The sequence below is a fragment of the Styela clava genome, chromosome 9, assembly GCF_964204865.1.
Source record: "Styela clava chromosome 9, kaStyClav1.hap1.2, whole genome shotgun sequence".
Taxonomy (NCBI): Eukaryota; Metazoa; Chordata; class Ascidiacea; order Stolidobranchia; family Styelidae; genus Styela; species Styela clava.
The window spans coordinates 10008749-10268061 of record NC_135258.1 but is presented as its reverse complement, the minus strand read 5'-3'; the positions used below and the strand labels follow the sequence as shown (position 1 = coordinate 10268061).

At 34.8% G+C, this 259313-nt stretch overlaps 27 protein-coding genes, 2 long non-coding RNA genes and 5 pseudogenes across 40 annotated transcripts in view; 11 read left to right on the top strand and 23 right to left on the bottom strand.

Moving 5' to 3' along the window:
• The first annotated feature begins 5526 nt into the window (after positions 1 to 5526).
• LOC120339984 (uncharacterized) lies at positions 5527 to 13412 on the top strand. Its single transcript, XM_078116164.1, has 14 exons — positions 5527 to 6707; positions 7615 to 7745; positions 7910 to 8044; positions 8218 to 8314; positions 8382 to 8498; positions 8617 to 8653; positions 9054 to 9117; positions 9574 to 9714; positions 10676 to 10819; positions 11688 to 11822; positions 11902 to 11998; positions 12520 to 12673; positions 12974 to 13046; positions 13209 to 13412. Exons 1-14 carry the CDS (start codon positions 6671 to 6673, stop codon positions 13347 to 13349), a joined length of 1503 nt encoding a protein of 500 aa, XP_077972290.1. The 5' UTR covers positions 5527 to 6670; the 3' UTR covers positions 13350 to 13412.
• Positions 13413 to 22076: 8664 nt separating this feature from the next.
• On the bottom strand, positions 22077 to 27672 carry LOC120339985 (putative oxidoreductase TM_0325). Of its 2 annotated transcripts, XM_078116368.1 has the most exons (9): positions 27655 to 27672; positions 25604 to 25727; positions 24951 to 25081; positions 24637 to 24771; positions 24013 to 24109; positions 23827 to 23943; positions 23273 to 23309; positions 22766 to 22829; positions 22077 to 22282 (listed from the first exon to the last, which is right to left on the bottom strand). In XM_078116368.1, the coding sequence occupies exons 2-9, from the start codon at positions 25638 to 25640 to the stop codon at positions 22142 to 22144; spliced, it is 759 nt and encodes a 252-aa protein (XP_077972494.1). In that variant the 5' UTR covers positions 25641 to 25727; positions 27655 to 27672; the 3' UTR covers positions 22077 to 22141. The 2 variants fall into 2 exon arrangements, with proteins under 2 accessions (XP_077972494.1, XP_039264171.2); XM_039408237.2 differs by lacking the exon at positions 27655 to 27672 and having other exon boundaries at positions 25604 to 25748.
• A 2457-nt stretch (positions 27673 to 30129) lies between these two features.
• Positions 30130 to 33826, bottom strand: LOC120339350 (putative oxidoreductase TM_0325). Its single transcript, XM_039407457.2, has 8 exons — positions 33710 to 33826; positions 33060 to 33190; positions 32689 to 32823; positions 32053 to 32149; positions 31867 to 31983; positions 31318 to 31354; positions 30813 to 30876; positions 30130 to 30332 (listed from the first exon to the last, which is right to left on the bottom strand). Exons 1-8 carry the CDS (start codon positions 33744 to 33746, stop codon positions 30192 to 30194), a joined length of 759 nt encoding a protein of 252 aa, XP_039263391.1. The 5' UTR covers positions 33747 to 33826; the 3' UTR covers positions 30130 to 30191.
• A 2594-nt stretch (positions 33827 to 36420) lies between these two features.
• LOC120339352 (putative oxidoreductase TM_0325) lies at positions 36421 to 41005 on the bottom strand. 2 transcript variants are annotated; one of them, XM_078116324.1, is made up of 9 exons: positions 40685 to 41005; positions 39944 to 40067; positions 39292 to 39422; positions 38975 to 39109; positions 38355 to 38451; positions 38169 to 38285; positions 37632 to 37668; positions 37099 to 37162; positions 36421 to 36620 (listed from the first exon to the last, which is right to left on the bottom strand). In XM_078116324.1, exons 2-9 carry the CDS (start codon positions 39978 to 39980, stop codon positions 36480 to 36482), a joined length of 759 nt encoding a protein of 252 aa, XP_077972450.1. In that variant the 5' UTR covers positions 39981 to 40067; positions 40685 to 41005; the 3' UTR covers positions 36421 to 36479. The 2 variants fall into 2 exon arrangements, with proteins under 2 accessions (XP_077972450.1, XP_077972451.1); XM_078116325.1 differs by lacking the exons at positions 36421 to 36620; positions 37099 to 37162; positions 40685 to 41005 and adding an exon at positions 37207 to 37270 and having other exon boundaries at positions 39944 to 40624.
• Positions 41006 to 43225: 2220 nt separating this feature from the next.
• On the top strand, positions 43226 to 47706 carry LOC120339477 (uncharacterized). Its single transcript, XM_039407613.2, has one exon. It carries the CDS (start codon positions 43239 to 43241, stop codon positions 46581 to 46583), a length of 3345 nt encoding a protein of 1114 aa, XP_039263547.2. The 5' UTR covers positions 43226 to 43238; the 3' UTR covers positions 46584 to 47706.
• Positions 47707 to 51539: 3833 nt separating this feature from the next.
• On the top strand, positions 51540 to 53766 carry LOC120339628 (uncharacterized). Its single transcript, XM_039407795.2, has 3 exons — positions 51540 to 51646; positions 52118 to 52219; positions 52670 to 53766. Exons 1-3 carry the CDS (start codon positions 51556 to 51558, stop codon positions 53491 to 53493), a joined length of 1017 nt encoding a protein of 338 aa, XP_039263729.2. The 5' UTR covers positions 51540 to 51555; the 3' UTR covers positions 53494 to 53766.
• A 1894-nt stretch (positions 53767 to 55660) lies between these two features.
• On the top strand, positions 55661 to 56506 carry LOC144427349 (uncharacterized). Its single transcript, XR_013477912.1, has 2 exons — positions 55661 to 56000; positions 56258 to 56506. It is a non-coding gene; the product is annotated as an uncharacterized LOC144427349 (long non-coding RNA).
• Positions 56507 to 60200: 3694 nt separating this feature from the next.
• Positions 60201 to 63395, top strand: LOC120339452 (uncharacterized). Its single transcript, XM_039407582.2, has 3 exons — positions 60201 to 60419; positions 60573 to 60668; positions 61122 to 63395. Exons 1-3 carry the CDS (start codon positions 60329 to 60331, stop codon positions 61943 to 61945), a joined length of 1011 nt encoding a protein of 336 aa, XP_039263516.2. The 5' UTR covers positions 60201 to 60328; the 3' UTR covers positions 61946 to 63395.
• Positions 63396 to 63788: 393 nt separating this feature from the next.
• LOC120339276 (uncharacterized) lies at positions 63789 to 66518 on the top strand. The gene is made up of 3 exons (XM_039407367.2): positions 63789 to 64023; positions 64265 to 64366; positions 64816 to 66518. The coding sequence occupies exons 1-3, from the start codon at positions 63933 to 63935 to the stop codon at positions 65637 to 65639; spliced, it is 1017 nt and encodes a 338-aa protein (XP_039263301.2). The 5' UTR covers positions 63789 to 63932; the 3' UTR covers positions 65640 to 66518.
• Positions 66519 to 67299: 781 nt separating this feature from the next.
• On the top strand, positions 67300 to 74198 carry LOC120339578 (putative oxidoreductase SERP2049). 2 transcript variants are annotated; one of them, XM_039407736.2, is made up of 8 exons: positions 67302 to 67493; positions 67642 to 67772; positions 68294 to 68428; positions 69111 to 69207; positions 71098 to 71214; positions 71643 to 71679; positions 71997 to 72060; positions 72604 to 72832. In XM_039407736.2, exons 1-8 carry the CDS (start codon positions 67457 to 67459, stop codon positions 72742 to 72744), a joined length of 759 nt encoding a protein of 252 aa, XP_039263670.2. In that variant the 5' UTR covers positions 67302 to 67456; the 3' UTR covers positions 72745 to 72832. The 2 variants fall into 2 exon arrangements, with proteins under 2 accessions (XP_039263671.2, XP_039263670.2); XM_039407737.2 differs by lacking the exon at positions 71098 to 71214 and having other exon boundaries at positions 67300 to 67493; positions 72604 to 74198.
• Positions 74199 to 78803: 4605 nt separating this feature from the next.
• Positions 78804 to 87970, top strand: LOC120339354 (protein white-like). Its single transcript, XM_039407460.2, is given in 14 exon segments — positions 78804 to 78896; positions 80127 to 80240; positions 80735 to 80905; positions 81427 to 81532; positions 81941 to 82073; positions 83498 to 83690; positions 83918 to 84046; positions 85109 to 85252; positions 85581 to 85731; positions 86103 to 86286; positions 86572 to 86616; positions 86618 to 86667; positions 86935 to 87017; positions 87455 to 87970. Coding segments are annotated over 14 exon segments (1701 nt in total). The 3' UTR covers positions 87560 to 87970.
• Positions 87971 to 92815: 4845 nt separating this feature from the next.
• LOC120339430 (guanine nucleotide-binding protein G(I)/G(S)/G(O) subunit gamma-8-like) lies at positions 92816 to 94629 on the bottom strand. The gene is made up of 2 exons (XM_078116078.1): positions 94500 to 94629; positions 92816 to 94093 (listed from the first exon to the last, which is right to left on the bottom strand). The coding sequence occupies exons 1-2, from the start codon at positions 94587 to 94589 to the stop codon at positions 93974 to 93976; spliced, it is 210 nt and encodes a 69-aa protein (XP_077972204.1). The 5' UTR covers positions 94590 to 94629; the 3' UTR covers positions 92816 to 93973.
• Positions 94630 to 103464: 8835 nt separating this feature from the next.
• LOC120339066 (sodium- and chloride-dependent taurine transporter-like) lies at positions 103465 to 113216 on the bottom strand. 3 transcript variants are annotated; one of them, XM_039407114.2, is made up of 15 exons: positions 113061 to 113210; positions 112451 to 112656; positions 111699 to 111865; positions 111232 to 111363; positions 110757 to 111003; positions 110084 to 110216; positions 109490 to 109624; positions 108354 to 108457; positions 107927 to 108020; positions 107591 to 107734; positions 106225 to 106362; positions 105333 to 105536; positions 104684 to 104854; positions 104392 to 104476; positions 103465 to 104066 (listed from the first exon to the last, which is right to left on the bottom strand). In XM_039407114.2, exons 2-15 carry the CDS (start codon positions 112477 to 112479, stop codon positions 103945 to 103947), a joined length of 1905 nt encoding a protein of 634 aa, XP_039263048.2. In that variant the 5' UTR covers positions 112480 to 112656; positions 113061 to 113210; the 3' UTR covers positions 103465 to 103944. The 3 variants fall into 3 exon arrangements, with proteins under 3 accessions (XP_039263048.2, XP_039263049.2, XP_077972089.1); XM_039407115.2 differs by lacking the exon at positions 112451 to 112656 and having other exon boundaries at positions 113061 to 113216; XM_078115963.1 differs by lacking the exons at positions 112451 to 112656; positions 113061 to 113210 and having other exon boundaries at positions 111699 to 112440.
• A 5412-nt stretch (positions 113217 to 118628) lies between these two features.
• Positions 118629 to 123696, bottom strand: LOC120339986 (C-type lectin domain family 4 member F-like). Its single transcript, XM_039408238.2, has 6 exons — positions 123569 to 123696; positions 122992 to 123086; positions 122529 to 122679; positions 122257 to 122289; positions 120252 to 120417; positions 118629 to 119678 (listed from the first exon to the last, which is right to left on the bottom strand). Exons 1-6 carry the CDS (start codon positions 123651 to 123653, stop codon positions 119432 to 119434), a joined length of 777 nt encoding a protein of 258 aa, XP_039264172.2. The 5' UTR covers positions 123654 to 123696; the 3' UTR covers positions 118629 to 119431.
• A 2368-nt stretch (positions 123697 to 126064) lies between these two features.
• Positions 126065 to 128963, bottom strand: LOC120339443 (C-type lectin domain family 10 member A-like). Its single transcript, XM_039407570.2, has 6 exons — positions 128825 to 128963; positions 128284 to 128378; positions 127793 to 127943; positions 127462 to 127494; positions 127077 to 127251; positions 126065 to 126866 (listed from the first exon to the last, which is right to left on the bottom strand). Exons 1-6 carry the CDS (start codon positions 128907 to 128909, stop codon positions 126617 to 126619), a joined length of 789 nt encoding a protein of 262 aa, XP_039263504.2. The 5' UTR covers positions 128910 to 128963; the 3' UTR covers positions 126065 to 126616.
• An 857-nt stretch (positions 128964 to 129820) lies between these two features.
• Positions 129821 to 135323, bottom strand: LOC120339444 (collectin-10-like). The gene is made up of 6 exons (XM_039407572.2): positions 135191 to 135323; positions 134735 to 134835; positions 133912 to 134044; positions 133616 to 133648; positions 133374 to 133539; positions 129821 to 130070 (listed from the first exon to the last, which is right to left on the bottom strand). The coding sequence occupies exons 1-6, from the start codon at positions 135255 to 135257 to the stop codon at positions 129821 to 129823; spliced, it is 750 nt and encodes a 249-aa protein (XP_039263506.2). The 5' UTR covers positions 135258 to 135323.
• Positions 135324 to 136847: 1524 nt separating this feature from the next.
• Positions 136848 to 139714, bottom strand: LOC120339000 (uncharacterized). The gene is made up of 6 exons (XM_039407032.2): positions 139027 to 139714; positions 138299 to 138405; positions 137882 to 137993; positions 137446 to 137478; positions 137194 to 137359; positions 136848 to 137097 (listed from the first exon to the last, which is right to left on the bottom strand). Exons 1-6 carry the CDS (start codon positions 139100 to 139102, stop codon positions 136848 to 136850), a joined length of 744 nt encoding a protein of 247 aa, XP_039262966.2. The 5' UTR covers positions 139103 to 139714.
• Positions 139715 to 139840: 126 nt separating this feature from the next.
• LOC120338998 (ADP/ATP translocase 3 pseudogene) lies at positions 139841 to 140974 on the bottom strand (annotated as a pseudogene).
• Positions 140975 to 144512: 3538 nt separating this feature from the next.
• On the bottom strand, positions 144513 to 145614 carry LOC144427359 (ADP/ATP translocase 3 pseudogene; annotated as a pseudogene).
• A 7372-nt stretch (positions 145615 to 152986) lies between these two features.
• Positions 152987 to 154116, bottom strand: LOC120338999 (ADP/ATP translocase 3 pseudogene; annotated as a pseudogene).
• An 8537-nt stretch (positions 154117 to 162653) lies between these two features.
• Positions 162654 to 175523, top strand: LOC120339779 (cilia- and flagella-associated protein 58-like). The gene is made up of 17 exons (XM_078116481.1): positions 162654 to 162908; positions 163407 to 163560; positions 163989 to 164161; positions 164885 to 165041; positions 165512 to 165706; positions 166143 to 166280; positions 166799 to 166958; positions 167544 to 167638; positions 168470 to 168649; positions 169166 to 169327; positions 170333 to 170479; positions 171099 to 171239; positions 172274 to 172497; positions 172940 to 173093; positions 173504 to 173686; positions 174790 to 174923; positions 175281 to 175523. Exons 1-17 carry the CDS (start codon positions 162799 to 162801, stop codon positions 175399 to 175401), a joined length of 2628 nt encoding a protein of 875 aa, XP_077972607.1. The 5' UTR covers positions 162654 to 162798; the 3' UTR covers positions 175402 to 175523.
• Positions 175524 to 175665: 142 nt separating this feature from the next.
• On the bottom strand, positions 175666 to 178803 carry LOC120339780 (uncharacterized). Its single transcript, XM_039407979.2, has 4 exons — positions 178452 to 178803; positions 177223 to 177373; positions 176673 to 176782; positions 175666 to 176260 (listed from the first exon to the last, which is right to left on the bottom strand). The coding sequence occupies exons 1-4, from the start codon at positions 178533 to 178535 to the stop codon at positions 175979 to 175981; spliced, it is 627 nt and encodes a 208-aa protein (XP_039263913.2). The 5' UTR covers positions 178536 to 178803; the 3' UTR covers positions 175666 to 175978.
• Positions 178804 to 179449: 646 nt separating this feature from the next.
• LOC120339781 (uncharacterized) lies at positions 179450 to 182847 on the bottom strand. Its single transcript, XM_039407980.2, has 4 exons — positions 182425 to 182847; positions 181666 to 181816; positions 180240 to 180346; positions 179450 to 179837 (listed from the first exon to the last, which is right to left on the bottom strand). Exons 1-4 carry the CDS (start codon positions 182674 to 182676, stop codon positions 179544 to 179546), a joined length of 804 nt encoding a protein of 267 aa, XP_039263914.2. The 5' UTR covers positions 182677 to 182847; the 3' UTR covers positions 179450 to 179543.
• Positions 182848 to 183191: 344 nt separating this feature from the next.
• On the bottom strand, positions 183192 to 186398 carry LOC120339396 (uncharacterized). The gene is made up of 4 exons (XM_039407511.2): positions 185964 to 186398; positions 184970 to 185120; positions 184380 to 184486; positions 183192 to 183910 (listed from the first exon to the last, which is right to left on the bottom strand). The coding sequence occupies exons 1-4, from the start codon at positions 186213 to 186215 to the stop codon at positions 183662 to 183664; spliced, it is 759 nt and encodes a 252-aa protein (XP_039263445.2). The 5' UTR covers positions 186216 to 186398; the 3' UTR covers positions 183192 to 183661.
• Positions 186399 to 186706: 308 nt separating this feature from the next.
• Positions 186707 to 193492, bottom strand: LOC120339989 (uncharacterized). The gene is made up of 4 exons (XM_078116511.1): positions 192433 to 193492; positions 187921 to 188071; positions 187466 to 187572; positions 186707 to 187156 (listed from the first exon to the last, which is right to left on the bottom strand). The coding sequence occupies exons 1-4, from the start codon at positions 192685 to 192687 to the stop codon at positions 186848 to 186850; spliced, it is 822 nt and encodes a 273-aa protein (XP_077972637.1). The 5' UTR covers positions 192688 to 193492; the 3' UTR covers positions 186707 to 186847.
• LOC120339397 (uncharacterized) lies at positions 188739 to 191808 on the top strand (annotated as a pseudogene).
• Positions 193493 to 194155: 663 nt separating the features above from the next.
• LOC144411647 (uncharacterized) lies at positions 194156 to 196373 on the bottom strand. The gene is made up of 4 exons (XM_078116457.1): positions 195977 to 196373; positions 195330 to 195480; positions 195045 to 195151; positions 194156 to 194796 (listed from the first exon to the last, which is right to left on the bottom strand). The coding sequence occupies exons 1-4, from the start codon at positions 196226 to 196228 to the stop codon at positions 194743 to 194745; spliced, it is 564 nt and encodes a 187-aa protein (XP_077972583.1). The 5' UTR covers positions 196229 to 196373; the 3' UTR covers positions 194156 to 194742.
• Positions 196374 to 196846: 473 nt separating this feature from the next.
• LOC120339556 (uncharacterized) lies at positions 196847 to 203608 on the bottom strand. Of its 5 annotated transcripts, XR_013477924.1 has the most exons (5): positions 200887 to 203608; positions 199944 to 200075; positions 199463 to 199613; positions 199221 to 199331; positions 196951 to 199130 (listed from the first exon to the last, which is right to left on the bottom strand). It is a non-coding gene; the product is annotated as an uncharacterized LOC120339556 (long non-coding RNA). The 5 variants fall into 5 exon arrangements; XR_013477921.1 differs by having other exon boundaries at positions 199944 to 203608; XR_013477923.1 differs by having other exon boundaries at positions 196951 to 198738; positions 199944 to 203608.
• Positions 203609 to 203800: 192 nt separating this feature from the next.
• LOC120339558 (uncharacterized) lies at positions 203801 to 206903 on the bottom strand. Its single transcript, XM_078116045.1, has 5 exons — positions 206766 to 206903; positions 206167 to 206477; positions 205059 to 205206; positions 204766 to 204872; positions 203801 to 204522 (listed from the first exon to the last, which is right to left on the bottom strand). The coding sequence occupies exons 2-5, from the start codon at positions 206416 to 206418 to the stop codon at positions 204214 to 204216; spliced, it is 816 nt and encodes a 271-aa protein (XP_077972171.1). The 5' UTR covers positions 206419 to 206477; positions 206766 to 206903; the 3' UTR covers positions 203801 to 204213.
• Positions 206904 to 207457: 554 nt separating this feature from the next.
• LOC120339990 (uncharacterized) lies at positions 207458 to 209515 on the bottom strand (annotated as a pseudogene). Its single transcript, XR_013477828.1, has 4 exons — positions 209184 to 209515; positions 208339 to 208489; positions 207944 to 208050; positions 207458 to 207726 (listed from the first exon to the last, which is right to left on the bottom strand). The product of XR_013477828.1 is annotated as an uncharacterized LOC120339990 (transcript).
• A 2194-nt stretch (positions 209516 to 211709) lies between these two features.
• Positions 211710 to 218463, bottom strand: LOC120339991 (broad substrate specificity ATP-binding cassette transporter ABCG2-like). Its single transcript, XM_039408242.2, has 16 exons — positions 218076 to 218463; positions 217775 to 217834; positions 217514 to 217628; positions 217132 to 217284; positions 216776 to 216933; positions 216473 to 216624; positions 216035 to 216145; positions 215682 to 215801; positions 215041 to 215165; positions 213875 to 213957; positions 213591 to 213680; positions 213168 to 213292; positions 212931 to 213085; positions 212670 to 212759; positions 212522 to 212595; positions 211710 to 212274 (listed from the first exon to the last, which is right to left on the bottom strand). The coding sequence occupies exons 1-16, from the start codon at positions 218333 to 218335 to the stop codon at positions 212103 to 212105; spliced, it is 2043 nt and encodes a 680-aa protein (XP_039264176.2). The 5' UTR covers positions 218336 to 218463; the 3' UTR covers positions 211710 to 212102.
• A 1704-nt stretch (positions 218464 to 220167) lies between these two features.
• LOC120339524 (uncharacterized) lies at positions 220168 to 226916 on the bottom strand. The gene is made up of 16 exons (XM_039407669.2): positions 226797 to 226916; positions 226268 to 226305; positions 226109 to 226186; positions 225793 to 225926; positions 225376 to 225570; positions 224581 to 224938; positions 223941 to 224106; positions 223561 to 223680; positions 223064 to 223119; positions 222441 to 222713; positions 222215 to 222352; positions 221908 to 222121; positions 221328 to 221505; positions 221014 to 221262; positions 220540 to 220735; positions 220168 to 220457 (listed from the first exon to the last, which is right to left on the bottom strand). The coding sequence occupies exons 1-16, from the start codon at positions 226826 to 226828 to the stop codon at positions 220336 to 220338; spliced, it is 2547 nt and encodes an 848-aa protein (XP_039263603.2). The 5' UTR covers positions 226829 to 226916; the 3' UTR covers positions 220168 to 220335.
• A 540-nt stretch (positions 226917 to 227456) lies between these two features.
• LOC120339482 (T-box transcription factor TBX20-like) lies at positions 227457 to 239902 on the top strand. 2 transcript variants are annotated; one of them, XM_039407619.2, is made up of 8 exons: positions 227457 to 228175; positions 228371 to 228554; positions 229387 to 229523; positions 230022 to 230158; positions 237018 to 237176; positions 237676 to 237752; positions 238842 to 238945; positions 239311 to 239902. In XM_039407619.2, the coding sequence occupies exons 1-8, from the start codon at positions 227917 to 227919 to the stop codon at positions 239685 to 239687; spliced, it is 1434 nt and encodes a 477-aa protein (XP_039263553.2). In that variant the 5' UTR covers positions 227457 to 227916; the 3' UTR covers positions 239688 to 239902. The 2 variants fall into 2 exon arrangements, with proteins under 2 accessions (XP_039263553.2, XP_039263552.2); XM_039407618.2 differs by having other exon boundaries at positions 227721 to 228175; positions 239239 to 239902.
• A 6014-nt stretch (positions 239903 to 245916) lies between these two features.
• The window catches only part of LOC120339992 (uncharacterized), a 20555-nt gene continuing 7158 nt past the window's right edge, over positions 245917 to 259313 (bottom strand). Inside the window, exons 18-37 of the mRNA XM_039408243.2 lie at positions 259027 to 259253; positions 258678 to 258926; positions 257974 to 258226; positions 257835 to 257905; positions 257592 to 257739; positions 257293 to 257508; positions 256901 to 257026; positions 256367 to 256485; positions 256157 to 256295; positions 255910 to 256039; positions 255477 to 255613; positions 250764 to 250886; positions 250600 to 250695; positions 250159 to 250353; positions 249656 to 249827; positions 249266 to 249450; positions 248701 to 248910; positions 248365 to 248492; positions 247429 to 247568; positions 245917 to 247097 (exon numbers count right to left, since the gene is read on the bottom strand). Of these exons, the coding sequence (XP_039264177.2) occupies positions 246761 to 247097; positions 247429 to 247568; positions 248365 to 248492; positions 248701 to 248910; positions 249266 to 249450; positions 249656 to 249827; positions 250159 to 250353; positions 250600 to 250695; positions 250764 to 250886; positions 255477 to 255613; positions 255910 to 256039; positions 256157 to 256295; positions 256367 to 256485; positions 256901 to 257026; positions 257293 to 257508; positions 257592 to 257739; positions 257835 to 257905; positions 257974 to 258226; positions 258678 to 258926; positions 259027 to 259253 (3401 nt within the window). The 3' untranslated portion in view covers positions 245917 to 246760. The remainder of the gene's footprint in view (positions 247098 to 247428; positions 247569 to 248364; positions 248493 to 248700; positions 248911 to 249265; positions 249451 to 249655; positions 249828 to 250158; positions 250354 to 250599; positions 250696 to 250763; positions 250887 to 255476; positions 255614 to 255909; positions 256040 to 256156; positions 256296 to 256366; positions 256486 to 256900; positions 257027 to 257292; positions 257509 to 257591; positions 257740 to 257834; positions 257906 to 257973; positions 258227 to 258677; positions 258927 to 259026; positions 259254 to 259313) is intronic.

The window sequence follows — 259313 nt, the reverse complement described above, 5'->3', positions numbered from 1 at the left end:
TTCAAAAAAATGTGGAATGTGTAACAAAGTAGCCATTCATACGATGCCATATGCTAGCAGCTAGAGGAGCAAGTAACTTCATTAGTCACTATAAGTTGTAAATTACTTGATGAAAGCCGTGCTTGATATTTATTCCTCGGGAATTCTATCAGCTAATATTATAATTATTAATTTCATTACATAACAAACTGCAATGCTAGGTGTATCTAAAATCAAGCTTAGAGCCTACTTTGGTGCTTATTTCTCAAAATTTTCTCAGGGCGCTTAAGCGCGCCCTAAACCCCAGCCGTGTCGTCGCGCACTTTTTCTCGGTCCCCTTTTCTGGCCCTACATTTTTATTCTGCTGTGTATTTTGGCTCGCCGTCAATTAACTTGGGGGACCCCTCATGTACATCGTTTTTGAAATACATACCAATTTTTGAGAATACAAATAGTTTAATCGCTAATAGCAAATTATTTACCACCCCCTAAATTTCGAAATACCCCCCAAAAAATTAAAAGCTGGGGAACATACTGGGCATACGTGTACTCAGAATCTCAAATTTGCCCAGTTTTAATACCTGAAACAATGATGGCGTTTTTATTAGATCACAATATAATTTATTGGACTCTTTATCCCATACGTGACACAATACCACATACTTCAGTATTCAAGGGTTGATTTGCTCTCCGTTCTGTCTTTTTCACTGGTCCGGCGAAGACCATCACAAAACTCCGTGATGACGTCATCAACACGTCATCATTTTCAACATATATATGCTATTGATATCGCAAATACATCATTTCAATACAAAAATATTTTTTCCGTTGTAAATAAAAAAGTCATTTAAATATTCCCCGAAAAAGAGCCAAAAACTTTAAACGACTATTTTAACATTTAGCGGCTTAGCCTCTTTGAAGGACATACAAAAACAACAGTGATTTCCCCGATTCTAGAAAATCCTATTTTGCGACTTTGAATCTCTTACCCCTAATGATAGAATTTCTCTGTTTTCCAACTAACACTGGCTTGTGTGTTGTGACTCTTGATGGGTAGATTGGTTCGAAAATATTTACTTCTTAGAAAACGGTGATTAGTTTCATCTAATTGAAGTATTATAATGACTAAGTACGATAAACGCAAAAGTCAAACTGGTAGCTTGAAGTATTGTTTTGCCTCAGTAAATTTACAGATTAGGCACATCGATATCAGACGGAGTGGTGAATACTCAAGTTTAGCACCATTCCATTCAAGTTTTCCCTGTGTCACCTTTCCCAAAAAGATAAAATAAAGTGACAAAACAATGAAAACGACTCACAGTTCCTTATTTCATGGTATAAAAAAATATACAATGCAATATTATGGAAACTTTAGGTAAAAAAGTGAATAATACAAAAACATTTGACCGAAGTATAAAAACATTTCATTCCTGAGAAATTTACCACTTTTATGCAAAAATAATACTTCAGACTGTTACAGGTGAATATATTCGTATTTAACCCTTATTTTAATAGTTTACCGAAAGCCTTGCTATGGAGCATGAAAATATTTCACTACAAATGGTTGTGATTTGGCAACCATGATTTCAAACGTATTTATACTCTTGAGAAATGTCGGTTTGAAAACAGCTGGACGGAATATACGAGCCAAAACTGGTGGTTGATTTGGCGAAAGTCAACTCTATGGCCACAATATTACGTTACATACGAAAGCCCAGGGTGCTACCCGTTTCGTGGGAAAAGGATGACCTTCTCCATATGCGTGGGTCGGAAATTCTTCGTTTATCCAGTAAGACTTTTTAGCAATAGGCCACACAATTAATCTTAGAAATCGCATATCTTCCATGTAAGCATTTGATAAGTCAAATTTTTGTAGTTCGTCTCTCATTGTAGGAATTGCATCATGAGTTCCACCAAAGCTTCCTCCGTTTATTGGATGTTTTGTGTGCTCTACATCTTCTTTGACAATATGAAATTTTTTGCCAGAGGCAATCCATTCATCTACAGCCGCCTTTCCTCTGTGAAGTAAATGTGAGTCAATATCTCGAATTATCCATCTTTTGACTGGTTCGGAAGCTATAAGAAAACGCCAAGTCATTTCATTCACAAAGGTAGATTTTGACATTTGTACAAGTTTAACATCGTGTTGGCAGAATGTTTCTAGATAAGGAATGGGAACTGATTTATCGTGATAAACCCACATTTTCCACCCAGGATATGTACTCGACACTCGAGCAGCATTACCCAAAGCAATTGCCACATATCTTGTTTTGTATCCATAAAAGGAATAGGAAATTGCTGGTCGAACCCAAGATCGCTTTCTCATTTTTGTTTCAAATTCCTCAGAGTCTGGATCATCTGGATAAATCTCATCCCGACTCGTGCATCTGTCAAAATAAAACTCAATTTGTTCTTTTATCCATGATGGATATTCGCAACGATTGAATCTATGAGCTACTTCATTCATCCCGCAATTTTCTTTATCTTGGTCTTTCTGACCGATGTACATCATAAGAGACTTGACTGGATATAATATTCGAATTGAATTTGTACGAAGAAGTTCTTTTAATGCATGTGCGGAAGTTGAACTGCTTATTTTAGAAAGCCATAACTTGGCAATTGATTTTGTCAGAACGAATCCAGAATCTTCTATTAAATCCCCAACACACAAATCGCCTCGGAGCTTTTTACAATCATAAGCAAAACTATGGTTCACAGATGGATGATAAAGTGAAAGTAAACCGTCTGTATGTGTTATATATTTCTCAATGAAACCCATCCAATCTTTTAACAGAACTATATCATCATGCAGTAACATCAGTAATTTATACTTCGATTTGGTGAAAATTTCAAGCAAGAACTGAATCTTCTCACTTCTTGACCTAGCGGCGTTTGTACCATGGTACTTTACTCCACCGCCGTACCATGCACGTAATGTTTTTAGGTCAAATTTGTCAGAACTGTCGCCGAACAAATGGATATCGATATCTGCTAAGTTGTTATATTTTCGAATAACAGACGACGTAAATTTAGTATATCCCACTCGATTGGAAAGTAATATACCAGTCATGATGTAAGAAGGGCAGCCATATCTTCCTGGGTATTTATCACATAGTGTGTTGTCTATCGTCTGACACGCAATACATTCTCTTGATTTTCTCAACTCTGTAAGGTGGTTAGATATATCAAAAACATGCGAGGAAATGGATTCAAATTTTCTATCTTCGGTCACTTTATAAGAGTCACTCCAAATGTGGTTCATTTTTTCTGCAGTCTCCCCCATCCGTACTTTCGTGAGTATAATAAATGTGTAAATGTCCTTATGATATTCTTCTTCAATCCACTGGCGGCAAAATGCGCCGAAAATTGCGGCCGTCAATAACATGAGGAAGATTGAATATTTTTGAATCATACATAAGCATAAATGTGCTTTTCTATTCATGCTTTCGTAAAAGAAAATACATGGAATTACATAAGTGTACCGTGTTGACTGTTGGTAACAACTAACGTGGCGATCGCCGAACTAGGGCGTTATGTTTTTTTTATTTTTTCATTTTTATTGAGGGGGCTTTTTACAGAAGATCCCAAGTTCCTTTGCCCCCAATCATCGTTACGCGAAATAATAACAATAACATCAGTAACGAAAAATAGGAATATAACAATTCAGTGGGATTTTACTTGGATAAAAACTATTGAAGTAAACTAGCGTGATAGCGGAAAAGATTTAGAAAACCATTTATAGCATTTAAACCATTTATCCATATATCAGGCGAGATTAACGCAGAACATATAAAAACACACTCTTATTCTCGGGACAGCTCATATCTGATATCAAATAATTATCAAATGACTGCCCTTATTAGGAACTTGGAAAGTTTCCGGACGCTAAAAAGTTTAAAATATAAACAAACAAAAATCCATATATCAGGCGAGATTAACGCAGAACATATAAAAACACACTCTTATTCTCGGGACAGCTCATATCTGATATCAAATAATTATCAAATGACTGCCCTTATTAGGAACTTGGAAAGTTTCCGGACGCTAAAAAGTTTAAAATATAAACAAACAAAAATGATACTGAGAAACAAGGTGACCCTACATTTGAACCCATGTGTATATCCGCGGGTTCAATCTATATGCGGGTGTTAAAACCCATGGGTTAGGGTTAGTATGGGTTCAAATATACTTAAAATGAAATTTCCCTTATTCATACAAATACACAGGCTTGGACTATGGAGAAAACCGAGGTCGTTGCTTGAATCACCCAGATAAGAAGACCAATATGGCACTTTGCTCGCAGGCGATTATTTAACAATAATTCATCTGTGCGATGACGAATTTGTTTCCAACGGCTCGCGCGGTATTATGATCGTCGAGGCCATTGAATTGACCGATTTTTTTCCACAGCGTCTCATTGTTGTCGTTCAGAGTTGTTTGTATTAATTCGCATAATGTGAAATGGTTGATTCACTAAGTGAAACCTAAAACCGCCTCTGCTTCGCACCACGAATTACGCAAGAATCGCCTTTATTTACCACGTATGCCACTTCAATTTAAACTTTGTTTCTGTTAATCAGTTGCATTTACGACCGAGTAATTAATCAACTGAATAAGCAAATTAATATCCCTATATATCACAAAAGATGCGTAATCGTGGTCCATTATTAGTGATTCTGCTATAAGGAGTGGATTGTAACCGCATTCCAAAATTCGCCCGTAGCGAGTTCATTCAAGTGTGCGAAGTCGTTGGTGTACTATACACAAATACCTTCGACCTATTGTTGACCACGAAGAGGATTTATGAAACGTTTTGCCGAATAGTTGTTGTTCTCAGGGTTTTTAAAACTTGATTTTCTCGGCTGAAGGCTAATCGATTTTAAATATTCTAAACTTGGAGATGGCATAAGTCGCTAAAAAGGGATTACTTTTATATCTTATTCAAATTGCGATCGTCAATCGACCTTGTCGTCGTGTCTAAATATTTGATCATTGCTCTATTGTTAAACTATCGATGTATACTCGGATCGCGCCTACCTACTAATCCTCTATCTATACTGACAGTTCGAATATTATAAATATCAGCGGACTTCACCGGCAATAAATAAGTCACTACTTTCAGAATATATCTTATAAATCAATAAATGTAATATTTATGTAACAGACATTTACAGCACAGCAGATACAACTAACTACAGTATATATATATATACTATATGTGATATTTGAAGTGTTCGATATGTGAACACAAAGATTTCATGTTTCTCAAGACTTTTAATACGATCCAAATGCAAAAGACTATAACCAACGAATGGAAATTGAAACGGACAAACCACAATTTCGTACGTTCATCTATACAAGGCTAATTGTTAAATGTTGACCTTGACAATGCCCCTTATGACATACTAATCATAAATTATTCCTCCAGAATTGATTGTTACTGTTAGGATTGACCGTATACTGAAGACGGCGAAAAAACGTTTGTCTTAGTCGAATTGATCGTTCAGAATTTGTTAGTGCTAGTCTTCTATCCAAAAACGACATTTTTAACAATTAACGTTGCTAAATAGATGCAAAACACACCAAAGATATAAATAATTTACTGTTGTGTCGCATGACTTTAAATCAAACAACCGCAATAGTTTTCACTCCATACATTGTTTTATTCTAGCATTTCTTTCTTTTAGATATCAAACTCTCTAAGAAATACTCATAGCGTAAGTCTCTTCAGTTGGACTAATACAGAAGCGTACATCATTTGGAAGTGCGTGCCGCCCAACAATACAACCTTCTACGCTCTGTTGATTCCCTCGTAATCCCACAACGCCTTTGGTCAGCGCCGATTTGATTTGTCGGCGGAAAGCACACGTTCCAAACGCGTTCGTTAATACTCATTTGCCCGGGACAGTGATAACTCGTGAGGAAGGGTTGATACATTGACAAGAATTTCATTAAGAGTGTGAAGGAATATATAATGTTGCTCTATTACCTTTCCCATGTTACTATTCACGATTGCTATCAAATGTTCGCTTTATATAGTAATTTTGATTATTTTTGATGTTCTTTCATTGGAATATTCAAATTTCACAGCAGAATAACATTGAAAAACAGTAGTGTATGGTAGCAAATAATTCAGCAGCAACTTTTTCACTTCTCAGGCTTAGAGACGTTTCATCAATAAGGTTTCCAAAGTAAAAACATTATTGATTTCTCGCAAATATTTTGCAGATTTGCATTTTAATTTGAGTGTTTAAATATCCCGCAGCCTATTCCGCTACTTTGATCTGTTCATTATGGACGCAAATGACATAGGCGTTTGTGATTTATTCAGTGTGCACAAACTACCATCAGTTGAACCTATAGTAATTTTGTAAATAATTGACTACGTTTGTAAAAGACGTCGGATTTACTGCTATAAAATTCACAAATAACATATCTATTTCATAGTATTTGACACGATCTGTTTTGTTGTTCTATTCGATAAGGAGTTGTGTCGTTCGAAATTACGTCGTCCCCTGCAATATTTTTCCGCGATTCATTCCCATCAGTACTTTAACACTTACGCCCATTAAACTATACGCGATTTTCTTATCACGAGTCAGTCAGTCGTGTAGCTGAATAAGCTGGTACTAAGTACGTGTGCGACTACGACGGTAAGTAAATAATGCTATAATTTGATGTGAAAGAAGCTATGGCAAAATTTGGAGGAAAAGTTGTAATTATTACAGGTATGTTCATGGTGCAGGAGGATCTGTAGGTTAACTGATATAATTTGAGATTTCTGCTTCGCCTTTTGAATGCTTGTAACACCACATTTACAAGTTTTAAAAACGTTAAATCGAAAAACGTCAGAGAAAGCGTAATATTCCTTATAGAAGGGGAAAGTTTTGAAAAAAAAACTGTATACAAGAGGTCGGCAACTTTTTGTCGCCGGCGGGCCAAAATTAGGGGTTGCAAGTCATTGGTGGGTCGCACATATTTTTTAGAAAGTTGAAAACTGAACTGATGGCCAATGAATCTCATTTTTTTTCACAAAGATCAGAAGTTTAATTTTAAGCAGCGCGCGAAGACCGCACCATGCATATGTACTTCAAAGCATCCATATGAATTTTTTTCGCATGGTTTGTCAAATTTGGATAGAGTTTTCTATGGAGAAGATACTTTTTATAATAAAAGTCAAGCAGTGATACATCTCGTGAATAAAATATAGATTTATTTCCCCATTGCATCTCAAAAAGTTCCATTTGAATATTTTCCGCGCTATTAAACCCTTTTCACTTAGCATCAACTTTTCTGCGTTTCGTTGCCATTTGTCTAATTATAATTAAATACAGAAACAAATCAGCTGTTTTGACGATTATATTCTTTATGTAATAGAATTTATTGCGAAAAACGTGTAAACAAAATTGTATTATAACCTAAGAATTATATAAGTCACAATTACTCGTTTAATGAGCCTATGATTTCAGTGAAGCGTCGCGAGCCGTAGGTTGCGACTCCCGCTGTATACCATTTGTATCGTGTCATTTGATAAATATATAATACTGCCGAAGCATATTCAAACATTCAGCATGAAGAACAGTTAATGCTTGAAGCAAGATAGAGTTTTGATAAACTAAACTTAAAATGTTTTAGGAGCTTCCAGTGGAATAGGTGCAGCCACCGCGGTAGCATTTTCAAAAGAAGGTGCCAAATTAGCGATCTGTGGAAGAAACAAGGCAAGGTTGAACGAAACGGCTAAAATATGTAAAGATAATGGGTCAGAGGTCGGTATATATATATATATATATATAGCTATCTAAAACCATCTATATCTGAGTCGTCAAAATAGCCTTACAAATGGCGTTGTATGTTGGCGACTTGGCGTTAAAATCGCTGTATTACTACTTTTGTGATATATATTTGAACTGAGTTTATATGTGACATACAGGTCGTAGAAATAATCGGAGATGTGTCCGATTTTGACCATTTGCAACACATCGTGAATACAACTGTTGGACACTTCAAAGGTATTGACATCCTAATCAACAACGCCGGTATTGGATCCTATTCGTCTATTGTGGACGTAAGTGCTAACTCAATGACACAACTTAAAAGATAATACTTTATTAATTTAAAATTGTGAATAAGATAACCGCATATTTACATTGAAATAGAGAAGAAAAGTTGTAGAAGGGATATGAACGGGATAAAAAAGCAAAACGGATTAGTATCTAGTAAACCAGAATCTTTTTACAGCTGGAGGTTAAACATTATGAAAAGTTGTTTAGAACAAATCTTCTTGCTGCCGTTTTTCTTTGCAAATATGCTTTCCCGTATTTGAAGCAGAGTAAAGGTATTTATGATGGTATATAATCTTATTTCTCGTTTGTACGTTATTTATATTTAAATGCTGATTTTAGGATGTGTGGTTAACGTGTCAAGCATACTCGGTTTACGCACAATGCCCATCTTGAAATCTGTTCCGTATGGTATGCTAAAAAGTGCATTGGATTATTTTACAAGGGGATTTGCTGCAGGTTCGTCGTTTACAATTTATTGCATGAACAATGCTGTCATTGTGTATTTTTCCTATTTATTCTAAACCCAGTTGTCGTATTGAATTTATGAATCTTGGTTTATTTTTTATGTCTGCAGAATGTCTCGAGTGTGGTATACGCGTAAATAGTATCAAGTAAGTTACATGTTTTTGTTCTTTGCCTATAATTTGTTGTGAAAATAAACAAGATTTTTAAAACAAATGAAAATTTATATTGACGAGTGGATACTTGTATCAGAATATTAGTATTTTAATTTAAATGGCGGTTATTGTAAATGGTAGGCTTTTTGCAACTGCGAATCATAGATACCATTGCCAATGACGAAACAACTCCCAAGATGATTTTTTAAAATATGTAATGCTTTTTATCGGTTTGATGATTTGTATGAAACCATGTTTTATATTTTTTATGTAATTCCCATCATTTGTGTTGCAACAGCAAAAAATAGATTGGTAACTCATATTTATATTGAAAGTTTGTATATTGATTGATACCTGAATCATAAAAAATTAAATTTCTATTGGTTTATATTAGTCCAGGTCCAGTGATGACGAGAATTCGGCCAGAACAGCCAATAACTAAAGATGAAGGCGTAAAGGTATAAACATATATACCAATAACTATGTCCATTTTACCATTCGTTAAATTCCTTAAGATTTCACAAGCCTGAGTAGTATGTTTAAAGTTGGGACCACTCAGAATTTATCAAATATGAAACTTGATAAAAAAAGTGGGTACTCCCGTAGTATGTGTACCAGGTTATGGTTAGGCCATAGTTTTATTCCGATTTTACTCATTTTAGTTTTATTACAAGTTTGTGGATTGTTTTTGTTAGCCAAGTGAATATACCCCCTTCTCATAGGCTTCAGTCCCTTCCTTGATGTAAACTAGGTGAACAAAATTAGTTACCTCCATATTGGTACACATATTTCTGGAACGCCAAAAAGTGCATGGTATATTAATCATTTCGCATGAATATCCACAATAGATCATGTTTTCAATTTCCTGATAACACTGTCGTTTTTAAAGTAAAGCATATAATGTTTATTAACAGATAAGAAAATTTATGAAAGAACGGGCCATGCCTGGTTATATGCAGCCAATTGTGATAGCTGATGGAATATTATATTTATGTTCGTCGCGCCATATAACTGGGATATGTCTACCAATAGATGCAGGAGTTTTGAGCAAACTTTGATGTGCATATGAGGAAATACTGTTATTGCATTGTCCTATAAATGTTAAAAGCAGTGTGTGTATGTTGTAATATAGAAGATGCAAAATAAAAATGATTGGAAAAATTATATTTTTTTGGAAATACTAGCCAGGATCAAGCTTAAGAACATTCATTTATCATATTTAGTAGTGCCATATTTTCTTGTCGATAAAATTAGACTTAAATAAATTTTGGCCACTGGGTCAGTATCTAAGTTTCAGGCTGTTATATAGCTATGGCATGCATTATGCATTGTTTACTAGTTTTCCCTTTGTAATTTTTCCTATTTATTCAATGAGCGACACTTGTACACTCACTCAGTGCTACCCTCATGATATACAACTACAACAATTTTACAAAACGGTCCATTACTCTAATTCGTGTATATACGTGAGTTATACTTATAACCCCAAGGGATTCAATTTATCATACGTCAGCATTGTTTAAGCGTGCAGCCATTGAGCATTGTTGAGAGCAAACAATTCAGCGACACGGCAAACATGCCTAATGACAAGTCTATAGTCAGAAACCACTGGGCTGTATAACACGTCAAAAAACTATGAGTAGATTTACTGGGAAGGTTGTGATCGTTACAGGTAAGAAAGCATTGTGTAAAACATCAGGTTTGGGATGAATTACCTGAGTAGGGAACTACAGAGGGAAAAGCAGATAAGATAGTTAAATAATATGTCGAACTTTGATTCCTATTAACAACGATAGGAGTATTGAATTCAGATGAAATGGACTTGGTGGTGGAATGAGCAATCGTATATATGAACCATCATGGACGGCAAGAAGCATTGGAACCTGCTAGCACGAATTCATTTTTTACGTGGAATTGAGTGTTACTAACTATCTTTACTAAGAATTCACAGGCTCTGAGAAGTTCTCTTGCGAAAAGCAACCGCGCATTTACTCTATTTGTCATGAAATAAATTAGTTTATCTCAACAGGAGCAGCAAGCGGCATTGGTGCAGCTACCGCAATTGAATTTGCAAAAGAAGGGGCGAACCTATCTATTTGTGACAAAGAAAAAGCAGGATTGGCAAATACAGCAAAGGCATGTCGAGATGCCGGGGTAGAGGTTGGTGATTATTATAGTGACATATAAAGATAGACTCTATAGCTCAGCCGTGAATAATTGGACTAGTTCGGATCAAACTCGCATTATTCATTGCATCTATACATCCCAAACAGTCCGTGATTTAGGGATAATTGTTCAAAAGGGAATAATTGAATTCTATCCTAAACGGTTTCTAGCCTTTTAAGTCTGTTGATTTTGAAAATATTTTCACTTTATAAATATATTTAAAGTATTATTTTTATACTATTTTATTTAGTTCAGTGGGGTAATATTGAACATTAAATAACCACTGAACGTAATTCAAAAAAATTCGTTTTTGGACACGTTAGTGGACATAACGATCGTTTCAATATTATGTTGTTGTTCTTGTTATTCATCATCGTTATCATTAAAAAAATCGTTTTTCTCTTCGAATACTGGACCAATTGCTTCAAAATTTTCAGTGGTTGAAGATTGATTCTGCCGGAAGGCTATTACTTTTATTCATTTCTAAATTTCGTATGAATCTGATATTTCGTCCAAAATTTCGCTGTATTATTTTATCCATGGGAACTATGACTGTCCGGTTTGATTCTGTAAATTCTTGCTACGCGAAACTCGGAAGTTTGAGCATTTCTCTCCTGTTCAATATAGCGGGAGCAAAATCTGCTTATTTGTGAAGACTGCATAGTATGAGCATTCAATTAATGAAGACCCTGGGATATTGTAACTGTCACACTTTGATATATTTTTTTCATTAAAATACCTAACTGAAATAATTCCGATCCAATCGCGGACAATTAAGAATTCCTATATCCATTTATTTATCCGATTCGTCTTGGAAGTGACTGCATATACCTCAGTACATTATGAGTTCGTAAATTTACAGGTGTTCGAAATCGTTGTAGATTTATCCGAATTTGAAAATCTGGGAACCGTAATTAGTAAAACCGTCGAAAAATTTTCTTCCATCGATATCTTGGTGAACAATGCCGGCCGTGGATTGTTTGGTTACATTGCCGATGTAAGTAGAGTATTCTATTTTGTTTAATAAGCGTATGAATCACATAAATTTTACGACAACAAACATGATATATATTTAGATGGAACTTGAAGATTTTGAGTTGTTGTATCGAACGAATCTACGAGCACCAGTCTTCCTTTGTAAATTCGCGTTGCCACATTTAAAGAAAACGAAAGGTGAGAAATGTACTTGAGAAGTAATGAGTGGTTACTTTTTTCTAGCTTTCTCATTTTCCTGTATATCTTCTTCTGAAGTGCTCGGGTTGGATTTAGGCAACTGACTGCAAATTAAAATCGCCCAGTTGACTATAAAACTCATGACTCGCCATCGAAATTCATGTCGAATCAAATCATTCACTCGAGTTACACGTGTCCTGTGGTATATTTGAAAGTTGTCACTTTTCGTACTGAGGCGGTTAAAGCATTTGATTTGACTGTGTTGTCATCGCAGTTACACTTGTTGGGGGCAAATCCTATGCACACCAGCTAATCATAGTGTAATAAATTGTGAAAGCAATGGCGAACCGAAACGATTTCGGTTCTTTTGAAAATAGTAAGTTGCTCCAGTGATATGAAAAAATCGACTTCAACGAGGTAGAATCTTTGATACTCAAAAGTCTCAAAGCAAAACTTATAAGCCGAAGATCTAGTATAGTAACTATAAAAAAATAATTAAAAGAAATAAAAATATATTTCAGGTTGCGTTGTCAATGTTTCGAGTCTTCTTGGGTTGCGTCATTTTAACGCTACACGAAAAGTACATTATGGAATGTTGAAATGCGCATTGGATCATTTTACTAGAGGATTTGCGGCGGAATGTAGCCCCTTTGGTATTCGAGTTAACAGTGTCAAGTAAGGGTTAGAGTAAGAGACCAAAGTTACTTCACCCAAAATGTTTTCTGTGTTAACACTTTAAAACTTTAGTTTCAAAATCCTAAATTCTGAAACATTTGGCTTCATCTCGCTTGGTGCAAAAATTCATGTTTTAATTTTGATAAATAAATGCAAAATTTTACTTTTATTTTTACGTTTTTTTAACTATAACGAAAATTTCAATTTTGGCCTTTCAGACTTGAACATAGTGCCTATTCTTGCAGCTCTAGATTTTCTTTTTAATATTATACTATATAATAATTTTTTTACCTCTTGAAGCCCAGGAACTGTTGTAACAAACAATGAAGCAAATACAGAGATACGGACTGTACCAGAAGATATCTTGGAAAAAGTAAGTTTAGAAATCTTTTTGTATCCACTTGCTTTACTTATGCCATTACTATTGAATTTATTCACATACAAAAAACTTCTATAAAATATTTTCATAGGCGTATAGTAGCATTGCCCACTTTACTCTTTATTTATTTTCCACAAATACGTTTACTCTATATAGAGCAAAGCAGACTTCGAAAAACTTCAACCGTTCGGATTTATGGAGCCGAAGACAATAGCAGATGGAATATTATTCTTGTGTTCTTCCCCACATATTACTGGAATATCACTGCCAATTGAATCCGGTGCATTGGTTTCGTAATTTGTTCATGCAAACTTGAACAATCCTCTATAATCTATATAATGAAAAATTTAAAATTTCAATACGAAAAATTGTCTCAAAGTTGCAACAAACCGAAACCATAAAATGAAAGTTGTAGCATACAGCCGTGTTCAGACTGCATGTATAGGGTGTCTGTCTGTGTTGAGCTTAGCTCCGGATTGAATCTAGATAAAATATCAAACTTGTTTCTAAGAACGTTTAGTAGCTATTTTGAATCGTCCATATCAAGCTTGACAATATGTTGAGCAGGTGGCAAATTTTGTTGGAATCAAGTATATACGAAAGCAGCACTCGGTTTCGTTGACCACGATGAGGTCGAGGCCTTCGAATTACAGTTCGTAGGGTGATTCATATAAAAACTGATCTGTTACGGCAGTGTTTCTTAACCCGGGTTCGATCGAACCCCTGAGTTCGGTGGAGCTGCACTAGGGGTTCGACGAAGGTCATTCGAAACAGTTTTATATCATGAAACCAATATGTAGTTTATCACTGATATACGAGTTTACACGTTTGAACAACTCATAAAATAGCTTAGACGTGTGTAGCTGCTGTGCGTAGATGGTAAATATGCCTTTTAGGGGATCTGTCAAAGACTGTTCTACAGTGGATTCAAGTACATGGCCACATATGTTATGCGCTTGGTGTACTTCTCAATGATGGCGCTTTCTGCTTTTGAGCACAAAATACCTATAGATATAGATTTATGACAAACTATAGGTTTAAAGCTAAATATTTGCGTGAACGACATATTATTATATCTAATTATGTAACTCAGTTTTACGGATAAGTAGAAAAGTAAATGTACCTGAATGAATATAAAATCAAGGCGTTTTTGAATTTCAAGTACTATGGTTGCTTAAAATCATGAACATCTGTTCTGGACAACTTCAATATGGAGATGAGACGATATATGATATCTCTATTTCTACAATACAATGCATTAAAACGCCTATTTGAGCTACCAAAGGTTTTTGATGCATAATATTATCTTCCGTTTCTACAAAATTACATTTTACACATGCATTGAGATATAAAGTCACACCATAATAATCATTTTCTATAGCCTGGCATAAAATTAGCTTTCTCTTTATGAAACCGCTTTCTACGATGAGGTTCGACGAAAGCTTGCAGAAGAGCGTAGGGGTTCGACAGGCTCACAAAAGTTAAGAACCACTGTTTACGGCTTTCTCCACTATATCATCAACCAGACTTACCTTTGCCTTCGGTAAATTTGAAAAATCTTCAAGCCTTGAAGTCAATATCCTATGAGAATGGTGAATTTTACATACCGTATTTCCCCGAAAATAAGCCCTCCCCTTAAAATAAGGCCTAGTCCTTACCGCGAACTTTTTTTAACCTAGTCGATAGCAAGCATCTCTCCTACACGATTTAAACGATGAATAATCTATGTTTTGCAGTTATTTGAAGTAAAAACGTGTTAATGTATTTGTAAGTAAATGGATATCGGTTTTCATATTTTGTATATTTGGAAATATCATAATTCCCTACTTTGTAATGTTGTTTTTGATAAATGAAAATATAAGACCTCCCCCGAAAATAAGCCCTAGTGTTATTTTTCGGAGGAAAATTGAAATAAGACCCAGTCTTATTTCCGGGGAAACACGGTATGATGAATGCGCATCGGATCTGCACCCTCACCTTTGGGGCGTCACCAGACTATAATTTATCACAGTTTTCGAACTCGCTCGTTTCGAACTTTTCGTCATAATGAATTATCATAGGTAACGCAGCACTATTGTGACGTAACAAAGACAAAATAACCTCGGCGAAGTATTTTCGAGTTTTTGCATCTCGGATTCTAGCTTAGCGCGTATTAATTTGAATTTATACTTCGGTATAGGAAGGAGTGCACTTGTGATATTCATTGTCCGAGTCCAATTCACCTTGGTTAACTTTTATATTGGGTGCATCGCTGTTTTATTCTTTGTATTTAATCTCAGTCTTATTTCGGTGGGTGTGCAGAACGTGTTTTATTGACGAAATATATATTTTTAAACATAAAAAATAATGTAATTGAAACTGATTAGCTATTTTGGGGATTAGACATTGTGGATACTGAGAATTACATTCGTTTTCGGAATTTTTAGTTTTCAGGACTGGTGCATATAGTGAAGTTGCAAAATTGCGTATGTCCCCAAGTCATAGACACATTTCTGCCTAAGTCACAGTGCGCCATTTTGACGTCACTCAACTACGTCATACAAATTAACTTAAATCCGGCTATGATCAAAAAATTGAACCATGGCAAATTATTGACTCTCAATGGCATAACAATATCATTAGAAAGTTTTTCTCAAAACTGCTAAAAATGACTTACGCGATTCGGTTATTAGCGTGACGATATGTAATGTCACTTTCTATTCGTTAATGATGAGGTTGAAATTTTAAACAGGATTTGGGTGGACACATCGTGGTTGATAGTTTCTAAGGCCTAAGTGGTGATCTAGGATATAGAGTTCTGCCATATGATTTACCAATTAAACCGTCGTATCGAGAACAGTGCTCCATTTGTCGTGTCTTTTCCTACAAATTTCTATCGGTATATATTGGAAGTTATAAATGACAGATGCAGCAAAATATTCAGTAGAGGTGCAGTTGCTGTATTGCATTCGTCTCGCACAGAATTTGCATGCCTATAATAATTTCCGGGATCACAAATTTGTGCCGTTGACACACGTGAGGTGGGTGCCGTGCTAGTTTTTTTTTACGCTGGTGTTAGTGCGAATTTCCGAATATTATTTCGTAACATCCTAAGGGCTGGTTATATTTTCTAAATAAGTCGATGTGCTAAAGTTTTGGTGGACACTACCACAAATCTATTTCTTTATAGAATCGTCTTAGCGTACTTTTTCAGAGAACCATATTTAAATTTAGTTGTAAAAAGTCGCCCCTCGTTCTTCGTGCAGTTTGAACTAAACAAATTTGAGCCCTCAACTGTTATGCCCACCGCTTGTTATAAACACACACAGTAAAAATGGATATAAAAATCAGCGATTAAAAGATAAAATCACAGAAACTAGACTAGATAATAATAAAAACAGCTGGCGTCAACTGACAGTGAAAGATATTTACACGAATATTAGGGAAGGGAACAATTTTTATAAAATTCAAATTAATAAAATAGGAAGTTCATTTAACCAAGTTAAATGTTAGGAATACATTAGAGTATTTTTGGACCTCGAAGTTTTCAAATATCAGGTTCAATTGGTGACCCAAGACTTGAAAAGTCCTATCCAAGGCTGTACACGTAGTATTATCTTCTTGGATAGAGAGGAGTTATTTAAGTTGCATTGTAAACGTACTTAATGTTTACTTTATTATATTTTTTTTACTATTGTCAAATTATAGTGCATATTCACGGATATAAAATTACATTACATACAAAAGACCAGTCAACTTCTAATTTGGTAGGGAAAGGATGGTCTTCACCAAACATGTGAATAGAGTATGCATCGTTTATCCAGGCTGATTTTTCAGCAACAGGCCAAACGATATCTTTTAGAAAATTCATGTCTTCCATGTAAGCATTGGTGATGACATATTTTTCAAGTTCTTCTCTCATATGAGGCATAGCTTCGGAATTTCCTCCCCAACTTCCGCCGTTTATTGCATGCTTAGAATGATTGGGATGATCTTTAATAATATGGAACTTTTTACCTGAAACAATCCATTCATCTACAGCTGCTTTTCCTCTTCGTAACAAGTGAGAATCGATATCCCGAATCGCCCACCTTTTAACTGGCTCCGAAGCTACCAAAAAGCGCCAAGACATTTGATTTATTAACTTTGTTCCGGTCATATCAATAAATCTGGCATCATATTCACAAAAAGTCTGTAAATAGGGATCTGGTACTGAATCATCATGGTATAGCCAAATCTTCCAGCCAGGATAAATCCTCGATACACGAGCAGCGTTTCCTAAAGCAATTGCAATATATCTTGTTTTGTATCCATAAAATGAATAAGAAATCGCAGGACGAACCCAGAATCTTTTTTTCATTCTTGTTTTAAATTCTATAGAGTCTGGATCATCTGGATAAATTTCATCCGGACTTGTGCATCTGTCAAAATAAAACTCAATTTGTTCTTTTATCCATGATGGATATTCGCAACGATTAAATCTGTGCGCTACTTCATTTGTTCCACAATTTTCTTTATCTTGATGCTGTTGTCCAATGTGCATAGTGAGAGATTTTACTGGGTAAAAAAGCTCAATTGAATCCTGTTCAAGTAATTCATTCCATCCATAATGGGACTTTGAGTCATTAATTTTTGAAAGCCAAGATTCAGCGATTGATTTTGTCAAAACAAAGCCAGAATTTTGTGTTGATTCTCCAACACATAATTCGCCTTTTTGATTTTCGCAATCATAAGCAAAACTATGGTTCACGGATGGATGATAAAGTGAAAGTATTCCGTCTGTGTGCGTGATATGTTCTTCAATGAAACTTAACCAATCTTTCAAGAGAATCATATCATCCTCCAGCAATAGTAACAATTTGTACTCAGACATGAGGAACTTATTAAGCAAATATTGTATCATCGTTCCACCTGGCTTTACGCCGATTGGATTAAAGTATTTGGCGCCGCTGCCATACAATCCTTGTAAAGTTTTGAAGTCAATCTCGTCTGATCTGTCGGTCAACAAATGAATATCACTTTCCGCTATGTTGTTATATTTTCGAAGAACAGACGAGGTAAACGTTGTATATCCCTGTCTATTAGAAATTATAATCCAAATCATAACGTAGGAAGGACAGCCATATCTTCCAGGATATTTATCACAGAGTGTTCTTCTGTCGCCTGCAGGTTGACACGCAAGGCACTCACTTGATTTTTGTAAGTTTGACAAGTGCTCGTATATCTTCAAGACATGTGCAGACATTGGTTCAAGTTTTATTTCATTCTTGACCACAAATAAATTGTCTGAATAATTCCAATGGATATCATCTGTGAGCTCAAGAGGACTATCAATATCCTCTTCAAGCCATTGATGAAGAAACGCGCCAAATATTATAGCCGTCAGAACCAAAGGTATTATCAAACAATTTTGATACCAAGATATAAATCTTAAAACTATTGAACGACTCATCCTTCGTAGACATGAATAAAATAAACAAAAAAAGTTAGGTGCGAAAACACATCGTGTGTCTAACTTGCGTGCCATAACTTATTAGGATTTGCATGCATGCTAGACTGCATTCCGTTAACAATCGCTGTCGTGACATACTCTCGGCTTTCCCTGACTTAGCTTTACGCAGATATGATATTCACCGAAGCATATGTCACCTTTCCTCAATTAAGGGTAAATCTAATCCCGAGGTAACCAGCCCAGCTTTATAGACTGGTGGCTCGTGAATTCCATAATGTTGTATCAGAAAGATTTCAAAAACAATTGTTACTCTCTCAATCTCATGTCTTCCATAACTAAAGCCAGAACAAGCATGGCAACGAACAACTTTTTATACAATTTTGCTCAAGGCGAAGTAACTACTGAACTAGCGCTCAAATCAAAGAGACAAAGCCCATCAAAAAGCAACCCTGCTGGGAATACTCGGTACATTGAGCAGATGTTTAATATGCGTGCTTTAAGACAATTACGCGAAGAAAAGTGTTTCTCTATACAAAACTTTCACTTTGCTAAAAAAAAAAGAAACTCTCGAATCAAATAAGGCCGACTTGACCAGGTTTTTACTTGACAAATATACATTTAGTTATTACTGCGTTTGTTCTACCCTTGACCCAATAGCAAGTAAGCTACAAAACATTCTACTACTACAACCAGTTATATCCTTCTTTACACACAATGCTTCGCCTATTGTCCATATACTGGAAAATCGCCGCACTTGTTGCCATTCCCTTTCAACGCTCTATTGCACCACGATGAATAATTGAAAGCTTTCGAATAACTGGCATCCCTAGTTCTTATTCACGAAACGGAATATTCACAGATTCAAATAAACAAAGGCAGTGGTCACACATCGCCGTGCCTCGAGGAGCTTTGTCTGTGCTGAGACCTAATTCATGATACGTCAACCCTAGCTGTGGAACGTAAGTGGACTGAACATTCATAGTAATTTTTATTTTTCTAAAGGCTTGATTGAATATAGAGCAGTGCTCGTCAATCGGGTATACAATACACCCCAACCCCAAGGTGTACCAAAAATTTCAAAGGCAGTAGTACCACATCGATGGAGTGTACTGAGATGTACCGAATGTTGAAGGTATAAAATAGTGTAACATAATATCATGCCACTTCAAATGTATTTATAAACATTGGCACAAATAACTAACAGCGCTATTGTTTAAACTTATGCACTACTTATGTCAGGCGTTTTTGGTATCTGCTTATATCATAATACTGCAAAAATTCCAACATATTAGGCCAGGGGTGGCCAACCGTCTTTCGACCACCATCGACTAAAATCTTCAAAATAACTCGCGATCGATTGATTGATAATAAAGTCATGAACAAAAATGAATGAATACTGAATGCGCAGATAACTGCACACACGCATTCAAAAATTCCACCGCTGCCAATTAAGAATGCCAAGTAAGTACTCAACTTACAAGTATTCGATTCTTATCCGATTTCTAAATTTTCGATTCGCGATTCCTAATCTCGATTCCTCGACATATCTTACCGAATAAACCTACCCACCTAATACCATATGAAATCAAACAAGAGCACCATGTTCAAATTTTGGACGGACAAGAAGGCCAAAACTAAGTAGTATTGGTATCTCTGTCACAGGAGACAAAATCGCACAAAAAAATCCTTCAGAACCGACAGAGATTTTCAAAATAAATAAACGTTAAAGCCTTCCAGCGGAATATATATATATATATAAAATGAAGTTTGCGGCGTAGTAGCAACTCATCCTATCAGTGAAGCAGTTTATACATATATGTGAAGGAATTCCAGTGCAGTTCTAGTCGATTCCGCGAATAATGGATTCTGTAATCGAATCCGGGCTCGATTCCGCCATCCCTAATGCCAATAAGCTCGGCTCTGCGGTTGCATTCTCAATGGAATTGCGACAAAAATTTGCATATTAATGCTCCATTCAATTTGTTAATTTGATTATGTAATGGAGTAAATGCTTCATTATTTATTTTAGATTTATTCGAAGCATACAATTCAGATCTAGGGCCTGTCTAATTGTTAGTCGTAAGTGTTTTCAATTCATCAAAAAACCTTAAATAGTATCCATGTATTATCTAAACAAATAAATAAATAATATTCTCAAACCATAAATATTACATTTACTAATTTACTATTTTCTTCAATTCCGATTGGTCGCTTGGAATTAGGGAAAAACTTGGGCATTCTGATGCCACTGCTACGTTGCGAAAAGCATACAATTCAGATCTAGGGCCTGTCTAATTGTTAGTCGTAAGTGTTTTCAATTCATCAAAAAACCTTAAAAAGTATCCATGTATTATCTAAACAAACGAATAAATAATATTCTCAAACCATAAATATTACATTTACTAATTTACTATTTTCTTCAATTCCGATTGGTCGCTTGGAATTAGGGAAAAACTTGGGCATTCTGATGCCACTGCTACGTTGCGAATAAAATTTATCACACTACTCCTGGAGTGGAACAATAACACAGCACATTGCAGAAATTGTTGTAGGATCGTTGGTCAGTCAAGACAGATGGTATTCAGTACGTTCATTCCTAAAACTTGGCAGTAGTGAAACTTGCATTGGTCACATAATAATATGCTCTATCGGGCTTGTCCATACCCAATTAATGCATGTGAATATCGTATTTTGTGCATTTACAGTACTATATTCTTCGTGTTTTAAAACACACAACAGGCGCTGTATGTAACTGGTTCGAGGCAATTTTTTGGGGTATGTTATTAAATTTACTCAACATCAAGCGCGATCGACTGACTACTCGAGACGTGGCGATCGACGTGTTGGCCACCCCTGTATTAGGCTATGTATTTTCTTGATAATTTACATGTTATGTCAAATGCAATATTGTAAAGTTTGACGGTATTATTCTCGCCGACCTTTCTGAACGCGCAACCTTGATGTTGCCGAATGTTTCAGGGCAACCATGGTATTTATTTCCGCCAAAATGTGTCTGACCATTGTGAAGTTTGGAAAAATGTGCCGCTTTACGTCGTTATCTGACTATTAAAGCAACCGACCCGTACGATACGTCAATCCGCGGGTAATGTTTTTGTTTTATTCACCCGTCCAAACTATTGCCACAAAGGTATTTGAGTAATACAAAATTATCATAAGGCGGGCCTATATTCAATCTAACAATAAGTTAACTATTTTTCGAAGTAAAAAGAAAAAGACTATAGTTATTCTGCCCTGCATCTAATGGCAAAAATATGGTTGCGCTGGCAAGTTTGGGACGCGACGTTTTTAAGGCACCGTATATTTGAGCTGTTGTTAACGCTTTTGGTTCTTCATTCTTATGTGAATCTATGCTTCACACATGGGAGTTGATAAGATCAAGTACCAGAAATCGCCTCACTCTAATACAAGTGCTGCATTATAATGATCAAGCCTACACAGCGCCATCCTAGGATTTTAAGACTCGACGCTGATACAAGTGTTGCAAAATTATAATGCGTGACTCAATCAGTAGAGAAAGTTCCTGCTCATATAAAACACAGAATGTCGTTCTATCCTGGTAAAAAGCAGACAAACTGGGAATTAATATTTTATTTAATACATGGTATGTATTTATTTGCTACTTGAAAATTAGTTAGTTTCAAGCGTTCAAAGATCCGGAGTCTACCGGCAGCATTATACCAGTAATGTGAGACGAAGAACATAAAAATACTATTCCATCAGCTATAGTTTCTGGTTCCATAAATCCGAGCTTGTGAATTTTACTAAAATTTTCCATAATCTGAAAGATTATAAATATATATAATGTTTATAATATCATTCTTTGTTATTCTTTCATGTGTTTAGTGTTTCACTCAGGTGCGCCGTTAAAAGCATGTCGATTATTCGAATATATTACACGACCCTCATCGGAAATTTATTGAAAATATGCAATATAAAATACAAGCATGCAATGCATGCAATATTTGGTGAATATTTAGATTTCAACCTAGTTTCAATTCATTTATTTCAATGATTCGTCAAATGTGTTTAGAAACGATTTATGGCATGATGTATAGCTGCTTTCTCCTTTATACAGGTTAAGTATTTACATAGGTATAGTATAATGCAAGTGACTGTTAAATGGAACATAAATATGATACTACCATTCAGAAAAGGCACCATAAATAGTCTCATGCAGACTTTCAGTGTTGCAACGAGGCCAACTCCATGCAATCACTTTATATCGATAAACTTATGTGGATATCACAGCAACGTGACTCACCTTCTCTTGTTGCTCTTTTGTGTATTTTAAATTTTCAACAAGTCTCGTTTTCACAACACCTGGACTGTTTGGTCAAAAAATGAGAGCAGTTTGAATTGAAAAAGATAAATTGAATGGGGTGGGTCAAGATTTCCTTCTATCAATATTGATGAATATAACTCCGTATGTATGACTAAAATAATTGCTGGGTAAATAATGTTAGAAACGCAATTCGATTTTTTAATTTCAATATTCATATTTTTAAACTTTGGATTAGAGTTGACTCATTGGGCTACGCGCCATTTCGGAAATGTGGCTGTTTTTAAGATATTTTAAATATTCTGATATTACTTTTACCGTGATTTATGCCGTTTACTGACGTCATACTATGGTTGTAATACAATCTCCGAAAAATTCAACTATTCACAATCTCAACATGCACGACTGACTTGTTTTTTTTTTCGTTTTTGAAACAAATTACGGTAATTCAAAAATATTTTCAAATATATACGTTTAAAAATATCCTACTTGATGCTGTTAACACGAACGCCATATGAAGCACATTCTGAAAAACAAAATATTGATAATAAGCAAACAATTGGATAAAATGCAGAAATATAAAAAAATTATTTAATGCCTAAATGGAATTATTTAATGAATGACTCTGAGTAGTATAGTAGTGACAATCTTGTTATCGTCTTAGTAAGATTTCACTGTTTTTTTTTGTTTTTCGAATTAATAATATTAAACCGAGTTAAACTAGAATTTCTCAGAATTGTGAACCGCCATAACTTGTTTTTTTACAGGGCAATATTTAGTTAAATAGCCACAAGCTATTTCTCAATGACTAACCAGTTTTAATATAATTTATCGCAGTTCCACACTTGCTAATGACCTTTTCATGCGTCGGTGATTAGTATGGTCCACCATTCAACGAACAACAAGTTGTTATATACTTTTTCAAGCCTAAGGTATAATACCTGTGCTTTTAGATTGATTTTATTTACTTTATCATGAATTTTGTACATAGCGATGATTTTTCATGTTCACAAATGAACGGTAGCGTTATTCATTCCACACACCTGCTGAAAATCCTCTTGTGAAATTGTCTAACGCTGCCTTAATCATTTCGTACGACACATTGAATGTCAAAGGAAATGTTTTGAGACTTGCTATACTTGACACATTGACCACGCAACCTAAAAAATACAAGCAAATACTGAAAAAAATCTTCCAACGTTTTTGGTTGAATGAAATTGTTATTTTACCTTTTGTCTCTTTAAGGTGAGGCAATGCATATTTACAAAGAAAAACAGGTGCACGAACAAGAATCGCAAACAAATCTTCAAATAAATCAAGCTGGAGCTAAAATATGATAAATAAATAAATTAGAAATGTTGAAGATAATTTGTAGTCACCGTCTGAATTTCTTTTGTACTATTTGACATAAATTTGGGAATATCTCTAATCTAACCCATTTTAGGAAGAACACTGGATCTTATGTTGTTAAAAATCAATATATTATTGCATAATGTGATTGAAATATTTCATGTAACAGATAAATTAGAATTCGCTTGAAACCATAAATATATACAATTGTATTCAAAAATAAATATCTGGGCTGGGCACGAAATCATGTGATCAGAGTTCTTTTTCGTTTTGGATTTATTCTCGTAATATCATAGAATCATGCAGGAAATTGAATTGTAAAATAACATTGTTTGTGCTGCGCATTAAGCACATTCTTATAAAATTCGGTGGTTGAAAGTTATTCGAATCTACAGTTACCACCTATTTTCAAATCAATCTTTTTGCGCAACATATTGCAACTATTATTTGTTATATTCGTATATCATTGCGAATTTTTTTTATAAGATACAAGCACAACTTACTTCAGAAATTGGACAATGTTCCAGGCGACCCGCGTTGTTTATCAAGATATCAATTCTGGAAAACTTGCTAACTGTTATATCGATCACGGGTTTCAATTCTTCAAACTTTGATAGATCTCCAACTAATTGTAAAACCTAAAATTCGTCATTTTCATTTCAAACAAAGGTATAGTTCTTTTGTGGTATTTTTATACTATGAGCAGAGAAGTTGAACTGACTTTAAGTCGATTAGTTTCTACTCTAATTCATCAGCGACTTTTTTATAACGTTCATTGTTTTAGTACTTTGAATTATAGTTCACATAGTTGACAAACCTCTGCGCCATTATCTCTACATTTTTTAGCAGTTTCTTCTAGTCTTTCTTTGTTTCTTCCACAAATTGTTAATTTTGCCCCTTGTTTTGAAAAGGCAACGGCAGTGGCCTCTCCTATTCCACTTGATGCACCTGTTGTAGAAATAAAAACGAATAAAAAAATACCTGTAGCGGCAGGCTTGTATAGGTTTTCGAAATTAACCAACTCTCTAGTCTAATGTATGAGCTGGTATGATTTAGGAAGAGTGATCTTGCATCTGGATCAATTTATAAAAATATTGGCCCATGTGTTAAACAACGATTAAATTTCAGTTGTTTGTAGTTCTGCTGTATGCCTATAATTATTCATCGTAATCTATCTTTTGCCTTAAAAAAAAAGTTCAAATTTGGCGAACTCATGCGAGCAACTGAGCATCATGGTGTCGCGTTAAATAATACTGTAAATCAGTAAGACAAATATTATACTGTTTTATGCTCTTTTCCCATTTTCTTCGAAGCATGTGCCTAACGTTTTAGAACATTTCACAAGTCCACTCGCACTGCCTATTATAAAACACCATTTACGTCAAATAATTATACTCTAAAAAACTGCTTGAGTTTGTCGAGAAATAATAATTTTAGATTACTATAACGCATAAAGCTATCTCAATTCACCTGTAATGATCACCACTTTTCCGCTGAACTTCTCCATCACAGCACCAAGGCCAAACGCGCAATAAAAGGCTAGTCAAAGCACTGTTGCGGAACAAGATACCGGCAGCGTAGTCGTGCGAAGAAACTTTGAAACGATCAATGAGTGACTGTTTTATATATAGATATACAGGCTTGTCCATGGGAACGGGATGGAATGGGACAGCGCACATTTGTATTTACCATGGGACACGAAAACCGTATGATTTTCGGGGAAATGATTGTAAAACATAGTAATTTTTATTTTACTAAAGGTTTGATTGAATATAGAGCAGTGCTCGTCAATCGGGTATATAATACACCCCAATCCCAAGGTGTACCAAAAATTTCAAGGGGAGTATACCACACCGATGGAGTGTCCTGAGATGTACCGAATGAATGAAGGTATAAAATAGTGTAACATAATATCATGCCACTTTCAAATGTATTTATGAACATTGGCACAAATAACTCACAGCGCTATTGTTTAAACTTATGCACTACTTATGTCAGGCGGCTTTGGTATCTGCTTATATCATAATCAGTGTTCCCTCTAAGAAAATTTCACATTGTGCAAATGTTGTTTTTATTGAGCAAGACTATTTTAAGGCTGAGCAGAATCCTAAAATATTTGCAAACTTTGTGAAATGGTATAATTTTATCATATAATATCGTACTGCGTAAATAAACAATACTTCGTGTACAATATCAGCATTTTGTTGTTGAAAAATCATTGCTTTTATCAACAATGAGGATATGAAATTATAGCCGTAATTTTTGCTTGGCTATGAATGTGGCAATTCAGTATATTTTCACATACGCGTGGTATACACGTGGTATAACACTATCTATGACTATCTATCTTTATTTCACTTGAGTTTTCAAAACTTCACTCTCTTCAGCAATTGGCAATGTGGTGAAAAGGTTCAAACTACTCCCCAGTCCTCATTGATTCAAAATTTCGCTTCTGAGTTAATGCACCTAGTGCGTCAATGTGCTTTTTATGATCCAAAATCCAAATGACATTTTAGATTAGGGTTGTCCAACCTTTATGGCCGAGGGGCCACATGTAGTTTACGAATGACTACGTGGGTCACTTGACATGGTGGGTATATTATAGTTTTCACTACGCCGACTACAGGTTAATGAAAAAACAAACAAAACCCTCACACTAAAATTATAAGAACAATGAAAATACGAAGATACAGTAAAGTCAAAAGTTTTTACCACACGTAGATATTTTAATGGCACTGCTTTTATCCAACAAGTTTGTCAATATTCGGTGCGATGGACAATAGCAATGCGAAGAGAATTTTTCGAATGACTGTCAAAAATTAGTAATCTCACGGGGGATTTGACATGGTTCATTCGTGAAAAAATTTTCTCGTACATGAAAGTGCTGTCAGTTATTGAGGTCATGAAAACTGCTTCGTCTAGCTTCACAGAAAACAGGCAGAAAAACAGGTTGAAATACATGGCAGACGATAAAAATGATTTCAAGTATCTCTCTCCTGCAATAACGCCCAGCACAAAGAGACATAAAAAGCTTTCGATAGCTGGGTGGTGCTTCTCGCGCGTTTGTACGACGAGGAATACTATTTTATTAGAGGTTTCAATAGTGGCTCAGATTTGTGAAAGACATCGGGCTTCGAATAATACCGCGCGGGCCACTCGGAAATCTTCGGCGGGCCACGGGTTGGATGAACCTGTTTTAGATAGTCAACTTCCCATTCCTACCAATGATTTGCCTTTTCTAAATCGCTACCAGATGCCACATCCTGACAAACTCTGCAGATTATCACATTCCTTGACGCGGAATAGTGATAAATTTCGGAAAGTTTGGCAGTTTGTTTTTTAACCTATGCATAACGGTATCACGATTTCAAATTAGTGTCTCCCAGTCCACTGTTGTATTTAACCATTCTATTAAAATCAATATTCTTATTTTTAGCCTTGCTTTCTTGAATATACATTTTACTTGTACGTAAGATCAAAACGACAGTATATTGAATTTGGTTAAATAATAAACCACTAACCTGCTAAATATGAAAACGCCTGAAACGCCTTTTTCGTAATTTCTGGTAAACATACGGTAATTAATATATAACACTTCCATTCAAATTCCAACCAGTTTAGCCAAACTATGCGGCTACAAGCAACAACCAACAAACCTTCTGTAACAAAAGTGGACACCAGCTTTGCAACCTCATATACCTATTTAAATCTAAACAGTCCATATATTTTTTATGTTCACTTCGATACAGAAAACGAACCAATTATACCTGTGCGACAACACGAATCCAGTGCTTCTAATAGACACGCTTGTGACATCACAATGAACAGTGGCGTCTAAAATACGCGTGAAACAAATATGGGCATTCTAAGCGTTAATATGGGCGTTAAAAATATGACGACCCATGACCCACGCGTTGAAAACATATTGTTGCAAGTGCGCGAGAATGGGATTTTACTGCGCAAAATGTCTGGAGGTACTGCGCAATTGCGCAGTTGCGCACCTTAGAGGGAACCTTGATCATAATACTGCAAAAATTCCAACCTATTAGGCCAGGGGTGGCCAACCGGCTTTCGACCACCATCGACTAAAATCTTCAAAATAGCTCGCGATCGACTGATTGATGATAAAGTCATGAATAAAAATGACTGAATACTACTGAATGCGCACATAACTGCACACACGCATACAAAATTAGGGATTCCAAGTATGAGTACTTACAAGTCTTCGATTCTTATCCGATTCCTAAATTTTCGATTCCGAATCTCGATTCCCCGACATAACTTACAGAATAAACCTACCCACCTAATACCATATGAAATCAAACAAGAGCACGATGTTCAAATTCTGGACTGACAAGAAGGCCAAAACAAAGTAGTATGGGTATCCAATCTGTCACAGGAGACAAAATCGCACAAAAAAATCCTTCAGAACCCACAGAGATTTTCAAAATAAATAAACAATAAAGCCTTCCAGTGAAATATATATATACGTAACATGAAGTTTGCGGCGTCGTAGCAACTCAACGTATCAGTGAAGCAGTTTATACATATATGTAAAGGAATTGCCACAAAACGTTACACATTCTTTGCAATCAAAGTTTTAAACTCGAGAATCGATTCCAGTGCATCGGGCGAACAATAGATTCTGTATTCGAATCCGGACTCGATTCCGCCATTCCTACTGCCAATAATCTCGGCTCTGCGGTTGCATTCTCAATGGAATTGCCACAAAAATTTGCATATTAATGCTTCATTCAATTTGTTCATTTGATTATGTAATGGAGTAAATGTTTCATTATTTATTTTAGATTTATTCAAAGCATACAATTCAGATCTAGGGCCTGTCTAATTGTTAGTCGTAAGTGTTTTCAATTCCTCAAAAAACCTTGAAAAGTATCCATGTATTATCTAAACAGCGAATAAATAATATACTCAAACCATAAATATTACATTTCAAACTTCAGTATCTAATTTACTATTTTCTTCAAGTCCGATCCGACGTTCATTTCCAAAACTTGGCAGTAGTGAAACTTGCATTAGTCACATAATAATATGCTCTATTGTGCTTGTCCATACCCAATTAATGCATGTGTATATCGTATTTTGCGCATTTACAGTACTATATTCTTCCTGTTTTAAAACACACAAAAGGAGCTGTATGAAACTGGTTCGAGGCAATTTTTTGGGATATGTAATTAAATTTACTCAACATCAGACGAGATCGACTACTCGAGACGTGGCGATCGACGTGTTGGCAACCCCTGTATTAGGCCATGTATTTTCTCGATGTTATGTCAAATGCAATATTGTAAAGTTTGACGGTATTATTTTCGTCGACCTTTCTGAACGCGCAACCCTGATGTTGCCGGATGTTTCAGGACAACCGTGGTATTTATTTCCGCCAAAATGTGTCTGACCATTGTGAAGTTTGAATAGGTGTGCCTCTTTACGTCGTTATCTGACTATTAAAGCATCCGACCCGTACGATACATCAATCAGCGGGTAATGTTTTTGTTTTATTGACCCGTCCGAACTATTGCAAAAAAGATATTTGAGTGATACAAAATTATCATAAGGCGGGCCTATATTCAATCTAGCAATAAGTTAACTATTTTTCGAAGTAAAAAGAAAAAGACTATAGTTATTCTGCCCTGCATCTACTGGCAAAAATATGGTTGCGCTGGCAAGTTTGGGACGCGACGTTTTTGAGACACCGTATATTTGAGCTGTTGTTAACGCCTTTTGGTTCTTCATTCTTATGTGAATCTATGCCTCACACATTGAAGTTAATAATATCAAGTACCAGAAATCGCCTCACTCTGATACAAGTGCTGCATTGTATTGATCAAGACTACATAGCGCCATCCTAGGATTTTAAGACTCGACCCTGATACAAGTGCTGCAACATTATAATGCGTGACTCAATCAGTAGAATAAGTTCCTGCTGATATAAAACACAGAATGTCGTTCTAACTTGGTAAAAAGCAGACAAACTGGGAATTAATATTTTATTTAATACATGGTATGTATTTATTTGCTACTTGAAAATGAGTTAGTTTCAAGCGTTCAAAGATCCGGAGTCTACCGGCAGCATTATACCAGTAATGTGAGACGAAGAACATAAAAATACTATTCCATCAGCTATAGTTTCTGGTTCCATAAATCCAAGCTTGTGAATTTTACTGAAATATTCCATAATCTGAAAGATGATAAAATATATAATGTTTATAATATCATTCTTTGTTATTCTTTCACTTGTATAGTGTTTCATACAGGTCCGCCGTCAAAAAGCATGTCGATTATTCGAATATATTACACGGCCCTCATCGGAAATTTATTAAAAATATGCAATATAAAATACAAGCATGCAATGCATATATATTTGGTGAATATTTATATTTCAACCTACTTTCAATTCATTTATTTCAATAATTCTTCAAATGTGTTTAGAAACGATTAATGGCATGATGTATAGCTGCTTTCTCCTTTATACAAGTTAAGTACTTACATAGGTATAGTATAATGCAAGTGACTGTTAAATGGAACATAAATTTGATATTATCATTCAGAAAAGGCACCATAAATAGTCTCATGCAGACTTTCAGTGTTGCAACAAGGCAAACTCCCTGTAATCACTTTATAGATAAACTTATGTGGATATCACAGCAACGTGACTCACCTTCTCTTGTTGCTCTTTTGTGTATTTTAAATTTTCAACAAGTCTCGTTTTCACAACACCTGGACTGTTTGGTCAAAAAATGAGAGCAGTTTGAATTGAAGGAGATAAATTGAATGGGGTGGGTCAAGATTTCCTTCTATCAATATTGATGAATATAACTCAGTATGTAGGACTAAAACAATTGCTGGGTAAATAATGTTAGAAACGCAATTCGCTTTTTACTTTCAATATTCATATTTTTAAACTTTGGATTAGAGTTGACTCATTGGGCTACGCGCCATTTCGGAAATGTGCCTGTTTTTAAGATATTTTAAATATTCTGATATTACTTTTACCGTGATTTATGCCGTTTACTGACGTCATACTATTGTTGTAATACAATCTCCGAAAAATTCAACTATTCACAATCTCATCATGCACGACTGACTCGTTTTTTTTTCGTTTTTGAAACAAATTACGGTAAATCAAAAATATTTTCAAATATATACGTTTAAAAATATCCTACTTGATGCTGTTAACACGAACGCCATATGAAGCACATTCTGAAAAACAAAATATCGATAATTAGTAGACAAGTGGATAAAATGCATGAATATGAAAAAATTATTTAATGCCTAAGTGGAATTATTTATGGACTCTGAGTAGTATGGTAGGGACAATCTTGTTATCGTCTTAGTAAGATTTCACTGTTTTTTTGTTTTTCGAATTAATAATATTAAATCGAGTTAAACCAGAATTTCTTAGAATTGTGAACCGCCATAACTTGTTTTTTTACAGGGCATTATTTAGTTAAATAGCCACAAGCAATTTCTCAATGACTAACCAGTTTTAATATAATTTATCGCAGTTCCAAACTTGATAAAGTCATTGTCATGCGTCGGTGATTAGTATGGTCCACCATTCAACGAACAACAAGTTGTTATATACTTTTTTAAGCCTAGGGTATTATACCTGTGCTATTAGATTGATTTTATTTACTTTATCATGAATTTTGTACATAGAGATGATTTTTTCATGTTCACAAATGAACGGTAGCTTTATTCATTCCACACACCTGCTGAAAATCCTCTTGTGAAATTGTCTAACGCTGCCTTAAACATTTCGTACGACACATTGAATGTCAAAGGAAATGTTTTGAGACTTGCTGTACTTGACACATTGACCACGCAACCTAAAAAATACAAGCAAATACTGAAAAAAATCTTCCAAAGTTTTTGGTTGAATAAAATTGTTATTTTACCTTTTGTCTCTTTAAGGTGAGGCAATGCATATTTACAAAGAAAAACAGGTGCACGAACAAGAATCGCAAACAAATCTTCAAATAAATCAAGCTGGAGCTAAAATATGATAAATAAATAAATTAGAAATGTTGAAGACTCTAAATTCCTTTTGTACCATTTGACATGCATTTGGGAATATCTCTAATCTCACCCATTTTAAGAAGAACACTGGATCTCGTGTTGTTAAAAATCCGTCAATATATTATTGCACAATGTGATTGAAATATTCCATGTAGCAGATAAATTAGAATTCGCTTGAAACCATAAATATATACAATTGTATTCAAAAATCAATATCGAAATTGGGAATTTTCGATTCTTGGGGGTGGGCACGAAATCATGTGATCAGAGTTCTTTTTCGTTTTGGTTTTATTCTCGTAATATCATAGAATCATGCAGGAAATTGAATTGTAAAGTAACATTGTCTGTGCTGCGCATTAAGCACATTCTTATGAAATTCGGTGGTTGAAAGTAATTCGGATCTACAGTTACCACCTATTTTCAAATAAATCCTTTTGCGCAACATATTGCAACTATTATTTGTTATATTCGTATATCATTGCGAGTTTTTTTTATAAGATACAAGCACAACTTACTTCAGAAATTGGACAATGTTCCAGGCGACCCGCGTTGTTTATCAAGATATCAATTCTGGAAAACTTGCTAACTGTTATATCGATCACGGGTTTCAATTCTTCAAACTTTGATAGATCTCCAACTATTTGTAAAACCTAAAATTCGTCATATTTATTTTAAACAAAGGTATAGTTTTTTTGTGGTATTTTTATACTATGAGCAGAGAAGTTGAACTGACTTCAAGTCGATTAGTTTCCACTCTAATTCATCAGCGACTCTTTTATAACGTTCAGTTGTTATTTACTTTATTCATGGATGCTGAATAGGTATGCTGGTCGACTCATGCGTTGTTTTAGTACTTTAAATTTAATAGTTTACATAGTTGACAAACCTCTGCGCCATTATCTCTACATTTTTTAGCAGTTTCTTCTAGCCTTTCTTTGTTTCTTCCACAAATTGTTAATTTTGCCCCTTGTTTTGAAAAGGCAACGGCAGTGGCCTCTCCTATTCCACTTGATGCACCTGTTGTAGAAGTAAAAACGAACAAGAAAGACCTGTAGCGGCAGGCTCATATAGGTTTTCGAAATTAACCAACTCTCTAACGTATGAGCTGGTATGATTTGATTAGAGTGATCTCGCAACTGGATCAATTTATAAAAATATTGGCCCATGTGTTAAACAACGATTAAATTTCAGTTGTTAGTAGTACTGCTGTATGCCTATAATTAATCATCGTAAATTATCTTTTGCCTTGAAAAAAAGTTCAAATTTGGCGAACTCATGCGAGCAGCTGAGCATCATGGTGTCGCGTTAAATAATACGGTAAATCAGTAAGTCAAATATTATACTGTTTTATGCCCTTTTCACATTTTCTTCGAAGCTTGAGCCTAACGTTTTAGAACATTTCACAAGTCCACTCGCACTGTCTATTGTCTATAAAACTCCATTTACGTCAAATAATTATACTCAAAAAAACTGCTTGAGTTTGTCGAGAAATAATAATTTTAGATTACTATAACGCATAAAGCTATCTCAATTCACCTGTAATGATCACCACTTTTCCGCTGAACTTCTCCATCACAGCACCAAGGCCAAATGCGTAATAAAAGGCTAGTCAAAGCACTGTTGCAGAACAAGATACCGGCAGCGCAGTCGTGCGAAGAAGCTTTGAAACGAACAATGAGTGATTGTTTTATATATAGATATACATAGATCCATGGGAACGGGATGGGATGGGACAGCACACATTTGTATTTACCATGGCACACGAAAACCGTATGATTTTCGGGGAAATGATGGTAAAACATAGTAATTTTTATTTTTCTAAAGGTTTGATTGGATATAGAGCAGTGCTCGTCAATCGGGTATACAATACACCCCAATCCCAAGGTGTACCAAAAATTTCAAAGGGAGTACCACATCGATGGAGTGTACTGAGAAGTACCGCAAGTTGAAGGTATAAAATAGTGTAACATAATATCATGCCACTTTCAAATGTATTTATAAACATTGGCACAAATAACCCACAGCGCTATTGTTTAAACTTATGCACTACTTATGTCAGGCGTTTTTGGTATCTGCTTATATCATAATACTGCAAAGATTCCAACCTATTAGGCCAGGGGTGGCCAACCGGCTTTCGACCGCCATCGACTAAAATCTCCAAATTAGCTCGCGATCGACTGATTGATAATAAAGTCATTAACAAAAATGGATGAATACTGAATGCGCAGATAACTGCACACACGCATACAAAAATACCACCGCTGCAAGGATGCCAAGTATAAGTACTTACAAGTATTCGATTCTTATCCGATTCCTAAATTTTCGATTCTCGATTCCGAATCTCGATTCCTCGACATATCTTACCGAATAAACCTACCCACCTAATACCATATGAAATCAAACAAGAGCACGATGTTCAAATTCTGGACGGACAAGAAGGCCAAAACTAAGTAGTATGGGTATCTCTGTCACAGGAGACAAAGTCGCACAAAAAATTCCTTCAGAACCGACAGAGATTTTCAAAATAAATAAACGTTAAAGCCTTTCAGCGGAATATATATATATATATTATAAAATGAAGTTTGCGGCGTCGTAGCAACTCAACATAGCAGTGAAGCAGTTTATACATATATGTGAAGGAATTGCCACAAAACGTTACACATAGTTTGCAGTCAAAGTTTTAAACTCGAGAATCGATTCCAGTGCATCGGAATCGATTCTAGTCGATTCCGCGAATAATGGATTCTGTAATCGAATCCGGACTCGATTCCGCCATCCCTACTGCCAATAAGCTCGGCTCTGCGGTTGCATTCTCAATGGAATTGCGACAAAAATTTGCATATTAATGCTCCATTCAATTTGTTAATTTGATTATGTAATGGAGTAAATGTTTCATTATTTATTTTAGATTTATTCGAAGCATACAATTCAGATCTAGGGCCTGTCTAATTGTTAGTCGTAGGTATTTTCAATTCCTCAAAAAACCTTGAAAAGTATCCATGTATTATCTCAACAAACGAATAAATAATATTCTCAAACCATAAATATTACATTTACTAATTTACTATTTTCTTCAAGTCCGATTGGTCGCTTGGAATTAGGGGAAAAATTGGGCATTCTGATGCCACTGCTACGTTGCGAATAAAATTTATCATACTACTCCTGGAGTGGGACAATAACACAGCACATTGCAGAAATTGTTGTAGGATCGTTGGTCAGTCAAGACAGATGGTATTCAGTACCTTCATTTCCAAAACTTGGCAGTAGTGAAACTTGCATTGGTCACATAATAATATGCTCTATCGGGCTTGTCCATACCCAATTAATGCATGTGAATATCGTATTTTGCGCATTTACAGTACTATATTCTTCCTGTTTTAAAACACACAACAGTTGCTGTATGAAACTGGTTCAAGGCAATTTTTTGGGGTATGTTATTAAATTTACTCAACATCAAGCGCGATCGACTACTCGAGACGTGGCGATCGACGTGTTGGCCACCCCTGTATTAGGCTATGTATTTTCTTGATAATTTACATGTTATGTCAAATGCAATATTGTAAAGTTTGACGGTATTATTCTCGCCGACCTTTCTGAACGCGCAACCTTGATGTTGCCGAATGTTTCAGGGCAACCATGGTATTTATTTCCGCCAAAATGTGTCTGACCATTGTGAAGTTTGAAAAAATGTGCCGCTTTACGTCGTTATTCATATTAAAGCAACCGACCCGTACGATACGTCAATCCGCGGGTAATGTTTTTGTTTTATTGACCCGTCCAAACTATTGCAAAAAAGGTATTTGAGTAATACAAAATTATCATAAGGCGGGCCTATATTCAATCTAAAAATAAGTTAACTATTTTTCGAAGTAAAAAGAAAAAGACTATAGTTATTCTGCCCTGCATCTAATGGCAAAAATATGGTTGCGCTGGCAAGTTTGGGACGCGACGTTTTTAAGGCACCGTATATTTGAGCTGTTGTTAACGCTTTTGGTTCTTCATTCTTATGTGAATCTATACTTCACACATGGGAGTTAATAAGATCAAGTACCAGAAATCGCCTCACTCTGATACAAGTGCTGCATTGTAATGATCAAGACTACACAGCGCCATCCTAGGATTTTAAGACTCGACCCTGATACAAGTGCTGCAAAATTATATTGCGTGACTCAATCAGTAGAAAAAGTTCCTGCTGATATAAAACACAGAATGTCGTTCTAACTTGGTAAAAAGCAGACAAACTGGGAATTAATATTTTATTTAATACATGGTATGTATATATTTGCTACTTGAAAATTAGTTATTTTCAAGCGTTCAAAGATCCGGAGTCTACCGGCAGCATTATACCAGTAATGTGAGACGAAGAACATAAAAATACTATTCCATCAGCTATAGTTTCTGGTTCCATAAATCCAAGCTTGTGAATTTTACTGAAATTTTCCATAATCTGAAAGATGATAAAATATATAATGTTTATAATATCATTCTTTGTTATTCTTTCACGTGTATAGTGTTTCATACAGTTCCGCCGTCAATAAGCATGTCGATTATTCGAATATATTACACGATCCTCGTCGGAAATTTATTGAAAATATGCAATATAAAATACAAGCATTCAATGCATATATGCATGAAATATTTAGATTTCAACCTACTTTCAATTCATTTATTTCAATATTTCGTCAATTGTGTTTAGAAATGATTTATGGCATGATGTATAGCTGCTTTCTCCTTTATACAAGTTAAGTACTTACATAGGTATAGTATAATGCAAGTGACTGTTAAATGGAACAAAAATTTGATATTATCATTCAGAAAAGGCACCAAAAATAATCTCATGCAGACTTTCAGTGTTGCAACAAGGCCAACTCCCTGTAATCACTTTATGGATAAACTCATGTGGATATCACAGCAACGTAACTAACCTTCTCAAATTGCTCTTTTGTGTATTTTGAATTTTCAACAAGTCTCGTTTTCACAACACCTGGACTGTTTGGTCAAAAAATGAGAGCAGTTTGAATTGAAGGAGATAAATTGAATGGAGTGGGTCAAGATTTCCTTCTATCAATATTGATGAATATAACTCCGTATGTAGGACTAAAATAATTGGGTAAATAATGTTGGGCTGGGTAAATAATGTTAGAAACGCAATTCGCTTTATACTTTCAATTTTCATATTTTTAAACTTCGGATTAGAGTTGGCACATCAGGCTACGTGCCATTTCGGAATGTGCCTGTTTTTTTTAAGATGTTTTTAATATTCTGATATTACTTTTAACGTGATTTATGGTTTTTACTGACGTCATACTTTTGTTGTAATACAATCTCCGAAAAACTCTACTTCTCAATTATTCAAATACCTCATTAATTACGACTGACTCGTTTTTTTTCGTTTTTGAAACAAAATGATCGGAAGATCAAAAATAATTTCAAATATATAGGTATAAAAATATCTTACTTGATGCTGTTAACACGAACGCCATATGAAGCACATTCTGAAAAACAAAATGTTGATAATAAGCGAACAATTGGATAAAATACATAACTATAAAAAATTATCTAACAGTAACACCTAAATGAAATTAGTTAAAGATGAGTAGTATATATGGTAGGGCAATCTTGTTATCATCTTAGTAAGATTTTACTGTTGTTTTATGAATTAATAATATTAAACCGAGTTGAACCAGAATTTCTTAGAACTGTGAACCGCCATAACTTTTTTTTACAGGGCATTATTTAGCTAAAAAGCCACAAACAATTTCTCAATGACCAACCAGATTTAATATAATTTATCGCAGTTCCACACTTGCTAAATACCTTTTCATGCGTCGGTGATTGGTATGGTCCACCATTCAACGAACAACAAGTTGTTATATTCTAAGGTATATTACCTGTGTCATTAGATTGATTTTAATTGTTTTATTTATGACTTTTGTCCCTAGCGATAATTTTTTCATGTCCCCAAATGAACGTTAGCTTTATTCATTCCACACACCTGCTGAAAACCCTCTTGTGAAATTGTCTAACGCTGCTTTAAACATTTCATACGACACATTGAATGTCAAAGGAAATGTTTTGAGACTTGCTGTACTTGACACATTGACCACGCAACCTAAAAAATACAAGCAAATACTGAAAAAAATCTTCGAAAGTTTTTGGTTGAATAAAATTGTTATTTTACCTTTTGTCTCTTTAAGGTGAGGCAATGCATATTTACAAAGAAAAACAGGTGCACGAACAAGAATCGCAAACAAATCTTCAAATAAATCAAGCTGGAGCTAAAATATGATAAATAAATAAATTAGAAATGTTAAAGTTAATTTGTAGTCACCGTCTAAATTCCTTTTGTACAATTTGACATGCATTTGGGAATATCTCTAATCTAACCCATTTTAAAAAGAACACTGGATCTTGTGTTGTCGAAAATCCGTCAATATATTATTGCACAATGTGATTGAAATATTTCATGTAACAGATAAATTAGAATTCGTTTGAAACCATAAATTTATACAATTGTATTCAAAAATCAATATCGAAATTGGGAATGTTCGATTCTTGGGGGTGGGCACGAAATCCTGTGATCAGAGTTCTTTCTCGTTTTGGTTTTATTCTCGAAATATCATAGAATCATGCATGAAATTGACTTGTAAAATAACATTGTGTGTGTCGCGCATTGAGCACATTCTTTTAAAATTCGGTGGTTGAAAGTTACTCGAATCTACAGTAAAGACCTATTTCCAAATCAATCTTTTCGCACACAACATATTGCAACTATTGCTATAAGATACAAACACAACTTACTTCAGAAATTGGACAATGTTCCAGGCGACCCGCGTTGTTTATCAAGATATCAATTCTGGAAAACTTGCTAACTGTTATATCGATCACGGGTTTCAATTCTTCAAACTTTGATAGATCTCCAACTATTTGTAAAACCTAAAATTCGTCATATTCATTTTAAACAAAGGTATAGTTCTTTTGTGATATTTTTATACTATGAGCAGAAAAGTTGAACTGCGCTTAAGTCGATTAGTTTCCACTCTAATTCATTAGCGACTCTTTTATAACGTTCATTGTTTTAGTTACTTTGAATTTAATAGTTTACATAGTTGACAAACCTCTGCGCCATTATCTCTACATTTTTTAGCAGTTTCTTCTAGTCTTTCTTTGTTTCTTCCACAAATTGTTAATTTTGCCACTTGTTTTGAAAAGGCAACGGCAGTGGCCTCTCCTATTCCACTTGATGCACCTGTTGTAGAAATAAAAACGAACAAAAAAGACCTGTAGCGGCAGGCTCATATAAGTTTTCGAAATTAACCAACTCTCTAATGTATGAGCTGGTATGATTTGGGGAAAGTGATTTCGCAACTGGATCAATTTATAAAAATATTGGCCCATGTGTTGAACAACGATTAAATTTCAGTTTTTTGTAGTAATGCTGTATGCCTATAATTAATCATCGTAAATTATCTTTTGCCTTGAAAAAAAGTTCAAATTTGGCGAACCCATGCGAGCGAGCAGCTGAGCATCATGGTGTCGTGTTAAATAATACTGTAAATCAGTAAGTCAAATATTATACTGTTTTATGCCCTTTTTACATTTTTTTTCAAAGCATGTGCCTAACGTTTCAGAACATTTCCACAAGTCCACTCGCACTGCCTATCATAAAACTCCATTTACGTCAAATAATTATACTCGAAAAAAACGCTCGAGTTTGTCGAGAAATAATAATTTTAGATTACTATAACGCAGAAAGCTATTGCCATTCACCTGTTATGATCACCACTTTTTCACTGAACTTCTCCATCACAGCACCAAGGCCAAACGCGTAATAAAAGGCTAGTTAAAGCACTGTTGCGGAACAAGATACCGGCAGCGTAGTCGTGCGAAGAAGCTTTGAAACGATCAATGAGTGATTGTTTTATATATATAGATATACAGGCTTGTCCATGGGAACGGGATGGGATAGCACACATTTGTATTTACCATGGGACACGAAAACCGTATGATTTTCAGAGAAATGATGGTAAAACATTTTGTAATGAACTTCGTGTCCATATATTATGAAGAGCAAAATATAATGCGACGCCAAATTATAACGGACAAAAACTCACGGCGCACTTGCACGAAAAAAATGCAGCTTTTCAAATAAAGCTCAATTTTGTTATCGCTAATGTGTACTGTATGCATTAGAAAGTTTGTAAACACGTAGGCATAAGGAATAAAGGCAAAAGGTCAACTCTTCTTCCTCATCTCTGCTCGATTTTCATTCAAAATGCTAACAAAATCACCCATATTCGCTAAACTCGTTTCAGTAGTTATATGAACTGCAGCTCGCGAAATGGCACCAGGTAGTTTTTCCCTCTATTATTATGTAAGAATAAAGGCAGACACTACGTAACAGGAAGTAAACGACAACGAAGAGGAAAATAAATTTATTGATTTATATACACACTAATGCGCCGCGACGCAACCTTCGGGAACCGCTGCCCTATTTTGAATGAGACATACCTCTGTACGTGCTTTGTTGAAAATTGAATGAGTTTTCAATTTTGACTAAACGCGTCCGGCAAAAGTTTCCTTCTGCGTCATACAGGCTAATTTGAAAGAAGAAAAAAACATAAAAATTTCACATCATATTTTTGTTTGGCATTATCCAAGAAGTTTAGGCGGTAATTTCACATCACATTTTCGTTTCCTAAGTGACTAAAGAGTATTTCTGCACAAATACAAATATATTTCGGTACTTCTTATATATAGTTCAACTATAACAACGAAAGCAGTTGCATGCATATTTAACTACTTCGATAATTTTTAAATAATTAAAACCATTATGTAGCCAACAATGAAAGAAGCTATAAAAAGAAAATATCCTTTTTTTACTATATAATATTAGAAATGCATCTATTTCTTGTAAATTTGACATTAATTGTTACACTAAGGATATTTCTAAATACAGCTCAAGTCTGTCCTAGGCCTGTCCTCTGGACTATCAATCTTTCTTATGGAAAAACAGTGAGCACCTATCTAAGTAAGACAACCAAACAAGTAAACACCCGCAATTTTGACAACTTCAGCGATGACAATTACTGCGTTTTCGATACACTAACCTTGATACCGTTATGATAGAAAGACATGTTTCCTGAAATAGGACATCGCAGACGACCGATCTCTGAATTAACGTGAAATGTATAAAGTTTGTCAACAAAAATATTCAGTGTGAATAATAATGGTATTATATTATTATTTCGACTCGTAGCAGTAACTATTATATTCTTTCAGTCAAATCCTCACCAGTTCCCGTTGCTATTTAAACCAGAATATATACCATTCGAAATTTAATGATGTCACCGGAACGGTGTGCAATAGACAAATGTCGCTTATATTGATCTTTCAAAATAAAGTTTATTCCACGTGCGAGATGCGCTATGGTCGATACAGTATCGCCTCTTTTACACGTATTATAAATTTACAGTACCTAGTGGAACTAACTAAAAAGTTTGAATAAACGAGTCAATGTGGTAAAGACTTCTGAGATTGTGTACAGTATATGCACTGAGCGACAAATTACTATATATATATTTAATTTCAGTCACAGATACGTGGAACGCAGATATTGATACAATATCAGGGTTTTGAAAACTTTGAATCAGCGACATGAGCTGTTTTGAAAGGTCCATGGTAGCTACCGACACTCCCAAATGTTTCTAAGTTCGAGAAGCCCATGGCGCTAGCAATGCACTATTCGTTAGTGAGAAATTTAAAAAAAGTCTAAAAATATTGGTCACTTCTATTGCCAGAGTTCCTAAAGCAAGATTTGTGGCGCCTGCTCGACTGCACACTTTGTCAGGAGATGGTCTTATTTTGGAGCCAAGCAGGAAGGTGGTATCCAGAATATGTTACAGCAATTTAAAATTCAACTTAATCGAAAATTTCTGCAACAGTGTGGAACGGATTTTTATATTTATCTCATGGAAGGGGACGACTGCCTAACCATGAAAAATAGTTGACCAGGTAGCCATTCCAGATACATAGACTTGACTGTGGAAACCCTAACTGACCAGAGTTATATCAACAAATATGCGGCTACAAGTATTAAACCTACGAAGTCACACAGGTAAATAGGCGGCGAGTGGTACCAAGCTTGTTTTCAACGCTCAACATGATGTGCCGACTTTAAATCGGAGTCGTTTTTTGCACGTTCGGAAGTCGGAGATAGAATTTCATTGTGCATCTGTAATCTGATTTTGGAACTTATCTATAACTCCACAGCCGTAAGAATACTTAAGGTACCAAATGATGTGTAAAGTTTTTTACAGATTATATATATCTAACGACGCTACACTTCAATTGTAGATCAAACACAAAAGACCCTAGCGTAGGCTAGTTTAGTCAATAAATAATAAAAATGTCATCTGTCAGTAGTTTTCTGTTTGCTAATAAATAAAAGAATATGACCCGAAGACCTGAATAAACGGACATACGTAAAGCCTACGCGGTGTTGTGTAATGCTCAAATTCTATGTCTTTTTTACTGTTCTTATATTTATCGAGACTCTCAAGCGTTCTAGTTTTGGACCACTAAGTTTTATATCGCCTTTTGAGGCCTATGTTGTTATGAGGTTTATGAGTTCAAGCGTTGGATGTAGGGTAAACAACAATTCTTTTTCATATTTGTTAAATGGTAATTTACAATATGGTATTTCCCTTTTTCAACCAGTTGTTATTTGTTAAGTTAGTTTGATGAAATTTACACAAAATGTTGTAAAATGGATTGCAGTTTTCGTGATACGCCCGAATAGGCACACATAATAAAGCGTTGGTGTGAAGTGTTCGATTTCTTACCCTTACCCAGACTGAATTGTTATGTAGTGAATAAACGAAATTTACTTGTTGAATGGGATTCCAATATAGGCCTACGTATCACTTCTTGTATTTTGTTATGTAGATGACAGGACTGTGTGATTAGCTTTCATAATTGCTTTTAGTCTAAATTTAAGTTCTTACTATTAATTACATTGTATATGAATATCTCTACATATATACAGCGTTAAAACAGATTAGATATGACTGACGCGATAACTCAAGAGGAGAAAGATTTGGCGGACAGCTTACAAGCAGTTTGCACACCTTATGGAGATGAGAGAATTACCAAACTAAAGGAATGTTCGGACATTTTATATAAAATGGGTAAATTATATATGGATAAAACGGAAACATCAACAGGTATGACACAAAAGATGGATTTTATTAAAAGTGCTACATTGCTACATGGGGCAAGAGTAAGGTTTGAAATAATTTCAGACACAGAAGGTATTGAAAATCTACAACCGGTTTTGAAATTATTGGATGCCAGATTATTAGCAGCATCCAACGCCGCAAATCAAGATATCAGTGTTGATAATCTTTCTAAAAATATCTACAGAGGATTCAAACTATTTCGTGGCTTAGAGAGAAATTCCATTGAAACTTTAGAATTGATTGAGGAAGATTTGACTGAATCTGAAATTCACCGTAAACAGAAGGAGAGAATTCAATCCATTCACAAACTTATGAAAAATACTACGAGTCATTTTAAACATTTAATGCAGTACATAGCCAGAAATTGCATAGATATTCTTGGGGATCCACCGTGTGCTTTTGCAATCGTTGGGCTAGGATCTTTAACCCGCGAAGAAATAACACTTTATTCTGATTTTGAACATGTCATTGTGCTGGAGGAAGGAGTACAGCAATCTACAGAATATGAAAAAGTGCAAGAATATTTCCGATGGTTCGCAGTGATTTTTCAAGTCGTAATGACAGGCTTGGGTGAAACAATCATTCGTAGTGTCGGTGTCAAATCTATCAATGACTTATATTCGGAAGATAAATCGAAAAATTGGTATTATGATATGTTCACAACAAGCGGAGTATGTTTTGATGGAATGGTTCCTCATTCTTGTAATACGCCACTTGGGCGACAAGAACCAACAAAAAAGAGACAACATAAAGTTGAACTCATTCAACCAGCAAGTAAGATGGCTTCCTATTTGACGACAGAAGAGCATATCAAGAATGGCTACTATCTGAAAGATATTTTAACCAGAACATGCTTTGTATATGGAGATAAAAAGGTTTACAACAATTTCAGATATCTTGTCGGCAATGTTATCGGAGAAGAAATGGATAGAAAAAGATATAAAGAGGTATTCGATGAAATAGAAAAGAACGTTAACGTGGGCGTAACCGGAACAACTTGGGTTCTCCACGAATCCGTGAAATTTGACGTGAAAACGTCTTTTTATCGACCACTTACAGCACTGATTGCATACGCTGCGCGCATTTATAAAATTTCTTCCAATTCTAGCTTTGATATCTTGTCAAAATTAGATTTTATGTTTGAGGGAGATTTCCATGAGACTCAATATGCACTTGCTACTGCCTGCGAACTTAGACTCAAGGTTTACGCAGAAGGAGGTTGTCGTAGATACAAAGTTACGCCAAACGACTTATACAAATTTATAAGCAAGAAATGTGCAGTAAACTGTCTACAACATACGCACAAGTTTGCTGAAGTTATGCGGGCTTACATTATGAAACACTTGGGCATTAAATCAAAACGTACAATCGAACCGGGACCTGGTATATCAAGTGGAATCACTCCAGCCTTGATGTTTTTGAGTGAATATGACGATGCGCTCACATCTCTAGAAAAAGAACTGACTGATATGTCCAATTTTAAAACCGAAAAACTAGAAATATGGCGCATTCATTCTGTTCTCATGGAGAACAGCAGACTCGGGATATCGCCTTCAGAAGAATGGTTAGAAACAACTGAAAAGAGACTGTTAAAAATCATCGAACATTCTGAAGATAATCTTAAAATTACAAATGCTTGTGGTTTGCTGTCTAATATATATGAAGACCAAGACAGACGAAGCGAATTGATGAAAATTCATAAAATTTGGTTCGAAAGAAGCATGGCTGACAAAGAAATTGCAAGCTGGTACTTCGATTTTGGTGGAAGTATGCTGATGATTCGTACCGATGAGGCTGTATCCATGGAGCAAGTCATGGCGCCGGAAGAAATGCTTGAATTGTGTAAGGAGGAATTATTAAAATACGATGATATATATTCGAATTTAGCATTTCGACTTGGGGTGGCAATAGCTCAGTTAAATATGGATATGCTGGAATGTGGAGCGCAAGGTTTACGTGATGTTTTAAACGACTCAATCGAACGAGGGTGTAAGAAAATTGGGAAACCCATGTTGATAGAATTTTCTGAAACTATATTGTGCACACAAGTTGGCCAAGACTTATTTGAAGACGGATATTACACATTAAAAGCCACAGATGTAATTCAGGAATCGCAAATGGGAATTGTGGGGAAAATAACAGCAAAAGATGGAATGGACCTAATGAAGATGATTTGTCTTTTAAAAGTAGCTGATAAAGAAACTGATGCATCCACTAGGTCAGATCTTATTAACAGAGCACTTGAAATATGTAGAAATCCACAAGATGATAAATTGAACAACTTTCGTTACAATAGTGCAATTTATTTGCTGTTAAAAATCGACATTCGTCGCATGGAAGAATTCGATGTTGATTTATTTATTCAGGTTTTTTCTGAATCTCCGAATGAAGTGCAAAATGATGGTCGTTTAAAATTTGTCATTATGACGACTTTCTCTTCACTTTTGCGTCGTTATCTTGATAAAATGATTGCAGGCGAGATACTGAAGTACTCAAGCAGATTGTGGAAAATTGTAAATATTTTTCGTCACCATTTTACCCATGCACATATTCTAGGTTTGCTGCGTGACCTTACGGAATCTTACGTCATTCGAAAATCCCTCTCAAAACTTATGATACAGACAAATAAACAAAACCTTTGGGAAACAATGAAAGTGGAATCTAATTCTTTCATTTCTATGCCGGCCTTAAGTTCTGAAATGGAAACATTTGATTTCTCTAAAAGCGTCAACTACTTTTGGAAATTGTTACATGCGGATCTCCGGAATGGTGATGTTAAGAATTACAACGTTCGCTATTTGATTGACATACTCTACGGCAACATTTGCGTATGGGTAAACAATTGCCTGCGTACATTCGTTTCAACAGCAATTCAAAGTCATTCTGGGAACGTACTCAGCAATGTTTCATCCACCTTCAGCACTGGCATTGATGCTTTTTACAAGTCCCGATACACAAGTGCTGCAAAATCATTCTGGAAAGTTATTAACTCTCAAAATACGACCAGAATGCTGAAAATCAGATCTATGGTAATGTTAAACCACACAGTGATTTTTAAAATGGATAATGGTTATACAGTACCAAACTTTTGGGAGGGTTATATTGCCCTGGACAATAAGATGGAAATGGAAGATCCAACTTCAGCGATACCTTCATTTTCACTTACGTAGAATAGAATATCGCCAGATAAATCATATATACTGTATATACTATTATGAAAATTGATATATGAACGTATGGTGTCGAAATATAACATAAATACCATTGTGATTTGCTTTCCGAATCTACTTTCGTGATTGCCATAAGTTCAATAACAATATATATATATTAAGTAAAACATTTTGGTACTTCCGTGGTATATGAACCAAGATGGCGGACACCGGAACGCAGTATGTGTACCAGCATATAGGCCATAATTTCAGATACAATCACTACGGTCCCCGAACTCGTAATAGGATTAAAATAGGGAACATTGGAACAACATTATCGCCCAACTCTAACCTGGTACACATATTATGTTCCGGTGTCCGCCTTCTTGGTTCTCATACTACGGGAGCGCTAACATTTTTATTATATGCACTGACTCAACACGACTCGTTACTTTCTTAAACAATCACTTGACCTATGCACTATTGAAATGTTCCATCCGTATACTATACACGTGACAAAATACTTATATTTTTAACACTGTCATTAGTTATAGCTCATCACTTGTAGTTTCTTCTAATTTTCTACTCAAGATATCCGCATCCCTACTCAAAGCACGAGACAGAAAATATAGGCTCCAACCAGCCCTCTAAAGTAAATCAAATCCCTCAACGAATTACCTTTACGTTTCTCTTAGCACTTAAGAATAGGTCAATAACTAATACTGTACTACTTGTTCACTCACAAGTTTACCAATTTGTGTTAGACAAATCGGCTACGTAGGATTAACTGTGAATCGCAATTGTCTTAATGCCATAGGAATTTGGTTGCCTACGTAGTGTTGTATTCTTTAGCATGTTTTCTCGTTCGGTATCAAATCCTATATTTTCAGGTTTAATACATGTTTAAACTACGCATTTATACGCCTTTCGAATCGAATAAGGTTTGACACAAGAAACCATGGTTAGGTAAGTAGCTACTCTAGTTTGGATCGGACCTACTCAACGTAATACATCCTGGGTAAGGCATGAGATTCAAACCCAATGAATTAACCCGCATAGTTACATATAACATTTTGTTCACTGTACCACTACACAAATTGTCAAAACTCTCAACTTTGGACATAATCTTTAATTACATATTATTTTATTGCAAATATCATTTTTATCAAACTTAATCAATTTAATATAACCTTGTTTGTAATTATTAAATAGACTATGCATTGAGTGACCCGAAGTCGAGGGTTAGGTAGGGTTATTCCAGTAATATGGGGAGAAGAACACAAGAACATTATCCCATCTGCGATTGTGTCTGGCTTCATGATTCCAAAAATATGAGTCTTTTCAAAATCTGCAACGCACTGTTGATAAAGAATGAGTATTTAACGAAGTTTGGGTACTCTCGTAGTGTGTGTATACCAGGTTAGGGTTGGGACATAATTCTATTCCGATTTTGCTCATTACTTATCGATTACGATCGGTAATTACGTTGATAGGTATTTGTCTATTTGTTAGTCTGTTAGACACACGCGATATCTCACAAAAGCGAGTTGAATCTGCTTCAAGTTTTGCATCTTAATTCATCATATCTCGGATTAAAGTTCATGCCTATTGATTTTGGATTAATTATGACGTATAATTAGCGAGTTATTAGTTAATTAGTGATAGGACACGCGGTGTCGCTATTGAGTCAGAGCAAAGGAATCGAAACCGCAGTTTCTGTTTTTGGGGATCCGCTAACTTTTGTCGCTGCAAACGATTGGTGCGTAACAATGCCCTGTCTGCGATATGGAACGTTTAGCTATTTTGGTTACAGGTCACTTCGCCCAAAATAAAATTAATTTAGTAGTGGAAGTAAAAAAGATTGCAGTTTTTACAAGAACCCAAACAACTTTTTTGCGTACCAGCGTTAATGGCGACGGCTTATAAATAGGAATTTGTTCAAAAAGAATTGTTTTAAAACAATTGTTTCAAATCAAGTTTTTTTTGCCTGTTTTGTTCAAAATGGCTGTACTATTTGATTTTTTTGTATTAAATAGGTTGAAGAAAAATGGATGTAAAAACTTGCCAAGCGCTTCTTATTTGCAATAACTTCTTCAAAACGCCACAAATAACGATAGAGGCTCATGTACACTTTTTCAAGCTGTAGTTCAGTGGTTGGCGCAGTAAGACGCACCCGATAACGCAACGCCATTGGGTGAACGACCCTGCGACGAAACCACCTTGCGAAAATTGAAAAGCGATCGAATAAATGAGTTTCTATGATCTTGAAAAACTCTATCACTTCAACCGTAAAAACAAAGTATGCTAAGCATAAATTAACCGAACAGTATTAACCGTAATTATGCCTTCATTTTATGAGAAAAATGTAAATACATGAACTCGAAATCCACATCATGGCGTCATAACAGATTACTTGAGGCGTCTTTGCATCAGAGGACTATTACAATTAACATAGGCCAGGCTAGCGTGTCTCATCCGCCGTCGATGTAAGCATATTCTTCATTATCGCAACCCACTCGTTTTGCCGAAGGCGCCATTCCTCTAATTGATTTTATAGTATGCTTGTGAGCTAATTTTCATGATTTTTCTTACTCAAAACATCTCTTTGTTATCTCGGATAAACATTCCGGTTAAAATCTTATGACTTTAGTGGAGATACGAAAGTCGCGATAAACTTTTCTGATTTTTATAATGACATGCAATCGTATTTAAAATTTTTATCATGTATACCCCAAGCATGGAAAGAAAATTTATCAAAAACACCTCAAGCCAAACCTCATCGTAGTCTAATCGAAGATATTCAAAGCATTGATAAATCTTCCCGATATATATATGTTAAGCTTCGTAATGTGAAAATTTTGATTCCTAATGAGAAAATAGAAAAATGGTCAAATGAATTTTGCAAGAACTTGGATAATTGGCAGTATGAAAAAGTTTTTTTATTGCGATATTGAATCGCGACTTAGATCTTTCCATGTCAAATTTGCTTTGAGAGCAGTACCTACAAATGACCTGATATTTAGAATAAATAGGAGTCCGAAGTCCGAAATGTACATTTGTGAGAGTCATGTCGAAACAGTGCTACATTTATTTTATTTCTGTCAATTTGTGCAACAATTTTGGGGAATAGTCAATGCATGGCTAACTGTTTAATATGGGTTAAATCTTAATCTGACATATAAAGAAATTTTAGTGGGGATAGGGCAAAACCAAGGGATAAACTGTGTTTTACTAAGTGCGAGATATAGGCATTTGAGTATCAAATTACTGTGACCACCCGCTTTAGTTCGGTATAGAATTTTGTATATATACTACTAGAACCTACGGATAGAGTTTATAATACTGTTTCAATTATTAAAATTTCCAATTCATTCGAGTTATTTCGAATCTCGTGTATGATACGGCGAAGCAAAAGACATTCTGGGGCTTTGACACATCACACACACGTCGGTGATGTTTTACTGGCGAAAAAAAAAATATACGCGATGAAAATGGCGAATCTGTACTTACCATGTAACTTTCTGAGAAATAGAAATCCTCAAAATACTGTCCCTTTCCCGAATTCATTTTATAGATTAATAACAAGAACTGAATTAATATTTTCTCACGATTTTTTTGTGAAATCCAGATTTAACGGTATTTGTCAAGGATTTGCGTAAAAAACTATCCACTAAATTTGTTTATAACAGGGCTTGAGCGAAAAGCTGATAATTAAATGACATACTTAGAAATTCGATCAATTCTATCAACAGTATTTCACATTGATGTTCAAGCTATTATGTTTATTATTTATTTCTGAGAACCGTCCTTGCGTTGCAATCCTCTACTGTGATTACCAAGTCGGTTTCAAGAATATGGAACTGAAATACAAGTGCATCAATAGAAGATGGGATCGACTAAACTAAGTTTGTATCTCGCGTGCGAGGAAAATGTTATGAACAAACCTGCTGTGATAGCAGTGTAGCGAATGTGGAACGTAACTAGGATTTATCGCGTCAATCAACCCTTCATATTGATGGTATGTAATTTTATTGCATGGGTAGGTCATTTGCCCTATTGCCTAATTATGATTTATTGCGGTCTTAGCAATGCTTTTTTGTATTTACCGATGTATGACGTGTTTGTTTTGAATTCAATTCGATCGTGCAACCTCATAATATACGAACATTGGAACGAATATATTATTTGCATATTGATGTCTGAAGAGTCAGATTGGAGTTTACTACACTAAAGTACGTTTTAATGGTACTGGGGTAAAGACACGCACGAGTAGGGCCATAGTCCCCCGATAGCAGCAATGTATTGGATACATGATGTATTTCCATGATGCGAGACATAAGCCTGACATTTCAAAATTTTATTGCTATGCGCTGAGCTTTATTCTCATGTCACACAAAGGTAAAAATCAGTTTTAAGGACTTAAAGTTTCATGCAAATAGATGGCGCATGGTGTAACTACCCAACGTATTCCATTATGTAAACATTCCGTCAGATAATACATGTAACTCTGTGTCAAAAATCTATGTAATTTACCAACAAACAACTAGAAAAGCTCGTGGTGAATTTCTCAAAACTTTCTGGAATTCAGAAAATCCGAGCCGTTTCTCCCCCGTTAAGGCATTAGCAGCTGTTTTCTTTATCAGTCAGGAAAAACTTTTTTGTTCTCTATAGTTAAATATGACAATGGACCGGGCTCAAACTTTTACATAAAGATATATATTCGAGACGCGGAGAAATTATTAAATAATTGAGAGTGTATTTTAATGGCTCGTGCTTGAGTAATAGCGCATGCATTATTATTGCAAACAATGTTTGTACGCCAAATATTTACGTTGCGCATCACATGAGTGTGATATGAATTATGATGCGCATGATGCATTCGAGAAAGGGTATATATATATATATATATTTAAACTGCAATTGTTAAATAACGACGTGTGACTTGTAATATAGCTGAGTTGAAAGTTTGTCTCGAAACCAATTGTCACAAGAAATGTCAAAGAAACAGATGAATCTTGAGCCGTCTGCTCCTACTGAACAAGAATTATATTCTGGCATGGTAGACGATGTCGGATATTATCAAGGTATATGTCATATTATTCTGTATACCATGGGATATTTTTAGATAGTGACAAAATTAATGCTTGCGTCAATATTACCTCTAAAACTGTATGAGATTGTCGAATAATGTAATTGTTTTTGAGACAAAGAAGTTTTTTAAAAACCTCTTATTTCAGTTGTTCAAATCATGATTTCTACCTTTATAGGCATCATGCTGTCCATTTTCCATTGAACTGATAGTCCAAATTAATATGCTTTAGCAGTTTTTATATAGCAATATTCAGCATTTCCCGAGCTTATATTTCACACTGTGATGACTTATATTGATGCAATATGTAAAGAAAGGTAGTTTGATGGACAAGGCACCTAATACAGTTGTTATTTCTGGCTTTCACCTTTTGGCAGAAATTTACATTCATTATAATGAAATCCGTATTCATTCAGGTAATACTTAGAAGTACAACATAAGAATGAACAAGTTTTTCCATTAATAGATTCGCCACCGCCTTACACCGAAGTTCAACCGAATTCACATCTCGCTGCAGAAATGAACGGGGCTACGAGTCTATCGGCTGATGCTCAGAATATGATGTTGGGTATGTTAAACACTACTCGTAATGAATCACTTTGAAATATTTTCTTACTTCGGCAAATATTGAAATGGTATTGTTTTATGGAAACCCCTTGACTTCTTAGTCCCTGAATAGCGATTGATTACTTTTGCAGTTTTGTATAACTGTCCATGTTAAATGACACATCTGTCACAAGCTTGAAACTACATGGTCAGGGCTATAGTAATTCATGTGTCTCGAGGACCATTTATAATAAAAAATACACATCAACATATCTTCCGAGCATTCGAGATCCGATTCGGAAAACAAATATTCAATTTGATTCTGAAATCATGAGGTATTTGAGAAAGCTCAGTCCTATTTGAATTTCCCATTATACGGAACCTATTCTTATTACGTGACTAAGTTGCAAATTACTGAGTTCTTTGTCAACATAATTTCATCTCATTTGACGTTAATACATTTATTGTTCAGAGCCTGCAAGAAACTTGATTCAAAACTCAAAATTCCATGAAGCGGCATCATTGCTTGAGAAATTACCTTTGTCAACAACTCAACAACTCATGTTGGCAGAATGCTATATCCGACTTCATCGAAATATGAATGCAACAAAGAGAATCATCGAACTTGAAACGATGTTGACTTCATCACACCGACCGAAATTGAGTGATGTCAACAAAGTGATTAACAGTTATATTGATAATTCCCAATATATTCGTGCTTTAATTTTAATTCTCTGTTCGGCTAATCTGTATAAGATAGAGTTGAGTCCCGATGTGGCTATTGTAAGGTTCCACAGAGAGAGAGCTGTGAAAGTTTACGATATCATAATTTCGATGAAAAAGAAGGGGAAGGAAATGCATGCTATCGCCAAAGATTTTGGGGTGGAAATCCTGCTAGAGCTTTTTTCGGTCGTGCAACGTTTTCGCGATATTGAACCAACTTTGAAATTCAATCAAGAGGCATACTGTATAAGCCTAATCGCAGCTATGTATGGTGCTATTGAAGAATATAAAGAAGAAATAGACTATTGTAATATTGGTATTAACTTCATGAAGAAAAAGTTTGGTGAAGGTGCTCAGAAATATCGTGTTTACGGTCATTTTTGGAATAATAAAGCAATAGCTTACGGCCTAGAGGGTAATCACATTGAATCGGAGAAAAGTTACGTAGTAGCTCTGGAATGCTACCGCAAAGTTCAAGATTGGACGAGCGACGAACAAGAGAAAAAGTTTATAGGCGGAGTTGAAAGTCGTCTCAGATCAGAGCGAGACCAAATTATGAAAATGAATAAATAATAATTTTTTTTAAACCATTATTCTAGTAATGATTTACTTTGTATAGAATTGATGAATCGATCTCCAATAATGATCACCAATTATAGCCAAACATATTTAAGACTTCGAAATATGCCAATTTTTATGAATCAAGAAATCATTTTTAATTTTTGTAATAACAAAGCCCAAAGTAAGGCTTAGAACGATGATATATCAAGACTGTATACTCTCTCACGTTGTTTCTTACACTTTTAACATGAAAACTATTGTGTAACACGTTTTTATTTCATCCTGCAGCATTTGAGCAAATGTCCTAATAGCTGAGCAAACTCATATGAATATTGTGTATACGGGATTAGGTCGTCGTGAGCAGGGTTGCCATATTGACTTTTTAAGGCCAAATTTAACAATTCGGTATGGTAACAAGTTGGGTGTCAGAATTCCAGTTTGGCGTTCCATGGCTCTTTATGTCTATTCTATTGTTTATTTATTTAAAATCATAAGGATTACAATATCTAGAGTGCAACAATAGCCTATGAATGTTTCCCCGAACATGAACTTTCTTATTCACTTCCGTAATATTAACTAATCAACAAGCTGTTAAAAATGACGTAACAATGGAAATTTCAGTACTCCCGAAGTATGTGAATCAAGATGGCAGACATCGGAACGTAGTATGTGTACCAGGCTAGGCCATAATTTCAGGTACAAATATTACGGGAGTCACTTGGTTAGTCCCCGAACTCGTAATAGAACTAAAATAAGGAAAATTGAAATAAAATTATGTTCATACTTTGGGAGTACCGAAATTTTAGCAGCCTCTCACTCACTTTCGGCGGTCAGACAAATTTTCAGGCATGGTTGTAAACATTGCCTCGTTTTCGTGTTTTTTTGTGTTATTTGTCAGTTTTTAGTTGTGTTTCCGAAATGTTAAGTATGAGTCAAATACCCTTAATGATCCTTTCATTTTCCCAGAAGATTTAGTTTAATAATTCACAGTAATCAAAAATTAGTGCAAAAATAATTGATAGGCTAGGCTAGACTTCCCTAACGGCACTTTTAAATTTTAGGTGGTTGAATATTTTGAATGAAAATGGTGGTTTGAAAGACGTAAACAGGCACCACTAAATTAGGCATGGAAAATTTTGCAATGGTAAAGTATAGCAACCATTTTCCCAAGATCAAAGGTCGGGGAAACATCCATTGCTTAGCTAATAGCTTCTTAGCATTTAGATATTTCCCCGAGCATCGTTTTTGAAGAGAAACATTATCTCCAAATTCAGGCAACGGTGATAGGAACAAAATTGGCACCCAATTATGGGAACATGTTTATGGCAAACCTGGAATCTGAACTATTAGACAAAATCCCGTTAAAACCACAGTACTATTCCCCCTTCATTAATGACTGTTTCCTCATATGGACAGATGGTAAAGAGAAAGTATCAGAATTTGTAACTTTATCGAATTCTTACTTTACGATTAATTCAATTCCAAATCGTGCAACAATAAATTGAAATCAGACTTGCTTCCCCAATCAATTGTACAGTATCGGTTTGAATGCTCCGGGCCATTGGGTTGGTTGACTTGGAATATTAACCTTTAAAACTATCTAGGAATCTGATTTTAATCTACCTCAGCTCCATTTTTTTTTTACATATTTTAGCAGTTTCACCCAGTCTTTATATATTTCTTCCACATATTGCCAACCTGGCCCCCTCGTTTGCAAATGCTATTGCCGTGGCAGCTCCTATTCCACTGGAAGCACCTATTGTAAAAATGCCAGATTGCAATCATGTATTATATCGGTGGACGCAGAACTCATTGCTCGAGTCCTGCATATATAGGTAAAGGTAACATAAACGATCAAGAACAGTCCTGATCGGCTACGAACGATGAATAACTAACTACTTGTAACTTGCCTGTAACAAATTACAACTTTCGAGCAGAACTGTTTCATTCTGTAAGGCTGTGCAACAACTCCGAAAAAGTTTGTAAGCTTGCAATCCGCACTAGACAAATTTCGTCATGGTTCAACGCACAAATTTTTTTATACTCAACGAGGCTTCCCGATATATTAATACAGTATACGCAATAGTCAATGTAAACCAATCCAGGCATTAGGGTACTGTATTAAATTACCATGAATTTCGTATGCATACTAGAACCAATGACATTAAACAACATGATAGGCAACTCTGACGTCACTCCATAAGACTACAGGCGAAAGATTGTATTTCATGATACGCTCCAATGCACATATTTCTCGTCGCCTTTCGCGTCCGTTTTCCGCTTGCTTTTGCTACTCGGCGTCTTTTTTACGTGTAGTACCTGCCTTTTTGCGCCTGTAACAAAACAAAATAATCTCTATATCTAAGAAGTTTTGCTCACTTGGAAATCTGGAATGGCAGGCAAGCTGTAAAGAGCAATTCTTGGCATTCATAGACGTTTTTTTTTTATCAGAGAAGAGTACAAACGCGATAGCGGGAAGATTTGTGTGGAACATTTTGCAGATAATGACAAAGTTCAAAGTTTGTAATTTTAATGTTTGCGCTTAATCATTGAAATTTCATTTGAAGAGGGTGTCCTACAAAACTGTGCTGTGATACAATTCCATAACACAAAGTTTGCACCTATCGAACTTGCTTTTGTAGGTGAATTTATTAGCCATATTACATATTCAGTTAATCGTAGGTAACATTGCTGGTACATAATGCATCGTAGATAGGTTTGTTTAAATTTAGGAATTTAGCTCATAGCCCACTAATTAATATTATCTTATATGCAGGAGGTTGCAGGGCTGAATTCAACTTGCAGCGACCGATCACCTGACGATGCTCATTTAGTTTGGCTCGAGCAAGTCTTCTTGAAATGCTTGTGTGGATGGAAACTACCTATATTTTTTGCCTTCCTCCGATTTTAGACAAATTTATTCTGAGGGATTTTGCATATAATTCTCATTGATTGTTGGCTGTTTATAATTCCTATTGATTGTGAATTCTGATTATAACAAAGAGTTAAAAATTTTTTACCTAATTTACTGGCACCTTTTTCTTGTCAATACTCCAAGCTGAGGTAATAAACAAGACAATACATTTATGTCATCTGAAGGCAAAATATGCACACTAATTATTAGTTTGGCACATTGAGTTAATACATCATGACAGAAAATACAAGTTAAAGATATGTATGACCATCACATGGTAATTAAATTAAAAAAAATTAATAGGGGCTGTGGAGTATGAAAAGTTCAAGACAAAGAAAAGAACAAATGTTTATAGCTCATGAACTCTCAATTTTGCCTCCATTGCTTTGTGAAGGCCAATATATTTCGAGTGGCTGAACTGGTTTATCTTTATGATAGCAACGATTTTGTATTTAATATAGCGATATTTTTTAAATTTAATTGAAGTGATATTATTTCCCAAAGCAATGCTTGAATCGTCTAGAATAGATCAGTGGTGTCAAACTCATGAGTTTTCGAGAGCCGCATTGCATTTTGGAAATTGTAAAAAGGGCCGCAAACAGTTTTTGATAATGTATACTTAAAAGATATTTTCAAGATAGTTTTAGTTTGCGACATGACATATATTGTGATGCAACTAAACAGTTGGATTAAGTTTTATTATTTTTTCAATTTCAACTGCAATTACATATTAATATTTGCATTCCACTATTATTGCAACATTTGCAAGTTAGCCTACTGTATTTGTTATAAAAAATCATAAAATTCTATGTACAACCATCAAAATCATTTTTGAACAAGCTTTAGATAAGGAAAGAATAATACATACACTAAAAATAACTTAATCTAAATATATGACCCTAAAATTAACAAAAATACTACAGTATAAACTCAATGTTTTAATAATTACATTTGTCCTGACGTTTGGCTTCTTTTTTGTGTCACCAGCATACTAGGGCCAGGCTAAAATGAGTTTATAGTACCAACTCTAACTAACGAGGCCACATGATCATGGGTTAATCTGGATCTTTGCGAATGTTTAAATAATTCCAGTAATGCAAAAAAGTTACTTTTATCATTTCATGTCTAGATCAGTGAAAAAACAAATGACAGATTTTTTCGACAAGACATTTCGCACCACATTGCGTGGCATAGGATTGCTTTAATTATTATTGATATTGATTTTTAGTAACTAAGTCGTTGTATAATTATATTAATATACAAACACATGGAAATTTTCTGTTCGAAGTTGGTCTTCGAATTTGTCATATTGACTGCTGAGCTTATTGTGTTTTTTCATTGTATTGAGGGAAATATTACAAATTAAACAATGTGCTTCAGAATTTTGTGAAAAGCAGAAATATTGCAACTCCCATTTTCTTCGAAAATGCCACCTTCTTCATGTACTTTGCGTTTAATTTAATCACTCAAGTGTTTTATTCAAGTATTCTTTTGCTAGCTTGATGTGTATTCTTAATTGGGTCAAAAAGTGGACAAAAAAAAATTGATATTCCAAAACTACTTTCAGTAAATTGTTTTCTGTGTGAATAATCAATTTCACTTTAAAAGGTTTGAAAAATCTATTACATTTAGATAAAAAAAAACTTCCAGAATACTATTACAATTATTGTTAATCGTTCGAGGGAAGTTGATGAACCAAATATAACACAGGTGCAGTGAGTTACCCGTAATTCTCATTTTTAAAAGCTGTTTTTAGGTATGTCTGGCGTGTTTTGTGCCTTTTTACAAACAAGACCGCTTATGCAATCTTACGCTTTGGAATTTTTAGCTATTTTCCTCAAGCCCTGCAGGATGTGGGGGCCATACACAACTCTACCGGAGGGTCAAATGTCTTTGCATGCCTCCATAGGTTGTTTTTCTATTGCAAACATTTATGTAGTACTCTAATTATATTTATTGGAATCACACTGTCACTGATATGTCGCCAGACTTCTGATATCTCCCCTTCTGCTATAGTTGTCCTGTGAATAAATAATAGGAAATTGAGATTAGACGAATAGTTGAAAGTTTTGCTTTATGTCGGCTTAATTTCTTGATTGATATACTTACTATTTCTACTATTGCCTCTTGTGCTGCAGGAGTCTCACAATGCTTAGACAGGTTTGTCCACAACTTTCACATCTGAAGAAAGAGAGGAAATTTATTAATTTTCGTTAAGAATAAATAAAGCAGTCTATATGATTTAGAATGGAAAAGCTAATAAATCCAATATCTTATGTTTTATGTAAAAAATATTTTACTGAATTTGGTATATAAACCAACTAATAAAAGGGTTTAGTCAGAAAATTACAAGCATTCGTGGCTCCAAATACTTGAGAGATCAGACTATACAATATAGACCGGTATGAGTGAAATGTTAGGTGAACTTGTTAACACTTTGATTCAATACGCAAATAAAGTGAATACGCAATAGTATGTTACAATGAGCAGCAATCAACAGTGAGTATATATCCACACTGAATAAAAAAAAATCTAACTGGAGGTGCATGAACTATTTGAAACCATAAGGGGTAAGTAAATATGTAATTTCGGCAAATGGGCAAAGAACTGAATTAATAACTTCGTAGTATTTGACAAAGGCTGGCTTTCCCACATGTACTTAACAATGCGACGCCCGGGTGTGATATACAACAATAGTATTTACCTTACCTTTTTCCGATTTTTTTTTTACCTTAACTTTCCAAAATATCATTAAAATCGACAACAACTGTCAAAGCAGGCACGACCACCATTCGTGCTACGCCTTGAAAGCAGCACACATCCGCTCGTTTTCGTCTCGTCAAGTATGTGCATTGGAGCGTGCTATCGAATACGATCTTCGGACAAAAATGCCGGAGTTGCGCATCATGTTGTTTAATGTCATTGCTAGAACCTACGGATAAAGTCTATAATACTGCTGCAACATTTTAAATTTTCAAATTCATTCAAGTTATTTCGAATCTCGTGCATGATACGGCGAAATTAGCAGACATTCTGAGGCTTCGACACATCAGTACGTTTTAATGGTACTGGTGTAAAGGCACGCACGAGTAGGGCCATAGTTCCCCAATAGCAGTAATGTGTTTCCATGATGCGAGGCATAAACCTTTCAAAATTTTAACGATATGCGCACAACTATATTCACACAGTAAAAATGAGTCTGAAAGACTTTCAAGTTTTACAGTTTGTAGATACACGCAAACCCGAGATGCAACTAGATTGCACGTGGTGTAACTACCCACCTCAAGCGATCATGTAAACATTCCGCCAGATAATACACGGAACTGTTTGTCAAAAATCCCAGTAATTTTCCAACAATCATCTAGAAAAGATCGTGGTGAATTTCTCAAACGAGGTGCACGGTAAGCATGAGATTATAGCTTGCATGTGATTATTATTATTTGGAGATTTAACCCGTGATGATAGCGCGTCGTTCTGAGCCTCAAACGAATTCTCATTAACACCGAATATGGAACTCAGAAAATCCAAGCCGTTTGATTTTCCCCGTTAATAAATCAGCAGCTGTTTTCTTCATCAGTCAGGAAAACTTTGTTTTTTATTTATCCTAATTATGACAATGTGCCAGGCTCGAATTTTTACAAAGAGATATATATTCTAGACGCGATGCAATTATCAAATTATTGAAAGTGTATTTTAATGGCTCGTGCTTGGGTAATAGCGCATGCATTATTATTGCAAACAATGTTTGTTCGCCAAATATTTACGTTGCGCATCACCTGAGTGTCATATGAATTATGATGCGCATGGTGCAGCCGACACAAGATATATATATACATATTTAAACTGCAATTGTTTGTTAATTGACAGTGTATGGCTTGTAATATAGCTGAGTTGGAGGTTTTTCGCGAAACCAATTGCCACAAGAAATAGGAAATGTCAAAGAAAGGGATGAATCTCGAGCCGTCTGCTCCTACTGAACAAGAATTATGTTCTGGCATGGTACAAGATGTCGGAGATTATCAAGGTATATGTCATAATATTTTGTATACTATGGCTTGCGTAAATACTACCTCACCAACCTTTTGGCAGCAATTTCTATTCACTATCATGAAATCAGTATTCATTCAGTTATTACTTAAAAGTACAAAATAAAATAAACAAGTTCTTCTATTAATAGATTCACCACCGCCTTACACCGAAGTTCAACCACATCTCGCTGCTGAAATGAACAGAACTATGAGTCTATCGCCCGAAGCTCAGAATATGATGTTGGGTATGTATAACACTACTCATATTAAACCACGTTTGAAATATTTTCTTCATATTTCGTCAAGCATTAATTAAACTTGGTAATGCTTTATGGAAATCTCTTGACTTGTGATTATCGAAGAGTGATTACTTTGAATTTTCGTATGCCAGTCCATGTTAAATGACACATCTGTCACAAGCTTATACCTACATGTTAGTGTTAGACTAATTTATGTATCTGTAGGACCCATTACAATAAAAAAAATACACATCAACATATCTTCCGAGCATTCGAGATCCGATTCGAAAAAAAATATTCGTTTTGATTCTGAAATCATGAGGTATTTGAGAATGCTCAGTCCTATTTGAATTTCCCATTATACGGAACCTATTCTTATAACGTGAGTAAGTTGCAAATTACTGAGTTCTTCCTCAACATAATACCAGTTTGTTTGACGGTAGTTCTTTTATTGTTCAGAGCCTGCAAGAAACTTGATCCAAAACTCAAAATTTCATGAAGCGGCATCAATGCTTGAGAAATTACCTTTGACCATAACTCAACAACTCATGTTGGCAGAATGCTATATCCGACTTCATCGGAATATGAATGCAACAAAGAGAATCATCGAACTTGAAACGATGTTGACTTCATCACACCGACCGAAATTGAGTGACGTCAACAAAGTGATTAACAGTTATATTGCTAATTCCCAATATATTCGTGCTTTAATTTTAATTCTCTGTTCGGCTAAACTGTATAAGATAGAGTTGAGTCCCGATGTGGCTATTGTAAGGTTCCACGGAGAGAGAGCTGTGAAAGTTTACGATATCATAATTTCGATGAAAAAGAAGGGGAAGGAAATGCATGCTATCGCCAAAGATTTTGGGGTAGAAATACTGCTAGAGCTTTTTTCAGTCGTGCAAAATTTTCGCGATATTGAACCAACTTTGAAACTCACTCAAGAGGCATATGGTATAAACTTAATTGCAGCTATGTATGGTGCTCTCGAAGAATATGAAAAAGAAATAGACTATTGCAATATTGGAATTGATTTCATGAAGAAAAAGTTTGGTGGAGGTGCTCAGAAATATCGTGTTTATGGTCATTTTTGGAATAATAAAGCAATAGCTTACGGCCTAGACGGCAACCACATTGAATCGGAGAAAAATTACGTAGTAGCTCTGGAATGCTACCGTAAAGTTGAAGATTGGAGGGGCGACGAACAAGAGAAAAAGTTCATAGGCGGAGTTGAAAGTCGTCTCAGATCAAAGCGAGACCTAATTAAGAAAATGAATGAATAATATTTTTTTCATAAACCATTATTCCATCAATGATTTACTTTGTATAAAATTTAATGAATCGATCTCCAATTATGATCATCAATTAAAACCAAATATAGTTAAGACTTCAAAATAAACCAATTTTTATGAATCAAAAAATCTAATTTGATTTTGTTAATAACAAAGCCCAAAGCAAAGCTTAGAACGATAATATTTTAAGGCTTTACTCTTTCATGTTGTTTCTTACACTATTAACATATAAACTATTGTGTAACACTTTTCTCATTTCATCCTGGTTCATTTGAGCATATGTCCTGGTAGATGAGCAAACTCAAATGAACCCTGTGTGCGTGATTAGGTCGTTGTGAGCAGGGTTGTCATATTGGCTTTTTTGTGGCCAAATGTAACAATTCTGGTAACACGTTTGGCGTCAGAATTCCAGTTTGACGTTATGGTTTTTTGTGGGCTCTTTATGTCTATTCAATTGTTTATTTATTTAGACTCGTATAGATTAGAATATTTAGTGTTCAACAATAGCCTATGAACGTGTCCCCGAACATGAAAGTTCTTATTCACTTCAGTAATATTGGATAATCAGCAATCGGTAAAAAGTGACGTAAAAATTGCCGTGGCAGCTCCTATTCCACTAGAAGCACCTGATTGAGACCTGCATATATGGGCAAAGGTAACATAAATGCGCAACAACAGTCCTGCGAGCAATGAATGACTACTTGTAACTTGTCTGTAATAATTACAACTTTCGAGCAGAACCGTTTCATTCTGAAAGTCAGTGCAACAACTCCAAAAAAGTTTGCAAGCTTGCCAGTCAAATTTCGTTATGGTTCAACGCACAAGTTTTTTATACTTAACGAGGCTTCCCGATATGTCAATACAGTATACGCAATAGCCAATGTAAACCAATATAGGCATTAGTGTACTGTATCAAATTACCGTGGCCTTCCGATTTAGTTTGTTATAGAATTTCGTAGACATACTAGAACCTACGGATAGAGTCTATAATACTGCTACTACTATTAAAATTTCAAATTATAATATAACCTACGGGTTATTTCGAATCCTCGACAGCAGTAGACATTATGAGGCTTCGACACATCAGACACGCGTCGGTGACGTTATATGGACGAACACGGAAAAACAACACGGAACGAAAATGGCGACAACGGATCTGTACTTACTATGTAATTTTCTGAGTTATAGCCGTATGTATTGTGATGTATTGAACCCATAATGTGTTTCCATGATGCGAGACATAAGCCTGAAATTTTACTGACAGGCGCAAAACTATATTCACAAGTCACACGCAAAGGTAAAACTGAGTTTGAAAGACTTTCAAGTTTTACAATTTGCAGATACACACAAACGGAGATGCAAATAGATAGCGCATGGTGTAACTACACAGCTTAAGCCATCATGTACACATTCCGCCGGATAATACATGGAACTCTGTGTCAAAAATCCCAGTAATTCACCAACAAGCAACTAAAAAAAGATCGTGGGGAATTTCTCAAACGAAAGCGCGTGGTAAACATGAGATTACATGGCATGTGATTATTATATCTTAAAGATTTAACCCGTGATGATTGCGCATCGTTCCCAGCCTCACGAACACAGAATATGGAACTCAAAAAATCGAAGTCGTTTCATTTCCTTCGTTAAGAAATCAGCAGCTGTTTTCTTTATCAGTCAGGAAAACTTTTTTGTACTCTAGCCTAAATATGACAATGGACCGGGTTCAAATATATTCGAAACGCGAAGAAATTATTGAAAGTCTATTGGCTCATACATGGGTAATAGCGCATGTTTGTACGCCAAATATTTACGCTGCGCATCACGTGAGTGTCATATGAATTATGATGGTGCATTTTAGAAAAGGTATATATATATATATTTAAACTGCAATTGTTAAATGACGGCGTATAGCTTGTAATATAGCAATATAGCTGAGTTGAAAGTTTGTCTCGAAACCAATTGTCACAAGAAATAGGAAATGTCAAAGAAAGAGATGAATCTTGAGCCGTCTGCTCCTACTGAACAAGAATTATATTCTGGCATAGTAGACGATGTCGGAGATTATCAAGGTATATGTCATATTATTCTGTATACCATGGGATCTTTTCGGATAGTCAAACGAATGAAAACATATCATGTTACTTTTGGTATGGGCTTTTCTAGAAATATAAATATCGAAACTGATGCTTGCGTCAATACTACCTCACCAACCTTTTGGCAGCAATTTCTATTCACTATAATGAAATCAGTATTCATTCAGTTATTACTTAAAAGTACAAAATAAAAATAAACAAGTTCTTCTATTTATAGATTCACCACCGCCTTACACCGAAGTTCAACCGAATTCACATCTCGCTGCTGAAATGAACGGAGCTACGAGTCTGTCGCCCGATGCTCAGAATATAATGTTGGGTATGTTTAACGCTAATCATATTAAATCACGTTTGAAATATTTCCTTAATATTTCGTCAAACATTAATTAAACTTGGTATTGATTTATGGAAATCTCTTGACTTGTTGGTCCCCGAAGAGTGATTACTTTGAAGTTTCGTATGGCAGTCCATGTTAAATGACACATCTGTCACAGCTTATACCTACATGTTAGGGTTAGACTAATTTATGTAACTGGAGGACCCATTATAATAAATACACATCAACATATCTTCCGAGCATTCGAGATCCGATTCGGAAAAAAAATATTCGATTTGATTCTGAAATCATTAGGTATTTGAAAATGGCCATTCCTATTTGAATTTCCCATTATACCGAAGTTATTCTTATAACGTGACTAAGTTGCAAATTACTGAGTTCTTTGTCAACATAATTCCATCTTATTTGGCGTTAATACTTTTATTGTTCAGAGCCCGCAAGAAACTTGATTCAAAACTCAAAATTTCATGAAGCGGCATCAATGCTTGAGAAATTACCTTTGACCATAACTCAACAACTAATGTTGGCAGAATGCTATATCCGACTTCATCGGAATATGAATGCAACAAAGAGAATCATCGAACTTGAAACGATGTTGACGTCATCACACCGACCGAAATTGAGTGACGTCAACAAAGTGATTAACAGTTATATTGATAATTCCCAATATATTCGTGCTCTAATTTTAATTCTCTGTTCGGCTAAACTGTACAAGATAGAGTTGAGTCCCGACGTGGCTATTGTAAGGTTCCACGGAGAGAGAGCTGTGAAAGTTTACGATATCATAATTTCGATGAAAAAGAAGGGGAAGGAAATGCATGCTATCGCCAAAGATTTTGGGGTGGAAATACTGCTAGAGCTTTTTACAGTCGTGCAAAGTTTTCGCGATATTGAACCAACTTTGAAACTCACTCAAGAGGCATATGGTATAAACTTAATCGCAGCTATGTATGGTGCTCTCGAAGAATATAAAAAAGAAATAGACTATTGCAATATTGGAATTGATTTCATGAAGAAAAAGTTTGGTGAAGGTGCTCAGGAATATCGTATTTATGGTCATTTGTGGAATAATAAAGCAATAGCTTACGGCCTAGACGGCAACCACATTGAATCGGAGAAAAATTACGTAGTAGCTCTGGAATGCTACCGTAAAGTTAAAGATTGGAGGGGCGACGAACAAGAGAAAAAGTTTATAGGCGGAGTTGAAAGTCGTCTCAGATCAAAGCGAGACCTAATTAAGAAAATGAATGAATAATAATTTTTCATAAACCATTATTCCAGTAATGATTAACTTTGTATAAAATTTAATGAATCGATCTCCACTTATGATCGATTATACCCAAATATATTAAAGACTTCGAAATATGCCAATTTTTATGAATCAAGAAATCTACTTTAATTTTTGTAATAACAAAAGCCCAAAGTAAGGCTCAGAACGATAATATATCACGACTATACTCTCTCACGTTGTTTCGTACACTTTCAACATGAAAACTATTGTGTAACACGTTTTCATTTCATCTTGGGTCATTTGAGCATATGTAGGATTGCCATATTGACTTTTTTAACGCCAAATTTAACAATTCTGGTAACACGTTTGGTGTCAGAATTCCAGTTTGGCGTTATGGCTTTTTATGTCTATTCTATTGTTTTTTTATTTAAAATCATATGGATTACAATATTTAGTGTGCAACCATAGCCTATATGGACGTTTCCCCGAACACGAACTTTCTTATTCAGTTCCGTAATATTGGCTAATCAGCAAGCTGTAAAAAGGGACGTAACGATGAAAATTTCGGTACTTCCGAAGTATGTGAACCAGAATGCCGGGCACCGGAACGTAGTATGTGTACCAGGTTAGGATTAGGCTATAATTTCCGGTACAAATACTACGGGAGTCACTTGGCTAGTCTCCGAACTCGTAATAGAACTAAATTAACGAAAAATTGAGATCAAATTATGGTCTTACTTCGGGAGTACCGACATTTTAGCTGCCTCTCACTCACTTTCATTAGTCAGACACATTTTCAGGAATGGTTGTGAACATTGCTTCGTTTCCCTGGTTTTGCGTGCTATTATTTGTCAGTTTTTATTTGTGTTTCCGAAATATAAGTATGAATCAAATAGCTCAATGATTATTTCATTTTCATAGAAGTTTCAGTTTAATTACAGTAATCAAAAATTAGTGCAAAAATATCCTGATAGACTAGGCTAAACTTTCCTAGTGGCACTTTTAAATGCCAGGTGGTTGAATATTTTCAATCCAAATGTTTTTTTGAAACACGTAAACCAGTTTATAGGCATCAACTCGCGAAACCACAAAATTGAGCATCAAAAATTTTGCAATGGTAAAGTACAGGAAGAATTTTCCTGGGATCGAAGTTCGGTGAAACATCCATTGCTTAGCAGTAGCTAATAGCTTCTTATCTTTTTAGATATTTCCTCGGGCATCGATTTCCTTGTTTATTTCCGTAAACATGACCAGTCAGGCGTAAGAAGCTCTAATCAAATTTTTTAAACTGAATTCGAAATACCTATTTTTGTAAGGGAAGTTTAAAAAAAGAAATATTCAGGAACTTGAAATAAAGATTTCTAACTTGTAACTTCCGTCGAATACACGTGTCTCTGCAATCACATCTAATGAGATATCGGCAACAACTCGTACGCAAAACAGTTGTTTGGTTAGTCTTAAAAACTGCAAACTGTACATCCATAAATGTCACCCACGCGTGTCTGATGTGTCGAAGCCCAGAATGTCTACTGCATTCGCCCTATCATACCCGCGATTCGAAATACCTCGAATTAATTTAAAATATTTCAATTTTCAATAGTTCCAGCAGTTTTATAGACTCTATTCGTATGTTTTAGTATATATACAAAACGCTATACCGAACTAAAGCGGGTGGTCACAGTAATTTGATACTCAGATGCCTGGATTGGCTATCGCGATTATTGACACTTCGAGAAGCCTCGTTCAGTCTACAAAACTTATGCATTGAACCATAACGAAATTAGACTAGTGCGGAGGGCAAGCTTGCAAACTTTTTCGTATTTATTGCCTGTACATTCAGTATGAAGCGGTTCTGCTCAAAAGTTGTAATTGTTACAGGCAAGTTACAAGTTATTCATCTTTCATAGCCAATCAGAACTGTTATTGAGCATTTATGTTGCCTTCGCGTACATATGCAGGGTTCAAGCAATAAGGTTGTTTGTAACACTGTAATATGGCTTGTCTACACATTGTATTTTTACAATAGGAGCTTCCAGTGGAATAGGAGCTGCCACGGCTATAGCATTTGCAAAAGAGGGGGCCAGGTTGGCAATATGTGGAAGAAATATAGAAAGACTGGGTGAAACTTCCAACATATGTAAAGAACATGGAGCTGAGGTAGATTAAAAACCAGATTTCTAGACAGTTTAAAGATTAAGTAAAATATTCCAAGTCAACCTAATGTCCCTGACCCGGAGTAATCGAACCTATACTGTCCAATTGATTGGGGAAGCAAATATGATTTTAACTTTATGTTGCACGGTCTAGAATTGACTAAATCGTAGCGTTGTTTGGCTAAGATGCGTTCGTAGAATAAAGCAATCGTTTAGTGCCCATAAAAGGTAAACAATTTGTCGTATACATGGGAAAATCGAGTAGTTCAAGTCATCGTGATCAGGGGAAATTATTTCCCAAGTATTGACTCGACTATTCGGGAAAATAGGTACAACAACCACCTATTTTACAATAACACAATTTTATAAGCGAATTCAGGACAATTGTTAATACGCCGGCTCCGATTTGCCATTATTATATTCCCAACGCAAGTAACTAGGTTCTATACCGCAATCACATTCTTAAGGTTTGGAGTGACACGAATCATACCTCTGAATGATTATTATTCTACTTAATTTTTTAAGGTTCTTGAAATTGCGGAAGACTTATCTGAATTCTCAAATATTGAAAATATCATCAATAAAACAATAGAAAAATATTCCGCAATCGACGTACTTATCAACAACGCAGGTCGAACACTGCGAGGACCCATTGCCGAGGTAAGCTTATAATTGTGTTATTGTTGCCATTCTTACGACTGTCTGACGAATTGTATTCACTCATCGAGGATTTAAGTCTATGAAAATACGATGAAACGACTGAGTTAACAAGTTTATTTGCAGATCCACTCTTAAATGCGTATATCTCAATACATTTGAGTATACCTTGGAAAACGAGTCCATTTGTTTCAGCATATTCTAATAATCGACTTTCGACCGACAAAAATGAATGCTCGGATATTTTACGCAGACTCTTTTAATGACTATCACCTTCGGGATAACAAAGTGTTGATTGACGTTTGCAATCTGTCACTAATTTCAATTCAAAACTTGACAATACTCGACTTTTGGAAATATGCAGTTCAAAATAGTGTTTTGCGTGAAAATACGTGAAAAGGGGCAAAATCTGACTCCACCGCTTCCAAATAAAAAAAATGGTTTATGCTCATTTCTGTTGAGTTGTTTGTTAACTCTCTAATTTGATATGTTTTCAATTCCGTTAACTGTTGTAGAGATTCTAACAAGTAGTATCGACTTACTTAAATTTGTTCGGATTTTGGGTAGCTTCTCAGAAGGTACTGTCAGTCCATTTGTAGTCCGTAGGTAAAGGGTCCGTAACCTTTACATAGCACATTAAGGCCTTTAATTATGTGTGTGAAAATATTATTATTTTAATTTCCAGCTCGAAGTTAAGGATTTTGAAAGTCTTTATCGAACTAATCTACGAGCGCCCGTGTTTCTATGCAAATATGCCTTGCCACACCTAAAGGAAACAAAGGGTAAGGTAACTAACGATCATATTATTAATATAATGAATGTTTCTTCTTAGTCCTCTAGTTCAGTGGTTCCCAACATTTTTTATGTCGCAGCACACTATTGGGCTATTTAAATATTAGCGGCACACCTACCACAAAACAGGAACATTTCCCACTCTTGAAGCCATTTAAGCTATAAAATAATAAAAACATAGAAGATCAGATAAGGGAAAATCTATTCTTGTTAATATAACATATCCTGTATTTGAAATGGATGGTTAATAGTTACCGATATTATGACTGTTTTCTTACAATAATGTACACAAGACCCAACTTCGGAGCACCTCACATTATTGTATTTCATTACAACGATTAATTATTATTGCTAAAAACACTAAATAGGTTTAAAGTTGTTATAAACAATTTTCACCGATGAACGAATCTCTTCACAATATGGATTTTGTGCAAGGCCCGAGAATAATTTGATGGCAAAGATCGTAGCATTTACTATGTCGAAAAGACTCATTCGACTTTTCAGACCGCAGAAACTATCCGACAAGTAACCGTTTCTGTGTTCGAGATATGAAATAATCGTGAATTTACTAAATTTAATAAAGGTTTTATTATTAAGTTTCATTGCCTCAGTGTTTGTGCTACCACGCGTTTTTTGCCTGATTACTGGCATGATTACAGATCGCAAGGATTGGCAAAATAGAATATTTTTATCGAATCGAATAATTCGAATATTTTTAACGAATTGTCGAATATAGAATATTTTTAATACAAATACAATGGGCATCTAAAATGCTAGGCATCCTAATATTGGTGAGCTATTTCCGCCCGTCCTCCCTTTTTTACCAGGATTAATTCTTACGCAACGTTTGGTTTTATATTCCTGGGAGAACTATGCGTTCATATAGGCGACATATGTTAAAGACGGCTATTAGAAAGTGAATTCGGGATTTTATTCTGATTTTTATCTTTTACGACGGCTTTGATCTTTGATTGTAAAAACCAATGATTGTAAATTAACTGTCCCAAGTTTAAGCTGACTATATTATCATTTCTGACGTCGGAATGCGGATATTTATAAAGACGATAGTTGACCTTTCTAAGATTTTACTTTCCTATTGTGTAAGTTTCATTTTCGTATTAAATGGTGAATAAAAACCCTGCAAAGTCATTGCGTGACTCCTGAATGTTATTTTGAGTTTAAATAATAACTGAACAAATAGGCAATAAAGGGCAAATCTATTAGTCAAATAATGATTCCTCGGTCAAATTTGGGAAAAATTTCGCACAATAATTTGTTACCTTGGTTGACATTTCCAATTTTACGAAACGGTGTTGGCGCGCTCTATGCAAAACTTAGAATTGAAACAATACCCAAAAACCTGAAATACGCCTTCTCAAATTTATCGTTTCTGTTTGTTAGCAAGAGCCGTGGGTAATTCTTGTGAAATTCAAGGGATTGGAAATGGGAAACACTGCTCTTTTTTACCAATGCCTAATAATGTTGTCAATTAATCCGAGAATACGTGTCCAGGATGTTTACTCGTTAAAAGCACAAATGTATCGCAAATTATTCAAATGCCTGTCTTAAAAAAACAATGTAAAAATGAAACTGATGTTACGACCGTGGTGCAAATATCACTGCTAACGTCTTACGAGCGATTTTTACGAAAATATTCAGGGAATGACAGTGTTCTGTATTATGAGCTTTACTTTACTTTGTTATATCATTGAATTAATGATTCAGGGAATCGGTTTTAAATAATTCAATATAATAATCGGTTCAAAATATTTCATATCCCATCGCTCATATGCAAAAGAAGGCAGAACAATCCATTTCATTAATAAGCATCAAGCATCGTCTTGAAATTTTTTGACTCGTTTTTGTATGCCTTTTTACAGGTTGTGTTGTGAACGTGTCGAGTGTGTCTGGTATGAAAATATGGCCAAGGCAGAACAATGTTCATTATGGAATGTTGAAATGTGCGTTGGATCATTTTGCTAAGGGGTTTTCTGCAGGTCTAATGAGATTCTTATGTCATTGCTATGCTTATTTTAGATATACTGTATTGTTTTGATACTGAAAATGCTTTCGTAAACAACTAATTACTATGAAAATTGGTAATTGTATACAGTATACACCATTTAATATTTATTTTTGGTAGATTAGTCATGAGCGTAAAAACATATTCTACAATCTTCTAATTGTTTGATACACTTTAGAAATGTATGTGACTATGAGCATAATCTTGCCTAATTGAAATTACTGACAAGTCTTAAAACCTAATTTTGAAAATGTTATAAAATGCTGATTATCAGATCAAAACAATTCTTATAATCAGAGTCATATAAATTTCAAAATATGTTTGCATCCTCTCCATATCTCACCTGATCTAGGATATATTGCGCATGACTCCTATTTTATGGCTAAATCACTTTATTTTTAGAGTGTGCCCCTTTCGGCGTTCGAGTCAACAATATTAAGTGAGTATTACAGCATTTCTGGGTTTTCACCTCAGCAAAAATGGGACAACTATGAAAACTCCTTTTAAGTTTTGTCTATATTATAATGTTTATTTACCTAAAAGTCACGAGTGTGTATAATATCAAACTAAACATTTTGGCGTTCCCGTTGTATGTGCAACAAGATGGCGGACACCTGAACATACTATGTGTTTTGTGTACCAGGTTAAGGTTAGGCCATAATTTTATTCCCGTAGTATTTGTACCTGAAATCATGGCCTAACCCTAACCTGATACACATACTACGTACAGAGTACCAACAATTTTTACTATTTCAGTCCAGGATTTGTTGATACTGGAATATTAGAAAGACAGAATATACCAAAGGAAGTTGTTGACAAGGTATGCAATGTATTCACAAGTTACGTGAACGTTCAATTGTAAATAGTTTAATGGAGTTTGTGCGAGAGTTGTCCACAGTCGTAAATTTCAATTAAAATCTAATACAACTGTTGTGTACCTGAGGTTGCAATGCCAGAAATTTCTTGTTTCTTAAATAGCAATATGGCGTCATAATTTTCTTAAATCGTATGGTGTTATTGTCCCGACTTGTTTCTAACTGACGTCATCTTTTGTTTATCATTGGCAGGCGGAATTTCAGATTTATAATGTCGGTGCCGATCATTTTTCATAAAACTAAACGAGCAAACGCCAGCGTTTTAGACAAAATTTTACTTTTTCTAAGCCACAAGCTTTTAATAATTAAAGTATTTTTGCAAGTGCAATTTTCAAAAGGAAATACTTGGAGGCTTCAAATAAGGTTGTCTGACTTTCGTCGACTACATATTTGTGTATCTGCAATCAACTCTAAAAATACCTCATGGCCACCACCTATTCGTGCAAGTTGTTTAGGTGCTTCGTCAAATTCTCATTTTGTATCAACAGTGCATTGCAGATTTTGAAAAGACTCATATTCTTGGAATCATGAAGCCAGATACAATCGCAGATGGGATATTGTTCTTGTGTTCTTCTCCCCATATTACTGGAATAACCCTACCTATCGACTCCGGGTCACTCAATGCATAGATAAAAAAAAAATATTTGCAAAAAAAAAATATTTAATTAAAGAATATGTTCAAAGATGAGAGTTTTGACAATTTGTGTGGTGGCACGGTGGATATTTAGCGTTAGACTTGACTATGCAGGTATTGTAGATTAAGTATCGAGTTCAATCCCATGCCCGTCACCTTACCCAGGATGTAAAAGGACGTAAAGCCTTATTCGAAGCGAAAGTCGTACATGTATTAATTAAATATGAAGGATTCGATACTGAACGAGAAAACATGAAAAAAAAATACAACACAACATAAGGAGATAAATTTCAACACAAGTTGATTAACTCGTGAGTAAACAAATTGTACAGTGTTTCTGATATTAATCTATCCTTGTGCTAAGAAAAACATGTACGTGATTTGTTAAGGGAGTTTTTTTACTTTAGAGGGCAAGTTGAAGTTGGGATGCAGATATCCCAAGTAGAAAATTAGAAGAAACTACGTGTGATGGGCTATACCCAGTGGTGGGATTCAGCCGGTTCGCACCGGTTCTATAGAACCATCTCACGGAATTTTATGAGATCAGCGAACCGGTTAGCAATACTGAAAACATATGACTGTTCGTAACAGAACCGGATGGAAAATATGACTTTTGTGATGTACACGGCCGACAAAAAATTTGAGTTTCACCACTGGCTATACCTAATCACAGTGTTGAAAATATGAGTATTTTTTCATGTGTATATAATATACAGACGGAACATTTCAATGTTGGAAAGGTCAAGTGGTGAGCCAATACATATAATAAAAAAAAATTTAATTTTAAAATAAATACCGGTATGTATATATATATATATATAATATTAATTAACTTATAGTCTGCATTATAATTGACATACCAGGACCCGGTTCAATTGTACAATTTGATGTAATGCCCAAGTGTTTTAAGATACAAGCCCGCATAACTTCAGCAAACTTGTGCGTATGTTGTACAGTTTACCGCACATGTTTTGCTTATAAATTTGTACAAGTAGTTTGGCGTAACGTTGTATCCACGACAACCTCCTTCTGCGTAAACTTGAGTCTAAGTTCGCAGGCAGTAGCAAGTGCATATTGAGTGTCATGGAAATCTCTCTGCAACATAAAATATAATTTTGTCAGGATATCAAAGCTGGAATTATAGAAGGAATTTTATAAATGCGCGCAGCGTATGCAATAATTGCTGTAAGTGGTCGATAAAAAGACGTTTTTACGTCAAATTTTACTGATTACCGTTCTTTTCTATTTCATCGAATACTTGTCCATATCTTCTCCAATAATATTTCCGACCAGTTATCTGAAATTGTTGTAAACCTTTTCATCTCCATATACAAAGCATGTCCTGGTTAAAATATCTTTGAGATAATTGCCGTTCTTGATATGCTCTTCGGTCGTCAAATAGGAAGCCATCTTACTCGCTGGTTGAATGACTTCAACTTTATGTTGTCTTTTCTTTGTTGGTTCTTGTCGCCCAAGTTGCGTATTACAAGAAATATGGAATCATTCCATCAAAACATACTCCGCTCGTTGTGAACATATCATAATACCAATTTTTCGATTTATCTTCCGAATATAAGTCATTGATAGATTTGACACCGACACTACGAATGATTGTTTTACCCAAGCCTGTCAAAACGACTTGACAAATCACGGCAAATCATCGGAAATATTCTTGCACTCTTTCATATTCTGTAGATAGCTGTACTTCTTCCTAAGTAAGTTGCTAGCTAATGTAGCAAACCCAGCTTTTGTGTCACACTTGTTGATGTTTCCGTTTTATGCATATATAATTTACCCATTTTATATAAAATGTCCGAACATTATTTTAGTTTGGTAACTATCTCATCTCCATATTGTGTGCAAGCTGCTTTTAATCTGTCCGCCAAATCCTTTTCCTGTTGAGTTATCGCGTCAGCCATATCTAATCTGTTTTTACGATATATAAGTGTATAAATAATTAGATTCAATATAATCAATGGTAAAGGACTGAAATTTAGAATAAAATCAATCGCACCAGATTATTTTCGGAAACAAATCCCACAGTCATACCTTCTTCATAACAAAATACGAGAACTAATACGTAGGCCTATATTGAAATCCCATTCAACAGGTAAACCCACATAACAATTCAGCCTGCGTGAGGGCAAGAAAATGCCACCGAACATTTCAAACCCGTATCACGAATACTGCAAACCATTCCACAACATTCATGTAAATTTTATCAAACTAACTCATAAAAGAACAACATGTTGTAAAAAGGGAAATATAACATATTGAGAATTATCATTTATCAGATATACAAAAGATCTTTTTTTTAGTTTTCTAATATCAAAATAGTGCATATCCAGGGTTTCATGGATTTCTCGAACTTTTGGGAGTCTCGATAGTTACCATAAACCTTTTCAGAACGGTTTATGCCGCTTATTCAAAGTTTGCAAAACTCTGATATTTCTTTTTTGTATCAAGATCTGCGATACACGTACCTGTGGCTGAAATGAAATATATGGTAGTTTGTCGCTCAGTGCCTTTACTATACAGTGTACACAATCTCAGAAGCTTTTACCACATTGCTTCTGCTATGTTTAAGAGGGCTCTTTGCCGTTCTTCATCACCTTCTCAATTTAATACGCTGTAGGTATTGATATATTTTCCATTTTAATGTCCACCTAGCGCTCCAGTATAGTAATGTGGGAATTTCCTTCTTCTGTTGTCAGTTTTAAATATAAAACAATACACCCTTGGTTTTGGTGGAATACAATGAGTTAGCTCAGTTACGACTGCAAATGGCGGCCCTAATCAGTAAGTAATCACTACAGGTCCTTCTGGATGCAGCTTTTTGAATAAAAAATTCACGTCGAGCTTTTTCATTCCACTTTTTTCCATCATCCCACTTCGGAGTTGTAAATCAGTAGGATAATGAAGATAGTGTTGAGTGATCGCAACAACAACGATAGTAATTCAGCAGAATGATCCATAAGTGCATTTTGTGTCCAACAATTATTTTTTATAATGTTTCTTTACATAATGTGTAATGTTTTGTGTCGACGTCGACACAGGTCCAAATATCAAGGAATTTCCGTAATATCCATCTGTATCTGATTTTTATCGCCACACAGTTATATAAATGTATGCTAGAATAAATGACCTCACGGCCTTTGATATTAGTCCGAACTGGATAAATATAACACACATTTATGATTTACCAAACATAATATCTGGTTTCATAACCTATCTTAATAGGTCAATACTCCCGAATGTCCATTAGGTGATTTTTCAAGGTATTTAGATTAGTTTCGTTGCGTAGTAAACACTCATTTATTTGTCTCTAAGAAGAAAGCTAATTATATATAGTACATAACAGTCATGGGTCCGTATAGGCCCGCATTTGTGCTAAAATATCGAGAGTGGAGGAGAAATTATACCTTGTCGAATAATGGAAAATGATATCAATATTGAGGTAAGTTTTTTAGGAACATATTTATGAAATATAAAGCTACACAAATCCATTTTATTGTTGAAGAGTTAAAAAGACTTGAAATAAAACTGACATACAGTACCCGCTAGTTTAAATATAAGCCTTATAGGAATTGGAAGCTGCAATTTTAACTAGAGAATATTAGACTACTTATATTATTTTACAAATAATGAAAACTTTTCATATTGAAGATATAATTTTCTTGAAAGGGTCGATGTAGTGGATATTGTCACTTAATGTTTGGACCGACAAATACGTTTTCTAATTTTTTTTTTATCTAGGCCAGCACAGAATATTTATCCCAATCCGTTCCTACAGTACCATTTATATTTAACTTTGAAATGACCTAATACAAAAGTGGTCGGCAAACTTTATCCAGTATACTGGGCCAAATACACACCGTGCCGGTAGCGCGGGCTGCACTAACTTCTGCCAAAAACAATCGCCACACTAAACTTCCAATTATGATTTATCTGCAACTCCTGTTTCTGTGTTAATCACAACTAATTGTTGACACGTTCGGCTAATTACTACAAAACAAACGCTGCACAACAGCGCAAGTAATAATAAATTTGTGGGCAACCTTTGTCTTTTCAAATTAAAAGTGAAGGCGCTCGAGGGACACAAAAAATTTGGTTCCAGGCCGAAATTTGCTGGCGACTGTAATATAATATGAATATTGTAACACTTGACAACATTTGAAGGTATAAAAATTTACAGATTGGATATGCCAATCCATACGCTGATTTGATGACGGGAGAAACAATTGGTCAGAATGCCAAAGTAAAAAATGGCTCGGTGGAGCAAACATCTTTTTCATCGCGTAAGTTAATAGATATTTAAGTATATGACACTTGCTATAGGAAAATCTAAATACAAGACGAATGCTTATACGTACACAACTAAATGTGTTCAAAAAGTCCTCACATTTGCAATATTTTACTACCGTGAAATTATTCTATAAATCCACCATTTCATGGACATAATTCCCCTCTTTTCCATATTTTGTTCATCTTTTTTATCATTTTGTACTTTGTTTATATAGTATCGTTAAAATGTTCCAATTTCAACTTTTTATTATTCGTTGGTAAATAATTAACCCTGCTACGCCTAAAATGAAAAGTTACCGTACACAAAGATTTATTAGACTTGGGTTTTATGGAGGTAATAACCGTCATATCGTGAATTAGATTTTATTGTTTTATTTCAAGTGTTCAGTAAAGTCGCCTAATTTATTTTGTTCATAGCTGTAACTTGGGCTGGTTCAGACTTGATCTTGAATATTGAGTAAACAAATTCAGCAGCTCTCGACTTGATTGATTGCAGTATACATCAAATTTACACTGTATATACGAGTATTCAATTTTTCCAAAAACACTAGAAATAACAAAAAATGTTATAGGGGGTCGCTAGAAAAGTTTGCGCCATGACACTTCTGACATAACTGCAAATTCTGTTTGGTAAAAATAGATTGAAAAAACAATAATAGCCAATGTTTTGACTGTAGCCAATAGTTAAAACCGTCAAGACTACGGTATTCGTTCTATCATAAGTTATCGGTGCCTGTATATGCCAGTTTAATCAATCAATGGTCGGCGCATTGTGACAGGCTATGATTGTCACCTGATAACTGTGACTAGGATTATGTCGACATCACCATCTTGGATAGCATAACAGATACATACATATTTCATATATTGAAGATTCATCCACTGGTTCCATCTTCTAAATCTAAACACACCCATCGAATGTTATTCACGCTTGTTCTAAGCTGGGATTATCACTTCTGTAAGTTTTGTCGTTTTGCAGAAAATAATTGCCCAAATGTTGAATGTAATTTTGTAAATTTGAATTTTATCTGGAATGACTTTGAAATAACAATATTATTTTAATTGATTCAATTATGTATCTGTTGTTCAGGAGATAACGGTGTTCGTGGAAGCCAAAGTCGCCAACCAAACGTTTACAGTAATTTTTCCGCCAAACCTACACCAGAAACGAATAGAATATCTAGAAAAGGAGTTAGGTTGACATGGAAAAGTTTATACGTGTATGCGGAACCTAAAACCTCCGCTTTTTCGTGTTTAAAGCGAAAGAAGGATGATGCACCAGTGCTGGGAAAACCTATTTTGCAGAATGGTAAGAACATGGGCGAAAATACATTGTGTAGAGTTATGTAAGCAGTATCACTGAGACTCAGAAATATTTTTGTTTAAAGATGATTTGAAATTTACACCAACTGAAATAACTCATTTTTTTTTGTAAGAAATAATAATCCTTATTGGCGTCTCTTTCTAAATAATTCTAAATATTTCGTTTAGTTACATATTATAAAATCATACCGAAATTCGTATTGGACGCGGAAGCCTGCAAAGGCGAATCAACCGCACCTTCAATTTTGCTATTATTTGCTTTCGAAGTCAAAAACAATATTGTTGATATGAAGATGTTTTTGAAGTATATGCCTTTTTTGTCCGCATTGTTTGAAAATTAAGACTTTCAACCGATTTGACTTTTTGGACGAATGATAGAAATATAATTTTTATGTAGTGAATGGAATAGCTGAGCCTGGAAATGTGATGGCAATAATGGGATCCAGTGGAGCAGGAAAATCTACATTATTGAATGCTTTGACTTGGAGAAACCGTCAAAACTTAATTATCAAAGGAGAGGTAAGGCAAAGAATTGAAAAAATAAAGTTTACATTGAAACAACAAAAAGGATTCTACATTTTATTAATTTTCCTTCAGAATCAAATTTTTTTCCATATTTTTTTAAGATCACGCAAAAACGAAAATTACGTAACGTAATACTTTTCACAGATATCTGTATCCTCGACAACACTTTGGAAAATAAACAAAACCTGCCATTGCGGGTGAGTGTGCGCCATCATCCTCCCGGTCACTCACCTTATGTGTGTGGTCTTTCGCCTTAAGAGTAAATAGAAATTGTATGATGAACAGCTGACAAAGCCCATAACACAGCAACGAACGTCATATTGCTTGAGATTCTCAGAACCTTGAACACAACTAAATTAAATATTTATTATTACCTACGACTGATATTCCTTCTCTTCAACCTCATTGAAAATTTAATTAATCCGGTTGGTATATATAATAAATCGACACGTTAAGATTTTCCACTATATATATTTGATTTAAAAAACAATAAAATGTCGGTGGTTACTAAATGGAAACTTGCAATTTAAACAACTTATGGGTGTGTTAATAAACAATACTTGTTCTTTAATAGATAATGTGGTATTTTACAAACAATCATACAGTAATTGTGCAATTCCGGTCTTGAACATAGCTTTGAGTTTTATTGAGGCGAACCCGTCCCATCCGGAGCTATAAGTTTGTACCGGGTCCAAACCCGAATATGTTGACTCGTTTATCAGAAGCAGGATCAAAAGTTAAAATAAACCAACCAATTATCTCCGGTAGTACATTAATTCGTATCTAAAATACGATGATGAATTAGTACTTTAATTTTACCGCAAACCCAGGCGCCTTCCGAATCACGGTGTGACTTTTTGATTTCATAATTTTAGATTGCCCATATGTAATATATATATAATAACTTAATGGTGTGGCTGGCACTCGGTGTGATGTGATGACATATTATATATATATATTAAAATTTATCTTCTCAACAGGTTTATTTGATGACGGTAAACAACCCGATAACAACAACTTTTTGATTCTATGCACTTTTATTTCAAATATTCTCTCGCCAATAGACTGGTCCTCCCCTACGTAGAAGGGCAAAAACAGTTATTTCAATGTGACTATAATGAAAATCCTAATTACAAATATTTGAAAAGGAGACATACTCGGATGCTGTAATCTTTAAACTCAAAGCGAGGTAGTAATCAAATAAACTCATATCACATTTGCTAGATCAAAGTAAACGGCAGAGAACTGGAAGAACAAATCACAAATGTATCAGCTTATGTTCAGCAAGATGATTTGTTTGTGGGTGCCATGACTGTACGAGAACATCTTTTGTTCAGCGTAAGATTTTGTTACCTCATTTTTTTGACTAGCTGAATAGATTTTTACCATAATCTGTTATCATATTTCAATTTCAGATTAAAACAATTTCCTTGACTAATCTGTGTTTGTTAAATAGCTTCATTTTTTTTATTATTTCTCTTTCGTATCAAAATGCAAAGAAATTATCTTTGTTTTCAAAAAATATTTTTGTATGCAAACGCAAATTTTCAGTTTATCTTCCAAGTGCCTATGTATGTACTAGTATTACTCATATTTGTATACAAAATCTTAAATATAAAGATTCAAATTGGAAACAGACTCCTTCAAATTACTTGCAGTAAGTCCTACACTACTAAAACTAAACTCAATATCAATAAATATATTTTATTGTGTTAATAGGCACTTCGTTATGTTTATAACAGTGAACACATTGAAATCATACAATATGTTCATATTAATTATTCACATAAAAATGCGAAGAAATGATCACCTAATCAAGCATTTGAATGCAGGCGAGACTTCGAATGGACAGTTCAGTGTCCGAAAACGAACGACTCAGCCGTGTGAATGATGTTATGGATCAAATGGGATTACGTAAATGTGAAAACACCATGATTGGAACTCCTGGAAAAACTAAAACCATATCGGGAGGAGAAATGAAAAGACTGAGCTTTGCAGCTGAGGTGGGTGTCATATATTGTTGTGAATAAATGAATAAAAAAAAAGATTTGTAACATAAAAGCAATAGTAACAATGTATCAACAAATATTGCTGACAATTTGATAAACTTGAAAACATTCATAGACCGAAAATTCAAGAGAATTTGGCAAACCTAATATACTATTATTATTTAATGCTAATATTTGTGATTAACTGCAAGGAAATTATTGGTACTTAGTAATTACATTATTATGGTTTACTATTGATTACACCTAATTCCATGGTTCTAATCGTCAATAATACTCAATAACTACCGGTAATACTTGGCTTGTCAATTTCAACGTAAGCAGCGCTGTGATTTACATTTATCGTACTGCTGCATACTTTTTAAGAACAATTTTCTTTGACACTTTTGTTATCATTAGAAATACGTCTACCCATTATTGTGGTTAGTTATGAGTCCTTGGACTATATGGCAATTAGTAAGTGTGAATCAGTGTTACGATATCACCCTATAGTATCAATATTTAAACCTTATTTTTAGTTGCTGACAAACCCACCGCTGCTATTCTGCGATGAACCAACATCCGGATTGGATTCCTATTTAGCGAAAGTTCTTGTTGAATGTTTGCAACGAATCGCAAAAGAAGGCAAGTATCGATTATTATAATGCCTTTTATCGACTTTGCCGTTATTGGGAATGACAATATACAATTGGAAATTATATGCCAATACTTGATAATTCGATCAAGTTCCATATAATAAGCTATTGAATTATCGGCGAAACTGATTTACTATTCACATAATTATAAAAGGATTTCAATATGTTGAAGTTGAGAACTATGACAACAATCGATCGAAATGAATACTTCAATCAATTAGTTACGAAACGTATTTAGAAAATCCAACAGCTGTAGGAGGCCCAATTTGATAACTACTGTTCGAGCTGGACCAGACATCTGACTTATGTAGAAGTACTCTCGTTAACTAAAGCGGAAAGGGGATTTTTAATATAATGTTTAGAATACCGTATTAGTAAGAGATACTTCACTTCCCAGGATGCACGGTGTTGTGTACAATACATCAGCCAAGTTCCGAAGTGTTTGCATTATTTGACCATGTCCTCTTGCTGGCCCTGGGAAACATGATTTATCTCGGACCAAGAGAAGAAGCAAATCAATATTATGCAAGGTAGGTCCTTCTTCTACAGTACTTGTATTTTTTAATACACAACCATCGCAGGTATTTTTTCTTTCCACATAGGATTGACGCTCTCAAAAATCGATTGAGTAGGCTGTAACTCTCTGTAAGAATAAAATATGTCAGAACCTTGTAACAAACTGTTGATGAAGGGCCAATAAAGATTATATATCGTCACGCTAATAACCGAATTGCGTAAGTCATTTTTAGCAGTTTTGAGGAAAACGTAAAAAACTTCCTAATGATATTGTTATGCCATCGAGAGTCAATAATTTGCCATGGTTCAATTTTTTGATCGTAGCCGGATTTAAGTTTTTTTGACGCAGTTAAGTGACGTCATAATGGCGCACTGTGACTTAGGCAAAAATGTGTCTATGACATGGGGACATACGCAATTTTGCAACTTTACTATATGCACCAGTCATGAAAACTAAACATTCAAAAAACGAATGTAATTCTCAGTATCTACAATGTCTAATCCCCAAAATAGCTAATCAGTTTCAATTACATTATTTTTTATGTTTAAAAATATATATTTCATCAATATAACACGTTCTGCACACCCACCGAAATAAGACTAAGATTAAATATAAAGAATAATACAGCAATGCACCCAATATAAAAGCCAACCAAGGTGAATTGGACTCGGACAGTAAATATCACAAGTGTACGTCTTCCTATACTGTAGTATAAATTCAAATTAATACGCGCTAAGCAAGAATCCGAGATGCAAAAACTCGAAAATACTTCGCTGAGGTTATTTTGCGTTTGTGACGTCAGAATAGTCCTGCGGTAACGATGATAATTCATTATGACAAAACAATTGCACAAATGTGCATGTCATACTAAATCTCTATTTTATGGGTATTCTATTCAATTAAAGAGTCCAGCTGCACACTAACACAAATGTATTTCTGTAACGTTTCGTCCGACCAGAGTCAGACTTCCTCGGACAAGCAGTTTACAACAATGAATTCTTAAAATAAAATCTGAGTTAACAGACAAGTGCGCGGCATTGCATAAATACCTATTTTATAAAAAACCCCAAATCGCCAAAACTGACTTACGCAATTCGGTTATTAGCGTGACGATATTCTGTGTTGATCAAATAATACACTGATTAAATTACAAGAAATCTAACCTAAACAACAAATGCAATTTTACATATAATATTTTCAAAGTGCCAAAAATAGATTATTTTGATACATGATAGTCAGGATGAGTAGATATCCACATAAATTACCAATTTTGTTGCAGTTAATGCCGGTAGTATACTTCCATTATTATAAATTGTTATCAAAACAGTATGGGAGAAGACGATAATATGTGTATTTTGGATTGAAATTACTTTGTTCCCATCAACAATATAAGTTGCTTCTAATTTTATTTAAACTTTCATCCACGTTTTTTTGCAGTGTTGGCTTGCCATGTCCAATAAACTTCAATCCCGCTGATCATTTCATAATGGAAATATCGGTCATACCTGGCATGGAAGCAAGCTGCAAAGAAAAAATTGCAGAATTAGCTGAACATTATAAAAATTCTGATAACAGCAAGACGATTGCTCGCATGATCGAAAAAGACTTCGGAAATCATGATGATCATCATGTACGTTTTATGAATTAACATAAAGTTCTTTTTAAATAGTTAGATTTGGTTTTTATATTGACTTGCTGATTCATTCTTTCGCTTCATCTATAAGCTGAACAATGGAGTTAAATATATATATTCTTTGTTGGCGTGTTTTCTATCTTGCAAAATCGATTTGCTTTTCAGTTTACTTCATTTGACTTTTCAAACCAAAGTCAGTATTAATAACTAATTTTTCATTGTAGGAAATTCACATCAAATCATCGCCGTATAAAACAGGACAATTCAATCAATTTCTTGCCTGCCTCGGAAGAGCAATGATAACAATTTACAGAGATCCAGTGGTGTCGAGAGTGCGATTGGGTCAAACTATAGTGAGATCGTATTTATATATATATATTATCGAGTTGCTAAAAAAGTAGTGTAGTTTTTCGTCGTTGAAAGAAGTGTGGTAGTTAAGTGGCAGGAAGATAAGTCGCCTAAGTGGGCGCTCCAGAAATTTATACAAATATAAAAAAAAAATTGTTTTTTAAAAAAATACCAGGTTTATTTATAAGGTAAAGTATTGACATGAATGTTCTTTGGGGTTAGTAAGCAACGTTTGTAAGTTGGCACTCCTGTGTGCCCACACTAATTTTTCGACGATTCGGTACTCCTGAAGTATGCCCACCAAGATGTCGCATAACCTGAACCCTAACCTGGTACACAACCTGAGTTCAGGTTGTGCGCCATCTTGGTGCGCATACTTCAGGAGGTCCGACGATTCCTCATGTAGCAATATTGTTTTTCACTCCTAGTTTAATTTTCGATGACAGTTATATCCTATCTCTTTAAGCGTGTACAGGGTTAGGGGTGGAGAATTTCTCCTTGTACAAGTTTTGACATTTGTATTCATGGGTTAAGTTTAATATCTACTCTTACTTGGGTTTGTCTGAATGTGCACATCTGTCTTAATATTTGTTTTTGGACACGTAGTGGACATAACGATCGTTTCAATATTGTGTTGTTGTTCTTGTTCTTTGACACGTTTTTAAAAAGTCGCTTTTCTCTTTGATTACTGGACCAATTGCTTTGAAATTTTAAGTAGTTAAAGATGGAATTTATTCTAGAAGGCTATTACTTTTATTTATTTCTAAATGTTGTATTAATTCTATGAAATTTGATATTTCGTCTAAAATTTCGCTGTATTATTTTTATCCACGGGAACGCGGATTATAGTCCGCGTGATGACTGCCTGTACGCTTTGATTTTGCGAAATTCTTGCTACTGGGAATCCTGAACTTTCTTGAGAGCATCAAAGGTACGGGTAAGAACTGATTCGCTCTCGTCTACGTGCCCATATATTTGAGGGTTGCTCTCTTGTACCAGATACAAGTACAAACCTATTTCCAGTGGCATAGTTTCCTTCTTTTTATGTATAAATGGGGTAATTCTAGGTTGTGGCTTTGATCATTGGACTGGTATATCTCAGAACTCCATTCGGAAAACCATACGACACCAGTGAGGTTCGAAACATAAGTGGAGCACTTTTCCTTGTCGCTATCAACTTGACATTTTCATATGTATTTGGGGTTATTAACGTAAGTATTTACATTTATAAAAAATAGTTGTAAAATATATATACGGGGTATTATTTTCTTTCTTTATTGAACTTGAAAAGTTACGTAGGGAAATCAGTTATGTTGCAATGCTCAGATTAACGAAGGTTAACGTCTACACTCCCCTACATAATATGTAATGTAGTTTAGTATTTTATAAGCTACCGAATGCAAATGTCTACGGCAAACATTCATTTAAATGCAGTAATGTAAGAATACATGGGATGAATTGTTGTCGTGCTGTTATGAGTTATGACAACAACAATTTCATCATTTGACGCATTTTCTATTCTCTTCATTTCCTATACAGGCTTTTCCGACTGAGATCCCATTGTTTCGAAGAGAACATTTTAATGGAATGTACAGCACTGCAGCATATTTTTTCTCAAAAAATGTCGCTGAACTACCAATGTACATCATTTTACCTCTTATTTACTCGGTGATAGTTTATTTCATGTTAGGTAGGTAACAAGGTATATCTAAAAAATTATTCAAAAGTATTCAACTGTCAACAATAGTTATACATCATCATTGTTTAAATGTTGTCATATGGGTAAACTTGGCGGAAATTCGCAATATCCTGGAGAAACCAAGATCTATGAGTATTTTTGTAAAGTTTTCTCGGAGCGTGGTCAACTTGCCAGCAACTACCATTTCCAAACTAGAAAATATTTTGATGATAAAATCACAAGATCAAGCATGAATCTTAATTAACATGCACACTTAAATATATATATATACAATATTACTGGTAATGCAATATGGGAGCGATGGTCGTATTCCTTATAAAGAAACGTATTTCCAACTAAATGATATCCATTTTGCTTGTCAGGTCTATACCCGGGTGCTGCTGAATTCTTCGTATTTTACGGTATCTGTTTATTATTGGTCAGTACTTGTGTATCTTTTGGATATCTGATTTCATGTATGTCTCCAACAGTAACAGTTGCATTGGCCATTGGACCCCCTTTGATTATGCCACTGCTGCTTTTCGGTGGATTCTTCTTGTCTGCAGAGTAAGTATGAAATCACGTATGTGGTTTAGGTGAACTGAACACAAAATTGCGATGTAGTGTACAGTTGGATTGATATTACAAATATTAGCAATAACCGATATATTTTCATGCACCATTTTTTCGTGAAAATTAGTCTGGTTTCAATTAATTTTATATACACACCATTTGAATTAAAATATCTCGTAGTTTACTAATCTTATAACTTTATTACTGAGTTATAAAAAAATTCACAACACTAAGTAGATAAGATGCCTTTTATCGACCAAGATATAACTTTGTTTTCAGTTCGATACCAGTGTACTTCGTCTGGTTGAAATATCTGTCTTGGTTTTACAAACGAAATGTTGACGATCAATCAATGGCAAAACGTTGGGAATTTGAGTGAGTTTTTGAAAATAAAGTTGCTGAATAAAGTTAAATACAATATTATATTTTATCAAAATGAATTCAGCAAGTATAAAACAACCAGGAATTTTAGTTTTAAAAATTGTTTATACTGTAATGACACAAATTATTTATGTGGCGTATAATCGTTTGGGAACATCCCGCCCCTAACAATGGATCATTATGCGAATAATATTATTGAACTAAAATATGATAAATGATTTCACTATATCACAATGAAATATGAAACTTTACATCTTACAGCCTGTCCATCGACTGGAGGAAATAGTACATCATGTACACAAGAAACTGGGTTGATGATTATCGAGGAATTTGATTTTCATCCGGTAAGTCAGGTGTAAATGGCAATATGTATGCCAAGCCGTAGTCCGAGCACGCAACGTAAGCGACTTTGCCATCTTACCGGCACTCTCAAGTTTAGTGCTCCGCAGCCAAATGCTCCACCTGCACATCTGTACAAATTTTGAATTTATGAATTTCTTCAAAAACTGGACTAGACTTGAGTAGGGTACGGTATTCGTCGTTCGAAGTCGTTTGCTACCAGTAGGGCATTCTAACAACTATGTTGATTCCCAAAATTGATAACCGCCATCTAACATACCTTGTATTGTAACTCTATATGTGTAGATCTTGTGGTATATGGAATGTTTTAGGCCTAACTGGCGACAGATCGTCATCCTATTCAACACCTCCCACGAAAAGTACATTTGAGCTGCTGTCTTGTAGTGCAATTTCCAAAATGCGTTTCTTTTTTTAATCGCAGGAAAACATGTACAGAGATGTTGGCTTGATGTTCGCACTTCTTGTTGGATATCGTACTCTCGGATTTCTAATTTTGCTGTTTCGAATGAGAGACAGCACTCGATGATCACTTGAGATGTATGAAACATGCATATAATATTGAATGTTTATAGACCACAAAAAACAGCATTACAAGGACTGTCGAACTCAGCTGAATTCGTCATAATGTGATGTGGTCTATTGTTCAAAACTTTAGTAAATTTAACTGTAGACTTTAGATAAATGTCTAGCTAGGATATAAGATGCTAATTTGGTATACGATTTCAATAGTTGTATCTATCTTAACCAATGCGGTATTATTGTATTCTACTTACTAATTCTAGCAGCGTACTATTTAAACGAGTATGTTCATCAAAATCAATGGTATGCTCTGGGTTATGATAGATACATCTGCAGAGATAGCATACCAAACGGAACTTACCATACTGAATATATATTATAATAGGTGTCATTTACTTCTGAATAATAAAATGTATCCCATTAACCACGAGTTTCTGTTATTAACTTCGGGATGTCCAATAGGCTAGTTGTACCGCAAAATCCACTCTGACGGCATGGTGGATTCACGTCTTGGCAACAAAAACGAGGCGTCATGATAGCGCGATACATGATGATGTGCTTACTAGGGTTGGTTTATCTGGATAGCGATTATCCTGATAACCGAGAGTATTTTTGCTATCTGATATCCGGATATTAATGTGACGGTTAACCGGATAATAGAGCAGTATAAATAATGAATATGCGCATTACTAATTTTTGTATTTATTGTTGAGTGGCGACTAATTGCAAGCGAAAAACTGATAAAAATTAAATTAGTGACTTTAAAAATCCAAAAGATTTTAAAATGCTTCAAAAACGTTGGAAGTTCAAGTCATTCGTTTCTCAAACTTCAAACTGAATTGAAATGCGGATAAAAGTGTATGCCACATGTTTTATTTTATAGATATAGGATATGACTCGGCGCCATATTGCAAAGTTCTGCAATGAAGTATTCTTTGTCGCAAATTTATCTCCTGGTAAAATTCAAACACGAGCATACTTTTACGTACATTCAATCCTCATTAGTACCGTAGATTATGAATAAGGGTCACGCAGAATCATAAGCTTAAAAATAGTTGGTTCGTCATAAGTCATAACATCCCAGGTTATTCCGAAGATATAAGCAGAAAGCATCTAAAAGCGCTATCATAGATAAGTACACACACCCAAGCGTACGAAATCTGTGACGATTTGAGCTTTCAATAACGTGTTCTAGAATCTAAGGTGGTAGAGCACCGAAAGGTCCACTAAACGGTGACCGTACATTTGAACCCATGCGTATATCCACGGGTTCAATCTATATGCGGGTGCTAAAACCCATGGGTTAGGGTTAGTATGGGTTTAACTATCCGTGAAACAAAAAAAATTCCATAGGTGCAATAGCATACAGGTGCAATTGTCATGGGTTCAAATGTACGTGGGTTGAAATGTAATGGAACCTCACTAAACTTATATCTGCGCGAAGCTATACACACACCAACGCTAATTTATTAGTTGTTGAACGTTTATGTTCGAATATCTGCGATGAACTATAGTTATTTTTGCATAATTAGTAGGCTAGGTAATAGAAAAGTCCCATAATATGCAACTGTTTCAGAGGTTATTCGTCGAACCCCTGGAACTGCTCCACCAGACTTCAGGGTTTGATCGAACCAGGGTTAAGGTCCACTGAGCTAGACACAAAGAGAAACTCCCAAAAAAATTAACAATAAAGTAAGAAATAATATAAATTTTTACATATGATTTGAATACGAGAAAATAACTAAGCAGTCGGGGGAAAGACAATTAGGACACAGTATTTAAAAAGAATGTTTTATTATACTATTCAGCTGTACTTTTGTACAATTACAAAGCTTAAATTTTTATTTATTGAAACATACAATATCAAAATGCACAATCATTTGTATTCGAGAAAAATAATACATATAAATATGTACGTATTTACAATAGAACTGTGTGGTTGTTTTCGGTCAATCCACCGCAAAAATCTTGTGAAATTGGTTCTCTAAAATTACCAGTAACTATCCGGTTAACCGGATAGTTAAAATACAAAATACCCGGATATATCTGTTATCCGAATAGTAAAAATTATCCGAACAAACCCTAGTGTTCACATTAGACTTCACACATGCCATAGTTCGATTGACCAGAAATATATATTCTTTATATATAGTCAAGGCAGTAGCCCACTCGCAGAATAGGAATAAACTAGTGGATGCTGGCTTCCAGCACCTTGGGTTCCCAGTATATAAAAGAAGTTTGGTTTTGACCAATATCACAACCAAAGTCATGTCGAAACCCATGTGTTAAAACCCCTTCCCCCCCCCTTTTGAATTTTTTTAAAAACTGAAAAAAAGTCGCCGATAACGCGTGCAATTGCCGTCCGCTAAAAATAATCGGGGTGGCAGCATTGCAATTGAACGGAGTCAGTGTTACAAGTACATTTCAAATTTGTCGAATTCGCAAAATACGGATACACTATATAATCGGGCAATTTACCACACATTTTATGTCCGCGGAACTCCGTGGTGTTTTAGAGTGGCTCTTGTTTTGTCGACGCAACCGCAGGTTAAATTGAAGACAATTAAATTAATAAAGCAGGACATTTTAAATATGCACCCATCGGTCATGGATTGATTACTTTGCACAAGAGAATAATCATTTTTCGTTGAAAAAGTCGGCTCTTTTAACAAGTGGCGTAATCGCGGCGACTGTTCGGCGTGGATATCGAGGCGGTTAATTTGTATTTTTAATTTACTGGTTTCCTTTATATCTATTTTCATTGTATGAAGTAAAATTGTACTAAACGTGATTTTATATCAGATAACGAGATTTTACTAACGGCGATAACGAGGTCGCAAGATTGCAAAATACGTATCAAAATTAAATACATCGGGCAGCTTATCTTATATTTTTATGTCCACAGATCGCCGTGGTATTTCACTGCAGTAATGTTTTTTATTTTGACGTAAGAAGTCACAACCGCGAGTTACGTTGGACACAATTAAATTATAAATATGAGGACATTTTAGAATCTCGTAGTTGTCATGAATTGAATATTTTACGCGACAAAATTTTTTTTATACGCTGAAAAGGCGGGTCTATTAATTAACGAGCGCGTGATCGTAGTGACTGTTACAGACGGTACCGGAAATTTCCAATTTTGAACCCTACCCCTTTTGAAAATCCTGGCTGCGCGCCTGTATTTACTGTACTTAAATGCCACTAGAATCGAATATCGATACATAACTATTCGTCGGAGTTGTTTCGGCAACACATGTTCAAGCAATAGTTCAGTTTTCAACACATGCGAAAAGCTAATAGCGATTTTGCTTTTTAACTTAAATATTTTTAAATGGAGTACCTAGCTTAAAAGTATTTTATTTCCGCAAAAGCATTACTCTACTGCAGCGTTTCCCAAACTTTTCCGGCCACGGAACACTTACACGTTTTATCTTGCCTTGCGGAACACCAAAAAATGAAAGGGTAAAATTGATGAAGAAAAGCGGCGTAATGCAGCGGTTCCCAATGGGTTCGCCTTGGCGAGTTGCCAAATGCGCCGCGAAAACTAACAGAATTGTGTTGAACATACATAAAATAGAATATTTTACATATTGCATTTATTATTAGGTTTTATTGTTTCTTAATTTAAATGCCGGTTAGCCGGATTGATTTTGCTTTATATGAATCAATAAATTCGTTTTACGTTTCTATGTCTTTTACTTCCCATTACGTAGTGTTTGCCTCTAATTTTACGACTAATGCAGATAGAAGTACTTGATGCAAATTTGTGAGCTGCAACCTGCAGTTTATTTATTTGCTGAATCGAGTTTAGCGAACATGAGTAATTTTTTCAGCATTTCAAAGTAAAACCAGGTAGAGGTGCCTTTATTCTTTAGTTTTGACCTACTTGTTTGCCTATAGCAAAACCAAAAGGATTGCTGTAAACTTGATAATGAACTTAATAGTCAAAAAGCTAGGTCGACGGTTAGCGAAAATGCCACTGTCCTACCTCAGTTAGGTCGCTTTAGGCCCACGGTGACACGATATTGAACGGTCAGTTGGGCGACAACCTCACGATCCCTAGATCGCCATGGCGACCAATTTAGACGGATTTTGATTCCTTTCCCACGGAACACTCCGAAGACGCTCGCGGAACACAGTTTGGGAAACGCTGCTCTACTGCATGAGCTCATTTTGTTTAAACCTCAGTGCGTTTAATATCCTTCAAGCGTCAAATTTAGTTCATATGGAAACTGCAGCAATTGAATGATACAATTCTTCAATTATTAAATATGGGCCATGTATGGTCAGTAAACGAACTTATATATTGGCCTACATATTCAGTTTCGCACATGATTTGAGATTGCATTGGCCAAATACGGAGAAATATATTCGTACTTTGAGCGGATCAATACCTACATAAACAATAACGTGTACGTTGACATGCTATTAAAAATTTTGCGAGAATACTTGGAATTACATAAAATTCTCCCATTGTGAAGAAATAGTCCTTCAGACATGAATTATGAAGATGCAACGCGCTTTCAAGGCACGATACCTTTGACTTGTCATGTGTGTGCCAGTTCTCATTAGTCTTGAGGTCACAAGCATTTTTTATTTTCTCTACAGTACTTCGAGTGCCAATTTCAGACCTCTTTTACAGCTTGATCCTCTTCTTACCGCACAATGCAATGCATAGAAAAATCTCGATTGTAGTCAACGTTTTCTATACCCATGTTTAATCTCAACGTAATGAACTCTGTGCTGATTTCATCAAACGGGAGGTGGTTTATATTAGCATTGCAATTATACTTCAAACAATCACCGGATGAGCATGTCGGGAATATATAATATGAGCCCATTAGTCAGTGTCATATGAGCACTTCACAAAATTATACACATCGCAAGCATACAAGGGATATGGAAACCGCTTAACGTCGAAACTATAATTTATATGTAATACAACAGCTATCAGTGAGAGATCACATTAAAAGCACGTGGTGCGGTTTATTAAGGACACAACACAGTCGTGTATTGGTATTTGAAACAGCAGAAATCAGAACATCAGTATTCTAGCAGGCATGGCAAGCAATGCAGTACATATTACTACCACAGCATTCACAATTATTTTTTCTGCGTGATTGCAAAATATCTGTCACTGGACTCCTAATTTCACACTATTGGTAGATTTCGTTTAAGTTGAGGAATCTTTCTTTTAACTTGACCACCGCAAAATATAATATGAAACAAACAAAAAAAAATTTAATTAAACACTGACAAACATAGTGCAAACTTTATATTTGTGCGCAAATGAGTTTAGGAAGTAACAGAGATTCAAAATTCTTTCTGATAAGTGATAAACATGTCCAACAATACAAATTCACATATACCTAATGAAATATTAAATTGCTGCTCCATCTCTCGTGCATAAAATATTATTTCGCGGTAATGAAATTTTATATATATATATAACACGAATGGGGCAAACACCAAAGACTTCTGGTCCAACTCTGACATCAATTATACCATATATAAGTAAATGTTATCTCATAAACATAGAATATACCATCATCTAACAATGAATTGAATCCCTCAATATTGGTCGGCAAGTCTGTATTCCTGGGTAGCTTGTTTCGTTGTGGTATTTTTGTTTTGGCTTAATTGATAAATGTTATTTCACCACGCTAGATACAAAAATATTTTCACTACATGATTTTCAAAAATTGTTTATAAACAATGACGTCAGTGAACAAGCGATGCGTAATGAAATTAATTAATAAAATTGTCTCTTCGATTGTGTGCTACTAAATATGCCATTTTGCACATTTTCCAATCTCAAAGCCACAAAATTCACACGTAATTTACATGTTATTAAGTATCGACATTTGCAACGAGTTAGCAACGTATACGTCATATCAGAAACTAAAATAGAGTGCCAGTTTTACACATTTTCCAATACGTAATCTACATGTTATTAAGTATCGACGTTTGCAACTCATACGTCATTTTAGAAACAGAGTGTCGCCATATTGCACTCAGAGTGAGTATAACAGACGGGGTAATAAATGTACAACATTAAAACAAACATCGAAATCAATTCTTAAAACTGAATATTGATTTAATATAACCACCATGGTGTGAGTGACAAAAGCGTCTTGTGAAAATTCCCGCGCAGTTCACCGACTGACAGTGGTAGCAATGCTGGAGAGTCGCGACAACAAGTTGTTCTATTTAGATAAAAAGGTAATATATCTCGTATAAAATATATCGATTACAATAAAATATTTGGTGGTGAAGAAAACAGCCTTTTTCGAAAAAGTTATAACATAGGCATCACCGTGCTGTAGTAAAATAGATGCCCATTTTTTTTGCTTTATTGTGGAGTCTGACATTTGAACGTTCATAAATATGATGAGTTCGGAAGAATATTCCAAAAATATCAAATCAAGTTGCAAATTCCCTTTTCTGCTTTCCAAGGATTAGGCTGCTTCGGTGGCTTATAAATGAGATAATCGCCTGCTACTTGAGTGTTGCAGAATTCCAATAATTCGTTGCTAGCCTGTGAGGATTCAGAAATGTTAGAAAATTTTATATCTAAATACGATTTGTATTATGGGGTTTGGTGGATCTTTAATCAAATGCTGCCAAGTTGATTATTTTATACAGTTAGACAACTTGGCACTGGAAAGGACTACACAGGGGATACAATTATTGGTGAGAATATTTTAAAATAGTCCCAGAGCTATCTTTTTTGCAGGCCGGGTGCTAATTTTACCATTTTCATTCGAGTTTATATATACCTAACCCAAAATGTATCATCAAATCATTTATATGCGAAACGTTCTTTGTACGTAGAGAGTACTGCAAATATGAAGCAGATATCAATGTGCAAACCTATCGCAGTCAGTTGTACCAAACAACAACCGTCTGCCACACAAAAGTTAAAAAGGGCTTCAAAGTCATACCTGTGAAACCATTATCCTTTGACATTTACTCGATTCATACTGAAGTTGCTTCACAATTCGTTCTGCTTCTTGAATCTTTGCCGAGGACATTTTAATTTTTCATTAATATAGTATTAGGAGTTTATCTGAACGTTAAGATTACAGCACAAAAATTTACAAAAGGATGAATACGCCCTATAACGTAAAGTAAAATGACGAGGGCATCCAGGGCTGATGAAGCGATCCGTTGGTTCATTCCGCACCACTATTATAAATAAGAATGTACAAGTATTTGTATGCGGCGAGATCCGCAGGCACAGAAATGCAATGTTCATGGTGTACCATATTATATGCTAACCAATTGATTTCACTTCGTACGGTTTTTGTTATATTAATCATACGAATCTATAACATTCGATTCTAACTTCTCTCTACAACGTGCTTATGCTGCCAAACAATTTCAAAAATCGAATCACGTCGTATGCGTAAAGCTAAGTTGCGTGGACCATGTCTAATAACATAAAGCATAATATAAACATCTCAAGGGCAATTTCCAAATACTTATTACATGATCAATTTTCCGCTCGTCAAGACGTTTTATTTAAAAACGTTTTGAATGACGTGTATTGGAAGAACCATTGCTCAATAAGCCAGGATCTAACTCTAACCAATAACCTAAGTCTTCATTATCTCCTCGTCCTTATTCGCAGGCGTGATGTTCATAATAAAAATATATAAGTTCAGAGATTATGCAATTATCTTTGCTTCCCGCTGGCACTACACGGTCATGAGCGCATACAAATTAGAGTATTTTCAGACAGACGATATTATTGTATTGATTTTTGACATCCGCACATGCCACTTATCCATACCATAATAATCCTATCCTCTCTACACCACTTTGGAGAATTTCAAATCATGATAAATATAGTAGACGTCTTGTTTGCTCATATATAATTTCAAATTAGAATGACAACAAATAATAAAAATGAATAGTCTGAATGTATACAATATTGGGTACTCCGGTAGTATGTGTACCAGGTTAGAGTTAGACCATAATTTTATTCCAATTGTCCTTATTTTAGTTCTATTACGAGTTCGGGGACTGTCTGTGTTAGCCAATTGAATACACCCCCTGCCCATAGTAATCAGTCCCTGTACATAACTTGATGGAAAATAGGCGAACAAAATTAGTTACATCCATATTGGTACACATAGGCTACTTCAGGAGCGCCCAGTATTGCGATATGGATTGAAAAAGACACGAGTCATTTAAATTTGATAGCTAATTAGAAATCCCGCGGTATAATATAATTATTATATTAGTAAAACTCAAAACGTAACAGGATTTGGACAAACTGCCAGAGAAATTTCACATTCCGTGATGCGCTGATGAAATTTAAATGTAAATTTTTTGTCGGTGAACTGAAAATGAATAGATGTAAAAGGAATGAGAAATATATGCCGAAGGTATAGAAAATTTATAAACTTGTACTTAAATAATGCATGTAGGGAATTTGGTGCCTATACATTATAGGGGGCACAGAGACCGCAGGTTCAACTTCCAAGGCCAAAATACAACTTAAAAAGTGACAATAAAGTACCGAAATAACAGCCCGCGATCTCTAACACTAACCCATTCATATTTTTATTTCTACAAATACCTACTACGACTGATGGGGCGAAAATTGTTTTGGTAGAAGGAATTCCAATGTAGATGTCTAAAATAATTACGTTCAGTAACATAATTATTCACTTATATGAGACATTGTTGCAATATGCCATTTGATGGAAGACAATATTAGACCATGTAATGAAATTGATAGTCTATTTGCAAAATAGAGAACGCAAAATCTCCACCATAACGGCACAAATTTTAGCGAATTGGAGTTACAAACAGTATTAGCATTTTTATTGCTAACGAAGTGCGGCCATGTTTCGAAGCGCAAAATATTCATGGCATTCACTTCACTGAATAATAAACCCACACCAAGAACACAATCCATTAACCAAAAAAATAATTAAAAATTGAATATCTGTCAATTTTGCTTCGTGTAATGACACCTTCATTTCAAATGTGAGCTGACAGTTCATTATTCATTTGCTGCTGGTATTAGACATCTTCAGTCTCTGACATATCATTTAAAACATCCTCAGTAGCCTGTGTGTTGTATTACACAATTTTCATAGGAAGCTAATCGCATTGCTCAGCACTAAAGTAGTTTAACCGTCGCGTTGCTACCGCCATATGACGTCAACGAAAGTTCGTTTATAACTGCGGCTTACCTCAGCAGGCTGAAACTACCGTGGATAATAGAGAAACTATTCGCCATTAATTTTCGTTGGCACATATTTTCTCCGAATTTGCGTCGAAATACCTAAGCTTGCCTATATAACGAGCTTTTCGTAATATACGGTCGTTAAATTTCACAAAGTAGTCATCCTCTCAGCAAACAACACAATGTGTACACAGGTACCGTCAGCTAAAAACCGCAAAAATTCCCAATTATACTCACAACCATCGCCGCTGTAGAATAATTATTATCGCAAACAGAACCTAAATCCCCGCTTACCAAGAGATAATCCATCCATTGTATCGGGTATGGTATGCTATAGGTACGACGTTATTTTTTAAAACAAGTCGCTCGCTGACAACCAGTTTTGAGAGATACGATCGCAGTGAACTTTCGGGAAGTAACAATCACGAGACCACAAAAAGAAGAAAATCATGTGCATGTTCTTAACTTTCAATGCGTAACGTTGTAAACTATATTTGCATCAATTAATCAGTAACAAATATAATCAAACTGAGGCAGACTCCAATTTTACATTTCAGCCATTTTGCTAGTGCTATCGAAACTATATTTTGTCGCAATGGAACATTAAAATTCTCCTTTCGTAACGTGCTTTCACTTCTTGTAATTGTCCAATCCTTATAATATAGAATGACCAATTCTCGTACTAATAGGCTATATTGTTCCAACTCCCTGGAACCTTTTTTAGTTCTTTGACTACCGAGAAAATACTGGAACGACGAAACCACGTCAGCTCATGTGGGAAAAATACAGACTAACAAAACAAACAACGCAACAGCAGGCTCACAGTAATATTAGCTAACGTTGCTCACTTCTGCTGACATCGCTTCTGAATCGATCTAGCCCAAATGATATAGCATCGAAACGCATAATGATCGTCCATGCAGCACGGATATGATTCATTTCCGTAGACTCGAAATGTACAATGTATATTGTGGGCGCGCTACATACAGGTATGTCACACAAATTGCTACAAGAAGATATACTTATATTGCGAATTTAATATGGCCTACTTATTAGCGAAAAGCTCGCTACCACAACGCTTGCTCTATTATCGCGACTGCGTAAGCCAAGGGCCATTGAATGTCTCTGCTGTATTTACTCAAGCATTGCAAAAACGTTTGCGTGTGCGACGAATCGCGGCGTCTGCGCTCCCTTGTGAAACCGGCATATGATATGGTATATCCTACTATAAGGCTATTGATCACATTTGCAGTCGACAGTAGGGAGCATATCGACAAGAGTTTATTATTATATTGCAAACAACGGTAAAAGACGAATGGCCTAACGCCATTGTCGTGGGCTGTCTTTATTTATGGGAATGTCTAGTCATGGATGGCCTCATTGCCATATTCTTAATTTTTTTCCACTGTTAATGCGATTGTTTGGAGGTAAGGCTATCAGACTACACTCGTATCAATTACCAACATACGTTTAGCATAATTATTATTCGTAAGCACGATGCCCCGTGTTGCTTAGTTTTGAATACTGCCTATTGCTGCAAATTAGCAAAATACCACGGTTGCTATACTATTTCAAAGGCCTGTAATTTTGCAGCGGGCTGTGATACATAATTTATGTTTGCACGGCGAGGAAGGTGCGTGGTCAAGATAGAATCTGAGTAGGTTGCAAGATCGCAATATGTTGGTAAACTTCAAACATCATCAATACAGCATTGAGTGGGAACATATATATTGTGTGAATATATTCAGCAATTCAAATCGTGAATGTTAATATATTCTGGTAATTTCTAGTTCAGGGTGGCTCAAGGTTGTCGGCCTCGCTGGCTACACTATTATTTTTGTATTATCCGCAGGCCACAAAACAAAACACTTTTATTGTCCAATCACACTGATCATTATTTGTCATTTATCAAGCTAAAACCTCCAAAAACGTTCGAAAATCTTACTATATGTACATTTAGTGTGAGATTTCAAACTCTTCATAACAGAGAAAGTGCCCTAAGAAGAAAATACTGTTTAGATTGCCACTAGGGCTGGGCGTTTCGAAACACTGTTTCGATACGTTTCGAAGCACTGATATGTCGAAACGGCGCTGTTTCGACTTCCGAAATGGATATTATGACGTCATAGCAAATGCAACCCAAAATCAGTCAGGGTATCATTAAGCGATGTCCAATTCGAATTTAATTCCGAATTCATTCGAATATTGCGACTCTCAAATATCGTTTTTAGTGTTCATAAGAATATTGAATATCGCGCACAAGTCCTAGCGCCGCCGTCCACGTTTTGATTGAAAACATTTTACAATTATTTCATTTTTATGTTTTATCGTAATCGAAGACACTCTTTGCGACGCGCAACAAATTACTGCCGACAAGAAATGATTTAAGTCAGCGCCGACTTGCAGTATTTATAACACGTCGAGAAAGTTTTTGATTGAAAATATTTTACAAATATTATCGTATTTTGCAACATAGTCGAGATTACCGCGGCGATAAATCTAAATTCAAATTTTGTCGTAATTAATCTTTTTCATCCTTAGTTTCGATAGTGACCGAGCATTTCTTGCATTTACCCCGTATGAAATAGCTCTTAAATATTATTTAGTATCTATCGCAAATTTTATAGTTAGACTGGCGTCGTCAACAATAATATTCAGTTCAAGTTTGCGGTATTAATTTAAAAACAATAATAAAAGCATAGCAGTCAACATGAAATATTTAAATCAGAACTGACTTGAAGAAAAATAAAACACGATTTTCAGTCTTAATTCTCCGTCATTGGCGGATGGAAATTTGTGAATCGGGTCCACTCATTTGATTATGATGATGATCGCGTTATAAGCAAAATGAAAATCAATTCCCCCAGTATAGCACAACAGTCAATATCTGTGGGGAGGGATAATTGTAGTGGAATTTAGCTTAACGATGTCGATGTCACGCTGACGATAAACAGTCAGAACGAAAATTAGACGTGTCAAAAATCTGAGTTAATGTTAATTTTACTGTTTAATTTAAAACATTTTTCTGGGCGCCCTTTTGTTCTTTTTTCTGTGCTCCACAATTCATAACTACTGTAATGTTTATTAAGTTCATTTCCCTAGCGCAAAATATAACGAATTTCAATCAATGATAATATCATGAAAGCCCATTTCCTGTGTTCCTGGAGTTTAGAATGTATTCGGAATTCAGATTCAAGAATATTTTTTAGAATGTACTTGATCACGAGGATCTGTGGCATCGGATAAGGTAGAAAATGAGCATTGATACGTTGAGAGGCCCCATATGCTATGCTGCTTGTGAGACCCATCTCTAACAATGACCTAATTCGTATTATTCATTTGCCATTTGGTCACTGCTTTGTCATTGAGCAGAAACCTTCGTGGAATTATCATTATCGTTTCATGCTCTCGAATTTGCTTCCTTTTTGTGGTTTTAATTCTGAAAAATATGTGCCAATGTCTATTATACATTAAATTTGATGGGTAATATTGGTGACATGTTTACTGTTCGTGACAAACGTGTGTTTCGTTTCGTTTCGAAGGCAAAGTTTCGTTTCGATTTTGAAACACCAGTGTTTCGAAAATGCCCAGCCCTAATTGCCACCGATACGATACGACTTGAAGAGGTATATTAAGCAAGCATTGTGGTATTCCCCTTCCCATATCCAGTCAAAAATAGGTTTGAATTGGTCAGCTTTCTTTTTAACTCATGTTTACAAAATAACTCACAAATAACCGCAGACTAAATCTTCTGACATAGCACATAGGCTATAGACAGCATTTTTTGAAATACTGTTTAGTCAGGTTGCACTCGCAGGAATTATATTGTTCGGCCATTACATTAATATTTAGTTATCATAGTTTCCTCATTCGACTTTTAGTTTTCTATGAAGAAGCCTATTTTGTTACCAGATATTCCCGACCAAAAAATAGAGAGCCAGTTAACATTTTAGACCAGACAAGTACATTATTAATTGCCTCAGCTACCCGTAACATTAGTCAATTTGATGATGTAACAATATGCCAAAAGATTTTTCTGGTTATTTTTATAACGAACCAAAATCAAATGCGATTTTCTGTCCACCCCCGTGCAAATGCGTCGCGGGCCACAGATAATGAAGCGGCGGGCCACATGTGGCCCACGGGCCTGGAATCGGACCACCCTGTTCTGGATGATGAAGAAAAAAGTAATATATCGAAGTCTATATATATAAGTATCTACATTCATATCACGCTGTCACGAGAATAAATAAATATCAAACGTAACTATAGCGATATGTATATTAATATTTTAGATTAATCCGAATACTTCTTCACGCTTTCAACGCTTAAATTGCGTAAGTTTTTTCACGCGGCCTCCCAGAACTCGACAATTTTTTGAAATACTGTTTAGTCAGGTTGCACTCGCAGGAATTATATTGTTCGGCCATTACATTAATATTTAGTTATCATAGTTTCCTCATTCGACTTTCAGTTTTCTATGAAGAAGCCTATTTTGTTACCAGATATTCCCGACCAAAAAATAGAGAGCCAGTTAACATTTTAGACCAGACAAGTACATTATTAATTGCCTCAGCTACCCGTAACATTAGTCAATTTGATGATGTAACAATATGCCAAAAGATTTTTCTGGTTATTTTTATAACGAACCAAAATCAAATGCGATTTTCTGTCCACCCCCGTGCAAATGCGTCGCGGGCCACAGATAATGAAGCGGCGGGCCACATGTGGCCCACGGGCCTGGAATCGGACCACCCTGTTCTGGATGATGAAGAAAAAAGTAATATATCGAAGTCTATATATATAGGTATCTACATTCATATCACGCTGTCACGAGAATAAATAAATATCAAACGTAACTATAGCGATATGTATATTAATATTTTAGATTAATCCGAATACTTCTTCACGCTTTCAACGCTTAAATTGCGTAAGTTTTTTCACGCGGCCTCCCAGAACTCGACCACAGGAGCAATAAAGGGAAGGCATACTAAAATAACCACGCACAAAAACGTTCAATAGTCATGTCTAACATAGTATAGTTGACTGTTTGATACTGGCATTCATCTCGACCCATTCGTCACGTTATAAAACATAATAGATAAAGAAACGCTAGTATTTAAACACATCAAATTCTCAAGCATTTAACCAATAACACGGAGTGTCCTAAGAACAATTTTATTCTATAGATATTGGGCTGAAGATAGTGGCGATGACAATCTATATTATCGGTGTGTACATAATCAAACAAAAGTAAGCACTAAAAACCTGGTTATAAACGATGTAACTCCAAATCCTTTTCCTCATTGAAATATAGGTTTAAGGTTCAATTCCCTACTATTTACAATTCTATTCGTCCGCGGGAGAAAGGGATTTGGTGTGTATACACTAAGGTCCGTTCAGGAGGTCCAAGTTTTCTAGGCTACTCTCGCAAGTCTTTAAACTAGTTACCAGAATGAAACCTCAGACATAGTCGGGAACATTGTATTTTGGACGCTATACTACTCTAGTTGCCTCATCTAGGTACTGTGTCCACAACGTATTATATATGCACGCATTGTGCTTTCTACTATATCAGGAAGTGCTTAGAACAAACTCTAATTGCCGTGGTGTCATATCATATGACTCAGAGGTATAATGAGAAATGCAGAAAGTGTATATGAATATTTATGTATCGCCAAAATTTACCAACTGAGTCTCATCTTCAATTACAGGTGTAGAGCTACAGTTATTGAGCATTAAATTACGACTACTCGATTAACATCTGATTAGAGTTCACATTTAACAAATTATTCCGTGAAATGTACAATTTGATACAATTCTAACATGTCATCCTCTGTTGAGTTATCTGGAATTTAATGGCACAGTGTTGCTTAATTTAGTAGTTGAGGTTAATGTAATTATGTTTTAGGCTGCAAAAATGCTATTGACGTAAGATCATCTTCACGAATAAAATCATTTGTTTTTACCTAACACATAGGAGTGTGGTGGTACAATCGAGATCTTTTTCACTTAACGTTTTAGAAAACTGTTCGTTCTTTAATTAAATTAGGTTGTTTTTTCAACGCCGCATTGCGTCAACGTTTTTCAGAAACGTTTTAACGGTTGTTCGGGTTTATATAATTACTCAAACTGATGAGTATATTTTTATGTTTCATTCTTATTTTATTTATTTTTTGTTAAAAACGGGCCCAACACGCTGTGAGCTAATGATATATATCTACGTTGCAAATACCATTTATAAATTTTTTTTATTACAATTACAACTGTTATCAAAACTGCAAAATTGATTTTTGATCTTTTCAAATGTCAAACTACTAGCATGTCAAATGATGCATGGAAGCAGACAAAATTATTCCCACAATTTATCCGTATCGTCAGCGTCAACGATGGAAAACTGGTACCAGGTGTAGACGTTGATCGATTGAGTATCCATTGAAAACCATATTCATTATGTTGTTTTGCTATATAACATGCCTATTCAGCTTTGCTCAAATACTACGTTTAATTTATGAGTTTGTCACACAGTTGCATATTCGTAAATAGACGAACCGTAACTTTTCTTGTGCCTCAAATGTATTATAATAACTCAAAAAATTATATATATATATATATCTATATCCCTGTCGAATTCTTGATTGGCGAAATATTTTAAAGACACAAACACGCCAATCAAGCAAAATATGATGGGAAACAAAACATCATAATAGTTTTTCTCTACTTTTATTTTTCTAAAAAGGTGCTAAAATTAGCACCAAACTATTAATCAAAAAGAAAAAAACATTATCGATTTGCTCCAGTTGACTTCAAATGGGAAAGTTTTTATAAAATTCAATGCTTTGAAAAAAACTCAGATACAAAATGACGAATCCTCCAATACCACAGAGACAATGGTTATAATTCCTACTATTTCCTTCAAATAATTCATCAAAAATCATATTTACCTTTTGACACTATCATCAATAAAAGCATGTCTTATCGTACTGCCTAGCTAAAATTACATCAGGTATAAAATGAACGATTTACGAAAGAAAACAATGAAACAAGGAGTAAAAACAATTCAAAGACATATTATCCAAGATAAAAAATCAACTTGATCCCTAGTAAGTCTATTTGCAAAAAGACTTCAGTCATTCGTAAACTTGACTGGTTGTTTATATGGTACAGTATATCGCCAGGTGTCGCTGTTAGTCAGTAACCGTCTGTGGATTATCGTTGGCTTCCAAGTCCCGTTTTCCACTCACAACGTCTTCATAAAGCGGGGTTTCCTCGAGTATTGGATATATGTAAGGCGTTGTTGAAGCTTCAGCTTTAAATGATATATTAATATTTTCAAGGTTTTGAGAAACTTGAATGAACAAAGAGTGCGCATACATTTACTCGTTAAAAAAGATTCTACGATTGTTGATAATTCAGATTAAAAACCATAACTTTAATTAAAGTAATAACAACGCATAACAAAACGCATAAGCAATGTCCAATAAAGTGTAACGTTCAATAAAATACAGCAAAGGGATTCTTTATGCCGGTACCGAAACTGCAGTCTCAAATACATGAATAGTGCATAGTTGTAAAAGTGTTATGTCCGTTAAAATAGTCCTATGTTATTATGCAAAGTTTTACTGATTTGATACCTATTTTATCAGCCATTTCCACTTCTTCGTATTCAGATAATCTGTTCGAATCATCATATTCTGAGGTAGTTATCTCCACCCATCTCTGTAAATATTTGGGTAAACTATTATCACGTAATCCTCAAACAAGTCTAAAGCAATTAGACTTTAACTTATTGTATTATACGAAATATACGACTGACTTAGTATGATTCCAATAAGATGGGGCCTTCTTAGTAATATTTTCACAATTTGACAGCCGTTACAATTGCAAATATCTTTGATTTTAATGAAATGAATTAATAAAACTTACATCTTTCAACGAGCCCTTCGCAACAATGAACCGATATGCTGCATAACCCGGAATCCAAAGCATAGAAGACAATGCCAACATCCATGCAACCACAATCGCCCATGTAGGATATACATAAGTCTTGTTGTAAGTCAACGGTTTATAGTAACTAACACTTAATACAAAAAGAACCTGTAAATAAAGAAAAATAATAAAATATCGACATAAACACAATTTATCCCTTACTCAATTTTAGAACCAATGAAGTGTATTATGTATAGCGAGTGAAGCTAAATATATATAGATAATAATATGAATTACTGTTGTGATTTTCCTTACTTTGAACATCCACAAGAATATATTTAAAAATTCGTTTTAAATCGTAATAGAGTCACATCGTTTTATGCAGTACTAATATAAGAAAGTTATAGTAAAAAAGTAAAACGTCACAAAAACAATATTCCAAATTTTAGTGGTATATATGTTGTTCCAACATACTGAATTTCGTGTTTTCATCGAAGCATAAGAAACTGAAGCAAACACTTTTGGGGCAATGCCAACTAGATATAACCAATGGAAAGCCTACTCTATGTTGTTCTTCATTTAATTTAATAACTTGAACATTTATAATACTTGAACCCACTAAAACACTCGTATATTATTTACTTACTGCAGTTGAAATTGGAGTCAAGATGCACCAACACCACTTGAACCAAGGGAACGGTTTGAAGCCGACCATTTCACAGATGCGACTCCAAAATTTCTTTATGCCAAAAAGCCATGAAATGGATCCGCATTGGAAGAAACTGATAAAAAGCATACACCATCCAGCCGCAGCGTAGTTATCAAAAATATTGAGAACATAGACTCCTCCCTGGAAATAATATCAATGAATCCATTAGAAGTGATGTATTCAGCATATCAAAATATCACTTGCTGTTTCCGAGAGCAAAGTAGGCCTATTAGCCTACTTTTCACATACGAATGAATTGAAATGATGCTCAGTATTTGAGGTAGAAAATTAAATTACAGCGCTTCGACTGCTTCTTACGAAGATAAGCCAGCAAGAGTGTCCCTGTTAAATGACTACCTGTCTAAACTGCCGTATCAGCAAATGGCATCGGACTCACAATGATTATTGAACGATGAAAAGATTTCATAGGGAAAAATGAGCAAACTTTTATTCCTCATAAATCGTAATACATGTCTTACTCATATATAGATTAACCGGACTCAGTTAAAGTGAAAGATCGCTTGTTCGCATTTTCTATTGTGAACTAGTATTTTATAGGATTCTTCGCTTTTATCATTATAATTCAGCATTGTATGTTGACAACAGATGATTTTTGATCATTACAATGGGGCTAATAACAGACATACGGTAGAATAAAGATCTCGATCACCCTTAATCATTTTCATTAACAATAGCATAAATAAACAAATCCTTGAACAAATATCTCTCAAGTTCTAAGGACATCACAATTTACAAAGAGTCCATAATTCAAATCTCGGGACACGCACATTACGGTATAATTTCATTTATAAATACTATCCCAACTCACCTGGGTAATCATGCTGATCCCGAATAAAAATTGAGTAAGAGATAAGATTGCCAAGGCGATTTCTTTTCTCCATGGTTTACGGAAAAATTTTGGTTTGATGTCAACAAAAGCTGTCATGAGAGTTTCTTGTCCGACGAACTGCGAATAAAAGAATGTATGTTGTAGTGTCCCAAGGCTATAGTTCCTTAATTATCTATCGGTAGGGGAAATTAACTCGGTATTTCAAGCATTGTGAGGATCAGCAAAATTCGATAGTGAGACAAATTTGTATATTCTTTGTATATAATTATGTCTAGAATTTTTTTTTTCAATTTGTGGGTACGGATTATTTTGCCCATGTAAAAGATAGCGAACATTATCTCTTTCACGATAATTCAATAAATGTGACAACCAAATTCCCAGTTCCTTCTTTCGACTGAAATATCAATCCAGATATACGTCTACTCTACAGCTCATCCATGTGCCATTGCGTGTGTGATTGAGACACGAATAAATCAGAGAGGATAGTAGAACAAAAATTGTACCGATAGGCTGTTTTAGAAAGTTATTTGTTGGTGATGTTGCGACATACATCACATTTCCCTTCTACTACCGAACTAAGCTTTTTCAAATTTTCAGTTAAAGACAGAATTGTTTCCTAGCAGGCTGTTTTGTTTAAATTTTTCTATATTTTGTCTGACACGTCTATGCAGATTTCAAATGATGACATCATTTTTGCATTGTTGATTGTGAAGCTCACGTGATCGACGAGCGACGTATGCTTAGATAATCTCGCATTTTACCGGCAGTTAGTATTCAGGAACATACTACCTCGCGTCGGCGTTTTTGGGCATGGCTCCCTTTTGTAGACGTGGAATTAGTTGATAAAAGTGGAATTGAGGTCAACAATGTAAAAGTTTTATGTTGATACTTCATTGAATCGTTTCCTACTTTTTAATGAGGAAGATCAAATAAGGGCGATGCCGATAAACAAATTGAAATTTAGTTAAAATCGATTCATTCATTAAAGTCTTTTAACCCTATTTGGCACGGTTGAATTATTTTTGTAAATGCGACTTAATGGTTGTTGATTGATATTACATCAGTCTCATTTGCTTTGACTTGGTAAGTTTCCACAAAAAGCATCCTACATAAAGCACGCCACTAAGTATGGCAGGAGCCAACTACAATGACCAGAAATACCATTCAAATGCAAATTAAATGAATAACCAAATAAGCTGTTGGATTTTACTGTTATTTGTCGTTTAATAAAATACAAATCTCAAGCTAAGACTATACGTGATATCGTTAACAATAGTATAAGCAAATTATTTCGAATGCAAATTTGTTGATATTTACAAGAACAGGATACGTGTACTCAACCAACCTCGCTGTCCAGTCCGAGAAGAAACAACATGAAAAAGAATAAACATCCCCAGAACTGAGGAAGAGGAAGTAGGGTAAGTGCCTTGGGATAGGCAATGAAAGCAAGACCAGGCCCGGATTCCGCCACGTCTGTGATATTGACACCCTGTAAATAAACATAAAACATCGATTCAAGTAATTGCCAACCCATTAACAAACGAAATATATTTTCTATAATTATAAGCAATTCTTCGTTTACCACCATTTAGTGCTAACGCAAGTTTTACATTTGAGTGTAATATAACCCAAACATTCATTTCCTATTGTTTATTTTTCTTTAACCAATTTCAGTGCATACCTGTTCTTTAGCCATGAATCCTAAGACTGAGAAAATGGCAAAACCGGAAACGAAGCTGACACCGCTATTCAAAAAAGCCAAAATAATGCAGTCCCTGTATACACACAAGAGACTTTGGTAAATAAACAGCATATCGAATTCTCGACTAAACAAAATAATTTAGAAGTGGGTATGGCGTTTGAAGCATCGAGGTAATATAATATTCACATTGGCTCACGTTTTCAGAACTTCAGAACAAATTCACAGAGCTGCGGGAGTTACCGCAATCTTTGGCAAATGCTGCGAAGAATAAGTCAACAAGAGACAGCAGGTTTGATTTACAATATGACAATAAAACCCCAAAATACAAATGAACAATCGTCATCGTCAACAGTTGTCAAAATAACCAACAATTACAAAAATGAAATACAATAAAAACAACATTGACCTGTAACTATTGTACTTGTACTTATTATAACTTCCCATTGTGGTGAGCATCCCTTTACACAGAGCGTATGAATAGAAAACTTGAGCCGCGGCGTCTAGCCATACCTTTGGAAGAAGAAATAGAAGCATAATGAAAGATAATAACATAATATTATTATACTGTCTAACAGTCGAGGGTAATGATGACAATTATATCTGGTTTTAAAGGTAGCAAGCAGGCCACGTTATTACAATGAAACTGATATTCAATCTTTGGGGGATTGCCTGTGGAATAAACCGTTTACATCGAGAAAGATTTATAAATTATAGAATACTTCAGTGGCATACTCTTGGCGATTTTAATCAAACTAAGCACACAGAGCCTTGTGAAATCGCAAATGTGATGTGCTATTAACTATTTCCAAGTATGTTGCATTGTCGTTTATTCAAAATAATAAAGTAAGCGTTTCCGCAGTATTAGTACATTTGCTTCTCTAAAGTCCTTTGTAATTCCCCAAACTTTTACAGCCAAGTTTCGAGACAAATGTTGAGCTATGTTGCAGAAAGTATGTATGGTTTTTCAATGCAAAACGTCAATGATGCGATATCAAAATTTGATTTCTGTACATATAGCAGTAGTAACTTTATTTGAATAACATTACGTTGACATAATTCCTACAAATGACAAATGAGGTGTAAAGTTTTATGGCACATAATGTAAATTGGAATGTGTCGGTTGCACGCGAATAAAGAATGTTTCACTTTGTAATATGATATTCATATGTTATAATGTGCTCTATTTTGATATCAAGCAAATATTTGAATATCGGTAATGGGTGGTATAAAAACTATTAAACTACATTTGAACGAACTTTGATCTCTTGTATTTTCAAGCATTTCCTCGATCTCGGGAAATAATAGGCTATAACTTGAAAAATATAATTTCTTCGAATGAGATATAGACGGTGTCGGAAACTTTCCTACCCTTGGTGCATTTCTGAACTACACTAGAACGATCATTAAAGAAATGAATGAACCTTGAAAAGTCAAGTGATTTTCTCATAGTTTTCAGCAGCCAGTTACTTCATTAAATCCAATCAACTTCAGGTTCTTTAGCAAAAGTGCCCTGTTTATAATTAAAATGTTCTCAAGACATACTTGAACGTCCCTGAGCCTGTCAAGATCCGGCTTGAGGTAGAAAATGATTCCGTCTACAGCACCGTCGAGTGTTACTCCTCTCACAAGAAGAACAAGAAGCATCAGAATAGGAAAAGTTGCTGTGAAGTAGACGACCTGAAAATAAAAAATAATGAAAGCGTTTTCAAGTTTTAATATATTTTTAAAGGGCTCTTTAGATATCGGAAATTACTAGACAAATCTGAAAACGCAGTTAAGGACAATTTTGTTTTACTTTACTGTAGACATAAATTGTTTCCTTCAGAACTTCTATCTTAACATTCTTTCCTTTGTGTATTAAGCTAAGCGACGCTATAAGCAATGGGAAACTATTATTTAAATTCAACTAATATGCGCATCTGGTGTGGCCCGTAGATGCACACAAACATTTAAAAGAAATTCTATCTCGGTCATAGCTGCAAACAAAGAAACAAAACTCGGGAGTACAAAGGTATAATAAAGAGAGAAAAAGAGCAGAGCATCGGTCGAGAAGGACGAATTTCGCAATCTAGTAATTGTGATTGTATGCGCCAAGCATTTGGTCACCAAAATCGGTCTCACTATTGGCTACTTTACCTTGCTGGTCCAACCAATCCCTTTCCAGATACAGAAGTATATGATGACCCAAGTTAGCAACAAACATAAAAGCAACTCCCATTGTACTTCTCCGGCATGGTCGATCCCTTTCGACAATCCTAACACACCCCTCCTTGAATTGTGAAAAACATGCAATTACTTTTTTATATAGATTAGGTTTCATATGGCCTGATACATTAGTTAAAATACTTACTTTTAGCATAAGATTACGACATTATCTTAGAAAATTAACAGTAAAAGGCATTCATTGCTTATTGGAATGTCGGCGGTACCGCTGGGCGTTGGGAGTGTTTTTACTCTCACTTACGCCAATGCCGTATAGAGTTTCCATTGGCGGAAAGTATACTGTTACGTTTATATCGCGCATAGATCTCTTTTGTGAATTGGCGTCGCTTTGGAAATTTTATCTCAAAACACAGTGTCGCATTGTACAACGCTTGTTTAAAAAAAAGTTGGTAAACTTAATAAAACTCTTCGATTGCTTTTCGGAAAAGGTCCTGGGACTAAGTCTTACTAATAGCGAATATGTCGGTGGTGCCCAGCAGAAAATTTACTTCTTATGCATTTTAGATTATACTATGGTTTAGTAAGTGAGAATTTTTATCGTTTAGCTTACAATGCCCTGGTGAACAGTAAATCAAGCTGCACTTACTCCCAATATTCCACAACGGAGGATATTTTTTCTGTATCATTTTGAAACGCGTAACCGGTGTCATTGCTCACATTGAGGGCTTTGGCACCGTATACATAACAGCTATTCGTGTTCCAATTGTTGCCGCAAGTCGACCACGGCAGCGTTGACGCCATCGAGGCAAAAAAGTATCTGAGAGACCATGCCAAAATTACCGCGTAGTACACATTCAGGTAGTAATTTATGATGTTTACAGCAGCCCCGATACCTAAATAAAAAATATATCTATTTGAAAGACATATGAAATTAAACGCCAGTAATAAAATTCAAGCATTAACATATCGTCAAGCATGGGAAAGGGCCCATATTTGTCTAAAAAGAAATATACATTTTCATATGGGGAAAATTTTTTATACGATTCATTCAACAATGCAAATATTTCTTACATAATCATTTAACGAAGACATGATGCAAAACCGAATTTTTGTGATATTACCTTTCATCACCGGCACAATCTTCCACGCAAGCGCGCCTCCGCACCGAGAATATTGACCGACAGTCACCTCCAAGAAAAACACCGGTAATGAACCCAGTGCTACAAACAAAACGTAGGGAATAAGAAACGCTCCTGCAAAACAAATGTCGAAAATAAGTTTCAGGTAAACAACAGACGTACTGGTGAACTAACGAAGGTGTTTTTAGCTTGGTGCAAAACATAGGTCATCGATATTCTTAATGAGTTTAGTTGTACTTGAAGGGTGTAAGACATTACCGATTTACCAAGCATAAAAACCATGTTCAGTGCTTCATTTAATGTGAATACATCACTTTAAATCTGGCATTTTTAACCACCATGAAATTATTTGCCTTATAAATAAAATATGGCCAACTTGGGAAAAAAACTTCCAAATAACCTACAACTAACTCCTTGCAAATATTTGAAATAAACTAATTAGCACCAACCTCCACCGTTCTTGAAACAAAGGTAGGGAAATCGCCAGACATTTCCAAGTCCTACGAATCCACCGGCAATAGAGAAAGCAAAATCAACCTTTTTTGACCAAGTGTCCCGTTTTTCTTCGTTCGAATTAGAAGATTTCTTTTCTGGTGGATTCGACATTGCTTCCAAACTGTGGAAAGTATCACGAGTGGAAATTACACTTAACATACCGTCGTTAGATTTCCGCGTATAAGCGGTTCCAACTACTTTAGTTTCTGACATGCCGATAGCAATGCTCAAGTCAAATGAATTGTTTGCAAAAATTCTGCTCTTGTTGGTTCCAATCTTTTTTCGTTAAATTCAACTATTACTTTTTTGGTTGAAACGTGCAACTGGCACAAAACGACTTTAAGATAAAACATCACAAAGAATTACTGTATTTGATCAAGGAGAATACAAATATTAGCTAGTTTGCGGTACTTTGAAAAGTCGCATTGCTGCACTATATACTAAATAATAAAATTTAAAATATAAATTTGGAAAAAAATCCTTAGGCACGTTCAGTCACGCCGCGGCGTGACTCTAATACTTACTGTCGTTGAAAGCATTTATTGGCAAATGTTTGGTATCTGTAAACCCGGTAATTTAAGGGACTTAAAACTTTGAAAATTATTCACAAACTTTGAAAACCATCGAAGAAAACTGACGGCCTCTACCAAGGCAAAGACCGTCGTTTGATGGCGCCTGGAGCTTTACATCTGCTCGGCTAGCTCACCGGGAGTACGTAGTTGTAAAAACATCCATATTTCATTTCCATCAACCTTTCCATTTGATTTTGTCATTTTGATTAAGTTTATCACACTGCCCCTGATACATTCTGCCTTCCTTCTGATCGCTTTTGTAGAGCTTTCAGTTGGTCTTTGCACAATAATTGTATTGGTGGTATGCAGTTGCCGGTTAAATACAACGTTCAAGATACGTCTGCCAGGAAAGAGAAGTACTGCCGTGTGGGTTATTTCATGTGGGCACGAATATTCATAAACCGAATTAAAAAAAAAATCATATTCACCAGTAAGCATTATTTTAGTACCCAGTCCCCCACGTCCTACATTATCCTTATTTCCACAGCATTTTCTTAAAGTTAACAACACATAGCCACTTAAGCGTTCTATCATCAAATGACATACACTTAAAATTCATAACAAACGATTTTATTTGTGCTTGGAGAAATAAGGATTTTGAGGGCGAGAGAGACGAGGAAATTTTTTAGAGCGAAACGACGTAAAACCGTCGTAAATACGTTTAAGAAAGTCCTTGTATGAGCGGCAGTACTCAATCTCACAGCTAGTACTGTAAGTGTTAAAAATAAAAGTAAAGTGACTTACGAAAATAATTCTTCAAACTTCGTCGTTACCGAGTTGACTCTTCAATTATATATTTCAGCTATTTCTTATGTATTCGTATATTTATTGTCTGACAAAGTAAAACAGACTGATATTTAATTCCTTCATTTAGTATAAACCATTTTGGAACTTTCTATTCTGACGTAACAAAGCGGCATTTTGATAAATAAGGTCAAATGAATATGACAAATTTAAAATAATCGATTTGTGCATAGAAAAAACTACAACTAATTTTGAAATACCAACACTAGAATTTTAACATGAGAATATTAACTCGTCCAATCAGCTCCGTTGCTATAAATCAGAGAGCCGGACTTGAAGACGGCGTTAAGGCGTAATCTAATTCCAAAATTACTAAATGTTAAACGCGGACGATTAAATTTAACAAGACGAGAGTAATGTCATATGTATATATAGTTCGCGCAATCCATCAGACCTTATAGACCTATAAAATCAGTTATCGTGTCACTGTGAAGATTCAATGAAGCGATTTTAAACGTATAAATCAGTGATCTCTTGTAGTAATGACAGAATAATTTCACCCTAATTACAGTGTTCTTGTTCTGGCTGGCTGATGCCTCATTTTTGCGGTTAGATTAAGAGAAGGCCGTATGCTTAGTGGGAAATTCTGAAAATCATATAGAAGTATTCTACCCTACCACAGTAGATCGTCTACTCTAGACGTAGCCAACGAGAAATCTTGCGACCTGAAAATTTTAAAGTCGTACTCGCCCTCCGCATTGTCGCTAAGAAACTGCTTATTTCCTTCCGTATCCTTTATAGGAATAGACTTTTTGGTCTTGACAGAATGCCGGAATGAACCAACCCTTAATTATTCTGACTATTTATTCGAATCTCTGTTGATGAAGCTCCTCGACAACGCGTTTCTAGACAAAACCTCTTGTTGTATTGTAATACTATTTGAGACCTCTCTGGAGTACATTGTTGTAACAATTAAACTATGAAAAGAAGATACCGTGCGTCACTCTCTTTTATAAACAACAATCACGATCACCGCGGGAGTGGAATTTTTCACGAAACACGACATTTCGCAGCATACGGGCGAAGAAATTGCAAATCATCTGCTTCAATACACTTCTCAGTTTTTCTTTGTAATTAACGTGAGAACATCGCTTAAAATCGATAACAAATTAGAAGTTTAACAGACTTCGCTCAATCAGCGTTCAATAACATGTTCACGATGTTGTTAAACCAGAACGCGTGAACGTACGTATCACCATGGGACAACAGTTCTAATAATGAGATTATGACAGCTGGTCAGTCAAAAATACAACCAATATGCAGTTACCCAAATTATGTTCTTTATGTTCTGTTAAGTATGGTACATGGATGAAGCACAGAACAAAGAGAGTGGAAAGTATTTGTAGCTTTCCCTTCTCAGAGAAGTTCGATTTCGAAATATACAAAAATAACAAATCGGATTAATGAAGACCATCTGACACCACAATAACGCAATGAAATTCATGGTAACCACAGCATTTTGTTTGAAAGCAGGATAAGAGATAATCCCTGTAAAGTGAAGATCTTACTTAAATACACCGAATTTCTAGATAGTTTTGTCGAGAGCCATGTTCCATAAAAAGTTACGGTGTACATTTATAATGTATATTAGTCGAAGGTCCACGTCGTATCGGGAAGCAAGATCTGGCTACTCTTAAAAAAATGGCAGGCAACTACAATTGCTGCACTATTATGGATAATAGATCCTTCAATTTTGCTGGTCGGGCATTATCTGTTATACTTTACAAAGTAATCTTGAGACGGGGCGACATTTGAGGTGGAATTCAGAATAAAAATGAACAAAAAAGAGCATTCTCCTCATAACAATGAATTTAATAAGTCAACAATTTTAATCAACAAACCCTGTTCAAGAGTTTTGGGCAAGAATCCGGTGTTTCAAATATACAATTTTTTCAATAGGTTTGTGTCAGTCAGTTGAAAAGAGATCTCGCTTACAATCTATCCATCGCATCGACAGGAACTGGTTCAAGTCTCGCGTTAATTGGTATATGTTTATCCCACATTGTAGCCCAAGTCGCTCTTAGCATTTTAGCGGTCGTCCGTATCTTCGCTTCAAGTGAAAAAACTTTTACTTTACTGCTTTAGGCAGCCGTGAAATTATTCATGGCTGAAATCATGGCATGGCGACAAGTTGGAGTCGGTATAAAACTGTCTTATCCTAATATGCCACTCTTTATCGATCCATTTTATTTTATTTTACAAAATGTTAATCTATTGACATCATTTAAAGTATTGACACACATACATATGTGAAAGAAGTTTTATAGCATTCTATATTGTACAATAAAAGCATATGCACTATTGAGTTGTGCACAAATGTTTCGCATTTTGGTTCCAAAGTGCTCATTCCAGTCTGGCATATACAAGTAAGTGAAGAGTATTTAAGCAAGCATTATTCCATATATCGCAAACAATGGAATACAAAAATGATGCTGATTTTCACAAAGTTCAAATTAAAAGAAGATTTTAACATTTTTGCGCTCAAGTTTAACAAAACAACAATATTTCGCTTGGTTGAGTCCCATAGTATTGAAATTAAACCGTCCGTGGCCGTAATCTAAATATTTACGAGTGATTTTAGTCTGGATTCGGATTTTACAATACAGGAGAACCTACTGCCAACACAATTGTTGACAACATAATTAATATTACTGAATTCTTAGAATTACAAGAGTGATACTTATTTCAAGTTTCGATACCATTTTCTCTGTATCAATATGGGGCCCGTTTTCGTAAACATGTTTTTATCCTTAGAAGTAAAATCTGGGCGTAATATTTATCCTGTTTTCACTTCACGGTTGTTGATCATTGGATGTGATAGTAACTTTTCAAATTGTTGAAAACACGTTTCTATTATGACCGTGAACTTATTTAGGTCGGGTTAATGACTTCTTTCAGACTTTTATTTTCCGTCAAACGTATATTTCCAAGGCAAACTAATAACCGGTTTTTAAAGAATTTGAACTTTTGTGGGAATCACACGTGGCTTCACATTCATAGTTGTTTGTGATTATGCAAACGCTTTCTGAATTGTTTCGCAGGTGAAGAAAGAATCGTGATTACAAATTTAACTAGATTATGGGAGGTGGAGAATAAATGTCGATATCTCACAAAAAATCATCAAGTTTCATAATATCGCAAGACAGACACGGACATATTAGGTATCAAAGCATAATATTGAAAAAGCATATTTTACTTAAAATAAATCATGAATGTTTTCGTTTGGGTAATAAGCGTATAACGTTTTAATTCATAAACATGTACGACAATTCATCTTCAATTCATCTAAATACACAGAAAAATAAAAACAAGTGAAACACATTACATCTGCTTCTGTATCTGTTGAAATATCTTAATGCATTCGAAACCAACACACACAGTTTTTAACTTCTTAACTACGAAAACATGACGATTCACAGCTATGTCACAGCCTCATCATTATTTGGCATCTGGAATGCACAAGGATAACCTAAAACACAATAACGCAACTATTTCTGTGTGTATCCACAGCAGCTCAAGATGGGTACAAAGGCAAAACTCCTTGTATAATAAATTTTAATATCGCGCCTTAGAAACTGTATAATAACTCAAGTATCGTTGAAAGTTAATACACAATGCGTTCTTACGTTTCATTGTATAGAACCTTCACAAGTACCAAATCGCACAATCAATAAGTACATGTTTAACCTTCGGTTTCCAATTGAACCTTTACTCCCTAAAATTGAATTCTCTATTTCGTCGTCACGGTGTTATTTATACCATCACATTGCATATAACGCGAGTAGCTGGAGTCAAAAATATCGCTAGATTTCGCGGGGTTTTAACATGCATGTAGAGCATTCTAAAATATTTAGTATAGACGCGATTGGAGTTGATTTTGATTTTTACAGAAAATCTCCTAGTTCAACATTTCTTTGTTTTTCTTGAAACGGCGTGACTGCTCAATAACCTAATCCAGACAATTATTACTTGGGGGCGAAGGCGAGTCAAATAAAATGGTACGGGCTTTACTTTCCTGTAAAAGCTCAACCTGGTACACATACTATATTCAAGTTGTGCGCCATTTTGGTACAAATATTTCGGGAGCACCTAAAATGGTACTTGCTTCATGTGGACGAAATGCTTTCCTGTAAAAGCTCATTCGAAAAGGCTGATGAATCAAAGTAAGCTAAAATTGAAACTCTTTTTAAAGGCAATTGTCCTGCTGTACAGCAAGGTTGTGTGTGTTTTACGATATTCGTGTTTAAGTGTTCTTTTTCAAATGATAATATTCTAAAATGTTGTCCCTTCAGTTATTAAAGTTTACGTACTCATGTGTCAACGCGCAAACAAAATTCTTTATAGTGCCTACTTCGTTTCAAATGTGTATTATGTGCATTACTAAGGCATGATAGCGTGAATACCAGTTTGTCGTATTTCATTGCATCCTGATATGTCGCTATAGTGCGCTGTTTAGCGTCCACACTTTCAGCAAGCCCGATTGACTCGTGGCATTGGTGTCAAGATCTTTCTCGCAAAGATGCAAGAAAAAATTGATAAATCTACTAAGCGTTCATCACAATAGCATGGTTTGTGATCCAGAGTTTACTTGCGTTTCTGAAATAATACGTTGCAGTTATATTATTCATTCCTACCCACACGAAACTCTTGCTTTCAGTAATAACCTATGATTGTATATAGTAGTGAGTTGGGTGCTCCCGAAGTATGCGAACCAAGATGACGGACATCGGAACGTAACATGGGCAACAGGTTAAGGTTAGGCAATAATTTTTTTCCAATTTTTTCTTAGTTTAGTCCTATTATCAGTTCGAAGACTAGCCAAGAGCCTCCCGTAGTATTTATACCTAAAATTATGGCCTAACCCTAACCTAGTACACATATTACATTCCGATGTCCGCCATCTTGGTTCGCATACTTCGGGAGCCCCTTGTTTATGTCCGCAGCGCGATGGCATAGAGTTGGCAAAGCCGGTACCTCAGGCCCTCGTTGTCATAGAGATTTGAGAATCTTCGTTAAAACTACAGTCTAGTTAGAGGCTCTCGGGTTGGTAAGTTAACACGCACTTTTTGAAACTCAAATGAGGCGGAAAACAGGAAACAGTATTTTAAAAAGCATTCAGTTCTTAATCATTCCCTAGACATACGTCGAAAATCGGTTTAGTTTCGTTGAAGAAGTACAATAGGATGTTTTTGTGTGGTGGGTTCGAAGTTCAAACGGTGTTTTTTAAAATTAATCAGATATAGTGAATTTAGTACAGGACTCTTCCCCGCTTATCTACACCAATTAATTTGTAACAGGTTTGAACAGATACTCAATATAGGACTTGCCCCCTAATTCACTAAAGCGGGATTTGTGACTCTGCTCATGGATACTGAAACAAAATATATCTTATAGTATAGAAAAAAAAAACGTTCGTTCCTTGTTTAAAACAACTGGAATCGTATTGGTTTAATAATCACGTATAATTGGAGTCACGCCCACAGATACTATTCAGTGTTCCTACTGACGTTACCAACGTAACTTTATACAGATTTGACGTAAAGGAAAGGTCGCTGATGCCAGGCAAATAGAGCACCATAATGAATTGTCAAAATAGTTCCAATTGCCTGCGTTGTCTTTCGCGTTCAGCGAAATATATTGGTATTTGTCAACATCAGAAATTCAACATTTATTTTCACTCAGCTGGTAGACACCTTTTTCAAGTATGCGCAATACTGGGTAAAATAGGTCAATGTTACAATTTTCACAAATGAAATTTTCAAAGCACTTGTCAAACAATAGACTGTTTCACAGAACAATAAACTTCGATTGTGGATGAAGTATTTTATATGCCGGGTGGAAATTTACGAATTGAAAAGAAAAGTTCTGGGGAAATTCCACTTCCAAACCATTGGCAATTCTTTCTAATTGAAAATCTACAAATTATGACATTAAAAATGTATCAATCAACCTTTCAATCAATCAATCTTTATACCAACATCAATAACAAAAGAATAAAATACAATCAGGTTGAATATTACAATATAGATTCATTCAAGGTCAGTAGCCCGGTGAAGAAAACTAATAACTGTAATTTTATTTGCAAGTCGAGCACCCGAGTTCAAAATTACAATTCATATTAGTTTCCTTACGTATATCTGCTGAAATTTATATGCTCTTACGATTACATATATTTTCAGATTACAAATTGTATGTATACTGATTTCACCATCCATCTATTTCGTGTCTGTTTTATTCTACAAAAATTGAAAGGTTTGACTGAACTTATTTCCAAAAGTTTTGTGGAATCAATTTGTTATGTCTAGTTGTATTCATTCCAACACTTTTTCACACAAGTAGGATATTTCTCGTTCGCACCTTAAATCGTTGAATCCCACTTCTATGAAATTGACGCAATTTTCGATACCAGGATTATTGGGCTCGTTTTCTCTCCATTCTAAATCTGCTTTTGTGGATATTACACCATCCACCCATGTCCACATGTTGCCTTGCTTTTCAAGATCTTGTAGTCCAACCCAGAAGAGTGCACTGCCGATCTCCAAAGCCGTGTGTATTTCTCTAAAATTCATCAATGCTATCATTTAGCACTTAGTAGGCGTAGTGTTTATGATTAGCTATGTGCAGTGCAGGATAAACTTAAGACACCGATTAGACTTTAATCCCTCGAAGGAATAATATAGCTTAAGAAAAAAAAACAGGTGCTAGTGGTGAGCAAGCGAAACTGTTTCCTTCCTAGACTCTTTTCTATCTTTCAGTTGGTGACCGTACATTTGAACCCATGTACATTTGAACCCATGCGTATATCCACGGGTTCAATCTATATGCGGGTGCTAAAACCCATGGGTTAGGGTTAGTATGGGTTTAACTATCCGTGAAACAAAAAAAAATTCCATAGGTGCAATAGCATACAGGTGCAATTGTCATGGGTTCAAATGTACGTGGGTTCAAATGTAATGGAACCCTTTCAGTTGTGTATCCCGCAAATTCAAGCGGTTCCATTTAATTTATAATATACACAGTACATGTAATACATTAGTACGGAAGTAGTACTAGAAGAAGTACTAATTTCTCAAAATAACATACAAAACGTCCACATGATTTGCTCACTAAAGTGATTAATTCGATTCTCACCTTTTTGTTGTTGAATTTCTCATTCCTACTGACGCCAGTTGACCCCCCAAACTTTTGCACTTTTGTTTTGCATTGTCAAAGTTGAGTTTTTCTTGGAACCATTTGTAGAAATTGCCATTGCTTGCTTTGTAATATCCCATCAAGTTAAACATGAGCTCTTCCAGCACTGTAATTTTTGTATGGGAATGAGATATTTTCATTGATAATAAAAGTTGAGATTGTACAATTATACTTGTATGTGGCAAGTTGAAATTATCAAAAAAATCTCACTAAAACGTTATACAGTCGTTTTGTTGAAAATACTGAATGTGAGGTATAGGCTTGCACGTAATTGACAAAAATCAATTCCGTAATTACGGCCAAATCGATTACGTAATGACCCCGTAATTGCGATATTTTTTTCACACTTTTAAACCTATCATAACAACCAATTTAATCCACTTCTATTCCGAATGGGACATCGACAGTTGGGACAGTTTGGTTTTCATATTTCCGCCAGTACTACACGCCTGCGACAGATGCTAAAGACAAATATCAAGGAGTGAATTCAAATTAATTTTATTCTGATTTTTATCTTTTGTGTTAGCTTTGATTTTCCTTTATCAACTTTATCACCCAATTTTATGTGATCAATTTTATCATTACCAACACTGGTAAGTGGTAATATATTTATGAAACGATAGTTGACTTTTTTAAAATCATATTAACGTGTTAATACGAGTTTCGTATTAAATAAAAATTCCGCGTTTCTAATTTATAAATCAACGACGAGCGTATTCTCTCGTTTGATTATACTTGCGCTTGCCTCGCGACGAAGACTTTGTTATTGTACCGTTTTTTTACATTATCCGACTTTACTACCTAGTTAGCATTTTATAATAATTATTGATGCCGACTTATTTACGATATTCCGATTACCATGCTTCATTTTACATTAAATCATTTCGCGGCCTAAATGTTATAACATTATTTGCGATAAATTTAGATCAAATATTAATTATTTGCGCATAATTTAAATACCGTACTTATATGACATGCCTTCTCCGAAAATACAAAGTTATATCGGAAAACAATGCATTTGGTGACATTTATTTTGCACTCACGAAAATATTAATTTACTTTTCTAACTCAAGTCGACACAAGTTTGGTCGAGTGCCGGTGGTATTTGAGTCGACGATAAATCAAAATAAGTTGCCGCATTTGGTAAAGACTTAAAGATATTGTAAAGACATATTTGGCCGAAATAGTGCGAGGCATTGTGAAAACAAGGCCAAGTCCGGACAGATATATAACGATAAAACCGGTAACAGAACATCAAGATTTTGTAATAGAAAATGGCTCTCGCGCAGTATAAACATGGGAAATCCCGTCTTTTTGCTGTTTCTCTGCCGTCTGAATCGCTTTACCGATGCCGAAAAGACTAAGTTGCGTTGGTTCATTACGCAATTTCTCTTCCGTCGTCATATTGCTGTTTGATAAGCGCGACATTAATTATCACGGCATTTACAAATAGACCATGTTTGGTAAGTTGTCTCTTACATTCTTTAGTCATTTCACCCGAAGAAGTTGAAACCTGGTGTGTTGGCGTCCATCGGTCTCGACACAATTCTATCCCATATCTACGCTTAATATGTACATTTGCCATGCTAGATAAGTTGATAATAGGTTAGTAAATGGCAACGCGTTATGCCTTCTCCATCTGCGTAACAAGAGAGAGAAAAACGGCTGCGAATACCGGAACTCTAACTTCTTCTACTTTTTAAACTTTAATTTTTTACAATCGACGGAATTGACTGCTCTAAAGAGAGCTCGTTTCAATCGCGAAAGCGCTCCACCAATAATTACGAATTTACGTAATTCGTAACTTCGCTTCCGTAACTCGAAATAATTCCGTAATTCCGTAAATCCGTAAATTACGTGCAAGCCTAGTGAGGTATATGGTTTATTTGTGTCAAATATTATTATTCTTTAGAATAAAATGACCATTAACAAAATGAAATCTCACCTATTATCTTAGCATCTTGTCTTTTCATCCGTGCTATAGGAATGAAACAAAAAAATGTAGAAAAATGACAAAATTGATGACATAATTATATTTAAAAAAAATATCCATGATGTAAATTGAATTTTTGTTTTCCAAGGCCGGAATAAAAAAGGGAGCGATTGTATCAATATATATATATCATTGTAGCAAATGAATTTCATTACAAAAAATAATAGTGAATCATCAAAATGAAAATTGATATAAGTAATATATATCATTTTAAAATACCGTACCACTGTATTGCTGTAAAATATCAGAATTTGGATCCAAAACAGCTTGGGGACCAGGAGGTCCAGGCGGTCCTCGGGGCCCTATCGGACCTTGTACTCCCCTTTCTCCTGTTCGTCCGCGAATACCTGGGACACCTTTCGGTCCTATTGGACCCTGTGCATCAATTTAAATCGTGAGTTGGATAACGTGCGATTTAAAAACATCGCATATAATATTGTAAAATTTCATATAAATATTAAATATCAACTCAGTCGCCGGTCGCCCTGATTTATTCACGATAAATTTATTATATTTAATGGCATCCACACTAATAGATGTCTATATTTGGCTAGATTTTTATTTTCGTATTCAGTAAAAGAAAGAGGTTTTTACAAAAAGTCTAATATACTGCATTCGTGACACCCACCATCAGCATGTTAGAACAAAGATAATCGTAGTGTTCACATTTATGTTTAAAGTGAGTACCTGTTTGCCAGGACGACCTTCCACATTGCTAGGATTAATACTGGGCACTCTGATTGTCATAAAATCTGATCCTCTTTCAACAAAGCATGGTACGTCTGTTAGAGAGCAATCAAACAATTTTAGGTCATGCCTACTCTTACAGAAAACATTAGGTTAAAGGCAAATTTATTTTGAAGTAAATACATGAATACGAAAAATAATAGTTTTGAAACTATCATGTAGCAAATATAGATTTAGTGTAGGAAATTTTTCTTTTTTTCCAAAATTTTTTCTCATTTCGAAACACAATGGCCGATGAAAAATCAGTTTTCAAAATAGAAAAAATAACAAATGTTTCAAAACACCTAATATCCAGACAATTTTTACTACGGCATGTTCGTCCTGATATTCTTTGCTTCCCAGTACTAATATTTTAATGTTTTATAGGCACCAAAAAATGAAGGAATTTATAGCAATGAACCAATTTTCCCGTGGTTTAATTTTCATTATTAATTCAGCCGTCTTTCCGTCTCCGTTTAGAAAATTGTTTATTGTTTAGTTTGGGCCAATTAAATCTAGCAAAAATGAAAAAGAATACCTGCAATAACTCCATGGTTTCGAAAAATCACATTTCCCGTTAACAGCAAAAAACCTATAAAAGCCGCATTTATGAGATTTCTCATAATTCTATATTTAGAACGATATTACCAATTTGCCGCAACGAAATACAGAAACTAATCTGTACCAATTGTATCTGTAAAAAATTTGAGAAGTTCAGCTATTCATCCGATTCTGTTAAAATATATTTTAAATTCAACTTGGTTTGTAGATACATTTACAGGACATCCTATGGAAAGTCAAAAAAAAGTCGAATCTCCTGGACAATTTCATTTTTCTTGCACACGTATCGCGCCAAATGCAGTAAAAAACATCTTTTCATTTTATTTGCTTGAGATTATAATATTGTTGGAGGTAAAAAGAAATTTCAATCAAAAATTTGTTACAAATTATTATAACTTTTACATTCCAGTATGCAATTTACATTTTTTGGGATAAATCTGTCGCAATTTACTTTCAAAAAAAAAAACTTTGTTCTTGTTCAAAAACGGACACAGCGTTTTGAAGTACTGCTGCGAAATCTGGGTAACTGATCCTGCGATTCGACCTATTCCAAGTAAGTAATAAATACGGGTAACCTGACATTTGGTTCCAAAATTACTCAGATGTTTTTATTGCTGACGTCAGATGAATGATTTTTGGAATCTGCAAGTTTAAAAACTATTACGAATAGTTTCAATAACATATCATACTATTGCGAATTAGAGCTCATTTGTTCCTCGATAAAAAAACGGCGCCTGAAGTTAGCGTATCTTTTTGCGACTGACGTATTCGTGGATGAAAATATCTTGGTGTAGTGATTACGAATTTTTGGGTTTTGCCATTACTTCTTCACATTTATTCATTTTATCAACGATCAAACAATCACGAAGCTATTCACACGGGGCATACAGAGGACATTCAACAAAATGCATTTTCTATTAGAAATGATTTTCTGGTTATTGCTATAGAAGAAATTGTTCAAATTGTTTGTTGAGGAAATGAATATTGGCATATGAACGTGTATTTTTAAGGTTAATAGGCTGTTAAAAGCGCATGGCTGTCATCTAAAATACCTCTTTCTTAAAGTTCTTATGTTAATATGATTTGTGAATATGTTCAAATACGCATGTGAAAAGATCGACGAGTTTGAATTCTGACCGAAGAAATTTTTAAGAAATCGAAATTAATCAAAATTAATTGACAAGTAAACAAGATATTGATTCATATTCAATATGCGATAACTTGAGACAGGATTCAAAAAAGGCGTAAATTAATAATATAACAATCCATAAATAAATGCCCTACATATGTTGTCACAGACCATTTTGCTAAAATTTGAGATATCAAATATAATCTTTTTAAAAGAATAAACTTTAAATCAAAAATTTCAAACTATTATGCCACTAAAAAGCCAAGAGCTACTGAGAATATAAGAGGATATGGTGCAGAATTGCGCGATAGTAAATGCTGATTGGCTTAGGATTAAAGCAGTTCATGTAAATGCAACCAGGAAAACAGATATTAGGTGGTGGATTCCACATAACTGATGTTTTTCGACATAAAATCACTAAATAAATTGATATTAGCGGCAATGCTAACATTGTCCATCACCCCTTTTCATTTGATTTGATAATCTTGTTTTGATAATTTGTAGAGATGTCAATAAACTTCTTCAAAATACAAACAGTGATTCATACCCAAATGAGTTCAGAGCAAGTATCTAACACAACGGATCTTCCCGTTTCTAGACCGGATAGCAATTCTCGAGTATTGATATATATATATAGCTTTCTGACAAAGAAAGAAATAACATATAAAAGGCCACAAAAAAATTCATTGATCATAAATGGGTTGATCCAATTCAGATATTTTTGAATTGCTGATATTTCTGAGATGACGTCTTGGCGCACGCTTTTTTTTTCTCGAATGAACCTCATCTTTTAGTTGTAAAGTACTGATCACTGCAGACTGCAACAAAATCTATGCCTATTTCCTAATGATCCCGGTTAACACTATAGCATTTGGAATATTGTTATCATCGAAATGATATATTACAAATAATTTCTGTCATTTGTTTGTCTACCTGATCTGTCAAGATAAATTTTCAATTCAATTATATCTAGTACTTTATACAAGCATTTGCGTTTTTGAGTCCAAGAGTACAAATTGTTTTCAATGAGCATGTATTTTTATATTTATCATGAAATTTACATGGTAGAACAAAAATTTGCAATCAGGAGTATGCGATGTTCAACTGGAAATATCTGTTAATTTTATATAACAGTTTTAAGCAACCTTTTACAACATTTTAGGATTTTATTGCTTCGTTTAAATAAGCATACGATAAACTCAACAATCAAAGTGTAGAAAGTATAAGATACGACATGAAGTATAGAATGATACCTTAAATGGTATTTGTTGCGTATTTGTCCCCCTCCTATCTTCTATCTATTTTGACCCAAGTTATTCTATTGAAAGGCGTTTGGGATTTTCCCGTTTAGCAGATACATCTCTATCTTTATTTCTTACTTTTTCGGAAACAAGGTCCTTTTCCGACAAATCAGGGAGTCTAGTTCGTTTCGTTTTTGATAGGAAAAATTTTGGGTGAGCAAGATTATTGTTGTTTCGGGTTTATACCATCGGCATCGGTAATTAAGGTGAAATGTATTGTAAAATTGATGGAATAGTTTTCGTAGTAAATATTGATGATTTCATTGCCTGGTGAATATGAGAACATAGTTTTATGCAGGTGGAAAAATGCCTCTATTTACCCGAAGGTTGAAGTTCACAGTCAACAGCTTTCAATGCATTAACCGGCGCATTCGGAGAATATTTTTAGATTTTCACGATATTACACGACCGATTATGACTTTTTTCAAGAAATAATCACTGCATTTCATCTTTTTTTTATCGTAAATGGTGTAAGGGGAATTCTTGAAAAGTTCGCTGCGTGAACAATTTGTTGTGGCACTGTCTTTCATTAACCAAGCAATTGTCGATAGTTAGTTAGATCTTCATGTATGGAATTACATTTAACACGACTCGATTATTCCAAAGTTTTCTCGCACAAGTAAGATTCCATTCGTTTGCAATCAAGATCATTTAAAGTAATCGCTCCATGAAGATCCACGCAATTTTCGACACCTGGACTATTGGGTTCTCTTTCAGACCATTCCAGATCACTTTTCGCTGATACTACACCGTCTAACCAGGTCCACATAGCACCACGTCCGTCGAGATCTTGAAGGCCTATCCAGGTGTACACTGTACCAATTTCCAAAGCTGCGTATATTTCTCTAAAAATTGAAAAGTGATATTTGCAGCGAACATTCTTTATATGACTTGTTGTTTTCGCTGCGAGCAAGAAAAGATTGTCTACTCTAGATTATTGAAAAATAATATACGAAAATGGGCATTATTTGCTTAAAATTTAAAATTATGAGTTTTTTTCGCGAAATTATTGGCTTAAACTCATAATTAGTCCTTTGAATTTAGAAATCTCTCACCTTTTTACGGTTATGTCCCTCATTCCTACCGATGCAAGTTGGGTACCAATACTTTCACATTTTTCCTTTGCGCTATCGAAATTTAGTTTTTCTTTAAACCATTTGTATAAATTGCCATTGCTTGCCTTGTAATATCCAATCCAATTCTTCAATGCGGATACCTGTGCTTCCAGTGCTGAATAACACAGAGGTTTAATATATTTCAATAAAAGATTGGAAAAAATATTAGAAATCACATACTTGTCCTTCCTGTGGACTCGATTGGCGAATCAGGCTTTTTACAACCACATTCTTGGGCTAAGAAAAACCTGGCAGTAATGGTCTATTAATAATGTTTATCAAACTGACATATTACGATTTGATCTTTGATAAATTTACAGCTCACCCGCAATTTGAGCTCCTTGTCTTTCTATCTGCGCTGTTAAAATAGGATGAAAATTTGTAAACTACGTTTTGTTTCCAGAAATTATATATTGTTAAAATATTTGAAGGAAAATAAGAAACGTGACAAATAAAGAAGAAATTTGCAACGTGCATCAATTTGAATTTGTCTTATACGATGTTATATACTTTATACATTTTATCTGTTACTTTGACATACCCGTGTTCCGCTTTCTATATTAAATCAGTTTTAAAAAAGGACACTTTTGGACACTGTTATAAACGATTTATGACAAACTTAAAAATACAATATCAGTAAATGATGATAAACATACTTTTATATTGAAGTAATATACCAGAACTTGAATCCAAAACTGCTTGGGGACCGGGTGGTCCAGGAGGGCCATGTAACCCAATCGGTCCTTGCCTTCCTTTTTCGCCTGATCGTCCTACTGGACCTGGAGCACCTTTTGGACCAATTGGACCCTGAATTCAAAGTAGATACTGAATAACGGCAATATCTCTAAGAAACAAAATAAAATGGTAAAATAACATTGTGGAGCTTATATAACGTACTGAAACATCATGATGATCTTTATTACATTAATTGATTTTATGGTTTCACAAAAAATCTTTTGTCAAAAGCGATTTGAGGTATCAAAGAACATTGAGCAGCTCTAAAACAACTTGATCTTTCTTACATTAATTGTTTTCGTGGTTCCACAAGATTTTATTTGTCAAAGCGACCATCCAACCAACACCTCGTAATAGGTAACGTAAAACTAGTAGCACCTTGCGTTGCATATTTAGAACATGTTCTATTTACCTGTTTGCCAGTACGACCTTCTGTATGAACAAGATTGCTACTAGGAACTCTAATTGTCATGAAATCCGCTCCTCTTTCAACAAAGCATGACCCATCTGATTTTAAATATACATAAATAAATATTAAAGCCTATACACCTCTGTTAAAGACTCGCGGTACAACCAACCCAACCTTTACCACCGGATGAGTAGCTATGAAGTGTGGCCAACTCCATAAATCGTTTCATCATTTAAAAGAACCAGGTAGTCTAACTGTCACAAATCACGGCTATAATTAAAACTGTAATCTAAATGATAAAAATTTGGAATAATACAAAGTGACAAGAACGTGGATTTATTATATTTTTAGATTAAAATATAGTTGTTCAGGCTAATAAATATATCAGTTTTTTTTTAACTTGTTATAATTTGTTTCATTTCTATTGGATACCTATAATTTGCTACACAAATTACTGAAACAATCAAGCATTGGTATTAGTGAATGTATCTGAATATTTGTTTTGATATATTGAAATTATGTCACAAAAGCAAAGAACGCATACCTGCCATCACATTATTTCTTGTTGTAGTCAGAATACCAGTCAACACCATCAGACCAAAGACGACGAGGTCAACGAAATTTTTCATTATTTTAGGACCAACCGTCAATTTTTGCAGCAATTGCAATTAAAGGTATTTGCTGTTTATAGTATACAATAGCATACAGCGGTTTGTTATATAGTTGACATATTATATTGATATATACAATAGATAAGTTTATTTGTTTTACATATAATGCACACTGATATACTCAATACGTTTAAAAACCAATATATACATAGGAAATATTGAATAATTCGAAGATCTCCCATCACACTTGCACGTGTTTCATTATGTAACGTTTCGTCAGACCCTATAAATGTTTTGTATCCTTCTCATTATCGTAAACTGCTTGTACAGAATAAAATTTGCAATGTTTTCGAAGCAATCAAACACAACAATGCGAACCTCAAACTGTCTGCCTCAAGGCATTCATATTTTGACATTCAACAACATGGCTACGAGTTTTACTTAAAATAAATCGTCGTATTATTTGCCAAATGCGCTGGAAAGTCTGAAAATTTGTGGGATGAAATGTTTATTATTAATAAATTTAAACTTCGATTACATTTGACAGGGTGTCTGTCATTCCAGGATATTGGCGTCAAAATCTGTCTGGGGCAATTATAGCATCAATAGGAAGTAATTTGTGGGGAAAAAAATTATTAGGAATTTCGAAGAACACGGATTGCGCTAAATATACTTTAGTAGGAGTATACAACAATCAAGCGACAATTGTTAATTCTCGATTATCCATTTCCTGGCGTCTGTCAGTCGTTTTATATGGTGTATTTGATACAATTATAAATTGATGTTATTCTTTTTCGGTTTTAGAAACATTTCTACGAATAAAAGTATATATACAGAGTATTGGCTATTGGTATATTTACAAGATTTTGAACTCAACACCAGGGGAGTATTTCATGATTGAATAAGTTACTTTCAGCTATCCAGGAAAATTACAACTGATGCTTCTCACAGAGATATTTTAGTTTTGTTGTACACTGATGGTTGTTATACGTTATAGCGCTGTCGAAATGAACGCAGTTCTCCCTTCCAGGATAGTCGGGTTGTCCTCTACTCCACGCTATTTCATTTTTCTGCATTGCTTGTCCATCAACCCAGGTCCACGTAGTACCTCTACCCTCGATATCTCTTAGCCCGACCCAAGTCCACGCTGTAGATATGCTCAATGCTTCAAAAACTTCTCTGTAAGATTGATACAAAATCACGTTAATATGTTACATCTGGCCTGTCCAACATTTTTGATGTCGCGGGCAACTTTCACATGAGAAAATTAATTGGGGGCCGCAAACCTGAATCAAGACAAGTTCTGATTTTCGTTAGAATTCAGATAATACATAAAAAGCAAGTTCATTTACATAAAATCAATGAGTGAGTTCGGGCAAAGTAATCGAAAATCGTATCGAATAATAAAATATTATAGTAGCAGTTTACTATTCGAATATCTGGTAGCACGTGACCTGGACAGCGCGTCAAACGCTTTGATTTCACAACGCATTCGCTGATTTTTGACTGACACGCGAAAATCTGCAAACATTATTCGCTAACAGACAAAGAATTAAAAATTGAGGCAAATTTTTGAATGAGCATAATATGCTTCAATGCCGCGCCGCGTGAATTTCAACAACTTTTTGGTGTGCTATTTTGTATTGTTCACTTTTTATTTTGTAGCAAGAGGGACGATCAAATTCGACACGAAAGATAAGAATAAAATTAAAATTAATTTGGAAATTCATTCTTAATTTTCCTCAGCCATTTTACGTCGTAAATGAGCGCATAATAGCTTTCGAACTTGTAGAACAGCACGAGCAGATATGTGAGAAATACCAAAAAAAACTAAACAACGATGTCTACCAGTGATTTACGTTGGTTTATTACGCATTTCTCTTCCGCCGTCATATTACTGTTTGGTGAAGGCGGTATTAATCGCCTGGCAACGTCTCGGCGCCGTGTGGTCACACTTTTCGTTTCCGATTCATCGCAAAATCGCTCGTCAAATCTCGCAAGAGTCATAAACCTGGAAATCAGCATGCGTGCTTTTTCCGTTCTGCGTGCTTTTCTTCATTGATATTACCATTCAAATATAAGGTTATGAATATTTTTTTGTTTAAACTAGAAAACAGTCAAGAATTGTATAATATTACAGATTATGCCTTGGGAACCAGCAAGATATGAGCTTGTTGCGGCCCAGCAGGTGTTCATGAGACGCACATCAAAAACATTCAGATCTTTTCTAGGTGATGCACAGCAGGATTTTGACCCCCTGGTGCCAAGTTAGAAACTACCTAATCATTGTAATATAAATTCATTTGTCTGGGGCATCGATCAAATGCAGAGGGATGATATGATGAAACCACTAGTTTACAGTCCAGATTTATAAAAGAATCCCTGTCACAATATTTGAGCTCTCTCGATAACGAATGCTTATCGCTAGGTAATCGAACAATCAAACTGTTGTCCAAATATTCAACCAGTTACTTGTACAAAAAAAACTTTATCATTGTTAGCTTTAACTGAAACGAAGCAAAGAAATAGACTTTGAGCCACTGCAGAGCTAGGTGTTGCAAAACCATTTTTTATGCCTCGTTTGCAATCTTGTATTGGCAACGAAACAGCAGCAAATTTTCGCTAGAGGTAATTGTGTTTGTACATGATTTGGCATGTACATGTTTTTTATGTGAGGTTTTTCTTGGTGTATTTTTTACGCGAAATTGGTGCCCAGCACTTCATGTTGATATGCAAGTATATGTTATTATTTTATGTTCCACCTATTTCCCTTTTTGCCGGTCCGCATTTTATTTAATTTAACCGGTCCGCCAGGGTAGAAAGGTTGGGAACCACTGCACTAGATGCATTAACTCAGAAGCGAAACGTGGAAGCAAGAGGAGGTTGTTTGAACTTTCTCACCGCAATACCAACCGCTGAAGAGAGTGAAGCTTTGAAATAAAGCCTCACATAGATAGTGTGTAGAATTTGTCGCCAGGAAAGAAATTTTACTATGAGCAAGACAAACAAAATTCCATGCCCTGATTGTTGATGAAAGCAATGATATTTCAACAACAAAAATGTTGAGATTATACATTAAGTATTGTACTTTGTATGAATGTCGCTTGATTTAGCAATAAAACACAACAAACATGGACAAAGTGTATAAACGTTGGAAAAGCACGAAAACAAAAATAAGCTATTTAAATTTAATGTGTGCTTTTTTCGCATTCCGATCATAAATAATAGACTACTATTGTAAAATTTCACAAAGTTTGAATAATTTAGGATTCTGCTCAGCGTTAAAATAGTCTTGCTCAGTAAAACCAACATTTGCGCAGTGTGAAATTTTCTTAGAGGGGACACTGCTTGCGACCTTTAATTTTGACCCGCGAACGACAAAAGTTTGCCGACCCCTGGTCGATAGCAATAACGCCCACAAAGTGACTGAAACCTTTTTGATAGACATCTAAGTGATGTTTTCTTTGAACGATGAATAATAATAAATTTTACTGGAAATGTCACTGATGGTTCAGATTTGTGGGAGTCAATGGGTTTCGAAAAATACCCCGCGGACCACTCAGAATCCTTCCGCGGGTCACGGGTTGGATAAACATATGTTACACCATATCTTCACGCTAATAACCGAATTGCGTAAGTAATTTTTAGCAGTTTTGATAAAAACGTAAAAAACTTTCTAATGATATTGTTATGCCATTGAGAGTCAATAATTTGCCATGGTTCAATTTTTTGATCGTAGCCGGATTTAATTTAATTTGTATGACGCAGTTAAGTGACGTCATAATGGCGCACTGTGACTTAGGCAGAAATGTGTCTATGACTTGGGGACATACGCAAATTTGCAACTTTACTATGTGCACCAGTCCTGAAAACTAAACATTCCAAAAACGAATGTAATTCTTAGTATCTACAATGTCTAATCCCCAAAATCCCTAATCAGTTTCAATTACATTATTTTTTATGTTCAAAAATATATATTTCATCAATATAACACGTTCTGCACACCCACCGAAATAAGACTAAGATTAAATATAAAGAATAAAACAGCAATGCACCAAATATAAAAGCCGACCAAGGTGAATTGGACTCGGACAGTCAATATCACATGTGCACGTCTTCCTATACTGTAGTAATAATTCAAATTAATACGTGCTAAGCTAGAATCCGAGATGCAAAAACTCGAAAATACTTAGACTAGGTTATTTTGTCTTTGTGACCTCACAATAGTACTGCGGGAACAATGATAATTCATTATGACAAAACAATTGCACAAATGTGCATGTCATACTAAATCTCCATTTTTATGGGTTTCGGAATTCTTAAAATAAAATCTGAGTTAACAGGCAGGTGCGCCGCTTTACATAAATACCTATTTTATAAAAAAAAACTCAAAATCGCCAAAAATGACTTACGCAATTCGGTTATCAGCGTGACGATATTATATATCTGAATTACAATATTAGGGACAATGTTAATTCTTACCGTTTTATCCGAGAATCTCTCATTCCCTCCGATGCCAGCTGAGCTCCAAGTATCTGACATCTTGATTTTGCCGTATCAAAATTCACCTGTTCCTGAATCCATTTATAGAAGTAGCCGTTTCTTGCTTTGTAATATCCACCAGATTGGAGAATCGATGTTTTTAGCTCTAAAACAAGAGTTGGTACCTAATGAGCTTGACTTTATCGTTTCTAAGAGAAATAAACAATATATTGAATAGTCACCTCGTATAGTGTCTTCCAGCTCCGAAATTCGTGCTAAAGAGCAAAAATAAATACATAATTAAGTTGAAACAAATAAAAGTATACCTACTTCTGTTCTTGAGTGCGTGTATACAAATTTATTGGCCAAGATACAATATATATACAATATAAATTTCATTTGTTGCTTCTGTAGAATTGCATGGTAATTTGTTCAAACTTTTTTTAATAAAATTGGAACTGACTCCCACTGAATACTATATATTATATAACGCAATGGTTTACTTAACTTGTTTCATTGTTTTATACTCAAACAATACCTTCATTACGACGAAGCAGTTCAGAGTTTGACTGTAACAGTTCTGGAGAGCCGGGTGGTCCGGGTGGTCCCCGTTCTCCTTTTAATCCTGATCTGCCCATGGGGCCAACATCGCCTTTAGGTCCTATTGGTCCCTGTTCATTTCAAACAGACATATGCAAATATTTAGTTGACTGATGCTGAAACCATTTGTTTCTGCAAGAATTACCATTTATTGCAACTGTACTTGTATTTACGCAGGATATTAGCTCAAATATTATTCACAATTATTTTTGTTTAACAATTACGGATATTTTATGCATGCAATGAAACGTTAGGATCTTTTAGATTTTTTGCTGAACGTCTGATGGGTAAAAAGCGAGCATTAGGTTACTTCATTTCCTGCCTAAAGTTTCATAATTTATATCATGAAGTAGCGAGAAAAAATATAATTCTGGTAGTTGGAAGAAAACGAAATATTATAAGTGATGAAATATTTTCATATATAATATAATATATAAAGTTTTAAAAAACGATAATATTACAGGAGATACAAGAGTAGTTTCTAAAAATGAGGAGAATTTATATGTATGTATACAATGATATGTAATGTATACAACTGAAAGACGCGCATATCTATGTAGGCTTGATCAGTTGTTAACATTCAAAAATACAAAAGTGTATGGATTACCCCACATGGACCTGTAACCGGGCGAGATGACCGCTATCCTCTCGCGCGGGAGGATGGGTATGATTTATTATCATATTCTAATACGACCCCGTTTTAGGCGGCTGACTTTTGAGCAACCACATATGTACTCTTTTTTAAATATTCATTTACGTACCTGTTTTCCTGGTCTCTCTCTGACGTTATGAGTAGTAACTGAATTGCTCAAAAATTTCACTGTGGTATACTCACCTTCATGAGCCACTAAGCATGATCCATCTAAACAAAAAATAATGAAGATGGTTATATGAATCTAAAAAAAATGACTATACACCTTGTAAAATGTATATATATATATATATAATATTTTTTTTTTGCATAATCACTGAAATGTCGAGAATCGCCACGTAACTCAAATTCGATACACATACGTGGACTCTTTACATGATGATGTATTCTTTCATTAATATTAGTTATGGTTAAATATTGAACGTATTTGAGTACTGTTAAGTGATTTCCAAAAATAGGTAAAAAGTTTATTCATGAGAACAAAAGGTATTTAATCGAAACACTGTTGTTTCAACAACTCATGAGTGACGCAATAATGACGATACTGATGCTGTAACTATACTACCTGCATATACACGAACTTTTCCTTGTAATATAAATGTGAATCCAAATAATAGATTGATGAATAACATTCCGAGTTTTTTTTTGTAAAAAATAGGCTAAACTGTATTTTCAAACTTCCAGCAAAAAAGAGAATAATATGTAAAATAGTAGATCAAATAATTTTGAACACTTGAAAATTTATTCCGAATTGAACAAAAAGTTAAACTAAACATTGCTACATCAAATACTAATTTTTGATTTCTGCAACTAAACTAAAACACCTCGGTAGACAAAACCACAAAGCTACTTTATTTCACCTATAAAATTTAGGAATTTATTGAAATAGGATGTTCGAACGGGTACACAAATTTTAATCGACGTGGTACGTATTGCTGATTGACCACACAGATAAAGAGGAAGTCGATGATATGGGAAATATCTGATATTACGTAGAATTGGTTTAAAACTGGCTTCTGAATGTAAAATCTTGTTGATTAATTCAGTTTATTTATATGAATACTACAACGGAATCTGTCCTCCAAAACTTTTCACTCCTATTATTTGATTTGAATAGTAATAGATTTTATCCATTTACTGTATTCACACCTGTTTACATCAAATCTAAAATTTTCATATTGAAGCTTTTGGATCAAAGAAATACTTCACTGAAAAGCCATATCGGTTTCTAGTTGAATATAAACGCGTGCTTGTTCAAGCCGAACTTCTGTACTATAGGGTCGATTGTGCATTTCTTATCACTGTACCAAACTGCTTCTCTGAAGAAGTCTGACTTTGGTCTTATGGAAAAATATATGTGAATGAGTGATGCAAAATATTTGAGCCTCCCGGAATAAACATTCTTTCTCTTTAAATTGCTACGTTGCTTTTGGCCATGATACGGAAATAATTCGAGTTTCAAGTGACGATTTCTCAATTTAATTCCTGTTTATTCGTTATAAGTTGCGCAGGCAATTACGACAGTATCACACACAGTGCAAAAATACTTGTGATAGCAACTATGAAGTATTCCAAACCGATATTACCTTTTACACCTATGATTATTTTTAATGATTCCTCTTTGATACGTTCGAATTCATGGTATTTGGCAATGCCGTATCGCCTTGGTGTTCAATTCTCATTCCTGAACAAGAAGTAATTGTTGACGTAATATTGACCAAACGTGATCTGTGTACTTGATGCTGAAGAAGCATACTACTGCCTCTGCCAGTTTTAATTTCACATGACAATGAAATATATGAAATATGCGAAGTAAAAAGCAATATTCACCAATATTTTTATTCAAATACTCAATAAAATAGAGCGAATTTGAAAAAAAATATATTGTAACTACAAAAAAGATGGGGCATCTTTTTTTTTATATTTATTATTCAAACAATAGTATTGTAACTTAATTGTAAATTCGTGAGAAAATTGTAATCAAAATTTTTTACACGGAGGAAAAAGAAGAATTTTCATATAACTATATCAGGAAATAGATAATAGAATGTTTAAAAGAGGACAAAAAAAAAATACACAAGCGCCCTCATTAAAGACTTTTAGCACAAGGTCAATTTTTGAAATCAACGCCCAAACCAAATTTCAACGTAAGTGGATATGTTTGTGTTTTTGTGATTACCATAATAAAATTTTCAATTCAATTCAATTATTTTATCATAAAGTTATACGGGAAGTTTTTCACACAAATATTTTATCGTTCTGCTACAAGGGTAGTCATTGAAAGTGATGGCTCCATGAAAATGAGCGCAGTTTTCTACTCCAGGGTTATCGGGTTGATTGACTGTCCACACAATCTCATTTTTGGACGATGTTACCCCATCTACCCAGGTCCAGGTCGTCCCACGTCGATGAATGTCTCTCAAACCAACCCAAGTATACGTTGTAGATATTCCAAGAGCATCGTAAACTTCTCTAAAATATCAAAATTGTGAAAGCATTTTAGACAAATTGAACAAATTGATCTAAATTTAGTTGATATGCTACAAGAGTATAGTATTTCATTCTTACCGCTTAATCTGTGGGTCTCTCATTCCCACTGACGCAAGTTGATCTCCTACTCGTTCACACCTATCTTTTGCTGTATTAAAATCCACTAATTCATGGAACCATTTGTAATAGTGATCATTGCGAGCTTTATAATACCCAAGCGACTCGAAAAGCGATGTTTTGAGATCTGAAATTGGTTTTGAAATAACAACTTGAATAGCTTTTTCTAAATAATGTTCATTTATTTTTACAAGTAATCTGTAAAATAATTACTTGATATTGTGTCTTCGAGCTCTGAAATTCGTGCTGTTAACAACAATGTGAAAAAATATTTATGAATAGCTAAAGGACATTCTGATGGAGTGAGGAATATATTCAAGTGAGGGCTGTTGGGAGGTTATGGATATAAACAAGCGATATTTAAACATGAATATATCACAAACGTTTCATTTTATTGGGAGTTAGTATTTGGTTGTTTTTATTTGTGTTTACATTACTAAATTTTTACCGCGCGAACACTTAAACAGGAGGAACATCGAAATTTGGGTTCCAAATCTTTACTTCATGATGATAATAGTTAACGCCGTTTTGTATTTTAATATTAATCAAAGTGCGTTTGACTTATGACCAAAGAATCTGCATTTCAATGTCAATTTGTTTCCAGGATAATATGGGAAATTTTGTATTTCATTCGTTGCGCAAAAAATACCTTCATAACGACGAAGTATCTGGGAAGATTGCAACGATATTGCAGGACCAGGTGATCCTCGATCTCCCTTTTCTCCAGGTGGACCAATATCTCCTTTAGGTCCGATCGGTCCCTGAAAATAGTTATTAATAACAGCGAGTTCGTTTGTGAAAAGGGCGTCGTATTTTTCCTTCCATTTTGTTAAAATAAAACATGCACTTTGAGTTGAAAGAAGAAACATTCTCGAATATTGTATCGCCAAAACAGCTTTCACATTTTCCGGAAGTATGTTAAAGTTCGCCTATATATATGCATAGTACAGCAATGCTTAGCAGTCTAAGGTATATTAGTATGTTTACGTCTTTTCAATTTCATTCCGGCAATTTTTATCTCAGTATTACTCACGTATACACAATACAGTAATAGTAATTTACATACTTGTTTTCCGGGTCTATGTCTGGTACTGGTATGTTGGGTAGTTAGAGGATTTCTCATGAACGTTACTGTGGTGATTTCGCCTTCATGAGCTACAGAGCAAGATCCATCTGTAAACAAGATTCCGTAATTTTTTATGCACCCGGGTTCTTACTATGTGTGGAATTTATACATGTAATAATTTTTAATATTTCCACGAATCGTTCACAATTAAGTCACATTTAAAGTTGAAAATCAAATTGTGATCAATTTCACATATTGAGGGTTTCTATATTAGTGATATGCGATTGATCTTATGGTACAAAGAATTACATAATGGTGCAAGGTACTGAGTATTACAAGACAGTAAAAAAGCAAACGTGATTTAGTTAGATTTGATTTCTAGTATTCATAAAAGCATTAGTGAATCGAATTATCTAAATGAAATGAACCAAGTAACACCCAGACCAAACTGAGCGATTGACTCGAATTGGGACTAGACTTGGGTCAGGACTCGTCACTCTGCGTTTAGGGCACTTTACCCAACTTTGGTACTGTCTACTTCTCTACTGTATTTTAATTTTAAGTTTGTAAAGTTTGATTACTTTTTGCTCTTTCAGTACATTTTTGAATCGTCATGCTCGATATAGGGTTCGTTTCGTCAATTCACAAACAAGCATACTTTTTTCCATCCAAACATTTTATTTAAAATATAGCACAGTGCTAATGAGACAAACGTCTATGCTATTCACCTGCATCAACGTGAACTCCCTTGTGTGTTCTAAACAATATCCCAATCGACAGCAGCAGGACGAAGCATTGAAACATCTTTAGATTTAGGCAAAATCTGGATTAATATTTAGTAACAAAATGAAATACCAGTTACCATATTCAAATAAAAAAATCGTCCTTGGCAAAATTTGTTATTTCAGTTTATTTTTAATTGTCACTGTTTTATGATTTGCATGAATGTACATTTTTTGAATAGAAATTCCTTCCCAACATGCATTACTAACTACGTTATTAACGACCATTTGATAATACAAGCATAATTTTCTATCCATCACCAATATCTGGTGTGCTCATACTGTTGAACGTAAGGTTCAATTTTTCAAAAAAACTCACATCAAATACATCATAATTGTATTCACATTTCGCGAAATTTGCGTTTCAGTTCACTGTGCGCTTTACTCATAACATGACAATTAGCTCCAAGGCATATTTGGTTGTGTTTTCATTCGCTAATGTTAAAAAGATTTAGATTATCATCGTTTCGAGCGAGATTAAGGTTTTTCAGGTAATGTAATACAATACTCAATTTATTTTTATATTTAGATTACTTTTGGATATGAAGACTTACGGATATTTTTTCAATATTGTTAGAAAAACGAATTCTTCAACTGCCGAACAAATCAATATTATTTTTCTAAGGTTTATTGTTGTTTTATTTCAACCAGTTGACTTTTCGCTAATCCGTTTTGGCGAGCTTTTGATTTACGACACCCATTCATTGCTGAATTGTAAGAAATATCTAATTCCTTCATATGATCTCACATACGCCCGAAATCAATATTTTATTCATTATATTTTAAAATATCACGTTTAAATCAATATCAGTGTAATTAATGTGAACATACATGGCAATTACATATAATCTAATACATATAATCATAGATAAAATTTGAATATTACCAACCAAAACTACAACATAAAGTACATGCAACAGTCCCATATTTTTAAGAATGCACTGATGTGCCAAACAAAACTCTTTTCAACTCGTCGTACAGGACAAGTACTAATGCACCACCAGTGCCACGAAGTACATTGGAGAAAGCCCCTTTAAAGAACGCTTTTCCTCCCTCCGTTTTGTAGATTTTACGCCAGCAATCAACAGTTCCTTTATACATACGATCTTCCATTGCTCTTCCGGATTGCATCATCATGCGTCGACGGACGGTATCAAATGGATAAGACATGATACCGGCACCAGTTGTTACAATCTGGGCGATCATCCAGCTAACAACTATGGGCGTGTTCTTGGGATCCGGGAGCATTCCTTTCGCCGTGTCGTAAGTACCGAAATAGGCTGCTCTATAAACAATGATTCCTTGAATTGAAACAAAAAACCCTTGGTAAAGACCTCTTGCACCATCACGCTTTGCAATCGTCGCCAAACAATTTCCAAGTCCGGTAAATTGCCTAGAGTTTCCTTTACCGATATCAGCGGCTAATCTTGTTCTGGCAAAATCAAGAGGATATACAAAACAAAGACCAGTTGCACCAGCTGCTCCACCTGAAGCGAGGTTACCTAGAAAATATTTACCAAATTGTGTTTTCTTGTCAACTCCTGCAAGAAAGATCTTCTTATACGTGTCTTTGAAGGCAAAATTCAGAGCTTGAGTCGGAAAGTAGCGAATCACATTCGCGAGATTTCCTCTCCAGAATGACAGAAAACCCTGTTCTTTTGGAATTCTAACGAACGCGTCGATTATACCTTTGTACCTCGCATCAGCTGATATTTGTGTTGAAACATGTTGAACTTGCAGAAGTAGTTTTACTCGTTCGATTGGAGCGACCAAGGTTTTTGAGATTGCTGCTGCTGTTCCTCCGACAGCCAAGTCTTTTGCGAATTCTTCTGGTTTGAATGGCATTTCGCAGTGTATTTCAGTGTCTACTCTTCTGGCGAAGCAAGCTATACTGGACCCTGTATCAACAACGAGATTTTATAGGTCTTCAATTTGACACCTATTGCCAAGTGACATTTATTTGTGTGTGTGTATATATATCATTGAACGTTTTCAACACTTCAGATTTGTTATGACACTATAAAGTGCAAAATTGATGACCTTAAACCTAGAGTAATGTTATAAGTAAACGAAGGACTACTGAGAAATCATCTATTAGAATTAAATGAAAAATATAAAATTGATAGGTATTCTACAGCGTTTGTTATATGGATTTATATGACTTTTATTGTGAGATCATCAAGAAATCAGCTGCCAATGGTATTTCAATAAGAAACTCAATGCCGTTTTTCGTTTTACCCATGATTCTGGAGTTGTAGCGGTCCCGTGAAGGGAAATCACTGGTCACGAGTAAAGTTCACGTGTAATCGCGGAAAACATGTTTACTAAACAGATGTCGGTGAATATATCTGACAAGCCACTGGAAATATGCTGTCGTTAGTTCACGGACTGTCTAAACCGGCATAGTTGGAAACTCGTGCTTGATAAATGTGGTTGTTTGGGCGATTGTACAATAGATGAAAATGGAAATAATTGTTATTTTTCTTAGTAAGTGGATTTTGAAATGTTGCTTGCACACAGTAGTATATAGTCTGTCCCTAAGATACTAACCATCATAATAATAATAATATAGACTCAATACGATCAACTACCATATTGTGGTGATAGTCTGCATATCCTCTTACTGGATATTTTTATAATCTTGCCCCTAAACTGAAAGCGAATTTTAGCAACTCACCCAATTTAACGACATACATATTATGCTCTTCAAGACAACTAAATGTGGCTTCTAAATCAGGGGCGCGGATTTTTAAGTTTCCACATTGCCAGTAGCCAGAATCGTAACCATCTCCATAATGCTGAAAGTCGTAATTTCAAAATTCGGTGAGTTTGAATTCCAAATTTATCTGACGGTGGCAATCAAAGTCGAAATTTTCAACAACTGAAATCGCATTATAGTCCGGCAGATAAGGGGCCTTTTTGGGCCCAACCTTGTTTTCAGACATAAAGTTTTTTCCATTTGTGATTATTCATCTTGGGGTCATTGCCTATATTTTCTACATGGTTTTGAGTTTGAACCATGAGTTTAAAGCCTTGAGCAATTTTTTTACGGCTCGATATTTGTATTAGTGTTTTTTGTCAAATCTGTGCACCATAATTGCGCACAACCTGAATTCTAACCTGGTACACCTACTATGTTCAGGTTGTGCGCCATCTTGTTGCACCATGCCATAAACTAAAAGAAGCGACCGTGCTTCTCTTGCCTGTTGTCATGCTGTCCCTCGAATTCAGCTACAACAAAAAATTTTCGGAAACGGGTTTTAGATTTTATGATTTCATTAATATTCTCGACAATGCATGATATACGGGTGGTAAAATGCCAAGTTATTTCAACAACATGATCATGTTTTGCAACTCACAACAAATAATTGTATGTAAATTTATTTGACAGAGCCCCAAGAGATCTAACTACAATTATCAAAAAAGTGAGGCCAAAAAAGTTACACTACAACATAGTCAAATGTATAGCATACATTATACGTATTTACGATAGATAACAGGTTTACCAAAAAACGTTACATGTAAAATGGTAAAATAAAGATCAATTCAGCAATATCTACTTACGACTTGGTGATATGTATCTGTTGATGATTTTATGTGTTTGTTCCGGAAGTTTAATGACAGGATAAATTGTGATTGTTGGGGATGTTTCAAAAAAAGGTTGAATGGAAAAAAGTTTTTACAAAATGTCGTCAAGGTTTGAGAGTAGTAGAGAAGTAGAAAAAATACTCCCATGTGTTCTTTTTTTGATAACCACGCCACAGAACTTCTCCGATAAATATACGCAGCAATTGCGAGAGGCAGAAATGCCAAGATGGGATTTCATCTCATTGCAAACCAATATCAGCGATTCTTAGATATATTCGCGCATTCCCACCTATACCTATCTACACACTTGAAAAAGTATGTCGGATGATCGTCGCATTATAGAATATCAGTAACGGAATAGTGCAATGCAAAAATAATATGCAATCAAATAATCCTATTGTAGAATATATATTTGTAGGAAGGTGATAATACTGCAATTCATTCACTGCATTCATAAAAGTCGCAAAAACCCTGATTGAGATCTCATTTTGATGAAACATAAATTTTGAAGTAGTAAATATTTTTATCGGTGAAAATTCGAATGAAACATATTTAATTTTTTAGAGTTTGTAATGATTTTACTTCAGGATCCAGATATTCTCCTATAACTTATTCCAATCTCATTGACTATTTTTGAGTGAGTGGATAACACTTGTGGACGAGGATCGTTATCACTGGACTTGTTTTTACTATGTACACCACACAGTAGCAATTATAAAAAATTGATAGTATACATATTTTTACATTCTTTAAAATCATCTAATGAACTGAAAATTTTAGAATATATATACACAAATCTTCACAAAAGACTTTGATATTTTTATGATGTTCCAATATCTTATGAAAAGATTATGAAATCTATGAAAAATTGAACAGTTTGTTCTTTTTCCGAGTTTGTACAGTTTGTTTACTTTTTGCTCTTTCAGTACTTTTTTTAATGGTCATGCTCGAATAGCGTGCGTTCCGTCAATTTACAAACAAACATATTTCTTTCCATCCCAACATTTTAATTTAAATATAGCACAATGCTAATGCGACAAACGTCTATGCCATTCACCTGCATCAACGTGAACTCCCTCGTGTGTTATAAACAATATCCTAATCGACAGCATCCGGATAAAACATTGAGACATCTTGAAACTTGCGCGAGAATCTGGATTAATATTTGGCATTAAAAATGAAATGCAATTTATTTAAATAAAAAAATCGTACTTATTGACAAAGTTTAATACTTTAATGATTATACAAATAGTTGATTAGCAATTCCAACGATTACTAACTACGTTCTTAACGGCTTTGTGATAATACAAGTATTTTCATACTATCCAATACCAGCATCTGATGTGCTCATATTGTTAAACATAATGTTTAATTTTTCGAACCTTACAGCTAGCAAATACATCATAATTGCATTACTATTTGGGGAAATTTGCTACAAAGTTAACTGTGCGCTCTACTCATAACAGCACAATTAGCTCCAAGGCATATTTGGTTGTATTTTCATTCGCTAATGCTAAAAATATTCAGATTATCATCGTTTCGAGCGAGATTAAGGTTTTTCAGGTAATGTAATACAATACTCAATTTATTTTTATATTTCCTAGTGCATATGTGGATATGTATATACGGATATTTTTTCAATATTGTTAGAAAAACAAATTCTTCAACTGCCGAACAAATCAATATTATTTTTCCAAAGTTTATTGTTGTTTTATTTCAAATTTCCTGGTTTCAAATATTCAACCACGTGATTTTTCGCTAACTCGTTTTGGCGAGCTTTTGTTTACGACACCCATCCATTGCTGAATTGTAAGAAATATCTGATTCATTCATATGATCGCGCATACGCCCAAAATCCATGTTTTATTCATTACATTTTAAAATACCACTAAATAATAATTACATATAATGTTTTATAGATAAATTTGAATATTACCAACCAAAACTACAACAGAAGGTACATGCAACAGTTCCATATTTTTAAGAATGCACTGATGTGCCAAACAGAACTCTTTTCAACTCGTCGTACAGGACAAGTACTAATGCACCACCAGTGCCACGAAGTACATTGGAGAAGGCACCTTTGAAGAACGCTTTTCCTCCCTCAGTTTTGTAGATTTTACGCCAGCAATCAACAGTTCCTTTATACATACGATCCTCCATTGCTCTTCCGGATTGCATCATCATGCGTCGACGGACGGTATCAAATGGATAAGACATGATACCGGCGCCAGTTGTTACAATTTGGGCGATCATCCAGCTTACAACAATGGGCGTATTCTTGGGATCCGGGAGCATTCCCTTCGCCGTGTCGTAAGTACCGAAATAGGCTGCTCTATAAACAATGATTCCTTGAATTGAAACAAAAAACCCTTGGTAAAGGCCTCTTGCACCATCTCGCTTTGCAATCGTCGCCAAACAATTTCCAAGTCCGGTAAATTGCCTAGAGTTGCCTTTACCAATATCAGCGGCTAATCTTGTTCTGGCAAAATCAAGAGGATATACAAAACAAAGACCAGTTGCACCAGCTGCTCCACCTGAAGCGAGGTTACCTAGAAAATATTTACTAAATTGTGTTTTCTTGTCAACTCCTGCAAGAAAGATCTTCTTATACGTGTCTTTGAAGGCAAAATTCAGAGCTTGAGTCGGAAAGTAGCGAATCACATTCGCGAGATTTCCTCTCCAGAATGACAGAAAACCCTGTTCCTTTGGAATTCTAACAAAGGCGTCGATTATACCTTTGTACCTCGCATCAGCTGATATTTGTGTTGAAACATGTTGAACTTGCAGAAGTAGTTTTACTCGTTCGATTGGAGCGACCAAGGTTTTTGAGATTGCTGCTGCTGTTCCTCCGACAGCCAAGTCTTTTGCAAATTCTTCTGGTTTGAAAGGCATTTCGCAGTGTATTTCAGTGTCTTCTCTTCTGGCGAAGCAAGATATACTGGACCCTGTATCAACAACGAGATTTTATAGGTCTTTAATTTGACACCTATTGCCAAGTGACATTTATTTGTGTGTGTGTATATATATCATTGAACGTTTTCAACACTTCAGATTTGTTATGACACTATAAAGTGCAAAATTGATGACCTTAAACCTAGAGTAATGTTATAAGTAAACGAAGGACTACTGAGAAATCATCTATTAGAATTAAATGAAAAATATAAAATTGATAGGTATTCTACAGCGTTTGTTATATGGATTTATATGACTTTTATTGTGAGATCATCAAGAAATCAGCTGCCAATGGTATTTCAATAAGAAACTCAATGCCGTTTTTCGTTTTACCCATGATTCTTGAGTTGTAGCGGTCCCGTGAAGGGAAATCACTGGTCACGAGTAAAGTTCAAGTGTAATCGCGGAAAACATGTTTACTAAACAGATGTCGGTGAATATCTCTGACAAGCCACTGGAAATATGCTGTCCTTAGTTCACGGACAGTCTAAACCGGCACAGTTGGAAACTCGTGCTTGATAAATGTGGTTGTTTGGGCGATTGCACAATAGATGAAAAATGGAAATAATTGTTATTTTTCTTAGTAAGTGGATTTTGAAATGTTGCTTGCACACAGTAGTATATAGTCTGTCCTTAAGATACTAACCATCATAATAATAATAAAATAGACTCAATACGATCAACTACCATATTGTGGTGATAGTCTGCATATCCTCTTACTGGATATTTTTATAATCTTGCCCCTAAACTGAAAGCGAATTTTAGCAACTCACCCAATTTAACGACATACATATTATGCTCTTCAAGACAACTAAATGTGGCTTCTAAATCAGGGGCGCGGATTTTTAAGTTTCCACATTGCCAGTAGCGAGAATCGTAACCATCTCCATAAAGCTGAAAGTCGTAATTTCAAAATTCGGTGAGTTTGAATTTCAAATTTATCTGACGGTGGCAATCGAAGTCGAAATTTTCAACAACTGAAATCGCATTATAGTCCGGCAGATAAGGGGCCTTTTTGGGCCCAACCTTGTTTTCAGACATAAAGTTTTTTCCATTTGTGATTATTCATCTTGGGGTCATTGCCTATATTTTCTACATGGTTTTGAGTTTGAACCATGAGTTTAAAGCCTTGAGCAATTTTTTTACGGCTCGATATTTGTATTAGTGTTTTTCGTCAAATCTGTGCACCATAATGGCGCACAACCTGAATTCTAACCTGGTACACCTACTATGTTCAGGTTGTGCGCCATCTTGTTGCACCATGCCATAAACTAAAAGAAGCGACCGTGCTTCTCTTGCCTGTTGTCATGCTGTCCCTCGAATTCAGCTACAACAAAAAATTTACGGAAACGGGTTTTAGATTTTATGATTTCATTAATATTCTCGACAATGCATGATATACGGGTGGTAAAATGCCAAGTTATTCCAACAACATGATCATGTTTTGCAACTCACAACCAATAATTGTATGTAAATTTATTTGACAGAGCCCCAAGAGATCTAACTACAATTATCAAAAAAGTGAGGCCAAAAAAGTTACACTACAACATTGTCAAATGTATAGCATACATTATACGTATTTACGATAGATAACAGGTTTACCAAAAAACGTTACATGTAAAATGGTAAAATAAAGATCAATTCAGCAATATCTACTTACGACTTGGTGATATGCATCTGTTGATGATTTTATGTGTTTGTTCCGGAAGTTTAATGAGGATAAATTGTGATTGTTGGGGATGTTTCAAAAAAAGGTTGAATGGAAAAAAGTTTTCACAAAATGTCAAGGTTTGAGAGTAGTAGAGAAGTAGAAAAAATACTCCCATGTTTCCTTCATTCGATACCCATGCCACAGAACTTCTCCCTTAAATATACGCAGCGATTGCCAGAGGCAGAAATTTTTGAAAACTTTTTGTCTCTGGCTGAGCTTAGATACCAATTGGCACTCATGTAAACTGGTAAGAGGCAGGTTTCATATTGTAACGCCACGGGATGGAGCAGATAATATGAGTATCCATCCCCCAGTTGCCATTTGAGTGGGTAGTGGGTACTGCTGTTTTTATTGCAGATAATACTGATCTTTTTGTATTAAAGATTTACTGACATCACCGATTTAAGGATGTCAAATGATAGATATCAATAAACCAATTGAAAACAACCAACACGCAATATTACAAAACTTACTCCCAACACGCGGTTTAAATGAATGTGATTATATAATTCGGCATTGTTAAAAAGCTAAAACTATTATTCTTTAGAACAGCATACAAATTCTATGGAATGAAATCATACACAAAAGCTCGTCAAAAACATATAGGTCAATAAACAAGTGGAATTTGAGCATTGCGCATTTCCACGTACAACCGAAGCACTCAGGAAAATATGTGTGATGTACTAGTGATCAAAATGTTTGACTCAACTATGTTGGCATAACAGGTGCACATCTCGGTTTTGCATACGCATACCCTCAAGGATATCTCCACAAGGATATATTAATTTGGTCAAAGTCAATGCTGAACCTGAAATGTTGCGGTTCTTCCAAAAGAAAATACGTTACACATCGTTAGATACCAGTGGACGGTTTTACATGGCCTTGTTCGGAGCGAAAGACGAAGTCGAATATTCCAATCCTTTTCAACTAATAAAATATTTCGCAAGTCCCGAAGCTTTAAACAGGAAAACGAAATGCCCGCGGCAACACAAATGTAGTTTGAAGAGCGCATGGGTAGATGCTGTCGATGAATCTTGGCTTATATTAGTGAAATTAACTACCATTTTTTCTACTAAAACTGAATTTCTGACATTGTAAGGAGATTCAATGTTACTATGTATTCGAAACTAACCCATGTAGTTAAGAAATAATTGTTTTTACCAAAAAGGTGCTGCCGAAGTATTCGTACCAAGATGGCGCACAACCTGAACATTTCATATGTACCAGGTTAGGTTTCAGGATCTGCGTCATCTTGGTGATAATACTTCCGTAGAGCCTTAAAATCCACTTGGAAAAAAATGCTCAATAATATATACTCCACACCCACCTGAGTATCATTATTTATGTCATCGACATTATATCTAAACCAGTGGTTCCCAAACTTTTTAGAGTTGCGACCCACTAATTATTACCACAGCTTATGTCGACCCATTTAACTTCAATAAATTAATAAAACATTGATGGAGGAAACAAATTGACATAAAACAGAACACAGCAATGGCTAATCATCGCAAAACTACCGTGTTTCCTCGAAAATAAGACCTGGCTTGAAAAAAAGACCTAATTCGAATTTTTAAAATGATTTCAATTAAACCCTACCAATAAAATAAATTTAAAATGTGTGGGAGAGGAAAAGTTCAATTACCTGAGGTAATGTCAGGATCACACCACTATTCAAGATTGTGTGATGTCACAATCACAATTATGATATTTGTCACTTGATTTTTGTATAGGATAAAAACAAGGGATGCCGGTGTTTATATAATATTCATTAAAAAATTTTGAATTAAAATTAAAATTTTCTACAATGTAATTCTATTTTTGATAAAGAACCCAAAAGGCCTCTTCCAAAACTAGTGTTATTCTTCGAAATAAATCTAAATCCTGTCTGAATTTCGGGGAAACACTGTAAGAAGTGCTGTACAGTGTACAAAACTGCTATGCGCAAAAAATTCACATGGTCATTCTTTGTGTAGCAAATTTTGTTCCTCTGAGAAGATCGTAAAAAGGAAACTTTCATAGATTAGAATTTAAATTCAATTTAATTTTTATTTTTTCTTACGTATTCGAGTCGGCACCGATCCTAATACCTAGTATAATCAATCAAAGTTTTCTACATCTTTTCACGACCCACTAAGATTCCTTTTGTTTTGATTCCTTAAGACCCATAGTTTGGGAACCGCTGATCTAAACAATAAAAAAAAACTTTATGTCTCAAAACAATCTTCGGCCACGATTCTGCCGGTCTATAACAAAGCGTACTCAAGTCAAGATCGTCACATGTCAATTTTTAGATCCAAATTTGGTCTTCTAGTGAGGGTTGGTGACTGGATTTAGGAGTTAAGATTTCTTTCAGTCAGGAGTCGAACTTGTTTTCAAACAGCTGGGGCTTAGGGATCTGTTAAAACTTTGCCCTAGCCAAAATGAGCGAGCCGCCAACGGAGACTGCGTAATAATATGAAGAAGTGAAGTACAGAACTGAGTATCTTCTATATATTCTCAATACTTCATTCACGTTCATGATAATAGTAACCATGCACGTTGTTTTCAGCCAACCAATTCATCTAGAGGGGCGTATAATGTCCGTATTTCTGTTCCCAGGCATTGAGTAACAATTTGGCGCACAACTGAACATATGCATAAATAGGCACAGCTTTACCCGGCTCGAGGAAGCGGTTGGTTATAGCAAGATATATGCTATCAAAAATACGAGCGCCTACAACTATGTCCCTTACCCACGACTACCAAGAAGACGAAGCATTAACAATGCCATACCAGATGAGCTACATACAAAATGTAAAAAATTATCCGCAAAAACGTGATTGTGTATTTGTCTTTTCTATGCACTATCGGATCATGTATGTCAAACCTGAATGTGTAATTTTCAAAGTTACATCAAGAAATTCCGGTCATATATTAAAACAAATTTCTCCACGTGGTTAATATTTCCCAGTGTTTTGCTTCTGTGTTTCGTTTTTTTTTTTGCTATTTGTCTGCCTTGTAACCCTGTTTTGAGTATAATCCAATTTCAGTTTTAATGGAATTTCAATTACTTTTTATACACTATTGAAATTAAGTTTCAATATTGGAAGGAATAATAAAAAGTTATTTGCAGATGTCTGTATTTTTATTTTTTTTCTTGATATTTAATTTATTTAACCAGAACAAATGTATGCACAAAAGAAAAAAAAATATGCAGTTAAAAATGGTTTATATACAAATCACTCTACATTAGAGTTTGACAGATACGGGGTCTGTATTCGAATCTTGTGCCTAGATGGTTATGTTATGCCCAGCTTAAAGTATTGCCACCTTAGGTGCAAGTCTTCCTTATACGTTTTGTATTGGTAGAATTTTTCCGGAGGTAGTGCTTCCTTTACACGCGATCGATGCCCATATTATACGTGCTTAACAATCCACTAGGTGGGTGTACGTCTTCCATGGTATTGAAGTACGTCTGTAGATGTCTGTATTTTATTGGAATTTTTCTTGATGAATGTTCTTTTTGTATTCACCGTACTCAGTAAAATTTTAGATTTAGTATTCATCAGGTATATTTATCCGAACACGTGAATGATAACGTTTTGCAAATGGGAAATACATTGGTAAAATTAATTGGTATATAGTGAGAATAAATCATTATTTAAAAGTTTTATGTAGAATGGCTTATATAACTTTAGATAAAAAAGTTTAATATTTTATGATGTCTCATGTATTTCCTATTTAAATACTTTGAAGTGCAAACATGGCCGATGCAGCCATTTTCTACATTGATTGTGTCTTATTCAAAATAATGCTGGGTTTCACATTTGTAATTGGAGTGTAATGCACTTACAAAGGTCGTAGTGGTAAATCTGCAAGCGATTTTTTGAATGCTACAAAGTGAGTGAAAATCTATTTTTGAAAATGAATTAGAAATCTTACAGTATACCACAAGATAGAACGTTCAAAAGGGTGGGTCAATGTTCTGACGGAATCCCGTTTACTAGAAGGGGGATTCACCGAATGTATGATGAGATTATTCATTCCAGCTGAAATAGCTAACTAAGGCATATAATTAAACAAGTATTGGTTCTAATTGATATTAGTAAGCGATTTTGTAATCAGTAGTTCTAATTAATATTTAGGCGATTAGGAGTAGGCGATTTTGAGAATACGGAAAGTGTGACCTAACTATTCCGTACTTGCCAATGTTCATAGATGACAAGTGCAGCTAATTGAGATTGGTGAATTGGTAGGCACTCTGAGAAATAAAAAGGTCATTAAAAATTTCACGAGGTGATTATTTTGTCCAAACTAACAGGCCCTAGCTCTAATTTGTATTTCCCCCACACTCTTTTCATGGGATTTGGAGAACAAGCTGTAATAATGGAGGCAATAGGTAAGGTTTACTGAATTTTATATGTCTTTGAACTGGAATCGTAACCGATCTAACGCTGGGTTTCTCTAAATAAGTAGATAAATACAAATCCTAAATTGCTGCCTCCATATGGAAATTATTCGATTATAACTTTTACAGATCAATGGCATTACTTCCAGCAGTTGAAATTTCTTTATTGGTAACTTACGAATCGGCTTTGAATCTTTTGACATTTCCAGCTGAGATATATTTGTACGGTTCCATGGTAATGTGGTAAAAAAATATGAAACTTGAATGGTATTTTATTGAACATTAAATTGGTTAATAAATAATTTTATATATTTTTAGTAAACGACAATAATGTTTTTATTTTATTTCAAAAGGAAAATAATGAGCATCATCATATCGCCGTTGTTGACCTCACTTATATTTTTGCCAACGTGCTACAATTGTGGAATTACAAGCATTCATGAAGTAACTATGTACCATATTTTATTTTTATTTTATATTGCTTGTCAATTTCCAAATGTCTCTAACAATGAAAAAAATTCTAGATTGTCAGTATTTGAATTTAAGGTTCAACCGATTGGTACAATTTACCGTTGATGTTCATTCCTACAATTGTGTTGTATGCACCAGCTCGCACCAGCTCTTGCTTTTGAGTTAGGTAAGAAACAAGTTTTGGTATAATCAATAAATACGCTAGAGTAGCCGATAATGTTATCGTTGTTTTGATCATTTGATAAATTAAAGTGTTATGCATTGTAGCGAAGACTTATTTTGAGTGGCTGAGTCAGCATCTGGTGTGCTCATATTGTTGAACATAATGTTTTATTTTTTCGAACCTTACAGCTAGCAAATACATCATAGTTGCATTACTATTTAGCGAAATTTGCTTCTAAGTTCATTGTGCGCTTCACTCAATACATGACAATCAGCTCCAAGATATATTTGGTTGTATTTTCATTCGCTAATGTTAAAAAGATTTAGATTGCCATCGTTTCGAGCGAGATTAAGGTTTTTCAGGTAATGTAATACAATACTCAATTTATTTTTATATTTCCTATTGGATATGTGTACTTACGGATCTTTTTGCAATATTGTTAAAAAAAACAAAATTCTTCAACTGCCGAACAAATCAATATTATTTTTCTAAGGTTTATTGTTGTTTTATTTCAACCAGTTGACTTTTCGCTAATCCGTTTTGGCGAGCTTTTGATTTACGACACCCATTCATTGCTGAATTGTAAGAAATATCTAATTCCTTCATATGATCTCACATACGCCCGAAATCAATATTTTATTCATTATATTTTAAAATATCACGTTTAAATCAATATCAGTGTAATTAATGTGAACATACATGGTAATTACATATAATCTAATACATATAATCATAGATAAAATTTGAATATTACCAACCAAAACTACAATATAAGGTACATGCAACAGTCCCGTAATTTTAAAAATGCACTGATGTGCCAAACAAAACTCTTTTCAACTCGTCGTACAGGACAAGTACTAATGCACCGCCAGTGCCACGAAGTACATTGGAGAAGGCACCTTTAAAGAACGCTTTTCCTCCCTCGGTTTTGTAGATTTTACGCCAGCAATCAGCAGTTCCTTTATACATACGATCCTCCATTGCTCTTCCAGATTGCATCATCATGCGTCGACGGACGGTATCAAATGGATAAGACATGATACCGGCGCCAGTTGTTACAATTTGCGCAATAATCCAGCTAACAACTATGGGTGTGTTCTTGGGATCCGGTAGCATTCCCTTCGCCGTGTCGTAAGTACCGAAATAGGCTGCTCTATAAACAATGATTCCTTGAATTGAAACAAAAAACCCTTGGTAAAGGCCTCTTGCACCATCTCGCTTTGCAATCGTCGCCAAACAATTTCCAAGTCCGGTAAACTGCCTAGAGTTTCCTTTACCGATATCAGCGGCTAATCTTGTTCTGGCAAAATCAAGAGGATATACAAAACAAAGACCAGTTGCACCAGCTGCTCCACCTGAAGCGAGGTTACCTAGAAAATATTTACCAAATTGTGTTTTCTTGTCAACTCCTGCAAGAAAGATCTTCTTATACGTGTCTTTGAAGGCAAAGTTCAGAGCTTGAGTCGGAAAGTAGCGAATCACATTCGCGAGATTTCCTCTCCAGAATGACAGAAAACCCTGTTCCTTTGGAATTCTAACAAACGCGTCGGTAATACCTTTGTACCTCGCATCAGCTGATATTTGTGTTGAAACATGTTGAACTTGCAGAAGTAGTTTCACTCGTTCGATTGGAGCGACCAAGGTTTTTGAGATTGCTGCTGCTGTTCCTCCGACAGCCAAGTCTTTTGCGAATTCTTCTGGTTTGAATGGCATTTCGCAGTGTATTTATGTATCTTCTCTTCTGGCGAAGCAAGCTATACTGTTGTACCCTGTATCGACTCATTGGATTTTATAGTTCTTCAATTTGACACCTATTGCTAAGTGTAATTTACTTGTATCTATATCAATCAACGTTTTCAACACTTTAGATTTGTTATGACACCATAAAGTTTAGATACGCAACATTGATGACATTAACCTGCCACTTCGCGTAATGTTATAATAACTTAACTAAGGACTACTGAGAAACTGTCTATTATAAATTGATAGGTATTCTACAGCGTTTTTTTTTTATGTATTTCTATGGCTTTAATTGTGAAACCATTGGAAAATCAAGTGCCAAAAGTATGGATAAAATCGAACTATTCATAATATGTTAGGATATTTTTGAATATAGAACATATACTAAACTAGGAACAACTTCATTTGAATAATTGCAATTTTCTTCACATCTTTTCTTCAATTACATTTGGAATGGCGAAGTATTGTTTTCACTAATGAACACACATGTTTACAAGATATACGTGTTTATACACAATATTTCGTTATGTATCTAATGCGGACGTTGTTCGCAGTTGTACAAAGCGAAGTAATAACCTCATTCTTCCCCTCATTATTGAAAATAAATCCTCAATTAATTCCTTTTCATTATTTTTATGAGAGCAGGAAACTCTTGTTTGGAAAGGTATATTGTAGGACCCCAGGGTGGTCCAAGGTTGATGGCCTCGCGTGCCACACTATTATTTTTGACGTGTTCGCGGGCCACAAGAGTTTAACTTATAAATAACTGCAGATTGATTGAATATCGAATTTGACCAAATTTGAGATACATGAGGGTAATAACTAAATTTTCTAACATATAGGCAGCATTTTTTCTAATACTGTTTAGGCTGATTGCAAAAACCACCCTGTTACGATATGACGTAATATACCCTATAGCGCCACCCATGTTTCATGTCCTTGGTTATCCTTGTAAAACGTGGTAGTATTATTTTGACTGTTCTACTGTGCCGTGCTTTCTATGTTTACTGTTAATATAAGTTGATAACGTCGAGTCATGTGTTGAGAACCCGTAACGCTAGATGGAGAACGAAACATGGTGTCAGAAGCGGTGACGGTTCAACAATAAACGCTGGACTCGATGAAGAAGCTGTGACACATATGGAATGAAGTGTACTAGTAAGTCTTACTTCGACAAGGTACGTTCATATTTCCTGTTCAATGGCCACAAATAGTATCCCCGCACCCTTGGCTGTGAAAATAGACAAAAATGCAGCAGCCAATTGGTCTTTCTTCCGATCGCAATGGGAGAATTGTGAAATAGCAACTGGCTTAGAAGAAAAGTCTGGTAGAATTTGTGTCGCCACATTACTTGGGGTAATGGGTAAAGATTGCTACAAAATATACCAACATCTTGACATTTCTGAAGAAGATAGAAAAAGTGTGAAATCTATATTAGGCGCTTTAGATAAACACTTCGAACCTACTAGAAATGTTGTATATGAAAGACATGTTTTTTTAAACATGCGACCACAGACTAGATGAATCAATTGATGATTATGTCACAAAACTTAGAGAATTAGCATCAACGTGTAAATTTGGACCAATGACTGACGAACTAATAATAGACAGAATTATGTTGGGTAGCAGAGTGAACTAACGTGAACGCAAACGTGAACTAACTTTGAATTTTGCAATAGATATGTGTCGCAGTAGTGAAATGGCCGATGGACAAATGAAGAAAATCGAAAAGACTGAAGACTATGAAGAAATTGAAACATTTTATAAAGAGAAGAAAGCGAAGCATGGATACAAACAAAGGAGAAGATCAATGACTGGTAACAATACAGCAAATATAACGTGCAAATATTGTGGCAGAATTCACAAAAAGGGGACTCGATTCTGCCCTGCTTATGGTGTGTTGTGTAACGCTTGCCATAAGAAAAATCACTTTGCTGTTGTTTGTAAACAAACTAATCGAAAACTATACTCTGCTAATAAATATGTCAATAAATCAAGCGACTCAGCTTATAATTTTGAGACTATTGGAAGTATTCAGTCTAGAGGTGTTCGCTGGTTTGTTAATTTGAAATTACATGCGAAAGGTGGTCGAAAACCAGTTTTGTTTAAATGTATGCTCGATAGCGGTTCAACCAGTAATGTGATAAGCTTCAATGGTTGTAAGGTCCTAGGCACAAAAAATCAAGCTTCACAAGAAAGTAGTGTAACACTGAAGTTTTATGATGGTAGCTTGCTGAAGCCGATTGGTCAATGTAACTTTCTATGCCAACACAACGGTAAGAATTACATGTTGTCTTTCATTGTTGTGGAAAGAGGCCCACATCCGTTGCTTTCAGCTCAGACTTGTGAAGAGTTGGAACTTTTGCAGGTCAAAGTACCTCAAAGTCAAGGTACGGTACAATCTATTGTAGCTAAACATCATGAAAATCCTTCTGTTGATGATATGTCAGAAAAGTACGCTGATACCAAATACCAAAAAACGTAGATACCAAAGCTCTACCAGTAAAGCATCAACCTCGGAGAGTTGCCTTTGCAATGATCTTATGAATAAACTAAAGGAATTAGAGGATAGAGGGGTAATTGCTAAAGTTACCACACCTACCGACTGGATTAGCAATATGGTAGCAGTTAAAAAACCTGGTAAATTGCGGATATGCTTGGACCCAAAAGACCTAAATAAGCTTTAAGACGTTCTCATTATCCTATTCCAAATATTGGAGATGTTTCACCAGAGTTAGCTAACGCAAAGTTTTTTCCGTTTTTGATGCGAAAGATGGATTCTGGCAAATCAAGCTTGACGAACAAAGTAGCTATTTAACTACTTTTATAACTCCATTTTCTAGATACAGATGGAAACGCATGCCGTTTGGAATTTCGACAGCTCCGGAAGAATTTCAGAGGCGACTAAATGAAGTTCTGGAAGGTCTCGAAGATATACGATGTATTGCCGATGATATACTCGTTGCTGGAAGTGGAAACACATATGAAGAAGCGGTAAGAGATCATGATCCGAAGGTAATAAAACTCTTTGAAAGGGTAAGGAGCAGAAATTTGAAATTGAACAAAAGTAAAATCCAGTTCAAACTGAAATCCGTTCCATATCTATGTCATTTATTGACTGATAAAGGTAATCTACCAGATCCACGGAAGATTCAAGGTGTTATTGAAATGCCCAAATCAATAAATGTACAACAGGTACAATGTGTTGTAGGATTTGTTAATTATCTTGCTTAATTTCTTCCACACCTATCAGAAATTTGTGAGCCTCTTCGTAGATTGACGTACAAAGATGTCAAGTGGAAATGGCTGAGAGGGCATGATGATGAGTTTGAAAATATCAAGACGTTAGCAACAACTGCACCAATTCTACAATAATACGATATTTCAAAAGAGGTAACCTTACAATGTGATGCGAGCGAAGTCGTATTAGGGGCAACTCTGTTACAAGAAGGTAAGCCTGTTACTTTTGCCTCGCGTACGTTGACGACAACAGAGCGTCGTTACGCACAAATTGAAAAAGAATGTTTGGCAATCGTGTTTGGATGCGAACGATTTGATCATTATATTTTTGGTCGAAAAGTGACTGTAGAAAGTGATCACAAACCGTTAGATGCTATTTTTCGGAAATCTTTGTTAGCAGCACCCAAACGATTACAGCGAATGCTGCTTAGACTGCAAAACTACAATTTAAAAGTCCAGTACAAGCCCGGAAGAGAAATGCATATAGCAGATACACTCTCTAGGTTGTGCACAAATGATAATGTACCCCAACCCGCAAAAGACAGTTTTGAAATTTTTCAAATTGGCGAAGAAAAGAACTTTAGACATGAATTAAACAAGATAAATTTTGCCGATTATGCATATGTCACAGATGAACGACTAAAACAGATTCGGAATCATACACAGAATGATAAGCAATTGCAAATGCTTAAAAAAGTAATTAGAGTTGGCTGGCCAGAAACAAAAGGTGAAGTCGATGATTGCTTGAAAGAATTCTGGAACTATACAGATGAACTTGGCTACCAAAACAATGTTTTGTACAAAAGCCATAGAATAGTAATTCCTAAGACACTGAAGCCCGAAATGCCTAAACTCATTCATGAATGTCACATGGGTATTGAATCATGCTTGAGAAAGGCCCGAGATATAGCATTTTGGCCTCGAATGAGCCAAGAAATCAAAGACTATATTGGTCAGTGTAGTGTATGTATGGAACATGCACGTGACAATCAACGGGAACCGTTAATAAGCAGTAAAATTCCTAACCAGCCATGGGGTAAAATAGGAATTGATTTATTTACTGTGTTTAACAAGCAATATTTAATTACTGTCGATTACTATTGAGATTTCTGGGAACTCGACGAACTGAATAATGCAACTGCGAGATCGGTGATCAAATGTTGTAAGAAGAATTTCAGCAGACATGGCAAACCAGATACAGTGATCTCCGACGATGGTCCACAATTTGCAAATGCTGAATTTCGAGAATTTGCCAAAAGTTGGGAATTTCTGCATCGAACGTCATCTCCGCTGCATAGCAAGTCGAACGGTAAAGCCGAATCAGCCGTCAAGATAGCAAAGAATCTGATTAAAAAGGCACGTAGAGACTGTTCAGATGTATATAAAGCTATACTCGAATGGAGAAATACGCCAACAGATGGTATGGACAGTTCACCTAGTCAAAGACTAATGTCCTGTCGCACAAGATGTTTTCTTCCAATATCGAAGAAACTGCTCGCGCTGAAAGTTGAGAGAAATGTCAAATCGAAAATTGAGCAGAGACGTGCAAGATCTAAGAAATATTACGATCGTGGCACAAAACAACTTTCGAAGCTTCACAAAGGAAAAAAAGTGCTCGTGAAACCTATTGAAAACAAAGGGAGATGGAGATTTGGTACATGCACCGAGCAATTGTCTCCAAGGTCATATCGCGTGAATATCGATGGAAGAGACTACAGGCGGAATAGATGGTTTTTAAGACCAACATACGATGACGAGAAGGAAATAAAACATGAACCATCTTCGCATGCAGAGCCACAACTAACGTCAAATGGAGCGAACAATTCTGAAACTTCTCGTTCAGATGAAGCGGAATCTAGCGAGAGACCGGTGACTCCGAATTTCAGACAACGTAGAACACGAACTAGAATCATTCGTACTCCTGATAGATACGTGCCGTGAACATTTATGTATTAATACTTTTTATGAAAAGGGGGATGTTACGATATGACGTAATATACCCTATAGCGCCACCCATGTTTCATGTCCTTGGTTATCCTTGTAAAACGTGGTAGTATTATTTTGACTGTTCTACTGTGCGGTGCTTTCTATGTTTACTGTTAATATAAGTTGATAACGTCGAGTCATGGGTTGAGAACCCGTAACGTTAGATAGAGAACGAAACACACTCGGCAGAAATTATTTTATAGTTATTTTTATGACCAAACAACACCAAATTTTGTTTTGCTCCATTTTTTGTTTACCCTCCCGCGATGGCAGCGAGGGCCACATGTGGCCCGCGGGCATGGGTTTGGACCACCCCAATGTAGGCGTTCTGACAAGAATAGAAACAGCTTGCGTACAAAACTGTAGTACTCGGAAACGTCTAGTACTGCCACCCAGGCGAGGGCCACATGTGGCCCGCGGGCATGGGTTTGGACCACCCCAATGTAGGCGATCTGACAAGAATATAAACAGCTTGCGTGCAAAACTGTAGTACTCGGAAACGTCTAGTACTGCTACCCAGGCGAGGGCCGCATGTGGCCCGCGGGCATGGGTTTGGACCACCCCAATGTAGGCGTTCTGACAAGAATAGAAACAGCTTGCGTACAAAACTGTAGTACTCGGAAACGTCTAGTACTGAAGCCCAGACTTCGTTTCAGTATTCTAATTTTTGTGCTTTGCTTTTTGTGCTAAATTTAACCGTGATTCAAGAATTAGGCCACACCAGAGGGGATCTCCACGACAACAACTACAGAATTGCTATTCTGTAACCGAACTCTTTGAAGTAATTTTAAGTTTACTAGCCATCACGATTGGTCCTATTTTGGGCTTATTCACTTTAAAAATGCAGATTCCATTTGCAAACTGGAAAGTGAGTTTTATTTCAATATTTTATATATTGGATCGCAATTCCAACTTATATATTTTTACAATTCTAAATAGGTTAGAAAAAAAAAACAGGTTTGTCTCTCGAGTCAATCTTTACTGAACATTTGTGAGTTTATGAAAATTTGTGGTTTATGAAAATTCGATTTTTTTACAACAATCCAAGATTTCAACTTGGCTTACGGAAGATGACTCGAAAGGAGATATAGATAGATGGATGGGTAAAATGGCTCATAGTGTCCTAGTAGATTTGTGTGATCCTTTGCCCACGGAATTGTATTAGCTAGACTCAAATTGGCAGATGACGTTCAATTGATATTTTCACAAGATTGGACATGGGGAAATGTCAGTTTAACTTTTATATGCTTGACGATTGGCTATTTGTTAGTTAGGCAGCTCTCATTCAATTTTTAATTCCCGTTTCAGGGTGCTACAGGCGGAATAGTTTGTGGACTTGCATATTCCACTTGGCTATTTATTGGAATGCAAACTGTCCCGTTTTCAAACGAGTTTATTCGTCTTTCACCGCTTTCCACTAAGTATCGTAATAACACTTGCAATGACACATTTCAATCAAATATGAGTACTTCGATGCTTACAACAAGTACAGAAGAAATTAAACAAACAGAAAACGATGTTGCATATGAAGATGCTTTTTCCTTTTACTCTATTTCATTATGATACATCGGCCCAGTTGGACTTCTAAGTTGCATCATTTTCAGAAGTATTATCAGTTTATTAACCGCTTAGTTAGATGCTATAAGTAAACATTATAGATATTTAAAAATTTATTTGATAAATTACTTAGTGCTAATCACGGGTAGAGATTGTGGTGAATGGTTTAAATGTGACTCTAATGCCTTGTCCTGTAAGTTTGGGATGTCTCCTGTCTAATTGCGGTAAGAGGAAAGTAATTATGCATAGGTACAAAATGTCATTGGTTCTAAACGCACGTAAAATGGTCATTTGGTGATTCTGTTTACATTGGCTTGGTGAACTTTTGATATATTGAATATAATACTGAATTATAATTTTGAGACATTATTCAAATTAACATACGCCGATGGAATCGCTGGACAGGCTATTTCTTCCGGTCGTAGTTTTCATTATAAAGCATGCCTTTTTAGGTGGATGGAGAGGCCATTTTTTGATATTTGGCTCTTTAATAAGTTGCTTCCAAGAAAAACTGAGGAGGTTTTTAAGATTTGGAATTGATTAGAGCGATGGACACAACGGTCTTTATGAAGCCAATGAAGATAAAGACCAGTCCGATAACGTGAGCACGACATAATTTTCTGATTTCCATTCGCGTGCTGGCACTATAGCGCATTTAAGCGTGTGGATTGAAGATATCGGACAAAAAGTACTGTTTTTCGGAACGTATAAAAACCCAAGCCACATCTCAACAAATGAGAGTTATGAGGATTGTGATAACCGGACATCATTTTAGGCAACAAAGGAAGAACATACTAACGGAGGTTTCAGAGTTGACGACGATGAAGATAAAATATTCACAGAGCTTTGACTTTTGGGAATCAACTGATATGGAATGAGAAAAATATTTTTATTGCAATTTTTACTTTTTAATTAATGAATGTAACGTAATTATGCGACAGTGGTCGCGAGTGGCCTGGTTAGGTCTTCAAGCAGCGACACCTATCTGTTGTTACTGGTTTAGTGTAAAAAAATAATTGCTTTCGCTACAGACATTGACTATGCAATAGTCATGATGGTGAACATATTTGACTACAACCCCAATATTTTTGGAAACTCAAGAGCGATCGCAACTTTTCTAACATATATAATAAAATTAGTAAAAGAGACAAATCGAGAGGAATTGACGACATAAGCAATTTTGAAAAATTGTGTAAATAAAATTTAGAGGGAGAGAAGTTTGGAAAAAAAATTTTCAAAAAAAAACTCGCAACAAAGACTATTCAAAAAATCATATAACGTTTATATGCGATGGATTCCTCTCAACACTTAGCCCTTTGAAAATTCCTCCTATACGTCATCAATGGAAAATTTGTGTTGCCAATTTTGAGAGTATTTTTGGGAGACATCCTGTTTTACATCTGAAAACGTAACTTATCTTTTCGTTTCAAAATGTTCAGGCAGCTACTATTGAAATCTTAAAATCACCAAATAACTTCTGCGGAGAAAAAGGCGTCTAAACTCTAAGTCATCGGGAAATATGAATAAAACCTAACAGATGACTGTAAAAATCACGAAAACGAGTGCTTATTTATAAACACGCTTAAAGGTCATAATATATTTCTACGTCACTGTGGGCTTATTGGCGATCGGTATTTTTGCTAATATAATCAACAAAATAGGTGATTAGGAAAACCTCAATTTTAGCAAAAATATTAGTTTTCCTAATTTATCAGCCACACGTGGCGCTGTAGGTCGATAGTTTCCATGGATACGTTTGTTATGTCGAACTTTCCCTCACTGGCTTTGTCACCACAGTCTGCGAATTTTTGTAACTTTTATTATTGTGCGAATAAGGAATAAAATAAAATTCAGTTTACTGTTTAGACTATGTAAACAGGTAGAAGTACAGTTAGATTCACAACCTAGTCCAATAAAATGGCGGCAACTGCTGATAAAGCAGCATTCGAAGAAGATGCATTTCAGGCATTGGAAAAAGACTTCCAGGAAGTTTTGGGAGAGTTAATGGGAGATAAAACCCTGGAAAAGTAAGTGAAAAGGCGATTTTATTTTACTGGTATATAGACTAATGATTTCCGGGATAATGTTTTGACTTTGTTGCCTTGTGACAAGCTTTATCACCCATTGATACTCAACACTGTAACAGCAAAAATCTGGAATAAAAAACTATTTTAATGTACTCTTATATGAACATAATAAGCAGATATTTTACCTTACAGACTTTACGCCCATGAATTTTACTGATAACCAGTACCGCAGTCAGCGCTGATACAATCCCAACCCTAATTCAGTAATTAAATCCACGGGCATTTATATATTATTATTTTTAAACAACTTCCAACGTAATAAAAAATCAAACTCATAACTTGAACCGCCCTATCTGTGGAGTTACATACCATTTTCTCATATGTTTGCATGAGTTCAAATTTAATTATTAAGCATATGAAACCTGTTACATAATACTGTGGAATTTAATTATTCATTATTATTTTGTAGTAATATTTGATCAATAACCTTTTTTTTAGATTTCGCATCGAATATGAAAAACTACATAAAGCCTTGATGAAATCTCATGAAAGTGAAAAGCGATTAATGGGAAAATGTCGTGAATTAAATGCAGAAATTGTTGCAAATTCATCAAAAGTTTCTCAGGCACTCAAGCTGTCTCAAGATGATCAGGTATACTTGATTAATTCATATTTAGGAACTGGTATAGGATTCATTAGAAAAAAAGATTTCAATAAGGAACAAGATTATTGCTGAGGAATAGAGGAGTTGTCTTTTCCACCATTGTTGTAATCTTTCATTTGTCAGTTTTTTATGAAAAGATAAATCTCCAACGTGTCAAGCAAGTTTGTCTTAACTAGGTTTGAGAAACTGCAGGGCATAATGAGTACACATAAGAATAAATTTTTTATTTTTTGACCCTCCAGCTTGCTGGGCATGAACTTTTGCAAATTTTCAAAATTTATACAAATCAGTGACAATTATAAATCTGGATATATCCTTATGGACATAGTTTATAATGTCAGTCATTTTTACCTGGGCTCAAATGCTCAGCATGTCCTGATTATGTAAAATATCTGGTTTATGATAATTACCTTTAGGCCACAATACAACAACTTAAAACTGAGTTGGAAAAAGCTTGGAGGATGGTTGACTCTGCTACAGAGAAGGAGACGAGAACACGAGAAACTATACAAAGTCTAAAACTTGAAATTGCAAACTTGACTAAACTAGTTGAACAGGGAGCTGGATTATCTATGGGCCAGGAACACAGGTAAACTTATGATAGGATAGGATTTACATATTTATCTCATGGGGAAAGGAAAATCGATAACACAGCTTAATCCTCTTGCACACACCCATCCTCGCATGGGATTCGAACTTGCTAACCCATGCAGGGTAATCAGAATTGCGGTGGCGAGCGTATTCCTAACGCTTGGCATGATGCGTCACACTGCTGAGCCGAAACCTGTCTGACTTCAATGAAGTTTTATGCTGTGAACATCTCATTTTGAAGAGCCTAGACCTCTATTTCATTGTTCACCTCATGACAATTTTCCAAGTTGACACAGTACATTTTCTGTGTACGTCTTATCTTTTTCACTTTTTTTTCAATGTACTGTAAGTGAATTATGAAAAGTGAATCTATACTAAATAGCTTCTTTGCAGCGAAAGCACAGTGTTATTTATTGTGCAACAGCAGATTTTGCAATCGGCTATATGGTTATTTACTCATGGTTATCTTACCTGCCAAATTCACCCCTAGGACCCACTGAAGGTCAAATTTACCCAAGGAGTAAAGTTACCCCCAGTCCGTGATAACCCGTGTCTTAGTGTTAGTTTCATATTCGAGTAATTTTTTGCTCTCTGTATTTTGGATATCGTCTATATTCTGAAACATATTTATAGTACAGGCTACAGACGGTGATTTGTTTACTACAAACCAAGTAACAAACTTTATTTTTTTATGATTTATCTATTGCACACTTTTTAACAGTGTAAACGAACTTCTGAAGGCAAAAGAAGATTTAACTCGAGAACGAGATGATCTCTTGTCCGAGATTGTCAAAGCTAGGGAACAACTTGCTGCTGCTGCGGCTGTTCAACAGAAAGCAGAATCTGACAAGGAAGCTGCCGAAATGAAAATTGCAGAGGTTTGATTTTTGCAAAGCATTAAAATTATCCAGAAACAGTCTTCAATTATTGAAAATAAGCAGTTTCAAGAACTTAAAACAGAAACTAATAGTTTTGCACTGCATTCACTGCATACATATTCTGTATCACAAAGTAAATATTACGGTAATGAATATTCTGCAAGGAGATTGAAGATGGAGATAATTATATAACTGCTAGCTTGTAATGGTTTCTCACCATGTATGTTCTTGACATCGAACTGATTACGGTAGCTATTACCAGAGATGAAATTTCATTCCTCAAAGGAATGTATGTAAAAATCCCAACTGAAATTTTACATACAAAAAGGTTCAATAACACAACACTATATAAGTTTGCGTTCCTTGAGGCATTGATACACAAAATGTAAATCTCTAAAATAGTGTAATTCATTTTAATTTTGAAAAATATTGACATAATATAAATATTAATTCACTTTCGATAATTTTAGCTTCAACAAGACATCCAAATGAAGCAAAATGAAGTCCAAAGGGAAACAAGAAAAAAAGAAAAAATGGAACGAGATGTGAAAGGATTAAAAAATGATCTTGATAATAAAACGTCAGAAAATAAAGCAGCAACGACTCAGTTACAACGAAGTAAAGATGACAATGTTAGACTGGAACAACAACTCAAGGAACAGAGAGTATGAGTTTGTTCAACATCTACAGTATTTCATTTCAAAGAGAAAAAAGAAAAAGCTTGTTACCTTTATGTCATAGTTTTATCATTTTATCATTTTATGCATAATTTAATAAATTGGTAAAGGACATACTAATTTAATTATAGGCTATATATTAGATATGACTTGTACCACTTGCCTAATAAACATTAAAAAATTGATATAAATCGTGGCTTTTATGCCAAATTGTATATAAATTGTAATACATTATAAATATAGCCTACAATAAATTCATAATTGTATTAATTTTTTCTACCATCTTGTTACGGCCAATCATTGCTCAAATGCTTTCTGGTATCTTATTCCGTTATTTTTCTATCAACTTGAGTGAAGAAAAGTTTAAATTATTTTTTGAATAAGGTGAAGGTTATTAGTGAAAAATTGCCTTTAATTTCACCAGATTCTTCATGAGAAAGCTGTTCGGGACACTGACCTTCTGAATGCTAGACTTACTAAACTACAACAAGATTATCAAAATCAAATTGATAATGCGGATGCTCTGGCAAGCGATAATCAAACTAAAGCAGCTGATCTTAAAGTAAGGGTCATAATAATGTCTCATAATTCTCTCTCCTAACAAGCCATGGCAGGCTTAAATTTGTCTCATATAAATAAATTGTAAAATGCTTTTTCATAGAATTGTATTTACATCTAAAATTTGAAAGAAAAGCCGTAGTGGATTTGTATTATGCTTAGATACAGGGTGCTTCTATGGGTTTCTGATAAGCAACCTCCACCTAATTTTTTATACTCTGGGTGTTAAATTGAACAATTGAATGGTTTCCAGCCAATGGATTGAATGGAAAACTAAGGATTAAGTTCAAAATTTGTCTTTCGTAAACTTCTGGCTATCACATACAAATATTGGAATACCGCAACATTAGTATTATGATTGATGTCTTTTATTTCTTATATTGTAATGAAAAATAAAACTAAAATCTTTTGGAATATCCAAGTTCAAATAGAAATGTTGGACAATAATATAATGATGAAATAAGACAATGTGTGCATATTGATATGAACAAAATAAAATTATCAAATTTTCTAATCCAACAGGCTCGCGAAGATGAAATAAACCAGATGCGTCAAGATACAACAAGACTAAATAAAATGAGAGAAAATATTCAGAGAAAATTACAGTTAGTTGAAGAAAGTAAATCGGAAGTGGAAGGACAAAGAGATACACTTAAAAGTCAAATTGGTGGCTTGGAAAGAGGTAAAATTTCAAGATTATGAGATAGGTCAAAATAGATTGGTATTTAATATTCTTCTTGATAAACCAAGCCATTGAAGATGGTACATACAGGATATCACGAGAGAGAGGAAAGGCAAAAAAAATTCTAAATCATATGACAAGCCAGACTCGGCTATCGTCTGGTTACTGGTCCATGGTGGGTATGCGATGAGTTAACCATGTACTTGATCTACATGAATGAATCACAATGGTGGGGGGAACAGAAACTGACCATCAGTATCATGCACAGTGGTAAGGAGTGTAGTCAGGATCGTAGATGGTAGAACCTCAAACCTCACATGGTTCCTGTCGCTTAGCGCGATTCGTCAATTGCCACGCTAAATGAATTCTATTAGAAGCAATACCATGCCACATGGTAACACAGGATTTCACCCTATAAAGTCATGCATACAAAATGGATGATTGAAATAAAATAGCAACAGCAATTTTAATCATATGTTTAGTTAATACTAGTTCAAAATATTGCTTTTCACATTTTAAATAACATTTTGACTTTTTCATAAACCCTAATAATAAGGTTAACAATTTTTTTCTATTTCATTTTAGAGCTTGATGTGATGAAAAAACAGGCAGAGATTGACAAAAAGCAAGCTGATGAACTAGTGAGAGAAAGAGATATTCTAAACAAGAATTTACTCAAGGTAAATAAAATTCATTTTCTAATATCATGTAAGGAAAATTGAAAAAATAAAATAGCATTATTTAGCAAACTTGATGATGAATTACTTATTAAAACAATTCCAATGCAGGATCATTGATCAGTCAGTCAGCCAATCGTTTATTTGTTGTCACAAAATGCAAATGCACAAAGATTTGTACAGAAAAAAATGGACTAGTATCAGTTATTGTGCGACAGGAGTCGCGAGGGACCTGGTTGGGCCTTCAAGCAGCGACACCTATAGCGCTGTTACTGGTTTAGTATAAAAAATAAATTCATTCACTACAAACATTGACTATGCAATAGTCATGATGGTGAACTTATTTTGACTATAACCCAAATATTTTAATAATCTGTACTGTTATAATTACTTACTAAACATCCACGAAATTGACTATGAAGGCATCGCAGGTCGATATATTGGGTTCAAATGTCATCTTCGCCACCTTACCCAGGATGCAAAAAATTGGGTAGACAATGCCGAATCAGGAAGGGTACTTCCGTAGTGTATGTACCAGGTTAGGGTTAAGCCATCATTTTATTTCGATTTTTCCTTTTTTAGTTCTATTTAAGAGTTCGGGGACTGTCTGTGTTAGCTAAGTGAATATACCCCTTGCCCATAGGTTTCAGTCTCTTTATTCAACTTGATGTAAAGTAGGCGAACAAAATTAATTACCTCCATATTGGTTACGCACACTTCTGGAGCGCCTCCTTATCTACAAAGCATGCTGGTTCAGACCCTTGTTTGAAGCGAAAGAATAAAATAAAATATTATAAATATCTTGCTTATGTTAGTGTTTTTAATCTTTGACAGTCATCACATGCTACACAAAAACAAATGAATTTGGTTCGTCTTCATGAACAAAGTAAAAAGAATTTGGAACAGGAAATACAAAATTACAAGGATGAAGCTCAAAAACAAAGAAAAATTATCTATCAACTTGAAAAAGAAAGAGACAGATATATCAACGAAGCTTCTGATCTCACACAAAAGGTATTTATGTTTAAGTTAATATTGAGGAAAATTCTTTATCAAATCTTTTTTATCAAATCTATTCTTTTTCAGCTTTTTTTCAATATTTTATTTAGTTTCTAATTCAAAATTTAGGCTTAAATTTCTATAATCAAAAATTTAGTTAAAATTTGAAACCCTTAAATCATGGTTTTGAGTTCTACTAGTGTTTCAAGATAGTGGCCAATGGCCATATCAAAACATCAATACCCAAAGAGTCATGTATAGGTAATGAATGAAGTTTCGGAGCTGATGTTCGAATATACAGAGTCTCATAAGCTGGAAACGAAGCCATGCGATTTCAAACCACCCTCCAGCCTTGGATGAATGGTGCAACTCATTTTTATTGTACCAGTTAACTCTTTCCATACATAATATGGTCTGGCGAAAGACCATGGTTAGGTCACCTCATCAGATTTCCTCTCTCATGAAATAAATAGGAAAATCCTTTTTACTTGATCTTAGGCAGAATTATATTTATAATGTATTATAATACAGGTTTTACAACACATGGAAGATGTAAAAGTACGGGAAATGCAGATTTTCGATTATAAAAAGAAAATTGCTGAAGCTGAAACAAAATTAAAACAACAACAGAATCTGTATGAGGCTGTTCGATCGGATCGTAATCTCTACAGCAAGAATCTAATTGAAGCACAGGTAATATATTCATTAATCCTTGCTAATATTTATCCTAAAGTCTTGGAAAATTTTAAAAATTGCAAATGAAATTTATCGATACCGTATATTGTTTTGGCCCTAACAGATATATTAAATGAAGTGAAAATACTTAAAACTACTACTGATATAAAAACGACAAACCTGGTTAAAATATATTGAGAACTGACTTCATAACAAAATTGAAATTGTAAAAGGAGTTTATAGACATTCTGTAGTATAAACTTCATACTAAATTCTATTCAAAATGGACTCCCAAAGGTTCATACAGATAGAGAAATGACTGTGTTTAGGAGATGCCATGTTATGATATTTTGAAAAAGTTTCAACGCGAGGTTCCATTCCTTCGATAGAAAGTTTCAAGCAACCATGGTCAAGCTTGGAGCTATATATAAATTTATTCTTATCGAAAGATATCAAGTTATCAGTAAATCAGGCAGATAAATTTGATTACATCTAATATCATAGTTTTTTTTTTATCTTATATTCATTTGTTAACAATGCTTTCGAATCTAATTTTGTCACTTATATACTAAATCCCAGGATGAAATTGCCCTCGTACCACTTTTATTTTGTCTGTTCAATAAACCTCATTTGAGGTTTTGGTAACTTTTATGAATTTTTGCCGTGCGTGTGTGCCTGTCCGTTGACATTTTCTGTACCATGGTGAAGTTCAGTGTATTGTGAAACTTTTCTTTGTCGTAATTTGATGTTATTAAAGAGAAATTTATTTTCCATGTGCCACATTTGTATTACAGAGAGCAAATATGTCCTGAATTTGAAAAGTTTGGCAATCCCTAATTTAGTCAACATAACTGTGTTAAAAATTGCTCTATTTTTAAATTCAGGGAGTCAAAATGCAAGAAATGGGATAAAACTGTATAAGTCTGTATTTGTCCGAAGCCTAATGATTGAAACTACTGCTTTAGACCTTCCGATTAGTTTTATTAAAATAAACAGGTGTTTTTTTTTCTCACTTTTTTACAGGATGAAATCACAGAAATGAAAAGGAAACTAAAGATTATGAATCATCAAATCGATCAGTTGAAAGAAGAAATTACAACAAAAGAAGCGGCTCTCGTTAAAGTTAATCTTGATCATGCCAGAGTGGAGAAAGAAAAAGAATCTCTCAAGGTTAGGTTGCACATCAAAACACATGAGTTTTCATTTGAGTGGACAGATAAAAAAAGAATCAGAACGAATTTTTGTGATCAAGTTGATCAATGCAAACAACTGATGCTCATTGATCGTGAAAATTTGAAAATTAAACTTTTTTGTATGATTGATTATAGTAGTGTGAGCCTAGCTGCTCCTCCTTTTCCTGTTGTGTTAGTGCATATGTATGCACTGTTCACAAGAATCAGAATGGCTGTAATGAATAGTTCAAGAGTCTTACATACACGTTCTCTAAATATATTTTGTAGCATCTCATGTGAGTGAAGTCATCCGACAAATAGTTTACAACCATTATTTTTTAAACGTTTTGTCTGACTAAAGTCAGATTTTTTCAGACAAGCAGTTTAGGGTAATAAAATATATGAAATTGTGAAGCAATAATTTTCATATAATCTCCAGGCCCCCAAGTAAATCACATTCGAAGGAGAATTTATCCCATTATATTAAGTCAAGTATGGCATATGTATGTAATGTCACTGGAGCCACTTTCTTGATTAGATCATATCTGGCCAGTCAAAGGTTTCTCAGAATGACCAGAACTAAGATGACAGCAATGATATTAATTATTCTTTCTCAGGCTGAGCTCCAGAGAATGAAACAACAAGCTGCGGAAAGCAAAACTCAGCTTGAGCAAATGGAAAAAGAAGTTGCTAAACTACAACAAGTCATCAGAGAAGCTGATGCAGAAAGAAAAAGACAAATGAAAGAGTTGGATCAGGTACACAATTTTCTCTATCTCCATATAGGTGCAATCAGATCAGTATAATTGTTTAGGGTAACCAAATAATAATCCTGTTTTTACTGGGTATTGTATTACCCAGAGATCAATACCTCATGTCTAAATGATATTGCTCATTATGTTTAATCAGGGGTGTGCAACCTTTAATACATACAAGAGGGCCAGATACAAATAACTGGGTGAAACTGCAGGCCGCACCTTTTTTTACGGTAACATAGGCTTTCTAGTAGTTGCAGACTCAAAAATTTTGGTTATTGATCTTATGACATGCGTTGTTCACTTTGCACGAGCTAGCTGTTACGGCATTGTAACATCATAGGCATAGATAATAAATTGGACTCAGGTAGAGGCTTTGCAACGCAAAGGGATTGTAGTTAATTGCACGTACCAGATAAAACTCAATTGAAAACTCGTTTCGCGAGCCACACACCATATAAAATTGGCATCTCACCGAGGGCCTTACAATTTTTCCTTGTGGGCGGCATTTGGCCCACGGGCCGCAGGTTGCACACCTCTGATATAAATGCCTTTCCTAACAGTTGATTTTATGTTATGATTTGAGAAAATGTCTATCCGTTTGGTCTATTTCTGGGCGTCCAGAATGAATAATGAATGATTCAGAAATTGAAAATTGAGAATGCCTATTATTTTATTATCCATTAGACATTTGTAATAGATAGTGATCGGATTTTATTTTTATGTTTAAGCTGACCTAATGATTTGTTTCTGTATGGATGTATATATTTGTATTTGGTGATCTGTCTAGCATATATATTGGTATATATAGTAAACTCAATAAATGTTATAATTGCACAAAAGATGATATCACTTCTAGAAATTGTATTATTCATAGCTTATTGGTTTATAATAATGGTGAAATTGAATTTATTGGTAAAAATATGCAAATTAGCTGAAGATTATTCAGTTAATTTATATTCAAATATATATTATGCTCCAAAATAAATCGAATTATTCTTTATAAACATCATTTTTTTGTTTCTCTTGATGGACAGGTCATCAGTGAAAGAGACATTCTCGGAACCCAACTTGTACGTCGTAATGATGAGTTAGCACTTCTCTACGAAAAAATCAAGATACAACAATCGACTCTTAACAAGGGAGAAATTCAATATCGTCAACGACTTGAGGATATCAGAATTTTGAAACTGGAGATTAAAAAATTACGTCGTGAGAAAACCATTCTTACAAAGAGTGTTGCAAGTGTGGAAGATTTGAGGTAAAACTTCTCATATTGAGTAGGGATAGGATTTTTGTATTTCCGTCTGGGAAAAAGAAATCCAATAACACAGCTTAGTCATATGGAAAACTATGGCCTTTCGTCAAGTCACCATTCCATGTCGTGTATGAGAATAATAGGTCGGTGAGGAAAATACTCTTTCGTATTCACACAGAACCAAGTTATAATTTTAATCAGACAACAAATATATTATGAAAGGGTGATAAAACAGTACATGACAAACCATATTGTTCGGTAACCAGTCTCGATTCCAAATTGGTACCAGCTATTATTTCACATACATATACTTGAACAGTGGAAAAAGCCGTGACCGGCCAGTGGTTTAAGGTCCTGTGGCGTCTAAGAAGATTCGATCAATTCTTTTGCACATAATTATGTGTGTTCGGATCGGAGATACTTTATATTTTATTTTAATTCGCAGGAGAGAGGTTTATCACATTCAACGTGAACTACTTCGGGAACGAACACGTTGTAAAGCATTGGAGGAAGAACTTGAAAATCCAATGAATATTCACAGATGGAGAAAATTAGAAGGATCGGATCCGAGTGCTTATGAAATGATACAAAAAATACAGGTTAGTTTTTCTTCTTTTTTAAATTTTTTTTGTTTCCATTTAAAATATCTTATTCGTATGGGCTCTTCAGAACTACAAAATATTTATTGAGTATAAATAGCGATGTATTATCAACTTGTTTGATAGCGAGTAGTTAAAAGTCATCGCTTTAATCTGAAGCTTGATTGGAAGTCAAGATCATTGTTTCTAACCACGTGCTAATTAGTTAACGGAACTCAAGAAATATTATGCAATCTACGGGTCTGTCCAAAATTTCCTTTTTCCCTCAGTCTCATACTCAACGAAAGTCAGTTTGGATTTTGCTAATTTATGGCGAAAACTTTCATGTAAAAAAATGAATATAATAATTCCAATCAAGATAGTTTCAATCTACATTAACAATCTAACTTCAGTCAATTCTGTCCTCTCAGGCTTTACAAAGACGATTAATTGGGAAGACAGAAGAAGTTGTTGAAAAAGAACTCATGATTCAGGAGAAGGAAAAACTTTATGTTGAATTGAAACACATTCTAGCTCGACAACCAGGTCCTGAAGTTGCTGAGCAATTACAAATTTATCAACAAACACTGAGAGATAAAACAAAGCAAATGAAGGTGAATCAATAGGATAATAATTTTATAATTATAACGGGGAGAGGAAATCCTAAATACATCTTGATCATAGGTCATGACCTCTTGGCCCGTTATCAGTCCATAACAGGTATGAAAATAGTTGACCTGCTATTTGTTTATGATGCATAAACTTGATGTTGTGAATGTTCAGTAGTTAGGTGAACCACCCGATGGCGGCAGGTAGTCCAGAACTCCTCTTGCAAATTACTAACCTCTGTGGGTTTCGACCTTGCGAACTTATGCAGGGAAATAAGAAGTGCAACTACAAGCGTCTTCCTATTTCTTGTCATGATGTGCCATCCATCGTGCTGATACTATTATCTGATAGAATACCCACATTCACTTCTCATGCATGGCTGTTTAATGTGAAAGTTTTTGGTTATCTAACTTGTTTTGATCAGGAATCGAAATAACTGAAGATTTTAAAATCGACATTCATTGCACTATAGCTGAATGCCCTCAGTTTCTCAGGCTACCAACTATACAATAATCGCAGTCAAATTGATATGCAACTCTACACTACACAACAGAAACTTAGGAATTAAGATATAACCTAAGTGTGACATTATTTATACTGGACTAATGCAACAAATACTACACTCAAATAAAAACCATTAACTCGATGGTGTTGCGCAAGTGTTAGAAATACGATCACCACCGCACCTTTGATTACCCTGCTTGGGTTCGCAGGATCGAATCCTAGGCGGGGATAGTTATGTGCGAGAAGATTGCTGGACTCCTCGCCGCCTCAGGGTGGTCGGTTATGACTTCCTCTAACATCGAATTCATGCATCCGAAGACTGGATAACTAATCTCATACCCAATATTGACTGGTAGCTGGACGAGAGGCCATCCATCGTTCAACATATAATTAAGAGGTCTTATCGACTTTCCTTTTCCCCTGGGATAAATATATCCTATCCCATCCTAACTCATTCCTCAATAATGTGTTATATGTTTAAACATTGTAAAAGTGTTTTTGAATTAAATCATTTTATTTGTTTTTAATTTTGATTTATGAGACATTTCTGGTATTTGTTTGACTACATTGAATGTCATATATATCCTTATTGTTATTTTTCCAGCGCTTGGCATCAGAGTTGAACATGTACGAAGCTCAATCCTCAGAATATAAATATGAAATTGAAAGGTTAGCTCGTGAATTACAAGAAATAAAGAAGAAGTATTTCATTCAAAAGAAAAAAGAACAGCAACTCAAGTATGTTTGGTTATCTGCCGACTGTCTCCACGTTTTTTTTTTTATAAAAGACTGTTTATTACAAAAAAGTGTTCCTTTGTGAAGGAAGTAAACTTATTTTTTTTAAATTCTGAGTTATGTATAAAATTGCAGTTCCAAGCAAGTATAACTCGAATTTGAAATGCCAAAAGCTGTAATAAATCGCCATAGTAGTCTACCAGAAAACGTGAATTTGTTACCTCAGATTACGGTACCCATTTTCAGTTTGCAAGGGGTGGCATGGCCAAGTGCCCAAAGTTGGATGGACGTCATTATCTGACAATAGCAAAAGCATGCTCCGATACTCAATTTATATAATTTATTTTGCAAATATTACAGGGAACGCGATCGTGCTTTAGCACAAGCTGGTGCCCCGATTATTCAACCACAACGTACAGACGGAGCGAGGTTTGCAGGAGGAGGCTTCAATTTGAAACAACCGCAAAAGACAAGCGCTTAACTTTCTATGCTACTGTCTGAATAATTTGTAAAATATTTCTGCTTTCATTCTTTTTCATAGGATTTCAATCTTCATGTTTCTATAGCACTGTTTTTGAAATAAATATATTCAATTAGAAATAGTTTGTAGCAGTAGTGCAAATATGAGAGCAGATGGGATAATATATATAAACGCTTATGAATGGCATGTAATGGCACAATAACATGTTTTTCCGACTCATGACTGGCGGCTTCATGATATGTTTCCTATGAGATCTGGGACTTGCTGTGATACCTACAGAAATCTTTAGACACAAAAGTAGTTCATAGAAAGCGAAAAACTCTGTTTGTAATTAAGATTTTGGGGTGATTCATCTCAAGTTTTCTATATCCAGGGTAACATATTTGTTATCTGATATAAATTTCAGGTTGAAAGTATAAGGTTTTGACGCACGGATCTACGTCATAAGCGTGCGCGACATAAATAACATTGTTTCTACCCCGTCTTGACATTTATAATAAATATATTCTCGGAGATTCGTCGGTTTTATTCTACAAACTTATATATATGGTTTTGATATGTGATATTTCAGGCATATTCAAAACAACTTTAAACAGGATTCAAATAAATTGTTCACTCCTCGTTTATATAGAATATATCCAGCAATTGGTACCACAATTACCAGAACAGTACAGGATACAAACATCTCTCTTTTCATTCGAATCACCAATGGATTGTATTGTAGATACTCACTGATGATTTTTCCTTTCTTGTTTTTATGTGGGAATGGTTCGTCAGGAACAGGAATACCAAGAAACTTACAAAGTGGTTCCCATCCCTCTGAAGCTTTGTAGACCAAGAGTTTGTCTTTAGGTGCATTCTGTAATGTTTGCAATTTTATTTCAACAATGAAAAATAGAGTTCAAACCTAAACTCAAACTTTGAAACATATAGATTGATGTAACTATGGAAAGCACTAGGAGTCACGCATGAATATATTTTGCAAGAGGACAAAAATACCAGGATTTTGAAGTAGCCTGCTCTTTTTGCCTAGTACATACTGTTAAGAAACAGATAAGTAAAAATAACTTCCGAACCAACTGACCAAAGAGTCATTAATTTATGATTTTGCTTTCCTTCGATTCTGAAATGCAAATATATATGTTTATTTTGTAGAGATGTGTATTAGTTTTTTCCTATCTGTGGGCGCCAAATATGTAATTATATTAAAACAAATAACAAAATTTCGTCTTGGCTATGTACTCGGCAAGGTAAGTTTACAGTATTACAACCTGTATCACATATCTGTTGTGCATTCGATATTTCTGTTTCATCAATTCCCTGTTAAGATGATTCTCCCAGCGAATTTCACGGAGATCTGGTATTCCGAAGCATATTTTTGCTGAAGATAAAGTGAAACGACTTATTAGATTTGAGTTTGTCATCGCAGCATAAGGGATCTAGAGTACACACACCCCTTTTTCGAAGTCAGAAGTAGGCTAAGAATATAGTGTTTTATATCACGCCGCTTCACAATCGTAAAAATTATTTGCTAATTCAAACCCTACTTACAACTCCGGTTCGAAATCATGAATTTATCTTCCTACGGTCGGGACGAAAAGCGCCGTTTATTTCAATTCTCCCTACCAAAAGCGATCAATTATCAACTTGTACAGACGAGATATCACTTCGTTTGCGCTTTGTTTTGTTCTCTCTTTATTCAGCAGCTTCTTGGATATTGCCTGTATATGGGTGTTTCACATTTGGTGTGTAATTAAATACGCATGAATAAAAATTGGTTATCAGCGTTTGTTATTTATTTAATTAACAGATGGAACTTACACATGGGAAGTAGGATGCCGGAGATTGTTTCGCGGTAAGACGGAGAGAGATATTCCATCAGTCGAAAAAGAAAATTGCTTTCCATAACTTTCATTTGATTAATCAGACTTTCAAGCCACACATCTTCGCTTTCGCGAACAGATAAAATAATCTAAAAATGAGAATAAGTTATTTCAATCTCTTTAAACAAAATTTGAATGGGTCGGCCTTTGGTGTCATAGTTTAGAGTTGAAGAAATTTACACGAGGAATAAGCGAGAGAGAGATTTACTCGTTTCGGAGTGTTTAAACGACCTTTTATGGTAATACGCTTAGCAGGCGACAGTTTATGTCCAATTTCCATCCTTCTATGGATATTGACTTCCTCGTTTATCGTCATAAGAATGGCCAATCAACAACTACATAACGGTGACGGGACAATTAAAATTTAAAACGTCGTTCAAGAAGATATTTGACTCTGACAAAATATCAAACGTGGTTGCAAATATTGTCTCCTTTTCATCATTTCGACAAGATTTTGAAGATTTCAGTTGTATATATGTCGTAAATACCGGTATATATTGAATAAAAAAAGCTTTCGTGGTTGAAATTTGATTTGAATTTTGTTGCATGAGATTCATATACATTTGAGCTCTTCGCAATGATTGGGTTAATAGTCCCCATTCTTTGGCAATAGGTATTACCTCTATTACGTGATTGTGGTGAAGTCGCAGTGACGTATTTTTTTTTGAATGGCGCAATTGCGAGGGGGCCACGAATGATATATATACGAAAAAAATGTCACGCCCACTATAAGTATATACTTGTTGTTATAAACTAGACGAGCCACAGCAATATTCATATAAATATATTCACACTGAATTCTAGGACATGGACGTGCCATAACTTAACTATTGTACATATCGTCGTTGTGCCGTAACTCTTGCCCTGTGTATTGTAATGGAGTTTTATTTGTAGGCCCTGTAGCATATTTCATGTATATATATTGTCCTAATATAACGCAGCAGTCCTAAACTGCTGTTATACTCGTTAGGGGTACATGTCGCACATGCGTCTTAGGCCAGTAAGGTCTTGAACATGTATCCAGTCTCTTTTACACTTTTAATTATTATACAGATACTATTACATTTTGAGGCAAATGAACAAACATACATACATAATTTTCGAGTCAATGAGACGGAAAGCCAAATCAAATTGTAGTGCTAATATTTTGTGCATTAACACTTTTACCTTAGCTTCAGGAAAAGCTTTATGAATTTCTTCCCAGAAATAGAACCCCGGGCCATCAAATACAGCATCTAAATTTGCGTACATCCGTTTAAAATCTCCTGTTTTCCATCCTTCAGCTAGTATTCTCGACCATTCTTCTCCATGATATGATACACTCTCAAAATAATGGTAGGACTTGTAACCGAGAATAGTAAAAGCTTCATGTAAGGTATTGGTGCCTGTCTTCGATAATCCTGCACCAATGACTTTCACGATAACCTGTCTGTAGTATATTTCCTGACAAGGATTTCACACTAGACTGTCTACATACGCCGATGCGCAAAATTAAAAGGACTGCCACTAGCTCACTGTGATGTTTACTTATATCCTCATTGCGCGAGGTTCAAGCGTCAGTGGCACACATATTGACAATCATATTGACAAGCATGCCTCGGTGCTCAGTTTATACCATTTATTTTGTATATTTTTAGGGAACGCGATCCTGCATTAGCTCGATCTAGTGCGCCAATCATTCAATCAAAACGTACAGACGGAGCGAGGTTTGCAGGAGGTGGCTTCAATTTGAAACAACCGCAAAAGACAAGCGCTTCACTTTCTATGCTGGTGTCTGTATGATTTGTGAAATATTTTTGCATTTAATCTTTTTCCTAGGACTTGAATCTTGATGTTTATATAGCAGTGTTTTTGTAATAAATATATTCAATCAGAAATAGTTTGTAGCAGTTGTGTAAACTCGATAGCAGATATACATAGAGACTTATAAATGGTTATCAGCTCGTTGCATCTCTTCCCGAATCAGGATTGGCGGCTTCGTGTTAACTATGCGACTAGCTATGATACCCGAGAAAATCTTCAGACACAAAAGTAATTCATATATGTCAAAAAACCCTGTTTGTGATTAAGATTATGGGGCGAATCATCTCCATTTCTTGTGACCATGAGGTCAATTCTGGTTGAAAGTATAAGGTTTTGACGAACGTCTACATAAATAATATTATTTCCCCTCTGTCTTGACATTAATAACGAAATATTTTCGGAGACGATTCAGTTTTATTTTACAAACTTAGATATAAGGTTTTGAGATGTGATATTTTAAACATAGTCACAAAATAACTTTAAACAGGATTCATATAAATTTTTTACTCCTCGTTTATACAGAAGATATCCACCAATTGGTACCACAATTGCCAGAACAGTACAGGATACAAACATCTCTCTTTTCATTCGAATCACCAATGGATTGTATTGTAGATATTCATTGATGATTTTTCCTTTCTTGTTTTTATGTGGGAATGGTTCGTCAGGAATAGGAATACCAAGAAACTTACAAAGTGGTTCCCATCCCTCTGAAGCTTTGTAAACTAAGAGTTTGTCTTTGGGTGCATTCTGTAATGTTTACGATTTTATTTTAACAATAAAAAATATAGTTTAAACCTAACCTCAAACTTTGAAATACATAGATTATAGTAACTATGGAAAGCGCTGAGAGTTACACATGAATATGTTTTGCAAGGTGACAATAAATAATAGAATTTTGATGTGCTTCTAGTACATACTGTTAAGAAACAGATATGTAAAAATAACTGCCAAAACAACTGACCAAAGGGTGATTAATTTATGATTTTGCTTTTATTCGATTATGGAATGTTATTACATTTATTTTAGAGAGATGTGTGCTAGGCTTTTCCCTATTTGTAGGGGCCAAATATGTAATTACATTTAAAAAAAATTACAAAATTTCGTCTTGGCTATGTACTCTGTGAGGTAAGTTTACAACAGTATTACAACCTGCATCACATATCTGTTGTGCATTCGATATTTCTGTTTGATCAATTCCCTGTTAAGATGATTTTCCCAGCGAATTTTACGGATATCCATTCCAAAGCATATTTTCGCTGAAAAAGTGAAACGATTTCTTAATTTTAAGTTCATTATCGCAGCATAGCATTTTGCATTGGCTTTGCTTTAATCTCTTCAGGAATGTTCGTAGTGTAACAAATATATATGTACCTACAAGTCCAGACTCGTCCCTGTTTTATCAGACTCAGAATTAGGCTTAAAAAGATAATTAATAGTGTTCATATCACGCAGTTTTCCAGTTGAAATTGTCTGCTCATTCAATTCAAGCTCTATTTACACTTCGAATCTTAAGTCATGGAATTTTCTTCCTAAGAGCGAATATCGACATTTGTTTCAATTAGGCCTACCAAACGTCATAAATTAATCATCAACGTGTAGACGTTATCACTTTGTGTGCGCTGACTAGGGATGTAAGTTTCAGAATTTCGAATCGAAGCAATTCAAATCAACATAAACTCGAAGCAATTTGAAAAAAACGACTTGATTCTATTTTTAAAAAAATAATAATTTAGAATTTAGATAACACGAGGCCATTGCACGACACAGCGGCGTTGTCTCCTCACCGACCAAAAGCGTTTATTTTCCCTACGTTTACAACGTTTCTAAGTCGTGACACTCCGAGGGTTGTTAAATTTCATATGGGTCACAGCTTTAGAGGGACCAAAGGTTTCGTTACTTTTTTTAGACTATTTAAAATCCTAAAAAAGTTTTACAAATATCTCATTATATAAACGTGTCTTTAAATTACCTATGTGATGTCATTGTAATAACAATATTATTCCTCATTAAAAACATAGATCTGCGATGCTTCCTTCGTTATCATTTTCTTTCTTTAATTAAAATCGCGGCGCAGGCGGTAGGCCAATAACGCATATTTCACTGGCGTTTATCATTTTGATGAATTTTGAAGTTTAATTTTAGAAGAAATGATCTACGGTATATACTTTGGGTCATATTTGCGAACATAAAGTTAGGTAATAAGTAAATATAACTGAGTGTAACTTTATGTAACAAAAATGAATATTCTCAAATATGTTATCTAGTTGAAGCATAAATTCAAGGTGTTCTTCTACTAACTTAATCATTCTTCAAGTTCCTTATTGTTATTTAATTACAATTTATGCTATTGCTCTTTCAAATTAAAGGAAGTTAACGATAATGTGCTATACCAAATAGAATCAGATTCGGGATTCGATTCGAAAATGAAATATTCGAAACTTACATCCCTAGCGCTGACTGTTTTGTTATCTCTTTATTTAACAGTTTCTTGGATATCGTCCGTGATATAGGTGTTATACAACTGAATAAGTATTGGTTCGTAGCGTATGTTATTTATTGAACAAATGGAACTTACACAAGGGAAGCATGATGTTGATGATTGTTTTGCGGTAAGATGGAGAGAGATATTCCATCAGTCGAAATAGAAAATTGCTTTCCATAACTTTCATTTGATTAATCAGACTTTCAAGCCACACATCTTCGTTTTCGCGAACAGTCAAGATAATCTAAAAATGAAATCATTATTTCAATCTCCCTAAATAATATTCAAACAGATTGGCCTTTGGTCCCAAAGTTTAGAGTTAGGGAAATTCACACGAGCAAAGAGCGTACAAATATGATTTACTGGGTTCGGAGTTTTGAAACGAACTTTTATGGTAATACGGAAAAAGAGGAAATAGTTTATGACCAATTTCCACCTTTCTATGGATATTGACTTCCTTGTTTATCGTCATAAAAATGGCCAATCAAAAATTGCGTGATGGTGACGGAACAATTGAAATTTCAGAAGTCGCCCAAGAACTTATTTCACTCGGACAAATTTTCAAACATTGTCTCGTTTTCCTTATTTCGGCAAACCTTTACACTTGCGGGTAATCGTCTCCAATCGTCTTTGGTAAGCTCTATTACATGATTGTGGTGACGTCGCAGTGACATATTTTGGGACGGCGGAATCGCGAATGAAATACGGAAAAATATCACGCCCACTATAAGTTTATACTTCTGGTTACATACTAGACGAGCCGCAGCAATATATATATATAATTTCGAAGTCAACGAGACGGAGAGCAAAATTAAAATGTAGTATTAATATTTTCTATATCAAGACTTTCACCTTGGCTTCAGGAAAAGCTTTATGAATTTCCTCCCAGAAATAGAGCCCCGGGCCATCAAATACAGCATCTAAATTTTCGTACATCCGTTTAAAATCTTCTGTTTTCCATCCTTTATTCAATATTTTTGACCGTTCTTCTCCATGATATGATACACTCTCAAAATAATGGTAGGACTTGTAACCGAGAATAGTAAAAGCTTCATGTAATGTATTCGTGCCTGTTTTCAATAATCCTGCACCAATGACTTTCATGGTAACCTGTCCGTGGTTTATTTCCTGACAAAGATTTCACCCTAGTACTACGCCGCTGCGCGAAATTAAAAACAAGTACTGCTACTTGCTCGCTGTGATATGTTTACTTATCTCGTCATGGCTCGAGGCTCAAGCGTCAGTGTCACATATTTATTCGCAACGTATAACGTTGAAGAGGGCAATTCAACTGCTAACGGGCTATGCTATACGGCTAAACATCCCATTGAGGTTTATTGATTGGCCAATCAGTCGCAGCTCGCAACCGATGCTTGTCGAATAAAAGTAATTTAAATCGCCAATTAGCGATAGTCCTCACAGGCAATAATAATACTTCAAATTGCAATGGGGGTTACTCATTGATGTAGCCGAAGTTTGTAAAATTTATATAGTCTTGAATCTTGATATATGTTTCTATCATATCATATGAAGGGTGATTGTTTCCATTGTACAGCAATTGCCGACACGGCTTGTTATTGAATACACTGGTACAATGACAAGTTATGAAATTGATAATATGATAATGAGTGTTAATTTTTTAATCATTTAATATTGCTAGATCACTGTCAAATGCTTAGCTTACGAATACTAACTTCTATTACCTGGGCAGATAAATGCATCGACGCTATCGTTTTTTTTTTTCAATGTGCCCCAGGGCCTGTCCGAATGTGCCTCACAAGTGGGGTACAGTGGGACACTTGAAAGACGTTTTTTTAAGCATTTCAGTGAAAAGATGTGTGTCGCTAGGGAATTTCTTAGCCGATGTATAAATACTACATTTACCCCTCTCGGCATTATCCCCGTAAAGTGAAATGAATGTGCAGAATAAAGGGGTTAAAATATGCAAAAGAAGAAAAAAAGAGTCACAACGTTCCCCACTTTCTCCTACTGTTTCAATTATGTGGTATCCACTGATCTACTAAGTTAGAAGAGTTTTGTATTCTAAGCATTTATATTTTTAAACCATCAACTACAATTAAGCTAAAAGTCAAATTCCACGTTTGTAGATAAAGTATACTCCAAGACCAAGAAAGGCTGTGCACAAAATAGAAGACACCATCATCTCTCTTTTCATCTTTTGTACGATTGGATCCGATTTCAAATGTTCCTCAATCATTGCACCGCCTTTGTTTTTGTGTGGAAATGGTTTATCAGGGACAGGAACGCCAAGAAATTTACATAGCGGATCCCAACCTTCCGTGACTTTGTAAACGAGAAGTTTGTCCGGTGGTGCATTCTATTTGTAGAATTTGAGCATAGAAACCATATATACATGAAAATCTCGTTATAGAATCTTAATCACAGCACAATGAACAGAGATCATTTAAGAAATCAAAGGTGCAACTATATAGTGCTGGAAGGTGCGTAAAATTAGAATAAAACAGCTAAAACTGAAGCACAAAAAATATATAAACATTGAGTGCTTGTTGGATGATTTGTGCATGAGTGGTCAGGATTGCGAGTGTTCCTGTATACTTATACAAATAAGAGATAAATATTACAGATATTGTACAAAAGTGGAAAAATGACTGTAATATGCTAAGAGATCAAGAATTACTTGAAAAGACTGTATATATGTACGTATTTATTATTCCTGTAATAGGCTACATACGACTGCGCGCAAATTTATTACAAGTGTAGGATAAATGTTAATGACCAATTTCTTGAGAACAGTATAATCGAAAGATAATAAAATTATTATTTACCTGCATAACATGAGCGTTGTGTGCTCGGTATTTCAGTTTCAGCATGTCACCGTTCACGCTGTCATATGCTATATGGCGCACATCAGCTAATCCAAATATTACCGGTGCTATAGAAAAAAAAATGAATAATAATATTAGACTGAAAACAGCATAACTAATTTCAAGTCTCAGAGAATGAAATATGCATTTAAGAGCATTAAGACTACTGCGATGTCGCTAGTAATTTTACGTGATTTTACTCATAAACTGATTAGAGGCTTGTCATCGGTTGCTGTTCAAAAACATAATGAAAAAACGACGTGAGTGCATCGATAACATGCTGTTTATTATTGCGTATACAAAGGGTGACCCCAAAAACAGAACAAAAATGAAAAAATGTATATATATTTATTTTTCACACCTAAACTCTGTTTGTGTGTGAATTTTTCCTAAAAGTCTCAGTAATCTACGACGCTTTGCACAAAAGTTATGATTTTTCTAGATTATGTTGCAAATGACCTCTGCGTTGCCGACTTGTATTTAAGCATAATATTCACTGAATCTTTACAAAGCTAAGGTTACTGTTATGTCCTGTAAATATGATTTCTTACACATAGCAAATCCAATATCAAAAACAGATCTTCGAAAAGTTGGAGAAAGATAGCTCAGCAAAGTAACCATTGTATTTCCATTCGACGTTTTCATTTGATTCTTGAAACTTTTAAGCCAAACTTCGTCATTTTCTCGAAGAGTTAAAATTATCTACAAAAAGTCATATAACATTTGCATTATTAAATTTTGTCTATAAAAACTAAAATATTTAATAGGGATGTGGGAATTAAAATAAGTTACTCGCGGAGATTGCTTAAGCACATCGAGTAACAGAAAGGCAATACCACTTTATGTTGTATATATACGAATGAGATCCGAATAACTTTTTATCAAGCCTGTTGGGGGTAGAGCATGTTTTGTTTCTGCGCAAACCGAAAACACAAATTAAATGTGCCAACTCGGACTTCGTTTTTTCATGTACCAATTTTTTTTTAGCATATATATGTCTTTTTAGCACATCGGGAGAGCACACGTAACATATAATATTAAAATACTATACGCTAGGGATGTTTTTCGAAGTAATCGCAATGGACGACTAAAGTGAAATTTTTGTAAAATAAAAAAGACCCATGGATGGATAAATTAATTACGAATATATGTTTTCAGAGATCTTATGTTGTCAATCACAAGTTGGCATCAAGCAGTAACAGAATTGATTAAGGAATCGGTAAGATGACGTGTACTCTCATCTATCTACCGCACCAATTCAAAGAACGTGATATATTTCAGTTGTGAGCTTCAACAAAGATGGTTTGTGGGTTCATTGTCCCGGAACAATCATAAATTTTGCACTGACAAACTCGAGTTATGATTGTTTCGGGGCATTGAACCCACAAACCATCTTTGTTGAAGCTCACAACTGAAATATATCTCGTTCTTTGAATTGGTGCGGTAGATAGATGAGCGAAAATAGGGCAGCAATGATATTCATTGTTTATTGTTATTTAAATTGGGACAACCTATTCGGTAATTGGATTGAATTTATGGCAGTACCTTTGCATCAGGAAATGCCTTGTGGATTTCTTCCCAATAATAACAACTAGGAACATCTGTAACTGCATCAACGTCCTCAAACATCCGTTTAAAATCTTCGGTTGACCATCCTGTTTTCAAAATTTTCATCCATTCATTTCGTAAGTATACAGAATTTTCGATATAATCGTATACCTTGAATCCCATGTTTGACAAAGCTTCGTTCAAAGTTTTCGTGCCCGTTTTGGGCATTCCAGCTACAATGACTTTCATTGTAAACGCCGTTATGAGTACGTGCAAACTCAGATCAAAATAAATTCCAATTAGTCTCTACGTATATATACAATATATAAAATTAGCATGTTGAGATCAACTGAGTGAGACTGTCCTGAAATGTAAGCGTAATAAATATTTCATCAGCCAACCACTCTACAGCACTAACTACAGAACCTTTTCATATCTCCAGTTTGAATGATATCGCGGGATTTAAAACGTGATTAGCGTATTTGTTCTATAAGACTGTTCTGTGCTATTTCTTCCACGTCGTTTCGTCTGTACAAAACTGAGCAAATATCGTTTTGATCGCTAGTATTAGATTGCGAAACGATCAAACAAGCTACGTACACGCGGGTAGGTAGGGGAAAGTTCATATATATATATATATGCCCACGCTTCTCCAAAATCGAAATTCCAGTATAGGTATAAAACGACAAACTGATATTTACTTATATATATATATACGAAAATAAAACTCAATGACTTTATTTTCCACAAAAGAAAATTATTTTATTTTTGTCATTTTAGTGCATAAGTACCTTGTTGCAAAATAACATGAAAAATCTCATTTTCAAAACAGAGCATAAAATATATTTGAGGACGATAATTGCGTTCCAGTTGTATTGATCTCAAAAGTAATTATTTGGAAATATATTTTGAACAAAATTGATGATAAGTTTAATTATATTTCTGAAGCCACGTTTGTAAACAAAAAATCCGCCAATGCTAAGTGAAGTTGCCAGGATTGCAGATGATATCAACATTTCTCTCTTCATTTTTATAAGAATTGGATGCGTTGCCAACATCTCACGAATAATAATTCCTGCTTTATTCTTGTGAGGAAATGTTTCATCAGGAATAGGAACTCCAAGAAATTTGCAAAGGGGATCCCATCCTTCTGTGACTTTATATACAAGAAGCTTGTCCGGAGGTGCGTTCTGAGTAAAAATTTTGCAACTGAATTAGGTATAATCGGAACAAAAACAACTAATTGATAATCATAACTAGTCTTGTGAATAAAAATATATAATATATACATAGTAGAAAATGAGAGCGACCAAAAAGCAGGTATTTTGCTTTTTGAATCTTTCTATCCAATGAATGTTGTTTTCCGGCACATTATCTGCTTTATTTCAGCTACTTTCAGACCACCCGGAGAACGAAAGCCAGAATAATTTACAGAAATATCATATTGCTCAATAGTCTATCAATCTTAGTGAACAATATATATATATATTCAAAATTACCTGCAATACATGAGCATTATGGGCACGATACTTGAGTTTTAGCATGTCTTTATTGTAAGGCCTGTGGCTTATTGAACTGATATTTTCCATACCGAACATGATTAAGGCTGTAAAAATATAGGATTGCAAAAGTTGATGATATTCAGTAATAAAGGTTTCACTGCTATAGTGCTTTTGTTAGGCTCCGACTAAAATTTGGGTAGTCTTCAAACAAATAGCAAACAGTTCAACTTTGTATCAGATTCATTTCCTTTAATAGCTTCGATAGCATATTGTGATGCATAGTTGAAAAATAAAACTGACTTGGAGTTCACTGACCAAATTCAACAATATACTATGGTGTGGATATATGAACTGAATTTGCAAAAATCTACAATTTCGTAATTTGATTTTCCGGAAAATAATTTCAATATTTCGAGGTGAAAAAATGTCAATATTTTATTCTCATTACTCACATGCCGGTCGACCAGTTTTAATCAAAATATTACGATAAGTTGGAGAAAGAAATGTCATCAATTTTATTGCCCTAATGCCACCCGATGTCTTCATTTGTTTTTCCAAACTTTCTAGCCATTCGTCATCGCTTTCACGCAAGGATAAAATTATCTGAAAAAGAATTGGATTATTCAGGCTTTGATATATGCCATTGTTTTACACTTCATAGCAAACTAAATTCTAAATTATGAGGTCCCACACATACAATGTTCCCAGCGATTTATGTTAGTTTTAGCTATCCGGTGTTTCAAACCGAAATAGCAAGATTAATGCTAACCGTGCAACATTTCTATCTGTACCAGTCGACCATATGTAGAATACAATATCATTTTAGTAGACTATACACGATGGTTATTGTAAAGTTTCAGGCATGATCTTATAAATGGTATTCAATGATAATCTGTCATAGTGTGTGTGTGGAGCCTGTTGGGAAAAGGCTATGAATACTACGATTAACGAATTACTACGCGTCTAACAATTCAAACAATAAGTTTAAGCGCGACGTAAATTCTGGGAACTAGACAGGAAATTATAGCCGCAGTTAGTAGTTTATGATTAGCTTTATTTTGAATCGTTCTGAAAAAGACGAGTAGTTGCATTTTCAGTAAGGTGGATCTTATTTTTATTTAGGCAGTTTTGATGACTTTGAACTAGAAAAGATTCGAAATTCAATTATAGTATGGTTTTTGTAAATAATTTATATGCATATTCATTAAATGTAATAAAATCAAAATAAAATATTGAACTCCTTTGTGAATACTTTCATTCTAGTGTTTATAAAATGCTGCTCCGTTGAATACTGTAACACTCTACATATCTCAAGTGTTACCGGCAATTCGAAATATAAAGTACTGACGTTACCATTTTTTGGGGCTCCGGGTCAGATAACATAAGAAAATTTTAGTGCAGTAATATATATGGAGTGATCTGCAATGTGCGTAATATATATCATAAATAACAAAGGATATCTAGCGGACATCGGACATATTCATGGGTCTCATCAGTAATTGCATCTTTGTCAAAGACATTTACACAAACTTCTAATATGGAGAAATCCGATGGAAAAGTAAAACCGAAAAAACCCAGCGAGAGGTTCTTTATAGAAGGAGTGTCTTTGGAAATACATAAAGGTAGTCACAGAACCAAACTGCAGACAAAAAGTTGTGAAAAATCGTTTACAACCACAGGGGCGTATATGCGTCACATTCGAGTCCACACTGATGAAAAACCATATTCTTGTAGACAGCGCGGAAAATGTTTCCGACAAAAATGTTATCTCCAGGTACACACACAAATCCATAGTGGAGATAAACCGTACGTTTGTAAACATTGTGGCAAGTGTTTCAGGCGAAAAAGTCATGTACAAGCGCATGAAAGAATCCATACAGGAAAAAACCTTTGGTGTGTAAAGAATGTCATAAGTCATTGGATTCGAAACGAGATTTACATATTCGATCCCACACCAGAAAAAAAAACGTTTCATTGTTATCATTGTGGGAAGTATTTTTCGCAGCAGTCGAACCTGAAGACTCATATTCGAACCCATACTGGTTAAAAGCCATACATATGTAAATATTGTGGAAAACGTTTCAAGCAAAAATCTAACTTACGAAGACATGTTCAAACTCACACTGGAGAAAAATCATATTCTTGTGAGCAATGTGGAAAATCATTTCAGCAAAAAAGTAATCTACAGGTTGATATGCAAATGCATAATGGACATGAACCATATGCTTGCAGACATTGTGGTAAACGCTTCAGTCACAAAAATAACTCACAGATTCATGAAAAGAAACATACTGAAGAGAAACCTTTTGTTTGTGAAAAATGCAAGAAGGCCTTCAATAATAAAACTGATTTAAAATGTCATATTCGAACCCATACTGGAGAAAAACGATACAAATGTAAATATTGTGAAAAAGGTTTTTCCGGTCATTCTAGCTTGAAAAACCATATTCGAATCCATACTGGAGAAAAACCATATTTTTGTGATCAATGTGGAAAATATTTTCGAAAGAGAAGTAATCTACGGACACATACACAAATACATGACAGAGATAAACCATATGCTTGTAAATGTTGTGGTGGGCGCTTCAGGCTCAAAAATTACAGAAGCATGAAAAGATCCTTACTGGCAAGAAACCCTTTGGTTTGTAAGAAATCCTTCAAAACTCCAGAAGAATTAAAACGCCATGTTCGAACCCATACTGGAGAAAAATCATACATCTGTCAAGAATGTGGAAAGTGTAATTTAAAAAGGCATATATATTCGAACTCAATCTGTATAGAAGCGGTAACCTGCCATATACTATGCTAAAACAATGTATTAGACCCCACACACCCACGTATTTTTTTAAAAATTTATTTCAATGTGATGTTTGGAGTACGCGAGCACATGTATCAGCACGTATTTTCTTTTTTTTTGGTTTATTTATTGGTTTTATTGGTAAATAATTCTGAAAGTTTGGTGTGGAGGTACTGTTTGTTTTTCCATTAACCTGTACTCAGTGTAGCAAAACTAGAACATAATGCCATGTTAAGTGGCCAGCGCAATAATTGGTAAACTACATGTGGCCCTTCGACCAAAAAAGTTGGACGACCCTGTTTCAGATAGTCTACAAATTTTTGATTTTACCCTTCTTTCTGTCATTTTGTTTTGATAAGCAAGCATTTTTTTTTGGAATCGTTGACTCTTGAAGAGTTGTCTTGTTTGTTTTATATGTAAACCTCTTTCAGAACTCAAATTAAGCAAACAAGCATGAAATTGACTTGCGAATCCTGCCGCACATTTTACAGTACGGAAATGTACACATTTACACAAATTGTCTATGTTTGAACGCTGAGGGTCTATGCAGGGGTGGGCACAATTTTTTAGTATAAGAGCCGCATGCTGCAAGTCAGAACTTTAAAAGAGCCGGAAAATTTGTGAATTTAATAATACTATCAAAATACCATGAACGGAAAAGAAATTCACACAAGAGTCTAATAACAATAAATAGATAAACAATTGGCAGCTATACTCAAATATATGCACAATTTGAGCTCATTTAATTTGTGTTTCTTTATAGCTGATTTACGAGAGTAGTCTCGTAGGAAGTTTTCATGATTCGTTTCATGGTGCTGATTGAATTGCTGACTTTATTCTGACTTAGTAGCTTATGACAGATTAAGCACAAAGGTTTATTCTGCTGACTGGTAAATTCGTACGTTCTTCCCATTCTGACTTGACAACTCTGTTTTCATCTTCGTACTTTCGTTTTTGTTTGAGGACATATCGCACAGTAACTTAGACTGACTAACCGCAATCAAGCTGCAATACCGCCGACGCATCAATTGACCATTGTGACGAAAGATTTGTGGCTTGACTGACTTAAATTCAAAATTCAACGCTACAGCGATTTTCATACTAAAAGATAATTTATCCTAATCATTGACGAAAACTTCTTTACGGCTTTTTAATAAATTAAAAGAGTTTACATGAACGTTTTTCTCTTAGTTAAAATTTGGATAATAATTTATGTTAGCGAGAAAAGCCGCATGCGGCTCGCGAGCCGTGGTGTGCCCACCCCTGGTCTATAGTATAGACTCTATAGCTATACTGTTGCTTATTGAGAGCTAAAACAATTTCTCAGCCTCAATCAGAGACACTAACTTACAATACGTGATAACAAAATACCATTCGAACCTGTGTATCATAAACATTTAAGTTGGGATAAAAAGTTGTCGTGAAAACCACAAAAATCAGTAGTTCATATTGAGATTTGTCATTGTGAAAATGTCTATGAAATACATTTCGTCAGGCTAATAACCGAATTGCCTAAGTCATATTTGGCGGTTTTGAGTTTTTTTTATAAAGTAGGTATTTAGATTCTCAGATTCTATCTCAGATTCTAGCTCAGCGCTTATAAATTTGATTTTTACTACGGTTTAGGAAGGCGTGCACTTGTGATAGTCACTGTCTGAGTCCAATTCACCTTGATTGGCTTTCATATAATGGTGCATTACTATTTAATTCTTTATATTTAATCTTAGTCTTATTTCGGTGGGTGTGCAGAACGTGTTATATTGATGAAATACATATTATTGAACATAAAAAATGATGTAATTGAAATAAATTTGCTATTTTGGGGATTAGACATCGTAGATACTGAGAATTACATTCGTTTTTGGAATGTTTGTTTTTCATGACTGCTGCATATAGTCAAGTTGCGAAATTGCGTATGTCCCAAAGTCATAGACACATTTCTGCCTAAGTCACAGTGCGCAATTATGACGTCACATAACTGCGTCATACAAAATAACTTAAATCCGGCTACGATCAAAAAATTGAACCATGGAAAATGATTGACTCTCAATGACATAACAATATCATTAGGAGGTTTATTACGTTTTTCTCAAAACTGCTAAAAATGACTTACGCAATTCGGTTATTAGCGTGACGATTTATTTACGTTCTTAATTGTTAATATTACCTTCGCGTCAGGAAAGGCTTTGTGAATTTCTTCCCAAAAATAACAGCTTGGCATATCGACAACAGCATCTACATCTTTGTACATTCGCTTGAAATCCTCTGTTGACCATCCCCCTTTATTTAGTATTTTATCCCAATCCTTGTTTAAATAGTACGTGTTTTCAGGTGCATCATATACCTTATATCCTAATTTTGTCAACGCTACATTCAATGTTTTTGTGCCGGTTTTGGGGAAACCAGCAACTATGACTTTCATTCTGAAGGTCAGAGAAACAAAGCTACTCTTTGAGCAATAAATCCTGTCCTTCCACGCACACAGGTCTGTGTTTTTGAATGTTTGCTTTTGATGTGTATTCAGGCAAGAGTACCTCGTCCGAACAAACACGCGATTTCTATGAACGACAAACGACTGACTAAACCAGGGGTGGCCAACCTTTCACATACCATGCGCCACGTTTTAAACATAATGTTTCAGATGCGCCGTAAATCTCTTGTATTCCCACGCCTAATGTCCGCTTCTTGTTGAAATTATATAAATTTATAATACACACACATATATACACACGTATTTTACGCTTCGCTTTTGTTGACAACGGTCATTTGAAGTTTGGATGAAAAAGGTGGTATTTAGGGGTCCTTTTCAGCATGTTGTGGGTTGATTTATAATAATTTTTTTAGGCTTGGGCAATTCAACTGGTTGTTCAATGGTTATTGGGTGATATTTGGGAAGTCTGGGCAATGGAAAATCCATGTTTCAAGCTGATAAATGACGATTTTCTATTTTTCCAGAAGTTCTGAACTTTTTACTTCAGTAGGGAAAAATAGTAAATTTTACTAATTTTTGCTAAAAGTCTAGAATGAATGTGATAAAGTTCGTCCAAAAGCTAAAGTCGATAATCGCCTGTTGTTTCTAATTCCAACAAGCCGTAAGTGGGCGACGTGGAGTAAGGAGAATAAATTTTAGGTACAATCAAAAGACACCATGTAAATCGCAAAAAAACGGCTTGGCTTGAGAAGCCAAGTGCAATTAACAATTTTGGCATGAAAAGGGTTAAAGATGCAATGCGCCACTTCTAATCATGCAATGTGCCACGTTTGGCGCATGCGCCATAGGTTGGCCACCCCTGGACTAAACTCTCTTCTGGGATTACCTAATTAACTGATATAATCTGTTGCTGTGATACCGAGTATCTACTCCGTCAGTAAAGAGTTGCTATTTACAACAAAAGCTTCTCAATCTGATTACTGATATGCTTCAATGAGTTATAAATATAAGATGGTTATGAATATGATTGATTTAGAACGAACTACTGACTTGCAAAATCTTTTTCATTGTCAAGTTGCTATCAACTTCTAACGACTGACATCAGCAATGACAAAAATAAAGAAGAGCAAATGTGAGAATATCGTTTTTGTATTTACTAGGCCTATCTTTACTCTTTTCAAAGGCCTGCTTACGGCTTTGTCCAAGCGTATTAATCTTTCTGTCGTTTGCTATAAATAAAAGTTTTATAATCAACTTTAAGCAATATTTTGCGAAGCTTCCGAAGTTCAATAGAGGAGTAAGCCATATCAAGAACTGACTTTGGTATGTAAATGCTTGTTGCAAAACATCTCTTTCTCAAAAAACATAGCGTCTTGGAAAAAAAACATAGGAACTTGATTTACGGACATCAGTACTCTATGTATATATATATATATATGATATGTTTTTCCCAAAGATTTATTATTAGCCTCTCAACGGTCGACTAGACTGTCAAGTTTGGTATTAACTTCAAACGACTGACATCTCTGTTGCAAGAAAAAATCCAAGTACAAATCATCGTGTCGGTGGCCGTTTGCAACTCCTGTGGTACTCAGACGTAATGCTCTAATTTCTTATCAAGAATAAGAACAGCAATAACAAAAGTGAAGAAGACCAATAGAGAGAATATCGTTTATGTATTTACTAGGACCTATATTGAGATATGCAATTGTTGTCATTTGAATTAACCATTTGCTAGAATGGTTAGAAAGCGGGGTATTTGATACTATTACAACAAATTATAAAAAATTATTCTGAATACGTTAGTCCTCTTACTGAATCAATCATGGATGTAATGGATAAATCTTTCCACCCACGTTTGTACACAAAATATCCACCAAGACAAAGCATCGTTGCTAGGGTTACGGTTGATAAAATCATTTCTCTTTTCATTCGTATTACAGTCGGATGCGTGGCCAACATCTCTTGAATAATGTCTCCTCCTTTGTTTTTATGAGGAAACGGTTCATCCGGAACAGGAATTCCGAGAAATTTACCTTCCCAACTTTACTCCCAACCTTCTGTAACTTTGTAGACGAGAAGTTTATCAGGTGGGGCATTCTGTATAAAAGAATTTTATCAACATATGCGTGTCATCATTTTATTGACAATGTAATTACGCACGGTAAACGTTTTAAACTCTTGGCGATTGGGAATGTGGAGTATCAATCAATCGAGGAGTTTCAAAAACGCCAGCATGGTCACTCAATTCATTAAAAAACAAAATGATATTATTTTGAAATAATGAAGCAAGTGCAGTAAAAGGAATCACGAATAGCAATATTTATTATTGGTAGGCAATACAGTACCTGCAACACGTAAGCATTGTGTGCGCGATACTTGAGTTTGAACAAATCTCTGTTGTAAGGTTTGTAACAAATTGCTCTGATGTCATCAACTCCAAACATTATTAGAGCTGTAATAAATAGATTTTTACTTTACTATTTATTTCAGGAGCTTAGCGAATTATTGTTTAAGGTTGATTGTTAAATTTATATTCATAACAAATAATACACATTGACATAGCCGTACATAAGCTTTTCTAATTTTTAAATTCCTTGTATTGTACGTTTTATAAAAACAATGATACGTACACGTTGGTAATGCAGTTTTGTTCATAATACTGCGATAAGTCGGCGAGAGATAAGTCATCAATTTGACAGCCCAATTTCCTTCTGAACTCAGCATTTGTTTTTCCAAACTTTTGAGCCATTGTTCATCACTATCTCGAATAGATAAAATTATCTAAACAGTAAATTAATTATGCTATTAAAATCAAGTGATTTTGTTTAGTCTCACATAAAAATACTTATAGTGTGTAACATATATATTTACTGCTGCTACTTTTTTGATTATTGTTTCAAGGTAATGGTAGATGAGGTAGCTAGAGGTATCCGAATGCAAGCTCACCAACGTGAAGATAAACTTGACCAGATAACCTATCAATGCTGCTATTGTTCATGTATTGAAAAAATTATAAATTCTTGTGTTGAATCATTCACAGAAATCGGGGAACAATGTTGAAGAATATTGCTAATAGCATGAATTTGTACTGGTTATAAATAAATGATATAAAACATTATACTGTTCATTTATTAAGCTTTTCCTCCAACTTGAAAAGTAATAACTGACAATTGTTTGTGTATTGACCATAAATCATACATCCACCATAAATCATACATTCAGAAAACATTAAGCAATTCTACATCTAATCCCTCATCACCAAAAGTAAAAATTTTACCTTTGCATCAGGAAATGCTTTATGAATTTCTTCCCAGAAACAGCAACACGGTGCGTCCATGACGACATCTACGTTTTCGTACATTCGCTTAAAATCAGCTGTTGTCCAGCCATATTTTTGTATTTTTTCCCAATCATCTCCCAATATGAATGCGTTTTCTGGATAATCATATACCGTATATCCTAATTTAGTTAACGCTGAGTTTAAAGTCTTTGTACCAGTTTTGGAGAACCCAGCAACTATAACTTTCATCTTGAAGGTCGAACGAATTATAAGACTAAGTGTAGTGTGTCCCGTGCTATCGAGAAACTACGATTGAGTGTTTGCTTTCAAAGTGTATTTAGACACGCTTTTGAGCGAGAAAACTATTACGTCGGCAAATAGTTTCTTTGGACTTTCGTCTACAAAAATAGGAATAGTATAAACGTGCACGATTTCGGCCTTCATGAATATTAACTCATATATAACCGGTTTAAAAAGTGAAAAATGAGAATACTATTTGTTTTCAAAATTAATTTTAATATATATTACAGAGCAATTTTAGGTCATTATTTTCCGCCGGTTGTACCAGAAGACAGTGAAAAATACATGAGCGGATTAACGAAAAAGGCTGGAGTGGATACCACCGATGACCAAACATTCGAACAAATAGTTTGGCTGCTACCTGTTGGGTCTTGCAGAAATGTTTCTCCACTCTAATGAGCGATGATATATAAGAATATCAATCATATTCATTTCAAATGCTTGTGTACGGCTATGTCAATGTGTATTATTTGTTATGAATATATATAGATTTAACAATCAACCTTAAACAATAATTTGCTAAACTCCTGAAGTTCAATAGAAGAATAAGACAAATCAAGAACAAACCATAATAATATAAATGATATCGTCTTCAAAATAGCATTACTCCATGTATATACTCGTATGTATGATATGTTTCTTTACATAGATTTATTATTAGCTTCTGATCACACGTATTATTTATAATATTTATAAAAAAAATCCGGAAAACGACCATATCTATTCACGAAATTGTAAAGCTGCAATATACACAAGAACTATATTATTCTGAATCTGAATATTTCCAAATCTTAAAGAATAACAGATAGTAACAATGAGATTGTGTAGTTCCAAGTTAGATCCACGGAAGAGTTATTGCGTCGGCGACCGATCGATAAATATTCCATAAACCATATTTGTGAACAATATATCCAACGCTAACAGTCGTTGCAAGAAGTAACGACGTTCTAATCCCCTCTCGTTTACATTTTTGGATAACCGGATGTTTCTCCATGTTTATTTTGAAAATTTCTCTGCCTTTATTTTTGTGAGGGAAATCATCCCTGGGCACTGGAACTCCGAGAAAATCACAAAGTGGTTTCCAACCTTCCGTGACTTTGTAAACTAAAAGTTTATCTGGCGATGCGTTCTGTATTCACAAATATTCGATGAAATAAACATTATAAGATAAAAGAATGGACTGTCCTCCCAGAAATAACAGCAAGGTACATCGACGACAGCTTCTGCCTTCTTGTACATTTGCTTAAAATCGTTAGTAGTCCAACCTACGAGAAATATTTTCCCCCATTCGTCAGCCTAATCATGCGCATTTTCGAAATAATCGCAGACCTTGTATCCAAGTATTGTTAGCGCCTCATTCAACGTTTTCGTTTCGGTTTTGTGAAATCCAGATACTATGACTTTCATATTGTAGAGTGTGCGTAATTTTGAAATGTATTTAATTAGATTTGGGCTTCAACTAACTGTCGTCAACTTGATTTTCTGCTGTCAACTTGCTTGATTTCCGACCACAATATTCACTCAGCTGATGTTTTTTTTCAAATTTTGGTATCGTTGCATAGCTTGGGGAAGCGCTATATGCAGAGTACAAAACCAACTCGCTGTGCCGGGCGACGAGTTCCTCTCTGAAATTATTTTCAATTCAAGTCACTGAGAGGTGTATTGAAAATGGCTACAACCCGGTATAGCCGACAGAGGTTCTTTGCTCACACACTTGCTTGAAATAGACTGTACGAGCAACTATGGGGATTACAGGTGTGTTCCCTTTACTTTCTGAATTGGGCAAACAAAATTACTTATGACGTTGTAATCTCGTAATTCGCTCCAAAGAACACATTTGATATGATTTCATTCACACATAAGTTATGAACTAAGTAGCTTTCGCACTGCTGTACATATTTCAAAAATTTTGTTTGATCCGCCTATGTTTCTGAAACGTTACATTTCCGTAACGATGTAATTCACTTGTTTTAGAAATCTTTACATGTAGTTCAATAAATCAAAACGCTGTGCTTGATTGAAATATTCGTGATGAACGTGACTACAACATCTGTGACAATTTGTTGTCGTGCGTTTAAATAAATTCTTTCAATATATTCACTCACTTTTAAGAAAAACATTCACATAATAATATGTTGAAAGTAATCATTAGTCTTAGATTTGACATTTAAAATCAGACATCTTATTATATATATATATATATATATATATATGTATTGTGTGATCCGTTTGAATTATTCAAATTCAAATATAGTTATAAGAAAATGGCATTTTTTCAAGAAAAGTAAATATAACCAAGAAATATGCTAGAAACAGAATAGAATACAATAGGCCACACTCCTCCCAATCATTAAAGCTGGAGGCAAATATAGAACCATTATATATATTGTGCTCCAAACAAAGGCCGTGCTGCGCTCGGTCGAGGGAACTCCTTCATACACATATTTGCTAAATCTTATCTAAAATTAGATGTGATCTGAAATTAGGAGGCAAACAAACACATGCTACATGAACCTCTTAGCGTGAATCTCTGAAAATGACTCTTTTTAAAATTGTTTTAGCGCTTGAGTGCATCAGTTAGTGAATTGAACATGTTCATTAAACCATTATTGTAAACAAGATATCCACCGATGCCAAGAAAAGTTGTAAAAAGTAGCGATGATATCAATATTTCTTGTTTCATCTTTTGCATAATTGGGTGATTTTTCATAGTTTCTTTTAGGATTTCTCCACCCTTATCCTTATTTTTATGTGGGAAATCTTCATCCGGTATCGGGACTCCAAGAAAATCACACAGAGGTTTCCAGCCCTCCGTCACCTCGTAAATAAGTAATTTTTCAGGGGGTGTATTCTACATTAGAAAATATTCAATATCACAGTGATGATATAAACTCATGTAGAATTAGTCAGAAATGAGAAGGTATTATTTCCTAATATTTACCTGCATTACGTAAGCGTTATGTGCACGATATTTCAGTTTCAACAACTCCTTATTGTAAGGTTGACATCAATCAAACGTACGGTATGTCTGAGATTCCGAATATTGTGATAGCTTCAAAGTAATCGGAAATGCCGTTAGTATCATCTATTGGTATATTTCGATGTTGGATATGGATGCAAATCAAATATGTACATGCTTTTTTCACGATATTCAGTCGCCTATATAATTTACGAAGTACCTACATAACGGATATCCCACATTAGTCCCCATTTTTCTTGATGTCGGCGAGAGATAATTCATCACAGTTAGAACAATGTTGTTTCCTCCGACTTTCATCTGATTCTCGAAACCTTTTAACCAAACCTCATCACTTTCTCGCAGTGACAAAACAATCTGCAGAAATTCTTAGTGAAAATATATCAAATCCGAAGACAAATCTTTGTGAAAAAAAACTCCCACTATTTCCGAGTTATGGCAAATCAAAATGGCAAGATTTCACGCATGTACATATTATCTTATAATGTTGTAAAACATGAAAACCATTTTCAAGCTAAGTGCGACCAAGAAAATCGTATTTGCTGACTTATTATACCCCTCAAATGCCTTTAGAAAAGGGGTTATTTTAAAGTGTGATAACTGTTACAAAAAGTAAATTTATAAGTTTCGCTATACGCCGACCCGTTGAACCGCAAATGAAGAAACAAACATCACGTATTTTCTTACCATTGCAACAGGAATAGCTTTGTGAATTTTTTCCCAGAAATAACAGCATGGTACATCAACGACAGCATCTACTCCACTGTACATTCGCTTAAAATCATCAGTGGTCCAACCTTTGCGGAATATTTCACCCCACTGTTCGCCAAAATTAAAAGCATTTTCGTGATGGTCATACACATTATATCCGAGTATGGATAAAGCCTCGTTCAATATTTTTGTTTCCGTTTTGGGAAATTACTAAAGTACAAAAGTTAATGTGATTTGCACTATTAGCGCAAAATGCACGTTCGACGTTTATTTCAGCACGAGAAACGTACACAGCAACAGTTTCGACGAAAGCACGCGCCACGAGTGTACGAGTGCAACCTTTGCAGAAACGCTGCGTTCCGGTATATAATGTTAGCCTATTTTATCACAACTATTTCTAGACAATTTTTGATTACCGCGATTAAACTACAACTCCTATGAAGGAAAAAAAATGATTGACTTATTTGATTAATACTTAAATTTCTGAATCACGACCAAAAACTAACGAATAGCATTCAAAATCGCGAAAACGAGATATTATTTGAAACCACAACTGAAAATCTAGAGCGGATGCGAAAAGGTCTATTGTTAGGTCAAGTTTTGCATCTCGCTGATTGGCCAATGTTACGAAATAAACAAAGAAGTCGATGCTCGGGGATACATATCTTGGAAAAAAATGCGCCATTTTTTTATGTTATTGCGGGCCAAATGAAAGGACGCCACGGGCGGATCCGGCCCGCGGGCCGTAGTTTGGTGAACCCTGCTCCAGACAGATTTTCGGGCGTAATGGTAAACAATATCTGGTTTGGGTGGTTTTGATATAGATAGTTAGTTTTAGTATGCTTGTCGTATTCAAAATCTAAGTCGCTAAAAATCGACGATTGAGTTGGCTAAATTAAGCTATCAATATGTAGCGTACCGTCTGAATAAATGAATCTTCCAATAGTCCAAAGTATCTTCTGATATGGTCTGATGTCAATCTTCTCAATATTTCCTTCAATTAATGCGATTTATTATTTACACTGGCCAATTTTTTTTTACTTTTCGAATGTTGTTTGAATTTTTGCAACTGATTTGGGGTATTTTGGCACTGCTGAATCCGAGAATAACATCCGTTTCTCTCCATCAGGTCAAGTTTGTGCGTTTTAAAAAATCAGCCCGATTGACAAAATTGATTACATTTTTGTGTCATTATGACGTCATTTTGTCAGCACACATATTAAAAAAAGAAAAAAATTCGTTGTTCAACAATATATATTGATTACGAGATGGAAACATCGATTAATAAAAGCTGAATGGTGGACATTGAAAAAGAAAAGTAATGGAAAATATTGAAAAAAGTTTTGTATTTCAAATCGGAGTGATAAATACATGCCAGATGGACCAGACATCTAACAGACAACGAGATAAGAGTGGCCGTCTGGAGCGAAACGCAACGCAAAAAATTCAAGATACAAAGGGCGAATGTTTTCGCTATAGCTGTTTCGAGCGAATGCACTCTTTGTTCGTTTATTTCTGTGCGGGTAATGATTACAAGCTTGTTTACGCGCCAAAAACGATTGTGAACTCGCTCAAATTACTTTCTTCAAGTAATAACAGATTCATTGCATATTTCTTAGCTTTTGAATACTTACAGATTTAAAACTCGTAGAATTTAAAATATGTTAAAGAAAAGTGAAGCGCAACCGGGGTCACAAACGCCCGGACAAGCATATATCATGCTTGAAAACGACGCAAAAATATCTTATTGCTTTTGTTTTGACATACGTCCACGATAAGACGTATACATAAAAATATAAACTCTTACTGACCAATCATATTAGAGCCATATTTATATTACACATAAGTGTCATGCACTAATTTAAGGTTAAAAGCCTGGCACATGTAAGTGAAGCTTACGAGCTTAAATGAACAATGGAGGGAAGAGTATTCAACCAGACGGTTATTGATGACGCTCCTTTCCTTGCAATGCACCAGTTCCTCCCACCGTGATGTGGCACTCTAAGCTTGAGCAAAAGCTGCACAATATCGGATCGGCACAGTAAACCAAATACTTTTCTTCCGAGAAAAAATGGAGGTATTCTTTATGCCTGTTGCAGAAGAAGCTGATGTAAGTACTGTCAGAAAGGAGATTATTTCCTTCAACCTGGAAGCCAACAGTTTGGCAGAGTCTTTTGGCAATCTGAGGTTGCGAACTAAATCATTCAACTCCCTTTGGGAAAATTGATGTAGAGCATGATCTTCAAAATCCATTCCTCCTTCTTCATATCCTTTGAAACTGGAGGTATCTTTGTTGCTAATGGATGTCTTCTAAATGAAGCCATCTCATTTACTCACAAAAGAATAATAAGGAAAAATATTCATCAATTAACTTACACAGAAGATAGAATAAACAAAAAGGCAAAATTATCAACGAACACGTTGCCATGATTAAAAAACAAACAAGATTGCAAGATTCTACACGAAACGAATTGTAAAAAAAATAAAATAAATCAATGACTAAAGATCAAACACTTTTGAAAGTTAACCCGGTCCATAAGCAAAAAAAAACGTATTCCACACAGCATTTTACCTCTACCTATTTCTTCTAAAATGCTCTAACATGCGTAAATGTGAACAAAAAAAAAACAGTGTTATCAATCTGAAAACATAATGCAACTAAATACTCCAATCAAATTAGCAGAACAGAAAGGTACAATGAAAATATCAAACACGAGGCATCACGATGTAAGAAAACAATATATACAATGAAAAACTAAAGACAAACCCTGAAATATAGGACAACTTCAAAAGAGGGCAGAAAATCCGGTACACCAGGTATTGACTAACATTACAATATCTAAACCTATCCTAATCTAATAGTCATAAAATCCGAAATAAGCACACTCGGTAACTTACTTAAGAACCATAAACAATTTTACAGACTTAAAAGACCCTAGATCAGGGATCACCAACGCGTTGCCCGCGGGCACCAAGTCGCCCGTGAAGACCATATGAGTCACCCGCAGATCTGTTCCAAACTAAGCTTAATAACGGCGCTTATGAGTAAGCTACATCAATTAAATTTTGTCCTGCTATTCTTGTATAAATCACACTTATATGGGAATCGGGAATGGCACTATATTAATTATTATAGCCATCAACCTGATTTTTATTTGACCTCAGTAACGTGACGGGTCAATTAACACTCTTCCAATTATGACATCACACTGATATCACTTACCACGAACCCGCGCTTTTTCTTGTCCGTTGGTCTGTGGAGCAGCAATAATATAATTATTGATTCCAAAGAAAATGGCTGAAAAACGATAAAAACCCACCATGAAAACAGCCTGCGCGTGTCTCATTTGTGGGGCGATGGAGCGACAGCAAAGCAAAAAAGATATTTCATGGCTTGTCACGCAATCTACCGCTCTAACTATCCACTGGTCAGCGCAATATGGGCAGAAAAAGCTCGCGATTCAAATCATACAGCAATTCTATTTTACGAGACCATTGTTTCGTTCAACCTATCTTTGTGAATCAACATTTTTGACATAAACTCAGGATAGGATGGGATTTACATATTTATCCCGGGGGAGAAGATAGCCGATAAGACGGCTCAACCATATGGCGAACAAAGGCCTTTCGTCCGGTTACCATTTCATGTCGAATATGGGATTATTTAGTTTTTTGTAAGCATGTACTTGATGGCGAAGGAAGCCATCCCAACGGCGGCGAGGGGGGCAGCAATCTCCATGCATGGGATTCTAACCTGCGAATCTAACACTTAGCACACTAACGATGGCCACACAGCCGCTTTTTTTTTAGAAGTGTACATTGAATTGGTAGCCCGCGGCTTAATTTGTACCCAGAAAGTAGCCCTCGGCCTCGAAAAGATTGGTGACCCCTGCTCTAGATCATCTAACTAAAACAACTACAGCTGCATTGCTGCCAACCCTCAGCCGAGCCTAACATATTAACAAAAAAAGATTGACAGTGCCATAACGCCCTCGGTGTCTCCAACGTTAAAATACAAAATATAGCAGCAATATCAAATAACAGCATTTAAAAGACAAAAATAAGTGTCGTCAAAAATACTTTTAAGTGACAAGTGGTTGAACAAGTGGGCCAGTTTGTAAGCGCCAACTATGGCGAAAACACTGTAAAAAGACAATACTCTCAAAGTTGCAATGGTAAATTAATTTAATTTGTTCAAAAAAGCGATATACTACAAATCATTTCGAATTTACTTTGTTGATAAACTTTATTCACAAAAGTAGGATTGTGCACTTGTAAACAAGTTCATGGATGTTTCTCGAAGGTTTGAGAAACCGATTTTATACACCATATAACCGCCGATTCCAATCATGGTGGCAGAAGCTAGTAATGACAGCAACAGTTCTTTCTCCATCTTTCTAGCATATGGATGAGAGTTTATAATATCAATAACATATTTTCCACCTTTATTTTTGTGCGGGAATGGTTTGTTAGGAACAGGAACTCCAAGAAATTTACAAATAGGATCCCAACCATCAGTGACTTTGTAAATGAGAAGCTTGTCCGATGGTGCATTCTGTATTTTTAGACAAAAGTTTGTTGGAGCCAGATAAAAAAAAAACAGGCTGTGTTTGGTATTTCAATACATACAGTATCGTTTAAAGTATAAGTTGAATGATTCGTATAAATTTTCATGTCACACTTAAGCGCAGGATATAGCAAAGGTGAGGTAAAATTGATATTGAGTGAATAAATTGATACAGGGGCCGGCTTAGATGTATAAAATATTCCATGCTGTTTAAAATCTAAATGATAATACCTGAATGACATGCGCGTTATGAGCACGATATTTAAGCTTCAGCAATTCCTTGTTGTATGGTTTACGCCCTATATCTCGTATGTCTGAGATACCAAACATAGCTGGAGCTGTAGAAAAAGAACAACTCCAAATAAAACAATACGTATAGGTCTAAATGAAAAATTGATTTTCAATTTGCATTTTGTTATCTGCCGATTTGAACCATATATAATTCAATTTTTTTCGATTTTTTATTTTATTTCTTCTATTATTAGCCGTAAAATGTACAACGGTCCGTGTAATTTTAAACTCACAGAAATTAAGATCCATATTACGTTCCAACTTTCTGAATGTAGGTGAAAGGTGTTGCATTAATCCTAACATGTTAAAATCTATCATCTTCATTTGATTCTCTAAACTTTTCAACCATGCTTCTTCATTTTCACGAATTGATAGAATGATCTGAATTATGTTGATTCCATTTTTTAATCAATTATGGATAAGTTCAGACAGGCATGTTAAAATTATTTTGTTTATAACAAGATTTGCATTTTTTAGTCGACAAAATACAACTTAATTATAAGCGAGCCATTTCAAGTTTATGATCAGTACCAATATATGCGTGCCACATGCATTATTTATTCATTCGGGCAACAAATACTGACGAGTACCCTAAATATACTCATCAACTATTTGCCAAGCTATTTACGGAATGAATTATTTTCATGTTAACAGGGATTATCGCATTTGTCTGTGAGATTTGTGGCAGCCTAAATGTTTACTCGAATGAACTATATAGAGTTTTGATTTAAGATTAATTTTTCCTTTAGCACCATTTATGGAATGACACAAATATGCAGCTTGTTTTATTAGAAACGTCAACATTTGCAAAATACGTACTCATTGCAGCAGCGAGTAACGTATCGGAATCGGAAAGGTTCGCGAAGCATCTACCAAATTTTGCCTTTAAATGGACTGAAAATATTCATTTCGCAAAAAAGGAGTACAATACATTTTCAAGTTAGGAAAGTTTTATCACTGAAAAATATTAATGTTCTTCACTTTCATTCGCCAACTGCCCAAGGCTAAGTAGCAGTAACTGACTCATGACAAATCATTAAGAAACATATTATAACTCTTTTTATATATCTACATCAGTATTCCTTTATATATCGGTATATACTTACCATTATAATATATCATATCCCGATACAATGAACCACGCATGTTGTTAGCTCGTCAGGTATGCATGCAGAGGCGTGAACATTCAAGACTATACACGTAAATTTAGCTTTTAGATAAAAACACATACAGAAAAATATATGTAATAACGCGAGCTTGGATCTGTGGCTGACCCAATGGCCCTCCCATTTTTGCATGTAAGAAAGAAATCACCTACTTTATTATTTCTCCAAATCTTACCTTTGCATCTGGAAATGCTTTGTGGATTTCCTCCCAGAAATAGGAACATGGCACGTCAACAACAGCATCTACATCTCTGTACATTCGCTGAAAATCACTTACGCTCCAGCCTTCTTTAAATATTCGTCCCCAGTCATCTCCATAATCGAAAGCATTTTCAGGGTAATCGTACACCTTGTATCCAAATTCAGTTAAAACTGTGTTTATGGTCTTTGTACCTGTTTTAGGAAATCCAGCAACTATAACCTTCATCTTAAGTGCTATTGCAACACGGTATTGCAGTTGGCCCTCCGGGTATAGTATAACGCCGTCTGTGGTAAGCAAACATTACGAAATTAAGCTAATATTGGTTCAAATTTTGTCGATGAAATACACATTTAAAAGCTGTCTGAAATATACTCTTCGGTAGGCATTTGGACACCTATATATATATATATTTCGATATCACTCTGCCAGAATAACTCGGTATTGAGTTACTGACCTAAATGTATTTAGCATCGATGGTTAGAAAAATCGGGGTAAAATGTAAGCTTGCAGAACGTGATTCGTAATATGCTATACAAAATAGAAAAAATTTCATTGCGTCTGAAAATGCTTACACTTGTATGCTTTACTTTAGGGCAGTGCTTTTAAATCTTTTTGGAGCGCGGCCCAAATCTGAGTTCCATGAACACGAAATCACTAGAATCCGATCAGTGATTGAGTGTAATTCATGATAGTTAGTTTTAATAAATGTCACTACAAAAATTGTGCTTCTAGTGTTGAAATTTTACCTAAAAACATGGAAAGCAGTGTGCTGAGTAATACATGAAATTTCATTGTTGCAGGACTCCAGCGTCAGTTTCGGAGAGATTTACGACTAAGGCTAGAAATCGAATCTGTTGGCGAACTTATTGCATTGTAGGTATCCAGCAACTCATGAAGAAATAATCCGTTTTTTTTTCAGATGAAGCCAAATAAAATAAAATTAATAATAAAAAAAAAACTGATCTAGGGTTTATTCGGAGCAAAGTTGTAATAAAACTCAAAACTATAAATCACATGTGAACAATAAACAACTGTCGATAAGAACGTCATTTTGTTTATCATAAATCATTTGTTTACATACCAATAAAATAGATAATACTTTTTAACATTTTATTATGAAACATTTAACATGATTTTTGTGACTTGTCAGTATAGATAGAATAATCGAATCGTTGTTTCAAACACATAATGCAAACTTGTAGTTAGTTAGGGATGTGATTTTAATAACCATGGTATAAAGTAAGACTACAACGTTACGCTCTGCAAGTCAATAATGCAATTTTATTCAGACCAAATTTGTATAACAAATATCCTCTTAACTCCGAATCCTGCTGTCAAAAGTATGTATGAAGCCATCACTTCTTGCTTGAGTTTAGGCATAATTTGATGTGTGCTTATAATCTCTTGGGTGATATCTCCGCCTTTGTTTTTATGTGGAAAGGGTTCACTAGGGATTGAAACACCGAGAGAATCACAAAGTGGATCCCAACCTTCCGTCACTTTGTAAACTAACAGTTTGTCTTTGGGTGCATTCTGTATAAAATAATAAATATTAATTTAAAATATTATCTTGAAAGACATACGAAAACTCGTCTTAATTATGAAGTCATATATATCTCAAAATCCTAAATGGAGTATGTTGTGATCGTCGTCAACGAAGCATTCAGCAATGATTACATGACATAGTACATTGAAAGTAATGCAGTAAAAATATTTTCAGATATTTTTCAAATAAATTCATTATACATACCTGTAAAACGTGTGCGTTATGTGCACGATATTTCAACTTGAGCAGTTCTCTATTAAAAGGTTTATACCCGATCGTTCGCATATTTGGAATCGCGAACATAATCCGAGCTATAATACACAAAATTACAAAGTATCATATGCTAAATCTGCATCATTATTTTACATTACGTAAAATTGATGGCATTCGAACAACAGGACCAACATGCAATTACGTAACAAGAGAGCAATACACAAATGCATGGAAACGGACTATATGGACACGGAAGCGAAAAACACGAAAATCGAATTTGATTAACAACAAGAACGTGAAAAAGAATTCTAACAACAACATAATACTAACAGCGATCTATAGATCCACTTCCAATAAGTCAAATGGATATACTTGTTGTCACTTACATGCTGGGTACGTGCAGTCTGTCAACGTTTTCCGTGCAGTTGGCGAAAGTATCATTAAAATTACGTACGATATTAGATTCTCCGATATTCTAAATTGATTTTCAGGGCTTCTTTACCAGACGTCTTCATTTTCTCGTGTACTGAGGATTATCTACAACAAAATCCCATCAACCTTTGTTTATATTTTGAAATGGTGATGAAATTAGACTGCTTGGTCTAGAATCTAGATTCAGTCAATAAATTATAGTTATCCATCGTCCATAAAATATTGGCAACTTCAATTAACAACACACGTCCATGGATGAAAATTTGATTATTGAACAAGAGAGCTATGCTCAAATATATGAAGACGTAGCGCCACCCAATGGCAATAATTGTGATGACGTCATAGCGAAAAAAAAGTAATAGCCTTCTGGAGAAAAATTTTATCTTTAACCACTGAAAATTTCAAAGCAATTGGTCCTGTATTCGAAGAGAAAAGCGATTTTTTAAAAATGACGGAGACAAATAACAATAACAACATAATATTGAAACGATCGCTATGTCCACTACGTGTCCAATAAATGATACATATGCAATGCAGGGTGGTCCCAATGTAGGCTAACAGATATTACTCACAAATTAATTAATCAATTAACTTTTGGGACCCTCTGTATGTTTGTCTCTGATTAAAATAATTATTTTATTCTTCGACTAAACCAATTTTAATCAATTCATACTATATAAATATATTTATATTACTACAGCATTCATATACTCAAGCTATGTTTCAACTTATATTAAATATGTATAAATAAGGATTTAAATAGACGATGTAATAAAAAATTCGCAAAACAATCACGCACCTTCGCGTCTGGAAAAGCCTTATGGATTTCTTCCCCAAAATAACACGTTGGTAAATCAACAAATGCATCAACATTTTTGTACATTTTATTGAAATCCTCATTGTTCATCGTTTTGTTAAAATTTTCTTCCACTCGTCTCCCAAATAAATTGCATTTTCTGAGTAGTCGTACACTTTGTATCCAAGTTTCGTCAATGCAGAATTCAATGTTTTTGTCCTGGTTTTAGGAAAACCAGCTACGATTACCTTCATTTTACAATTAGCTATATTTACGTATTAGCTATAATTAAGTATTTTAAAGCAAGTTACAAATGAATATTGGAATCAGAAGGGATTAGGTATAGTAATGCAATATTCTGGTAAAATTGAGTGAATTTTTTCGTCTAACTATAAATGCATTGCTTTTTAACCTTGCTCTTTATCGGTACTATTTCTTCTTTACCTTTCCTCCGTCCCCTCATTGAAAGATTCCTCATATGTGATTCCTTGTTCCATCTGCGACAGCGACAGAGTCAAAATGACCTAATTTGTCGTATCGAAGAAAGAATCGTTGTAGACAAATTGACTTCTGACTGCAGTAAGCAAAAACACTTTATTCATACCAACTTGTTTATTTAGGACAGCCCTTTAAAATTGGTTGTGGCGATCTTCTCTCACATGACGCTATTTTATGGACCTATATTATCGCAATAGGCTACTTTTGAAAGTTGATAATATTTCAACAAAGACCCCGGAGAAAGCCACGTGCTTCAGTCTGATTGCTTTTACTATTCTAAAATTTTTAATATGTCCACCTAAAATGAACAAACGATTGGTATTTGGTATTTTGAAAAATCGTCGCGTTACGGTTAAAAGTGAGTCATTTCGTGTTAATTGAACGATATGTCACAAATCATTTTGTGTAAAACATATAAAACAGCAGAGGAACTGGGCTAGTACTGGTTCTTTTATTTGCATTTAAGAGATGTGCTTCGCCTCATTCTCTGAGCGATATGTCATATACCGGAATAATATAAGATCATATATAGTGATTGATGCGAGTTGTTATTAGCCAAACTGCTCCATTTGCAAATCATCTTAGTACAATCTCATTCATTGAAATATTCTCATATATCAGATCGTTTTTTATTTGCTGTTACACATCAACACATATCTCACAGCGCTACAATTCTACGATTTGAAGGATGCGGTAAGTTCACCTACATTCCGAAAGCTCCCCATTATGTGACTGGACAACATTGGAGTCTCGCGCCCGCCTAACGGTATCTAACAATGAGATGTTCCTTGCAGCTCGTGTTGGGAAGCCTGTGGTACTTTGAGACGAGTTCACTATTAAATGATTTGTCATGACGTTGCCTATTCTAAGTAAATATTAACTTTGAGATATGACACAGCAAAATATTCTATTATTCTTGAACGGTTCCAGAGAATCACGCAGAACTATAAAAGTATTTGAATGTAATTGATAGCTCTTGTGAGACTATCGTCAGATATCTAAATCCGATATAACTTTTAGACGAGTCTTTGCTTTATTTAATACGCTGTTACATAAATTCCCTTTTTATAAGATGACGGCTCACCCGGATCAGGGGCACTACAAACTGGAACGCTGTATATTAAGGTCAGCAAGAATCCAGAGGCTGATTTTGATGTGATGAATTCGAAAATTATTAATTGAAGCTGCATGACTGTATTGTTGTGAGAGAAAGATGTCCCAAATTTATTATTTTGTGTTATATCATTCTATAATAATCTGCAAGTTAGCTGTGACCGGAATATTAACATATTTTAATTGTGGACGACATTTGCAAATTATACGGTATTAATTTCACGTAACTTATATAATTGTCTACTGAGAATTATGCAACGCAAAAGTATATTCAAGATACAATAAAAATATTTATAAAAATTTTAATTACTTTCAATACCGTAATTCGACAGCTATGGTCACGGAGGCCCGTATGCAATTATTTTTTCATTGATTACAAGAATGTGTACACCCAGTACAGCCAAAGTAGTTTTCTAAACAGATCTGAATGTCAACTTTGCACTTTATCCAAACAACTCGAAATATTACGAAATATTTTTAATTACTTGGAAGGATAGCTTTAATGGATTCATAAAATGGTTATGGAATTTTTGCCAAGTTGGCAATATCTCAGAGATCACAAACCTTTATAAGCTCTTGTTTGGAAACAAACAAAGTTTTTGCCAGAGATTTTGCAAGCGAAAATTGCAAATTACTGACTAAACTCTAATGAGGATTTGTTCTGAGCGTACGTTGCGGACATTACACATATCATATTAAGATCACAGTTGGAGCAATAAATAATCTGAAAATTAAGTTGTTTTCACCACAACCTGTATTGTATCAACCTGTAATGTTTTTCATAATTCATCTATAGCTTTATCATCTAAACTCAAGCAGCTAATAATTTTACGAGTAGATCACCCATTTTGTAAAAATTCAAAACAATGCAAAGCATATATTGTATAAAATTCTTTTAATTCAGTAAGTTAGATTATAAAACTAATCATAAAAAATATCTATTGGTAAAAAGTATTCATACAATAACAGACATAGCTATACTAATGTCGTTTTAATTAAAACTAGTTGGGTTGTCACATATGAATCATCGACGTGAAAGGTTTTGTCACTATTTAAGTATTTACTCAAAAGGAAAATTACTTCTCGGAAAGCGTCTCAATATCTCACTGAAATTCTAAACATGATATAATATGGTTTTGATTGCCAATAATTAAAACTGATAGGGTATCAATATCGTAGCTTTCAAATTGTAAAAATAATAGCTTCTATGCTTAAGAAAACAGTCGAACCATATCGACCTGGTTCTGAATAATCCATAAAATTGCAGCTCGTAAATATTTTAATTTTTCCGCGTTGGTCAACTTTCAAATTTCAGGTGTAGGTTTTCATTCGAACTAACTGCACATATGTTAGTGTAAACATTCCCAATGCTATGGATCCGAGTGCAACAACGTTTTGCCATTGATCCCAGTCGGTGATTGGCTCGCCTTTCGTACCAATTGCTAAGTTGTTCACCAAAATATCATCTCCAGTTGTAATGGTGCTGTAAACATAAAAGTAAATTATCGTCGATTTGAGCCATTTTTTGTCTACTTCGTAAATAACAAACAGCTAGAGCCTCGAAAAATTGATTAGAAAATAGTTGACAAAGGTTGCTTTTATATATCTTACATACCTATTTCTGTACACTTCGGGAGTTCATTTTTTTTTGTCTAGATTGGTATATTTGCCCTTTAATTTCTTAAGGCATTCAACGGCCACGGAAAAAAGAAAAATGTATATGAACTTACCAAACCTCGTTACCCAGAGCTCCTGTGCTGCATGAAGTGTAGTTTTCACCTCTTAGTTCATTTATAGACATACCCTGGTAATAAATTTTGAACATACAATAACTTTTGTTTTCAATATTCTAACAGATTGAAGCAAACAACGACTTACCACAAAGCTGTATCTGGCGATACTGAGATATTCCAGCCAAGCCAGCCAAGGAAAAATAGAATTGATGTTGACCAGTAACCCAGCAAATATCTAGAGTGAAATATATTTATAATTATTTTATATTGCACGAAACTTTGGGTTATTAAACTAATAATAGTAATCGATAATATGTTTAAGTCACTTGCTAGTAGCAAAATAAAAACTAATAGTACAATAGTAAGCGCTATTACAACTGTCAAAAATAATAATGATTCTACTTACAATAGAAAATACATAAGTCATTGTGAGGAATAACGTTGCAACACCAAATGTTTCGAATGAAGAAGAGTAAAACAATCCAATTGATACTGATGCATAACCAGTCAGTAACACGACCAACATGAAAAAGAAAAATGCTCCTGCTTCGGGTTTCAAACCTGCATCATGAATAAAATATTATTGTTTCATTTTATTGATGTAAATATCGTGCAAGCTCATACATTTGTGGCTAATACTTACCAACCATCCAATAAGTAACGGAACAGAAGATAATGGGAGCAACCGTTCTCATTGGTATCAAATCTGCTGTCATCTTGGCGAGGAAATAAGCGATGATACGATAATAACCAGACACGTATTCATGGCTGGAAATATAAATGGAGTAAATATATAAGTATTGGTAATGTTTTACCTCTTAGTTTTTGCTGTAATCTATAGATATATTAAACAGCTTAGTCTTTCCCACCCTACTATTACTTGATGATGGCTATCAGAATGTACTCAAAGGTTTGGAAGTTGCAAGAAAACTAGCCTTCTTCTGGATATGCTGCACCTAACCAACATAATCAAGGTTTCTTTCACCAACATAAATACGCTTTTAAAATATGTGACATAAACATACGATTGAAATTATTATCCAGATGACTTAACTAAAATACTTACATAAATATATCTCTTTCTTGTACAAATAACTCCAAAGAACTGATGGCACCGAATAAAAGATTAGTTGTGATGAAGAATAACACCCCCAGTCTGGAAACAATGTAAAAATTATAAATAACGAACTGACAAGTGTTCAAGGTATGAAATAATTTTACCAAACAAAACAAGACTATACCATTCTTCAAAACATTAGGAGTGGCTATGTCTATATCTCAATAAAAGTATTTTTATAATAGACATATTAATTCATATTTTGTTTCATTTTAAATAAATGTTCCTCCTACCTGTTTTGAACACCTGTGAGAGTGTAATCAAGTTGATAATAGAGAGCGCCAAAGATGACTCCGATAATCAAGTTGAGAACAAGCTAAAATGAAATTGGTAACAAATTAATAATTATCTAATTTACTCCACCAGTAGTGTGTGTAATCACGAGAAATATAGAATATCGTCACGATAATAACCGAATTGCGTAAGTCATTTTTGGCGATTTTGAGTTTTTTATAGAATAGGTATTTATGTAATGCTGCGCACCTGTCTGTTAACTCAGATTTTATTTTAGGAATTCCGAAACCCATAAAAATGGAGATTTAGTATGACATGCACATTTGTACAATTGTTTCGTCATAATGAATTATCATTGTTACCGCGGGACTATTGTGACGTCACAAAGGCAAAATAACCTCGGCGAAGTATTTTCGAGTTTTTGCATCTCGGGTTCTAGCTTAGCGCGTATTAATTTGAATTTTTACTACAGTATAGGAAGACGTGCACTTGTGATATTCACTGTCCGAGTCCAATTTACCTTGGTTGGCTTTTATATTGGGTGCATTGCTGTTTTATTCTTTATATTAAATCTTAGTCTTATTTCGGTGGGTGTGCAGAACGTGTTATATTGATGAAATATATATTTTTAAACATAAAAAATAATGTAATTGAAACTGATTAGCTATTTTGGGGATTAGACATTGTAGATACTGAGAATTACATTCGTTTTTGGAATGTTTGGTTTTCAGGACTGGTGCATATAGTGAAGTTGCAAAATTGCGTATGTCCCCAAGTCATAGACACATTTCTGCCTAAGTCACAGTGCGCCATTATGACGTCACTTAACTGCGTCATACAAATTAACTTAAATCCGGCTACGATCAAAAAATTGAACCATGGCAAATTATTGACTCTCAATTGCATAACAAAATCATTAGGAAGTTTTTTACGTTTTTCTCAAAACTGCTAAAAATGACTTACGCAATTCGGTTATTAGCGTGACGATATAATAACTTAACCGAGTTAATAGATAAAAAAAAAACGCTATATTACATGTGAACAAGGAATAGAAACATGTAAAATTGAGTACGCAAAAAATCACTTTTGAATTATCCTTGAGTGTGTAAAACGTAGTAAAGTGATTGAAACTCAGGATTACTGAAACACTTATACTTAAACTTACATTTCCCACAGAAGCAATCGGATTTCGGATTATATTTCTGAAAGCTCTTTGGCTCAACATTCCAAATTGATAGTAAAACGGCGTTACGTATGCATCGCCTCCTCTCACAGTATGTTTACCAACAGCTTCAAAAGAAGGAAATATCATGTAATACTTAAGGATTTCTTGAACTTAAAGATGTTACAGGATTAAAAATGTAAAACAAATTAGGCGAAAAAAATACTTTTATTAATTGATCAACTCGCAGGCATTTGGGCAAAAATGATGTACATATATATATATATATATATATATAAACGGTAGTCTTAATACGATTATTATTTACCGTCAATGCAAATTATATATTATTACATTATATGCACTAGTGATCTGCGTTGTTTAAACCAGGAAATACAATAAGGGCGCTCCAGAATTCCAATATGGAGTTCTAATTTAGTTCGTCTACTTTACATCAATTTGCGTAAAGGGACTGAAACCTATGGGCAAGGGATATATTCACCTGGATAACATAGACAGTCCCCGAACTATTAATAGAACTAAAATACGGAAAATTGGAATAAAATTATGGCCTTACCCTAACCTGGTACACATACTACGGGAGTACCCAAAAAAGTATTATTACGTAAAAAATGAAATCTTACTTTCAAACCTCTTTTCTATCACAGCTAATTCCGCTTTACATTCTTTTTGAATATCGCTTTCCACAAAGGAATTACTTAGTTCTTCTGATGTACTGTTCGATTTGGGTTCTTCCATTCCATCTGCAGTTATAAAATTAACTTGTGTTATTTTTCAATGAAATATTTATAAGTTAAAAATTAAATTCAAACAACGAGTCTACAAAGGCGCTCCACGTAAGAGAGCCAAAATATGTGATAAAATTGCCTTTATTGACCTTTCGTACAACTAAAAGTACTATGTTAACCGCTGAGATTTCATTTAGAGTTGGGAATTAGTCTAAGCGTATTGAAATCAAGTCCAAAGAATAAGTTACCATTATCGATATTTTCTTTTGTAGATTGATATTCGGATATAGCTGTCGAATCTCCGTTAATCACGTCAAGGAAAAAATCTGCTGGATTATTATGTTCCTCGCACTGAAACCCTAAGAATGGCAAATAAATCAGAATAAGTAATCAAGTACCATCAGTACAATTTTACAAATAAGCTCTTTAAATAAAAACGTTGATAAAGAATATTTGATAAGAAGTACGTAATTATTATGCGTTCGTTTATAAGCACAAATTCAACTCAGAATATAAAGTTATTAAATTCGAAATATTTGTATTCCACTTCCATTATTTTATTTGTACCATGGTGATAGTTTTAGCATTTACAACCGATAACGATTCTTTAACTCATGCATTGTCATTTTCTAAGTGCGTATTCAGTGATTTTTGATTCAATATACATATTTCATGATTCTTGTTACCGAGCTCTGAAAAATACGGAAGTGCTCTGCTTGACGGTCCGTGGTAAGCCATTCGACCAAGAGACAAGAGCGTCAATGAATCAAATAAACGATAAATACTGAATCTCGGCTGATGAATTGAACAGATAATCGTTCTTCCACGTTCTGAAAGCCTGAAATACAAAAATGTAAAATTCAGAGATATGCCATAGTCTGGCTTGAATTGTAACTACATTATTGCTTCTGACTTATTGCTTCATGAACTTCTGAGTTCTGACGTATTTTTAGGCTAAAGCTTTCATTCTGAAGCATTAAAAGTGGTACCTTTTCAGCAATGTCATAACGGCATTGGCTGTTGAAGCATCCAAACCGGTTGTTGGTTCATCGAGGAATAATACAGTTGGTTCAGTGATTAGTTCAATTCCAATAGCTGTTCGCTTACGTTCGCCTCCTGATACGCCACGAATGAGAGTGGTACCAACCTAAACAATAACCAAATAACGATAATTTACTAGCATTTACCTACTAAAATTACTTGCTTTTTAGTGTTTAAGAAGATAAAATTGTGGTACATTATTACATAGCAGTACAATTTATGACAGTGTTGTTTACATGGGTGATATACAAATATATATATGTATGCCATAAGTAAAATCTTCATAATCATTTTTCAAAATTACCTTGGTATCCGCACATTCTGTCAGTCCAAGTTCGTTCAAAATTCTATCTATTCTTCTTTCCTTCTCCTGTTTTGATATTGATCTTGGCAAACGTAAATTTGCGGAAAACCAGAGACATTCTCGAACTGTCAGTGTTCCCATTATAACATCATTCTAAAATCGAACAGTCAAATGAATTGTTACCTATCACTATTTATTGAAACCATTTTATAAATAGCTAGCTAGATATTGAATTCGTTTTTTTTTTGTCAGGGATTAAATATTTACTCAGGCAGAAAAAGATCTTTGTGTCATTGAAACTAATAACAACAAAACGAACGTCGCCACATAAGCAAAATTTATTTCTATTTCCCTTTGTGTCTAACAATCTTATGCCTCTTACTTGTACTACATATCCACTAATTCTTCTAAAATCCGACGGAGGAAGAGAACCGTTTACCAATAGGAGACCATCAAGTCCAGCAGGATCTTTTCTGCCAGCAAGAATATCCAGCAACCTAAATTATATATATATACATACAATAATGCAGGCCTTGCTACAACCCAATTTGATTTATTGAAAAACAATAGGAGATGAATGAAACTTATTCACTGAGGACGATAGAATACGATAGTTAGTGTTTGTATTGTGAAAATCACTTACGATGACTTTCCGCTTCCGGTTGGTCCCATAATTGCGTTTAGCCCAGGTTTCATGATTCCGCTAAAAATAATTGAACATAAAATATGAATTATTTCAAAGCCTAACAAATAGATGTATATATATTTAGCACATATATAATTTACATCGCATCAACTCTCATGAAAAAACTGTACTTTGAAACTAAACCTGATTACTTACGTTTAGCCACTATTACAGATTCACTCTCACTCATTTAAGATATGCAATTATCAATAAATACGCATCACGTTGTGTCAAATAAGATATTTTTGTTGTATTGTACCTGATTCCTTTTATAATTTCCTTTTTTGTGCCTTCCTTACAAGTAGTACAGCATCCTTCTTTCGTTTGAACGCTATAATACACATTGTGAAAACTGATCACTGCTCCTCGTTCATTGTTGTTTTGTCGACCTTCCTCAACAACTCCATTATCTGAAGTCATTCCTACTTTGCTGCTGAATCTTGTGACCATTTCTATACCGTTTCCACTCATATCGCTGAGATCAAGAGTGTAGCTTTTTCTTTTACTGCTAAACCTCATAAATGTAGAGTTTAGCAACTTATTATTTCTACAGATAGAAAAAAAGTTAAAATTACATGATTACAACGTTTGATACAAAATGCCAACAAAGAAGCAAGTATTTCAACTCAATTTTATACTCTTCTGGATGAATCGATAGTGAATAATTCAATTCTGAAACTATAATCCAACTCCCTGACTCCAAACGGTCAAGCCTTCTTGCTAGATCCTAATCCATGAATATGACGGGTAAATTGGCCCGGTATGAATCATATATACTTTTCCATTTTTACGTAACATATTTCTATGTCTCTAAATTTTGAATATTACGGATGGTTACATAAAACTCCAAAACAGCTAACTCTGACCAGTAATATCAAACAGCATTTGAGTGAAAAATTACGTAACATAATATCCCGTAGTTATTTGACAACTCGTCAACGATAGGAAAACAAATACAGCGTCCATGCCCCAGTCATGATACTCACAGTCAGGAGAGCGCTACATGCTAGTGTTGCGTTGGCCAATTTCTGAACGTGGTTTGCGATATGAAATTTTCAGATCGAGTATTCTAATTAAATATTAACAAAAACCGTACGTGTGTTTTGGTATGGCATGGGTCTCGTAACGTTACATAAGATAAATTCATTGGTTCATTTACCTCCTTGTTATCTTGGTAAACAAAAGGTCGAATGTACCTACACTGTTAGTCATAAACCTGTGATGCCTATACTCTTATTGGTTCATGCTTGATCCCGCATATATACATACCTACTTGGTTCGTAGATAAAATATTAAAATCGGGATTAGTTGTTTTCAATGAACAATGCGATCATGCTAGAAACATCATTTAGGTAACGTTATATAATAAATATTTTTATGATCAGCGTGAGATGCCATAGAAACTCGTTCGGTAACACAACTCATGGTGGAATCAATGAACAATGCGACCATGCTATAGCTATACGTAACATAAGCAACGTTATATAATAAATAATTTTCGGAACAGTAGAGGTCACCACACACTGGGATCAATAGTCGACGGGGCTAACACAGTCTTATGAAATATCCAAGATGTTAGAAGTTTCTAATGTACACAGCAGTCTTGTGAACTCACCGTTTTAAAACACGGCGGTCGCTCAGTGTTTTCACTTATATAACAATAATTTATTTTCTGTATTTAGTCATGAGATTTTCTCGAATATGTAGTTTCATGTTCCACAAAACTGGCAATTATCTAAAATTTGCATTTAATACATATATACACTAATGTTATTCTAATCATAACTTCCAAGAGATCGATGTGAATAAGCCAGGGTAAGGGCCTACTCTTCCCTCTACATAGCGGCATGAAGATATTTTTTGTAGTTCATTACCATAAAACGACGCTTCCGAAAAGCCAATAATTAAGCCACTATTTTCACATGGTCACAAACCATTATGGCAAGTTTTATTCTTCGAAGACGAGTAATCCATTCAGTGGCGAAGACCACAATATTTCAGAGCCATTTAAAAAAAATTCAAAAACTTGCCCTTTGATAAAATATGAGGTCTGCCATCGATTACAACAATAACATGGGCTGTAAACGATCCGAAATACAGTAGGAACGGTAATTTACAGCCCCATCGAAAATTATCAAGCATGAAATATATTACAAAACGTTCAGAGACGCTCGTTTGGGTATTGTACGAGAATGGTAAACTTACAAATAAAAACTTTTCAAAGCTTATCTGCGCGATATTCAGCCATGTAGCTTTTGCGACTTTATTTCAAAACGAGCACTTGGTCACTGCTTTGTATACCAGATTAGAGTACGTACCTCCAACGATCGCTATTCTTTAATAATCATAAACGTGGTTATCAACTTTATTCTCGGCTAGTTGTACAATACAACATGCATTAAAATAAAATAGTAATAGTAAATTAATATTAATAGTAAAATAAGCAAAAGTTATGTATAAGAGAAAAAACATATATACAAATAAAATTATGTACACTAGAATAATAACCCCAAAGCAATTTACCAACGACGCAAGCTTAACAAACGAAGTACAAGTCCTAAAGATAAACCGACAACAACAATTAAGATAATCCACAACATTGTTGTTCCAACGGCTGGAAACGCAGAAGTCTCAAAATCATCTAGAATTGAAAAAAAAACGGAATTTTTATGCTTTGTACGAGCAATCCTAGTGTGAATAATATTATACAAAATATTTACTACCTTGCAAAATTATTTTATCAACCGAAACATTCGAATGCTTGTTGTTCATGTACAGTTCAACGGACGCGAGACCTCTCGAGCCATTGACAATCACCAGTGGTCCAATGAGGATGGTGCCACCGTCTTCATCAGTATTTCGTCTTTTTCTCTTACCGGTTTGAGTCGCACATGAATAGGACGAGCGATCAGGACACAACTGTACACAACAATGAATGGTCTGCTTTGAAACGTTTTTTTTTGCAAATTATAAACAACCTATAAACAAACAGTCTAGATTTCGAATATAACATACCAAAACCAAAGTAACCGATATGCCGCCCAGAATAGAATATCCACAATTATATTCATTTTAATATCATTACATCTCATTTTAGATCTTTTTTGGAGTTTCATGTATTCGATGTTCTCCCATAAGAACTCTTATTAATCTAAAAACAGTCGCAACTACGCACAAAAAATAAATGATTAAATTACCTCCCGTGCAGAGGATGCGCACGATTGTAAATGAGCTCGTATGTAGATTTCAGAACATGTTTTAATGACTGGAACTTTGATCGATACACAAGCTTTGTCTGAAATCCCACTTCGACGAAGTTCGATCGGAAATTTTGGACTATTCGTCAAACATCCAGCTGATACGAGTATAATTTGCGTTCCAACGTTAGGTACAGAAGAACAAGATATGGTGAGTTGATGCACTGATGTAACTTCTGAGGCACTGACCTGCGCACGTAATAATCGAGTTTAAATAGAATCCGAGTATGCAAGTTAGTTAAAAAAGCAGTTACCTGAGATATCAATTGTCCTAATGCAAGTTCGAGATGTATCTTCTGTCCAACAGTATAAATTGCCCGATCAGAAACTTTCAGGCTCGCAGGACAAGCCTGAGGACAAGATGCAGATTTACATAACGTGACTGTAGGCCTCAACGAATTTTTGGAAGATATTGTTTGTGCGACTGCCAGTCTAGAAATGAAATATCAATTTTAAAAAGCTATTCACCTTGAAAAAATGAATTGCAAAAACTCGCAACCAATTTTTACTAAGGGCCATTTTAATGAACATACTTCAGTTTCATATTTGAATTTCTACTGGAGAGAAAAACAAAAGAATGCTATTATTCAGAATCTGACTAAACTACGTAAAAAGCAATAATTTTCAAAAATATAGTGCTGAATTATAATATGTGAAACAACAAGTTTTGTGGAGCCCAGCCATATAAAATAATGTAATACGAAATTATTATTTCAGACCTTTCCACAGTATTTACAACAACCGAAAAAATCAGATTCCAGTAGTTTGATTATCAATATTTTTTCGCAGCAAGATTATCAATAACTAGCCGTCTATTTGCTTTAAATCACCTACCCGGGTTTTAAGGAAGTAATCACTTTGTAGTCGTTCAACTCGTATCGACAAGTGAATTTGAAGATAGGAATCGGAAAGTCAAATGCTGTATTGACACTTTTGAGCCAAACATAGTTTGAAACTTCCGTGATTCCACTGTTTCCATTCACCGAAGAGGAACCACATCCGCTCAGAGGAATTGTAGTCTGGTAATTTCCACTAGCATCTCTTGTCACTGAAAACACATTTACAGCGTCGTGGAAAAATACTTTAGAAATAACATCTAGTTTTGTTATGCTGGGAACCTGCGAAGAAATTAATTACTTACTCGAACAAGCAGTTGGGTGGTTGTACTGAGGTCCGACAATTAACAACACATTAGATTGTCCTTGTTGGTAGCCATTGATAGTTTGAGCAGACAGTGCTATAGATATACTTGTAGGTAGACATTGAATAGCGGGCCGACCTACACAAAAAGACATCTTAGAACATATATTTTTCCAAAATTAACGAGTCTCGATAACAGCGGCTCAAAAAGCCACAAAAAGTATTACCAAGAGTACAGTCTTTTCCTAGTAATCCAGAAGGACTAATGCATTTATAGCCGGACTCATGAGTGTTCGACAACTGACAAACGCAATTTCCTTTACATGGATTCGGCGAACACGAATTCAATGGCGTTCTTTGGCACATCTGGCATTTTTTTCCACCGCATTTTGTACCGGAACAATCGCACATGAAGTTATTTGTTGTGCCCCAGTCTGAGCACTTGCCATTGTTCTGACAAATAGTTGGATTCGACTGACAATATGTCTTGACAACCGGTGCTGTATAATACGAAGAAAAAGCAATTAAGTAGTTAAAAATATGCGAGTATAAGTATGTTTGCATGGAATTCATTTACCAAAATATATACAATTCAAATCATCCAATTAGGTACAAAACCCTGACAATGCTGTTACTATGAGGCAAATTTTATTAAGTTTGTCATTTTATTGCTACCATGAAGCGGATCTTTATTTCGTCGCAGAGAATGACAACTTGGAAGTTCCCCAACACAAATATAAACACTAAGACAAGTCTTCAATTTCATCTAGGCTTCCTTAATCACAAAAATACTTGTATATTTTGATATAAAACTAGCGCAACAGATGGAATTGAATAAGGCATATCTCACTTTCACAATGTCGTCCAGTGAAGCCAGCTTTACAGGGACGACAAGTGTAAGATCTCCTAGAATAAAAATGATACTCAGTAAGGTTATTTTCTTCAGTAGTTATCATTACCTTCCTAAAAGAGCGTAATTTTACATAACTTGAAAACCGTTCTTATAAATTTTATTATCGAGCGTAGTCCGTAACGTGGCATCCCCTCCACATATGTATGAACTCTAGAAATTGATTCCGGACGATTCATGATACGCAATAGGTTGCAATAGATTGATAATAGGCACTGTCCATCTGGTACAGCAGGAATAAAATTAAACCTGACAAAGAGATACCGGGCTAAAATTAATAGAAACCGTTAGATTGCTATCGGTATATTACCAGCTTACTTTTGAGCACGTAACTTCCAAGCAATTGGATCAGTTTCAAGTTACGAAGACTTAAGCTGACTTAGCTACGTCAGTGAGCTACTCTATATATCTACTATCACAAAGTTATGGAAACATACCAGTCAAGTGAAGGCTTGCATGTTGCACCGTTTTTGCAAGTTGTAGGATTGCACGGGTTAGGTCTCGATTTTTCGCACCTCGGCGGAAGGAAACGAGTAACACACTTGCAGATTGGTTTCCTTAAAAAAGGTTAGTGATGAAAATTGTAAATTTATGCCTTGAATTTCAATTTCGGTTTATTTGAATATACTTTGCCAACGACTTTTTTTTTTTTATATCATTACCGATTTAACGTTCGACCTAATCCACGGGTTTTAATGAAACAATTTCAGGTCTGGTTCTTTGACGACGGACGAATTTATGCGCAATTATAAGTAACGGGAAATTTAGAAATACGACTGCAGCAATTTTGATTTTGACAAATGCTACATAATCTTACCCTGATATGTCGTTACATTTTCCATTGTTTTTACAATAATTTGGAGTACATGTTAGTTTCTCACAAAAGTCCCCTGTTCTTCCGGCTAAACATGTGCAGTCCACTTTCGGATCGTTAGGAGGGTCTACGCAAATCCCACCGTTGCATGGATTCGGGTTGCATTTATCTAAAAGTGCAAGCAATTGGTTATATACCTCCCCATCGCTTTATTTGAAAAAACGAACTGAATGAGATGCTACAAAGGGTGAATGTTCGACGTGACTGACTCGCGATGACTAATATAGATGCAATTGAATTACCTATTGATTTCACGTTCAGAATAAAAAAAATTAAAAATTAAAAAATATTTTCAAAATATAAGATCGCATAGTCATATTTTGAAACAAATTAATAAAAATCACAATGAAATATTTTCCATGGTAACAATTAGATTCTAGCCACTGTATTAAGTCATCACAAGTTTTGAGTTTAGTTGCCTCACATCTTTGAGCGACGTCGAGTAGGATAGATCAGCTTACATTGACACTCACAGACTTTTCATTTAGCAGAACGTAGAAAGACACTCGCTTTAAAGCCCACTATAATCTCAAATACGGGTACGCAAGAAGACTTTTATTACTTTCATTAAATACAAACTCACCCTTCAATTGGCACAAGGTTCCTTTTCTCCCAACAGGGCAATTACATTTATAGCCCGGTGGCAAGGCAGTTGAAACGCATTCTCCTCTATTAGTGCAAAGGTTTGGTAGACAGGGATCCCTACCACATGCCTTGATTATTGCTTCGTTAATTTTATCTGTGGTCAGCAGACGGTATGCATCAAGTTGAAGATGATCAGTCTTTGAATCCTTTACCAAACTTTTAAGGTCGGGAATAGAGGCAACAGAATTTTGGGTCAGACCGACTATGAAGAATATGTACCCTTTGTTCTTTAGACTTAACAAATCAGATTTTACAGCAGCGAGCGATGGAAAAGAAGCTGCCACAATGATTACAATCTAAAAAATAAACAGGATGTTATGCATTCTAATAAATGATCTTTTATTCTTAGTTTAGTTTCTATCTCAGACTACCTGTGTTCTTGCCATTCCGCACAGACTGATGAAGAAGCCTAGAGTATGTAGCCTACATGTATCCTATAACATTGTGACATCCATTGTTCAAAAACAGCGCAATCTACATTTAACTTGCGAATGTTCAAATTATCCACATGCGATTCATAGAATTTTTACAATTAATAAGTGAATACACCAAAACAAAACTATTGAGCACACAGTTGCACGAATCACAGTTAAGGGCATTACCCATCATTACAGAACAGCTTGGATAAAATTAAAATCGTTCCCAAAACTTTTTCCTTGTACCAAGTGCTGCTTTTTTGAACAGCCAGACACGAGAGGAAAAATAATAAGTTATTGCACAACAAAGCGGATACCTTCTTTGCATCTGCGCGTCCTCCTTCGGCCACGCTCATTTTTATGGGAATGAGCTTTGGCACATTGTTCAGGTCGAACAATTGTTGTTCCGTAGTGAGTCTTTGCTTCACCAAATTGATGAATATTTTGTGGTCTATGCCTTCTTTCAATTTGATTTGCTTTGCTCCATTTAACGGAATCGATAAGACGCCAATCTATTTATAATATGAAAACATAAATATTAAGACAGGAAGACATAACGTTCAAAGATAATCATACAAGGATTAATGGGATGAACAGTAAATGTTTAAGGACATTGAATATCATATTTTATGAAACCTTGTAAAAAATAAGTCGCTTCTACGTCGTTGAAAGATTTTTATTGCTCTATTACGAGTTCAAGGGGAAAGGCTTAAGTTATCATTTGTGTCGTTTACCTTCGTTTTTGTCGCCTCTAATTCAAGAACTCTTGTTGTGTGGATAATGAAGTTTTTCAAGTCTGTTATAGTTGCGGCTCGTGATATATCAACAACAAATAAAACGTCTAACAACTTTTTTTTAGTTATTGCATCTGTAAAAAATTAACAAGTTTTTTTTATCATTTTTAACCCATACAAAAGTACAATATATTTCAACACTTATTCAAATTTTTTTAATTTGAAAAATATTTTGCAATTACGACTTCAACAGATAACATGCAAGAATTGAGAAATTCAAGTTGAGCAATTGTATCACCATCGATTTTAGACATACCTGTGCCCATGATTGGCTTATTTTCCATGGAAGGTCTGTAAAGTGAACGTCCCGATATATATTCGGTGTACAAAGAACCTAAAAATAATGTCGATAAATGATGTTTTACAGCTTAGCTAAGATCAACATAACAAAGTATACTTAAAAGAATGCTCTCACCGTTAACTGAACAACAAATAACCAAACCGATGAAAATCCTGTGAAAAAAAAATTGTTTGATAAAAAGCATAGTCATAAAATTGTTTTTTAATCACTAGCCAAGAATATAAATCTCGAAATGAAAAAGAGCATACTTAACAAAAATGCAGTCTTGGCAAATATACCCCAGCTTATCATGTCAGCTAGGTGACAATATGGCAAGATCGTAATATAAGCAGTTTAATTCCGGCGACCATCAAACTTCCCCACCGCCACAAATACATAGTGACCATTGTACGACGCGACCCAAACAAACGGGATAACCAAGAAGCAAGAACTTAACTTCGAACGCGAAACTTTTTGAAACGAGCATTCCCCGGAGAACGAGGGATACAACCCTGAGGTTACTTTCAGCACAATAATCTTAACTATACTACGATGTTTTAGGTTATTTGGAATACCAGCGAAGTCGTTAATATTGAGTTGGTGGGGAAATCATTTCGAAATAAATAAATGAAAACGACACCAAACTTAATAAAAACGTGCTTACTTTAAATATATCATTGCAACCGGATGAAACATATGGATGAAACGATTCACCAAAATATATAACAAACCGTAACGAACTACCAACCAAGCTACAACACCGTTGAAACAGAATGATTTGTCAAGGGTAAAGACACAACATCTGGTGTATCTTGCAGCGTGTTGATAATCATCGTGTAAACAGACGAAAGTGTAATAATTGGAGGCAATATTATTTGGTTTGTTTTCGAACAGCGCCGAGGAAAGCACAACCTTTTTAGAATGGGATTTACATATTTATTCCCTCGGCTAAGAATACCGATAAGAAGGTTGAATTATATGGTGAACGAAGTACTTCATAGATTACCTTAATTGTATATAAATTACTATACATCACGAATTAATGATGGGGATCACATTGCTATCTATTGAATAATTATTACGTGATATCCTGATTTTCATGTTATGTTAAAGTTACTTTATGATACCAATAACATTACCAATCCCTTGTATACCAGTACAGAAAATCATTCTAGCGCAAACGAAAAAGTAGATCTGCGTAGCATTTTTGTTTTGGTTATTGGCAGAGGAGAGCCGATAAGACAGTCTGTCTATTGGGTATGGATAGTGGAGATGTTAATTTCTTTAGAATTAGATGCATAAAATTTAAAATGACTGGTTATATTCTACCTATTAGATAGATGTGGTTAAAGCAGGGGTCGGCAAACTTTTGTCTTTCGCGGGGCAAAATTAAAGGTTGCAAGTCAGTGGCGGACCGCACATATTTTTAGAAAGTTAAAAATCGAGGGAATGGCCAATGATTCACATTAATTAGAAATTAAGGGGATTCATTAAATCTTACGGAATTGGATAACAATTGTAACCGTTGTTAGATCAGACATTGCCGCTAGACGACGCTATAACGCGAAATTATCATATTTGCCAAATTCTCAACAGAAAGGATCAATGCATAATCTATTTATCAAGTCGCATTTCGCAAATTGAAAACAGAGAATGTATCTCACTCCGAATCGCTAAAAGCTTCGACCGCTGACGTAGATCACGGTAAAGAACAGTCGACTGAAGGAACAATACGACGAGCAATAGCTTTTAAAATTTCTACAGTTAGATTTCGAGTTGAAGAAATGGACCTACACACAAAAGATAAGCCAGTAGGCGAAAATATGGAAGACTGTCATACTGTAGCAATAAAATTATCTTCGAAAGCAAATGCGTTCAGCATAGATGCAATTATTGCCACCTCTGCAGCGGCTGAAGAGTTGACTGGGACATCGGAGGACAAAATGGCCGATTTTCACTGCCGGGAAGAAGTTTCATCGGGTGGCGCTGATAATATTCTTGATTTCCCGCGCCCTTCGGTATCACCATGCGTACAGGAAACACGTGAGTTACTTTCAAAATATTTTGCATTTAGCCTAAGTGAAACGTTTTGCCCAAAATTGATTAGTATTTTTTACAAATGCTTTGACAAAATCCAAGTCAATTTTGATAATGAGTAATGATTTAAAGTTGAAGTACATGATAGAGTTCTGCAACTATTCATAGAAAACGTGCAGCAATCTCTGAGTTTGAGTTTAGACCATGAAGAATGCGACGTACAAGCAGGTGGAACGACTACTTGTGTGGTGGCAAAAGAATTGAAGGAGTCAAAGAATCCGGAACATCCAGATTTAAAACTATTGGAATGTACTTTGGAATCGAAGGAACTTTGGCGGAAATTTCATGATTTGGGAACAGAAATGATCATTACAAAAACTGGAAGGTAATGAATTATAAAAGTTCTAATTCAAATTAAAAATTTCAGCATAGAGGAAATTTAAAAATGAATAATATATATAGTCGTTCTAAAAAATGAATTATGCCATCCTTGATCATATAATATATATATATATATGCGTGCTACTTTAGGAATATCTAATGTTCAATATATTCAAAATCTCCTCGGGGATATTAAATTTTCGTTGATCCAAAATTTATTATTTTTTTTATCTTACGTTACTAAGCTTATATTAAAAAGTGTAGATTGGAACTGACATTCTCAGTTGTAAGCAGGTATAATCCAGTTCGTCTTGGACTTGTTTGAGCCAATAGATATGTATCATATATTCTAAAAAGCCTTCTGTCTAAAAAGGATTGTCGCGAGTTGTCAAAACTGATTTATGCTTTTTATTTAATATTATTGCAATTTTGTACTTCAATTCAATTTTGTGTATGCTTCAGAGAACTAAATATTATCACAGTTTGAAGTTACTACTAGCATGTCTACAATACTTGCTTTTATCTATGGATAATGATTAGGTTATTTTTGGAAATAAATAAGAATAAAATTGTAGGTGAACTTGAAATTGAACAGTTTTTATTATTGGTCGAATCAAATGTTATCATCTACGCTTGGCCTCATGCGGCTGACACGGATACGGAAGAGAAATTCATCTGGTTCGTCCATATCCTGCGTCAAATTTATCATAAACCTTAGCAAAATGGCATGTAGAACCAACATAGCTAGATTCAACCCGCTATTCCCTAAATCTAGGTAATCGGATCCGCAATATTTTTATGTTTTTTTTTTCATTTAATATTTATTCTCTATTTAGACGAATGTTCCCTACCATACGAGTCTCGTTTTCTGGTGCCCTACAAGATTCTAAATATATAGTAGTTATGGATATAATTCCTGTGGATTACAAAAGATATAGATATGCCTATCACAAGTCTTCATGGCTGGTAGCAGGTGAATACTATCGTGATAAATTGAATTGAAAACAATCATAATCTGTCAGCCTATTTTTTGATCATATATGATTTTGGAAACGATCCGAGTCTTTCGCCAAAATCATAATCAACGCAGTCAGTATTGTATTTTTTCGGTTTTGTGCTGATAATGGCGTAAGTTTAAAATATAAATTACGACGTTAAATTGGTCAACAGCGTATAATACGCGATCATGAAACACAATAAAAGCGACATATCATTCATTCGTTGTTTCAATCCTAAGAAAAGAATGCCATATTGTCATTCCAAAAAAATCTTATATTAATCATGCTACTCATTTTTAATTGGTTGTCCGTGAAAGTGACAGTTTCATTTTTATAAACACGACTGATATAAAGCTATGTGCTGAGCTGCGACTTAATCAAATTTGCAAAAAAAATATTATTGATTTGATGTCAGAACATAATAATATAAAGCACGATTGCTTTATTAATTTTGTTTTTCTTTTTTTTATCAGGTAAAGCAGACCCACCAGTACCCTCGCGTTTATATTTTCATACGGAGTCACCGATATGTGGAAATCAACTTACAAAGCAGCTTTGTTCATTCGAAAAACTGAAGTTAACTAATAACACGCTGGACCAAAATGGACATGTGAGCTTTTTTGGTAATATTTGAAAAAATATTGTTTACTGTGAGACAACTACAAGAAATGATCGCGTGTGAGAATGATATATTGCTTTTCTGTTCGGTCAGATTAAAAATGATGAAATTGTGAAATTAGGATAAGCAAAATACTCCTATAATAAAGAAAGAGCTTAGTATAATATATTTATGAAACTATATATTATGTTACCTAGAAACTTCTATTAAAAACACGATTTCCCATATCAATCAATTTTAACCCTGGTGCTTGAAGATCTTAAAATGCCATTTCCTTGTGAAAAATGGCATCAACCTAAATTTGAATTTTCCTATCCACAACAAAGAAACTCAACTATCATAGAGTACTCAACCCGATCATTGTAACTCATCACGTTAATAACCGAATTGCGTAAGTCATTTTTAGCAGTTTTGAGGAAACGTAAAAAACTTCCTAATGATATTGCTATGCCATTGAGAGTCAATAATTTGCCATAGTTCAATTTTTTAATCGTAGCCGGATTTAAGTTAATTTGTATGACGCAGTCATGTGACGTCATAATGGCGCACAGTGACTTAGGCAGAAATGTGTCTATGACTAGGGGACATACGCAATTTTGCAACTGACTGTCCTGAAAACCAAACAATACAAAAACGAATGTAATTCTTAGTATATACGATGTCTAATTCTAATCCCCAAAATAACTAATTTATTTCAATTACATTATTTTTTATGTTTAAAAATATATATTTCATCAACATAACATGCACATCCACCGAAATAAGACTAAGATTAAATATAAAGAATAAAACAGCAATGCACCCAATATAAAAGCCAACCAAGGTGAATTGAACTCAGACAGTGAATATCACAAGTGCACGCCTTCCTATACTGTAGTATAAATTGAAATTTATAAGCGCTAAGCTGGAATCTGGGATGCAAAAACTCCATCCTTCGCCAAGGTTATTTTGCTTTTGTGATGGGTTTCGGAATTCTTAAATAAAATCTGAGTTAACAGACAGGTGCGCAGCATTACATAAATACCTATTTCATAAAAAACTCAAAACTGCCAAAAATGACTTACGCAATTCGATTATTAGCGTGACGAATCATATCAAATACATAATAACTATTTCATTACAAAACTATAAGTATATCCGATTTTTATTCGAAACAAGCGCGTTTTGTAATTTATTTGTAACTGATATTTTTGTTATCTTAGTATATTAATTGGCCTTGGTATCAAAATTATATTTGAAACTTTATTTTATAGAACACAGTGTCGTTGATAAAGATGTTGCTAAAATGTACAATATTGGATCTAAATACAATTCTGAATACAGTTTTCTATAGTATAGGATTATTGTAAGATGAAAGACGATCAGTTGCAATAAACTTTACTCCCTTATTTCCTTCAATAGGAATGTTGTATCATACGGAATGACGCCATTTATCGAAATTCATATATAGGTAGAATGATAATTCGTTGTTTACGGCCTGGACCCCACCAATCTACGATTCAACTTGGCTCGACAATTTGGTTTTCAATTTAAGGATATGACGCAATCCTGAGAGAAAATGGCTGAACAAACAACCAAATGCATAATGTTGATTATTCTTGACCGCGATGATAACTATCTTTCCTATGTAAATTGCAATTACAAATGACGCGAAGTATAATGACACAAGTGAATAAAATATGGTTTTGTGTTTAGTCATTATTTTTTATGTTATTACAAGGTATTTACGTAATTGCTCTTCCAAGAATAGAAACATTCAGTAGTTTTACATTTCTATATCTATGTTCCTTGATTTATAGAACATGTTTGAATTTGGCAGGATGGGATAATTAAATTACAACAATATATCAGCTTTTAAATGAATGTTTGTTTCAGTGTAAAATATAAATCATTCCATCTAGCTATAGCAGCCTTAACAATCATATGTTGACAATCGATTACTCATTTGAATTCAAGTTGCATATTCCTTGGAAACGTGGATTTCGATAACTTTCAGCGTATCATTATTTATAAATAAAACGATAGATATAAAGAAACCGCATTAAATAGAAGTCACAGAACAATCATACCATTGTTACGATGAGAGTTTGAAATAATGAAACTCCACATTAATATTCAAACATGATTTTTTTAAAGTGAATAGCAACATGGCGATGTCGATATAAATCGTGTTTATTATAAGAATTTTGTATACCTAATTATATGTAAAAAAAAAGGAAATCACTGCTGTGTTCGTACAAAAGCACCCATATAATGAGATAAAAAGTGGCATTATAAAATATACTTGTTATACCAATAAATAATATTAATTATTCTGAAAATCATGCTACAAACCTAACAACTATATGAGTTCATTAAATTCATTATATCTATTCAGACGATTGTCAAATACGGCAAAATGTAACAGAAATCTCTGCACGAAATGTTGACATTTCAGTCACAGTGTGACATGCTTCGATGTAAACTAAATTTTGTAGATTTCAATATTTACAAATGACGATATTTCTTTGTAAATTCTTGTTGGAGTTATAGATAGACTAAGGATGAGCAAATTTTCTCAAAAAATTAAGCTTAAGTTAAAAGAATCTGAATTTTAGAATTTTAGTTTTGATGAAGTATGAATCGACGTAACTGGGAGAAAATTTCATCGAAAAACTATAAATTGGATCATTTGAATGTATTTCGGGAAACTGGTTTAATTATAATGTTGTCCACCAGTAAAATCTAATTTAAAAATTTTGTAATTAAACAATTTTTCACGTCATGCTCGATTGCAAGAACAGTATTAGGGAAATATTTTTTATAAGCTAAAGATATACTAAAATCGAAAGTTGCAATAAAAATTTCAATTATTGTCAAGCAATAATAATGGTAGCAAAAATAGGTGAATCCCCTATTTACGTATATATTAATGATTGTACATATTCGAATAAATTTGTCATTTTTCGAATTTTAATCAATAATTTTGTACAGAAATAGAGAACAATTATGATTGATCAGTTTCGTTTCAACTTTCGACACCTCGATTGCGTGCGTGACGTAAATCACAAATGAGTTGATTTTGAAGTATCCATGGCAACGTCAACAAGTATTGAATGATGTCAATATACTGTGATAGAAAAAGCTAAATCTGTCAAAAGTATTAAAAATATGCATTATTTCTAAAATGCAGTTAATTGGTTATTTCGATTTCACTAGGCTGATCGGATACTTCCATGGCCGAAGATTGGTCGATCATGAATTCAATTCTTTCAATACATTTTCGGACCTGGACGGCATAGCTTGTTCGTTATTTCTCCTTATCAATGTGTCGGACAAGCTATATGCAAAGCATTTTGTTTGATTGATCATGTTTTACGTAATAACGCGTCAAGATATTTTCGATTGTTATAATACAAAATGGCGCTCATCGCCTGCTTATATCGCGTGTAAAACACGACCGAAGTAGGAAAAGCTTCCTGCCTGGGCGTAGTGATTCGGCTTTAGTCGAATGTAGATTGTTTATATATGATTAAAAATCACATGTTCCCCAAAAAAATTCACTTATTTTTTAGTAGAATTAGAATACGTATCCACAGACATCCTAATTTCTGTCCTAATGCCTTAACGGTTTTAAAATATTTGAAAATAAATATTCATATATTTGAAGTTTGAAACGAGTTGATACAACAAATCGTTCAAACATATTCACGTAAAATAAATATATATTATGCTATTGAAACAATATTTTTACGTCGGTCTAATGGTGAGAAGTACTGTGATAATCAGATAATGAGTGATGAAATTTATTTGTTTACGAAAGTCGATCTGCATGATATGAAAGTTTGAATATAATATAATTGTATTGCGTCATCAACATAAATTACGTCAACTGGTTTCGGAAATGTATGAAAAAGGTGTCGATCGTTAAGTATAGCCAACTAATTTTAACAATTAAATTAAAAAAAATTATTAGTTTCTACGAAATGCATTAGTTCATTGGGATTGACTACCAAATGTGTTCATAAAATAGTGTTTTATATTATTTCTTGTACCTCAAAAGCTAAACAAAAGATGCCGAGTTTGAATATCTTGTTAGTATAATTAATTGCTTAGTTCTTACTCCCACCGCGTCTTAAGTAGAATTTCGTAGGATTCCTGTTGCAGCCTCCAAACTTGTTCTTCTTCCACCATAATTAGCTCCAATGATCAATTTTCAGAGAGTGCATTGACCTATCCATCCAATGTCAGGCATGGTGCGCGACTATTTGCTCTTCGAATAATCTAAATCAGGGTGGTTCAAGCCCAGGCCTAATAACTAAATATTATTGTTATGGCCTAACAATATAATGCCGGGTGTTTCTTGCAACCAGCCTAAACAGTATCGCAAAAATAGCTGCCTATATGTCAGAAAATTTAGTGATTACCCTCATGTACGTCACAATCGGTAATTTATCAATCTGCAGTTATTTTGTAAACGTGAGTTTAAAAAGAGAGCTGACAAATTCAAACAGATTTTTAACTGGGTGTGGGAGGGAAAATGCTACAATGCTTGCTTGATACGTCGGTAAGTTGTGTCGGTAACAAAAGAATATAATTTAAAACGGAATTTTAGATGTAGCCATTTCCCAAAGTTAAGATTTTGCTTTCAAAATCTTATCGATGTTCGAATGCACTTACATTTGCGAAAGCAGTTTTTACATTATGAAGAGTTTGAAATCTTACCCTAAATGTAGATATAGAAAGACTTTTGCGGGTTTTAGTGAGTTTTTTTTGCGGTTTTTGCATGTTTTAGCTTGATAAGTGACAAATACTGATCAATGAGTGTACACAATAGAAGTGTTTGTTTTGTATTGCACTGTTCACCTATTCTTGGCACTATTGTGGCCCGCGAACAATGCAAAAATAATTTTGTGGCTCCCAAAGCCTACAACAACATTGGGCTACCCGGATTTGAATTGCGCACTACAATGTATTTACTACTTTGCACATCTCACCATTCCTTATATTCTTAAGCACCATGCGACAGAACAATTGATTGCACAAGCATTCTTTTGCAAAAATGATTGCAGTTCTTTGAAATTAATAAAACACAGTTTATATCGATCACGTAAGGAATAAACATGATTATCACCGGACTATTGAAAAAGTACTTTGAACTAGTTTTTGAAACTTACCCTTAGAAAATCATTTCTCTTCTTTCTTTTGTAGAAGCCAATATTCAGCGATGTGATTTACGTCATTAAAAACGTTTTATCTTTTTAAAACACGGAACGTATCTGTCATCAAAGCAGCGAAATCCGTCGTCACAAGGAGATACGATTTGTCTCTCTTACAATTAGGTGTCAGTTTTATAATCAAAACACGAACATACGTGGTAGATGTATCTACAAAATTTTCCAGCCTTGAAATAGAAATGTTTAAGCGTAGTCTAACCCGATATCAAAAAATCAAGGTCGGGTTCTTGTCAATATCGTTTCGAGGTGGCAATTAACAGAAAGCTTTACAGATAAGTAAGCATAGCTCTGTACACCATTCTGCAGTTGGAGATAAAAACACTTTTTGTCACTTTATCATTGATTGATTGTTATTGAGTGGGAAACATCAACGCCACGTATTCTCTACTGACAATACAAATGTTAGTATCGTGACGTGTGACGAAGTGAAGATTATTAATCAAAGTTTTCATTGGAACAGGGTGTCGACAGGGTTTACTAAAGTTTACTTCCTGTAAACACGGAAGCAGAATAATTTTAAATATTAAAAACGCTTTAATTAATGTATATACTATATGTTGTACTAATTTGTCAATATTTTCAAAAATCTTTTAAGTTCGTGCCCAACTGTTGGACTAGAATTAGATTAATGTAAGATGCATGCGGTTTTGCGTTTTATGCTCCATAATATTCCTCATTATATAATATTCTTTAGTATTTGGCAATTATATTGACTGGACTTGCAGCCGCATCTCTGGACCATCTCTTACTATCAAAGTGTTTGGACTTAAGGTCAATCTTATGGCTTACTATTTCAAAAACAGCGATCGCTTTTACCTTACCGATTTTGGATGTGGATAATTTGAAAAATATTATTCTATTGTGTTGAATTATTTCTTACTTTTCGTATCTAAACATTTATATACCGCGTTTCCCCGAAAATAACCCTATCCTGAAAATAAAAGTCCTAGCCTGAATTCTGAAAATGATTTTAATTTAAGCCCTTCCCCATAAACTAAGACCTATAGTCGATAGCGCGAATTTTTTTGTTGTTGACCTAGTCGATATCTCCTACACGTTTTAAATGATTAATCTAAAACGTGTGAGAGAGGAAAATGTGTTATTTATGAATAAAAAGATATCGGTTTTCAAATTTTGTGTATTTGAAACAAATCGCAGTAGTCTACTTTGTAATTCATTTTTTTGATAAATAAAAATAAAAGACATCGTCCCAAAATAAGCCCTAGTGGTATTGTTCGAAAGACGATGGAAATAAGACCCTGTCATATTTTCGTGGAAACACGGTATATTCTTTTAGGCACTAAGCGTTCGAAACATTATGGGTAATGATAAATAGCGTCCAGGTTACAGAATTACTAATCATACCCAAAGCTTTACGTAGTAATTGTACAAAAACACAAACATTTTCATATTCGAATTTTTGAATTATAGTTGCTCTTATTTCTCCCTAAGTATCACGGAATATATTTGGTGAAATTATTTTAGTTTCTAGTAAACATATCTGAAAAAAGGTCACGTTTGATTCGAAGTTAGAGAAACTTTTGACGGATTTGATAGAACCGACTTAGAGATTAAATGTGCTCTCTAGACACTTTCAGGAATATCAATATTAACCTATATTTCATCTGTTTTAGGTTATATTAAACTCCATGCACAAATACCAGCCTAGAATCCACGTGATTCGAGCAAATGCAGATACAGGTTTATTCAAAAATATGAAAGAAGAAGATTATAAAACATTTGTTTTCCCGGAAACTCAGTTTACTGCAGTTACAGCCTATCAAAATCAATTGGTAAGTGTATATTACGTCCACAATTATGATGGTACATTGTATTGAAGTTGAGATTAGAAATTTTATGTTCAACTCATTTGGTATTGGTGATATCATTTTGCATTTATAGTCAATGTTCCAATAAGATGAGCGCAAAATTGATAAACTGTCTACAGAATAATATTTTCTTGATGCATATGTTATTTTTTCTTTTGTTTACAAATTGACTGACTTTTTAAACAGAACTAACCAATGTAAAAATGTTTCCTGTTTCGCATTTTTTAAGCTCAGTACATACACCGACCCGAAAAATTTAAATTAATTTCAAAATACAATTTCTATCACAGATTTGTCATTCAACCAAAGTATATCTTGTTATGGTTTTTGTTGTTTGCCACGACTGTAGTTTAGCTTATCAATTATTCCTCTCCATTGAACTGAAAGTTTAGAAACGAACTGAGAACCGCGGTAATTAGGTTAGCAAGTTCGCACCAAAATTTTATCAATGACATTTTTGCAGATTACCCGTTTAAAGATCGATAGCAATCCGTTTGCAAAGGGATTTCGTGATTCTTCCCGTCTTAATGAATACGAAAGGTACAAAAGCTTTTTATTTTTATCATCACAATTAAAACTTAACCTTGAAACACAATGTAAACACATGGGTATTCAAATTACCCTTTGTAAAAAAACTTTTCATATTTGAACTGTAGATTGATTCAAGCTAAAATTCAAATATGATACTTTGTTTATGTATTACTAAAAGATTAATTCTTGTGAATCATTGGAAACAATGACGAACAAATTTGAGTGAAGTTTACTAATTTTGTAATACTGCATAAAACATTTTATTCCGGCAATATATTTTTTTCTTTTATCATCAAATTCTACTGGCCGCATTTCGTCGACGCAAATTGTTTTTGTTTGTGCATATTTTCGCTCTTGATTATCCGGTGCGATACAGAATTATCGTGAATTTAATATTATTTACAAGAAAAAATATTGGCCCGGCGTTGTTTTAAAACTCTCCCGGCGCGCGGCCACTTTATCGCCCGACCACAAGACAGTAAATCAACCTCGATTTAATTTGCTTTGTATCGGAAAATTTCGTGCCCGTCTGCGCCAAATCGAGTGGTTAGCGGCCGAGATTCAATTAAAAAAGATCGTCAACGCGAAGCGTTTTCAGTAAAAGCCAATGTACATGCCTCACGCTTATCGGATTATTCGCCAAGTAATTCGCAAGAACTCATCATCTTAGAAATGTGAAGCGTCTTCTTTCCCCAAGGGGGCGCTTTAATTTCATTATACTCGAACACTAAAAGGGTTGATCACATCTTTCTGCTCGGTAATTTTTACTCTATTATCCAGGATGCGCGAAGGTGTCAGGTGCGTACGTCACCCCATTTTGCAGTTAGGAATGAAATATAAATTGTCGATAACTTCTGGTAAAATTTTCCCTCATATATTTGGCTTCATAAAACAGAATATAAGTTTATCAAATCTTGTTCAAAGAAACGATAGGTCAAAATTAAGTAATTGGCGAGCATATGCTCAAAGATTCAATTACAATTGTGGAATGCCATACGTCTCTCATTTTCCCTCGCACGCTTGTGCTAATTTAATTGAAGCGTTAAATTTGTGTAAAAGTAAATTATTCTCCACTAAACAACGAGTTTTTTAATTTAGAGATTCTGTAGAAAATTTACTAACCGAAAGAAGAATTTTACAACCTGGTACCGCAGCAGCTGTTGAATTATTACTCGGCAGAAGTGTTTCACATATTTCGCCCCGTACGTAATTTTATTATTGCTTTATTCTTTTATAATTTAATCAGCATCAAGGTATTTATTTATGTTAAAAATAGGTATACATTCAAACTTTCTCAGTTATTATAGAAGAGGAACATCCTATAACATAGAATGTTGTCATTTCAAGGAAATATACTATTCGTAGTAGTGAACTATATTAGTTTATCACTCTACACTATAAATTTCAAATGGATGTTTAATAACGATGGTGTATTTTATTTTGCAGAATAACGCATACTCAATAATTCTTTTATTATTTTATTCGTTCATTGTAGTTACGAATGCAATGGCAAACTTCAGTCGACTGATGTCAAATGCGTACGAAAATACAAATCGTATTTTCCCAGGGAACTCCATTCACCATATGTCACCGACTTACCAGCGGTACACGAGCCATTCGCCCGTAGCGGGGACGGCATCTTCACTAAGCAGCGGACTCTCACATCAACCGCCTCATAATGAATACTTTCCCCCGAACATAAGTGCATTGCACAGAAGTGGCGCTAGAGATATTTCTGCACTTTCTAGAAGTCTTATTCCGGCAATACGCCATCATGCCTACCTCAATCGTGTAGCAGCTAAAGACCGGACTTTTCATATTAGTGATAGTGAACGTTACAATCCGTACAACTCCTTTTCTGTTTCCACTTTCAGATATCAATTACCATATTTTAAGCCAGGTTTTTTCCCTCCCTCATCCCATGTTAAACACAAACCTCCTTAAATATTTATTCTTGATACAACTCCAATTTATTTGACATCGGTTACAATTTTAAAATTTCTTGCTTTAAATTGGCCTCACAAAAGTTCGATGTTAACATTATTGGACGCACAATAGATAGTCTTACTGGCTGTTCTGGGTAATGGAAAGCTGTATGAATTGGTTTAGTTGAGTGACTATTGAGAGCATTAAAAGTTTACTCTGAGCGATTTCTTGTACGTTTTTAAATAAAAAGGGAAAATATTATAGGAAATCTCCGTGTTCAGATTACTTATACAGTCAAATGCAGAAGTGCAGTCTTGGGAAGTCAAATTGATGTTCAATCGATCAATTGCGGATAAGCAAAAATTACATTTTGACAAGTTTTTTTTTTTTTGATTTGCTGCACGTTATAAGTATAGCCTTGTCCAAAATGAGCTCATATTTACGCCATTTTATAGTGGTTGCTAACTTTGTCAGCGCTATGGACCGCCGTGATGATTAGCCTGAAACCTTTGAATAAAACCGGTCTACCACAACCAATCCTTTATCTACTGCACAACTAGTCTATACAACTAGGCATAAAATGCTAGTCGTCAGCTGCGACATCGTTGGGATTGTGACGTTATCTGTTGTGTAGTAAATGTTATTATTATGATCTCGCTACAGGGAATACTGCTTGTTAGTTAATTATAATTGGAATAATTAGTATTTCTGCGTGCTTCAGCTGCAGTTATGTGAACTCAACAAAATCCATTTTTGTAGATCTGCAAATCTATACATTTGAAATCCGATTCCGTAGCACTTATTCACCCTATAAGTCAACTTAGGTAATTGTGCCGTTCGCTTTATAACTCCTCTTTTGCATTTCGTACATTATACAAACAAACACACAAAATAATGAGGAAAATTCTAATGTACTCAAATTACAATTAACTATCTAAATACGTAAAAGATTTTCACTGGAAGTTATTTGCATCATGTGACGTGGAAACATAAATCATTTACCAGATATATAATTTCATTAGTCGAATCCAAATTGGATTGCGAAGAGAAAAATTGTGACAGAAAGACTAAAACTTCAGGCGATGTTATAGAAATACTTTACTAAATTTGGCGACTTTCATCACAGTAATAACCTAAAGCTACTGGTCGAAAATCATAAGCGAATCTTCTCCGCGAAAAGCAATAAAAAATTAAATTAGTTTATATATAAGTTTATTCTTGCCGACAGAGATAGTGGAAGGAAGAGAATTCCACAAAATGGAAGTTCAGAGTATAATCTCCAGTATATTTATTTCGCTTAGGTTAAGTCTATAGATATTGGCACAAGTTGGGAAAGATTGATCTATACTCTATAGTCTATATACTTGTTTAAATTTTGTTATTTTTTACATCGCGGACATTTGTGAATTTGATGTTTTTCAATTACTGACAAAACTTTCAATTGGCGAACCGTGAGATTCTTTGCGCAAAAGCATTTCGAGATAACTGAATTGTAGGTATAGGATGCAGTGAGTGGTATCAGTCACGCATACGAGAAGGATTCCCAACTTCTTACTCATAAGCGACTTATATCACTCACACGGATGTCCACGCATAACAGAAAAAATTAATTTTTGTTGCCATAAACAAATAACTAATATATATTGAATAATTTGCTGCAAGGCAAAGTAGAAACAGGCTGAATCAATCAAAATCGATATTCTCAATTAAAAGTTGTCTGCTGTAACCTTCGGGGTGTATTTGAAACACCCGGGATAAGCTGCAACGAAAAGTATCTCAGAATCGAATGAGGTTTCGTACAAGTTGATTTTCTTCTATGTTCTGAGGACACATAGCCTACATGTAAACCAATTGTTGTAGTGTTGAACGAATTAAATTATTTTTCAAATATCAGAGCAAGTGTTGAAGACTTTTAACTGAAGGGAGGAATTGCAGAAAATGACATAAAAAAAAACATTTTCTGTTGTTGCCATATCGCATCTGAACGTTGAATTAAAAATGAATAATGAAATTAAGTATTCTAGATTGGAAATTTATTTTCATCAGTCGATCATCTTTTATCGGACCAATTATTGCAACTGAAATTCCCAGGGTCTTGTTATAAAAGTCAAACCTTTAGAATGGCAGACTGAGGAAAACTGTGACTTTTTGTAAGCCATTGGTCATGACAAACAGTATATGACAGTCGGAATCAGTCAGCCCAAATCTTTTCCATTATTTTTGCATTTGAGATAGAGCATATACAATCACTGAATTAGCCATGATTAGTTGATGGATTTTTTCAGTTTTAACACTTTAAACAATAATTTAACTTAACTTTAAACAATAATATCAATCAAGAATGATCTATGTTAAACAAAGATAAATCCGCCATTCGTCCAGAATATACCTGAGCTTTTGAAATTCTGCGACAGAGCCGAGTTCAGCTTTCTTGGTTGCCATTACTGTCTTGATTGGCACAATGTTGAGTTTTTTACTTTTTTTTTTAACTGCATTGACATTGCGATGGATGGATTGGTTATAAAGTCTTTGTTGGTTCCAGGTAATTAGCAAAACCTGACTTATCAACTGCTTTTGTTCGAGAAAATATCCACAAATGTGCATGTCATACTAAATCTCCATTTTTATGGGTTTTGGAATTCCTAAAATAAAATCTGAGTTAACAGACAGGTGCGCAGCATTACATAAATACCTATTTTATAAAAAAAACTCAAAATTGCCGAAAATGACTTACGCAATTCGGTTATTAGCGTGACGATATGTAGTCGTGGCCTGATACATGAAGCCAAGCAAGTTAGATAGTGGTTTATTCTTGTTAAAACTCAATAATACACCTAAATTAAAAATGGAGAAATCTGGAGAGCCAGCAAAATCTTTAAAAAAGTTTAAAACATGAGAAATATCATGTGCCAGCCCACCAGCACACACAAAAAAAGTACATAAAACACAAACTTGGTTAAACGAGGCTTGGGACAGAAATAAACTTTCGGGCTGTTATACTTTTAAAACACTCAAGCAAATACAGTAATAATGACAAATTCAATTTGTACAGTGCTAGAATTTAAATGCATGAATGGATAGAAATACAAATTCAATTTTCGGTGCTCCCGAAGTATGCGAACCAAGATGGCGGACATCGGAACGTAACATGGGTAACAGGTTAGGGTTAGACGATAATTTTTTTCCAATTTTCCTTATTTTAGTCCTATTATCAGTTCGAAGACTAGCCAAGAGCCTCCCGTAGTATTTATACCTAAAATTATGGCCTAACCCTAACCTAGTACACATATTACATTCCGATGTCCGCCATCTTGGTTCGCATACTTCGGGAGCCCCCAATTTTCAATGTTCTTGAAACTTACAATGTACACTTATACAGCAATATACATATATATATGGTTAATAAAAGTTATGTTTATTTTGCCCTATCTCTCAGTGATATTGCGATAAACCGAAGATCTTTGGCATCAAATGTAAATCTTGACAACGGATAGCTTTATTTCCAATTCTCAAAATGATTTTACGATATGATCTATTGGTCATTACAAAATAAAACCCTTAACATCAAATTAATCTACGTCTACAGCCTACATTTTTAATTTCAGCATCTCAGTATTAATACAAAAGTAAAAAACAAACAGAAGGATGAATATATTTTAAAAAATAAATTGAGCAGTATGTCTGTATGTATAAACAAGAGAGCAATGCTCAAATATATGGACACGCAGAACAATTCCCCAAAAATCATATGCGGTGACCAACGACTAACATACCGGCGGTGACTTACCAGTACCTGTATCGGGGTACCGTGACGGTACAGGGACTGTCATAGATATTTTAGGTCCTGTGACAATTGAAACATCAGTTGAAATATCTCGTGATATGAGTCAATTATGTACCGTATTATCGGATCAGGTACCGAACCACATATAAAAACGTTACTAAATAACATGCGTCAACTTAACACCAGCCCAATCGAGGTACAATTTTTGGTACAGTGACTGTCATAGCCGTTTAGGGCTGATGGACAATTCGACTACACGGACAACTCACCAGGCCTAGGGTGGTGTAGCCAGTCTGCGGACAATTTCATTCAAACCGCTGTGTGAAACGACCAGTGTGCGACCACGGATTTCAAGCCTTGATCATCGTTTATGCTGCGTCGAGACTATCGCATACGCAGCCATACAGCAATCAAACAGACAAAACACGGTGGTCGCAAATTGGTTGACAATTGTTGGTCTTGTGACAGCGGGAAAACATTGGGATTCTAATTGCATTTCTGACCGTCATATATTTCAAGAACACGGTTATTTCGAACAAAACTCGTTAAATTATAAACAAAGCACCACATTACAGCAATCAAACAGACGAAAACATGGTGGCCGCAAATTGGTTGACAAAGATATTATCGACGTATCGGAAATGCACACCCCCTATTCCCCCTCCTTCAAATGTAGAAACGCGAAACTTTCAAATATGGTTAAAAGAAACACAACTCTACCCACCTGCCAAGTTTCATCTTTTTATTTCTCATATTTGTATGGATTTTCAAGCTTTTGACAGCTACGAGTTAGTTCAGTGTCACCGCGCTGTGTTACGGTACCAGAACTTCTCTATCTTTAGAAGGTCCTGTCTTGTGACAGCGTGAATTGAAATTGCAAGATGGTCCGTTGGACACAAAATGGCGTCCAATATCCATAGAACGTTTAGTGACGTCATAGCAAACAAAAACAAATATTACAGAGTTAACAGAAATATTTGAAATAAATAAAAGTAATAGCCTTCTGGAGAAAAATTTCATCTTCAACCACTGAAAATTTCAAAGCAATTAGTCCAGTAATCAAAGAGAAAAGCGACTTTTTAAAAACGTGTCAAAGAACAAGAATAAGAACAAGAACAAGAACAACAACAACAACATAATATTGAAACGATCATTATGTCCACTACGTGTCCAATAACTGTCTATATTTTCAATTATATTCCATAACCACATGCAGACATGTCTCTCTTAAATTACCATAAGCTGAATGTCTTGTACGGTCGTTGGATGTTTGTATGTTGATCCCTTTAATAAACCATTATCCGCAATACCTTTCCATCCATTTTTTCATTCTTATTACATTGTGAACATTACATGTTCTGTTTCGTACTGAATTCGGACTTGATCTTCAGTGACCGTCAACATCAATTATTAGACTGAATTGGGATTTTCCAACACACTGAACACTGTGTTCCTTTCACATCCATAATCCAGTTGTTCAAGATTCATGATTTATTTCAGTAATCCCTTATTATTTTAGTAATTTAATTTTGAGGCCATATTGCCATAGAAGCACTTAATACAACCAAACCCCCCCAATCGGCTTCCTCCACCAATAAGTCCATGCATCTTAATAAACAGCGAATAACAGAAGGCTACTACCTGTCTTATTTTATTTTAAAAAGATGGCCCCAAGATCGGGTTAGAAGCACCTTAATTTTCCATTGAATTTCTAACAGGTTAGGAAGATTACTTGTTCAAGGTATTTTGCTCAGTAGATATCATATGAATTATACTACCGCCAGGTACAGTATGAATCAGTAAAAATACAGTAGTTGGACATGGAAATCCTTTAAATCCACGAGGCTGCATGACCAGTAGGCTATGCAGTGAAATCCAGGTTCGGTAATGAATGACGTACCGGTAATGTTAAGCACTCTTCCAATCCACCAAGATAAATACGAAAATTCCATTTCGTAGGCCTACTTGCGGGAACGAAAAAGCGCGACGAAAACGACAAGTTGTTTTGAGTATTTAAAAAGCCTCTGCCGCACAACCGTATTTGCAATTTTGTGTTCGGTTAAACAACCACTTGATGTTGAATAGGATGAGGACGCCTGGACTTATTCTCTTACTGCTGCTGCTTACAGTAGTAGAAGTTGCAAGACAAACACCTGGCGTAACAAACAATAGTGCCTACACGTTAATGCCCTAAAATGCTTTCAGCAAAAATTTCCATATTGACAACTTACAACTTTCCAAGCTGACCTAACAGACTACAAAGTTCGGACAGAAACAGCGGAACATGCAGTGTTGACTACAATAAGAGCAAAAATGTAACAAACGCCGTAAGCCAACAGTTCATGCCTAAAGTTGGAGAAAAAACAGCGGAACATTCATTGTTGCTTATCATTAGAGCAAAAATAGGACAAACACCGTAAGCTGATAATTATATGTAATAGGCAATAGCAATAGTACAAAACCCTGACATGGCAATTAATTGTGAGCTATTTTTGCTACTGCGACAAAATGCTTTTAGCAGAAACTTCAGTAAGAACATACTGTTCGAAATATATTATGCGCATGTCCCCACACTGAGCTTACAAGTTTACAGCCAAACTAACACCCACGATCGATAAAGCTTGACTTAGTATGTACCGTTCTAAATTGGGTGAAATGTGAATAGGTGATGCTGCTTATTACCATGCCAGTTCAAGGATAAACTTAGTGACCTGGCAAATAATTATGGGTTCCAGTCTTTGATAATATCCCAAAGATGCATTTTAGTAATATTTCCCCCAATGGCAACTTCCCAGTCAGCTTTTGTGGATGAACCTGGAGCTCGTGATGCTTAGCCCACTGGTTCACCCACAAGAGGTCATTGATCTAGTCCTAGCAGACTACAAAACTTCACACCCGACGCTCCACGTTTGGTGGGATAGAAACAAACAGATGGCACAAATTATTGTCATAGTATCATTCAGGTCTTTGCCACATAAATGTTATATTGTGGGCCTTTACCATCCCCCGCGACCATTAACCGAAGGTTTTCAAGTCATCAGCGCTAATGATATAAACGAGAAACATTTTAAATCCTGTTTTAATTATGAAATGACTATTGATTTGTACATTGACCGATTTGTAAGCGACATTATTGCAAATAATTTATTGTAAATAGCATCACACATAAAGACATATTGAATTTACTACCACAGAAAAAAGTGAAGTCAATGCATGAACAGCTACTAAATCATCGTGTAAAAGTAAAAATAAATTGTTATTGTTGATAGTTCAAATTAGTTTGCTATATGACACAAATTATATAATTTTACACCATTTTTCTTTTCTTATTTCGTCTCACTACTCTAAGAAGACAGGCAAATGATGCAGCTACATAAAATACAATTAAACCAGAGGTTCCTGCCAAAAATCCCATGCTCTTCAGGGGCTGTGGTTTGGCAGCAGTGCGGCCTAGTTTAATTTGTGTAGGGGCATGTTTCATGTAGACTTCAGTATTGGTGTTGTTAAATTCCAATAGAGCTCTCAAAATTAACTCCGGATCCATAAATTTGCTCCTCAACTGATCGATACTATCAAGACTTGTTTCGGCGGAATTAACGAAACAAAATTTGCTGTAGGTGTGCGTTTTGGCTGCAAGCTTAATCCTGTACAAAAGATTTTGAAGAAGTAATCAATGTGTTTAATGATTCAATGCGTTTTAAAATTCTCAATGATCTTCGAGTGGTGTTTGGAAGATTTCCGTATCTACCAGATTAAGATCGAATATATATTGTCCTGTTTTTGTTTTGCATAACATTTTCTGGCAAGGATATTGTAACAGTTTGGTCTTGTAATAATTTGAATAAAAGTAACTGAAATTTGTTACCTCGTCTGTAGTAGCCTACATACTTTGCAGAATATAAATGTACGGTATAATTTCGACTAATTAATATTATCAATGGAGTATGTAGCCTACTGCTCTATCTTTATACTTACTCCATTCCGCTGTCTCTTGGTAATATTTTGGGAAATCCGCGAATTACTATATTATCCGCATTTGAAATAATTTGACTTGGAACTATATTTTGTGACGACGGAATTTTTCCATTGCAGCAATGTGGATAATTATCGGGTTTCTGTAAAATCAATGAGCTTAATGGAAATCGTAAAATGTTACATTTTAATACCATACTATTCGACGGGCAAACAATATGGCCAAATAGCCTTGGTCGTATGTACAACATGGAAAATAAGGGTCTCATGTAGTTTCGTACCTAACATACTTCTAGTGGGCGTAGCATAACAATTCAAGTCTTGTGTAGTTTCGTACCTAACGTACTTTTTTCACGTGTCAATTCCTACCCCCACCTGACTACACCATCCAAAAATACGTCACTACACCTTCACAGTGACGTAATAGGGCCCTTCAAATTTTCAAACTATACGAACTGCCATCCAAGATGCGCAGACTAGCTCCCGAAATCGAACAGCTATTTCTCTCGTTTCTTCGTCGCAACGATCCCGATGGGAGAGAGATCGATGACGTTAGTCAGTTCTTTATCGTCAGCGCCGATGCCATTTCGGGCGATCGTACGTATATTTGGCAAGCTCTATGACATGATTGTGGTGTCGTAGTGACGTAAGTTTTGGATGGCGTTGTCAGATGGGGGTTAGGATCGACATATCAAAAAATTGTTATGCTACGCCCACTAGAAGTACGTTAGGTACGAAGCTAAACGAGACCCGAAAATGATAGGTCTGATTTTTTTATACAAACTACGAATGCCTATCGATGTTTTATCGTCACGTCGATTGCGTACGAAAATTAGGTTGAGTGAGCCAATTGTTGCAGTCTTGGAGACACAATTTAAAGTTTATTGATTGTGCCTATTTATATATGCCTCTAATAAAACAGTAACAAATTTATTTCACCTGACAGAACGCTAACAGTGCTTGCGAAACCCAAAAGCCTATTCCGTATCTCATATCAACCAGCCAGTCCAACATTGTTATTGACGAAAATATTATGTGAATGGACTGGTCTTCTTCGTTGCGTGAAACTGGATTAAACATAATCATTACAAGTAACACCGCTAAAAAAACTTACATATATATATATATGTCCACGGAAAGCCACATAAGGCAACTGTAAATATATTTCACTTAAATGTGTTGGTATCGCAAGTGAAAAAAGATATTTTATTTCCAACCGCGGTCCAAGTCTGACGACAGACTATAATCTTAATTGTGTTGTGTTAATTCACATACTTGCGCAATTATCGTCAGCACAAATTCTGAAGTTATCCGATTGACCTTCGCACATAGTTGAGACGCCATTAATGCCGATGCAAAATCGAGAACGATGTTCTAAATCATAATCACAATCTGCTTCACATGCCGACCATCTACTCCACGTTGACCAAGCTTGTTTACTTGCCAGTTCACAATAAATCCCATACGCGTTACGCGCTTCAAAACCTGTGAGACAATTTGAAAAAAATATCAAAAATAATTGTAACTGCTGTTGAATGCGAAAAGGAAGAACTAAACATACAACTTGAGATTTTCTGTGCCATTCTAGGCTATTTCTGTGTTAATAAAGTTTAGACTAAGTGTCAAATTTGCCTGGGAAATCAAATAATACTAATGATTGACACTTTATGGATTTACCAATATATGACCCTAAATGGAGAAAAAAAAAAATATTACCGATTATAGTAAACAAAAACCGACCATGGGGGAATTACAGTGGCAAAAGTTATGATATAGCACGCCCGCGAAATTACTGTTGTTTTCCACTATGTACAAATTTTAAGTAAAAGTGATGTCTCACCATCCAAGCAATGACAAGAATATCCTCCAATTTTATTCTTACAAAGGCTGTTCTCGAAGCATTTTGCTGTACCAGTGTTGCATTCATTTATATCTGAACAGGTTGTGTTGTCATTCTCCAGGATAAATCCTTCATTACAAATACATGATATCTTGTAATCATCTTCATTTCCTGTGACGGAGCAGCTTGACAAAAAAAGATAAAGTCTAAGATTCTAAGTGATATTATTTATTTTAGAGTGTAAATTAACGGTAAAATATCGAACACAATATAAACCACAGCTGGCATAACGCCGCGAAGTCGGCTTATATATTAAATGCTTTCTTTTTTTCTGATAAATCTTACGACACAATAATGTTTCTTGTCTGAATTAGCATGCTCGTTTCTTACCCATGTTCGCAAGCGTCGCATTCTATCTTCAATGCGTAGTTATTATATACAATACTTTTTGTTTGAACATTCATTACGCAAGTTTGATTCTTATCTGGTGATGTAGACACAACGTAATTATCAGGACAGGAGCATATAAAATGGGGAGACAAGTTGTTGCATTTCGCCAGACCTGAAAAAATTTAAGTAACGTCAATAGAATAAAGGTACTTCATGTCGAGTTTTTGATCGTTGGAAACCACAGACTTTAACAAGCTTATAAAAATGGTCCTTACCATGATTCTACTTAGTCTGGACAAGTGAGTAATTAACAAAATCAGTCCTTGCTAGTTGATATATAAAAATGGCCACACTTGGACTAAGCTTTTTTGGAGTGAAGGCGTGAAAACTTTTATAAAAAGAGCATGATTCATATTTTTTCAACACAAAAACATCGATGAAGAACATTAGGGACAAAGAAACGTAATTACCCAAAAATGAACATGTGTAAATATTGAATATACCTTGGCAATTGTTGAGATTTGTTCGTGTACATTCGTCAACATCGATGCAGCTTTTCATGTCTGATTCAAGTTGAAAGCCACTCGGACACGAGCAGAAATAACTTTTTTCGGTGTTCGTGCAAGTATAAGAACAACCACCATTGAGATTATCACATTCATTTACATCATCGCAAATGATTCCGTTGCCTTTGTAGCCTTGAAACGAAAAAAAATAAGATGAAATAATATATTTACATTTTATTTTCGGGTTTCAATAACTTGGTGAAGTTTAATCAGTCGCAATCGGAACGATGTCATTTTTTCAATTCTATTCCTCATTCTCCGTGTTTATAGCTCGTTATTTTGAAACAAATCAACATAAATTGGGAATTTGACGATAAACTCATCATGGTTAAACGCGATAAAAGATTGTGCAAAGTCATGATTTCAGCATTTTATTACCTCCGTTACAAACGCAACTGTACGTTCCAGGTAGATTGACGCAATCCGCAAATTTATGACAATTAGATAGAATTGATGCTCCACATTCTTCGATATCTGCAGAAATAAAATTAATTTTAGGATTGTAATTCCAAAACATTCTAATTTATTATGAGTTTACTTACCAACACATGCAGTACCCTCCTCACTCAGCATGTACCCACTGAAGCAGGTGCATACATGCGATCCATCGGTATCAGTGCATTTCTGATCACATCCTCCATTTTGGAATAGACATTCATTAATATCTGGAGCAATTTTGCAAGAATAAATCATTTTCAAAATATATTTTTTTTATTGTTATTTCAAATTTTTTTTCATATACAAAAATACTGAATATAATTATTAATTTACTTAATGCCTTACCTATTCATTTAGTTCATGTATGAAATTGTTTCATGATCACATCGACAACGATAACTAAACAATTCAATATAACAAAGCACCATAATTCATAGAATATCAAGTTATTTTTACTATGCAGGTACTATACCAACTCTTCCAAAACTGTCTTTCTACATCTCTCTGGCAATTTGCCTAGATGCTTGTTCGCGGTAAACTTGTGGCTCAGAAAACTCTCATGACAATTAATAATCAGTAATCAGTAATCAGTAGTTTATTTCTCACCATACTTAAAATAGGCACAAACATACAAATTGCAATAAATTAAATTATAAATTGGCCATATTTCAGGGTGAAGGAGACGCGAGAAACCAATACTGGTTATCGAGCAGCGGCACCTATAAAATAAGTCTAACACTATAATATAAAAAACAAAAACAAAAAAACGAACTAAGTTTAAATAAATTGAGGAAAAAAATACATAAAATATCTCGAGACGATCTGCTGTAACCAGCAATCGCTCGCTTCAACCAAAGTGACTATAATAGTCACTTAGGCTTCAACAAAAGAAAAGACAACTCCGAACACCACTGATTCGGTAGCCACGGAGATGGCGTTAGTGGATTGTATCACAACAATACTATTGTGATGCCCATTAGCTAACAATGGGCAATAAATGTCAAATTCTGATGGCGCATGGTTATTGGTTACAGTGGAACCCATGGTTTGCTGAGGGAGACAACAGGATCACCAACGAATAAACCATACCTTTATGCTAGAAAGGAATTGAGGTACATGTTAATGGGAACTAGTGATTGGCAGCTGGAGTCAGGGCTTCACATACCGTTACAGGAAATATAAAATCAGGGAAGACATGAAATATCAAAATGTGAAAGATATTCCATAACAGTCATTCAAAACGAATGTAACCTAGTATCAACATTCACAGTGGGAAACTAGATAGACTACAAGACATGAAACAGCAAAACTAAGAAGAGTCAAGTACCGTAGTCTAATAGTTGAGTGAACCAATGAAGCAAAGTTTAAAAGTACATAAAAAAATATTATTTATCAGGTAATACTTTTACAATGTTATATAAGAGTATAATGACAATCAGATAAACAATTTAGGCTTTACTGACTGCAAGAGAAAACAAGTCACAATGTTATGCTAATTAACCAAGATCTTGAGCAGATGGGCTTAGAATTTCAATGTGGTTAAATTCGTACAAAGCTTCATGAACCATCTCAAACATAAGAAAAGTAGTTTACTATATTGTGCAGGTTACGAACAAATACAGGTCATGCAATTAGCATGGCACACTTTACATAATTCAAATCACTGGCAAGAATGCAATAAGATGAGGACATGAAAAAAATGAAAAAAAAAAAAAAGTATTATTATTACAGGTATAGCCTAGCGGAGCAAGCGGGAAAGAGTGCTGAGGCCACATCATTTGGATGCAATCACAGCAGACTGGTAAGGTGACAGCAAGAATTTTTTATATTTTGTTTTGAGAGTTTCATAAGAAGAGTCACGTAAGATTTGGGGAATACTATTCCAAATTACAACACCCTTATACTTCAAGGAGTTTTGGGACTTGCTTAGCGAAAATCTGGGAACAAAAAAATTCGATTTTGTCGAAGAGCGTGTGTTATGCTCATGCACATTACTGAGGACAGTGAAATAATCAGCGAAAGCTGCAGGCAATTGGTTGTTGTGGAACTGGTGCATAATCTTACAAATTTCTAATTTATAGATGTCAGACAATTTTAGCACCCTGGCTTTATGATATAGGGTGTTTATGTTTGAACGAACTGGTGCTCCGGAGAGAATTTTAACAGCCCTATTTTGTAAAATCTCTAATTTACGCAAGCTAGTTTGAGTAGCGGAGCCCCATGCAGCTAAGGCGTATTGGATATGTGATTGAAAAAGAGCAAAGTAAATAGTCCGCAGAGTTGGGCTCGGCACATAATACTTGAGTTTTCCCAGAATCCCTACTGATCTGGAGAGTTTCTTGTACATTTCAGTGATGTGGCTGTTCCATTTGAGTTGATGGTCAATATGAAGCCCAAGATATCTATAAGACTGGACGATTTCTAGTGGAATACCATTAATTTTAATTGAAAGACTTGAATTTCTAGTCCGGCTTTTAGGGCTGAATAACATGACTTTGGATTTTTCCACATTTACAGTGAGTTTATTGCATATCATCCACTCATATACTTTATTAATTCCAGTGTTCACTTTGGCTTGGAGTGTGATCAAATCCTTCGCACTATCAAGAAGGCAGGCATCATCGGCAAACAATTTTGTCAGGAAATTAGAGCTGTTCGATAAATCGTTTATAAAAAGTAAGAAACCAAGAGGTCCTAATACACTACCCTGTGGAATTCCATACTGGATGGGCAACATTGGAGATTTATGAGAATTGACCTCTACATATTGGTACCGACAAGACAGGTAATCAGTTAATAAGTTGCCTGAAACACCTCGAAAGCCATAATGTCTTAGTTTATGAGAAAGAATATGATGATCGACAGTATCAAAGGCTTTTTTTAAATCTAGAAAAGTACAACAAACAAATTCCCCCTTGTCAAGTTTGTCATAAATGGACGAAATTAAATCTAGAATAGCATGGTTGGTAGAGTGTTTGGTCTGAAATCCAAATTGGCACTTGTCGATCAAGTTAAATTTTGAACAAAAATTAATCATTCTCTTATACAATAATTTTTCTAGAATAATGCCGATTGCTGGTAGAATGGAAATTGGTCGGTAATTAGATGGATCATTTCTTTTGCCATTTTTAAATATAGGGATCACTCTAGCTATCTTAAGTGAGGAGGGAAAAATACCTAATCTAAATGAAGAGTTGAAAAAATGGCTTAGCGCTGGGGATATGATGTCTGCGACTATTTTTAAGAAGTGAGATGGAATACCATCAGGACCAACTGCTTTACCCTTTTTCAGATTCGAGATTATTTGAAGAATCTCTGTGGTTGACGTCGACTCAAGATAGAAAGAGTTTCCTAGGGGAACACCCAAGAAATCTGTGATTGTATTAGAGCTCTGAGAGATTTTTCTTGCAAGTCTCTCACCAACTGTTGAGAAGAATTTATTGAATTCACTGGCCACCAAGACAGGATCTGACACTGAGGTACCATTTTCAAGTTTTAATTCTAAGATGGAAATATCATCTCTGGACTTGATCTTAATAATGTCGTTAATAGTTTTCCATGTGCGTTTAACATCTCCTCGGTTATTCTCAAGGACGTTTTGGTAATATAATTGTTTTGATTTTCTCTGCAAGTGAGTAAGGATATTTTTATACTTTTTAAAATGGGAGCGCTGGTTTAAATTGCCCTGCAAGTACATTTTTTTGAACATATTGTTCTTGTGCCGAATTGACCTACGAATTCCTCTAGTGATCCACGGCTTGGAAAATAATTTATTTTCTTTACGTGATAAAGGACGTAAGGGGGCGTGTTTATTTATTAACCATTTTAAATGGCCAATGAAGGAGTCAAGAGAGAGATTGAAATTTTCTTTAGTTAGAGAAACACCCATATAATTATCACACATCGACTCAATTTCCGATCTGAAAGAGTCGCTACAAAAGTTTTTCATATCGCGCCTCATTCTGATTTTTGTTTTGGGGCCAACATTCATGCCCGAAATAGTACACATTACTGGAAAGTGGTCAGTTATATCGCTAAGCAAAATAAAGGTAGAGGAGAGAAGATTTATGGTATTTGTGTAAATATGATCTATGAGGGTGTGGGAGGATGGAGTGACTCTAGTTGGTTTTGTTATTACTGGCATTACAAAGTGGGATATTAGCATGTTGAAATAGTTGGTAGTGGAATTGTCGCAGGTGTCAAGTAAGTTGATATTGAAGTCACCTAACAGTACAAATTTCTTTTTCGCCACTGCCAGCTTCTCAAATACACCAGCCATTGCTTTAGTGAATGATGGAGTACTACATTTGGGATGTTTGTAAATCACACCGATTACAAGGCTCTGGTTGTTGGAATTTAGCCTTGTCTCAATCCACAAATCCTCACAATTTGGCAAAGTTAGATCAAATTCTTGGATCACTTGATATTCTAAATTGTTTCTTATATAAAATCCAACGCCACCTGCCATGGTTGGAGTGGGGACATGAAAAAATGCGTAACCAGGGATGTCTATATTGGTAACCGAAGACCCATCTTTTAATCTGGTTTCACTGAGAGCGATTATATGCGGAAGGACATAAAAATAAGATGCCAATTCAATAAGGCTATCAACATATTTTGACAGAGATCTGATATTAAGATGCATTAAAATTAGCTCTGATGGTAGGAACTTAGATGAAGTCTCATTTATCTCACTTATTTGGAGATATTGACACTGTGTTAAGCTAAAATGACTGTTAAGATTGGCAGATTCCCAGTTAATCGAATTAAAATTTAATTAACTCTTCTAACTCTAATCTATGACCTTGCCTACTTACTTGAGCAGCCAACGGCACTGTCTAACATTTCATACCCATCTTCACATACACAATCGAATGATCCTTTTTTATCAATGCATTTGGCGTTGGTGTGACATATATTTTCATCAACAACACATTCGTTAATATTAACACACCTAAGAACAAATGAATACTACTTCGACGAAAACCATAATAGTACACGAAAGAAAATCAGTAAAAATATCAGAATCGATAACATATTTCCCTTTTTTAAAACTATAAATCTCCATTTATTTGAAAAACTTGATGATTAATTTTATGAAACATCTCTGTAAAAACGGTTTTAATAAATGAGTTTAAAAATTTATATAATAAAATAAAGCAAATACTGATTTATCTCCACGGGGCCCAAAATATTCTATTTAATCCGATTTCACGCTTGATTTCTATCATTATAATACTAATATGCTACCTTTGTTCACCAGCAATTGCCTGAAATCCAGAACGACATGCACAAGACGGCGAATCTCCCTCTATGGTACAAATTGTGTTTTCTTCTCCGCATTTTGATATTCGCACGCTTTCTTCGCACAGTTTGATGGCTATAAATGTTATTTCGTGAATTATTGGCTGATGTTTAAAACTAACGATTACCTGTAACTAGCATAGTAGTTACTTATATTTTACATACTCTTTGTCTTACATAACTCTTACCTTACCTGAACAAGATAATTGATTAGAATCTAGAGTAAATCCGGCATTACAGGAACATTCGTATCTACCGATTAGATTCTTGCAATTTTGAGAACACTGATGTCCAATCTCACACTCGTTTATGTCTTCACATGATTTTTCATCCTGAAATGGTAAATTTATTTAGATTCAGTTAGCCCTGCATTCGCAAAGATCAGGGATGAAAACTATTTTACCTCAGCCAGGGAAAACCCCGGTATACAGGAACATTTGTATGAACCATAATTATTATGGCATCTCATTGAACAGTTTCCATTATCAATCAAACACTCATCTATGTCCCGACAAATAAAATCTGTATAGAAAAAATTACTGTAACAGCACGATTTTCAGTTTAAAGCTCAACAAACGAGTTTTCAGTTGGCATTCTCGTATATTAATATTGATTCCGGATGTGAAATTAGCATTTGAATTCTCGAATAAATCGCCTGATAAAGCTTGATGTTGGCCTAATTAATGGTTTCAGACCGATGGTTCTAGGTCCTGATAACTGTTTAATACGCCTCAATCACATATTTATTTGAAATATACCGTATGGTCCAACTAGCCGTTTTGTTTAGTTCAATGAATACGAACTGTGAGGTTTGCGGTAACAGTCCGCCATTTATGCAATTCGTCACTTAGCTTCACAGTCTTGGCATTTTTCAGTTTTCGTTGATTTTTATTTTTCTAATGTAAATTGCATCATTAAGTGTTTCTATAATGCTCACCTTCTTCCGATTGCATAATTTTTTGGAATCCAGTCTTGCACAAGCAACTGTAACTTCCAATCGAATTTTTACAAAAACTCTTCAAAGGCTTGCAAATTAATGGGTTTTCTTCACATTCATTAATATCTTCAGAGGATAAAAATGAAAAAAAAAAATATGTTTGAAAAAACATAAAAATGTATTCTCTCGCACATAATTAAACCCTTTATGAGATGTGAATCTGCGTGGTATAATCACAAAGTTGACGGCAGACGTATTTTCGAAGCGCAGCTTGAAGAGCCACGAGGTAGCACTATTTTAATTTAATTAAAAGTTTTTAATTGAAGCTATTTTATGTACAATTTTCTTTTTGAAAATTGCAACTTCGACGCTTTATTATTTTCGGATCTTACCTTTACAACTTTTTCCATCATCTGCCAAAGTGAATCCATATGGACAAGTACATGAAGGTATGCCATTAATTACTTTACAAGAATATTCGCAATTAGGTGAGTTTGCTAAATCATCGCAAGATGGCACAAAACATTCCATTCCGTCTCCTGTCATGTTGTTGGGACAAGATCCACACTGATAACCAAGACTTTCAGATGACCATACGCACGATGCACCTACAATAGCATCAATCAATAAATTTCTGATTCGATAGTTCAGTTTAGTAATCACTCAAACTTTGGATAACTAACTTATTTACCTGGGAAACAAGCCTGAAAACCACATGGATTTGTTGAGTGTTTGCACCACTGGCCACAAGTCCATCCTGTGCACGAACATGTTGCAACTTTCAACCATCCGTATTCAGCAGATGGATAATTCGCGCCACTATCCGCTATCGGCGAAGTCTTGGATTGTAAACAAAATTCGATTTTTAAAACAAGAGAATAATTGCAATAAAGTAGAAAGCATAAAGATTCACAATAACGTGTATTCAAAATACCTTGTCATAATTACATTGACTTTTTTCTTCACAAAAGCAGACAATTATGGCAGGAGAGAACGAAGAAATCACTGTGAACAGAAACAAAACGCTGAGAATCCTTAGTCGTTTTTGATAATATTAAAATATTACAAGTTACCATTAGAATCCGTTGCGTTTGTTACAATGTTAATTTCAAACTGTTCTTTTAAATATGTCGGTAACATAGAAGGAGAAAACTGAATTGTAGAACCACAATCTGTGCTGGGCAGTACAAACATCTCATTCGTTGCGTTTATTTCTAGTGAATGAGTTATTTTCCTCTTCAGTGGTGTAATGACAACTTCATTAGAAACTACCATCCTTCCATTTCCTTGTTTGAGAAACATCAAGTATGGGCTCAGCAAGGATATCTCAAAATACAATAAATCAGTTATTTAGCATATCAGAAGGGTAACATTACTAATCAGAATCATAATCAGAACGATGATATTACTGATTGGTATACGCAATGATGAAACTTGGTATTGGAAAATGTCAATCTGGAAATCAGTGGATTAACTGCTGTTTTAGTTTGAACAGATGATCTAGAATCTAGATTCTAGAATAAAGCCTGCATATAGATTTTTGAGAAAAATGCCAACTAATCAAATCTACCAGCACTTCAAATAATTGACAAAGATACTTTCCACGCTTGAACTTAAATCGTTGAAATAAACTAAATCAATAGGTTTTGACGAATAACTAGCATATAGGTCTTTTGGGAGTAGAACTACATAGCTATAACAATATTTGTCAATGATATGGAAAATATTATCTAAATATGTTCTCAAATGTCCAAACAACCCATTGTACACCCACTACCTGCATATAACAATCAACAGAAGTAATTTCATTCTGATAAATGTGAATGGGGTCTTGGCATTGAATACTGGGTGGTAAAGACGTTGCTGATTCACTCCCTGAGTTTTGAGTTGATCTGAGTAAATCAGTTTTGATATTATCAGTGAAAGTTGTGTTTTGTGATCGTTTTTCTTGTTGAATACAAATTTCGTACGAATATACATCGGTGAATTCGCTGCACTTTGCATAGTCGGTATGTCTATTCAAATCCTAAAAATGAAAATAGAAAAAGCAAATTGTACACACAGTCCAATAAAACCAGTATTTTCAAAAAGTTTTGTGAATAGCTTTTTCGAATTAACGTCATTACCTTTTGCTGTTTTCCATGGCAAGAAAACATATAATTGTTCCTGTTTTCAAGTTTTTCTTGCAAATATATACTGTTCGCTGTCATAAACTCAAAGTTCCAGGACTTGGTAAATTGAGTTTCTATTTCTTGTGTTGGAAATGTCCATATTTCTCTCGAATTCTTTTTCGCTGGAAGTTGCAATTTACTCGAAGTAACGAAATCATTACTTGCAACGCCATCAAAATTTCCTGCGTCATTTTAAATATATTTATTCGTACGATTGAAGATATGTTTTTCAAATATATAGT

Coding starts and splice junctions, on each gene's coding strand:
- LOC120339984 (XM_078116164.1), top strand. CDS start 6,671: ATGGCAAAATTTGGAGGAAAAGTTGTAATTATTACAG. Junction 6,708..7,614: donor AAAAGTTGTAATTATTACAG/GTATGTTCATGG, acceptor AAAATGTTTTAG/GAGCTTCCAGTGGAATAGGT. Junction 7,746..7,909: donor GTAAAGATAATGGGTCAGAG/GTCGGTATATAT, acceptor TGTGACATACAG/GTCGTAGAAATAATCGGAGA.
- LOC120339985 (XM_078116368.1), bottom strand. CDS start 25,640: ATGGAGAAGTTCAGCGGAAAAGTGGTGATCATTACAG. Junction 23,944..24,012: donor TCACCTTAAAGAGACAAAAG/GTAAAATAACAA, acceptor TGTATTTTTTAG/GTTGCGTGGTCAATGTGTCA. Junction 23,310..23,826: donor CACAAGAGGATTTTCAGCAG/GTGTGTGGAATG, acceptor TTTGTTTTTCAG/AATGTGCTTCATATGGCGTT.
- LOC120339350 (XM_039407457.2), bottom strand. CDS start 33,746: ATGGAGAAGTTCAGCGGAAAAGTGGTGATCATTACAG. Junction 32,150..32,688: donor AACATTGTCCAATTTCTGAA/GTAAGTTGTGCT, acceptor ATCATATTTTAG/CTCCAGCTTGATTTATTTGA. Junction 30,333..30,812: donor CAAAAGAGCAACAAGAGAAG/GTGAGTCACGTT, acceptor ATCATCTTTCAG/ATTATGGAATATTTCAGTAA.
- LOC120339352 (XM_078116324.1), bottom strand. CDS start 39,980: ATGGAGAAGTTCAGTGAAAAAGTGGTGATCATAACAG. Junction 38,452..38,974: donor AACATTGTCCAATTTCTGAA/GTAAGTTGTGTT, acceptor ATCATATTTTAG/CTCCAGCTTGATTTATTTGA. Junction 37,163..37,631: donor GTTCGTGTTAACAGCATCAA/GTAAGATATTTT, acceptor TTGACCAAACAG/TCCAGGTGTTGTGAAAACGA.
- LOC120339477 (XM_039407613.2), top strand. CDS start 43,239: ATGACTGACGCGATAACTCAAGAGGAGAAAGATTTGGCGGACAGCTTA.
- LOC120339628 (XM_039407795.2), top strand. CDS start 51,556: ATGTCAAAGAAACAGATGAATCTTGAGCCGTCTGCTCCTACTGAACAA. Junction 51,647..52,117: donor CGATGTCGGATATTATCAAG/GTATATGTCATA, acceptor TTCCATTAATAG/ATTCGCCACCGCCTTACACC. Junction 52,220..52,669: donor TGCTCAGAATATGATGTTGG/GTATGTTAAACA, acceptor TTTATTGTTCAG/AGCCTGCAAGAAACTTGATT.
- LOC120339452 (XM_039407582.2), top strand. CDS start 60,329: ATGTCAAAGAAAGGGATGAATCTCGAGCCGTCTGCTCCTACTGAACAA. Junction 60,420..60,572: donor AGATGTCGGAGATTATCAAG/GTATATGTCATA, acceptor TTCTATTAATAG/ATTCACCACCGCCTTACACC. Junction 60,669..61,121: donor AGCTCAGAATATGATGTTGG/GTATGTATAACA, acceptor TTTATTGTTCAG/AGCCTGCAAGAAACTTGATC.
- LOC120339276 (XM_039407367.2), top strand. CDS start 63,933: ATGTCAAAGAAAGAGATGAATCTTGAGCCGTCTGCTCCTACTGAACAA. Junction 64,024..64,264: donor CGATGTCGGAGATTATCAAG/GTATATGTCATA, acceptor TTCTATTTATAG/ATTCACCACCGCCTTACACC. Junction 64,367..64,815: donor TGCTCAGAATATAATGTTGG/GTATGTTTAACG, acceptor TTTATTGTTCAG/AGCCCGCAAGAAACTTGATT.
- LOC120339578 (XM_039407736.2), top strand. CDS start 67,457: ATGAAGCGGTTCTGCTCAAAAGTTGTAATTGTTACAG. Junction 67,773..68,293: donor GTAAAGAACATGGAGCTGAG/GTAGATTAAAAA, acceptor TAATTTTTTAAG/GTTCTTGAAATTGCGGAAGA. Junction 71,215..71,642: donor TGCTAAGGGGTTTTCTGCAG/GTCTAATGAGAT, acceptor CTTTATTTTTAG/AGTGTGCCCCTTTCGGCGTT.
- LOC120339430 (XM_078116078.1), bottom strand. CDS start 94,589: ATGTCCTCGGCAAAGATTCAAGAAGCAGAACGAATTGTGAAGCAACTT. Junction 94,094..94,499: donor AAAGGATAATGGTTTCACAG/GTATGACTTTGA, acceptor GAATCCTCACAG/GCTAGCAACGAATTATTGGA.
- LOC120339066 (XM_078115963.1), bottom strand. CDS start 111,957: ATGTCAGAAACTAAAGTAGTTGGAACCGCTTATACGCGGAAATCTAAC. Junction 106,363..107,590: donor TTCTCGGACTGGACAGCGAG/GTTGGTTGAGTA, acceptor TTTTATTCGCAG/TTCGTCGGACAAGAAACTCT. Junction 104,855..105,332: donor TGACTCCAATTTCAACTGCA/GTAAGTAAATAA, acceptor CTTTATTTACAG/GTTCTTTTTGTATTAAGTGT.
- LOC120339986 (XM_039408238.2), bottom strand. CDS start 123,653: ATGAGAAATCTCATAAATGCGGCTTTTATAGGTTTTTTGCTGTTAACG. Junction 122,290..122,528: donor TATTTTACAGCAATACAGTG/GTACGGTATTTT, acceptor TCATTCCTATAG/CACGGATGAAAAGACAAGAT. Junction 119,679..120,251: donor AGAAATTCAACAACAAAAAG/GTGAGAATCGAA, acceptor GATGAATTTTAG/AGAAATACACACGGCTTTGG.
- LOC120339443 (XM_039407570.2), bottom strand. CDS start 128,909: ATGAAAAATTTCGTTGACCTCGTCGTCTTTGGTCTGATGGTGTTGACT. Junction 127,944..128,283: donor AAGGTCGTACTGGCAAACAG/GTAAATAGAACA, acceptor CTTTGAATTCAG/GGTCCAATTGGTCCAAAAGG. Junction 127,252..127,461: donor ACAAGGAGCTCAAATTGCGG/GTGAGCTGTAAA, acceptor TGTGTTATTCAG/CACTGGAAGCACAGGTATCC.
- LOC120339444 (XM_039407572.2), bottom strand. CDS start 135,257: ATGTTATTCATCAATCTATTATTTGGATTCACATTTATATTACAAGGA. Junction 134,045..134,734: donor GAGAGAGACCAGGAAAACAG/GTACGTAAATGA, acceptor TGAAATGAACAG/GGACCAATAGGACCTAAAGG. Junction 130,071..133,373: donor AGAGATTCTCGGATAAAACG/GTAAGAATTAAC, acceptor TCAATCTTACAG/AGAAGTTTTTGAAGCATTGA.
- LOC120339000 (XM_039407032.2), bottom strand. CDS start 139,102: ATGTTTCAATGCTTCGTCCTGCTGCTGTCGATTGGGATATTGTTTAGA. Junction 138,406..139,026: donor GGGAGTTCACGTTGATGCAG/GTGAATAGCATA, acceptor TCTTGTTTACAG/ATGGATCTTGCTCTGTAGCT. Junction 137,479..137,881: donor GATACTTCGTCGTTATGAAG/GTATTTTTTGCG, acceptor TGTTGTTAACAG/CACGAATTTCAGAGCTCGAA.
- LOC120339779 (XM_078116481.1), top strand. CDS start 162,799: ATGGCGGCAACTGCTGATAAAGCAGCATTCGAAGAAGATGCATTTCAG. Junction 166,959..167,543: donor AATTGGTGGCTTGGAAAGAG/GTAAAATTTCAA, acceptor ATTTCATTTTAG/AGCTTGATGTGATGAAAAAA. Junction 173,094..173,503: donor AAATGATACAAAAAATACAG/GTTAGTTTTTCT, acceptor CTGTCCTCTCAG/GCTTTACAAAGACGATTAAT.
- LOC120339780 (XM_039407979.2), bottom strand. CDS start 178,535: ATGTACGCAAATTTAGATGCTGTATTTGATGGCCCGGGGTTCTATTTC. Junction 177,374..178,451: donor AAGCTTTTCCTGAAGCTAAG/GTAAAAGTGTTA, acceptor TCTCATTTTTAG/ATTATTTTATCTGTTCGCGA. Junction 176,261..176,672: donor ACAACAGATATGTGATACAG/GTTGTAATACTG, acceptor CAAACATTACAG/AATGCACCTAAAGACAAACT.
- LOC120339781 (XM_039407980.2), bottom strand. CDS start 182,676: ATGAAAGTCATTGGTGCAGGATTATTGAAAACAGGCACGAATACATTA. Junction 181,817..182,424: donor AAGCTTTTCCTGAAGCCAAG/GTGAAAGTCTTG, acceptor TTTCATTTTTAG/ATTATCTTGACTGTTCGCGA. Junction 180,347..181,665: donor CAACATCATGCTTCCCTTGT/GTAAGTTCCATT, acceptor TCACTTTTTCAG/CGAAAATATGCTTTGGAATG.
- LOC120339396 (XM_039407511.2), bottom strand. CDS start 186,215: ATGAAAGTCATTGTAGCTGGAATGCCCAAAACGGGCACGAAAACTTTG. Junction 184,487..184,969: donor TGATATTGGATTTGCTATGT/GTAAGAAATCAT, acceptor TTTTTTCTATAG/CACCGGTAATATTTGGATTA. Junction 183,911..184,379: donor ACAACGCTCATGTTATGCAG/GTAAATAATAAT, acceptor TTCTACAAATAG/AATGCACCACCGGACAAACT.
- LOC120339989 (XM_078116511.1), bottom strand. CDS start 192,687: ATGAAAGTCATAGTTGCTGGTTTCCCCAAAACCGGCACAAAAACATTG. Junction 187,573..187,920: donor TAAAACTGGTCGACCGGCAT/GTGAGTAATGAG, acceptor ATATTTTTACAG/CCTTAATCATGTTCGGTATG. Junction 187,157..187,465: donor ATAATGCTCATGTATTGCAG/GTAATTTTGAAT, acceptor ATTTTTACTCAG/AACGCACCTCCGGACAAGCT.
- LOC144411647 (XM_078116457.1), bottom strand. CDS start 196,228: ATGAAAGTTATAGTTGCTGGGTTCTCCAAAACTGGTACAAAGACTTTA. Junction 195,152..195,329: donor CAAAACTGCATTACCAACGT/GTACGTATCATT, acceptor TATTTATTACAG/CTCTAATAATGTTTGGAGTT. Junction 194,797..195,044: donor ACAATGCTTACGTGTTGCAG/GTACTGTATTGC, acceptor TCTTTTATACAG/AATGCCCCACCTGATAAACT.
- LOC120339558 (XM_078116045.1), bottom strand. CDS start 206,418: ATGAAGGTTATAGTTGCTGGATTTCCTAAAACAGGTACAAAGACCATA. Junction 204,873..205,058: donor TAATATGGATCTTAATTTCT/GTGAGTTTAAAA, acceptor CTTTTTCTACAG/CTCCAGCTATGTTTGGTATC. Junction 204,523..204,765: donor ATAACGCGCATGTCATTCAG/GTATTATCATTT, acceptor CTAAAAATACAG/AATGCACCATCGGACAAGCT.
- LOC120339991 (XM_039408242.2), bottom strand. CDS start 218,335: ATGAGGTTTAGCAGTAAAAGAAAAAGCTACACTCTTGATCTCAGCGAT. Junction 215,166..215,681: donor GATAGAAAAGAGGTTTGAAA/GTAAGATTTCAT, acceptor CTTCTTTTGAAG/CTGTTGGTAAACATACTGTG. Junction 213,681..213,874: donor CTCACAGGTGTTCAAAACAG/GTAGGAGGAACA, acceptor CATTGTTTCCAG/ACTGGGGGTGTTATTCTTCA.
- LOC120339524 (XM_039407669.2), bottom strand. CDS start 226,828: ATGTTTCATCCGGTTGCAATGATATATTTAAA. Junction 220,736..221,013: donor GCGCATCCTCTGCACGGGAG/GTAATTTAATCA, acceptor TGTTGTGTACAG/TTGTGTCCTGATCGCTCGTC. Junction 220,458..220,539: donor TGATAAAATAATTTTGCAAG/GTAGTAAATATT, acceptor TTTCAATTCTAG/ATGATTTTGAGACTTCTGCG.
- LOC120339482 (XM_039407618.2), top strand. CDS start 227,917: ATGGACCTACACACAAAAGATAAGCCAGTAGGCGAAAATATGGAAGAC. Junction 230,159..237,017: donor CGCTGGACCAAAATGGACAT/GTGAGCTTTTTT, acceptor CATCTGTTTTAG/GTTATATTAAACTCCATGCA. Junction 238,946..239,238: donor TGTTTCACATATTTCGCCCC/GTACGTAATTTT, acceptor CGTTCATTGTAG/TTACGAATGCAATGGCAAAC.